At 35.7% G+C, this 288,358-nt stretch overlaps 3 protein-coding genes and 1 non-coding gene across 4 annotated transcripts; 3 read left to right on the top strand and 1 right to left on the bottom strand.

Moving 5' to 3' along the window:
- The first annotated feature begins 62,458 nt into the window (after positions 1–62,458).
- TRNAT-CGU (transfer RNA threonine (anticodon CGU)) lies at positions 62,459–62,531 on the top strand. Its single transcript has one exon. It is a non-coding gene; the product is annotated as a tRNA-Thr (tRNA).
- A 23,635-nt stretch (positions 62,532–86,166) lies between these two features.
- LOC145679132 (uncharacterized) lies at positions 86,167–86,634 on the top strand. Its single transcript, XM_081749725.1, has one exon. The coding sequence runs from the start codon at positions 86,167–86,169 to the stop codon at positions 86,632–86,634; it is 468 nt and encodes a 155-aa protein (XP_081605851.1).
- A 46,041-nt stretch (positions 86,635–132,675) lies between these two features.
- LOC145679131 (uncharacterized) lies at positions 132,676–135,970 on the top strand. The gene is made up of 2 exons (XM_081749724.1): positions 132,676–134,078; positions 135,964–135,970. The coding sequence occupies exons 1-2, from the start codon at positions 132,676–132,678 to the stop codon at positions 135,968–135,970; spliced, it is 1,410 nt and encodes a 469-aa protein (XP_081605850.1).
- A 27,591-nt stretch (positions 135,971–163,561) lies between these two features.
- On the bottom strand, positions 163,562–270,595 carry fz (frizzled class receptor). Its single transcript, XM_081744856.1, has 2 exons — positions 269,047–270,595; positions 163,562–167,083 (listed from the first exon to the last, which is right to left on the bottom strand). The coding sequence occupies exons 1-2, from the start codon at positions 270,275–270,277 to the stop codon at positions 166,554–166,556; spliced, it is 1,761 nt and encodes a 586-aa protein (XP_081600982.1). The 5' UTR covers positions 270,278–270,595; the 3' UTR covers positions 163,562–166,553.
- Between the last annotated feature and the right edge of the window lie 17,763 nt (positions 270,596–288,358).

Here is a 288,358-nt window from a genome sequence, read left to right as displayed (position 1 = left end):
TGTTCACGACGAAGATCGAAGTGGGAGACCCAGCAAAGTGACTGCCGAACTTGTCGAAAAAGTCGATGTTAAAGTCCGTGAAAATCGAAAGTTCACAATTACGGAACTTTCTTTGAGTTTTCCACAAATTTCGCGAAGTTTGTTGCACGAAATCATCAGCGAAAAGCTTGGTTACCACAAGTTTTGTGCAAGATGGATTCCAAAAATCTTGACAGAGGACCACAAAAATCAGCGAATGGCTGCAGCGTTGCACTTTTTGGACGCCTACAATAAGGATGGTGACTCTTTACTCGATCGCATCGTTACTGGTGACGAAACATGGGTGAAACACGTGAACTGTGAAACGAAATTGCAATCAATGCAGTGGGGGCACACAGGTTCTTCCCAAAAACCCAAGAAATGCATGCAAACAATGTCGGCAAGGAAGATGATGGCGACTGTTTTTTGGGACAGAAAAGGTGTGATTTTGGTGGACTTCCTGGAAAGAGGCACTACAATAAACGCTCAAAGGTATTGCCAAACTCTGCAAAACCTCAGAAGAGCAATTCAAAACAAGCGCAGAGGAATGTTGAGCTCTAAGATCTTGTTGATTCACGACAACGCCCGGCCCCACACGGCAAATGTCACGCGTGAAGTTCTTGAATCTTTTCAGTGGGAGTTGTTTCCTCATCCGCCGTACAGTCCCGACCTGGCACCGAGCGACTTCCACCTATTCCCAGCAATGAAGAAGTGGCTGGCTATGCAGCGTTTTGATGACGACGAACAGCTGCAAGAAGAGGTAACGAAGTGGTTGAAGTCGCAGGCGGCCGAATTTTTCGACGAAGGAATTTCCAAGCTCGTACATCGCTACGATAAATGCCTTAATTTGAATGGTGACTATGTCGAAAAGTAGTATTTGTGTGTGGCTTTCATCTGTATATAATAAAATTTGTTTCCTATACTTTGTTGATTTTTTATTCCAAAACGTAATCTACTTTCTGGATAGCCCTCGTATATATTGTACATTCTTAGCCAGAATTCAACTTGGAACTTTCCATTTACAAAGAGAATACAGAAACTTTTCACAATTATGTCAATATGTCAATAACGTCTGAGCGCAGTTTTGCCTCAACAGATCTCTCAACATCAAGTATTTTTCTCTGACTCTTTCTCTTCATTCTTTAACCTTCATTGATACTATTTAGAACTTGCTAAACACTATTCTTTTATGAACATTATCTTCTTTTACTTGAAAAATATCTAATTTATGGTACTTTCTCGTCCTTCCATCCTTTTCCTTCCTGACCAAGCCATATGAATCTCTTTGCTAAGTTAATCTTCAAATGTACTCGTTCTCGCATATATTATTTATTTCTTTAATTTGTTTTAATCGTCCATTAATATTTTCTTTTAACAGGACCATAGATCTTCCTTACTATCTGTCTGACCAATCTTTTTAAGTTTTCTTTATCTTTCCTCGTTAGTCATGTTTCAGCTTTTTATGTCAGAATTTTTTTGATGAGAGCACCTACTATATATCTATCTTAATTTTAGTTATTTTAATAATTAACTTTCTAATGATCAAAGAATTAGCTCTGTTACATGCCTCGAAACTCTCTTTGACTATATCGCTCACGTAGATTAGATTTTATCAGTATATCTAAGATACTTACAAGTTTTAACAACTTGAAATTTTTCCTTCCCATTACGATACAAACTCACCACTGGGGAGGCCACAGTGGCCTAGTTGTAAACTATGTAAGTATTTGGTTAATTTATGCAATATTATTATTCTTTTTTCGATTTTTTAATAATAGCCAAACACATGTAATCCTACGTTACCTGGCATAAAATAGACTGGTGAGCAGATGATCTCCTTGTCTAACTATTTTATTGAATACTGTGTAGATAAAATCATCACTTTATTGCCTGCTTCATTGCTTTTTTTATTTGATTATCATTATTGTCAAATTACTCGAGTAGCGAATAATGAAAGGTTAATTGGAATTGCACAACATTCTCTTATTTTTCATAATGAAGTTAAATCAATTTTTACTTTGACTTGTGGACCCCTGACTATACGCTCTCAAAGGTCCGCGGACCACAATCTAAGAATCGCTGGTATATACAGCATAGTATTCGTGGGGTTTCCTGGAATTTTTACATTTCTTGTCAATACCTTCATTTTATTAATTCTTCACTATCGCTTTCTTTCATTTATGTTTATCGGCCACACGAGAACCACAACCAAGGAACATTGACACTAAAAATTTTCATTTCATTGCCACTGTAATTAACTTCAAATTAAACTAAATACGTACCATTATTTCTTTTACATAAAAGAAAACATACTATCAGAATAGTATTACATATACTGTATGTGTTGCAGCTTCAAATAACACACAAAAAATGAAACAGACTCTGATAAGAAAACAGCAACAAAAAATGAACAAAGCTACATCTGAACCTTATAAATAATGAGATAGATTGTTCTGTGAGAGAAAGCAAGTTGCTTTGAAGTAATGAAATGCATAGAATCTTGTGGTTTGCTCTAGAAACCGAGCTAATAAAATTCTCTCCATAGGGTTGCTAACCACACGGAAAAAGAAAAGACTACTTCCAGCTAAAGCATACAAGATCATTGTATATTTATTCATGGTCTCCTTTGTCAAAGATAATAGAAGATGTTGCAAAGGAAATAAAATACACACACACACACAAGAACAACTTATAAATATTTTATGCAGCGAAGAAAGGAAGAAACTAAAAGCAAGAAAAATAATTCGCTCTGAAATTATGCAAGAAGTTTCGCCATAATAGGAAATGTTTTAGTCGCATATATACCTTTTTTTAAAATTTTCTTTCCCTTCAAAATACACAGAGAGACAAGACCTATCACGAACAACAAGGTAGGTAAAACGAGCCGAAAGGAGTTTCTCAACTGTTTCATTGAAACGAGATGTTAATTGAGTTCTTTCTTTCTTTTCTTTTTTCTTTTTCTTTCTTTTTTTTTAATAAATGCTCCAACCGTTTCTGATTTCCTATGCAAATGGGAAATAAATTGCATTCTTTTGTGAAAACTTTTTTTTTTTTCTTTTGGTCGAGTTTCTAACATCTTGTTTATTTTTTTAAAAATACATAATGAGATCTTTATTATTCTTGGATGCCCTTGTTAGTCATTCCAGAAAAGAGAAAGAAAGTCATTAAATATTAATATTCCATTATGTATACTATAATATATTATAATTGAGATGGTACTCCTCTGGAGCAGCTCTTATCTCGAGACTAAATATAGGAAAATGTGCTCCATTAGTTCCTCAGGAATAGTGTTTATCGTTAATACAGTACAGGATTGTAAAAACCCAGGGATTTTTGTAAAAACAGAAAACAGCTTAGCGGGTTTTATTGGGTCAAATTGGGTTTGATTGGGCAAAATAGGGTTTTATTAAGTTTTGCACTTAGATTTAAAGTCATAGGCCTATTCCTACTTTAAGTACCATTTAAGTATTCATTTCCATTGTACACATGAAACTATAGAATTCCCTTGTCAGGTCGCGCTGGCGCGTGTTCCTGGTTCAATCGCAGCTCCCGCCAAGGGCCTATGTGGTGGTCAAATAGGGTGTGCATGGATTTCATCGGGGTTCTCCCGTTTTCTACTACTTTCATTATTCCACCATTATCATTCATCTCATCATCGCCGTCTCCGTTAGCCTTGGTGCATAATCATATGTGGTACAAGAGAATCCGTGAAGCGCTATCGACGTTTCCTAAGACACACTTTGCACCATTGACTCGCTTATAGGGCCTATGTCGTAGGTACCATTTGAGAACTTAGATATCATTATAGTTGAATTATAATACCCGACAATATTCCGTTACTATTAGGACTACATTACCTCCCACCTAAAGAATTTATAGATTATTGTGACTGAATAAATAAGTTATTAATTGAAAAGAACCTGAAATTCTTACTTCTTGATTATTTCACTCTCCAGACATAGATTGAATTAATGGAACTGTAAAAAGTTATCTCATCTGAAATTCAAAGCTAATAAAATTTTAAAGTTAGCTTCAAGATTACATCTCATGCAAATATATTTTTTTTAAATTCAACCTAAAACAATCTCAACTTTTTCTTCTAAATTTGAGATTTCTGTCCTTTCATGTTACATTATATTGCTCAGTTAGTTGTTCAAAATAAATTCTATCCTGTTTAAATCTACCCTCAGACACGCATTTTATATCAGAATCAGTTAGTGCAATAATAATAATAATAATAATAATAATAATAATAATAATAATAATAATAATAATAATAATAATAATAATAATTTATTTTGAGTATTGCGAACAGCTCGTAAGCAAAAATACAACACTTGTAAAAATATTACATAATAACACTTGGCAAATAGCCTACGAGTAAAATATTAATTATAATGAATTATAGTCAATTGTAAACTTAACAGGCTAGAGCCTCGTCACAAAGTAAGAAATACAAAAATTCTTTAATTGAAAATGTTTTTTAATCAAGATATAATACAAAATAATCGATGTACTAAAAAAAATATTTTCCAAACAATGTGGTAAAAGTTTCATTTAAAATAAGTTGGTATTACTTTCTAAATTTTCATGGCCGCAAGCTAAAATATATCTTTTGTTGTCATATTCGCTAATGGATACTGAAATAAATATAACATTTCTTAAAAGTTTAGCAGATAGTTCTTTCTAATAAATGTTTGTCTTTTTGTCAAATTTAATATACTCATTAATATATGTAACAGATACCCTGTAAAGTTGTTAAAATATATGACTTTGGCCAGTTTATATTATAATATGTTGTAACTTTCTTTTTAGTATTTCAGAGTTCGAATTTAACGGAACCATCGTCGATTGATTCCTTATTCTATAATTAAGCACTCATAGCCTATAATTTTCTAGACAATATTTGCTAGAGTACTTATTCTCTGATATTATTTGAATAAATGATTATTGATAATTTTTTCTATAAAAACAGACTTTGGAGTCCCCAATAATTTAGCCAATAATAATAATAATAATAATAATAATAATAATAATAATAATAATAATAATAATAATAATAATAATAATAATAATAATAATAATAATAATAATAATAATAAAACAGCTAAAGGTAGGTACTGACAATTATTCCAAAATTGATTTCAAACTGTTCAATTGTTTCTCCGTGATGCGATCACAAACACCAGGCAACATAGCATTCAATGTGAACAAAGGAATTGTAGAAAATTCCTCTTCCTCTTAAAACGGAAAGTGTCAAAAAAAGGGAGAGACATATTCCCTAATTTTTAATGATTTTTAATGAGAAGCTTATATACCGAATTTAATCCTTTTAATTTGGCGATCTCGTAAGATGCTGTATTTTTTATTTTTATTTTTATTTTTATTGATTTTATTTTATTTTTTTACATAGATTTAAAACCCTCTCTACTCTTCTAGAATGAGCCCTTGAATCAAAATGATACCTTAAAATCCTAACTTACACTGAGAAAATTCCGTTCTCCGGACAGCGATATATTGTATAAATATACGGAATCCTCTTGCTTAAACAGAAATCAATATGGAACATACGTTATCCATATGTTACATACGCACTGCCCCTAGATGTTACATAATGCCGTTGCAGGATGTTTGACATGTAACAGTTTTCCGTATATCACATGCACATACTTATGTTACATTCCTCAGCTAAATGTTATATAGCGTCTACGTCCATTTGTATGTGAGATCCTGACCGCCTATATTGTTTCACACAGAAAGTACGTATAGATGGAACGTTTATACGGAAAGTATTATAAAACATACGTTTTCACTTATACGTCTGCTGTTCGTTAAGTCCAAAAAATACAGGAATTACTCATGTAACCTACATTTTTAAGTACGTCACCTACAATTTTTTTTTTCTCAGTGTAAGATAAGTGCTAACAATGTTCAAAAATTCATTTCAAGCTGTTCAACTGTATCTCCGTGATACGATCACAAACAACAATGCAACTTCACTTTCAATATGAAGAAAAAAAAATAAAGAGAAAAGCACCCCTTGCCCGCCTTAAAATGGGAATTCTCAGAAATACTGGGACATGGCTCCACTTATTTTTAATGAGGAGCTTCTATATCGAGTTTGATATTCATAATTTGACAGGATCGTGAGAAACTCAATTTTTCGCATAGATTTTGACTTTTCACTCCTCTTCTCTACGCATTTTAATCAAAGTAACATGATAAAAAAAAGAAAACAGTTCGAGATACGTAATAAATAAGTACATCCAAAAATTCACTTAAAGCAGTTTATCAGTTTCCCCGTGATGCTATCACAAATAAGATTCTTTTCATTTTTATATAATAGAATTATCATAGCGAATCTGATCGAGCTCAAACAAAATTCGTTATACATGATTCTCATTTTTAAAAAATGTTACTTTGAACATATTTAAGTCAATTTTGAAATTATGTGTGTACTAAGAAACAATTGAGCAAAATAATAAACACATTCATTTTATTATATCAATCCAAATATTGAAGTATATTTTTGGAAGAGGGTTCTTTTGGGTTTTATTGTGGGTTTTACCCCCTCCCACGAAAAAACACTAGGGACTTACTTTGAGCTGGGAAAAATTCCAACAACTCTGATACAGTGTTTAACAAAGTCATGTTGTTTTGTTGTTGATGATGATTTTGAGGTTAACGTTCCTTTCAACAGAGAGACTATAGTAGACGGAACCTACTGATTAATGTGGAATCCGGACTACGAGCTCCCGCCGGAAATCGAACCCGGGTCTCCCATGCCAAAGTCGCGTCCGCTTACCCACGAAGGAGCTCTTAACAAAGTCATATTATTATTGCAAGCAAAATGCAAAATGCATAGTACTGATTCAAAGAATATGAGAATCATAAGAGCCAATATATAGAAGTTGTAATACTGCAGAAAACTATTTCTCAACTTCTTCAAGTGTGGGACCCAAATCAGAGGAAACGAAATTTCACGGAAAGAGTAGTGACAAAATTCCTGTCTTACTTCAGAAAGTAACATTGAAAATTAAAATCAGTTTTAATCTAATAGATCAAGTGGAATTGTTACGTTCCAAGTTCTCTATCTCAGGAGCCTAGAATTGTGTGTCTAAATTCTTAACCGCTTAACTTAAAACCACGAATTATTACGTTATTTTTGTTTTGCCCTAAAATTATAAACACGAATATATTCGTGCAAAGAAAAAAGATCTAAATATTAATTTAAACGACGAATCCTTACGTTCGCCATACGCAGCTGAGTGTATGGGTGTTCGCTAGATGTCGGTAAGATTTATTTAACTATTTTTGGCTAATATTTTGCATTGAAGGCCAATGCTTATTGACGAAATGACTAAATTGAAATAGCATATTTACATTGTACCGAAAAAATTATAAAATTTGGAACGACTTTTGCGAAAAAAATTATAAGTTAAGCGGTTAAAGCAAATTAAGCCTATTTCTGTTCTCGATTTTTGCTTGAATTCAAGAGCTATCGTTCTCCATCCAAATATATAGCAAAGAGTGGCATGGGTTTGTTAACCATGTCGGTCCCGGCGTCCCCCGCAGGGGACATAAAATATAAGGATATTATTCTTTCTTTACAACTTTAAATCAGGCTGGCAACATTGAAAACTGTTTACAGGGGATGATCATGCCCTGTAAGCAGTTTTCAATGTTGCCAGTCTGATTTTAAAGTTGTAAAGAAAGAATAATATCGTTATATTTTATGTCCCCTGCGGGGGACGCCGGGACCGACTTGGTTAATCGGATATTTCAATATATATATATATATATATATATATATATATATATATATATATATATATATATATATATATATATATATATATATATATATATATATCTGGCAATGGCACAAAAATTATTAAATTGATGATAAAGCTTCGTGACCTCCATAAAACTTCTTGAGAACCCACAAGTGTCGTGAACCATGGATTTGGTCTCTCTGCTCACTATCAGGGCCGTAGGGCCGTACGTAAATTTTCAAAGTCTGGAACAAAAATAACTTGTGGGGCCAATAACATAGGTAACAATTCCATATTCAGAATGAATAAATCATTTTGCGAAAATTTTTACCCTTTTTTTCATAGCAATGATCCCACTATAAGCACACATTGTGACATTAATGGTATGCAGTCGTAAATATGTCTTTCAAGATAATAGTCCATCATCTCGATATTTTAAATCTCAACAATGAGTTAGAGATAGTAAACTTTTCCTGAAGCATCTCTTTCCTCCTGTTTCACGGAGTTCTCCGAGCGTGGGGTCTGAGGTGGCTGCCCCACAACCCCACAACGGGAGAAAAGTTCCTGTTCACTATTTCTGTGGATTTTTCTTTCCAGTGTTATACGTAGGAGTTGTAGCTAAAGTAAAACTAGAAACAGAAGGAAGTTCCCCGTAGTTTGTCAAAGCAAAGCAAAAGCGAAAAATCTTTGGTTCGTTCCCTTTGTAAACATGGTTCTGGCTGTCAGCCTGGTTCCCCTTCTCTACAGCAGCGGATGTTTCAGAGAGCACACAGTATATATGCTTCCACACCTCCTTCTTTTACACATTCTCATCTCCACCCACTGTCTCTCTCTCACACACACACCTTTCACACCCTTGGACTATGACCTGAGGCTCAGGGTGAAGAGGAAAGGCATAATAATGGAAACGAGACAAAAAGAGAATATAAAAGGTCCATGTTTTATTCATGGGTTGTCTTCAACTGTAGGATAATCCACGAGACTCTTTACAAGACGAAGGCGAAGAGCCTGTCAAATGTTATGATGAAGCTTCAAGTTAACAGAAGAAAGAAAGATTCTCATTTATTCCACGAGAATCACGTTAAAGAAAGAACAACATTTATCTGGACTCTACTCATCTGCATTATCGTTATTTTCGCCTACAGCTACTTAGAATTTCATATGGTATAATTGTTTGCTAATATATACATAAACTCTGTCTATAGGCTATCTATATTTTCTGAAAGAGTATTATAGATAAATTAAGATTAAAATAATATTACAGAAAAATCAAAATTTTCTGAATATAATAAATTTATGTTCGCAGAGACCAGGAGAGAATTAATGAAAATGATAAACATTGCATATTCTGATTTTGTAAAGCAAATCGAAAAAAAAAAATAGATGTGATATTCCGCTCTTTTTGGAATATAGTTCAAAACAAAAAGGGAAAAATTTGACATATAATAAAATATTAAAACAACATATTGAAAGCTGGTGAAAATATAGCTAATAGATATATGTCCAATTCTTTCAATCTGTATATAAAACCTCTCCAAATATAGCTAATGGATATGTCTAATTCTTTCAATCTTAATCTTAACTAGACCTATATATAAAACTACATGAGCTGGCATAAATTATTGAGCACTTCCTGTAGGGCTACAATGATTAAATTTGGCATGATTGTAGCTTTCCGGAACTAACCCACAGGAAAATTATCAAAAGTGAATATTTTTAATTTTTAGAAGGTCTAAACAGGGGATGAAAAATTTCCCCATGTTATATAAATGGGCCATTTTCTGGACCTATAATCTCATGTTTTAGGTACTTAGAATTGGAATAAAAACTTGAAATTCTGTATGCTTGTACCTTTTCGTTAGCGTTACCTAAGTGAATCATCAGAAATAAAAATTTCCAACCATAGAGTGGTTTTATGGGGAACTGAAAAATCTTCCCCATGTTATTTATATGGGACGTCTTCTACACCCCAAAATGTTTAGGCACTTCCGGCAGGGTTAGAATCGTGAAATTTGGCATGATTCTAGCCTTCCAGGACTAACCAACAGGAAAATTGCAAAAAGTGAATATTTTTAAAATTTTAGGGATCTAAAGGAGGATCAAGAAATTCCCATGCTATTCGAATGGACGTTTTCCTGGGACACAAAATCCCAAGATAGTTGAAATAGGAAAAGAAACGATAGAATTATGGGTTCAAGAGGTGCGAGGCCGTAGGCCGAGTAAAGACAGTGTGTGGGGACGAAGCTCCCGGATGGGCAAATTCAGGAAAGATGAAGAGTAAGTTCACGAAATTCACTGTTGATGCCAAGGCCGATAGATAAAAAATGCGAGGCCGTAGGTCGAGCAAACTCGGGGGTCTTGAGGCGGAGCCTCCAGGTAGCCAAAGGCTAGTCTGTATATAAAACCTCTTCTTCTCATAGTTTACAATGAAAAATTTCATAAATTTCTTTCAGTATATATATATATAGTTTTCCATTGGCATTCACCTCTCCATTCAATCTATTTTGACTTTTCCGAAGTATTTGACAAGATTGATCATACTATATTAATAGATAAATTAGTAAATTTGGATTATGTTTACAATATATAAAATTCTTTCAGTCATACCTTAAGGATCGAAAGGAATATGTAATATACAAACAATTTAAGTCCTTTGATTATAAATGCAACACCAGAGTACCCAAGGACTCAACCTAGAACCTCTAATTTTTATATTATATGTTAATGGTATTTATAATACGGTTAAATATGCAAACCGTCTAATGTACGCTGTTGACATTAAATTATTTATGGAAGTAAAAAAAAAAAAAAACGAAAAGATAGCCTATATCTTAAATAAGATATTGATCAATTGTATAACTTGTCGGTAAGAAATAGACTTCAAGTTAATGTCAAGAAGTGTAATTATATTGTATTTAGTAACATCAAGTATAGTCCGGAAGTTGAATATACAATTAATAAATTGCTACTTCAGAAGGTAACTTATATTAAGGACTTTGATTCAAAATTATAATTTAACAATCACGTAGATTACGTAATAAAATATGTATACAGATAGTTGTTTTATTGTCAGAAATGCATCAAACTTTAAATCAATTGATTCCAGTAGAGCTTTATTTAGTAGTTAGTAAGAAGCAAGTTGGAATACGGATCAATATGATAATAGTTAGTCTTTGAGTCTAATTAAATTTAATGCAAAAATGGTAAATACCCGACAAAGATACTTATTATTAAATGATACACTTAGAACGGAGCATTACAGAAATTAACATTGGCTCGAATATGGAAAGCATATAATATTATATCACATAAATAGTTCTACTTATTGTAGATTTTAGTATGTCATTTCAAATCTACTGTCAATTATTGCGTCAAAATGTTTTATAATTTTCTTTTACAAGTGTGTTAATTTTATGTATTTTTGCTACTGTAGCTATTCCAATTTTAAAATTAATTGTATAATCTTTATCCATATTCCTATTATTATTTACCTTATATCTGTTATAATAACAAATGTAAATTATTTTGTCCAGGTCTTCTGTAATTGGAGAATATATTCTCTGTTGAAGACAATAAATAAATTTTAATTATTATTATTATTATTTTTTGAAATATCTTGAAAATTTCAAAACAAAAACGTTTTTGTGTGTTTACAAATTTCTATAATCTAAAACAGCAAACTTGAATCGATAAGCCGCGATAGTTCTGTTGATACTTAAAATACCTCTATAGGCCTATGGAAGGGAATAGTAGTATGAAATTTCAAACCATTTCATGTTCCATTTCTTTGAAAAATATAATTTCCGAATATTTATATTTAAACGATTTCTCCTACAATTGTTCAAATATTTGTTCAAACAATTTACTCCAATGTATGAATAGTTATCGAACCATGAGTAAACCTGAGCCTCACGTATAAACACTAAAGGGGATTGAGGGCCAAAATCGAACCTCGTAAAAGATTAACAACTCGTATATAACAAGCACCATAATTTAAGAGCTAGATTTGAGTTTGAAAGATTTTTACAATTAAGGGTTTGAAAATTTCAAATATCGGATTACAAATTATTTAATAAACAAAATTTTAAAGGTTTCGCAAGTCTTTATATTCTTAATACCTTAAAACTACTCTAACCTTATTCTACTTCTATATGGACACTGAACCCTCTCCCCAGGTGACAAAGATATTCTCAGATGGGTAACCACTCAATAATTGTTGAATAATTGATATTGAACGGGTGTGAGAAGGCAAAAAACGTATAGAAGGGAAAAAAAGCACTAAATTGCGTCCCCAATGAGCCTTTAATGTGCATTATATGCTTCGAACTCATCAATGCAGATCTATCAATGGAGTGGAGATAGTTAAGATAGTGCAGTTTGTGTAGTTACTCAGTAGGGTTGAAAAGGAACGGTTGATGAGCTCTAAAACGTTCTGTCATACATTAAAAACTAATTATTTTTTTTCTTCTACGTATAGGGATAGGTGTGAGTAATATTATGTACATATTTGGTGATGTTGCATTGTATTTTGTTTCATGAGATGTTAAATTCATTCTCTGCAGGACTGTAGCTAGGAGAAGCCAGGGAAAGGAGCTCAGCTTCTTGAGTTTTTTGGTTAGATAAATATATATTCAAAAAATAAGCGGTCAAGAAATTCTTATTGCTTATTTCGTTGCAAGTAAAGAAAATCCCAATTTTCGGAATAGAGAATCAAATTTAAAATTTTCATATGTCCGCCGCATTATTTCTTCAAGCAAAGACGGCATTTAAAAAAATGGCCGCTCTGTTATCGTGAAGGTTACTGCCCTTAATGACTTGACAATGATTTCTTACATTGCTGAAGGAGGGATGGATTTAGTGATTTCTTGTTTTGAGAAATTCAGGTGTTTTGACGAAAGCAGCACTTCACTTATTTTGCTAATTTGACTGTTTCGATATTCCGTTATTTTATTTATTTGTTTATTATTTTCATGAAACTTTCTGGTCATTTAGTGTTCTGCAAGGAGGCATTTATATTCACTTGATAAAGTTACGCATTCATGTTGTAATCAATTTTCAACCTTCAGAAGTTGTTAAAATCACATGAAACTGTGCTAATTGTTACGCATTTCAAATGCTTTAGTTTCTACGTGTTCATTAAGAAAAATCTCTTTCATATGCACTAAGAAACTATAAATGTAAGTTGAACACAAATTAGATCCCCCCTCCCCCGCCGAACAATATATTGCCCTTCCTCTTGTCTTAGTTGTCTAGCTACGGGACTTCTCTGAAGTTAAAGGGACGAGTAAGAAGAGGATATTAAATAAAAGTAACGAAAAGACAGTTGATTGACTTGTAAGCAGCGAAGCGCTCCTCCACACATAAAAATTCCCAACCCCAATCTCCCCCAATCACCATCAAATGTGCATAGTCGAATGAACTTCATTTCCACTTCTTCGCACACCACATCCCACGCTCAAATTACGTTCTCCCCTTTTGCCCTCAATGAAAATTCTCACACATCCCATCTCTTCCCCCGAGCTTAGTTCTTTTTTTTTTTCCTCATCGTCACCCTATCTAACGTTTTTTCTCTTTTTTCTCACCCCCTTCGAACAATCACAACAGCATAGACAGAAAAAGACGAATCCTTGTATCGTGTCGTGTGTGCATAGTGCATCCAAGAGAACGTGAGGAAAGATGCTACTCTTTGCTTGTAGCGTGCAATTCCAGCCGTAAGTATTGATTACCAAACGGGAATCTACACAAGATACTGACTATACTTGCCAGATACTGTTACGTTTTCATCAAGGACGAATCTTGGAAGATTTTTTTTTTTTTTAAATTAATGACTCTATTGATTCCGAAAGATAAAAAGTAATAATAAAAAGAACATTAACTGAAGCAGAAATTTGACATGTGACACATACATAGGAATATATTATATTACCAAATCCATAGTCAAAGAAGCTAGGTGGACCGTGCTCCCCTTCAACTTTCCATGCAACTAAAAATATCGACTGATTCAAAAGCTTGTAAAACATGAAATTCTGAATCAAACCTATTGTCTGCTCTTCACTCTTCCCTCCGTCTTAAAAAATGATGCTGGCTTCGAGTCTGAACATTACTTTCTTCTTCGTAAATATGAACAAAAATTGCATTCTACCCTTTAAATTAACTTATCATGCTCAATAGGCAGCGAATTAATCATTTGCTTCAATTCTACCTCATAGAAATACCATTTTTTTTGTTTGTTTGTTTTTTTTTAATCAGAATTGTAACGCACAGACAAATGGTTAATTTTCTCGCCTAGCAATTGAGAGATCCCGACTTCGAATCTTGCGATCGAACATCCTGATAGACAATTTTAAGCCTTCCGTCAGTTCAACAGCGAAATGCCCTATCAAACTTTATTCGAAAAAAATCCAAATCAACTTCCACTAATAATGTTTTCATTACAAAATGACGTTTCATCTGCTGAAATTCTACTAATACACTGTACAAAAAATACATATAGGCATATCCTAGCGTGCTTTCCGTCTTCGGAACAAAGTTCTTTATTTATTATACTAAATCTTCATTATAAACAGAGGCTATTGGGTTATTATAAACATTCTGTTCAACAAGTTCAGGGACTACCTCGAAAAGGTACACTTAAAAATACAAGAAAAAATTATTACCACGTTAATTTTTTACATACATACATTTCCTCGTCACACACTCGCGGGGCCAGTCGTAGAGGCTCTGGAACGCTCTAGGAAAGTTGTTCAACACTACTGCCACATTTGAGGATGTTGCATTGATTCCAGCTTGTCTTGGTTCGTTCCTAGCTCGCGCCGTGTGAACTTTGTGGTGAACAAACACCGTGTTCGTGGGTTTTCTCGGGGTTCTCCCGTTTCCTCCCACTTTCTTCATTCCACCATTTCATTCATTTCTTATCATCACCGTCTCTTTTACCCTAACCGACATAATCGTGGGACGTAAAACGTAAAGATTTCATTTCATTTTCCAGCTTATATCGTCGGTAAATCCACTTACAGGCGTATTTGCATGTTTTTAATTTTACAGAAAAGCGATTTGAAATTCTTCGTAATACTATATTCAGAAACACTAAGGTCAAAGCTTTCTTGGTACAAGCATTCGTAACAATGTGTTCAAAATGAAATGAGTAGTAAGGTATAACGTTACGCAAAAAATTTCAAATCGTTTTCCTGTAAAAATTAAAAACATGCGGATACGCCTGCAAATGGGTTTACCGACGACATAAGCTGGAATCGATGCAACATCCTCAAAACGCTCCTCCTTGAAGATAGATCTGAGCTTAGGGGAGTGCATGAAGTCCAATGGGGCACAGGCGATTCTGACAGGGGACTTTCATCTTTTTGCGTGATGTCCATGCTTTTTCCCCTCCAAAGTGCAAGATCCCCATGGAATACACAGTGAATTTAATGAACCTTTTTCGTAGCATTTATATTTACAGAACCACATTTTTTTATATATTTCTTCTCCCTAAATGGTTCTTCCACTTGTTTCACTATTAGTTTTAGTTTGTGTTCGATCTTCATGTCTGCAGTAATAATATTATTACCTAGGCACAAGAAACAAACCACCTATTCCATTTTCCCCCAGCTCGACTACTATATGTTCTATCGAGTGCTTTGTTCGAATCACCACCATTGGTTTTTTCTTTCTAAAATTTAGTTAATTCCACATTCTTCTCAACTTTTCCTCTAGTTTTTGTTCCAGATGACTCAATAAGATTCACATCAACCGCAAATGAGTGATAAATTGACAACAATATTTAATCCAAAGAGGAGCAGTGGCAGACACAAAATAGAAGATGAATCAAAGTTTGTAGAAGTTAAAAAGGAAAAAATATAGGAAAGATTATGGTAATAACGAAAGAAGTTAAAGATTTTTAAATATCTTATTTCAGAAACAAAATAAAACGAGTACAGTTATTCTGTGGGTTTCGCTTCGTTTGGAATTTTTTCACGTTAATTTGTTGGTTATCATTCCCAATAGTAATAAAAGCTATCATCCACTTACAAATTATTAACAAGGTTCCTGAAAGCTAAATTGTAAAGTTTAAACTTATTAATGTACTTGATGTTACAGTCAATAACAATATATGATGTGAAGACAATGGAAAAGCATTAAAATAAACATTAAAAAGTAACTGATAGTATTACAAATAAAAGGTAATTGTAAGTTATAAATGATGAACATTAAAAGAAATTTAGTTTTAAATTGCAACAAAGACATTAAAATGTGATGATATTAACAGTTGAAAATCATAGAAAAAGAGCAAAACTAGTCATTAAACATCGTAAATCAGTAAACTTTAGAAGGTTGACTAATTAAATGCCATAAATAATGAAGTTTTTTATAATGTAAATGTAGAAGTTGTAAAAAAGAATACAAACTATAAAATTAACAACTTCCCAATAAATATCCGCGTTTGGACATATTTGTTAAAAGTTAACTGTTATACTGTTATCTACTGCAAGGTAGAGAATACTACTCAATATTCCGCCCCTTTGTTTCAGTAGATACTTTGTGTAAAATAATATCTTCACTGAATGGACTCTAAAGTGACGTTCTGCGAGGTGCCCACTTCCGCCTTGTTAAGAGACAATAACCAAATGATTTTAATGTTTCTTCCCAAAATAAAGTTGTTATTGTTGTTTTCTTTCTCTCATTGTGCCTGTACCGAATTCCTAGACGAAAAGGATATCACCTCATCTGGGATTGGGGATAGAAGTACGATTCTTCGTTTCTATCTCGTTACACTGTTTTATAAATTTTAGGAGGTTTTACACTGAGAAAAGTCCGTTATCCGGACAGTGGTATATTGTACAAATATACGGAATCCATATGTTTATTACGGGAATCTGTACGGGGCGTACTTTATACATATGCTACATACGTACTTCCTATTTCCCGCTTACATGTTAGAAGTAAGCTTGTTTGGATAGCGTAGAGAAGAGGAAAATGAAAATGGCCCTTATAAGAACCAAAAATGGTGGAACGTGATTAGTTGAAAGTGAACATGATGACTTCTGGAATTGGCTGAAAGCCTCAGTAAATAGAATAAAATTTTTTATGATAATGATTATATATATATATATATATATATATATATATATATATATATATATATATATATATATATATATATATATATATATAGGCCTATATGTCTGTTAAAAAAACAAACTTTTTCATAACAATAATTATATATATGTCTGTTAAAGAATTTAAACTTTATCATAACAATGACTATATATTTTCATTTATGTTCGATAGTGAATGAAGAAGGATATGTTAGATATCCGAAACCGTTACATATTATAATTTAAAATACAGTGGGTTTTAAGCTTTGGTCAGTGTTTCTTTTGTTAAAATAATCAATCCAAAGCCATAGATAGTCTCATTATTTCTAACAATGAACTAATCTCTTTTTTCCATTGTCATTTTCTATTGTTCAGCCGGAAATGGCTGCTTATGTCTCCGTTACAAAGCCCGTTTTGAACAATGTTATTAGGATCACACAGTGAGACTTATAAGATTGTATAATTAGTACATCCATCCGTTATTCCGCACGTTAACTCTTGAACGAAAGCGAATTTTTAATTCTTTTTTTAAAATTGATAGCTACATCAATTATCGAGTTCTTTATTGGAGTCAATCCATTAAAATATCTTAACGGATAACGGCGACTTTACCGATGGCTATCCATATCCAACAGATGGATACTCGCGTAATCATTTCTACTGTCTTTAACAGAGTTTAATATCTTTTAAAATATATTAAATGTAACATCATTACCTTTGTTCTCTTTATCCAATGAATTAGCTACCCTCTTTACCCAAATTATTAGCTACCTAGAAACACCCGGTATCCATTCTCCAAATTGGAACGAAATTCGCGCCAAAGAATATGTATATCTGCAAAGAAAGTATGTTTATTTTTGAAAGTCCCAGTACATCAGCTCTTGAGGAGGGCGAGCTGATCATAGTATTTGTAAAAATCATGTTGTTAGTAATTTGATGGTTGTCGAACAACACAACAAATATGATGTGTGTATCATAATTTGTGTCTGGAGTGCCGGGACAGCGCCATCGAAAGCTTATGTGCAACTAAAAGTGACCATGCGAAAAGTAGAGTGGTCATTCCAAAAAATTGTCATTTGTGAATTCCGTGACATGATCTGTCGGTGATATTGTACACGGTGGGAGGCACAGAGTCCCACACAGGACGTTCCCTCCAGTATCCCTGTAGGGCTAACTTATCAGAAGGATAGTTTCAATCGGTCTAACTGACAAGATGAAGATCGAAAGTACAATCAAATCCACCGTAGTTCCACGAAGTGCACAAACAATAAACAATTCATAGTTGGACGTAATGTTCCCGCATTGCCTTCACATAATTATTCCATGACACATGTTTATTGCAGAGATCGTCTTCAATCTTTATGGTGCCCGAAAAGACTGAAGGTGCTAAAGAGAATTCACTGACGAAAGTAGTTTCTATTTCGGACACAATTTTGGCCATGTTCATATTCGTACACATGCACATGAGCGGAAAAATCCAACGTGTGTTCGTACATTGCATACAGAACCTGCACCTGGCATTCTGGGATGTGGCAGAATAAGCTAGCCATTCTGCTTGGCCTGGTCTTTATTCAGGAGAGTGTGACTGGTACGTCGTACATTCATAACGATGTCAATCATGATGTTCGACATTATCTGAACATTTTGCAGAACCTATCTCGCAGCATGGTAAGACGCATCTCCAGACCATTAAGGCAACCTAGCATGATCTAAGTATACGAAGCATGGTATACGCTTTCTACAATTACCTACTAGTCTCCGAACCTAAGGCACTGCGAGCACGTGTGACGTAACGAGATGGCGTCTGACTCCAAACTGGGCTTAATAATGACCATCATTAAACTACACCAAATCTACAGCGAGTATTGGATACTATGCTCCAGATAATCAACATCTGTAGGATCGTATACCTACCACAGCAGCTACTTGCGTGACTGCTGGGAGTAACACCCTCTGCTACGTACTTATTTGCAGGGGTGCCCACAAGGGGGGCTATGACGCAAACTGCGTCATTGAAATATTTGGGGGGGTTAAAATCTATATAAATATGTTTGATGAGGGGGGGTAAAATTAATCGAAAAGAAGATTTTTTTCATGGAAGAACACCTACGGATAGACAATTGGGGGGGGGTGCGTCATAGACATAAGGGGGTGGGCACCACTGCTTATTTGGACACTGTTAATAACATGTTCGGGATTTCACACGGATCAGAGTGACTACACTACGATCTACCAACAGTTTGTTGTTGTGTACCCCCACATGTGATCTAATTTTAGATGAGATTCATTAATCCCTACTAGATATTCTTAAGCACGTGTTTTCTAATGCAGCACATACTGTAAATGTGTGTGTATATGTATATGGAGAGAGGGAGAGAAACAGATTAAAGAAGTCAATATTGACCTTCTATTCCTATGAGTACCAATCTTCTAAAATACTGTATTATAATATTCTCCCTTTCATTATGCATACATTGATGTGCAAAACTTGCAAGTGAATGTGGACGCAAGTCGATGAAAGTGAATATTGCATGCTCTATCACTCCCAAGTGGCATGGATTGGTGGAACTTTAATCATACATAGAAAGTATGACACAGGAAACAGAAAGAAACACATGACTAAAAGAACCAAAATGGCAGTTTTCTACAGAGGCAATAACTTACACTGAAAGCACCGCGACTTATGATGCTCCCTGAGAGTACAGAAGAGGTGAAATGTTCCGTAACAGGATGTGTGATCAACACAGACAGCGATGCATGTACTCTAACTTACTCCTATGCTGCACACAAAGTTGGTAATGAGTTGTGGTATGGAGTTGCATTACTCCACCAGTGCTGCTGAAAACTGTTGAATGATAATTTGTGCATCTGGAAGTGCTCCAAGACGTCTTCCTATAGCATACCAAATTTTTTCGATGGGATTCAAGTCGGGAAAGCAAGCAGTACAATATCAATAAAAACAAAGGTCAATTATATAGTCTATCCTCCCCGAGTGCTATTAGCACTAAAATAAAGCAATCATGGATCATGCAAGGGATAGAAAAATCAAACTTTTCAGACAGCTCCTACCACTTTAATCATCCATTTTGTGATTCGGTTATTTTGCATGAAAATTAATTCCATTCAAGTTAGAATAGAGCAATGCATATTTGAACTGCGGAGTTTGAAGATTTTATTCGTTAAAGGACTGGATTCTTTAGAGGATCGACGGCTTTACTGATATCATAGAACTTGGGACGAACAAACCTATCTGGGGAGGTGAAGGATGCTGTGGATCATAACTCACTCCCAACATTGTAACATAGGGCTTATATGCTTATGTTAGGTGGATTTTTAATACCTTTAAGGAGGTTGGTCCGATCTAAAGCCACGTGAATTTGTGGTAGTAGGAAAAATCGTGATTTTCTCGGAGTTCTTCCGTTCCCCCACCAGTTTCTTGTTTTAACGAATTGTTTCATAAATAATTATTCACGTTTATTAATCATGCATCTGCTAGAAATGTTTAACTGTGGAACGTCAATTTAAATATTTTATTTAATTTCTCTTTAGGGAAGATCCTTGATATTTTTTATTATCTCTCTCTCTTTCTTGACAATATTCATTCTTGTTATTTTTCTAGATATTGTAAACTTACTTTGTAAGAGTGTATTATCTGAATTTTCAAATAATAATCTTAAGTTAAATCTAATCATATTATTACCTTATTATTTTATAGTTGTTATATTATTTCACCCTGCTCTGAAATGTACCCGAAGTTAGTTGTTGAGGGTGTGAGATTACCAAAGATCATTATTGCTTTACTTTCTCCCGCTAACCACAGTCTCCTTCCTATCTATACAAATCCAGGGGTGCCCACAAGGGGGCTATGACGCAAACTGCGTCATTAAAATATTTGGGGGGGTTAAAAATCTATATAATGTCGCGGCCACGAACGGTCTCAAGGGGAACACTAGACCTTCGTGGTGGACTGGTAGGATTCTCAGTGTTAGAAAGTTGTAAAACACCGATTCTATCATTTGCATTTAAAGAACAACGAATAGTTTGTTCACGCTCCCAAGTAAGCTCTGGTAGAAGTCAAAATATAGGTTTTATATACACGAGCGCTTAACTAATTTATGGGCGTACTGACAGGGTGTGAAGACACCGATATAGAGAACGATAGCCAAGAACAACAAGTATTTATATACCGCCAGAGGATAATTATATCACAACAAGATTAATTCACATCGGGGCCACCATTTATGTGGACCAGGGTTCGAATCTCAATGTAGCCACCATTTTATGGTTACAGATCCTTACCGCTTGCCACCATTTTATGTCAGCGGTGACATATCCTTCCGATTCAGTTATCAAATTATGTGCGTGACGCGGGGTATCGCATGTCACAGGCCGACAACAATTATGTCGCGCGTGCATATTCCACCATTTAATGTCGCCAAAGTATGCCTTGGTGGAGGAGGTTGTTATTAGCACAATAATAATGAATAATAGCAAGAGGTAGCCTTGAAAAAGGCTGTTTATATAGGGACTTTAAATTAGTCCGTGTCAAAGAGGAGCAATGCAGCTCAGATGATAGATGGTTAAATAACATACAGTTTCAATAACAACCAAGTCAGGGCGCAAAGGCGCAGATGTCCATCTCAAGCAAATAGGCTATCGAATGACCACTCGTCAAGGGGGACAGCTTTAGGGTCCCGTAAAATACAAATAACAAAAGCAAGGCGGTTTTCGTCACAATGAGGGCGAGTGTGGTCAGTACGCAAGAGAACAAATGATTACAAGTATTAAGATATTAGCGAGAAGGCGTCGGCGAGTTGGAATACCACTGCTATCAGCCAGTTCAGAATACTTAGCAAATTAGCATATCAAAACATATTATATCGTTATAATTAAACACGAGATTACTGCTCGAATTAAAAGAGATCTAGGAAATCAAAAGTAATTAGCCATTCACACGAACGATATTTAAGCAACAAAAGGTTTCAAAGTAATTTTGAAACTACTTGGGAGGTGATCCCCTTTACAGTAAGCGACTTGATGAAAGATAATGCAAATGACAGTTACATGAAAATATTAAATAAACAGTGATAACCCACCTGAGGTCCGTGGTCCTACCTCCAGGCACTCCAAGTCGAGATGGGAAGACTCCGGGGTTATCTTCGACGTTGCTGTAGCCGTTTCGTACGCACCAGGTAGCACAATCACTTAACAGCACTAAAAACACTATTACGATAAAACTTACTTGTACTTCGAGCGGCTGAAATACAAGAGCAGGATAGACGGACGACGATCAGGACTTCATGTAAGACGATGTCGTCACTGAGCTTCGTACGGGATTAGAAGTCTTCGGAAATTTGGGACTTCGCACAGGCTGGTCTTCTCCTGGATGGATGATGGAATAGAGGTGAGACGAATGGTGAATGCAGTTCCCAGATTCGAACTACGTCCAACAGGATTTCATTCCAAAGGTCATCTGCTATCTCCAGTAGACTACAACATTGGGCACGTCGATACGAGGCGTTAATATAGATATTGAGAAAGATTATGAAACGTTCACCAAAAGGAAGTATTGAGATTGTTTTGGAATGACGTAAACAACGCAAGTTCGAGTTAGGAAGAATTTTATTAGCTGGCTCGAATAAGTCCGTGGACTTGATACATTACAGGGTGACTTTCCTACATGAGGTCTTCGATAGATACGTAACTCAGCGTTAGCACAGACTAACGAGTATTGTTTTAGGAAGCATTTAGGTACACAAAAGTTGAGTTAACGAGAGATCTTGAATAGATCCGTGTAGAGCCAGTGCTCAGATTAGGGAAGCAGAATCTGAGTAGTAGTAACTAAGTTTGTAGGTTGATTGTATACTCACAGTGAGAACAGAGGTACTGTCCAGTGGAGCACTTAAGGTTGAATTAGTGATAACACACACTGCTCGTCTCCAATGATGAATCTTTACGAAATGTCCGTGGTGGAAGGAATACCGTCCTTACGCCGTATGATGGAAGTTAACAGTCACTGCCGACACAATAGCACAAGTCGGTGAGGGATGTAACAAAGTTTCTCCCGACCGAAGAACGGGCTATAACAAGAGTGTCAACGTTCCGGCGTAGTTCCAAGTTAGACTGTGGACGATAAGTCCATGTCGTGGAGTTGGATGGAACTTTAACTGAAGGGGGGCATCAAGCGGGAGCTTGTGCCTCTTCGAAAGGTTATCGGAATTCCCCCGAAGGGGGCAACGGGCGGAGGCCCGCGCCTCTTCGAAAAGCTATCGAATAATCCCCCAATTAACTGCCTCTAGAGAGAGATGTCCTCACTTTTTGTTTGTCCTTATCATTCTCACACGGCACTAGGTTAGGGACGTGTGAAGGCAGGGGTAAGTCAGGGTTTTACCTGATTGGATTTCTAATTATTTATGAAACGAATTTAAGTTTCTGCGACTGCGTAAGCAGGCGGAGGGCGTATCCTAAAAGCTTCCTTTACATGAGAAAATTTCTTGATACAAAAAACCCTGATAACCTGAGAAGGTTAACTTTTGACCTCATGTGTACAAAGAGTCACTTTTAGTTACAGATAGTACAATTTACTAAGACAACTTTAATTACACCATGACTCTCCAAACACATTATATTTCTAATAAAATTTCGAGAGTTCAAAAGTTCAAACTTTGCAAGTGTGCTTAAAAATAATAACTTAGGTCTGTGACAATTTATATTACTAAAACGTCCAAAAACAGAGTGAATAATCAAATTTATAATCGAACACTTGTGGTTGTATTACGGGAAGATGAGACTCTGTGTCAGAGTTATTGAATATATTACTGGCTAGCAAAATAACCTTTTTAACCTTTAAGTTAACTAAATGAAAATCGGATTAATGCTGTCGTATCTATTTATTTAAGAGTTGTGATAACCAAAAGTAGGAATCTATTACTTTCCTGTAGGCGGAAATATTATCTTCTCCAGACGAGAAAGGTTATAGTTTAACTGATTCTTGAGCAGGCAGTCAGCTGGCTGGGAGGGATGAAGCAGACAGAATATTTCATCCAAGAAAAAAAAATAAAGACAGCTGGAAAGAGCCGAATAAGCGCGAAGTGAATGACTAACATTTCCCTGTTCTCTCGCTTTTCCTTGTTTTAAGATTTAAGAAAAAATAAACTTGTCTACGCAATTAGAAAAATAATTGTCGATAATTGTTTGAGTAATTGTGGAGTGTGGCAAAAAATTTTGGCGCCAATTGAGATGGCGCGTGTGGCACACTACAGTCGACGCCCCTTAAGGAAAAAAAATTTTAGTTTGCTCCGACAAATCTAAACATTTTTTTTTAACTTAGGGCTAATGGCAAATTAAATTTCAGAGTTGGCAACACTTTCATGTTAAATGAGTTTTACGTTGGGTTGGCAACATTGACTTAACCTATAGTAGGTTGCAACACTGTTGTATGTTCGAGCAATACTACATACTAAAGTTAATTAAAATTGAAATAGAACATACCCTAACTCAATATAAGAGAACTCATATAAGTATATAGTGACAATTTTATAATAAGTACATAAAACTAAGAAATGACACGATTAGTGAGCCTTAAACTACAGGATTGAATCATAAAATCAAGGATACTAATCAATACGCTATACCTAATAGACAATTACAAAGTATGTATATGAGCTTATACTAAAGGCATTAATTCTTTAAACCTTTATAGTATTTCTACATATGTACCTTAATATTTTACATGTAAATTTAAATGATTTTCTTTTTAATAATAATTTCCAAAATTATTAAGATTTTCTGACAAATGTGCTTATAGAATAAAAATAATATGAGACCAAATATTTCGTATGCGATAGCAATACCGAATTGTATGTGCAAGGATACAAAAAACAAAAGGAAACAGAATTTACCAAATTCTTGTTTATCTACGGAAACATAATAAGGAAGTAGACACATAGTTGACCTTACTGAACCCAAACAAACCATTAAGGGATAAGAGATGAACTTGACCTACTTTTAGACTTAACGGTACGTTTTCTTTTTTTTTTTAACTTTTTCTTTTTCTTTTAAAAAGAAACTACCCTAAACCATTAACACATTCAGCTTGGCCTCGAGCTGAAATATGATATTTTCTACAGAGGGGTAAACCACAGAAGATGAAAGAATTCAAGAATCTGTATATATACGTATATATATATTCTTCAGCTACACAACTAACCTTTGAGATTTTTTTTTTTAAACTGTTTCTTGTCCCTACGTTGACGGAACCATTCTACGGAAACAGATGTTTCGAGATTGTACCTTTTACAAATATGGCTAATATATTGTAATCGTAAATTACAGCTACCTTTTAGATGTACGTTTAACAAATTAATGATGCAAATTATAATTTCCTTGAATTAGACAGAATACTATTGTCACACTTTTATTCTTATACAATTAATATAACGTACGAGGTATTATAGACCTCCTAATTTGAAACGTTATCGTTTTCAACACGATTATTATTAGCATGGATGTTGTTGATAACATCAATATTAATACTATTATTACTAGCAACAATGTTATGACGGCTATTATTTCATATGCATATTGTTACTTTTAATTATTTCGAATTTATAGCTACAAGCATTAATATTATCAGTTTGTATCAATTGTTATAAAAATATAATGAACCCTTCATAATTGATTTACAAAATGGCAAAGCTTACGAAATAACATGAAAATTAATTCTCTCACTCAAAGAGTTTTAGAGTACAGGTGAAAGACTTTTTGTACATTTATATGGGAAATATAAAACCACAATGCCACAATGATATGAAGATATAGAGCAAGAAATTACAGATATGAAAAATATAAGCTATTTATGCGTTACGATCTTATGAATCCGTTAAATAATGCATAAATAAGTTAAGTAAGTTAATTGTTACTTTAATGATATTAACTTACGAGTAATTAAAGGTGATTTCTGAACAACAAACAATAGATAGTTCTAAAATTAATTAACATACTGACTTCTAGTATGGCTGAGATAAATTATATTCTTTGCGCGTGGGACGCAAGTTGCACAATTTTTGTTTCAATAGAGTATTTTTAGAAAGGGATGATTATACCTTTCGTACTAATGACTCAACAGAAATAAATCCACGAAAGTTTCATGATTAGGCAATTCATAGACACTTCTCGCTTGAAATAGTAATATTTGAGTTATAATTGAACATTTACAATTAGCGATAAAATACTAATGTTTTTAATTCACGAATAGCTAATTAATGAGAGCTCGTCCACGCTACTGGACTAGATGAGCGGTTAGAAGACCTTTAAACTATCATAATATTTCTATATGTATTGCCTATAATTAAGTATACATATTACCACAAAAGATTTCTCAACACATTATAACTACATTGTTAACAAGCATAGGCGATTATTTGAATCAATATTTGGTTTTCAATTAATCGGCATCAGATAAGGGTACTTGAACATACTGAATTCATACATTTTTCATCCTTATTTAAGGGCACGAATAATACACAATTAGATCACTACACTTGAATTTCTTACTAAATTCACTTTACAATTAACCTCTAGATTAAATGATTTTCAGTTACATATGGCGAGAGCTCGAGAATCCTTAAGTCACTGCTGTAGATCAAACAATTGATCTTCAAATAACAAATTAACGATAATTAAATTTCGGATGAGAGAGTTTTACATTAAGATTTTCCTTTTTGAGAGGGGCGGCTTGGCTTTTTGAATGAGATTGGATGACTTGTTACGTTTTAGTAATAATTGCATGAATTTCATTAGCAATTTTGAGGCGTCTGATTTCAACGCAGAAAAAGATAATAATGGCTTAATTTAGTAGAACATTTAGACAAATACACAATTAACTCGGCCGTGGGCAACTTTACTAGGCTTTCTGGTGCGGACAACCTTTTACTCAAGGAAGAATGAACGGAAACGGTTATTGGTGCTCCTAAGATGACTAATACGTAATGATATAACACATAAAACTAACTTCAATATGTCTGAAAGATTTTCTCGCTTGACAATAACCTTGGAGCGGATGGCGCTCGGAATCACTTTCATACAACAGAAAACTTACTCAGTATAGCAGGCCTGTTCAGAAGGGCCGCTAATTCGCACTTTTACCACATTTACATATTTCTGCAAAGGAAACAAGACACTTGGCCTCCTTTTCCTTGCGTTTTATTCGCCTTTTTATCGCATTTTGTCTTCTGGGAGAAGACAGAGGGGCTGCAAGAAAATGCGCCCAGGTCGGTAAATTTACGGACCTATTGAATCAACATACGCATGGCTGGACCTAGACTGACGCAAAGAGGTGTGGTCACTCCGAAAAGATGACGACAGCTGTTTGACGCGAGTAGGCAGCAATTCGCAATCGCTATTTCGAGGACAGTTCGAAGGCACTGTCGATAGCAATCTAGCACAAAAGGGAGATATGTATTCTACATATCAAACGCAATTTACATGAATTTCTTCAAGATGCGAGAGGATTACTACTTAACCCAAAACACTACAATTGAAAATTAGCGAGATTAGAAATTGAGCGGAAACACCTGAGTTTGATGATTACGTCACATGGGCTGACGACATTTTTACGTCCGACACAGTTGCAATTAGATTTTCAGATTGATACTTTCCACATTACTTTAATACTATACGGCCATTGCAATAAAAAGATATTTAACTAGAGCAGTATACAACATTTTCATTAAATAATAAGTTTCAATATTCCTGAACAAACATACATGAATGCACGCAATTTCTCAATTCATGTCTAATAATACTCATAAATGGATACATTTTCATTGAAAAGTTCTACATTTGCCGTGAGATTTAAATAACTTCTGTTACTAGAAACGATTAGAAACGCTAAATCGTTGTACAACTTCAAAGATTTCAAAGGGTCATCCGTTTTGACACATTTAACTAAACGCAAATCAATAAGAGTGGATTCTAGGTGTTTGACAACAAGATTTTTGGCGACTAGCGGTAATAAAGCAACAATTTGTATTCTCGGATTCGGACCAGAGAATGCGAAAAGAACTGAAGGTCGTAACTCTTCATGATACTCAATTAAATTGGAGAGATAATGCAAAGACATGGTTTTGATGCCGTGAAATATAATTTCTGAACTATTCGCTAGGCTAGTCTGGAAATGCAATTCATACCATTTTCGGAATCGTAAGCCGCGTAGATTTTGAACAATTTCCTCTTGTTCTTGTAATCCGTAAGTGGGATTAAACAATTCAAATTTAGGCAAAACTGAACGTTGCGCAAGTAGGTACTTAAATGAAGAATCTTGCATGAGAACTTCGTCTTCTTTATAGACAGGATAATACAATTTATGATGTCCAAACATTTTGACAACTAATTTTTCCTTTCTCTCTCTCTCTACTAAACTACTGAAATACGAACGAGTGACGAATAAATGAACGAACGAGTGGATATCGTCACATACATAAAACAAATTGACTTTCTCTCAGTGATCAATGACTTAAGTAATTAAGTTTTACATGAATCAAATAACTACACTGACTTGATGAGTTAAGAATTCTCACGCCTCCGTTTTTCTTTAACCTCTATTATACCTTCTTATTAATGTTACTAGGAAGAAGAAAGAAACTTCACCATTTGAAAGAAAACAGATCGTTCTTCGAAAGGTTGCGGAGGGAAACAAGTATTTCGTTCCGCTGTATTTTTTTTTTTTTTTTTTTACAGCCGTGGGTTGACGGCGAACGCAAAAGGAGAGGCTTTCTGTCCAAAAGATTGAAAACTTCCTGTCGCGGTCAATGTTTTCCTTCCTATTTTCTTTCTAGGTGTGAACCTTCTTTGATCTTGTTTTTCTTGTATTTACAACTACCACGGGGGGGGGGGGGTTGGAGAATAAACGAACAAGATGTTTCTGTGAGTGTTATCTTAACTTGAAAAGATTGGAACAATAAGTTCTGTAATGAAATTATACCTAACTCTTTCTAAATTTGTAAAAAGAATGTAAGATTACATTTACGTCAACAAAGCAAAATGAGAGATTTGTTGTGTCTCTACCATACAACTATCTTGTGATTTAAAAATGAACAAAATCTTTTGAATGAGGTGTGCAAACTATTCAAAAACACACAACTTAACTTGATTTACTTTGAAACACACTTTCCTTAAATTTTAACTAAAATTACAAGATTAAATCAACACAGTATAACAATTTACAAGATAGATTAAATTTTTCGCTGTCACAAGCTGTTACTAAAAATTACCAAAATTACACTTGTGATGCGGGTTCGCATGTCACGCGCTGCCACCATTTAATGTCGCGGCCACGAACGGTCTCAAGGGGAACACTAGACCTTCGTGGTGGACTGGTAGGATTCTCAGTGTTAGAAAGTTGTAAAACACCGATTCTATCATTTGCATTTAAAGAACAACGAATAGTTTGTTCACGCTCCCAAGTAAGCTCTGGTAGAAGTCAAAATATAGGTTTTATATACACGAGCGCTTAACTAATTTATGGGCGTACTGACAGGGTGTGAAGACACCGATATAGAGAACGATAGCCAAGAACAACAAGTATTTATATACCGCCAGAGGATAATTATATCACAACAAGATTAATTCACATCGGGGCCACCATTTATGTGGACCAGGGTTCGAATCTCAATGTAGCCACCATTTTATGGTTACAGATCCTTACCGCTTGCCACCATTTTATGTCAGCGGTGACATATCCTTCCGATTCAGTTATCAAATTATGTGCGTGACGCGGGGTATCGCATGTCACAGGCCGACAACAATTATGTCGCGCGTGCACATTCCACCATTTAATGTCGCCAAAGTATGCCTTGGTGGAGGAGGTTGTTATTAGCACAATAATAATGAATAATAGCAAGAGGTAGCCTTGAAAAAGGCTGTTTATATAGGGACTTTAAATTAGTCCGTGTCAAAGAGGAGCAATGCAGCTCAGATGATAGATGGTTAAATAACATACAGTTTCAATAACAACCAAGTCAGGGCGCAAAGGCGCAGATGTCCATCTCAAGCAAATAGGCTATCGAATGACCACTCGTCAAGGGGGACAGCTTTAGGGTCCCGTAAAATACAAATAACAAAAGCAAGGCGGTTTTCGTCACAATGAGGGCGAGTGTGGTCAGTACGCAAGAGAACAAATGATTACAAGTATTAAGATATTAGCGAGAAGGCGTCGGCGAGTTGGAATACCACTGCTATCAGCCAGTTCAGAATACTTAGCAAATTAGCATATCAAAACATATTATATCGTTATAATTAAACACGAGATTACTGCTCGAATTAAAAGAGATCTAGGAAATCAAAAGTAATTAGCCATTCACACGAACGATATTTAAGCAACAAAAGGTTTCAAAGTAATTTTGAAACTACTTGGGAGGTGATCCCCTTTACAGTAAGCGACTTGATGAAAGATAATGCAAATGACAGTTACATGAAAATATTAAATAAACAGTGATAACCCACCTGAGGTCCGTGGTCCTACCTCCAGGCACTCCAAGTCGAGATGGGAAGACTCCGGGGTTATCTTCGACGTTGCTGTAGCCGTTTCGTACGCACCAGGTAGCACAATCACTTAACAGCACTAAAAACACTATTACGATAAAACTTACTTGTACTTCGAGCGGCTGAAATACAAGAGCAGGATAGACGGACGACGATCAGGACTTCATGTAAGACGATGTCGTCACTGAGCTTCGTACGGGATTAGAAGTCTTCGGAAATTTGGGACTTCGCACAGGCTGGTCTTCTCCTGGATGGATGATGGAATAGAGGTGAGACGAATGGTGAATGCAGTTCCCAGATTCGAACTACGTCCAACAGGATTTCATTCCAAAGGTCATCTGCTATCTCCAGTAGACTACAACATTGGACACGTCGATACGAGGCGTTAATATAGATATTGAGAAAGATTATGAAACGTTCACCAAAAGGAAGTATTGAGATTGTTTTGGAATGACGTAAACAACGCAAGTTCGAGTTAGGAAGAATTTTATTAGCTGGCTCGAATAAGTCCGTGGACTTGATACATTACAGGGTGACTTTCCTACATGAGGTCTTCGATAGATACGTAACTCAGCGTTAGCACAGACTAACGAGTATTGTTTTAGGAAGCATTTAGGTACACAAAAGTTGAGTTAACGAGAGATCTTGAATAGATCCGTGTAGAGCCAGTGCTCAGATTAGGGAAGCAGAATCTGAGTAGTAGTAACTAAGTTTGTAGGTTGATTGTATACTCACAGTGAGAACAGAGGTACTGTCCAGTGGAGCACTTAAGGTTGAATTAGTGATAACACACACTGCTCGTCTCCAATGATGAATCTTTACGAAATGTCCGTGGTGGAAGGAATACCGTCCTTACGCCGTATGATGGAAGTTAACAGTCACTGCCGACACAATAGCACAAGTCGGTGAGGGATGTAACAAAGTTTCTCCCGACCGAAGAACGGGCTATAACAAGAGTGTCAACGTTCCGGCGTAGTTCCAAGTTAGACTGTGGACGATAAGTCCATGTCGTGGAGTTGGATGGAACTTTAACTGAAGGGGGGCATCAAGCGGGAGCTTGTGCCTCTTCGAAAGGTTATCGGAATTCCCCCGAAGGGGGCAACGGGCGGAGGCCCGCGCCTCTTCGAAAAGCTATCGAATAATCCCCCAATTAACTGCCTCTAGAGAGAGATGTCCTCACTTTTTGTTTGTCCTTATCATTCTCACACGGCACTAGGTTAGGGACGTGTGAAGGCAGGGGTAAGTCAGGGTTTTACCTGATTGGATTTCTAATTATTTATGAAACGAATTTAAGTTTCTGCGACTGCGTAAGCAGGCGGAGGGCGTATCCTAAAAGCTTCCTTTACATGAGAAAATTTCTTGATACAAAAAACCCTGATAACCTGAGAAGGTTAACTTTTGACCTCATGTGTACAAAGAGTCACTTTTAGTTACAGATAGTACAATTTACTAAGACAACTTTAATTACACCATGACTCTCCAAACACATTATATTTCTAATAAAATTTCGAGAGTTCAAAAGTTCAAACTTTGCAAGTGTGCTTAAAAATAATAACTTAGGTCTGTGACAATTTATATTACTAAAACGTCCAAAAACAGAGTGAATAATCAAATTTATAATCGAACACTTGTGGTTGTATTACGGGAAGATGAGACTCTGTGTCAGAGTTATTGAATATATTACTGGCTAGCAAAATAACCTTTTTAACCTTTAAGTTAACTAAATGAAAATCGGATTAATGCTGTCGTATCTATTTATTTAAGAGTTGTGATAACCAAAAGTAGGAATCTATTACTTTCCTGTAGGCGGAAATATTATCTTCTCCAGACGAGAAAGGTTATAGTTTAACTGATTCTTGAGCAGGCAGTCAGCTGGCTGGGAGGGATGAAGCAGACAGAATATTTCATCCAAGAAAAAAAAATAAAGACAGCTGGAAAGAGCCGAATAAGCGCGAAGTGAATGACTAACATTTCCCTGTTCTCTCGCTTTTCCTTGTTTTAAGATTTAAGAAAAAATAAACTTGTCTACGCAATTAGAAAAATAATTGTCGATAATTGTTTGAGTAATTGTGGAGTGTGGCAAAAAATTTTGGCGCCAATTGAGATGGCGCGTGTGGCACACTACAATAAATATGTTTGAGGGGGTGTAAAAATTAATCGGAAAGATTTTTTTTCTCATGGAAGAACACCTACGGATAGACAATTGAGGGGGGTGCGTCATGGACATAAGGGGGGTGGGCACCACTGACAAATCAATTGGTTTTATCTTCAGATATAGAGTGGAACGAGTTGCCGTATGGAATGGAAGTTTTAACCTAATAACATACAGTGATAAAGAGCTGAAGAGAGGAAATCTTGGGAGTATTGTGTTAATAGTTGCATATATTTACCATGTATCAGTTAACAGCAGGAAGAGAGGCAGAGAATATCACAGCAATTATATTTAAAACACTGATGTTATCGATGAGAAATATTCCTTTCCATCTGCGATTGGGCTTTTACAAAATGATAAAGCTACGACTAGGTTTCTCGTAAGCAAAACGTTTTTCGTACGGGTTCTTACTGTCTTTTCGGAGGGATCGCCTCTGCTGCGAGAGGTATCTCGTTCGATCCCAGACCATGTGAGCTTATAATGAACAATATTATGTCCGTAGCTTTCTCGGAGTCTCTTGTTTCGTCCCACATTCTCATTCCACAAATTATTTCATAATCATACATTTCCAGTAATTATCCGTCTCCTTTAGTTTACAGTGCATAACCGTGGAACGTAAAACTACATATTAAATTCCCATTCTTGTTTTCATTTCAAACAGATCCCGCTGAATACAACTTCGCAAAATGGGTATTCTATACAGCCTTGAACAGTCTATACATTAAGTGATGCTGTATTGCTTATATGGTAGTTAAAACTTATACTGATTCTCTTCCGTCTATCTTAACTTGTTATAAAATGATTCCAAGTTCTCTCACCTCACTCACACTAAAAAAGTTACAATGACATGTAGGACTATTTCGTTTGCTGGCATGAAACTTGTTCGTGTATAATTAATCTTTTGTTTCCGTGAGTATGGGTGACTGCCCACACATTCACACGTCCTCTTTTTTTCTCTTTTTATATAAAAAAACGTAATTTTTCGGAAGCGCGGCTCTTCTTTTTAGCAGTTAATGGTAGTTAACCTTGGCTGGTCAAGACACCACCTCCATTAATACTAGGCCGTAAATTACATCATTATACAATCAACGACGACTGGGCCTTGTTCTTTGGAGAAAGGATAAAAAGTCCTTTCTTGTTCTGGTTTTCTCTTCCTCTCATTGAGTCAACAACTATCATCTTCGTTGCTTACGTTAAGACTCCTACAACTGTTGCAGCCGCTTCTTTTGTGTCTTCTCTGTAATGAGTGTCTTCAATCTGTTTTTATATTTTTTATATAATGTCTCTCTGTAAGGAAAAAAGGGATGTATATCAACACATGCCAAAATTTTGAGATAGTTGTAAAAAAAAAAAAAAAAAAAAAAGGCAAGTAAAATGGAATATTTTTATGAGTATATAAATGAATAAAAAATATATATTTTGAGTTAGTTCTAATTATGAAAGAGAAATGTCTAAGTCTGGGCGTCACTTTTATTAAAGTGCTAAACCTCGTGTTAATAGGTGTCGCTACTGCACTGCCTACCTGACCCTAATAGGTGTAGCTAGCGTGCAGGTAATTTCCCGATTTGAAACTATTTGTGATCAGTGTGATCAGAAAATCCCCCAACAAACTTCTGGAACCTTCCTCAAATTTGGAGGTATAGCATATGACAGGCGGCGCGTATCCAGAAATTTTTGTTGGAAGGGGTCCAAGCTTTTCTTTTGAGGGGGTCCAATACTAGAAGCCACTACGTCTACGTAGTATTAAACAGGTATTATTCGACACCCGAAAAGACAATAAGTAATTGTAAAATACGTCCACCTATTTCAGAAAAAAAAAATATAACTAGATTGTTTTTGTAAAAATACAGATTAAGTGTAAACTCAAATTTTCATGTTACATCAATCATTCTCCTATTAAACAAGTAGTGTTTTATTGAAAAAGTGTACAAATGTAGGACCTATGTTGGATTAGGAAGTTTTGGGAAGGGTCCTGACCAAGGGGATCCACCACATTGGTGCACCCCTGGAAAATGTAGATGTTGAATATAGTCTCTGTCTAAAGCTTGAGATCCTCCCGAAATCGAGGGGGCTGGATAAAGCACTTTTGTGATGATTTAATTGAAACCATAAATTGTATGGTTTGAATTTAATTATTTCAAAATGCATACTGATGATACTATGAATATCAATGAGTTTCGCTGTTTATTAATAGGATAAGGACCATAACCGAACCGTATTAAGATTTGAACATTAATATATTTGTGTAACTGCATGTTGGTTAGAAACTAAAAAATAGAAGTAAAATGCAAAGCACAATTTATACAGCGGGCCGAAGAGTCGGGCGCAACAACTAATATACAGCGGATCCACGGTTTAAAAATACCTCGGTTTGCGAACAACTCGATTTAAGAACGCAAGTTTTATGAACAATTTCTCCCTCGGCTTACGAAAAAATATTTTGGAACACGAACACACACGAATACACTGACAAATTCTCGTGCCTAGTAGTATTTTCGCGCGTTTTTCCGTAAACACTATGAGTTCCGTGTTCATTTTTTTTTTTAACCTTGTTTGCACCTTTTGCGTGTTTAGCATTCATATTGTTATGTTTAATTTAGTGTTATTTATTTGCCTCTACGAAGGATACTGTCATGTTCATTATATACCGTGTTCTTCATCATAGAAAAACACAAAAATGTATTTAAAAAAAGAAAAACATAAGTCACCTGTTTCTGTGACTAGAACGAATCTTCATTATATGAGAAAAAAAAATTGGCTTCACTATATGTAAATAGCTAGTTTAGTTTGACTTCTTTTGTTTATCAATAACAATATTTTTTATGTAAACAAATAACTTATTTGATACATTGAATTGATCCATTAAATCAGTATTATAGATTTTAATAACAGTAAGTGGTCTATTTAAGTAGAGTGGTATAACAAAAGTGTATAAGTAGTGTATAACAAAATAGAATGAACAAGTATGTAGTGTTAAATTTAGCACAAAGGCAGTAGTCAAGCTCATTCACATGTTGAATAAACTTTCAATTAATTTTATATGTATGATTAATGATTTATTTTTTCTCTTTTTGTTCGTGTGCAACTCTTCTCTTCCCACTCAAAAAAAAAAAAAAATCTCAATTATTTGATCATTTACTTTTTACGGTATTCCAGTCATAACTTGTAGACCATTTTGCACTATAAATATTGAAAATAAAACACGAAAAAGAATATTTAAAAAGAGTCGGTTTGCCTAGTGAAACTAGAATATTTTTTAAAAATCTTAGTCAACACGACCAGCCAGTAAATTCAATCCCCGAATCTTCCGATAGCAAGGCGAGATTGATATCCGTTTATTTAACTTGATTTTATCCATAAATAACTACCTTGAATACAGCAAATACTATTGATACAAACATTTTTTTTTTCGCAGCAAGATCATTCTGGTGAAGGACTTAATGGCTACTGCTGAAGATTTTGAACAGCAGTTTCAAATGGCTTTGGAGTTGTATGAAGATAGTCATAATTACTAAAATTTTAGTTTCTTCGGATGGTTATGTTAGAGAATAGAATTAGTGTTTGGTAGGTTCCTAGGATGAAAGTGTTTTAATAATAGCGACAATACTAGTCGGAAGAAGATAAAGGCTAGATAGAGTGTATTGTCAAAGTTGTTCGGGGGGGGGGGGCAAGATGGCGACGGACGTCTTTACATCTGGAGCGTCATGCTCTTTCAATTGTGCAATTATGATTTCGAACATAATTTTATTTTTTCACATAGTTTAGTTTTTTTTTTTTTACAATCTTTATGTATTATTACACTTTTTTTTATGTCCTGCGCCTCTAACCCCCAAGTATTTTTACAAATAGTGTTTTAAAAAATCTACTTACGACAAGTGAATTCGTCCATGTTTGAACGCGCCATTTTATACAAATCTACTTTTTCACAAAACGTTTAAAAGCAAATTTAGTGAAGCACTCCACAGGGCTATAAGGCCGGGACTTTCTTTATAAATCTCCCGAAAGGGAGGTACCTAGAACCTAGAAGTCGTTCGTCGAGGATGGAATCAAAATGGCGATTGGACAAGTAATTTTACACTCTTTTTTATTTTTATTTTTTTTACAATTTTTCTATTGTAAATAATTTCAATATTTCAAGTTTAGATGTATTTTATACCATTCATAGAACCACAGAAACTATACGGCGCCACAACAATTTAGTAGTGTACAAATATCAACTCATAACAGCCAACTCGGCAATGTTTATGTCATTTTGGTTACAGTAATTACTGCAACTGATGTACCGGTAATTATTAATATTTAAAATAATTTGATTTGAGTGTTGAGTGTTACTTGTGGCGGTGTTGCACCAACACGAAGAAAGTAACACAGTGTGTAGCATGTTAATTATTTTGTGTTAATATTAAACCATATCAAGTATCAATATAACACAGTCCCTGTGTTACTCAATATCATTTCTTATTATTTCAACACACAATCTGTGTCATAATTCAAAGTCAAAGCCGTAAAGTAACACCGTTTTGGTGTTAAATCAACACTCCCTGTGTTAAAATTCAAGGTCAGACCACTAGATTAACACCATTTTTGGTGTGAGTTCGACTCTACTTCTGTGTTACTACGACACCTATTTCGGTGTTGAAATAACTCCGTGTGTAGTGTTGGCGGAACCATTTTTCTGTGTTGGAAAACCTTGTGATGTGCATGCTTACGCTTATCGAAGATTCTAATTTTAAAATAAGAATAGTAAACTACAGAACACTTCATTTAGAAAATCTTTATAAAACTTTTTATCGTCCTCCCCAATATTTATTGTGCGAAACACAACCTTCACCAACATCTTGTTTAAGAATGATAGGAAACTCTTACCTATATCCTTATAATATGTTTGCCTCTTACTTGTGATTCTACTTGTTTTCCGCCATTTTTGAAGCACAGTCCCTGGTGTTGACTAGTTAGCTCTAGTACAGTATAGAAGTGACACAGTAATACGGTGTTATTTTTCGCTGTTGACATATTTCTTCACAAATGTTATGTAAAACAATTGAAAATACAACACGCGGTTTGCATGTTGAAAGTTTGCGTATACCTGGATTTGGTTAAGTATTTTTTTCTACTGTGCTTGTCTATAGCTTCAATTCATAAGCCTTTATAATTAGATACCCAACATATTTGGCAATCACGCAGAAAACAACACAGAAAATTCAACACTTGTGTCAATTTAACACACATGCTGTGTCATTTCAACTACTGGTATTTAACACACAACTCCAAATGGAAGTGAGTTCTTCTAACCATCTGTTTGTGTTATATTTTAACACAATCGTGTTAAAATATAGGCATATTGTTGAAATAACACAACGATTTTTTTTTACAGTGTACTGTTACACAGAATGTATGCGTACTGCAGAGTAATTTTTTTCTAGTTCTTATGTGAAAATATGATTCATTAATAGCTCCAAAAATAGCTTTTATGTCTATTTCAAGTTTACTAGGTGTGTACCAAAAGTAGGTGCTGTTTCGATGTAGGTCCACAACCTTGAGAGCATTTCAAAAAATTGTTGAGTATTGAACTGTAGTCTTTAATATGACTGTGCCAGCCAAATTGCAAATTTCTAATTTCAGCATTTTCTTCTTAGTCCGTCGTTTAAGCAAAGCCCTTTCGGTTACTGTTGTAACATCATGGACTTTACTGTGAAGGAGCAGCGAGTTGTCATAAAATATTTTGTCTGCACAACGTCAAAAGGCTGTGGATATTCATTGGTAGCTGAAGGATGTGTATAGGAACAATGCACTTGCAGATAATATTGTTCAGAAGTGAGTGCGTGAATTCACGAAGACAGAAGGATCAATGGATGAATTGTCAAGGATTGGACGCCCAAGTTGTGTGACAACCCCTGAAAACGTTGCCCGTGTTGAGAACCTGGTAATGAAGGCCACAGGGCGAACTGTGGAGGACATCTGCAATCTAACAAGATTCTAGCACGATGCTGTAGAATGCATACTGACTGACCACCTGCTGAGTAAATTTAGTTCATGTTAGGTCCCTAGGCAGTTGAACGAGGTAAGAAGACATCCTCGAGACAATTGCCAGTGGCCTGTTGACAAGAAACAGTGCTGTAATCATTGTTTGACTCCGTGATCACTATGGATGAAATGTCTATTCCTTTGTTCAATCACCAAACAAAACAGCAGTCAAAAGAATGGAAACATTCTTCACCGATCTGACCAAAAAAAAAATCGCACGGTTCCCTCAAACAAGGAAGTTATCTATGCCATATTGTAAGATAAAGAAATAGTAATTCCAGATGACCTTACCAAAAAGACATATAATCTCAGGGCAGTTCTTCGTACAACTTATAGAAAGGATATCGCTTCCTACATTGCAAGAAAGTCGATCACAGCTCGTAAAAGTTCAGAGTTTCTTCTGCATTGAGACAATGTCTGGGATTGTCCTCGATTTTCTGCACACGAAAACATCGAATCTCTCCATACCCACAATATTCTCCAGATCTTGCTCTCAGTGATTTCTGGCTGTTTGCAAAACTCAAGGGCAGATATTTTTATCCAGTGCCCTCGGAAGCACCGTATAACAGTGTCTCACACGCATCCAAAAATAGCTTCTAAGGTGCTTTTGAAAGGTAGATACACAGTTTGTGGTGGTGTGTAGAAGTAGACGGAGATTACGTTGAAAAGTGCACGGAAAGATTTCACCGAAATTTTGAACATGACCGAAGTTATATGTAAACGGCATGTACTTTTGGTATATACCTCGTAAAACGCCCATTTCTGTCTACGCTTCTGAGGAGGTGTCATCACAAGTTTTCTATGTTGATATTCATAGATTTTTAAGGTAAACGAGAAATATCTGTTTATTTAAAGTTTGTATCTTTATCTTTGCAACAGCGTAGACTTTTCTGCAGATGTGTTTGCAGACTAATCCATAAATGTGAGAAATATAAGTCAGGTGAATATGTAGAAAATGTTGCGTCTGTGGATCCCTACTTCATCTCCATCATGTGAGAATAAGAGCTCTCTAGCTCCTACTCGATATTCTTGGTGTCCTTGTTTATGACAAATACCGATCCTTGCCGTGTTATGATAGCAGAAAGCATCCTACGGTTTTTAGTCCGTTTTTACTAACAGTATAATGTAGATCATTCTTATCCTACTCGTGAAGAAAATAAAGAAACTATTAAATCTTGTCATCTTCATTAAATGCGTCCATACACTAGCATTAAATCTGAAGCGCCTATTAGAAAAGGTTTAATGTTGTTCCACACTTGAACAAAATATTGCATCTACCAATTTGGCTTGCATGTCAGTCTTAGTGATATGTGACTGGAAGGATTTTCTTTTGAAGAAAACAAATGGAGTTTTCATTGTTGTTCCACATATTTCAAGAAAAAAAATATATATTTCTAATTAAACGTTCACGGTGTAGCAATGTCTGTATCTGTATGTCACTTGAGAGCGATTAAATTAAATTGCAGAAGTATTACTCTAGTGTGTTTGCAGTCAATGGAAACTGCGTTCTGGCTTGAACCTTTGTCTGTAACTTGTGTGACTGATTCTAGCTACGATTTTGGTCCCATTGACTGTTTTGCTTCAAAGGAGGTGGTCTACCAATAGTGCAGGTTGTATTCATGGTTCTTCAAAATGATCATACTTGTTTGAAAATACTATAAAGGTTTCTTAGTTTCTTTTAGTTTAACGTCCCACGTTAATACCGATGTTAAAGAAGACGGTGATGATAAGATTGACGATAATGGTGGAATGACGGAATGTGAGGAAACTGACGAACCACGAGGAAACCTCGACACACGATGTTTGACCACCACAAAACCCACTTGGCGGGATCTGGAATCGTACTAGGGACTCCACGAGCCAGAGGTACGCGCTCTACCACTGAACTACAGTGGTCCTAGGTTAAGGTTTCATAGTACATTATAAACTGATTATTGATTGGTTAATTGAGCAAAATTTAGCGACTTTTCTCAGCATCAAAGCTATATAAGACGCGACTTAGTATTATTAGTGGAGTCCAAACGTCATTTGTATTGAAGGCAAGGACCCTACCGATAATTATAATTCAACCCAGAAGGAATGCGCGTTAGGCACTCTGCCACGAAGGGAAACTATAAACAGATTACTAGTCATAATTTAGTTGATTGCAGAGGATGTTGCTACCAACTGAATAAATTAGGTTTTATAACTTAGAATGGTGCAAAAATAGTCGATACCAATTATTGATAAGTTTCGCCTCCGTACAAAGTGCAACATCGTGACTATTACTTATTTGAATTTAATATTTCTTGTTTGGAAATAATTAAATGGCTCTCAAGTAATATTAACCAGTCATGGCTCAAGAGTTAAGGTGCTAGGCAAGTTCCTATTTGCAATTTACGCAATTCACAATTTATGATACGGAGATTTCATAGTCGAGAGCCTAGCTAAAGCCAAATTTACTACGTCTGTATACATTACTGGTAATAGAAAGAAAGCTTATCTAAACTGTGTCTCCTTCAAATGCCTCTTCATTTTAACACCCATAACAATAATTTATTCTTCATACACCCACAGGCTTGATGACGAGTCTTATGTAAATAGCTACAACCACAAACTTCATCTCCACTTAATCATAATCGTATTTGTAATCTTAACTTCATTCAAGTAATTATAACCCTCTATAATTACGATCTTTTATCGATTTACAGTCAAGTGATACATAAAGTAGTTCCTATATATACATGCTGCATCTTCCTTTTTTGCAAACAGGATATTGTTAACCTCAACGTAAATGAAAAATGGCTTCACCACAACCTTGCCAACGTATAATTAAATGTAAGATATCAATGTGTCCGCAAAGCAGCTCGTTTTATTGGACGCACCTACAACTAAACACACACACTCACACTCGCTATACGCAAAGGTCATGATGAGTATCTCTGTGTAACCATGTATGTTTTACGTACATTCACCCTTTACATAAAGGTCTTTCTCCCTTCTAACTGACCTATCACAGATGATGAGTTATCAAGTGGTCATTTTCTTTTCCCGTTACTATATATTTCCTCCATAGATCATTCGTTACTATGGAACTTAATTCACTCTTTCAGTTTTCTCGAGGTCTAACTGCATCTTAAGAGTTGTCTGTCCCACCCTATTGCCCTTTGAAACGTTGGAAAGACCTCTTAAAAATTCTGCAGCTGCATTAAACGCTAAGTAAGAAAGAATGGTCTCCATTTTTCTCCAGACGCAATGGGTCAAATTGGTTACGAGCAAGTCTTTTAAAATAAATGGCTGTAGGATGAGAGTATTGTGCATGGCCATTAGGCTCATACTGTGAATTATTTTTTTCTTTTGTTTTCTTCTTTTTCTTTTTTCCCTTGTAATACGGACAGAATCTAAAGTGACCTTTCGGTCACTTTTCTGCAGCTATATATTTTTATCATGTTAAAACAATAAATGGTTTCTCTGAACGTTAACAGGTGTCTTCTTTCTTTAAATAGCTTGCAATTAAGGAATGTGAGAACTTATATAGAACTAATCAACTCCCGAGCTTCCGGGGAAATCATATGGTCTTATGATTATTAGAAATTTTTAGCTTTTCATTTCAGCTGTGAACAAACATGTATAAATGAATATTATTATTGTTTACAGTAAATGCAATCTCTGCCAAGGACGTGGCTTTTTGGTGTTATATTAAATTAATATGATTTTATATTTGACGGTAATTTGTAGTGTTGCGCAAGAGACGAGAAGCATTTTTATTGAATTCGAGACAAGAGCATAAACATGCCAATTCTTGTGTCAAAAACGAGACGAGAAATCTATTGAGTCCCATGGGTAACACTAGTTCACTCAAATCTTAGATCTCAAACACTGTTTTAGTGTTACGTGATTCATAGTAAAAATGTTAAAATTGATAAAATGATTACACGAATACAATCAACTGACCAATTCGAGAAAAGTTCAGCTCTATGAAGAAGAGGCCTTGAGCAGCACCAGTTCAATACCATCTATGAAGAAATATTGCACCCTCTTGTTCATTCTTATAGAATCATACAAACGGAAATGCAGTCTAGGTAAAGTAGCTTGTCCCTAACTGGATCGTCTTGTGGGACGTAAAACATAAATATTTCATTTCATTTCATTTTCCCCCTTTTTCGAGGGATTAATTTACTTGCTTCCGTTCCATTCTCCCTATAGTCTCATACAAGTGAGTTTCGTTTCACACCATGAATCTATGATAAGCTTCCAAACTATGGGAGATTCAGGAGTGGTTGAGAGTTAAGGGCGGAAATAGAACCTATTCTTGGGACTCTGAGTCCATATCAAAAAGATATTTCGCGCTCTTGTCTTTCTTGTTCTGTTATCTGCAGTCCGACAAACAAAAATGTTCTATAAGACTTCCTATACTAAACCACAGTGCAGTTTCGAAATTTAACGGATGGTTTCGAACCAGCCTCCCCGTAACCTCGCCTAAAATTGAATGAATGACCACATATAGGGGAGTAATTACTTGGGTATGTGGAGGTATAACAGTAAAGAATAGTATCAAAAATCCGCCACAAAACAGTTTATTAGGGTCACATTAATGTGTTCAATAAGATTGTAACGTTAGTACATACGCTAATCTACACAATAATTCTTGAACGAAATCGAACTTCTGAAGTCTGCTTTTAGTTTGTAAAAGACAGTTAGAGTCGTTATCTCGGCCGAGTTCGTTAATGGAGTCTACACCACTAATAGTGTCTTTAACGGTGGCTATCCATGTACCAGTAGTATGGGCGACAGTGAGACTCCCTTTTGTGTCCTTGGATCCCTGGCCCAGGGAATATGGTCCAAGGATGCATAGGGCCACCCCGGGAGGGGTGTATAGGACCGGAATATGTACGTCCAGATGTACACAAACCATGTAACGAAATATTATTATTTAGCAACAATATCGGGTTCTATACTTATCTGTTACGTTGCCAAATGACCTTGGTCTTATCAAAGAGGACAAAAACATTCCAAAATTAATTTTTGACCATATTTTACCCATAAAGGTAACGAGATGAACCGACTAAATTTTATCATGGTCCTACACTATCTTTCAATGGCAATTTCCAAATTTTAATGGGATAAGCCTACACAGTCCTCCCGAAAGTTTCTAAGAGTGTATTAATGTAGCCGTGTTCTATAAAAGACAATGGGTGGTCCTGTACTCACCCACAACGTAATAAACCATCATTAAACAGGATACATGAGGTTAAAATCCTTAATTTATATTTTTGGCATTTTCTTTTTTACCTATGAAACGGAACAAGATGAATCACCTAAACTTATAGCGGTATGGTCCTACCATACCAAATTTAAAAATTTAGAAACTTCCAAAATTTAAGGATGGACCGATATACAAACTCCCGAAATTTTACAGGAGTGTGTTAATGTGCCTCTTCCTATATGGACTACTATCCTCATCCATAACGTAATAAACCATCATTAAAGAGGATATTTGAGGTCAGAAACCTTCCAAATTTATTTTTTTGCCAATTATATACCCATGAAAAAAAAAACGAGATGGATCACCCATTGGCTTGGGGTGGTCCTATGCAACCCTGGACTATGGACCCTGAATCAGGGACACAGGGGCACACAAAAGTGAAATAAACCGTCGTCCATACTACTATCCCGTATAAAATTTATAACATTTCCTAGTCTATATGCAACCTGCACAATAGCAAAGGAAAGTTGGTAGCCTGTAACAAAAAATGTAGCTTTTCTTATTGCAAAATGCCCGTCCGAATACATGGAATTGCACGATTCTCTTTACTGTCTTTAACATAGTTTATTTTTATATTGATGACAACAAGGCGATTATTGTACTCATTGTTTCTTTGTTTCTATTCATTTCTTGCATACCATTAGGACAAGCAGACTTTGCACACAATAAAAATTCCCTGTCTATGTTAACAATAAAAAAATGATAATTTAAAAGCTTTTGCATGTAAACACTTAGACTATAAAAGAAGAACTATTATTATGGTATTTACCGGATAAGCTGCAAAGAGACTTTCTCTTAAACATTAAATGAACCATCAAAGATAAAAACAGAAAGTTTGAAAATGAAACTTGGAAAAATTAAACAGAGTAAAAGTAATTATAATCAAGGAGAAATTGAAACTTAAAGTCATTAAGATTAAGACCGAATTTAATTGCACCCAAAAAAGGATGAAATTATTCTCCTTTGTTTCCTATAACAAAGTACAAAAATGAAAGCTCATCATCCAAATAGCCTATGCATGAATTTAAGTTTGTGCGTTTTAGTGTCTTTTGCAGCACCAAAGTTATGAAGGATGGGGCCTAAAATTAATGTGGATTTCAACTATTACTATTGCTTGAATCTTGTGCAATTAAAGGGTGTACAGATCATCATTCAAGATCAATCGTATGCCGCCGTTCCCAGCCATGTGTTGCAGGACGATGCCACCAGTGAATTCCAGTCTCAGCCTTTATGAACTATTTACACTAAACTCCCTGACATTAACACAGCCCATAAAAGGCTATAGGTAACCAGTTGTCACTCAGACAATTTTTAGTTGAGTAGTAGTATGTGGTCAGCATATCAAATATAATTGTCATTATTTCAGGTTTTCTAAACCGAAGTCTGTTTGCTCTTAATTGAAGTGGCATCTCCGAACGTGTACTAACATTGAAACTACCATGACCAGGACCAGCAAGATAACGTGGTAACAATTTGGGTCTATTAAGTATATATGATTGATAGACTCTATAGTTATACTTAGAAAGATTGGATCCACAGACAATACACTATTTAAAAAAATAATTCCTAATAATGGTAATCACTGTATTTCTGATTATTTCATCCTTGGGAGAACCATAATTCAAGTTTAAAATAAAGAAAAACTTAAGAGGAATTATAAGCATTATCAGTAGCAGAATTTTTATAGTACAGGTACGTATTTTCTCCTGTTTTACTTAATTCTTCCAGCTTAGTGGGTATTAGCAACACAGAAGCAATTTAACGCAAATCGAAAAAGAAAATAATAATAATAATCCACAACACCCATAAGAAAGTGTTGGGGGATGGGTCGCCATAAATACACAAGATTATATCTATAAGAAAGTAGTTGTGATATATGAATTCCTGAATACGTCAGTTTAATTACTCTAATAAGTGTACGTAGGATATCTTCATATCGTAAGTTCTTTACGATACAGTCGTCTAGCTGTAAATTAAAAAAAAAAAATTGACTCCTTATTAAAAATTTGTTTGTATATAACTCGATATGCCTTAACAGAATTTATTATATATTTCATTATAGTGTGAATTAACCTTGAAAGTTTTTGCTAAATAATTGCTATTGCATTAATGTGAACGAAGTGTATACACTAACAAGGAGACTTACGGAAGTGTCACTCACCGATTTGAATGGAACTTTGCATACTTGTAGAACATCGAAAAATAATCGACACGTTTTTTTTTTTTTTTTTTTTTTTTTTTTTGCTTCGGCAACGGTGAAAATTTAAGGATAGAAACCACTCTTTGAACGTTAGGGGTGGTCTCCAAGCATAGGCAGAAAACAGCCATTGTTTTAGGACAGCTGATTCAGAAATCTGACGTCAAAATTACAAAATTGAAATTGGCGGATCCATTATAGTGATTACAATTACAAAACGTCCTCTGGTTTGAAATTCTCTGCGGTTAGCCAAGAACAATTATAGTTGGGCAGGGATTTACTACGAGAAGGTTGCAGACCGATTTGAAATCCCTTTCTATTGATTTGAAACCCCTTGATTTTAACGGAATGCTTGAATAAAGTGAGTCTCTGCACCTCTCCCTATTCGAGGTGCTTATGTATAGTGAGTCCCCTCGCCTCTCAATATGCCAGAGCTTCACGTATCCTCAATTGTTATAATTATGAAATCTGACGTCAAAATTACAAAATTGAAATTGGCGGATCCATTATAGTGATTACAATTACAAAACGTCCTCTGGTTTGAAATTCTCTGCGGTTAGCCAAGAACAATTATAGTTGGGCAGGGATTTACTACGAGAAGGTTGCAGACCGATTTGAAATCCCTTTCTATTGATTTGAAACCCCTTGATTTTAACGGAATGCTTGAATAAAGTGAGTCTCTGCACCTCTCCCTATTCGAGGTGCTTATGTATAGTGAGTCCCCTCGCCTCTCAATATGCCAGAGCTTCACGTATCCTCAATTGTTATAATTATGAATTTATTGAGAAAACGCTTCATAGTAATGATACTTCGTTTAAAAAAAAGTTGGCACAAACATTGGAAAACTCTTCACAGTAATGATATTTCTTTTTTAAAAAAATGTTGGCACAACGATGCACAAACATTGTTTACACCAAGCTCACCTTATTACAGCAATAAATGTGACAAATCGCAAAATGCTACACAATCTTCTTCCAAATAACTGCTTTTGTATCACGCATATCTAACAAGATTTGCGAATATGGGAGAAGAAAACTGATTATAAATCAGTGATTTGGATCTAAATTATATAATTACGGAAATGTAAATTTATGTTATAGTTGTAGAGGACAATATCAATCAAATGTCTCAAGAAGTTTTTCCACGACCTAAAGACAAACAAAATGGTTTCTATTTTGAGGTAATCTTTTGTTCGTAAAATAGGTTGAAAAGTTGATTAATTGTGACCTCCCCACGAATCTAATAACAAAATGGACTTTGCATTAGACGCTGGGAGAAAAATCTCTTGAAATCATGATCTCACAAGACTTGATGTTAATTTTCCCGAATTTGATGCTTTCACAAGCAGTGGCGAAGGGTCGTAATAGGCCCTGAGGCCCGGCCTACCCATTTACTTTCATAAATCATAACTTATAATTAATCCATTTACTTTGCACAGAATGTATGATAGTTTTCTAAGTTGAATAAAATATTGTTTGATAAAGAAATCGTGGTTAGCACCACTGCTAGGAGGCTCACCGAGCAGTGTCTCAGGCGGCAGTAGAACTACCGCCAAGCTACTTAGAAAATCACGCGAGAGAACGTGTTGTTAATAACCTGCGAAAGAGACCGGCCTCAGCGCTTATCGACTTTCGTTTCTACATAAAGCGTTTCTCTCGAGTCCTTCGATTTCGATTCGATATGTCAAACAAATAAAGAGCAAGAGAATGTAGGGCTCCATTCCGTACCAACTTTGCTTAATTTTGCGGACTCTAAAGCTGGAGTAAGCTATTCTAAAAGTGCTATGCCTATTATTGCAAACAAATACCGCTTTATTCCGTTACGTTGGCGCAAACCTGTACGAAATCAGGCTCGTTGAGTTCATTAGAATTGAGTAGAGAGTGTGCGTTTTCGAGATATTGTGAGTGACATTTTTGTCTTACATTCGCAAAAGTGAATGAGAGAAAATGTCTGTAAGTGGAGAATATGAACATAATATAATTCCTATTAAAGAATCCTCTATATCAGTGGTCTTTTTAAAATTCATGTGTTATTAAGGAACGAAGACTAATGCCTGTGTTGAAAATAGAACAAACAGAGAGCAAGAGAGTTCTGCATGCATTGGGTCAAAAAATATTTGTAATTTTTGACATATAAAGAGCAATGTATGAAAAATATTTAAGTATGATTCTGCTTTTCAAGGGGAATTAAGTGACACACAAAATGACTTGATTAAATGCTTGTCATGTGTTTTGAAGAATATAATTAAAGACGAAATTTTACAAGCAGGGATTGTTTCAATCATAGACTGAACAACATGGGCTTTATGCAGAGTAGTTTTGAGGTATGATTTGCGTCATACTAAAGGACTGACTACTGCAGGAAACATGTTAGCGGAGCTCTTTAGTGTGGCACTAATCGCGTCAGAACGATTCTGAATAAGGCCTCATATGTTTCTTGTAAACAGGGGCGGATCCAGGACCGACTTCTGGGGGGCGGTGGGTTGTCATAATGCTACTTTTAAGGGCTCCAAACTCTGGGATGGATTTTAATTATATATATAAAACAATAAAGTTTCCTCTTCTGGGGGGGCAATCGCCCCGATCGCCCCCCTGGATCCGCCCCTGCTTGTAAAGCGCAAATAATGTGATAAATCACCTTCCCCACCCGATCACACCCAATTAAAACAAACTGCATTACGGTGAATTAAGATAAGCTATGAGTCCCATACGTGAATTTCATTATTAAAATTGAGATCCGGATCGAATAAGTGCTGTCAATGGACTACAATTACGTTAAATTTATGTGAATTTGTTTTCTTGTGTTTCTGTAGTAAAATATTAGTCTAACCTGTTTCATTTTATTATTATTATTATTATTATTATTAGTAGTAGTAGTAGTAGTAGTAGTAGTAGCAGTAGTCAGGGATTTATTTGTAGCCAGGGAAGCCTGGGAATTTCCCCCCCTTCTAAGTATTGACTTCCCTGTCTTTGGGTTTAATTCAGTCTTCCCAGCCTGGGAAGATATATTCCCCCTTTCTTAAGCTATAATCTGTTTTGAAGTACAATGATTCAACTTAATGTTTTAGTAGTGATTCTTTACTTTTTCAATATGTTTTGTCGCGAGTTATGTTGGTCTTGTTTATAGCATTGCTTCCCGAAGAACTGTTCATAGAATTGCTTCCAGTTCCTTCTGCAGAGTGTAAGAGAGGCTTTTCCAGCTTGGACTTACAGCATACTGACGCTACAAACTGTTTATCTGTAAAAACCTTCGAATCCCTTCTTTCCATAAAAGTTAATGGACTAGACATTACTTCTTTCAATCCAGAAAAGTATGCTTTCAGCTGGATAAAAAGTGGACATCATGCTGCTACCGACAAACCAACTGAAAAAAGACGGTGTCCAATGTAAACCAACCTCCTATTGCTTCACTATTCAAACTAAGGTACGGTGTGAAAGTATTGTTAATTTCTAAAGACAGTGTTAGATAACACGCCATAAGTCATGCCTCAGCTTAATTCAGGGTGAAATCGGCAGTCAATCCTTTCTTGTAATTTTGTTGCAAAAACTGTAAATATTGTAGGCTCCAATGACTGTTTAAATTTCGAGAGTAAAAGGGAAAGAAAAGGTAAAGTATTTTTTTCCTAGATAGCATCATATTGGTAACTATTAAATATGTGCTCATGATTCTTCGGAGACCAGATTACAGTCTGTTCAATTCTGGATTCATTTTAATACCAGTATGTTTTATAAGTGTATGTGCACCTATCACTGTTCTGCTCAAGACTAAAGAACTATTTGTTATTACAGAACTGTTTTACGTAGGAGTATGACACTTGTTACAAGTTGTGCACATTGAAATGTAACTATATGGCTCTTACTGGATGCTGCACACTTGTCCTCAGTAGTAGGTAAGGTAAGGCAAATAACGCATGTAATCTAACCTACCTAACCAAATCTAATCTAACGTACCTACCTGTATTTATTATAAAATTGTTTTTAAAAAGGTGGGAAAAAATTATGAACTTGGGGATCGCCTATCAAACTACTAGCATATTTTAAAATAGGTAGGTTTAAAAATAACGTTGTCCCAACCCGACTTTAAAGTTGTTCTGCTATACGGAACACAATCTTGCATAGACATTCCCCCCTTCTACAAAATTCACAAATAAATCACTGGTAGTAGTAGTAGTAGTAGTAGTAGTAATAGCAGCAGCAGTAGTAGTAGTAGTAATAGCAGTAGTAGCAGTAGTAGTAGAAGTAGTAGAACATTGGGACTACCCTCTTGAAACTATCACCCTTCGCCACTGTTCACAAGGACATTTTCAGATTGAAAGAGGTTGTTTTGGACTATAGGACCAAATGTTCAATTCTTTTCCTGCAAAATAATTAACAACAGTGATAACAGAACACCATTTTCAGAAATTAAAGGTTGTATGACGTAGCTGTAAGTCATAGATTTATTGACTTTGCCGCACTTTCTACTGTTTGTGTCTCTGTAAACGCTACAGTGAGAGATGTCGAGACCCACTTTAATCAAGCATCCCATTAAAATGAGTACAGAAAGGGGCTTCAAATTGGTCTGCAACCTCCTTGCAGTAATCTCTGTCAACTGGCTAACTGCAGAGAATATCAAACCAGAAGACATTTTGTAATTGTAATCACTATATTGAATCTGCTATTTTGAAGTTTGTAATTTTGACGTCAGATCCTGAATCAGCTGTCCAAAAACCCCCGTGGCAGTATACTTTCTTCTAAAATAAATGATTGTTTTCGGTGTATGCTTAAGGACCAACCCTAACGTTCAAAGGGTGGTTTCCACCAGTGATGAAAATTTTCCGGAAAATTTTGAAACGGAAAATTTTCCGATTCATAAAAACATACTCCATTTATTCCTACTTCGTTATATAGCCGTGATGTGAGGTACAAAATTTTCTTCTATATTTTTCCGGAAAATTTTCCGTTCTTAAATATCAGTGATCAAGTAGCAATTCCTCAATATTCATAAATTGATTAAATTCATCTATAGAAATGTTAAAAATTGAAAGATTGTTTAAAGAATCTGAAAATTTTCATGGCTTAGATAATTTTCAGTACTATGTAGGAACAAGTGAAACAATTTTTCATGAATCGAAGAATTGTCTGTCCTGTACAGTGATGAAAATTTTCCGGAAAATTTTGAAACAGAAAATTTTCCGATTCATAAAACATACTCCACATTCCTACATCGTTGTTTGCCGTGATGTGAGGTGGAAAATTTTCTTCTATATTTTTCCGGAAAATTTACCGTACTTAACAAATTTCAGTGATCAAGTAACAATTCCTCAGTATTCATAAAATTGATTGAATTTATGTATAGAAATGTTAAAAATTGAAAGATCGTTTAAAGAATCACGGCTCAGACAATTTTCAGTACTATGTAAGAACAAGTGAAACAATTTTTCACGAATCGAAGAATTGTCTTTCCTCTACAGCGATGAAAATTTTCCGGAAAATTTTGAAACAGAAAATTTTCCGATTCATAAAAACATACTTTACGTATTCCTGTATCGTTGTTTAGCCGTGATGTGAGATGGAAAATTTTCTTCTATATTTTTCCGGAAAATTTTCCGTTCTTAACAAATATCAGTGATAAAGTAACAGTTCTTCAGCATTCATAAAATTGATTTAAAATGTTAAAAAGCAAAAGATCGTTTAAAGAATCTGAAAATTTTCATGGCTCAGACAATTTTTAGTACTATGTAGGAACAAATGAAACAATGTTCATAAATCTAAATATTTTGTGTCTTGTATGGAAAACTTGAAGAACTTTTTATGAGTCTGAAAATTTTCATTTTGAAGCAAAAAGTAAAACAACTTTTTGTGAATCGGAAAGTTTTATTGCTCTGTAGAAACAAATGTAAGGAATTTTCATTAATCGGAAAATTTTCATCACGATGTAGAAACAAGTGAAAACACTTTTCATAATCCGGACAGTTTTGGATATTATGTATAGTAATGTTAGGTGGAAAATTTTCCAATATATTTAACTGCACATTGAGATATACAATTCCTGTAGAGGAAAATTATACAGCAACAAATTATAATTTTCCTATTAGATTTCGGCAACCAGAAAATTTTCTAATATTTCAAGTTGGAAAGTAAAAATTTACATAGTATTTCTCTCTCTCTCTCTCTCTCTTATATCTACTTATTTATAAATGTTACAGAATGTAAATCTATAAAAGCAGTAAAGCTATGAGATAACCATCTTATGCGTATTAAACTGACGCAATCTAATATTGTAAGATCAAAGGTGGATTCTGCGGGAAGAACGCATTGAAGTTTTTGAAACATTCTTGAAATGAAGAATCGTTAGATTTTCACTTCATGAATCTTTTTAAGACAATATTTATTACCAATAAATTTGACGGCTAAACAACGATGTAGGAATAAGTGGAGTATGTTTTTATGAATCGGAAAACATTCACGACTTTTAATAAATTGAAATTTTAAATAATAGAATTGGATATTTGTACTCTACGAACTTATGTTCTCTGCACTTTGCATACGCACTCACACACACACACAGAGAGAGGAGAGTTGAATTGAGTTGATTTTGAGTTTAACGTCCCTTTCAGCAGCGAGACTATATAAGACGGGACTAACTGATTAACGTGAAATCCGAACTACATGAGCTCCCGCTGGGAATCGAAGCCAGGTCTTCCATGCCCAAGGCGCGTATGCTAACCGTTTAGCAACGAAGGAGCTCGCCGATGAAGAGAGAGAGAGAAACACTGTGTAAAAATTTACTTCCCAACTTGAAATATTAGAAAATTTTCCTGTTCCCGAAAGCTAATTGGAAAATTATAATTTGTTGCTGACTAACTTTCCTCTACAGAAATTCAATTTTGCAGCTGAATGTGCAGTTAAATATAGTGGAAAATTTTCCACCTAACATCACTATACATAAGATACAAAATTGCCCGGCTTATGAAAAGTTTCTTCCACCTGTTTCTACATCGTGATGAAATTTTTCCGATCTATGAAAATTCCTTTCACTTGTTTCTACAGAGCAATAAAACTTTCCGATTCACAAAAAGTTGTTTTACTTTTTGTTTCAAAATAATGAAAATTTTCCAACTCATAAAAAGTTCTTCAATTTTTCCATATAAGACAGAAAATATTTCGATTCATGAGAAATTGTTTAACTTGTTCCTACATACTACTGAAAATTGTCTGAGCCATGAAAATTTTCAGATTCTTTAAACGATCTTTCACTTTTTTACATTTCTGTACATGAATTCAACCAATTTTATGATCGCTGAGTAATTGTTACTTGATTACTGATATTTTTTAGAACGGAAAATTTTCCGGAAAAATATAGCGGAAAATTTTCCGAAATGGACCATTGCCGAAACAAACAAACAAAAAAAAATACGTGTCGATTATTTTTCGATGTTCTACAACTATGCAAAGTTTCATTCAAGTCAGTGAGTGACACTTCCGTAAGTCTCCTTGTAAGATCTAAAATATGTTTTTGACAATGATTAAGTTTCACGAACCAATAGGAAATTTAAAAAGTTAACGTACTTATTTATATGGAGGGAAACAGAAATAAAGCAAACATTTACTAAAGTGCCAAATTTAAGAAGCTTATTATACAGATCCATTAATACGAGTACATGGGAATAATCGTACTAATGAAATCCCTTTCTTTATTACTCAGCCTCGTCATAAAATAGAATCCCTTTTCTATATTATGATAATGGAACTAAATCTTATCTCTAGTTGACGCGTTTTTTTTTTTTTTTTTTTTTTTTTTTTTTTGAGATTGCAGAGATTTAAATGAGAATTAAGCTACATCATGCAACCTTTTGCATTTTTCCCAAAATCAGAAAAAAAAATAACAATTTTAGGATTCTTTCTTGCTCCCTGTTCTAACCGAAAACTCAACGTTTATGGACTGGAACACAAAACAGTTATTTTGGCATTAAGAGATACTAGATTGTTTTGCACTTTTCTTTAAAAAAGAAAAGAAAAAAAGTAACGCACTTTAACACTTTATATGTCTAAGTGTGATCCGTTGAAAATTGTTGTCTTTTAGAGATGGAATCGAGATGAGATTGAATAGAGTATCGGGTTCATCTTGATCAGCAAGTAACTGTCTTTTGCTCGGTGTCATCTCTAGTTAAAAATCGTTGTTTCAGTCTTAAGCTCGTCTCGATCTCGGTCTAGGACTCGAGGATCAAGTCTCGATACCACCAGCCCACCACAATACGTACTTTACAGCAAGAAAAGTGCATTATAGCTTCCCAATTCGTTTAGAAGTCACTCCACTTTCAAATAGTAGGGCCTATATATTTTTTTAACTTTCGCAATAACAGTAAAATTTACAGGCATTAGATTACTGATGAATATCTGCTATTTGTCTGAATGTCAATAGCAGATATTATATTCGCCAATATATATATAGGATGTTGACTTCAATTTTAATTTCTGCATAATGCTTATGAAGTATCACTTTGCCATTACTTTTTATCCTTGTATGAAAATATCCTATATTACGTTGGTTGATCTCCGTACCATGTGATCCAAGTTATAGAGTTGAATCCTAGTCTTTCGAGCAGAAAACTCATTTGCAAACCATACAGTCACAATGGAACTCTCTTTAATGTTACGATAATGAGGAATCGATAATAAGGATTCGATATATATATATCGAATGCTCAAAATACTTAACCATCAAAAATCTGCACACGATAAAAGAAATGATGAAACATGCAAATTCAAGCACCTGTGCCCAATTATTAATTTTCAGAAAGGTTTTACATGTGACGTCAGTTCTGTTTTCTTTTCATAAGAGCAAATGTGCTTTTTGACACATGTAGTGTTCACATCAAATTCTGTCGTGCGTAACCTTCCACAACACGCTATCATCACGCACACGTTTCCGGCTAACACACAATATTCACACCTTCTCTACCTTGATCACACGTAACCTTGGCTTCTTGAAACAGTGCTCTCAGATCATTTACATTTGTTACACATTAACCCTCCTCTGAAAGGAGTAATGTTCTAGCTAAACTTTCATCATCAATCCTCAAACAATAGGTTCCATGACATATGCATCACACTTTCACCCACATATCATTCATTTTACTTGACAGAAATTATAAATTTGCAAACACAATACCTGAAGATTTTCCACCATTAAGAGGAGAAGGAAATCATTTCTTAATTAAGAGACTTTATTCATATACGCCCACGTGATGTTGACAGGAACACTTTATCATACGAGAGCTGCATCAGTTATAATAGTTTAATCTATGCGGTGTCTGGGGCGACATTTGTGTGTGCAAGTCTCTTACTGTAACTTCTTATATTAGACTTTTGCATGGAAAACAATCAGATGTTGAGAATATTGCGCCAATATTTATGCACCAAGCAGCAGATTAGCCAGAAAGAGCTACTTATGATTTTAAATAATTACACCAAAACACTTCTTTTATCTTTTACACACGATATATCATTCGACTCTAGTGTTACTTAAAAACTTTTGCTGACCACTCTCCTCCAGTAGACCAGTGGACGCCAGGATGAATTTTCTATTTGGCTCAAAAAGTTAGATTCTTAAAATAACAAGATACCCATCCGCAAAATAACAATATATTTAGTTATTCCCGAGTTTCCGGGTAGGGGCACAAACTTTATGGACTGAAAACTAAAACGTTAGGTTAGGATTAGGCCAAATTGATTAGAATTCAAAAATACGAAACGAAAAACAAAGTAAATCAATGACCTTAGGCTACCTATTTGAGTATTGTTGCGGCCTACACAAGTATTAAAGTAACATCCAGAGCTATAGGCATACAAAACATTTAAGCCTACACTAATGGCCTAAATACACAACTTATTTGGCTTTTTTTGTGTCTTTGCAACCACGATCTACACAAAATGTATCAAAAATTGAGCAATCATCGTGCAACCATTATTTGCATATAATACACATAATCAACCACATGTTTCCTTGATTCCCTTGTAGAATTGAACACATTCTTTGTAGCTATCCATTTTTTTTTTTTTTTTTTTTTTTTTTTTTTATCATGGCTACTCTTCCTCATTTTACAGAATTTAGGTTTTGCACTTGAGCTATGTCTTTCACAGTTGTTATGAAAAGTAAATTCGTTGTCACCTTCAAATAGGTCTATAAAATCAAAATTCATCCTTTTAGGTTTAATTTGAACAACCTGTCCACTCTGTTGTTCTCTTGTGACCCATGGCCCTAATTGTTTTGGATGTTTTGTAGGCATATTGCATTCAACTTTTGTTTTAGCTGGTTCATATTTTCAGCACAGACTAATACTACTACCCCATGTTTCAACCTTTTTCTTGATTTTACTGCGGTGAGTTTTGGGACAAGTGAATTTTGTTAGAAGTTCTAAGGAGGATACCCTCTTAGTTTTGGTTACTGATGACGGCCGACTTGAATCGCAGCTGACAACGGTCGATAAAGTATGATAGGCGAAATGATAGAAAGTAACGTCAAAAAAAAAAAAAAGGTAGGAAGGACGAAAGAAAGAACAAAAGAACGCAGTTCTTACATGAAATGAAATTTGACAAATACAGTATTATTCTGAACAAAGAGCATAAGAAAATGGAAAGTCAATGACATTCTTAGAAATGGTAAGAAGGATTATTGTGTACGTGGAATGCGAAAAACTAACGGGGGGAGCTTGAGCCCGATAGCCTCCTATATACGCCACTGAAGACAATTCTGCTTCCCTGATCCTTCACAACATTGTTTTACAACTTCATAAATATTTTGAACATCGTTTATATATACATGTCTTACCAGTCCCCCCCCCCCCATGTTGAAGACAGATTTGCGCCAATGCAAATGACGTAACACATTCCAATCGGAGACAATAATGGAAAATTGAATTTGATGATACAAGCCTAAAAGTGACTACTTGACATCAGCACATGTAGGAGCAGGTAATGTGGTCAGGATAGCGCTCTTGTTGCTTTTACCCCTCAGGTTTCCCTAGTAACCATTTGACAGCATGGATGAACTCCTCAATCGTATTTGGAACGGATAGAGCAAGAGAATGTCTCTCGTCCGGTTGTTATGTACACGGCTTATTCCATCGTACCATGAAGTACAAAGGGAAATACTTCACGTAACAATAGTCTGCATCACGATTAATAGAAAATAGAAAACAGGAGGTAGTCACGAGGTTAAGTTTACTGCCAAAACTTTGGTGTATTTCACATCAAATAATATGTTTTCGCTCAGCTTTAATCTCTCTATTGGAGCCTGAAATATTAGGACTGTACTGTCATTACGGTTTCATTATTGATTACGAGCAGAAACGACAATAGATAACAAGAAATTTTTCAATAAATGAATTTAATGTAACAAGAATAAGCTCAATCTGTCTCTAGTCCTTCTTTTGTAATCGGAAATCTATCATTTTTGGTTTCAATATTTATCATAGTAGAGCAATAGGGCAAGAACAGTAATACGTAGCGGGAAATGTATTATATATATATATATATATATATATATATATATATATATATATATATATATATATATATATATATATATATATATATATATATATATATATATATATATATATACGGAATTATCATCCCGACCTTATCTCTCTCTTCAAACCGAGAATGATAGATCTAAGTCTTCTAGTTTCAATAATGAATCTTCATGGCTGTAGTTTAGAAACAAAACAAAACCTGCTTGTTTTTGTTATTATTATTGTTTCTTGAATCATCGTTCTTTAATAAGCTGGTATCTCATGTTATTTTGTTGAAGCTTAAGAGAAACTGTTGACAATACATAGTACAGTAGCAGTGTATCTAGCAAATTTCTAACCTGAAGAATAGTACAAGTCTTCACTCTTCAGGGCATTTACAACCAAAGATTCTAATATGTTTCGCACGTAGGTCTTTTTTCTTGCTTGCAATGTTTTACCGGAGCTGTTCTCTGCCTACCATGTACTGGGATTGGCCCCTGATGATGAAATAAAATGATTTTATCCTGGCAAGTGCTGCAAAATCAAGATGGCGTCCACATTCGATGATGGCCGGTGCGTGTACGCCACGCTAATAATTGTGAGTGTATATTTCTTTACCCAATGGCCCTATGAACATTTTTTCATTTATTTATGTTTTTAGCAATGTATATGCCAGTATTTTGTTAAGTAAGTAACGACAACAAAGATAGAAACAGTAATATTAAACTGGTTAATGCAACAGTATACACTTTTAGCGATTGCACACAGTTGAGCTGCATAACGTTAGTGTAATTTCCTATGTTACCATGTAAATCTCTGAAGCGAAACTGCAGCAATGCTGGTTGTGACGTTTACATGCACACTTTGAAGTGTTTCATCTTGTGCATTTACAAGGCTGAACCAGACAGAGCTGTTGGAATTGCAGTTTGGGTCACGTATTGGGAAACAAGCGACATTTGAGTTTTCACGAAGTCATAGGAGGATGGATTCAGATGATGCATCATTCGATTCAGAGTTTGTCGTCGTCAAGTATACGTCTGTAGTATACATCTTATCACTTTAAGCACCATGTCTATATATTTTATCCACACTTGGTCTATTGAATTGCATTGCATTATTAGAGTTTAGCGTCAATTTCAACATCAATGTTATATGAGATGTGGACCTACATCTTACCGTGGAATTCGAACCACATGAGCTCCTAGCAGGGATCGAACCAGGGTCTTCCGCACTTGGGTTATAATTGGGGCCATGAAGATATATATATGCTATGCACACTTCACATATTAATCAATAGGCCAGTGAACACTGCGGCCCCAGAATTAAAACATCTGATTACGGGGTTTGGCGTCTAATGGGTTAAAATACGAAATAAAAATCAATGAGTGGCTGACAGTTGAAATGTCGTGACCTTCTCACAAATCTCAAGAGTCTTGATCTGTTTTCATCACAAGAGTCACCTTTCTGTTGGAGGATTTTTCAAGTTGTTTCGTAGATTGGCTGGACGGAATGTTAGGACCATAGAGGAACTTAAGAGGCCTCATCCCGGCGAAATTAAAATACCGCTAATTTTACAGTGATTATGTGATATCTTCAAACAGATAAAATATAATCGAAATGTGGAACAAGATGACCCTAGACAATATTATTTTTCGTGAAGTACCGTTATCACAAGTCACTTAGTGGCTTTCCGTTATCAACCGTTTAGAAACACAAAAAAAAAATGCTGATTTTCAAAAATGCTCGAAATCGAAAGCAGATAAGTGAGTCGTGATAACGGTATCTCATGAAAAATTATATTGTCTAGGGCGCTCTTGTTCCACATTTCGATTATCATTTATCTATTTGAAGATATCACATAATTATTGTAAAATTAGCGGTATTTTAATTTCGCAGGGATGAGGCCTCTTAAAGCTTCTTGTGCAAGTAGATCCTGTAATGATTTCAAAAGCACTTTCTTTGGTTCCAGTCTTCTTGGTTGTATCATATCCAGTCAAACCATATAAGCCTCGAAGAGCTTCACATTTATTACATTCCACCTTATCAGCTGCAATATTGATGTAGTTCTCGTCTTCTTCTTCTTTTTTTTCGTCACCAACATGTTTTTAGAAAGAACGGATAATCCACTAAACAAAAATTTCTGGCAGAGCCACTTGTTTATCAACGTTATTGTTTTAAGAGTTGATACATGGAGACTTAGAGAGTGGGAGATCATAAACACGATTATCAGTTGTTGTGTCGTGTGGTTAAATATAAATATGTTGTACAATACATACAGGGTGTTTCAAAACAACACCGACAACGTTTAGGAGGTGATTCCTGACACCAAAATAAGCCGAAAAGCATAGACCAACCTGGGTGCACAAATGCTTCCTTTCGGAGTTATAGGCTGCCGAAAACATGAAAAAATTAACTTTAAAGGTCCATACCTCCAAAACTATGGGGCCTACCGTACTCGGGTCAAGGCTTTACTAAGGAACTAATATGTGCCCTATCTAAAAATGCATGGTTTAGAATCCTGCAGTACTTCCGCAAACATTTTTATAGAGGTAGTTAGTGAGTACTTCAGATTATATGCCCGTAACAAAACTGCCTGTACAAAAATTGTTGATTGAGTACCCTAGGATAGAGCCCTTTTGAAACACCCTGTATAGTGTAAGTGGTTGTGTATTTAAAGAACTTAGTGTGTCTTATAACCAGAGGGTTCGGCTTGTTATTATGACATTTAGAATATGTGAAAGTTGGTGGTTAAATAAAAGAAAGTATAGATATAGGCGAATATAATCTTATGTAATGCAGCTTTAAATTAACGTTTAACTTGATTTACTGGGTAGTATTCTACACATTGGGAATATATTAAATATTCAAACACTGATGTAATAGTTATGAGCAAAACTTACACATGATCGATAGTATTGGCCACGTGAAGAGAAATAAGGTTTTCTCTTATCATATCGTAAATTTCGTACAAGTCTCGTCTCGTCTCGATTCTAGAATGATTCCTTATGATCTCATCTCCATTCTCGAAAAGCTTCTCTGGTATCGTTTCGAAATTTTTCTCGTTGTGTGTGGGGGGACGGTGATTCAGTGATTCAGCGCTTACCTATAGAGGTTCCTGGTGTGTGGGGTCCCTGGTTTGATGCCCGGTCAAGTAAGTTTGTAGTGGATAATATCGTGTCCGTGGGTTTTCTCAGGGTACTTCCATTTCCTCCCACTCTCTCATTCCACCAATTCTTCAATCATAATTCACATGCCTTAATCATCGTCTCCCTTAACCTAAACGCAATAATCGTGGAAGTTAAACTGAAAGAAAAATTTCATCTCGTTTTGTATATATATATATATATACCGAAAATTTATGGCCTGTTTTTTTCTTCTTAATTATGTATAGAACTGCCGTGTCGTGACAAAACGCTGTAACTTTGGCGAAGAAGTTTTGCGAAAATGAGCCTTAAAGTTTTCATCCGAAAATGTGATCTGTATCGTGTAGAACCAGTGTAACTAGGCAATAATAGTCAACCAATCAATTTTCACCAAATTTAATCACACAACATGCATTTACGTAACATTACATGTAACCACGTGTTTCCAAAGTCAAGATACACTATTTCTACACGATACAGATCACATTTTCGGATGAAAACTTTAAGGCTCATTTTCGCAAAACTTCTTCGCCAAAGTTACAGCGTTTTGTCACGACACGGCAGAGAAGTTACCAGAATCCTTCCACGTCACGAGAAGTTTACGAAAAGTGTAATATAACAACATTTAAACTATGGTAAATTGTGTAATGACTTGTATATTTTTCAACGTTCATAAATGCTCTGCATTGTGTTTGTATAATCACTTTTATCAATTTTGCATATGAAGCATTAACACTGAAATAAGTTTGAAATCTAAGACTTGGGTGTGTTACCCACGTGACTCTGAAATTTCTCGTTCAGTCAAAATCGAGACAACAGTTGTCATATTTGTCATCTTGTCCCCAATTAAAAAAAAAAAATAGTTCTCATGCCGTTCTCGAGACGAGACCAGAAAATTCTCGACTCGTGGGAAACACTAATAGTCGACGAATATGCTCCTCTTAAATCTTCATGAAAATAAAGTGGCACTTAAGATTATAAATAACGCGATGTCCTTGAATAAAGAAACCATTTTATGTTCCCAAATTAAAAAAAAAAAAATAAAGTCAATTTAATAAGTTAATTCATTCTTAATGACATGTTTCGAAGTTAATGAAATATCCAGTCTGCCCATCAATTCGTAGTATTATTACAGAATGAGGATCATTCCCGGAATATAATTTCTCTGAAATGCTTTATCACATTAGAAACACACACATAGGCTAGAGAGAGAGGAAGAGAGAGAGAGAGAGAGAGTGAAAGTAAATCAAAGGATTGAAGTGCATTTGTTTCATGAAGCGTTCGTTCGTTGTAAATTCATGTAACTGCTTTAACGGAAGTAATTTATCTGGTTTGTTAAGTATTAATCAGGGCTTGTTTATCTGTCTATCGCATCGTTTTACATATAATTACATCTCCAATAATTGCTTTGATCACTGCGCTATGTATGTAAAACAAGTACTCAAAATCACCACAGCGCAACTGCTCTACACAAGCACGAATAAATAAATAAATAAATACAAAAAAAGAAAGAAAGAAAGAAAGAAAAATCAAAAACCAACGCTATTTAATTGGGTTCTCCTGTCATCAGCATTTTATATCGAAAATCGATTACAAAAGTTAAATAAATACAACAACAACAACAAGAAAAAGCAAGTGAATTGGTTCTTCCACCTGTTAGCTTTCCGTGACGTCACTGGAGGGGATAAAATGTCACGTCGTTCAATACGTAGTGCACAAGGGAAACGTTCAGCCACACAAATTAACAAAGGCTCATAAAAAGCACGGTAGTGCGCCTCCTTGGCTCAGTGGTTAGAGCACTGGTCTCGTAAACCAGGGGTCGTGAGTTCGAATCTCACAGGAGGCAGTATATTTTTCTTTCTTTCTTTCTTTTTTTTCTTTTTTTTTTTTTTTTTTTTTTTTTTGTTTCTTTAGTTTCATACCGATTCAATCATATTGTAGACGGTAGTAATCCTACACTTTAGTGTGATAAATTAAAATCTAGTGATTTCACGGCTACCACATATTAATACACATTAATAATGAAACTCGTGAACCCAGCCCAAGTTCTAAACATCTTTTCAAATAGAAAAAAAAAAAAAAACTTGTTGCCAGCGCTCAAAATTAAAAATTCAATCACTCGTCATCGCGCAAGAATATATGACTACACATTATTGATGTTGCCATGATTTATCTAGAACGTGGCTATGGCTAGCTGCGGCTTTTCCGTAAAGGTTGTCCAAAAGCCAGTAACGTCGCAAGACGGAAGCAAGGGAAAGGCCCGCCACCTATAGCATCATCCATACCTCGACTGGGCCACCAGATTATTCTTCAGTTGACAAAATTCTTTTCTTAATAACTCAGTAATAAATTAACCTATTACAGTATCAATTTTGGCAAGTTATCAAATTATAACTATCTTATGAATAACAAAAAAAAAAATCAAATTAATTCATTTGTTCCCGAGTTATTAGCAAAAGAAAATTTGTCAACTGTCAAATACTTTCTTTTCCGTGTGTACTGTACGTCAAGTATTGTAAAACTATTATTTATTATTTTCGGTGTACAAAAAACTAACTGCTCCCTCCACCCCCCTCAAAAAAATTAAAGCTAGTGTACGGTGATCAGATTCTGACAAGCGAAAAGTAGGACACAAGTATAATAGTATATGGTAGTTTACTGCTTCAGTAAAACTCTTATTAAAAAAAAAAATCAATTAATGTTAACCTTAGGTTAATCATTAACTTTTGTTGAAAATAAAAGTACTCAACAAAAGTAAAGAAGGAATTCAACACAACTCCAAATGCTTTGATAAATGACAAAGTGGTTTATTTTTATGAACGTACAGTGAAACTTCGTGTTAGGCTAAAGATTTTTTAAAAATCGATTTTCGGAGCGTATTGTTTTAAGAAATGTGAGAAAATTTAGACCGGCACGAGAGAACTTCTATTTAACTTGGTTAACATCACTGTCATAATTTGAAAAAGAAACTTTTCCTACTTTACCGATATCTCAACAAGTCCTTCTCAGTAAAAACAATGCATTGTAAAACAATGGTTTACTTATTATTCTCCATCCCTAATCTTTTGAGGAGTGTTAACAAACACAGCGGTTCATCGTTCAGGAAAAGAGTGCCTATGATTCAAAATGTTGTGAATAAAGAATGAAATATTAAGATATTGCAAGTAAGTTAACTCATTACATTTTGCAGGACATTTTTAAAAAAGGACATTTCTGGATTTTCTAGGCATTTGCGCAACACACAGGACAGTTATTAATACTTGTAAAACAGTACCGTACTGTGAAAATCATTACGTCTGGTTACCGTAAGTTAGCGTCGTTACTGCCAAAAACGCTAGCAGAATGCAGTGAGATTTTTTTTATCAACAAAAATAACATTATAATAAAATATAATTCAACAGAAGGAAATAAAACAAAGCACTATTTGTATATAATAAAATAAAAGTATGTACAGCGTATTAAAGAGTGCGTGGCACAAATAACAAATTTAATTTCGAAACATGTTTCGGCACAATAACAGGTCAAATTGGGAATAGAACGAATGGAAATTTTTCGTGACTGATCCCGAGAGACAATTTTAACTCTCTCAAGATTCCAGAAAATAATGACTCACCTGATTTCCTTTATCCAGTAGACATAACGATTTTAATTGATAAACCCCGCAGTTTGAAGCAAAGTAGTCAATATTCGAAATAGGACGATTTTTTTTTTTTTTTTTTTTTTTTTTTTTTAAGTTTGTGTGTGTGTGGCTGATTATCACGGACATTCTTGCATTCTTCTAGGTTCTAAAAAACTATAATTCATAATTTATTTCACTTATTTAGTAGTCATAACATGATCTCAAATTACACCCTCCTGCTACCTGATGTTTGAATTTAAGGTAATCTCTAATTGTGCAAATGCGAACTGTAATCAATGATTTCAATTTGTCGTAGTTTTTAATAAATTCCCGTTTGAGGAAAAGAACAATCCTTCTCGCATAGATAAATAAAAGGATAGCTGGCAATGAGGATTTGTAAACATGACAGGAAAAGGAACGATAGGACAATTGAGTTTCATATGAATATCATTTTATTTCATAAGAATTACATAACGTGATGTATTATTAATTGATTTGGATAAGTATTTACAATTAAGAACTGATTGATGTTATGAGTTAAGTGAGAGAGCTAATTATATTACGCTAACTGATGTTTTCATTTATGATAATACTCCATTGTGGCAAAATATGAATTATGGTTTCAGTTCCTTGTGTTTTTAACTAAATTCCCGTTTGAAAAAGGAATTACTTTTGAATCACAGATAGGAGAATGGCTGATAAATAATTATTTGTGAACATAATTGGAAAAGGAGCAATAAAGATCGAAATGTGGGTAAAATTAGAATATGATTTTTCATAATAGACAATATATTTGTTGTTATTATTATTATTTAGTTTAATTTCTGACAGTTACGTTCTTTAAGTTAAACAAAACAGATTATTAATGAAAATGAATTATTAATGAAGTTTTGTTTTGTGTGTTCTTCCACCGGAAATTGAACACGGGACCACGTACACCAAAGACGCATGCACTAACTACTAGGCCAGGAGGAAGGACATATTGGTTATTAAGTTAAAATAGATAGTATTCAGTACAGAAAATTACTAGGAAATTATAATTTTTAATTTAGACTCGTTTTCCTGGTTATTTATAGTAGCAAGAAAATGATTCGTCATCCATTCGAACATGATGACCACATATTGAATATTTAGTTTTGAGTATTGACAACATTTTTTTTTCTTTATGACAAAATATTGAAATTATAAAGTAAGTCCGCGACTTTCATTATTAGTATGGTGGAATACGTTGTAGTCCTGAAATCATCAGATTTTAATTCATGACTCTAAAAGTGCAGGATTATCATAGTAGACTTTAATATTAGCCTACTAATAAATCGAATATTAGTAATTAAGTGATCCAAAATTTAATTATTCATGAAATATTGTTTCTTTCCGCCTACTTACATATTTCTTTATTCTTACGATCAACTTCTACAATATTATTAGTGTTTAACGACAAAAAAATGTCCAAAGATGATTCATATACAATCATAGATGCTTCATATATATTAAATGAGATCTATGTGAGAACCATTCAACTTACTGAAGTGAAACTGATACTGAAATATACCACTAGGGTTGCCAACTCTGGAAAATTAAAAAAAAAAAAACGGCACCCGCTCAAAATTCTCTATAATATAGGTCTAAGTGTGAAGTATTTCTATTTAGACCCATTCATGGAAACGCACTATTGTGAACAAAAGTGCATTAGCACTTGTATTCTGTAGCTATATCCTTAGTACATTCACTAGAAACCTTTATAGATACATTGTGCTATAAATGAGAAATTGAAATCGGCATTGATCATTTTATTGTGTTTGCTAATAACTGCCACTTCTTTTGAAATTATCGAAACAGATTTTTTTAAAAAAAATTATTAATCCTTACGTTACAATTTTGGATTTGGAAAATGAAATTTATTCTTTAAAATTATACTTCAACTACAGGAAATTGCTTTAATAAGTCCTTTTCCTCTCTCAATAAATGTGTAAAATTTCTTACAAGTAAATTTCAAATTTTTCCTGGTACAGTCCCTGTCATCTCTTTAAAATTATCTAAACAGATTAACAATATATGTATATATTTATCGAAGGTGAAAAGTGACCGTTTTTGATTTAAAGAATGGAAATTACTTTTTAAATCTATACTTCGAACTAGATGAAATTGCTACGAATTAGATACAAATTTGAAAAACCTGGTCATAAAGGAACTAGTAAGAAGTTTGTACCGGCCACCGGCTTTAATCAAAATAACAGCAATATTTCGGATTAGCCCGGTGAAAAACCGGCCAGTTGGTTAATACGATTAACCTCATTAAAGCTTCATTATGATCAGGGGGGCGAGCGGGGCAACGGCCCCGGGCGCCGAAGTAAGGGGGGAAAATTTTGGGATAAAAAAGGAAAAAAGATAGGAAAAATTGCTTGGAATATATATGTATGGGGCGCCGTCGTATATTCTCGCCCCGGGCGCTGATTTTCCACGGCACGGCCCTGATTATGATACTAAGATGAGAGTACATGGAGTGGCTAATAAGATATGCCCTAAACATACGTATCATTAACTCTTAAATTTTAGTGTCTGATATCAAGTTGAATAAAATGAAAATCTAGAGAGGAGTTTCCTATATATAGTTTTCGAAGAAATCGTTAAAAAAAAAAAGCACTAAAAGTTGTGAATAACAATTAACATTTTTTTTCTCTAGAAGAAATTGTTGTTTGTTACCAATACTGTACTATCGTTTCGTTTACTTATTAGTGGTCCCATGTAGCGTAGTCGCTAATTCTCTCACCTTTGGTCGCAGCATCGTCATTTCAGATTTTGTTATAGAGGGACAAAATTTTCCACCGACAAAAGAGTTTCTCATTTTTTATTAGAATAGTACATACGTACATCTACATAATACGTATTTCTCAAACTTAGAGGGGGAACAAATGCCCCTCTCTGACCCCCCTGCTTTGTGCAAGCAGTCTGGGGTTCGAATCCTGTTGGGGATACTAGTTGAGAAAGTGTAAAAGTCTTTTCAACCCAGTCATCCTGAGTTAGATTTATACTGGATTTTCCTCATTCCCTCATCAGGCAAATGTCGAAATGGTAGATACCGGTATCTAATATGCAGGTCCCAGGTCGCTTCTTTCATTCCCCCTTCTCCAGATAGTGTGCTCGCCGAGGAATGTCATCTGTTATAAGTGACTTTCTTAAGGCCATAGATTCTAGTAATGTTCAGAAATAAGTATAAATAAATAGATAAAAATAAATAAACCTACAAACTAAAATTTCACAAACATCCACACATACCCATATATTATTATGACTTACTATATACGATGCCACGTAGGATTAAAGCTCCATGTGCTGCCAAAGGTGGCTCCACCCAGTGACGACGCCAGAGGGAGCAAGGAACGAGCGCCCACGGTGAACAAATTTGCCAGCGATTCCCTCCTATGCTTTAATATATATAAAGTAATATAAAACTATCAAAAAAAAAAAAAAAAAAACTACTCGCCGTCCTCAAATTATCTGCACCTTCTCTTGTACTAACAAGAAATTAAAGCTGGCGTTGTTAATGGCTCCACCAAGTACTAGCTCCCAATCTCAAGAATGGTTCCATCTCTACACTCGTAACAATAGTCAAAGGTTCATTTCTAGAACGTTAATTTATTTATGTGAATATCGAAATCTACACATTTTCTAATGCGGACTCGCAAAGGAAAGACGGTGATATCTACTTAGATCAATTCGAAAAAGTTCACGAGACTGTGAGTTATGTAATAAATAAATATAAAACTAACGAAGAAAGTTCTGTCACTTTTTGTGGAGATCTGTGTTCCATTGGCCTTCATATCTTGCGTTGAATTCGAATGGAGATAAGGCGAAGGTCAGTTGTTGGTGTGGATATATCCAACATACTACCTGGTTGTAGCAGTTCAGTTATACCTTGAACTTGCATAAGGACAGAGTAAACATGGGACCTCAACAGAGCGTCATAAGGGCGTCTATGCTGCGCAAGTTCAAACTGGGGTCACACGCCACTGCAGCGGGTCGGAAGCCTGTCAAGCCTTTGGTGAGAGTACGCGGACAGCCGTGGTTTAACAAGTTTAAGGACGGGGACGAAACACTAAAAGACGTACCACATGCCGGAGGACTAACACATGTACAAAATGAAGATCTTCAGACAGCAATTGAGGCGAACAGTGGCCAGACATGTGAGGAATTGAGACTATATATAATTTTTTTTTCTACAATTCAGTGTGAGTGGAAAAACCATTCGTCAGCACCTCCAACAATTTGGGAAGCACTACAAGTTGGGTCGATTGGTCCCACATGATTTGACTCCGGGCCAGAAGGCAACGCGAGCAGACACCTGTATTTCTTCCTGTATTTCTTTGTCGTCTCGTTTGAGGAAGGAGCCATTTCTGGACAGGGTGTTGACATGTGATGAGAAGAGGATCCTGTACGAAGCTCCACGGCGCTGTCATCATTGGTTAGCATCCCATGAACCGTCTCCAAAACAGCCGAAACCACAACTGCACTAGAAGAAGGTCCTCCTGTGGGTTTGGCGGACTGCTCGCGGCATCGTGCATCGGGAACTGATACCAGCTGGTCAGAGCACCAATGCAATTATATACTGTCAGCAGTTGAGCCGTGTTCAAGAAAAACTCAAAACTCTGGAGCCAGCACTTCTGAATCGCAAAGGAGTCCTTCTGTTACAGGACAATGCTAAGCCCCACGTGGCTAGGATGACCCGGGACACCATTCTACGCCTTGGATGGGAAATACTATTGCATCCGCCATACTCTCCGGATATTGCACCGTCCAATTATCACCTGTTCCATTCCTTGAACAATCACCTTAGAAAACGCGACTTTAAATCCCTAGTAGAGGTACAAAATTGCACTTGATACCTTCTTTGCTTCACGGCCCATCAAGTTCTACCGCGATGGAATACATGGCCTTCCAGAACGTTGGCAGAAGGTCGTCGATGCTGATGGGGACAATTTTTGATCTTCCAGGTACGTCTTAGGTGACATATCGATGTTCGAAGTTGTAGGTAAAAAGGCGACAGAACTTTCTTGGTTACCTTTATAAATAAAAATCTATAAGCGTTTATGAATGTAAACATTGCAATATTTTAAGGGTTGGACACGATTCAGGAGCGCCATGAGACACAAAAATAAATAAATAAAAACATCAGACCATTTTTTTTTTTTTTTTTTTTTTGACAAATTTGATTTATTAATTATCTATTACGCGCAGTGGTGTATTTACGATTTTGTTTCGGGAGGGAGCTCTGCTAACTTTATTCCTGGAAATGTGAAAATTATGCAAAATATTTCATTTACTTTAATGTAGTAAATAAAATTTCGGGGAGGCTTAAGCCCGGAAGCCCCCCTTAAATACGCCACTGATTACGCGTAAAGCGCAGATCAACCATAGCAGTGGTATTTCATGTCAAATCGCAATTGATATACATAATTCGAAAATATGGAATAAAACCTTTTGAGCTTTTTATTTTTTAAGAAATAAAAATTCAAGGCAACCGGAAATGTCTTCCGTTACATTAAGAACAATTGTACGTATATAAAGTACACAAACACACAATATTGCGTCAACATTGTATTCAACATTTATTTTGATATATCAGATCTCATCATCATCATCGTTGTAGGTATTTTGTTATTATTGGCAGGTCACTTGCCGCAACTGAGAAGCTTCGATGTTCCAAGGTCTTCCATTAACCTCTTAGTTTTCACGTACAATTTTTCTGTTTTGATATCATTCATCAATTGTACCCTCCTTCGCCTCTTTCCTATCACCATACACTATAACACGTCCCTCTTGGTACAGTTCCTTCTTAGCCAATATCCCAAGTAGTTTCTCTTAATCTTCTCAATAATATCTAAAACAGTTCTTTTCTTCCCCACCATTTCTAACATCTCTCTCTCATTCGTTTTCCACTCGACCCAACTAATTATTTATCTCCGTCTGGAAGAAAATATTATACCTACAGAGGCCTTAGAACGTCCAAATACATTCAGTAGGTTAGAAATACTGAAGTAAGTTTTTGAAATGTGTATCTCTTCCAGTGGCGTAGCAGCTGCCCCCGCAACCCCCGCAGTGCGGGGGGGCCCGAGGTATAAGGGGCCCCGAAGTCTTGCGATGAATAAAGATTTAAAGAAGTAGAACTTCAACCTTACTTCTGTTGGCTTTACAACTAGGGCCCCTTCTCTATACTTTGCGGGGGGGGCCGCAAAAGTGTACTACGCCACTGATCTCTTCTATATATTAACTAAATAAATGTCTCTTCTGTACATTAGATCTTTATCAATCTAGAGGGTGGGGAAGCATTAATACTCGTATTCAAACATATTTACCTGTTGTTCCAAACTACGGTACATTATTAAAAGTGTGAGATAGAAAGTCGTGACTTAAAAAAAAAAGAAAAACTGTACTATGTCATATCATTCTATAATTTAGAAAAAAATACCAGATGGAATTAATAGAATTCTCCATAGACCACAATTTTATATTAGACATTCTGCTCTCATGTAGTATATAGATAAAAAGAAAATGTTTCAGATATAAGTGCAGTTGGCTTTACGCTATCCAAACAAGAGTTTTGATTCACATTGTGAAGCAATAGTAAACTTCAAAACTATGTGAACTCAATACTGAAATTGGTCATAATACCTGTATAATTTTCAATTGTGACAGAAGAATAAATGAAACTTATTCTTGGAATGTTTAACCCACATCAAAAAGCCATTCTCTTACCGTTTCCGTAATATGTAGAATAATATTCAAACCGTAACTGAGTAGATTTCTATAAAGTCTGGTTACATTTGAGGAATACAGTCAGAGACAAAGCATATTCTTCGGCCGCTAAATCGATTGTAGAAAGCTACTTCTCACTATCTCGTGGTGCTTTTTCTCTATCGAAATCCATATTGAAATACGAAGAAGTAGTAAAATTATGTCACTTCAAGTTTTAGTGGAGGGATGAGGATGAAGATGGAATCCTTTTTGAGACACTGAATCGACCCCCTCCCCCTCCTAAAAAAAACACTTGTCGCTATATACTATCGTTTTTACTTTATGGAGATCAATATTGAAACAGCAAGTAGCTTTTACCATTTTTTGCGTGAATTGGTTTTAACTAAGGATTTGTTGAATCTAATGAACATTTTTTTTAAAAAAGTAAAATTATATTTATATTGCATATAGCTTACTATATCCATATTGAAGTGTGGGATGTTCTGTGAGGAACGCACCCACGGGGGATACACCGGGTCCTGACTGCCCCTCCAAAAAAAAAAAAAAACTCCCTAACTCAACATGCATTTTTACACTTACTCAATAAAGGTATATATGTGTAACAAGAAAATGGCTGATGCAGCATGAAAATTTGATCTTATACTTCATCTGTACTCTTTCTCTTCTTAAAACAATCTAGTTCTATCATTTTTTAAAATGAAAATATAAATGGAGGCATTTTGAAATTACTTATCGTCTTTTTCAGTGCAGAATAATACCTGTTCAATGCTACATAGACGTAGTGGCTTGTATAGCATTGGACTCATCCAAAACTTAGGGTGGTATGAATAAAATGGAGCCTAGACTCTGCTCACTTGAGGTGAGCATGCTCTATTCGTGAGCAAACTCTAAAACTTTCGTATGAATAAAAACTATCAATAGTTTTGAGAGCTTACTCTTGCAGAAGCCGAGCATGCTCATAGAGGTTGCTCCACTCCGCGCTGGGACGACGAAGCAAGCAGTCTGCAACTGCACTTATTTCTGCTATATTATTTTTAAAAGAATAGCATGTATTGTCATTTATTTTAAGAAGTGTCAACAGACATAAATGAAACAAAAAAAAAAAAAAGAGAGAGAGAGAGATAGAGAGAGATTTATTTCAAGAAATTTTTGTTGAACTTTTCTATAAAACCTCATAGATGCTATAAGATTTATAAGGATTACTAGGTCTGTAGTATAACATGAATAGTTTATATGAAGTATTTGACAAACTACTACTGTAAATAAACTGTACTTTTCATGAAAGTTCTTACATTTTAATGACCAACTATCATCCTGGCAATTTCATTTCTCCTTTGTTGCCCACGTTGTCTCACGCGCGGGATGCCCTCGTTATCCTCTTCCATGTCGTCATAGTCTTCAAACGCTCTCTCAACAATGTAAAACTCGCCGTCTTTCAGATATTTAGCCACATTATGAAGGACAAAACAGGCTGAATCACCGAAGGCACTTTTGTTGGTCGCCAATCGTATTTTATTTTCTAGTATAGGGAATCGCTGCTTGACTTGACGAAGCATCTTTCTATTATAACTCGTTCTCCTTTGAAGCAGTTGTTGAATTCTCTTTCTCCTTCTGTAGCTGGATTTTGGAAAGGAGTCATAAGCCAAGGAGCAATGGCGTATCCAGAATCGCCCAGAAGCAAGGCTCCTGACCTGTTTTCTGTCATGACCACACGAACAGCTGAATTCATCCATATTCGGGAGTCGTGCACCGAACCTGGCCAGGAAGCATCAACGCTCGTGAATTCCTCGTTACAATTACAAGTGGCTTGAACATTCAAGGTGAAACGTCCTTTACGATTTATGTACTCCTCCGCGTGTACATGAGGTCGTTTAATTTCCATATGTGTGCAATCGATGACCCCGATGGCAAAGGGAAAGTTGTATTTTTGGCGCCACTTATTCATTTCTGCCTGCTGTTCAGCAACAGTTGTTGGGAACTTTATCCACAGGGGAGCCTTTTCGATTATTTTGTCTAGAACATTTGCAAATGTCACGGACACCGTACTCTGATCCACACCTATATCCTCCCCTACCCCACTTTGAAACCCTGGATCACTCAAATATCTCAAAAAAATTCGCATTCTCTGTTCGTTAGTAAGTGCCCCGCCTCTAGTTTCATTTGTTGCACCTAGGAAAACCACTTGACATTTTCTTGATCAAAGCGATACGGAGTTTTATAATCCACTTCCCACATGTTTCTGCGCTCCTTGTATATTTTACGTCGTAGTAAATTCATGAATGCAGCCATTTTCACCATACACCTTCACTGCACGGCTTGAGTCAGCTAATGAGGTGACTCCAGAATTTTGGAGACAGTACTCCGAAGTGCGAGCACGAACTCGTTTTTTATTCATATGAAATGTGAGCATGCTCGATAGTTTTCAGACCATGCTCCAGCACTGAGTAACCTCTCCCTGAGCATGCTCTCTTTGCTCCTCTTTATTCATACCAAAAGGAGTAAACTCCACAAATACTGGAGCATGCTCACCTTGCTCCACTTTATTCATAAGACCCTTAGACTCCTTCCAACAAAAATTTCTGGGTGCACGCCTGTGTTCAGTGCATGCATATGTTATGTTGATGGTGCTCTTATCAATTTTTCGATGGTCTTCAGGAACATTTTGAACAAATTTGTCAAGCTACAGAATGATAAATGTTTATCAAAGGTTTACACGTCTATTTTGTTTCCTGGTTTTCAATTTAGCCTTCTTCTTCATCGTATCAGTACCAAAGCGATATGAGCTATTCATCTATAATTTAACCTGAATTTTGAACCCCATAGGCTCCCACTGAGAATCGAATCTGAATCTCTTGCACCTATTTGAAATAGCTATACCTTCGATGCTGTTACAAGACTTGACTACATATGTGTATATATTATATTTTTATTTAGATTAATCGACACCACTACCTTCCAATACATTTTTTTTTTTTTTAATTTCAGATGGAAGTATGTGAAGTTTGAAACTAAAGTTAAATTCTCGATTAACGCCTCCCGTAGGCTTGTCTACAGGACGCGATAAGACAGTGTTTACGTGACGAAAAACAAGACGAGACAGAGCTCTTCCAATAGAAATAGACATAGTGTCCGTGGCGAGATAGACTTAATTCTTGTCTCCTAGGCAATTATAACTCGACCAGATAATTGGCTTAATAATAATAATAATAATAATAATAATAATAATAATAATAATAATAATAATAATAATAATAATAATAATAATAATACTCTACACCAAATTATTATTTATTATTTCTTTCGAAGCTAAAACTCTGGCGTTACAATCGCTCAGATGATTTTTAGCTTAGCAATGTATGATCAGCATATAGATTCCCTCAGCTTTATTTCGACTTACTGAACTGTTGAGCTGGTGAACACTAAAAATTCTATGTTCTCTCAGGAGTCGAAGTCCGGACTAAGTGCGTTAACCATCCAGCTACACGAGACAACACATATAATTACCATTAACTAATATTTAAATTGGTATTTTCATTGCACAGTTAAAAAAAATGAATATTTGCTTTTCCATGTTTAAAAAGAATCAACAAAAGTAGATATTACAGATCGTTCACATCACATTCAAGGAATTTATGCACGCTGTACACGTATCTATGTTTCCAAGAGCACATGCATGCAATATCTTATGAATGTATACAGTGCTGTGTGTGTCTAGTGGTGGTGCATTAAAACTACATTTTATATGCATATTTTCACATTAAAAAAGCAAGAAAATAAGATGAAAAACTAAAAGAAGAATTACAGTAAAAGAAAGAAAGAAAAAAAGCGAATTTGAACCAGTTAGTTTGCCAGAAAGTCGCCTTCCCTTGTAGCTGCGGAACTTGCTGTTTCACGCAATATCAAACTTAATGAAAAGCATTAATTACTATAATCATATGCAATCTTTATTGTTTTTTTCCTTCAAACGAAAGAAATCGAATGTTCTTAACTTTAGAAAACAAGTTTTCTTTTCTTTCCTTATTTTAAGGAAGTAAAATGTCACGAATAAACATATATACTTACAAGAAATAAATTCTTGTTGAATAAATGTTGAATAAATTGGAGTATGATGACTAGTGTTTAATTCAAATTAAAGTTTCCATTTTAGAGCACAAGAGATATAAGTCTAATTAATAAAGTTTTTAGAAAAAGAGACATCAAGTTTGTGTGCTCCGTTTAAGTACATGGGAAAATAAACATTGTTTCTTAACACTGTATCTGGGCACGAGTCTTTTAAGCACTGAAATAACCTTCACGTAGAAATCTTAAATATGAAATATCTCTAAAGTGGCCAAAAGTAGACTTGAATCTTTTGTATACTGAGCATTGGCGTAACTAGAATATTTTGCTCGCGGTGGGGACATGACCCCTTACTTCTGAAACCTTGAAAAAACGTTGTAGAAGACCTTATTATAATAATGTTTGTATTGATATACCAGAACTATATTCACGAAGAAATTAACTGTCGACTAAAAGCAGGGAATTCGTGTTATTATTCACTTCAAAATCTTGTCGTCGTGAATTCTGTCGAGGAATTTGAAGCTCAAAATCCGTACGATAATCATGCCTGTTGTTCTATAATATATGGTTGCGAAAGATGGCCGCTTACTCTGAGGAAAGAACATAGACTGAAAGTATTTGAGAAGAAGATCCTGAGACGAATATTCGGACTCGAGAGGAACGAAAATGGGAAATCGCTGAAATTTCATAACGAAGAACTACATAATTTATACCGTTTACTAAACATCATTAGGGTCATCAAATCTAGGAAGTTCAGGTGGGCAGATCATGTATCCAGAATGGAAGAAAGTAGGAACGCTTTCAAAGTATTAACTGGAAGTCCAATTGAAAAACGACCATTAGGAAGACCTAGGTGCAGATGAGAGGACAATATTAAGATGGACCTCGCAGAAATCGGAATACAAAGTAGAAACTGGATAAAGTTTGCTAAGGATAGAAGTCAGTGGAGAGCTTTTATAAACGTGGCATTGAACCTCCGGATTCCATAGGCTATAGAGTAAGTTACTTTAGATATTAACTTCTGAACCTCATTTCCCCATCCTCATTGTCATTTCTTCAAATTCTTTATTCCTCTCTCTCTCTCTCTCTCTCTCTCTCTCTCTCTCTCTCTCTCTTTCCATTAACTCTCGTTCATTGATCCTTAATTTCCATTTTTCTCACTTTATTTTCAAAAGTACAAGTTACAGCATTACACACCATTTGCTCGTACAATTCTGAGCGGAAGTGAGCACATTCGTAAATGCAACTGTAAGTTGTAAAATCTTTTAATTTTAGATTTTATACCTAGGTAAAAAATTACTGTTGTTTACTAGTGTTCAGTTTAGTTACATAAGCCTTTGGTATAAAGAAACACAGGCATATATATATATATATATATATATATATATATATATATATATATATATATATATATATATATATATATATATATATATATATATTTTACACAAAAGACATTTTTAACTTAAAAACAGTAAATTGGCCAAGTCGGAGATATGACTGTCCTTCCGTAAGGCTCAAAAAAAAAAAAAAATGCGAATATGGGCGAAAAACTTTAGCTATTTCGGATAGGGATAATATAAGTAGCACAGCCATACAAAAGAAAAAAAGAAAGAAAGATAACATTCGGTGCAGCGGACACCAACCTATGGATTCGATGTATTTTGTTACACAGAATTCAAATTTCGAAACCCCAGGACTTTGTCAATTTTGTTTTAATAGGCGAAAAACTTAGCGTTTTGGGTATAGAGGACACTTAGCGTTTTCGCCCATAAAACAAAATTGACACAGTCAATCGTCCTGGGGTTTCGAAATTTGGATTCTGTGTAACAAAATACATCGAATGCATATCCTGGAACTTTTATTTGTGTGTGTGTGGCTGTGTAATTGTCATATCTCTTGTCTCGTCTCGAATTTAAAAAGTTTGTTATCTCGACTTTCGTCTTGTATTTTGAGACGAGACAAAAAATGTATCATCTCGTTAACAACACTAATAATGCCTCAAAAAGTACCCACAAATTCCAAGGCTTCAGGAAAATACTTACAACTATACATTTGTATATTAGCATACCTATAAGTAGTGTTGTAAAAAAACGTTTTTTTTTCTGTGAAGTTTTTTTCAATAAAAAACATCGTTCTTTTTCATGTTTTTTTTTTCAAATGTCTGTCTGTTTTTTTTTTCTGGCAACTATTATTTATTGATTTATGTTGCAGATTATTGAGATAATCAACAGAACTTGAGTCGAAGCCCTCGTAACTTACAAATCGTTTGTTTCTTTGTACCTATACGAGCAAAATTATGTGATTATTCCTTTCGGACCCAGGTCATTTTTGGCGTTTTCCTACATTTTCAGTTAGTGACTTATTGCTCAAAAACCATTCATTCGATTGATATGGCTAAGGCTTTGTTTTTTAGAAAATCGATGTGGCTATGTTTTGGTGTAAGTTGCATTGCAGTGTTCCCAACGGGTGGGAAATTATTGAGGGAAATGTAAGGGTGAAAATTTACAAAAAATTCCCTAACCGAATTTCAAATTTTTTTTGTATCTAGCACCACTGCTGCTATATGGGTTCAAGTCACCTAAAAATTTCTTTGGTATGTTGACAAGGTACAGAGAAATCCTGAACTCGCTGGCTTCCATTCAAAGAGGGAAAGAAAAAATTCTCTGTCATCATACACACGAAATTTTGACACTTCTTACGCCTCAGAAGCAAAAATCAACAGATATGTCGGAACTACAGCTTCTCTAATTATCCCATTGAAACTTTTTATAGTGCGTTCTGTAGGGCAAAGAGGAAGCTTTCAGGTAGTGGTACGTTTGTTTCAATGTAGCTAGCAAGAGGGTAACAATAGAGCGGAAAAGAGAAATTTTCCGAATTTTTCACCTAAAATCGGAATTAATTGTTTTGGCTGGAAGCGCTGCCATCAGACAGACGAAAACTATCTGAAAATAAGCCTTAGTACTCCAAGAATATATCCTACAAGTATCATGGCAATATCTAACAAAGTAAGCATAATTTCTTTAAAAAAATATATCATTCTACCTCAGAAATTTACCATTTTCTTACCATTTCCAGAACATAGTTTATTATAAACCTCAATTGTACTTCCCCTAATTATTCTAGTGAAACTTTTTATGGTGCGCTGTGTAGGCTAAGGACGAGGCTTTTTATACACTGGTACGTTTGTTCGAATGTAGCCAACAAGAGGGAAATAATAGAAAAAAAGGGATTTTTTTCAAATTTGACCCTAAAATCTGGAATTAAAATTTTCTGTAGCTTGCACCACTGCTATCAGACACACACAAACTATCTTAAAATAAACTTTGGTATCCCTCTAATATATCCAACAAGTATTGTGACGATATCTAATAAAGTAAGCATGCCAATAAAAATATCTCATTCTACCTTAAAAAAATCACAAGTTATCTTTCCAATTAGAGAACAAAGTCTACTGTAAACCTCAACTGTACTTCCCCTAATTATCCTATTGAAACTTTCTATAGTGCGTTGTGTAGGGCAAAGATGATACTTTCAGATACTGGTACGTTTGTTCCGATATAGCCAACAAGAGGGAAATAATAGAGACAAAGCACACAATTTTCCCAAAATTTCCTCCTAAACTCTGGAATTAAAAAAATTCTGTAGCTGGTAACATGCTACCAGACAGACGCAAACTATCTTAAATTAAACATTGGCACACCACTAATATATCCTACAAGTATTATGGCGATATTTAAGGAACAAAGCTTCTAATTACCAAAAATATATTACGGTAAACAGAAAAGTAGGGAAAAACTAGAGAAATCAAGGGTTAGAACCTAAATGCGAATTTTTCGTGCGCCCCCTAATTACCCTATTGTAATGATCTGTACTTGCGTTTGGTAAGTAAGGACACATGCTCGATTGGCGTAAATTGACTTGCACTCGGACGTATAGGTACGAATTTATAAACAAAAATTTCGATTTTTTTTGCCCAAATTTAGGGAAATTTTAATTTTCCTAACTGGCAACACTGCGCGCAGGCCAGTCCAATTGATGTCGGCAGTTAGGTATGCATTCGAGGTATCTACCGGGCAAGTCTTAAGGAGGTCTTTCTACAACGAAGAAAGCTACAGGAAAAAAAGAAGTAAAGGAAAATCGAAATTAGAAAATTCTCGAATTTTTGACTGGGGTGAAATTTGAGAAGGAAATTCGACACCAGGAGAAAAATAAATTACTATGATAAACTATGGTCCAACCATATTTGGCAAGAATAATATCCCGATATCTTAATTAGTGTCCACACAGAAGCGGATTAAACAAGTGACACACCCGTGAGTGCCACTTTGGCCAACTAGACCACCGAGTGTACATTTGATTACATTTTTTGACTACTAATCCGTGTTGTTGTTGTTGTAGTTATAGTCTCGACTAATAATAATATCGTTGTTGTAAACAATAACTTTATAAGGAAAATTTTCTCTCCTTTTTACATCTTAGTTCCAACACTGTTGGTGAGAAATGCAGGGTGTTTCAAAATGAATATCAGGGTTTTAAGTCTTCGTAGTACTTATTACATTTTACGTATAATTATAAGCAATACATCAAGTAAAAGAGCACCTCAAACAGTCTTTGCTACAAGTGTTCGAGGTGAGATTCATTCGTCACACGACGCACATCTAGTCGATAGGCGAGAAAGGCCCATAAACTTTCCGCCATATGGCACAAAACACATTCAATTTAGGGGAATCTCGTTTCAACTGTACCATCTCCTGAGGATTTGCTGACCGCCAGGTACAAACATTATGAGTGTTCACATTAGCTCTTAGGTGAATTTATCACTGAAGACGACACGATCCAGAAAATCTTCATTGTTATGCAGCAATATTTTACTTGCAAAATTGGCACGTAAACCGTAATCTGTAGGCTTTAGACCTGTAACAACTGCAAACGATAAGGACATAGTTGCAAGCGTATCCTTAATATTCTTCACAGAGACCGTTGCACAGTACAGATTCAGTCTTTATTAAAACACAAAAAGCTTTCTGCTCTCTAGTCTCCATCTTTGCTACTTGCTCTTTCTAACGGCAGACAGAAGAAACAATGCATGTGCATGCGTGCGTACAAAACTGTTTGAGTTGCTCTTCCATTTGATATAATATTTATAATTGTAAGTTCATTGTAATAGATACTACAAAGTTTCAAAAACCTAATATTCATTTTGAAACACCCTGCATTACTTCAAATTGTGTCATCCTATAGTCATGTCATGTATATACATATCATCAGAGCCGGCCCTAGGCAATTTGTCGCCCGTGTAATGACATAATTTGCCGCCTCCCCCTTTCTCCAGAAAGAACAAATCTTAAGAGTTATGATTTTAAGTATGGTACTCCAGCATGAACAACGAAGGGGAGGGTAAGTGCAGTTGCACTCAGAAAGGCTTAAATACTTACTAGAAACGCAATCCTGTTGTGTCTGTTTTTTCTTTAAATATTAATCTATTATATTAGTGAAAGATAAAGCAAACACACCTGCAGAGGAAAGATGAAAATCCTTTTTATAGAATTCAATATCGAGCTTCAATCTCAATGTATCAGTTTGCAATTCCAGTGCAAGTAGCTCTTTCATCTTTATTTCTTGATTTTTCTTCTACATCTGTTAACATTTAAAAAAAAAAAACTTGTTTATATCTTCAATGATAAGGAACCTGTTTCTGATAAAAACATGACTAGTTGTCATATCAAAACTGTGATAACTTACTAAATGAAACAGATATTCGCCACTATTCGAGAATTGAATTCTTGCATTTGACAACAATCAAGCAATTTATGCTTGGATTTATTCGACCATTTGCTTTAGCATTGTCCATGTGATCTTAAACCAATGCAACCTAAACATAATTTATGAATGTAGTATTCAAATAGAAGGTCAGCTTAGTAAATGTAACTACCATCATCGTGAAGTCTGTTTCCAACAAGAAATATCTAAGTTAAATAATATACTTATGACAGATTTTGCCGTACCCTCCAAAGTTGCCGCTCCACGCAAATGCACGTGTTGCATATATGGTAGAGCCGGCTCTGCATATCATATATATCTAGTCGACAAATTATTTATATATGAGAGTTAGAAAAATACTATTAGGCAAATTAGTATTAGTTTTTACCTTTAGACAAGTTATTTGAATTTTATACTGTTCGTGACATTATTTTCATATTTATTAAAGGTCTGCTTCCACGAAAAAACAAAATTTCATTTCTATTTTTATTTCTTAGTTGATATTGATGAAAACTGCTGAAACCCGAATTGTTAGTAGGTATGTTATTCATGTAAATTGTAAAATATTTGTAGCGTATCAGTATCTAGCGTTTAATTTATGTTGCATTTTACGGTGATTACACCTACATAAAAATATTTCATACTTAATTAGACGTAAGATGCATAATACATGACTATGTGAAAAAAAACGAAATTTAGAAAAAAACGAGAGGCAATGTATTTTTTCTAAAAAAACGTACATTTCTGAAAAAATACGAACGGTTTTTTTTTTTTCTATTTACAACACTACCTATAAGTACTATTAGGATCACCAATAGATTTGATAATAGATCCTCCTAAAGTGCTCATTTTTTTTTTTTTTTTTTTTTTAAGTTTTCGATATTCTTCATTATCTTTGCAGTATTCAAGATAACTGACAAGGGGGAAAAATATGAGAGGAGTGCCGGGTCTCAAGAACATGTATTAACTCTAGTCACGCACGCTGAAGAAATTTTGTACAATTACAGTAAAAACTCTCATAGGAAATTGTTTTTCTTTCTTTACATAATATATAAAAAAAATTAACATAATCATTGTTCCATAAAAGGTTATTACGCTTGACCATCCCATGATTCTCACAAAATCTCCTGGTTCATCTTTAAAAAAGTTAAAAGACAATATGATTCCTGCGAAAATTCCTTGAAAAGGATAGACGTGTTAATATTTGTTCTCTTTCAACCACATATGCTCGGAGCTGCACAAATATTGAAATAAATAATTTCACTCATGAATACAAACCAGTGCATCTCCTGTATAAAAGATTTGTTCAGCAAAATGTTTTGAACCGTGAGTTCAGTAATTCAGGCAACCACCAGGAGTAAAAGTGGATCTGAAAAGGTAGGGGGCGGTAGACAGCGGCATGACGTCACGCCATCCCCCACTTATCTTTGCCCATTGTAATGTTAGGAAGTGAGGGGATGCTGTACATATTTTTTGGAGGTAGGAGGACGACATCCCCGCGTTCTCCTTACTTTTATCCCTAGCAACCACAGGTGCGAAATAGGCAATCTGTGATATAATAGGACTACTATTATTAGTTTTGTATCTTGTAGGATTCTCATGAAAAAGCTACTTAGAAAAAAATGATTAAAGAGCAAGAAAACATGTCGAAAACGTATTTTGTTAAAAGATAAATGGTTTGACGGTAAAACAGGCAGCAATTGCTTTTCATTTGTTTCCGACTTGCAACATAACAGGAATGTTTGAAAAAAAATATATGAAAGAAGCAAAAGGATGATTGCAGTGTATATATACGAAAGCCAGTTTTTAATTTTCTTGTGCCAAATGATTTATCCGTTGATCTGTCACCATAGCAACCTCTCCTCCGCCCTCCCGTTAATTGTGTGGGAACACGGAACTCCTTCTGGAAGCTGTAGTTATCTTAGTCGCTGATTTATAGCGACACACATCGAGTGACGGCTTGATTAGAGGGTGTCAGGTGAGTGCGACTTCATGTTTTGTCGATAGAGTAGTTCAACGTTTATGTATGGTCTACAACAGGAATTAACTTACATGTATAAAATTAACTCGATCTCACTTGACAGCATGCTTCACCTAACAACTTACAAAATTCTTGAGTTGTTTTAAGGGAAGAAGGCGTTCATTTCGAAGGAAAAAAAAAAGAAAGAAACTAATAATTACATCTGCATAATTAATAACTGTTGGGCTTTGTTTAACTGAAGTGGAGACTGTCCTTTTGACATTTGGTGATATGATTGTGTTCCATCTATTTGTCTCCGTACATTATAAAGTCCATTTGTGGGGGGAAATCTTCGACTTCTACCGTTTTGGAAATAAAATGAAATTGTAGTTGAAATGAAATGAAATTTTTGAGTTCTACGTCCCACGGTTATACTGGGTGGGCTAAAGGAATCGGTGATGATGAGAAATGAATGAAATGTTAAAACGAAGAAAGTTGGAGGAAACGGGAGGATCCGAAAAAAACCACGCATATTTGTTTGCCCACCACAAAATTCACTTGGCACGAGCATAAAATTGTAGCTTTACGTCCTACGTTATGCCCCGTAGGCTAAAGAAAACGAATGATTGATGAGAGTGAATGAGTATGAAAGAAACAGAGGAATGAGAATATGGGAGCAAATGGGAGAACCCGAGAAAACACGCGGACACAACGTTGCCCACCACAAAATCGTGTGGCCGGGAATTGACCCAAGGACCCGCACACCAGAGGTGAGGTAAGCACTTTGCTATTGAGTCCCTGTGTTCCCACCGAAAACGGTAGAGTATACTACATCCAGAACATGCCACCATATCACACTGAGCTGTAAGATTCGAGTTTTTTGTGGACGACAAGCCACGCAGTGAATTCCGAAGACTGTTACGAACAAGGAAACATCAGCTATCTGTTGGCAGCATTTGTCGACCCGCAGTATCTGTCGTGTAACACGTGTCAGCACTCAGTACTGCCTCGAGTCAAAGTTCAATTGTACGGGTGTGTAGTGTAATCAGTTGCACTCTCATAAGCTGCAATTACTGCTACGAGCACTGAAACAATGCCAACGTTAATCCACATTTTACACATGAAGAGTGCCCACTCAGTGACTAGAAACTTTTCATCCTGAATGGCGAGGTAAATCAACAAAACCATCGATGCACGAAAACCCACACTGGAGTGATGCGTGTAAATGTGTGGACAGACACCAACTTATGGTGTAATGTGGAGTATAGGTACATGTAGTTTGAATCCCGTGTTCGTAATTGAAATCTGTCATGCTAGAAGGTGATTCCCTCACTTCTGAATCCAGAAACTGCGTTCCTAACGCACTTTCAGCATTATTGTGCGCCTTCGCAATTTAAGATGCAGCTCTTACGGTGTTCGGATCAACAATTCCTTGACCACTCAATCGGCAGACGCTGGCCAGTAGAATGACCATCACAATCGCCAGATCTCGCGTTTATAGACTTTCACGTATGGGGATACAAAATGACAGTGCGTACTAGATCAAAATAAACCGTCTGTAAACTACAGCAGCGCACAATGTATCCATCTGCTAGCGTGACTCGTGATATAGTCGGAAAGGTACACGAGGAACGGAATAAATGCCTTAAGATATGGACCAAGCGAGCTGTAGCTACTGGTCACCCACATTGACAGTGAAATAACACTTGCAGAAATAAACTTAGGTAAGAACTTGTATCGGATTCGTGTTTTTGGTTATTTTCTAGCCTGAAACAATACATCACATGACCCCTTCCCATTTGAAAACTTCTAGTTGAGTTCAGGATTGGGGACTTCGAGATGGCCGCCATGATGGTGAATTAAACTCTTAGACAGATCCCACCCTCAAAAGCAATAGCACAATTTCATTCCAATATCCTGCAGTCATTTCTAATTTGCATGTGTTTCCAGACTCTTAAGGGAGAATCCATAAATTATAAGGTTTAGAATTCATCCATGTGGCTTGTTAGTAAATTGAACAATTCTTCATGTAAGAGATAGAAGGCTGGATAGTCAATAGTGCATCTTAAATTGAAACGCTGTAAGTCTATGCCTTACCAGTTGCTCAGATGTAGTTCTCTTTTTGGAAGAGAATAAAATATTTTGTTTTACATTTTTCTTTATAAATTTGACACTTTTCCTGAAAAGCTTATACATTTCGAAAATTATATATTAGTTTTGTGAAATTCAATTGATTGTCATTCTTGTTGGAAAAAATTACTATGCCAGTGTATTAATCATTTGATTTCATAATACATAACGAGTCCATTTGTTTCAATCATGGGTGGTTGAAATTAAGTGTAATTTTAAAGTTGTAGGGGAGATCGTTGTACCAAGAGCATAGTGTACCTTGAGCCATTTCCAATATCTCGGAAGGTGCTGCTTTCTAGTGATCCAACACCGAAGTACAGTCTTCTTCGATGTTTAATTGTCCACCAGTGCGAGTCTGGATGTGTTTCAGAAAGTGTCGTTTATGTGTGGAGAGAAAAATAATTTTCTACGGTCAAAGTAAAATTTTTAGTGTTAAGTTGAATGAGTGTCTACTGTGAATAAATAGACTACGATTAATTTGAATATTATTATCGGATGCCTCATCCATTGGTAAGTAAAATATTGGTGAAGTTCTGAGTCTTAGCTGTATTGTAGCGTTTAGGTAGCCATCTTTGTTGAAATGTAGATGCTCATGTACCTTGGGCCAAAGCTACGTCGTGTACCATGGACCAAATTGATCGTGGTTCATGGTACAAGAGGTTACAAGATACTTTCTTTTTTAATTTCAGAAAGACTTGTTGCCACAAAGATGCTCCGTAGCAAATCTGGAAAGAAGAGAGATCCTGTGGATCCAAGTGCCTTACGAAATGCGCTTGAAGCTACTCATTCCAATGATCCAAATAAGAAGATATCGTATAGAGAAGCATTGAAAGTGTTTAATGTAAGCCCCTCTACTCTTACCCAACATTTACATAAATTTAAAAACAGTAAAGAGAGAGAATTCAAATATAAAGTGAATTATGCAGTGAAGAAAGTTTTTACAGAAGCCGAAGAAGAAAGTCTTGTAAATTATATTCAAACTATTGCAAAAATGCAAAGCGGGCTAAGAAACGTGTTAGAGTACTTGCATATAAATTTGCTAAAGCGAATGAGAAGAAGTATCCAGCAACATGGGAAGAAAATCAAATAGCGGAGAAGAATGGATGCGTGCGTTTCTTAAAAGACGTTACACAAAACTATCGATAAGAAAACCCGAAGCAACTAGCCTAAGTCGGGCTACCAACTTTAATCGCCATAATGTTTAATGCTTTTTTTACCAACATCAAAGACGTTCACAATAGATTTGGTCCCATTCCTCCCAAGAAGATCTGGAACTTGGATGAAACTGGGCTCAGCACTGTCCAGGGGCAGTCCAAAATAGTTGCCCTTAAAGGTGTCAAGCAGGTCGGTTGTTCAACATCAGAAGAAAGAGGTAATCTGGTCACTATGATCACGGCCGTCAACGCAGTTGGAAATTCAATTCCACCAATGTTAATTTTCCCCCGGGTACACTTCAAGGACAGAATGTTATTTGGCAGTCCACTAGGAAGTATTGGAGCCGCCAGTACATCAGGATGGTCCAATGAAGAAACCTTTCTAAAGTTTTTTGGTGATTTTCTTACCTTCGTCAACTGTTCAAAGGAAAACAGGATTTTGTTAATTTTAGACAATCATGAAACTCATCTTTCTCCAGAATGTTTAGATAAGGTTCAGCTACTGGTGTAGTGATCATAACATTCCCACCACACACTTCTCATAAGCTACAACCTTTAGATATTTCTGTTTATGGGCCACTGAAGACATTTTATAATCAGGCTGTTGAGGAGTGGATGTATAACAATAAAGGGAAAACATTTGATATATATACAGTTGCAGAGGCGCTGGGAATAGCATTTCCTAGGGTATTTACACCAATCAACATATTATCCGGTTTTCGTAAGTCAGGGATATATCCACTAGACACGGGTGTTTTCAGTGACGACGATTTTCTGAGTTCATACGTCACAGATCAAGTTACAGAAACGCAGCCTTCAGAAGACGTTACAGTTTATCTGGAGAATGAGAATGGGAAAATTGTGCACAAAGCTTTCAGTTCGAAACATTTGGATGAATCAACTGCTGGACTGCTGGAACATCAAATGCACAAGACTACAATATTGAATCGGGCACACCTGAGGCCAACAAGAGAAAAGAACTTAGGAAAACTGTCACTCCAGAAGAAATCCAGCCGTTTCCAAAGGCTCCAGAAAGAAAAGCCAATGTTATAAGGAAGAGAAGAAAAACTATTATAGCGACCGACACGCCCGAGAAACAGGTTACAATGGAGCAAAAACAGAAGAAACGTGTGAAGAAAAGAGCAAAATATGAAAAAAATGAAAACTCTATCAAAGTGCCCAGAAATTTAGGGGATATTTTCAAAACGAAGTCTGACAAACTTAGCAAGAAGGGCTCTAGTCATAAGACACACCATAGCGCAGAAGGAATGATGAAGAGAAGAAAAGCAATGGAGACATAATTATCAACATCATCCGAGAGTGAAGATGAATCTACATATCTCTTGTGCCTACAGATGATGCAGAGGAAGAATGCCTATATTGTTGCAGTTCGAAAGAGGCTGATTGTAGTGGAGAAAAGTGGTATAGGTGCATTAAGTGTGGACGGTGGACTCACTATTTATGTGCTGGGGTAGCAGGTCATGAGTGGAAAACTTATGTTTGTGACTTTTGCTAATCAAACTAAGGTAAATTTTGTTTTGTTTAATGTTCAAAGAAAAACTTCGTTTCAAAAATATAATAAGTAAATTAATGTGTTACCTATAAGTTCTTTAAATACATGTCGTGAGTGGTGAAACTTATGTCTGTGACTTTTGTACATCAAACTAAGGTAAATTATGTTCAAAGAAAACTTTGTTTGAAAAATATAAATGATTTATTGTGTTAAATGCATTATTTTTTTCTTCATTTAACCTTCTTTTTAGTGTGGCCCAAGGTACAGGACGGCTGTCCCAAGGTACATGATCATATTGTACCATGATCCATTATGCAGAGTAATTTATATTTTGCTATGAAAATTTTGTAATGTGTGATTTGCGATTACTTCCAAGGTAAATAGATTCAAGAAAGATTGGAGATTTAATTGACCTCGAAAAACTTGGATAAATGATGTTAGGAACGACGTCATTTCAATTATTTTGAAAAGTGGCTCAAGGTACAACGATCTCCCCTACTTGCAGTAGACAAACGCGTAGGAGTTGGCACGTAACACTATTGTGGTGGTGGGCGATACACAGTATTCAAGCGCATATGCGCCTCAATAAATCCTATTACCATACCAAAATTTATTAAAATTTATATTTAAAAAATGCTGAACCAACAAAACCGATGAAAAGAATATTTACTCATCTCCATATTTGTCTAGTCATAGGACTCACGAGTGTTGACTTAGAACGGGTGAATCAAAATTTGTAGAAGGCAAGTGTTCCTAACACTTCTGTTAAAGGTGCTATATAAATAAAAATCTCGAACCAGCGCTGAATCACTCCACCTTCAAGTAATGTTTAATTAACTGACGTTGTCTACCCATATACAGAATCTAATTATATTTATAATTAATAACTTAATCTTATGGTTAATTAATTTGAATTAAAGCAATAAGCTAGAGCGAAAATTATGTTTAAAAAATTGTCATAGAGTGTACGTACCTCTACAAAATTTAATAGCTGTATTTAGTATGAAAGTGAAAGAAATTTAAGTTATAAGATTTGACTCTAGCAGACAGACAGACAAACAAACAGAAAACTAAGCTAAAAAGAGTAGATGGAGGCAAGGGCGTAGACATACGCAGGGGTTAGGACCTCCAGACCCCCAAAATCCCGATTTTTCTGTAAATTTAGTCTAATCTTAAGGGTGAATTTATAAATTTTAATATAATTTATCCTCATATTGAATTTGGTCCTTCCTAAATCTTTGGACCCCTCCCGAAATAAATTCCTGCATACATTTCTGGAGAAAAGTATGACTTTTACTGAAGATAATACTAAAGAATAACATGACAGGAAGGCAGAGTGCTATGTGTGGAAATCGTTATTCTAACTAGACTTTTCAACAACCGTTTCTTCTATAGCTATATAATACTGTTTTTCCATTAGACCTATAGGAACTGTGAATTCATAATAGAAATATCTACTTGGTGCAAAATACACATGTAATTTGACGTAGTAACCTTAATCATGTATCACATCCGGTTATAACTTGTCTGGACATGGAGTTTCCTGTTGTGTTTTTATGGTATGTAACAACACTCTTCTCAGTACTGCATATAAATTCACTGTGATACACCTTTCATGTTGATTTAGGAAAGTCTGATATGTTCCGTTTTAAATAATGATGACACATTGGTAGGAAGGTTACTGGGCTTATAAACTTATTTATTTATTTTTAGAACATAACATTAGCAAACAAGTTTGTTCCAGACTTGACATTCAAGTGATTTACATTGCACAGCCGAAGAATAAATTGTAGACGCCTACTTAAGGTCAAAATGAGATGTTTCCTTTGTTTCAGGTTTTGGAAGAATATACCTTAAAACATCCATCTGATTTGAAACTTACAGATCATCTTGTTTTATCTTAATAAGATATTGTTCTTGAAAAAGAAAGCACACACACACACACACACTGTAAAAAATCGTCGTGTTATTTCAACGACTTGCCTATGTGTTAACACGATTGTGTTAAAATATAACACAAACAGGTGGTTAAAACAACTCATTCTCTATTCGGAATTGTGTGTCAAATGCCGGTAGTTGAAATGACACACAGCCTGTGTGTTAAATTAACACAAGTGAAGAATCTTCGGTGTTGTTTTCTGCGTGATTGCCAAATATGTTGGGCATCTAATTATAAAGGCTTATGAATTGAAGGTACAGACAATCACAGTAAGAAAGATAGACTATACTTAAACAAATCCAGGTATACGCAAAATTTCAACATGCAAACCGCGCGATGTGTTTCCAATTGTTTTACATAATGTTTCTGAAGAAATATGTCAACAACGAGAAACAACATTGTATTACTATGCCACTTCTACACTGTACTAGAGCTCACCAGTTAACACCGGGGACTGTACTTTAAAAATGGCGGAAAACAAGAATCACGATTAAGAGGCAAACATATTGTACGGATATAGGTAAGAGTTTCCTATCATTCTTGAACAAGATGTTGGTGAAGGTTGTGTTTTGCACCATCAAGAAATGCTTCACAATAAATGTTGGGGAGGACGACATTTTTTTATATAAAGATATTTTATATGAAGTGTTCTGTAGTTTACTATTCTTATTTTAAAATTAGAATCTTCGGTAAGCGTAAGCATACACACCACATTGTTTTCCAACACAGAAAAATTGTTACATCAACACCACACACGGAGTTATTTGAACACCGAAATAGGTGTCGTAGTAACAGAAGTGCAGTCGAACTAACACCAAAAACGCTGTTAATCTGGTGGTCTGACCTTGAATTTTAACACAGGGAGTGTTAACACCAAAACAGTGTTACTTATACGGCTTTGAGCTTGAATTATGACACAGATTGTGTGTTGAAATAATAAGAAAATGATGTTGAAGTAACACAGGGACTATGTTATATTGATACTTGACATGGTGTAATATTAACACAAAATAATTAACACACTACACACCGTGTTACTTTCCTCATGTTGGTGCAACACCGCCATAAGTAACACTCAACACTTTTCTCCAAACTACCAACCCTGGCATGGTGTCAAATCAACACCGAAAATACTAACACAGATCCGAATTACAACGCTCAACACTGGTTGACGTAACACACCCCCTGTGTTAAAAGCCAACACCACGGGGTCTGTGTACTGTGTTGAACTAACACCGCATAGGGTAGTCACGCCGGAACCACAGCCCTGTGTTAAAATTTAGTTGAATTAACATAACAATTTTTTACTGTGCACACACACAATGAGTAGCTTACTTTTGAGGGGCGAGTTTTTTTTTTTCGGAAGTTTTTCGAAGACACTTTTCTAATTTTGTTCATGTCTCAAAATGCAGTGCTAGTAATATGTATAGCTTGACGTTATTTACAGGGTTTAAGCAATGGGAGCGAGAAAGCTTTTAGCTATAACTCATATCTTCTATTTTCTACTAGAATAAGAATATTCACATACCCTATACTGTACGTGCGATTATCCCTCAACATGTAAAATATGGATCATGGCAGTGGGAGAGAAATGCTTATATTCCTCTATTTATTAACAAAAGAACATGATTGGGTAAGGGGGTACTTTCTTATGGTTGGAACTGTACAGTCAGCGAGATTATTTTGAGTGCAGTTTTTATTATTAAAAGAAATAAATCGTATATGTTTACCGCATGCCTTATTTATTGGTTCATTTCTTTTTAATTTATTGAGAAACGAACATGCAGGAACAAATACAAACCTTCTTGCCCCTCCTACCCTTGCTAGTGGGTATATGATTGAGAGAGAACACATTCTTTTTTCACACAGAACACAAATTTAGAATTAGAATAGGATGTCCTTATTTTTCAACTTTTTATTTTTTTATTTTTATTTTTTTACTCTCATTCCCTAAAATGGTTCAATGTCAGACCAAAGTAGCCCATGAGAAAAATTAGCTCAGTTGAATAATACTAAAAGGTGTCTCAAGTGACATCAAGTTTTTTAATGTATACAACACAGGCAAAGGTACTTTGTAACTTTGGAAAAACAGTTGTAAGTTAATAAACATATATTATGTATAAAGGTAATAACTAATAAATGATTAGAGATAAGATGGAAATATCACCAGATGTATGTTTGTGGTGAACAGGTACCCCAAAACGTGTCACATATTCAAAATATGTCACATTACTCCTTTATATCAAAAGTTTTGAACCAGTGTCTAAGATGGCGGATTTCAAGATGACCGCCATGATACCATAGTGGATGTAGTTATTACGACCATCTATTACCCATATCCAAGGTATAGGGTCACTTCCTCTATTCATTCCAAACTTACATGATACCTTTTCCCCACACATTGTATACTGCAAATACATTCAAAACTTGAGGTCCCTTGGAACACCATCTAACATTATTCAGGTCTTGCATGGCATCATTTTAGGGCGGTGGGACTCAAAATGAACTCGGAAATCGAAAAATAAGGATCATCCTTATATATGACTATGAGTATGCATAGGACACCTTGTTGCTTATCATTACATTCATAAAAGCTGTGGTAAGTACTGTAATGTTATATGAATAGTTATAACAATTCTTGTATATTCTCTTCTCTATGCGAATATTGACCAAACACGTAACTTTCCGACGAATGCTGCAGTTCGGTGACTTCAGAAAGGCTTTGTAACTGAAATAAGGAATTCATTTTTTTTATTTTTTTCATCTTCTGTCGGCAAGCACTGAATATAACAAAAGAAGTCCATTTGAATTCCTTCTTTCGTGAAGAAAAGGAGAAATAGATGCTGATTAGATCGAAAGCTTTGATTTCGTTAAGAAAAGAGTTTTTGGAAAGATAGAGATAGACTTCATCAGCGTCCACTTCGGCCAAAAACCCTTTTTCAATTCTTTTGGATTCTCCTTTTAGTCAAACTCCGTTTCCTTTCCATAACCCTCATAGTCACGTTCATTCCCTGCTTTTCACTATATTTTTTTCTTACATAATCTTCACGATCAACTCACGACTTTTTTCCAGTCTTTCTAAAATTGCCGTCCACGCTAACAATGGAGCGGTCCGTGTAAGCCCGAAGAGAAAATACCCCCTTTGTTCCACTCCAGCTGGTCGAGTCTGCTAGCAACGCCATTATAACCAATAGATAGAAATTGTATGTATATACTTATCCCTTCTCCTTTGCTTGTCTTCTCTTCGTTTATTTTCTATGCCTTTTTCCAATGATAAACTTTTCTGCTTCTCTTGGGTTGCGCTCTTTTCTTCTTTTCGTCTTTGCTTTGCTTCGCTTGTCGACAACTCAACTGGGGTCCAGAAAAAAAAAAATTTGAATAAACAAAGGAAACTATCGAATATTACCATTAATAATACTACGTATGTAGATTTCGGGTTTTTCGTTTAGGTAAGATTTAGTTTCATACGTACAACTACATTGCCCAATACAAAATACGAGGCCTATTGAAACGTAATGCTGTTTTGTTTTCCAAAACAAACGTTTGATTTTCAGTGCCATTGTATTCAGGGACGTACGCAGAGGGTAGATCCTCACAGAAATCCCGACTTTTCTGTAAATTTAGTCCAATTTTAAGAATCATTTTACAAATTTTTATAAAACTTATTCTCATATTGAATTTGGATCCAACCCAAAAAGCTTTAGATCGCTCCCTAAATAAATTCCAGGAGTTTATTTCGTACGTGCTTCATTGTATTGTTTTAATTGCACTTTTTTCTTGGTTTGTTGCAGGTTACAAATTGGTCATCACCGAGGTCCAAGATTGATAGCAAGAACCATTACGTAATAACATTAAGACGGTGCTGCTGAAGCAGCGTGCGGTGATCAAATTTTTCACAGCAGAATGTGTGTTTTCCATACTTTCGGGAGTGAATTTTCCTTGGGCGAAATTCTGTGAAACACCTTGTAATTTTGTTCGAATTTCGTGTTTAAAAATGTTTCATTAATAACTGCAGCACAAATGATTTACAGTAGTTTAAGAAATTGGAGCGAGAAAGTTTAGTGCCGTGGTCCGCATCTTTTCTTTATTGTGTACTCTCTAAAACAAGAGATAGTGTGGTAAGAGCATGTTCTATGTAATGTGATCTTGTATGCTGAGTATGAACCCGCCAACTGCATCGGATGCATCCAGTGTTGAACTCAGACTTTTATACAAGGGGGCACAATAAAAATTTAAGGGGGGACTGTTATAGATTGCAATAGAGCAGTAGGAATCTGTCGCAACAAAACTCGCGATTTAATGTCTAGTCGGTTGCAATAACCAACATATTACCATTTTTCACTAACTAACGTTGTAAAGCGTCTGTGTGTGTCTGTATCTACTTTCCAAACTTTTATTTAACTTCGACTTTATACGAGAACACGCTTTGTTACTTTGAACAATTCGGTTGGGCAAAAGAAAAAAAAAATCTTTAACAAACAAAAAATCTTTGGTTTTAAGCCTCTTTTATTTCCGAAAAAAAATTAAACAGAAAAAAGTAAATATTTTAATGCATGTGTATAGATATTCTTGAGGGGTGCATATATGTTCTAGGGGGGCTCAGCCCCCTTCCCCCTTGAACATGCCTGAATTCAACACTGGATGCATCCTCACATGATTCGGAGTCCATGTAGAATAGTTCAATTAATCGATCAAAGCCTGAGAGATGGAGTGATGAGTAATGAATCTCGTATCAATTTCACGTATCAATTAGTTTTGTTCTGGCGAGACACGAACTTTGTCTTTAAATCTGCATCTCTTGTTACACTAATCTTTCAGACTTTGTGGTTTTGTTTAGTTGGTTAACATTCCTTTCAGCACCAACCTTACATCAGACGGAATCCGAACCACATGAGCTCTCACCGAAAATCGAACGTGGGTCTCCCGCACCAAAGGCTCGAATGCTAACTGTATATCCACGAGGGAGTTAATTGTGGGTTTAAATTTGAAGGGGTCAAGAAACAACGTGTGTCCGAGAGTTTGGCAATGTTGAAGTTAATCGCGATTTGTTGAAAAAATACCAGTCCTGGCAAAGTGCGCTCATACCTTTGGATCAGATGGCGCAAAGCCTCTTTCACTGGATCATTTCAAGTAAAACTATGTTAAATTTCTTTTAAAATTGCGTTGCTCAGCAGGATGACAGTAGATTAGGAAAATAATTTCCAATTCCCTTTTCTTTCATGCGCATGGTTATATCTTCTGGGCTGGAGAAATATGGAACTCAAATCCTTCTTGCAGACTGTCGAATTCTTGAGTTGAAAGTAAGTATTGACTCTTGTTATGGCAAGTATTGACTTTTTCGTTCACTCGTGTTCCAGATTATCAAAATCATCCACTATAACTACATTTGAGCTTTTCTCTCTCTTTCTCTCCACAGTATTTCTTCTTTTTATATTTCGCTTTTCAACTTTTTATACTTCACTTTTCTTTCATACATAATTTTACCAATTTTTGCGTAATTTTCTCTACGAAGATTGCCATCATCTTTCATTCCAGCCCATTGGTATATTTATCTTCATGGGAACGAGAAACCAAATGTTGGCTAAATCGAAAAAAAGAGAAAAAATGAAATAAAAGAAAGAAAAAAATATCCGAAGAGCTAAGTAAGTTCAGGGCTCTGAGGGTGATGATTCTTCTTCTCTGTCTGTAGCACCAATGCCTCTTTCTCTCTCTCTTCCTTAGATGATGCCGTCTTTCTTCGCTTTTCAAGGCCGAGTCGTTGACCTGCTTGCAGTAAAATTTTAGGTAGGCAGCGCCATATTGGACCTTTCACTTCATCATCTATCGATATGTATATCTAAATAAAATAAACCATACAGTGATGGGATATTTAGTATATGGGAGGAGAGAGGGCGAATTAAAAAATGTAATTTTGGGTATTGACATTTGAAGCTGGAAAAGCCAAGATTAATACAATTTAAATATTATCATCTGTACGACCTAAGCAAAAGAAAAGCAGAATCTCCAGTTTCAGACATTCTGTTCTAGTTTTTCATAGACATGTTAGAGGTTACAACATTAGTATTTACAAATGATTTTCACTATTATTTTGATGTTTCGGCTTCATAATATTTTTATAACTTGTGAAAAACTAACCCCCTTGCGAAACTTCTAAATTCTGTGAAACGGCCACTCAGATTTCAAAAAACTAGACCTATGTCGTTTAAATTTGAAAGTAGATTCATCAACCCCTACCGACTTGCTAGGCAAGACGTAAAGGAACTTCGCCCTTTTGGCCTTTCTCAACCTGGAAGTTGTCATTGTGCCACCATCAGGAAGCAGGAGTGGCTTGTTATTGCTATTGTAGTTGTATGTGGAGAGACTCTACTCTCACACCCGGCAGAACACTGGAAACAAGAATTTACGATTATTGTTATATTCTAAGGGAAGGCAAATAAATTTGCATCCTTTACTTTTCTGCTGATCCCGAGATGTACTCTTTTGTATTAGGTAAAGTGTGATCCTTAGTCGGGACAGGACACGGACGAAGTGGAAGTAAGGCATCATTCTTTCTAGATTTTAGCACGTACTGGAGATGACGTAGCCCCTCCAGATACAGCCTATGTTCCTATATGTACTTAACAAATGCTAGTGAACCCCTGTATCTTTTTGAAATAAGGGTTTAACGCAGTGGCGTAACTACTATGGCGCGAAACCCCGCAATGCGGGAGGAGGGGCGATACATCTAAGGGGACCCTTCACCCTAGCCTCCTAGGTCAAATCAACATGCTTTTCAGTTTTGTATTAGTCGGCAATGTACCTCCACCCTCTCCTTTTTTCGGCTATCTTTGGGAGGCTTGACGTGTAGGTGAAGAACCACAAACAAAAAGGAAGGAAATTCGGTTCGGTCGGCTTTTATAGACTCTTATATTTTTCTTCTGCGGGAAATATTGAATCAAACTTTAGAATTAACATCTATATTAAACTATTTGATATACTAAATTCACAATTTCATTGTCGTCTTACATCTTTGCGTGATACAGTATCCAAATTTTCCTTTTTGTTTTCTGCCAATAGAATTCATCTCACTGATGAATAAATTCTAAGAAGGGCACGGATACTTCAAACAACTTACAGTTGTGATATTGGTTTTTGGTTTCCGATGGAAGTAATTTGCTTTCTAAAACAGCTGAAATCTGAAATAAGTGTTTTGAATTTTAATTGTGAAATATAAGTCACTGGCATCTAGCTTTTCAGAACTTATTGCCGCGTATTTGTTGCTTTTGACGCTTCCTGTCTCTGTTAGTTCTGCGGAGAGGTCGTTCTCAAAATTGAAATTAATATAAAATTATATGAGAAGCAGAATGTGTCAAACTAGCTTAAGTAATCTAGCAGTACTCTCAATAAATGCGGACGAAGCTGAAAAATGGATGTACGGGAGTTAGTAAAGGATTATGCTGACAGGAAAGCAAGAAGGAAACCATTCAATTAATTCCTGCTACTCTTCATGACGACTGACGTCACTGACTGCAAAGAGGAAACTTCATCTTTCATTGTGAAGCTTATTGAATAAATTATATATATATATATATATATATATATATATATATATATATATATATATATATATATATATATATATATATATAGCAAAATGGTTTCCATTTATGAATATTTAAGCCTAGTAGTTGCATGTATTTAACTCATTATTCACAGATACAGGGAAGTATGGTTATTTATCATTCCCCAAAAAATATTATTAAGGCGGGGGCGCTGGGTACTCTCTCGCGGGAGGGAGGGGGGTGCAAAAAACTTAGTTACGTAACTGGTTTAACGAGGATCTCATCCTTACCAGGGACAGAACTCGTAATGTCCGACTAGTAGATAGATGCTTTACCATGGCTCTACTCTTCTCCATTAACTTTTCTAGACGGTTTTAAGTTTACGTAAAATAAATGGTGTATTTACGTTATTATTATTCATATATTGGTAAATATTTTTGATGTTAAAATACGCAGTGATAGCGGTAGTTCCATAGCCAGAACACTAAGGTAAGAGGGCCAACATCATTCTTGTGAGTTTAACTTGAGTTCAACTCACATTCATATATGCGTTTCAACAAACAATTAATTGAAAGTTTTAGCAGGCTGAAGGTAATCGTGTCACCCCCAGCTACAAGCCTAGTTCCAACTTTTTTCTAACCAGAATAATACTATCAGTGATTTAGACCCCTACATCCGATTTTGCAATCTCTCAGACGATGGTAGAACACATATCCAATACTTGTTCTTCTGGTGAGCCCTCTGAAAGATATATACTAGAAGAAAATAAAATGGATCCTCCTCAGTCTAGTCTAGGATAATCCTTGTTGCTTCCATTTATTTGTGAGAAGTCATACACATACACACACTATAATAAATATAATTCTACTTACTAAAAACTCATATATACGAGTGGTATAGACATAACTTAGCACCGCAATGACATAGTCGTATTGCAAAGCTGGGGAAACAATCACAGTATGTATATCAGGTAGCAAATTGCAGATTAAGTAGTAAATTCTATCATACTATGAAGAAAAGAACTTACGTACACAATTGTAGCCTGAATATAAAATCCGCGCTAAGTTCCAAAACGAAAATATTGAATAAACAGCCGAGATGTTACTTCAGAACTGATGGGACATATAAACACACGAGTTTTTCTTTCTGGAGGATTATTTGAACTACTTCCACAGTGAATACTAGATAGCCAGTTTTTCACTGAGTAGTGTTAGGCACATTGGCCACATTTGTTCATTTTTGGCACGGATTTTATATTGAATCTACAATTGTTTCAGTTTCTTGGATGTTCAATGAGCTGGATAAAATACATAAAATCATTTTCTTGTTACATTGAATCTACCGAGCAATTTTTGAGTACAAAAAATAAATTTTTCGAGAATAGAGACGAGGCGAGAAATTTTAATACTTTGCGTCTCGTCTCGAAAATGAAATGAGAATTGTATTGTCTCGAATTTGAAAATCTTGTTTCCAATCTCGTCTCGTTTTCGAGATGAGACGAGAAATTTATCGTTTCATGAACAATACTAGATTCAGATATGTTTTATTTTTCGTACCCGGCAATAAAGTCCAAACTTACCTATATTTTATGTATAAATAGAAATCGTTAAGTAAATAACTAATTATTTTACTCGTATACTCATGCATTTTTCCTTTACTTCTTTCAAAGTAAAAAGTGCCAGGGGAATGGAATTGCCTCTTGGCTCTTGCTTCCCCCATATCCCATGGATCCGGCACAACTGTGAAGGAACAAAACGAAAGAATGATCAAAGGAAGATCACAGAAAGAAAAGAAAAAAAGTCATATGATCAGAAAAAGAAAATTGCTGAATTCATTTCGGTTTTCGTTCGTTGCTCCTTGGAGGCGTTAACTACCGATCATAAATTTAGGGTGTGATTAAAATCTGACAGATTACCAACCAAAACTTTTCGTATACTCGTGATAAAGTGTTAAATAATAAGCGTTCAAGATTTAATATCAACGATTTTTCACAATATCAAAATAGACAGAGCAAGAATTAAAAAGATAATGAAAGGTTAAAGGAGGAATGTGTTATTAAAGTTCAAAAACTTATAAAGTAAATATTGATAAGGCTATACAAGTAATTTTGTATCTGACAAAGCAAAGCGCGTCCAGTATTTTGTTTCGTCTGGAATCGTGTAAAGAAACGACAAAGAGAAAGAAAGAAACAGTCTTTAGATATACGGGGTGCTTCAAAACAACACCGACAACGTTTGGGAGGTGATTCCTGATATCAAGATAACACAAAAAGTATAGACCAACATGAGTTATAGGAGTTATAGGCTGCAAAAAACACGAGAAAATGAACTTTAAAAGTCCATAGCCCCAAAACTATAGGACCTAGCGTAGTCAGGCCGACTTCACTTACGAACTAATATGTGCCCTATCCAACCATGTTTCAGAATCCTGAGGTAATTCTACAACACTTTTTATAGAGGTAATTGGTGAGTACTTCAAATTATATGCCCATAGCCAAATTCTCTCTATAAAAGTCGTTGCGTGCGTACCTTAGGATTCTGAAACATGTATTTTTTGGATAACACACATATTAGTTTCTTGGCACGACTATGGTAGGTATTATAGTTTTGGGGCTATGGACCTTTAAAGTTAACTTTTCATTTTTTCGGCAGCCTATAATTCCGAAAGGAAGCATTTGTGCACTCAGGTTGGTCTATACTTTTTGGCTCATCTTGGTGTCAGGAATCACCTCCCAAACGTTGTCGGTGTTGTTTTGAAACACCCTGTATATCTTGTAAATATTTATATTCAGTATACTATATTTACATGTTGCAAACTTACTTAGAATTCTACCTTCCAATTTCAATGCTGTTAGAAGATTTAGTTTAGGCCTATATGTGCAAACCAAAATTAACAATATTTAAGGTATTACATAACCTCTTCGGTTTCATTCCTCATGGCTTAAAAAAGCTCCATACTGTTTATTTGTAATGACAGTTCATGCTTTAATCCAAATGATAGCTGTCCAGATGGGCACAACGTGCAACAGAGTTAACCAAATCTAAGATTACACTCCTACTACATGTCCATCACTATATATCCATATGGAAACGTCCATTAAAGGGTTAAAATTTTATGGTTTACTTAGAATGACAACTAAGTTAGTATGCTTTAATGAACATAGAAGGCACTTGGATGTAAGGATTTGTAATCTATTGTGCAACAACATTCATATTCTACCTATTTATATTCATAAATTTTCAAGAGCCCGCTCTGCTCCAAAACCCAGCGATTTAACTTCTTTGTAACACCTACTAGTGGTATATACATACAAAAAGGCCCTTAATCTCCCTTTGAACAAGATATTAAAATAAACATGTACTACCATACTAAAGCCTGTGACAAACATCTTGGCATTTCAGCTAAACGAATAAACCGCAAGCTCTGACACGACGTTGCCGAGTGCTAAGAGGTATGGCTATGATTAGGCAGACAAACTACAGCGCGATCAGGTGGCAGAGGATAGACGTGGATGTGTACAAAATAAACGTGGCAATACCGCTGCCCTCTCATTTGCTAGCAGCCTTTAAAGGGAACTTGGAGCGCCGTCTTCAAATGCCAAGATGTTTGTCACGCCTTTAACGTGAGATACACAAAATTCCTGAAATAATATGAACTTTCTAAAATAATATGAACTTGGGAGTTTGAATCCCCCCCTTGAAGAAATTCTGTGTGCTCTGACACCAAGTATAAACTTGTATAAACAACAGAATAATGTAGTGGTTCCGCACCTTTTTGACTGATGACACACTTTACTAAACTACCACATTTATTTGATTTTTTTAAATATTAATAATATAAATTATCGTAATAGTGAGAGAATATTTATAAGTTTCTATAAAGTAATGACTCTATATAATACTAAGTATTATTGCATCGCTGGAAGCGTTGACTGGTACAGACTGTCCCAAAATTGATTTTAACTAAGTATTTAATGATTCGCGACTTTTAAATTCTAAAATTTTGCGACACACCGGTTGGGAATCACTAGAATCAGTACCGTACCGTGGAGAGAGCGAGCGGGGCGAAGTAAGGGAGGCGCAAAATTCGGGAGAAAAAAGGAAAAAATATAGAAAAAATTACTTGCAATATATATATATATATGGAGATGCTGTTGTATACTCTCGTCCCGGGCACTGATTTTCCGCGACACGGCACTGATTAGAATAACGTATTACAAACACCTCTATGCCCGTCCGATAATTCTCTCAACGATTTATTTAACCTTCCCAACACATACTAAAGGGGACGTTCTGGTAGCTAAATAGAATATAACATATCGTCATCTTGCACTAGTGACTAGGTCGTGTCTCTTTGATGCACGAGGTTTCGGAGTTGATTCCCTGTAGAAGAGCAGCCTCACTACTGACAATGGACGTAAATACAAATCAATGACAAACATGGGCTACGGATAAAATAAATTCAGTAGTGAACCGAATTCAGAAGCTCCCGGCGTGCAAAGTCGTGGTTGAGCCGAGCTTGTCTCTGGCCGAGTTAGGCCACCAAATATTGTGAACTTTATTTTGTAGATGATGGGCTACTTGCCCACGAAATTTCGTTCAGATCCGACCAGTAGTTACCGATAGAAAAAAAAAACAATAAAAGGTAAGTAGAGTCAACCCGACAATGTCCCTGGTCGACCTCAGCTTCTAAATGTATTGACCTTTATTCCTTAGACAATGGGCTACTAACCGACTAAATTTGGTTCAGATCTGGACAATAGTTACGGAGATATAGACAACCACATATATACACACATATGTTTACTCATGTCCAAAATTATTGGAGCATGTCTATAAATATGTTGTTGTAGGAATATAATTTGATAACGAATTCGAATGTTAGTATGTGTATAATCTGCATAGACATGTACCCGTGGCACATTTCAGTAAATAAGAACAATAAAACGAAAATAAAACTTTCTTCTCCATTTTACAACATTTTGTTTTACTCATTCTAATTTTCGTATTTATAATCCTTTTCCTATGAAATTTACCACAAATATACATTTCCCGATTATACACATAGTATCAGTATTAAAAGTACTCTGCAAAATTATTATCAAATTATATTCTTACAAGGAGACAGCATATCTATAACTGGACAAGAGTGTACATATACCTGGAGTGAAAATATATGATTACGCCGGGAACTGATAAGACGCAAATTATAACATTCTATCGATAACTTGTATTAAACGTCTATGTTGGTACGTTGAACATTACAAGTAGTTTATAGGTATTTCTTCATCTTAATAGTTTGTTTTGTTATCATAAAGCGTATTTTTTAAGGTCTACAAAAAAGCTTGTTTTTTGAGTTTCTTAAAAACTACACATAAGAATTTACACTCACTCATATAATTTTGTACAGCTCAATGATCTCTCTCTCTCTCTCTCTCTCTCTCTCTCTCTGATATTTTTAAATGCACTAATTGTATTGTAGAATTCACTGTATATCTTTCTGCGTTATTCGATTATTGTTTTTAATAACATTTTTCTTATGATGAGTACCTGTCCATTGTTTTAATTAATAAAATAACGTTTCTAATTTAATGGAATTTTAATTCTTTGCTATCCATTGTCTGATATTGTATATATGATAAGGTAGAAGCATATCAGTTAAGTCAAAATACTAGAACAAAAGTAGATAAGAATCTTCTCATCTTGTGTGAATGTACTATCATAGCGATAATTTTCTTTCTTGAGTAGCGTAATCTGATCGAGTGATAGCGACAGATAAACTATTAATATATAATCAAGTTTCTGAAATGAATAATTTTCGTAACTGATACGTTAAAGTGAAGAAGAGAGAATCCTTTAATTCATACATTGTCTGTCTCATTATCATCATCGAATAGAAATATGTTGTTATTGTGCGTAAACGCATTATATCCACATTTTATCAGGCATTATGCTTTTCAAACCTTCATAATCACAGTACATAGTCATTGCATGATAAGAAGGTGCCCGATTTAAAGGGACAAAATAATAATAATAATTAAACAGTGGTAATAAAAGAAACACTCATGTTATTCACAGTTTTTCTAAGTTCAACGAACAAATAGCCATTGTGAGAGAAAACAAGGCGGAATTGTTCTACCTAGGAAAGCACGTGTGGTTCTTTTCCTGTTAGCAAGGTAATAATAATACTCGAAACAACGTCGCATCGTGACGCGCTGAGGATAAAAATAATAAATGGCAGCTGCAACTACAGATCAAGCATTAAATTCCTCGTTAAGACTCTTCGTGATTCCTTCCTTTGCTAGATGCCAAAAAAGCCGCCATTATTACTCTTTCATTTATTTATTTATTTTTTTTTAATTTCTAGTTGTACAATGTTATGTTTTGAATTGAACCCTTTTCTTCACCCTCCATTTTAATTGAAATGACTTCTTTAAAGACATCCTGTGTGTGCTTCTTGTAGCTTAAAACTTTTCCTTCTTCTTACATACAATCACGTACAGAGAGCATTCAGACCCCAAGTAACTGAAGAAAAGAAGAAAAACATGAAGGTGATTAAAGCGAGACATTGTAAAGCCAAACACACCTCATAAACAATGAAGATGCTTTGGAAATGACAGAATTATTAAGAACCGAACGTAATACAGGTTGGTGTTTATCGAAGAAACCCCAAAGGGGCTTTGTATTACATTCCAACTTACAATTTAAACTTTCTGGATCATTTAATATCTAACCACATCCGTGTAAAACGAAAAAAAAAAAAAAAAAATTAAAAATACACAGTCCCTAAAACATAGTATCATCATACACATCACCTTGCACAGAGCCTAGTTTCATTATTTTAATTCTGTTCATTAAATTTTACAGCGCATCACTTTTCTATATTGTTTCAATATGTTGTGTAAAATGAAAGTACGTATATTTAAATTCTGTAAAGTAACATTTGACTATATAGTTTTCATTTAGTTTTAATGTTGAGAGTTTGCGCGGATCACAGAACTGAGTGATAGAGGCAGTAGCCTATTTAGGGGGAGGGCAATCGGGCTCAAACGTCTCCCAAAATAAGTTTGTTATATGCACAACTTCATTAAAATTTGTCGGTACCCAAAAGGAAAAATAAAAGTGCTTATTCAGGTGTTGTGCATAGCCCCTCCCGAAACCAAATTCTAAATACGCCACTGGATAGAGGAACAGAAGGTAAGTTAAAACAAATCAGCAATAGTCTTCCAGTATTCACAGGAACCTTGATATACGGTAATTCTCCGTGTCTCTCTTTTTACTGACCAAGTTAACTGACAACTTAAATGCAATTCTGAAACAACCTAAAAATAAGAGTAGAGTAGAGTAAAGTATTATTGGATGCGTCAACAGCGCTGTCTTTTTGCACCCATGCAAAGATAGGACTTAATCATAAAAACATATCGAAGACAAAATCAACAATAATAAAACTAGGAATAAGTTAATTAAAATACAAGGAAAACATCCACGCACAAGCTAAAATTAGATTGCGGGCAAAATCTGAAGCTCTTCTAAAAAAAGCAGCAGTCCAGCGAGGAAACGAGTGTCGTCACCAAGAAGCAAGTGAAGATCTTCTGGAAACTTGTATCGTTGTCGATGCCGAGCTAAAGAGGGGCAATCGACAAGAAGATGAGGAATTGATAAAAGGTCCCCACAAAAAACACATTCTGCAACTGCATCTCCACATAAAAGATATGCATTATGCATGCGTGATGCGTCCAAATGACTGTGTCTAATACGCAGTCGAGTTAAAACTATTTCTTCGCGACGAGACTGTCGGCAACTAGAGATCCAGACTCCTAAGCATGGTTTAATGGCATGTAATTTGTTGGCACGTGCGTGATCCCATTCCGACTACCATTGTTGGAGAAGACGAGATGTGAACACCGGGTAGTCAGTGCAATGGAGGGGCGTCACTAGTACAACACCATGAAGAGCTGCATCTTTTGACACAGAATCTGCTTGCTCATTACCAAGAATGCCTACATGGCTAGGAATCCAACAAAAGTGAACAACTGAGCCGGCACCAAGTAAGAATGGCATTTTAACAAAATACATTCAACTAGATTATGCCTAGTGTAAACATTACTAAGGCTGGTAAGAACACTCTTGGAGTCAGACACAATCAGAATACGGGGAAATTTATAGGACATAGTCTAAGACTTCAAGAATGGCTCAATACTGCAGATGGATGTAAACGAAGGGAGTCGGTAACCAAAGCGGGTATGGCCATAGACAAATCCACAGCCAACAGAGTTTTCTTGTTTCGAGCCATCTGAATAAAATCGTGAGAAGTCAGCATAGTGTTATAACAGAGAGCGAAACTCCTGCTGTGGACCTTGTGGTGGACAAACATCGTGCTCGTGGGTTTTCTCGGGGTTCTCCCGTTTCCTCCCACTTTCTTCATTCCACCATTTCATTCTCTCATCATCTCCGTCTCCTTTAGCCTAACCGGCATAACCGTGGAGTAGTAATTGACGTACTTCTACACAGCAGAGGACTTGCCGCCGCTGTGTATATTTTATTACGTGTCTCTGTGATCTTTTGCGCTGGCGCCATTACTGTCTGACCGTAGTGCGAGTTCCCTTTATACTTTTACCGCCTGCTTTATATATTTTATTACGTATGTGATTTTTTTGCTGTAGCCATTATTGTTGGAATTAATTGCGACTTCCTTTTATACTTTTACAGCTTGTTTTGTATAGCTTATTACGTATGTGTGATTTTTCCGCTGGCGCCATTACTGTCTGACCGTAGTGCGAGTTTCCTTTATACTTTTACCGCTCGCTTTGTATATTTTATTACGTATGTGTGATTTTTCCGCTGGCGCCCTTACTGTTTGGTTTTGCTTTGACTTCCCTTTATACTTTTACCGCTTGCTTTTTATATTTTATTACGTATGTGTAACCTTTGCGCTGGCGCCATTACTGTTGCGAGTTTTGCACACCCGATTTGTATATTTGCTGCTTGGTAGCCGTGGACGCTAATGGTGTTTTCATTTATAGATACCGGCACACTTTGTATATATATTTATTATTGTGACTTAAGTAAGAAGAGAAAGTTTACGCACCTTTGATGACACGGCCGCTATTTTGTTGGCTATTTCCTGGTTGTTTGTTGTTGCAGTTGTATATAATTTATGTCCATATCGCAGTGTTGTCTGTAATGAGAATAATTACACTGATTTTTCCATAAATAGGTAAATTTTTCTTTTAGGGATGTTTTGTAGTGTTGCAGCGAAAACTAATTAGATTGTTGTTGACTTTAGTTTAGCGTTTCTTTTAGCAGTGAGGTTATATGAGACGTGGACATACTGATTAACGTGGAATCCGAACCACATGAGCTTCCGCCGGGAATAGAACCCGGGTTGACCACGCCAAAGTTGCGTACGTTAACCGATTAGCCAGGGAGGAGCTCTACAGTGATTAGACTACGTATAGTTACCTATAATATAATTTTTACGTAATGAGACCAAGCCCTAATTATGAATTATACTTTAATTTTTACTAGATTAATTATGAATTTACCTTGAACATTCTTTTATTTATATAATTGGAAATGATCAATATTAATTAACCTATAATACTTATTATATGTATATACTTACGTATGAAGAATTGAGCGTTGCCGATTGTGGTTTTGATGGACGGATTTGTTTTTCCAATATGGCGGCGTTGCGTGATTGTTGAACAGAGGTTCCTCCATAGTAGGGCTCTGAAATGCGAATGCGCGCGTTTTGCTTGCATTGTCGTATAGATTGATGGTAATTAAAATTGTGAAGAATTTGGCTGGGCGAAGTTGCATAGTTTAACATATTATTGCATTATGTGATTAATTTATATTATTTTTTGTTTTAGCATGTACTTAATTATTATAAAATTGAAATAATAATAATAGATAACGAGACATTTTGATAAAGAAAGCGGAACCCCACAGTACTACGATATGTGCAACTGTGCTACCATCTATTGGCAATAATTACAACTTTATTTAACAGCCACGTTATATGGGAGACTGATACAGAATGAAGGGGGAGACTTAAGGTGAATTACATGAGATTTAGATGTACAAGAAAGAGAAGAGAATAAAATAAATAGAGAAAGCTATTATTGTTTATTGAATTGAAGCACCATTTAAGCGTAATATATTAGTTTGTAATGAGGTTATTAAATTGGGTTTAACTGGATACGTATGCACTTTGTAGGGTTGTTTATTATTTATTTAGGATTTTTATTTAATAATATGGTTTGTAGAAGTATATTGAATTGCTATAAAATAGAACAAACTTATATTTTATTTGTATAGATGTATTTAAGATTATATTCGTGTGCAGTTTTAGTATTGGTTTGCGTTAACGTAGTGAATGTGCGGAACGGCACACGATGGATTTGGAATGGGTAGAGTATTACAATTTACACGTTGCTTGGGAATTGTTTAGTATTGGTTTGCATTGATGAATGTTGCACATATTGAGGAAATGCTGAAGATTGTATTTATGCTAATTGGCACTACGATTTCCATTTGAAAGAATTAAATAAATAATAGCTTGAAAATATTTTAAATTGGATTACGGTATGGAGCATAATATTTAAGTATATTGTATTTACTGCGAACTAGAGTATTTATGTAGCTGCTATTATAGAATTAACAAGTACCAGAGATAATTATATTGTTTTTATTTACCATGTATTGAATTATAAGAATATATATTCCTTATAATATTTGATAACAGTTGGGAAGCTTTATATGGTGATTGATTTTTTACGTGTGGAACTGATTTAATTTGAAGCAACAGCAAATACATTTGACAGATAATTGACGTATTTGCAACTATTGAAATGGGTATAAAATGCTTTATGTATGTAAAAATATTTAATATTTTTTGTTTGTAAAGTATGATGCAATTTTAACTGCTAATGTATAACATTACAGATAGGGTTTTAAGCTATTTTAGAATGAGCTTAGGAGATAACAAAATTATTATGGAATGAGACTAGCATGATGCATAGGGAAGATGACATGTGGAATGTTTGGGAAAGTTTTATTATTTTAGGAAATAATATATTAATGAATACAACGGGTAATATTTTTAAGAGAAACCCATATTTTAGTATTGGTGTACTATTGAAAGCATGAATCAACAATTTTGAAGGCATAAGACATAGGCAAAGACTTGTATTTACTGGTGTTATTGTTTTACGTTTACCGGAGAGGATGTTGCTCCCATTATGTTAAAACAGTTTTGAATAGATTTGAATTATTGGAATATAGTATTTTTTATACTTAGGACTTATTTATAAATACAACTTACGAAATTAGAATATTATCGATTGAATTATTTACAATGTATATAATTATTTATATTTTAATGTTATTGACTAGTTATTTAAAATTTAGACGAATTGTACTTTTAGTGCTGGAATGGTATATTTATATTGGTATAGATCATGTACTAATACGGAACACATTGATTAGCATACAACTCTGCAGATTATATATTTGCGTAGACGAAATTATGAAAACTGTTGATTTTTAGTATTCAACGCACTTACACGAAAATAATTGTACAATTAGAAATTGTTGAAAGTTTTGAATGGGCAATTATGTATATGCGTGGTGTAGTACAAGTATTTGGAATATACGTATTGTATTGTGTTATCAACTATTGATACAAATAGGCTGAAGGATTTACGTAGTATTTGCGTTTGCGACAATATAAAATGTTATGAGAATGACATGATACCACGTGATTGTCAGACTTGCATTATATAGTAATTAGATTTATGTTTTATTAAGATATAGAGGTACATATTACGCATTAATATAGACACAGATTGATTTATTTTATTTTAGGCATGAAAGAGAAACTCCATATATTGGCGTTGACTGTGGAAAAACAGAGACGTGTGTACATTACAATTTTCCATTAGTATCTGAAAAGTTACACAGAATATAAACCTTCATCCAGCCTATGAGGTGGGTGCTCTTTGACTTGGCTATGGAGGCGATGCAATTTATGTTTTTTTTTTTTTTTTTTTTTTTTTTTTGTAAAGGTTACAGGGTTAGGGATTGGTAGTGTAAACTTTATTCATCTATTTTCTTTTCAACATTGTATGTTTGTAATGTGTCTCCTAAACCCTAGCCATTAGAGGGTTACGCCCTCTCTTTGGCACAGAATTGATGACACTGGTGGGTTTATAGCATATAAGATGGTCTAAGTGCAATTTTATAAACGAATAGTGCTGAAAGTAACAATAAACAAAACATCAAGTGAGTGAATAAATATAAATGTACATATAAGTAAACAAAATACATATATAAATGGTGCAAGTATAAACAAAATGGAACTTTGGCATGGAAGCAGTGCGTTGTATTTGTATGAAATAAACATGATAGTATAAAATGAAATGCAGTGCGTACACGTCACAGTCACAAACATAATGTTAGATACACGAATGCATGTTAGTTCTTCTGTCTCGGGGCGACTCGAGACTGATGGAGACACGTGGAAAGCCCAAAGTTAGTATTGAATTGAGACATAGTGCTATAATGGAAACAGATGATGAAGATGATCTGGTATAAGATATATATGAAAGATGTCGTGTTCTTCAGCTGTAGGATGTGCTGATTTTAGGTATAGCGTGAGGAGAACGTTTAACGGTGTATGCAGGTATTTATGCGGGGTGTCAGTTTCAGCATCGGCTTGTAAAGTGTCTAGGAGTAATGGATGGGAGACTGGTAGACGAGAGAGTATGTATTTCAAACGGAGGTCTGCAAGATGTTCAATAAGTTGAGGAAAGTTGATGTGTTCGTATGTCATGAGGTTCGGGTATGGTAATTTTATGCGATATGCAAGTCTAATGGCATGGCGTTCTAGTATCGATAATCGGTCGTAAAACTTTGTTGGAGCATTGCACCAAGCAATGTGGCCAAATGTTAAAATGGGCCTGAGGAACATTTTGTATGTGTTGATTAAGAGAGGTGCGTGTAAACCCCAAGTAGTTCCTGTTAGACGCCGTAGAAGATTGAGGCGCAAAGTGGCCTTTTGTGTTATTTTCTCTAAATGAGCTTTCCAACTTAATTTAGAGTCGAAAACAACCCCAAGATATGTAGCTGTAGGTGTTGGTCGAAGTAGATGGCCTTCTAGAGATATATTAAGGTTGCGAGGGTTACGTTGAACCTTGGAGCGGCGTTTAGGAGGTAGAAATACCAATGCTTGTGTTTTGGAGGCATTTAAAGTTAGTCGCCAAGTAGTGCACCATTGCATAAAATTATTTAGAGTTGATTGTAAGGTTGTGTTGATCTGATGCATGGTCTTGCCCAGAGCTAGAAACGCCGTATCATCCGCGTATTGAAATAAGTACACATTCTGTGTAGGTTGTGGGATATCGGAGGCGTACAGTATATAGAGAAGTGGGCTGAGTGCAGAACCCTGTGGAACTCCGGAGTATGGAAAAATAGGACGGGAGATGGCAGATCCTATGTAAACATATCCGATTCTATTAGTTAAAAAGGTATATATAAAACGTAAATAACTGATCGGAAGGTTAAGTTTCTGCAGCTTTCGTATGAGCCCATAATGCCAAACTTTGTCGAATGCTTTCTCCAGATCCATTAAGACGAGACATGATGGGAGACCTTTGTTATATTGATTGGTGATAATCGTCGAAAGACGAAGTAACTGGTCATTAATCGAAAATGTGGGTCGAAAGCCCGCTTGATGTGTAGGTAATAAATTATGTTCATGGATATATGGATGAAGCCTTTGTACCAGGACTTTTTCGAATAGTTTACTAAAAACTGATGTGAGCTGGATAGGGCGATAAGACGTTACATCATGTGCCGGTTTATGAGGTTTGAGAAACATGCAGATTTTGGATACTTTCCAATCCAGAGGATAAAAGCCGGTACGCAGAATAAAGTTGTATACTGCAACAAGTAACGTAAGCAAAGAAAGCGGAGCCTCCTTTAGTAGCCGGTAGGAAATACGATCAATGCCTGGTGCAGTATTGCGTTTCTTATGCAGTGCACGTTGAAGTTCCTGAGGAGTGATTGGTGATGTAAGAGGGGCTTCCTCATCCAGTATGTGTAACAGTGACGGCTGTAGAGCAGGAATAGTAGCCAAGTCGGTACGGTTACGTAAATGTGGAGATACTGCAGGTGTGAAAACTGTCTGCAATTGCGTCGCAAAAGCGTTGGCCTTATCTAGGTCAGTAAATAGAGGAGTACCATTGTCCAAAAGTGGATACGAAAGTTTAGTAGTTCTGCCTGTGAGTCTGTGGAAAGATTTCCAATACCGGCTTGGAGATGCTTCGTCGTTTAATTTATTACAGGCGCTGATCCAGCTTCGACGTTTGTATGCTAGGAGATAATTAGTTACTGTGCGATGCCATTGCCGATGATGATGAAGACATTCCTCATTTCCGGTTTGTTTGTATTCACGGAAATGTTGGCGTGATTTTTGTACTAAAGACAGATATTGAGGAGGCAATTTAGGTTTAGAAGGATAAAGTTTCTCCTCAGGGATGGTTTGTTGAGCACCGGTACGTATGATATCTGTGATCTGGTTGACTGTGTAATACATTTCGTTTTCAGAAGTTGGTGGATGAAGGGTGGAGACCTGGTTATGTATGAACTGCCGAAATTGAGGCCAGTCGGCTTTATCATAACGAGGAATAATATGAGGTTTTAACTGCTTTACAGAGGAACGACCCTTGTTAATGGACAGTTTGATCGGACAATGATCACTCCCGATCGTGTCGAGAACCTGCAATTCACAGTCATTTACAAGCGATAAAGAAGTGATTACTACATCTGGAGTTGTTTGACTGGCTGGTCGAGTGGGACCAGGAAGGTTGTGAATATAAAGTTGTAGGGTGGTTGAAATAAATTCCGTAAAACGTTCTCTTTCCCTCGCACTTCTGCTATGAATGTTTACGTCGGCCATAATAATTATATTTTTAAAATTACGGGCTATATAATCGAAAAAAGAAAATGGTATTGGATGCCCAGGGCGGATATATATAGTGGCTACATTTACTGTGAGAGAAGGATAGTATATAGAGAAGAAGAGATGTTCAGGTAGCTGTGCAAATGCAGGAGGATTGTATTGCCGATAAGGAAGTTTTGGAGAAAAGCCAATCAGTACTCCTCCTTGAGCGCGCGCATGTGCATCATGGTAATCGTATCGTTGAATTTGATACCCTGAAAGCCGCGCAGAAATTGTTGGTTTTAAAGCTGTTTCATTGAGAGCCACAATATCAACTCTCTCTTCTAGCAGGAGTGGCTCTAGAAGTACTTTGTGTTGATGAAATGATCGAATGTTTACAAAGAGTAAAGTCAAAGCCATTATGTAGACTGCCATGTTGGTTTCAGACTGCTGTTTCTAGAGGTGCGATGTGGAAGTGGACAAAATTGCCTGCATATGTAGCTGTAAAGTTTAAGTTGAACAAAGATTTAGCTGTTGAAATGGCAACCCGAAGAATGTGTTCGCGTTGGAATGGAAAAACATTTTGGAGTACTATGGTGATGTAACGAAGGAGATCTTCGACAGTGAGAGGCTGAGCAAGAGACTGAGTAGGTGGCGTGGATTTGTCGAAGCTTTGTACTGGTACTGTGAGTTCTGGACGTTCAGGTTGTGCTTGTGGTTTACCCTTACAGCGATAGCTGTAGGTTGGATGATGTTCGTTACATGCAGAGCAAGTTGGTGGTTGCTGCTGATTTTTACAAGCTTTTGTTTCATGAGGTCCACTACAGTACCCGCATTTAGATGTGTTTGGACATTGGTATGTCAAGTGAGAATTATAGGTTTGACACTTCTCACATCGGATTGGTAGAGGCCCTGTTGTCTTGGAAGGTTCAACGCGATGGAGTTTCTTATATATAGGAGCTCCATGACTTAGGAGATAGTCTAAGGAAGTTTGATTTTGCGATAGAACGCGAACCATGTAGGTGGGGCCATTGCTATTTTTAATACGAATGCACCTGTTAACATCGATTCCCTCTTGTTTGAGCTCTTCGAGAATCTCTTCGTCGCTTATTTCAGGTATCACTCCTCTGATAACTACAGAAAACATGGGTGGTTTTCGAGGAGGTGGTGGTTGTTTGATTTTCCTATCAGCTTGTTTTACTAGTTTTGCAGTTTTGCCAAAGATCTCATAAGATGCTTTGTTTCGGAGTGTAGTACCGAAATTCGGGTCCTTAGAACGGATAATAAAGCCATTCCGGGTTTTAACAATGTTTTCCATGCTAGCTCGTGGTAGGTACTTGATGATTTGTAGAAACACCATCTTAGGATGAGTGTATTTTGTATCGAAATCTGTCAGTAGAAACGTGTAGATTGGTTCTTTGCTGTTGTAGATATTTGAAGATGAAGCGTTAGCAGTGTCCATTGCAGAGTCTTTGTTGGTCGTTAGAACAGGAGACCGAGATCTATCACGATGCCGTTTACTGGAGTGAGCAGAGTCACCAGAATCAGTACGATCTCTGGGTCTAGTTACTCGCGAACTGGTTTGACTACCCCATGAAAGGTGCCTGGTACGACCGGAGCGAGATATATTCTCACGGTCTCCTACAGAAGAACCAGGAGCCGGTGGCCCCACGTATGGGGGTAGGTTCTTGTGCATTGGTCCCAAGACCAGCACAACCTATCCGTGTGATTTTACTAGTATGAGAAATGAAGTGAAAGAAAATAATGAGGAAGATGATGATGATATTTCAAAAATATAAGCGACCCTCCGAAAGTGTTAACTTTCGTCAATCCTCTAAACAACGTAGGTCTGCGATGCTCACAAGTGCGTCTGCTACACCTGATCCTCGCTAACAGATTAACGGTTGTAAGAGAGGCTGGGTTCAGCTCAAAGGTAAAGATGCAATTTGTTTTTTTTTTTTTTTTTTTTGTGGTACGGGAATAGGGTAACATTGAAAGTTTTATTCATCTTATTGCTTTATCTTTATAAAATAAGTTCCTACTCCCAGCCAGTAGAGGGTTACGCCCTCTCTTTGGCATTACAATTTATGCTTAGAGCAGTTAAAATATGGGATTATATATGGGAACTTATATGCGAAAATTTGGTAGACAGAACATTTTTTGTCATTTATTTAAAAAACTATTGTATAGTTACAAGAGAATTTTGAATCGATTTTAATTTATTTAGGAACTACCATATACAATATTATAATTATTTACGGTGAATGCGGTAGCAACACATGATTGCATGAAAATATGTGGAGCCATCTATTGTATAAATTGGAAAACACAATTATGACTGTACTCGATAGAGGCACACGATGATAAATTACACACTTGTAACATTTCTGATAACTACATAAAATGTTATGAGAACGAGATGATACCACACGAATGTCAGACCTGCATTATATACTAACTAGATTTGTTTTATTAAGATATAGGTGTACATATTATGCGTTAATACAGACACACAATGAATTATTTTATTTGTGCATGAAAGAGAGATACCACATATATGCGTTGACTGTGGAAATGCAGAAGCATGTGAACATTGCAACCTAGCATTGTTATGTGAACTAATACACAAAATATAAACTTTAATGTAGTTTATTGTAATATTTATCAAGAGTTTCATTCCCATCCAATGGATGGTAGGACCGTAGAAGGCAATACCTTTTTTTTTTTTGTGGCCAGAATTCTAGTTTACGGTCACGGTCACGGTCACGGTCACGGTAATGGTGAAGTTTTGTGTAGAGTATCGGGCCGAAGCCCCTGACTCCATGAATAAGATGACATAAAGAATATATATAGATGTGCAGGTGGCTAGTTGGGTATTACTATTGTTTTATTATGTCTGGTGGTCTACATCTGCAACTGTCGCAGAGTAGCTGATAATGCTATTACAAGCTATGGAAAGATATTAAATGCGTGGCGTGCGATGAACATTCCGTAGAGCGTATTCGGTGCCGATGGTGGCTATAGCGGGATTAACATGTCTTGGTAAAGTATGCCAGAACTTATGATGGAGATGCCGTAGAACTTCTCTAACAGGAGGCAGCTCTAGATCTTCCAGAATTTGTCTGTTGCGCGTATATCTGTCGTGACCAGTGATGATCCGACCGGCTCTCGTTTGTACACTTTCGAGTGTTTGAAGATGGCTATTAGAAGCATGTTGCCAGGCAGGACATGCATAAGAAAGTGTGGACAGGACTATCATCTTGAATATGTGCACGCGGACCTCATGAGAGAGCGAACTGCATCGAAAAATGGGGTACAATGCCGAGATTTTCCGTAATGCTCGTTGCTTTATATCTTTGATATGTGGGGCGAACGTGAGCCCATGATCTAATATCACACCCAAATATTTCGCATGCGTGGCGTGAGGAATGTGTGCGTTCTCATATGTTAAATTTCGAGGGGCGCGGATGCGTCTTCTACTGTGGATGACAGCGCAACTTTTGTCGGCATTTACTTTAATTCTCCAGCGCCTGGCCCATTCCTGAAAACTGTCTAGTTGTCGTTGCATATAGATGTAGCACTGTGGAAGTGAACTACTTGTTGTGAAAAAGGCGGTATCATCGGCATACGTTGCGAAAAAGCAGTTTGGTAAAGTCGGTAGATCTGCTGTATAGAGATTATATAGAAGCGGTGAAAGTACAGCGCCTTGTGGGACACCTGCTTTAATTGGCCTAGTCGAGGATTTGACACCATCAACCGACACATGAAAGGTTCTGCCAATAAGATAAGAACGTAATAAATGCAGAAAACGATCCGGAAAACCTTGAGTGTATAGCTTATATAATAATCCAGCTAACCAGACTTTGTCAAATGCTTTTGACACATCCAGGTATACTCCAAGTGTGTGGTATTTTCTATTAAAAGCCACTGTTAAGTGATCAACTACTCGTACGAGTTGGGTAGTAGTGCTATGTTGAGCACGAAACCCAAACTGATGGAAGGGTAGAAGATCACTATTGGCGACATGTTGTTTCAACCTCCAGAGGAACACACGTTCAAATAATTTACTTAAGTGTGACAGAAGACTTATCGGCCTATAGTTTTCCGGAAGCAGCGGATTCTTTCCGGGTTTAGGGATGGTGATGATACGAGCTTCCTTCCAGGTCTTTGGGAAGTAGCATATTTGAAAGATGGCATTAAATAAATAAGCCAAAAAGACCAGTAATTTTCGAGTTGGATGTTTCAGTATCTCAGGTCGAATACCATCAGGCCCAGGTGCTGTCTTTGTTGGTAGACGTTTGATGTGTCTTTCAATTTCCCGAGGTGTAACTGGGTTGATGCCATGTGTAGGGTTTTGAGTTCGTATACTATATAAGGTAGTTCTAATGTGCTGGTGGAAATAAGGATCGAGTTGACCTCTATTGGGCTGGAACTGTGCTTGCAGAGAGTCAGCGAAAGTAGCTGCTTGCAACTGAGGGTCTTGAGTCAGTCCTTGTGGTCCTTGGAGGACTCTAGCTCTGGAAGCATTAGTAGCCCGTTGGAAGGATTTAGAGTATGTCCAGATTTTACGATCATTTACTGTGAGGTTACGAAAAGTGTCTTCCCAGTACTGTTGGTTTTGTCGCTGACTCAGCATCTTGATCTTTGCACGCAGTTTATTCCACAGTGTCTTGTAGGCTGGATGAAGTGTGAGCTGCCAGCGACGTCTAGCCCAACGTTTTAAATGAACATAGAGTTGCAGATGTAGACTGTCGCATTGACCTGTTTGCGTTGGAGAGATTGTAGTAGTGGAGCTTCCTGCCTCTGCTGTGCGAAGTGCTACTGTGATATGAGAAACTGCCTGATCGATATCCTGAATGGTGGCGGGCCGATCTCTTAGGTCGATTAGTGTGTTTAATTCTTGTTTAAACAAATCCCAATCAGTTTCTATGTGTTTAAGAATAGGAGCAGTGTGGGCGATGCTACGGTGGGAGACATGAAAAATGACTGGATCATGATCTGAGTCTAGGTCCGAGAGGACATATGGATGAATACTAAAGGATACGTTTTTGCAAAGAGCAACATCAAGCACGTCGGGTTGTCCGCCGAATTTTGGATGATGAGTTGGATCTGGTGGGGCACTGATGATAAAGTTGGACGTGAGGAGATAGTCATGTAAAGCGTCTCCAGCAGTGTTTGGAGTAATGGAGTTCCATTCTCCATGCTTTGCGTTAAGGTCACCAGCTAAGATAACTTTGGGCCCTAAATTTGCGATGATGTCGAAGTCAGTCGGTTCTAAGTGTGTGGCCGGAGACCTATAACCAGTGACCAGTACTAAGGGAACTCCTGGAGTAATTAGCTCAACAGCAAGTGCCTCTAAAGTAAGTAGTGGTGGTATTGTAAGCGACCTTACTGGTAATGACTTTTTGATGATGAGCAGCAATCCTCCTTTCTGTCTACCCACTCTGTCCTGTCTGTATACAATGTAATTAGATAGGCGCCAAGAAGTGATGCGAGCAGTAAAATGTGTTTCTTGGATGAACATGACATCAACTCTATGCTTTATTAGAAAGCGAAGAAGCGTTTGTTTCTGCCCCTCAAGACCATCTGCATTCCACGTAGCGAGTATAAGTGTGTGATGTAGGACGCCGGATTTAGAAACAGCCATCGTCAACCATTTCCGCTATTGTTTCGATTACTGCTGCAGCCTTGGAAGCTGAGTCTGCAGCTTGTCGAAAACGTGTGATACCACGTTTAATGTGTGTAAGTATTTTACGGAAATGTAAGCCCTTGAGAAATGAAAGAACTGATTTTAAGTCAACATCTTCGTTAGAGTTCTCTTGTTGGACGGCAGTAACTGGTTGGGTGTGAGAAGAAGTGGGAGCGTCAACATCATTGGTATCCCTAGTCACGGATTGTATATTATCAGCAGTGGGAATGGAAGTTATCTCTGAGGATGGTGTGTGGTCATTTTTCTTAGGTATACCTGGGTGTTTGTTCGGTTGTTGCACCGGCAGTTTGAGAGCTTCTGAGTAGGATTTAAATACCGGACAGCCACGGTAATTTGCTGGGTGATCTCCCTGACAGTTTGCGCAGGTGGCGGGTGTGGATGTGTCTGGTTTGTTACATGACTGGGTGAAATGTGATTGCCCACATTTGAGACACCTCGGATGGGCTTGGCAGGTGTCTTGCGAATGCCCCAAGCGTTGACATCTGTAACATTGTAAGACTGAAGGAGGCTTGTAAGGTTCAATTTGTACCCGGTAGTGAAGCAAGTTGTTTATAGCATATATTTCCTTAACTGCTGCAGTTCGTTCCAAAGCAACCAAAAATAGTGGCATCATAATTTTCTTGTCATCCGTCTTGCTTTTGCGAGACATTTGGTGGACGTTTATTGGTTTGTAACCGAGACGCAATAGTTCTTCCTTCAGATCGTTTATGTCAGTGTCTATAGGCAGTTTTCGGACAACTACCTTAATTGGCCTTTCATTTTTCGCCACGCCTGTAGCATACTCAGTTTTTGTTTGCTCGCAATAAGCCTTGATTAAATTATAATCATCTCTGTTAGCTGCTTGAATACGGATGCGCTCTTTATTGGGCTGAGCTAGAGGGGGCTCCTTCAGTGCTCGTGATAAGGTCTTAATAAAAGTATAGGTGTTAGTAATTCCGTATATGAAAATTGGAGGAGGCTTGGAACTAGAGGGCTTGTCATTCGGCGCAGTGTTGTTACTGGCACTAGTATTGTCTGTTTGTTCAGATGACAAAACAGCGAACTTATTGCTAGTGGGAAGAGGTGGATATTCTTGAGTGCTATTAAATAGTTTTTCAGCGTTGTTGAGATTTTCCAAAGAAGACCTACGCCGCTTAAGTGTTCCCACTACTGTGAAATCCATGTCTTCTGTGTTATTCGATGTTGATGGCTGCGAAGTACTTGTCTGTTTAACTGCAGGTGTTTTCAATTTTGTCTTCGCTGGAGCGCTCGTTTGCTTCTGTTTACCTAAAGGCACAAGGAAGTCTTCTGGTTTATATGTTGATCGTATTATTTTGCCCCTGGTATTAGGAATTTTGGATGATTGGGCCTTTTTCTCAGATTTGACGGGTGTCTTCTGAGAGACCATCTTTATACTTAAAGTAGGAGAGGGCGCCAGTTTACTAGAAAGGAGGGTAGCGATGTACCTCTTAAATGGGTTGTTCTTAGAGTAGTGCTCTAAGTTTGAAGGTTAGTAATCTGCTTCCTCCGAAGAGAAAGCACAAAAAGTAATCGGTAACCAGTAGAGTTGCCTAAGTCGTCAACTAATTTCGCTTGTCTCTTCCTCCGAAGAGGAGAGTACCAAAATAAATCGTTAAGCCAAGAGGAATAGCAAGGTCGTCTAAAGATATGATCAATTGAGTGTGTCCGCCTCCGTAGAGGCACAAAACAATTCGACGGTTGTTTCCTTTACCTCAATGAGGTAAGTAATCCAACCGTATGCAAGATGTTCGCGAATAAAATTCAACCAAGGGGGATGGAAACCTAAATGACTTGTTTATTTTTCTCCGCCAGCTACGGATACCCTATTTTTTTACCTGGTTAGAGATTCCAGGTGGCCAGTTCCTAGTTTATATTTTTTTTTTTTTTTTTTGTCCCAATGCTGGCAATTAGCCAGCAACCGTTAGAAGGTTGCGCCTTCTGTGCGGTAATAGATTTAAACGTATGATTGGAGGTCTATATTTTCGATGGGCTAAGGGGTGTTCGTAGAGCTGGAGTAGAAGTTTCTATTTTGATTGCATTAATAGGGATTTCGGCTGTATAGTATTGGTTTACTATTGCAGTTGTATCCTTTATCTGTAACTGGAGAGAAGAGAATGAAGAATGAAAATGGGAAACATGAAGTGCAGTGTAACAACACAACATATAGGTAATGATTAGTGTGACAAGTGAGATCTATCGTCTGTCCAGAGGCGACTCTGGACGTAATGAAATCAAAATGGGTTTCCTGTTAAGACATGAGGTTCTTACTGTGCAGTAAATGATGGTGCTATGTATGGAGGAACTAGGAATGTTGAAAATGCTGCAACTGCGTCCAAATCCGGATGATCAGGAGGGAGTGTATATCGGTAAAGTGCAAACAGAAGTGATAAAGGCGTTTCCAATAGCTTGCGAGGTGGATTGTATGGAATGTCTGCTTGCATGGTAGCGAGGAGTAATGGATGCCGGGACTCAAATCTGCTAGTAATATACTTCGATCGTAAAGCTTCAACATGAAATAGAAGGTGTGGAAAAGGCAGGACTTCATAAAGCTCTTGAGTAGGACTCGGGAGCTTTATTCTATAGGCTAGTCGTATGGCATGGCGTTCAAGTATTTTCAGTTTCTCACCTAGTTTATATTTATGACACTTAAAATATGAGAGTATATATATGAGAACGTATATGCGAAAAAATTTGTAGACAGAACTTTTTTACTTATTTAAGAATGCTGTGTAGTTACAATAGAGAATTTTGAACCCGATTTTTAATTTATTTAGGAACTACCATATACAATATTATAATTATTTACGGTGAATGCGGTAGCAATAACAGATTGCGTGAAAATATGTGGAGCCATCTATTGCATAATATGGAAAACACGATTATGGGTGTATTTGATAGAACTACCCGGTGATGAATTACACACTTGTAATATGTGTGATAACTACATAAAATGTTATGAGAACGAGATGATACCACACGAATGTCAGATTTGCATTATATACTAACTAGATTTGTTTATTAAGATATAGGTGTACATATTATGCGTTAATACAGACACACAACGAATTATTTATTTTGGCATGAAAGAGAGATACCACATATATGCGGTGGTTGTGGAAATGCAGAAGGATGTGAACATTGCAACCTAGCATTGTTATGTGAACAAATACACAAAATATAAACTTTTATTGGAACTTATACGTTTGTTGTTCGTTTGTTTGTTTATAGCTAGTTATATTGACTTGTACCATTTTAGAGGGTTATGCAGTTTTTAGGGAAGAGTGATGTATAATTGGAGGATTTAAGGATTGTGTGATGTTTCATAGAAGTTTTTATTACATTATAATAATTGCTAAGGTTTTAAGGATCTTTCCAATCCTTAACATTTGCTAGGAAATTAACGAGGAAATTGCAGTTAGTGTAGTATTGTATAGAACTGGAAGAGTAGAAATATGGAAAGAATAATGAATATGTACTGATAAAGTATATTATACCTGTATATTGTGAATGATGAGCATGAGGGATGAGGCGAGGTGTGCTAGTATATCACAGCACAGAAGTGTTAGGCAGATGAAGTTTTTTTTTTTTTTGCCTAGGGGCTGCTTAAGCTTTAATGTAGATAATGGGAACCCTGGTAGTGGTAGATGGATTTAGTGTACAAATAATGGAAATATGAGTGGCAGATGATCATGAACTTGATAATTTGGGAGACCCTACTGGTCAAAGGGCTCAGGAGGTAGATTGTAGCAATAGAGAGTATAGACCAATGATAGCGTTGGAGGATAATATTAACATGGAGAAGGATGGAGAGCTAAAAGGCACATAGTATTTTAAAGTAAGGGGTCGTGGGTTATAACGAGAGCATATGTATGCGAGACGCAAAGTTTTAAGATGAAAATGGAGTGTAGGAAACTGAATTTGGTTGCACAACTTTGCTGTAGGACTAATTAGTTTGACTCGATATGCAATGTGGAAAGCACATTGTTCCATCATTAATAAGTTTTTGTAAACTGTGTGGATGGTTTTAACTCATGCAGCATTTTCGTAAGTTAGCACAGGCCGTAAAAGACGCCTTGTATGTATTTAGAATTGTGTTTGCTTTCAGTATTCAGGACGTTTGCCGACACTTTTTTTTTTTTTTAATAAGTTAACTTTATTGTATGCTTTTTTTTGCGATTGTTTGAAGATGTTTTTAACTGAGATGTTTAGTGAATGTGACCATTAACTAAGTTACACTTGAATGTGCTTGGATGAGAGCTTGATTTAGTTTTAGGGAAAGGTAGTTAGGATTTTTTTTTTATGGATTTTTGATGTTTTACGGAGGAATGATGATGATAATTTGTGTTTTTTGTGGTGTTGATTGCTAGTTTTTTATTTGCTGCACCACTGAAGAAAACTGTTAATTATTATCTGTAGAGCAATGTTGATGGATTGGATACTAGATTTTAACGCAAGAAAAGATAGTGTTGGTGGCATATTGAAAGACCTGAAGTTATCAGGAAGTGGATACATATTGGGAACATAGAGATCTGGTGACAGAGCAGATTTTTTGAGGTACTCAACAGTGAAGGAAAATAGGATGGGAGAAGCAGTTATATATTGAAATATATGACAGGCTGTTGATTTAAAAACTTGTATATCAGTTTTATATACAAGATAGGAAATTGAAGATGAATTATTGTGTATGCAATTGTGTGGTGTTTACTTTGTTAAATATTTTTGAGTTAAATAATACAAGACATGTTGGTTTGATCTAATTATAATGTTGTGTAACCATGGTAGTTAAGACCGGTAGTTGATTGTTGATCGAATATCCTGGGTGAAATTTTGTTTGATGTATGGGATGTATTTTGTGTTGTTATGTATGCATACAGACGTCTTACTATAATACGTTATAGGGTTTTACTAAAAGCAAACGTTAATTGAATTGTACGGTAGGATGATAAGATGGTATGAGTTTTTTCTTGGTCTGGAAACATTAACGTCTTAGAGGGTTTCCAGGTGACAGGAAAATATCCAGTGTGCAGAATGATAGTAAAAATTGTGGGTAACAAAGTAAGTAATATAAGAGGGCATAGTTTAATATGACGATAGTTTATTGAATTAAAGACAGGGGCACTATTCCTTTGTTACGAATAACTGTACGGATATTTGAACTATGAATGGTTTTGTTTGAGATTTATTTTTGCGGAAGAGTATGAAGGATATGAGGTTGTAATGAAACAGAAGATGAAATGAATGTGTTGGATGGATGTCTATATGAATATGTGGGACGGAGTGGTGTGAAGAAGTCTTGAAGGAAATTAGCAAAAGCAGCAGCTTTAAAAGAGTCTGTCTATATAGATAACGCATTATTTAATAATGGATATGGTGTTTTACTGCTTTTGCAAAGAGCATTGAAATGTTTTCAATACTTGTTAGGATGAGTGACCTCAGAGAGAGTATTACAGATTTTATACCAATACCATAGCTTGTAAGCACAGATATAATTTGATTAACCTTTGAACTTTTGGTGATGATGAAGTGTTTTTTTTTTTTTTATTTTTTATACGCTGATATTTATGATAAAACTGTTGAGAGCGAGTGATAAATGTGAGATATTTTGCTGACAATGCTGGTCGATAAGTGGATAATGTAGTTACCGGTATGTAAAGTGAACTAGTTTTTGATTGAAGTTGTGATGATATGATTGTTATGATACAGTTTTTTTTTTTATGTAGGAGCTTGCAAAGGGTTTATTGCTCCCGATAGATATGTTTTGTATTGTTTTCAGGTGAATTTATTAAAATGGTCTTTAGTTCTTTGAAATTTGTAGACTGAGACATATCTTGAGTACTATAATGTAATTTGATTGGAACATGAGCACATCAATTTTTAATGGATTGAGAACATTAATATAGATTTGTGAAATGTGATTAGCAGAAGTAATGACAATATTTGGTATGTTTTGTGATATAAACCTATTGGGTTTTTGGAAGATTATGAATGATATCAGTTATGTGACTTGTGACAAAGGTTTGAAAACTAGACCCCCACCCCTATTAGTTTTAAATACTATTCTTTTATTCAAATTAGCTTGAATATTTCATCTTTACATCAGTTTACAACCGACAAAGTCACCCAGACCGTTTACTGCGCGTGCTTGAATTTCTATATATTCACATTGAAAGCAATAATTAGAAATCACTATACCTGAACCCCAATAGCTCCTTTTGTATTTACTTGTCTTTTAATTAGCCTGTTGGATTTCAACGTATCAATAAATAATGCTTTTAAATCCATTTTTTAAAAAGTATACTTTTGGTTATTGTACATTTAAGACATGGTGGATTACTTCCTTTTGTGACAACTTTTAGTAATGAGTGGTGCTATCTTATCTACAGAATACTCCACACTTGAAAAATTTATTACAGTTGTTATCATAAGACAATAGTTATTGAACTTTCGCTAAATATGTTTACAGATAAAGTATTGCGTACAATAAGGAGGAACAAATGCTATCGAAAACTCGTCAAATGTTAAGGATTCTTGTAGACAATCCATGTAGTAAGTTGTGAATATATGTTAAAACTGAAGCCTACATTATGTATTTGATCAGTGCTAAAAAAATACCTGTGAATTTTCATTAGGTAGGCTATATGTTAAAAGCATAGGAAAGAAAAAACTAACACCAACTTTGCAATGGGAAAGGAGAATAAACTGTTTCACAAACTTCTTCTTCTTATGTCTGAAGTTTCATGAAAGTAAAATTTATTTATTTGTACAAGTAATCACCGATTTATTTCCTATTTATCTGTATTCTTTTTTCATGTCTATATGACATATATTCAAAGATCATTTACTTATTTAAACAGGTTTTTATGTCGATGCGCTAGGTTATATATTTCTATTGTATTGAATTAGATTCAATCTCCCAACATGACCCTCCTCCTCTTTGCTAACCGGATAGCGTCCCTGCTTTCGGGGTTGGCGGACTACAGTCATAATTCGTTATGGTTCCTTATCGATTTTGACCGTGCAATTTGACCTTGTATGTCCATATCAGATAACTCGCGGCCGAATGTGATTGTCGACATAGGTTGTGAGAGGTGCTGTTTCAGTTTTTTCCGTCACTTGCACCACAGATGCACGTTGGTTCTGATTGATAATCCTCTTTAATGCTAGGCGGAACCTGTCACTGAGGATTTCCTTCAGACCAGTTGTTCTTCTTCATCCATGTGGTTTTGTTGTGAATTTTGTAGACTGTCATCAACTACATATCCAATAACACACCACTTCGTCACGCTCACACCACATAAATAAGCATCAACTTAACCATTTTGGGAAATCAGAAAAAATCGTACGCACATTTTACAGTATCAGTTTGCTCAGTTCGCTGCACACTGGCGTTCTACTGATCCTAACATATTACGGAAAAAAGTGTGATTTACCATATACGAAGTAGCGTGCACCTTTGGCGTACAGGGTTCCGGGTTTGATTTTTGGTGGGAAAGCCATAAAATATTTTTAAACCCATTATTGTGATTCGGATTCCATGTGTAGATGCATATAATTTCTAAGTTTCGGAAGTCCTGTTTGATAGAGTGTACGAATGAGAGAAAAAATAAAGTAAGAAGAATGGACGGTCGTGTGTAACTGTCATACATGTATACATTTAAAATGACTGATCGTTACAAGCGATTGTACCCATATGGCAGAAATCTGGTAGTATACATTTCCTGGTAGAGAAACGAATAATGACACGTCCGTGGTATTGAGATCATTTGTTATTGATCACTTCGCTCTACAGAAAGTTTGTCATATGGGTTAGATGATGGGTTTACGTTTGTGCTTTGGAGGAAAGTAATATGATGTTTTGTATTTGTTAACGTATTAGATAATTAGAAGAATGTTTAGGTGCTTGGCGTGTGACAACAGTGAGTGATAGTATTGGCAAAATGGCTTTGGATCATTTCATATTTGTTTCTATCTTGCCTCGACGAAGACTAAGGGGGAAGGATGGAAAAAGCATACCAATTATAAGTGAGATGTTTGTACCTGTAGATGTGTTCTAGCCATACCTTTGATACTGTGCGTGAACTTCCATTCTTGTAATGCTGTATATGTGTACATGGCGATATTCATTTGTGAAGGATAGTTTATTAATTAACTGTCCAATTTGGTTGACATAAATCTCATCATTGGGGAGGGAAAAAGTAAAAAATGCAAAATGGGACATTGCCTTATCGTTATTTCTTTCAAAGATTGGATTTTCGAATCTGGGAAGATGGCATTTTCCTGAACTGAATATTTCTCAGCCATTGGATTGGTAAAGTATGTCAATCCAATGGCTGAGAAATATTCAGTTCAGGAAAATGCCATCTTCCCAGATTCGAAAATCCAATCTTTGAAAGAAATAACGATAAGGCAATGTCCCATTTTGCATTTTTTACTTTTTCCCTCCCCAATGATGAGATTTATGTCAACCAAATTGGACAGTTAATTAATAAACTATCCTTCACAAATGAATATCGCCATGTACACATATACAGCATTACAAGAATGGAAGTTCACGCACAGTATCAAAGGTATGGCTAGAACACATCTACAGGTACAAACATCTCACTTATAATTGGTATGCTTTTTCCATCCTTCCCCCTTAGTCTTCGTCGAGGCAAGATAGAAACAAATATGAAATGATCCAAAGCCATTTTGCCAATACTATCACTCACTGTTGTCACACGCCAAGCACCTAAACATTCTTCTAATTATCTAATACGTTAACAAATACAAAACATCATATTACTTTCCTCCAAAGCACAAACGTAAACCCATCATCTAACCCATATGACAAACTTTCTGTAGAGCGAAGTGATCAATAACAAATGATCTCAATACCACGGACGTGTCATTATTCGTTTCTCTACCAGGAAATGTATACTACCAGATTTCTGCCATATGGGTACAATCGCTTGTAACGATCAGTCATTTTAAATGTATACATGTATGACAGTTACACACGACCGTCCATTCTTCTTACTTTATTTTTTCTCTCATTCGTACACTCTATCAAACAGGACTTCCGAAACTTAGAAATTATATGCATCTACACATGGAATCCGAATCACAATAATGGGTTTAAAAATATTTTATGGCTTTCCCACCAAAAATCAAACCCGGAACCCTGTACGCCAAAGGTGCACGCTACTTCGTATATGGTAAATCACACTTTTTTCCGTAATATGTTAGGATCAGTAGAACGCCAGTGTGCAGCGAACTGAGCAAACTGATACTGTAAAATGTGCGTACGATTTTTTCTGATTTCCCAAAATGGTTAAGTTGATGCTTATTTATGTGGTGTGAGCGTGACGAAGTGGTGTGTTATTGGATATGTAGTTGATGACAGTCTACAAAATTCACAACAAAACCACATGGATGAAGAAGAACAACTGGTCTGAAGGAAATCCTCAGTGACAGGTTCCGCCTAGCATTAAAGAGGATTATCAATCAGAACCAACGTGCATCTGTGGTGCAAGTGACGGAAAAAACTGAAACAGCACCTCTCACAACCTATGTCGACAATCACATTCGGCCGCGAGTTATCTGATATGGACATACAAGGTCAAATTGCACGGTCAAAATCGATAAGGAACCATAACGAATTATGACTGTAGTCCGCCAACCCCGAAAGCAGGGACGCTATCCGGTTAGCAAAGAGGAGGAGGGTCATGTTGGGAGATTGAATCTAATTCAATACAATAGAAATATATAACCTAGCGCATCGACATAAAAACCTGTTTAAATAAGTAAATGATCTTTGAATATATGTCATATAGACATGAAAAAAGAATACAGATAAATAGGAAATAAATCGGTGATTACTTGTACAAATAAATAAATTTTACTTTCATGAAACTTCAGACATAAGAAGAAGAAGTTTGTGAAACAGTTTATTCTCCTTTCCCATTGCAAAGTTGGTGTTAGTTTTTTCTTTCCTATGCTTTTAACATATAGCCTACCTAATGAAAATTCACAGGTATTTTTTTAGCACTGATCAAATACATAATGTAGGCTTCAGTTTTAACATATATTCACAACTTACTACATGGATTGTCTACAAGAATCCTTAACATTTGACGAGTTTTCGATAGCATTTGTTCCTCCTTATTGTACGCAATACTTTATCTGTAAACATATTTAGCGAAAGTTCAATAACTATTGTCTTATGATAACAACTGTAATAAATTTTTCAAGTGTGGAGTATTCTGTAGATAAGATAGCACCACTCATTACTAAAAGTTGTCACAAAAGGAAGTAATCCACCATGTCTTAAATGTACAATAACCAAAAGTATACTTTTTAAAAAATGGATTTAAAAGCATTATTTATTGATACGTTGAAATCCAACAGGCTAATTAAAAGACAAGTAAATACAAAAGGAGCTATTGGGGTTCAGGTATAGTGATTTCTAATTATTGCTTTCAATGTGAATATATAGAAATTCAAGCACGCGCAGTAAACGGTCTGGGTGACTTTGTCGGTTGTAAACTGATGTAAAGATGAAATATTCAAGCTAATTTGAATAAAAGAATAGTATTTAAAACTAATAGGGGTGGGGGTCTAGTTTTCAAACCTTTGTCACAAGTCACATAACTGATATCATTCATAATCTTCCAAAAACCCAATAGGTTTATATCACAAAACATACCAAATATTGTCATTACTTCTGCTAATCACATTTCACAAATCTATATTAATGTTCTCAATCCATTAAAAATTGATGTGCTCATGTTCCAATCAAATTACATTATAGTACTCAAGATATGTCTCAGTCTACAAATTTCAAAGAACTAAAGACCATTTTAATAAATTCACCTGAAAACAATACAAAACATATCTATCGGGAGCAATAAACCCTTTGCAAGCTCCTACATCAAAAAAAAAAAAAACTGTATCATAACAATCATATCATCACAACTTCAATCAAAAACTAGTTCACTTTACATACCGGTAACTACATTATCCACTTATCGACCAGCATTGTCAGCAAAATATCTCACATTTATCACTCGCTCTCAACAGTTTTATCATAAATATCAGCGTATAAAAAATAAAAAAAAAAAAAAAACACTTCATCATCACCAAAAGTTCAAAGGTTAATCAAATTATATCTGTGCTTACAAGCTATGGTATTGGTATAAAATCTGTAATACTCTCTCTGAGGTCACTCATCCTAACAAGTATTGAAAACATTTCAATGCTCTTTGCAAAAGCAGTAAAACACCATATCCATTATTAAATAATGCGTTATCTATATAGACAGACTCTTTTAAAGCTGCTGCTTTTGCTAATTTCCTTCAAGACTTCTTCACACCACTCCGTCCCACATATTCATATAGACATCCATCCAACACATTCATTTCATCTTCTGTTTCATTACAACCTCATATCCTTCATACTCTTCCGCAAAAATAAATCTCAAACAAAACCATTCATAGTTCAAATATCCGTACAGTTATTCGTAACAAAGGAATAGTGCCCCTGTCTTTAATTCAATAAACTATCGTCATATTAAACTATGCCCTCTTATATTACTTACTTTGTTACCCACAATTTTTACTATCATTCTGCACACTGGATATTTTCCTGTCACCTGGAAACCCTCTAAGACGTTAATGTTTCCAGACCAAGAAAAAACTCATACCATCTTATCATCCTACCGTACAATTCAATTAACGTTTGCTTTTAGTAAAACCCTATAACGTATTATAGTAAGACGTCTGTATGCATACATAACAACACAAAATACATCCCATACATCAAACAAAATTTCACCCAGGATATTCGATCAACAATCAACTACCGGTCTTAACTACCATGGTTACACAACATTATAATTAGATCAAACCAACATGTCTTGTATTATTTAACTCAAAAATATTTAACAAAGTAAACACCACACAATTGCATACACAATAATTCATCTTCAATTTCCTATCTTGTATATAAAACTGATATACAAGTTTTTAAATCAACCGCCTGTCATATATTTCAATATATAACTGCTTCTCCCATCCTATTTTCCTTCACTGTTGAGTACCTCAAAAAATCTGCTCTGTCACCAGATCTCTATGTTCCCAATATGTATCCACTTCCTGATAACTTCAGGTCTTTCAATATGCCACCAACACTATCTTTTCTTGCGTTAAAATCTAGTATCCAATCCATCAACATTGCTCTACAGATAATAATTAACAGTTTTCTTCAGTGGTGCAGCAAATAAAAAACTAGCAATCAACACCACAAAAAACACAAATTATCATCATCATTCCTCCGTAAAACATCAAAAATCCATAAAAAAAAAAAAATCCTAACTACCTTTCCCTAAAACTAAATCAAGCTCTCATCCAAGCACATTCAAGTGTAACTTAGTTAATGGTCACATTCACTAAACATCTCAGTTAAAAACATCTTCAAACAATCGCAAAAAAAAGCATACAATAAAGTTAACTTATTAAAAAAAAAAAAGTGTCGGCAAACGTCCTGAATACTGAAAGCAAACACAATTCTAAATACATACAAGGCGTCTTTTACGGCCTGTGCTAACTTACGAAAATGCTGCATGAGTTAAAACCATCCACACAGTTTACAAAAACTTATTAATGATGGAACAATGTGCTTTCCACATTGCATATCGAGTCAAACTAATTAGTCCTACAGCAAAGTTGTGCAACCAAATTCAGTTTCCTACACTCCATTTTCATCTTAAAACTTTGCGTCTCGCATACATATGCTCTCGTTATAACCCACGACCCCTTACTTTAAAATACTATGTGCCTTTTAGCTCTCCATCCTTCTCCATGTTAATATTATCCTCCAACGCTATCATTGGTCTATACTCTCTATTGCTACAATCTACCTCCTGAGCCCTTTGACCAGTAGGGTCTCCCAAATTATCAAGTTCATGATCATCTGCCACTCATATTTCCATTATTTGTACACTAAATCCATCTACCACTACCAGGGTTCCCATTATCTACATTAAAGCTTAAGCAGCCCCTAGGCAAAAAAAAAAAAAACTTCATCTGCCTAACACTTCTGTGCTGTGATATACTAGCACACCTCGCCTCATCCCTCATGCTCATCATTCACAATATACAGGTATAATATACTTTATCAGTACATATTCATTATTCTTTCCATATTTCTACTCTTCCAGTTCTATACAATACTACACTAACTGCAATTTCCTCGTTAATTTCCTAGCAAATGTTAAGGATTGGAAAGATCCTTAAAACCTTAGCAATTATTATAATGTAATAAAAACTTCTATGAAACATCACACAATCCTTAAATCCTCCAATTATACATCACTCTTCCCTAAAAACTGCATAACCCTCTAAAATGGTACAAGTCAATATAACTAGCTATAAACAAACAAACGAACAACAAACGTATAAGTTCCAATAAAAGTTTATATTTTGTGTATTTGTTCACATAACAATGCTAGGTTGCAATGTTCACATCCTTCTGCATTTCCACAACCACCGCATATATGTGGTATCTCTCTTTCATGCCAAAATAAATAATTCGTTGTGTGTCTGTATTAACGCATAATATGTACACCTATATCTTAATAAACAAATCTAGTTAGTATATAATGCAAATCTGACATTCGTGTGGTATCATCTCGTTCTCATAACATTTTATGTAGTTATCACACATATTACAAGTGTGTAATTCATCACCGGGTAGTTCTATCAAATACACCCATAATCGTGTTTTCCATATTATGCAATAGATGGCTCCACATATTTTCACGCAATCTGTTATTGCTACCGCATTCACCGTAAATAATTATAATATTGTATATGGTAGTTCCTAAATAAATTAAAAATCGGGTTCAAAATTCTCTATTGTAACTACACAGCATTCTTAAATAAGTAAAAAAGTTCTGTCTACAAATTTTTTCGCATATACGTTCTCATATATATACTCTCATATTTTAAGTGTCATAAATATAAACTAGAATTCTGGCCACAAAAAAAAAAGGTATTGCCTTCTACGGTCCTACCATCCATTGGATGGGAATGAAACTCTTGATAAATATTACAATAAACTACATTAAAGTTTATATTTTGTGTATTAGTTCACATAACAATGCTAGGTTGCAATGTTCACATGCTTCTGCATTTCCACAGTCAACGCATATATGTGGTATCTCTCTTTCATGCACAAATAAAATAATTCATTGTGTGTCTGTATTAACGCATAATATGTACACCTATATCTTAATAAAACAAATCTAGTTAGTATATAATGCAGGTCTGACATTCGTGTGGTATCATCTCGTTCTCATAACATTTTATGTAGTTATCAGAAATGTTACAAGTGTGTAATTCATCATCGTGTGCCTCTATCGAGTACAGTCATAATTGTGTTCTCCAATTTATACAATAGATGGCTCCACATATTTTCATGCAATCATGTGTTGCTACCGCATTCACCGTAAATAATTATAATATTGTATATGGTAGTTCCTAAATAAATTAAAATCGATTCAAAATTCTCTTGTAACTATACAATAGTTTTTTAAATAAATGACAAAAAATGTTCTGTCTACCAAATTTTCGCATATAAGTTCCCATATATAATCCCATATTTTAACTGCTCTAAGCATAAATTGTGCTTTACAGCTTTACAGCAACCTGTAACTGTCCATCAGCTTCTCACATTTCTTACCTTCTCGCTACAAAATATCCATCCATTCCTTCGAGATCACATCGCCCAACAAATTCAAATCGCGGCTAAGGCAATTTTCCACGCCAATATCTATCCAACATATTCCGGCAATGTCGTCTATTATCACTCAAATGTACTCGAAACGGAGGTTTAACAGCTATCCTGTCATCATTCTCTGCATTATGGCGCTCTCCTTTTTGTTCTTAAACATCCGTTCTTTACCACAGCATAAGCCGCTCTTCGAAGCACTTTTACTCGAAGAAAAAATCCATGCCTTTATCCTTAATGAGACACATCTCACACCCAGATTGTCATGCCGCATACCTCGCTTCCAACTGTTACGCCAAGATAGCACTTTCCCTGCTAGGCGAGCCAACGGGGGAGTAGCGATTGGGTTTTCACCTTCTATTCCATTTCGTAGTCACTCTCCGACTCTGCCTAATCTTCCTGAATACCTTATCACATCATTATATTATCAGGAATTGTATGTGACTGTAGCAACTATATACATCCGTCCTGGGCATGATATTCCGTTCAGCTTCTTTCAGTATATCTCCAATACCTTCCGTACCTACATCATTATGGCAGATGTGAATTTACATAGCCGGACACATACTCAACGGGATCGTTTCCTCAACTACATCACCAGTCATACTACTGGAGTGACTCTGCCACTTCCAAAACCGACTCGTCCCGCGAGTCAGACTACTCCAGATATAGTTATTGTTTCGAACAACATGTCACATCGTAGCTGTGTTAACGTTCTTGATCTCATTGGTAGCGATCATGCTCCAATCAAGCTAGACATTCAGACTCGTGTAACTACCACTTCTCAGTCTTCTTCTCCCCGTACTGTCTATCGTTACGATAAAGCAAATTGGACAGCTTACAGATCGTATCTTCAGGATCATCTTCATCATTTACAGCCACCAGCTACAGAATCAGGACTTTCTGAAACTTTGGATTCTCTAGTTAATGCTATCCATAACGCCACAGACAAACATATCCCTAAGTCAACAGTTTCGACTTTTCGACCCGCTTTACCTCCTCAATACTTACCATTGATCAAACGGTCCCGACAGTTTTATAGAGATTTTGCTGCCACTGGCAACCTTGACTCTCTTCATCATTACAGGCAGTTGCAACGAACGGTGCACAACTATCTTAAGGCTTACAAATTGCGATGCTGGGTCAAAGCTTGCTACAATCTCGGCTCACTTTCACATCCCACTCAGTATTGGAAAAGATTCCGACAGCTTACAGGTCGAAATACTCGTACAACATATCCTCTTATCGACAATAATACTCCGCTGCACACTGATACAGACAAGGCCAATGCATTTGCAAGATATCTCCAGGACATCTTTACGCCTCTTGCACCTGAAATTCCACACCGTTCTCATCCAGTCGACAAACTCAATCTGGATTCTCCTCATCTACAGCCTAATGTTAATCACACTCTGCCTGAAAACAATCCTCTTACTACACCGATCTCTATATCTGACATCAATTCAGTTGTAGCTCACAGACGTAACACAGCCCCTGGCATGGATTCTATTACATATAGACACATTAAAGAAAGTCCGTACGTAGTATTATATCTGCTTTGTCACATCTTTACTTTTATCCTTCGCACTGGCTTTGTACCTGCTGACTGGAAAACTTCGAAAACTCTTATGTTTCTCAAACCACATAAACCTGTTGCTTCTGTTAGCTCATACCGTCCTATTCAACTAACATCGACCTTCAGTAAAATACTGGAACGCATCATTGTCAAACGTCTTCATTCATACCTGGCGCATCACCACGTCATTCCACTCGAGCAAGCTGGTTTCAGACCTTCTTTCAGCATTAATGACCAATTGCTCCGCCTCTCAAATTCCATCTATACTCACTTTAACACAGGCAACCCGTCCTGCTTGGTCCTGTTTGATCTCGAGAAGGCTTTCGACAAGGTCTGGCATCCCGCTCTCATCTATAAACTCAAACAGCTCCGCCTGCCTATTGCTTACCTTAGATTCATCTTTAATTTTCTTAGCTGTCGATTGGCTTATGTCTGTATCAACACTAGTTTTTCATTTCCTATTTTTCTTCATTCTGGAGTTCCCCAAGGATCGGCTTTGTCGCCCTTACTATATATTCTATTCGTTTCCGACTTCCCAGCAGTCCCAGATAATGTTAAGCTCTTTCAGTATGCCGATGACACTGCACTTTTTGCGACTGGCAAAACAATTCATCAGCTTAATCTGGCTCTCCAGGATGCTATCAATGTCTTTGTTGATTGGTGCTCCCACTGGAGACTGATAATAAACCCAGCAAAAACTCAATGTATTGTATTTCTTGCCCCGAAGCATCGTTCACGTGTACACCGCAACCCAACACTCTTACACCTCTCTGTACAAGATGTACCTTTAAAACCTACTCGCAGTGTCAAATATCTAGGAGTAACCTTCGATCATCAACTAACCTGGACACCACATCTGAAAGATATCTCCAAGAAGGCGTACTCTCGCCTCAATCTTCTGAAAGGTCTTGCTGGAACTACCTGGGGACTCCATACTCATACACTTCTTAACACGTACAAAGTTTTCCTCCGCCCGATTTTGACGTACGGATTTACAGCTTGGATATCTGCTCCGACCTCATACTATGAGAAATTATGCATCTTGGAACGTCATGCCTTGCGAATTGCTTATCGTATCAAATTACCAAGTCCCACTCAAGATCTCTATCATAGACTTACATTTCCGCATATCTTATATCATTTAGAAACATTACGCACTAAATATATTACCCAGCGCCTACACAACAATCATCCACTTCTTCAGCAAACTTTTGACGATCATGCCCGAAGTACCTCTCCCGTTGCCGCTTTGTTCCCTCCGCTCTCATTACTATTCACTTTGTACCATTACACTCTACCTCCAGACCACCCAGACGCCGTCTACTACGAGCCATACACTACAGCCGCTCATCTACCTCACATATGGCCATCACATGCACAGTGACACCTTGTGTACTAACAGGGCTCCTCTGTCCTCATTGATGCCTAGCGCAGCCCCTAAAGATAACCAGCATTAGTTCAACTAACAAAACCTATGTGTTGTAGTGAGTTTCGCACTTCATTTCATCATTCCACATCATATCACTTACAGTTATGGTTTTCCCTCACTGCAGTTTATGTATTTACCTTTCCTCATGATTATGGTTAAAGGCCATAATGACTGTGAAAGTTTGAATAATAAAGTTTTCTGTACCTACCCATAGCCCAACCATTGCTTTCTGAATAGCAGAATATACTAAACATCTCTTCCCCTACAGAGGGCGTAACCCTCTTCGGGTAGTAGCTAGCGTAGGCTAGCTGGTAAAAAAAAAAAAAAAAAAAAAAAATTGCATCGCCTCCATAGCCAAGTCAAAGAGCACCCACCTCATAGGCTGGATGAAGGTTTATATTCTGTGTAACTTTTCAGATACTAATGGAAAATTGTAATGTACACACGTCTCTGTTTTTCCACAGTCAACGCCAATATATGGAGTTTCTCTTTCATGCCTAAAATAAAATAAATCAATCTGTGTCTATATTAATGCGTAATATGTACCTCTATATCTTAATAAAACATAAATCTAATTACTATATAATGCAAGTCTGACAATCACGTGGTATCATGTCATTCTCATAACATTTTATATTGTCGCAAACGCAAATACTACGTAAATCCTTCAGCCTATTTGTATCAATAGTTGATAACACAATACAATACGTATATTCCAAATACTTGTACTACACCACGCATATACATAATTGCCCATTCAAAACTTTCAACAATTTCTAATTGTACAATTATTTTCGTGTAAGTGCGTTGAATACTAAAAATCAACAGTTTTCATAATTTCGTCTACGCAAATATATAATCTGCAGAGTTGTATGCTAATCAATGTGTTCCGTATTAGTACATGATCTATACCAATATAAATATACCATTCCAGCACTAAAAGTACAATTCGTCTAAATTTTAAATAACTAGTCAATAACATTAAAATATAAATAATTATATACATTGTAAATAATTCAATCGATAATATTCTAATTTCGTAAGTTGTATTTATAAATAAGTCCTAAGTATAAAAAATACTATATTCCAATAATTCAAATCTATTCAAAACTGTTTTAACATAATGGGAGCAACATCCTCTCCGGTAAACGTAAAACAATAACACCAGTAAATACAAGTCTTTGCCTATGTCTTATGCCTTCAAAATTGTTGATTCATGCTTTCAATAGTACACCAATACTAAAATATGGGTTTCTCTTAAAAATATTACCCGTTGTATTCATTAATATATTATTTCCTAAAATAATAAAACTTTCCCAAACATTCCACATGTCATCTTCCCTATGCATCATGCTAGTCTCATTCCATAATAATTTTGTTATCTCCTAAGCTCATTCTAAAATAGCTTAAAACCCTATCTGTAATGTTATACATTAGCAGTTAAAATTGCATCATACTTTACAAACAAAAAATATTAAATATTTTTACATACATAAAGCATTTTATACCCATTTCAATAGTTGCAAATACGTCAATTATCTGTCAAATGTATTTGCTGTTGCTTCAAATTAAATCAGTTCCACACGTAAAAAATCAATCACCATATAAAGCTTCCCAACTGTTATCAAATATTATAAGGAATATATATTCTTATAATTCAATACATGGTAAATAAAAACAATATAATTATCTCTGGTACTTGTTAATTCTATAATAGCAGCTACATAAATACTCTAGTTCGCAGTAAATACAATATACTTAAATATTATGCTCCATACCGTAATCCAATTTAAAATATTTTCAAGCTATTATTTATTTAATTCTTTCAAATGGAAATCGTAGTGCCAATTAGCATAAATACAATCTTCAGCATTTCCTCAATATGTGCAACATTCATCAATGCAAACCAATACTAAACAATTCCCAAGCAACGTGTAAATTGTAATACTCTACCCATTCCAAATCCATCGTGTGCCGTTCCGCACATTCACTACGTTAACGCAAACCAATACTAAAACTGCACACGAATATAATCTTAAATACATCTATACAAATAAAATATAAGTTTGTTCTATTTTATAGCAATTCAATATACTTCTACAAACCATATTATTAAATAAAAATCCTAAATAAATAATAAACAACCCTACAAAGTGCATACGTATCCAGTTAAACCCAATTTAATAACCTCATTACAAACTAATATATTACGCTTAAATGGTGCTTCAATTCAATAAACAATAATAGCTTTCTCTATTTATTTTATTCTCTTCTCTTTCTTGTACATCTAAATCTCATGTAATTCACCTTAAGTCTCCCCCTTCATTCTGTATCAGTCTCCCATATAACGTGGCTGTTAAATAAAGTTGTAATTATTGCCAATAGATGGTAGCACAGTTGCACATATCGTAGTACTGTGGGGTTCCGCTTTCTTTATCAAAATGTCTCGTTATCTATTATTATTATTTCAATTTTATAATAATTAAGTACATGCTAAAACAAAAAATAATATAAATTAATCACATAATGCAATAATATGTTAAACTATGCAACTTCGCCCAGCCAAATTCTTCACAATTTTAATTACCATCAATCTATACGACAATGCAAGCAAAACGCGCGCATTCGCATTTCAGAGCCCTACTATGGAGGAACCTCTGTTCAACAATCACGCAACGCCGCCATATTGGAAAAACAAATCCGTCCATCAAAACCACAATCGGCAACGCTCAATTCTTCATACGTAAGTATATACATATAATAAGTATTATAGGTTAATTAATATTGATCATTTCCAATTATGTAAATAAAAGAATGTTCAAGGTAAATTCATAATTAATCTAGTAAAAATTAAAGTATAATTCATAATTAGGGCTTGGTCTCATTACGTAAAAATTATATTATAGGTAACTATACGTAGTCTAATCACTGTAGAGCTCCTCCCTGGCTAATCGGTTAACGTACGCAACTTTGGCGTGGTCAACCCGGGTTCTATTCCCGGCGGAAGCTCATGTGGTTCGGATTCCACGTTAATCAGTATGTCCACGTCTCATATAACCTCACTGCTAAAAGAAACGCTAAACTAAAGTCAACAACAATCTAATTAGTTTTCGCTGCAACACTACAAAACATCCCTAAAAGAAAAATTTACCTATTTATGGAAAAATCAGTGTAATTATTCTCATTACAGACAACACTGCGATATGGACATAAATTATATACAACTGCAACAACAAACAACCAGGAAATAGCCAACAAAATAGCGGCCGTGTCATCAAAGGTGCGTAAACTTTCTCTTCTTACTTAAGTCACAATAATAAATATATATACAAAGTGTGCCGGTATCTATAAATGAAAACACCATTAGCGTCCACGGCTACCAAGCAGCAAATATACAAATCGGGTGTGCAAAACTCGCAACAGTAATGGCGCCAGCGCAAAGGTTACACATACGTAATAAAATATAAAAAGCAAGCGGTAAAAGTATAAAGGGAAGTCAAAGCAAAACCAAACAGTAAGGGCGCCAGCGGAAAAATCACACATACGTAATAAAATATACAAAGCGAGCGGTAAAAGTATAAAGGAAACTCGCACTACGGTCAGACAGTAATGGCGCCAGCGGAAAAATCACACATACGTAATAAGCTATACAAAACAAGCTGTAAAAGTATAAAAGGAAGTCGCAATTAATTCCAACAATAATGGCTACAGCAAAAAAATCACATACGTAATAAAATATATAAAGCAGGCGGTAAAAGTATAAAGGGAACTCGCACTACGGTCAGACAGTAATGGCGCCAGCGCAAAAGATCACAGAGACACGTAATAAAATATACACAGCGGCGGCAAGTCCTCTGCTGTGTAGAAGTACGTCAATTACTACTCCGTGGGACGTAAAACTTAAAAAGAAGAAGAAGAAGAAACTCCTGCTGATATTAGTAAAGCAGTATTGATATTGGAAACAATGTGTCGTATGTTCTGTGTTTACTATTACTAAAGAAAATAAAAGATATATTATGGTAAGGACTGTTGATATCTAAAACTACAATCCCAATTATTATTATTATTATTATTATTATTATTATTATTATTATTATTATTATTATTATTATTATTATTGATTCAGTGATGTAATGCTAGAATTTTTGGTGAGTATATGCTAGACCGTTTTCAAAAAATACAGCGTGTCGTCCTTTCGTAAATTTACAGTGAGTATATGCTAAACTATAAAAATATTAGGTAGATACATGCCGTATACTTCCGTATAAACCCAATTACCCTGGTTTCATTTGAGTTTACCATTCCTTTCAGCAGTGATACTATGTGGAACTACAGTTAACGTGAGATCCGAACCAAACCCGGTTGAACGACTGTCTTATTCCTGTTCTCAGTAAAAGAGGAAAACCGTTTAAAATTTATTACACAATTTGTCAGTTGTCGATCTAAGTAAAGAGAGGGTGAAAAAATAAACATTTGGTTGAATTTTGAAAAACACTAAGCCTAAAATTTAGTCATCAAACTTGTGCAGGTATGCAGCTCTTTATCTAGATTTTCGGTCTTTAAATTAAACATTACGCGGAAAATCTTTGATTTACTCTTATTTCTTGCCTACGTAGAAAATCTCCTACGGTAAACTACGGGCATATGAATCGTTGTAGAATTTTACTCTACTCGAAAAACTAAATAGCTTAAGACAGTACTCACAGTTGTGGTGGTCGATGCCTTCACTTTACTGGGATACTGTCTATTGAAACCGGTCACTTTAACTATCCAAATGACGCACTTCCCTAGTAAACAAATGTCTGTCAAAGGAAGTCCCATAGATGTTTCCTGTTGAATATTAGTAATGTATGGTCGGCGCACTTTCATCTAACTGTCCCTCAGCACGTAGCAATAATTCATCTTTCTATGTCTAATGTATGCAGTATTCGGTAAAGATATAGAGAACTTACTAACTCGATTCATGCTTGTTATTTCAACAACACTAATCAAAGAAAAATTCCTTTCTTCTTTGGAAAACTTATATTTGACCCCTTTCCTCGCTTGGGTTCTCACCACTGGGTGACCGAGGATTGTCTTCTTGATCTTGGAGTTTCTTGCTAACGATTCTTCCTATCTGTTACCAATATTCTGCTTGGGATTCGTTCTCTCAGCACGTATATGATAACATGTGAGTTGAATTACTGGTATTTTTCTTGAAAACATCCGGAGTTATGATTTGCTTCCCATTTGGAAAATAATATGTTGAGAAGCGACATGGAATTTCCATTCGATCAAACACAGCTTGTTTTTAGACCTGGTCTTGGTGCCTTATTCTTATTATCGGTACGAGAAATCAAATGAAAGATTGATACATAACAGATAACAACAGAATTATTCACAGATTAAAACAGAATTAGTCTTCTGCTCAGGCTGTCTGTTTTTGCTTTCTTAATAAAACCTATTTTCTTCACGTAGGGTATATGTTCAACCATCTTAATAAACTTTATACTTTCAAACAATAGAACATCGCTTTCTCCCTCCCATTTCTCAAATTAAAATATGTCGAGTTTAAGCTACTATGTTATTCAGGGGTAAAAGTGAGGGGGAAGGCGGGGGACGTTGTCTACCCACTTCAATAAAATATCTATTGCGTTCCCCCACTTCCTAAAAAAAATACAATGGGCAAAGATAGGCAAGGGGGACGGTCTGATTATACGCGTCTCCCTACCTTTTCAGACCCACTTTTACCCCTGATGATATATGAACAAAATTATACCTTTTTTTTTTATTTCGCCTGAAGAAAACTCTCTCCCAAGGTTAGACTATCCCTTATGGATATTTTCAAGAAAAATCGCTTTCTTCATATTATACTAGTGTGTTGATAATGAAATATTTATTTATGGAATATCAACCATATCGCCAGAATTATTTATTTGAAATAAAATAAAGAATAGAAATAGAGTGCAAAAAAAAAAAAAAAAAAAGTAAACCATCTGTTGTAGATTTTTCCAAGTTACATCTATAGTATGCCTTAATGAAATAGATATTTATGATGTGTCAATAAAATCGCTTGAGACATTTTTGAAAAAAAAAAAAAAAAAACAATTCACCATTTAGACCTAGTAGAGCACCCTTATTTTCGGGGTAGAAAGAAAATTCTCCATGGACAATCTTATACCAACCTTAAATTCAAATTTGGTCCTGATACAAACAGTATGGCCTCTAGATATGTATATGTATAGGGCTATCGGGGATATAGATGAATGAACATCAAAGAATACTTTAAAATCTCCTATGTTATTTTCTATTGTTTTTCTTACTAGGTTGCTGTTGATTTCTCTTACATTTCCTGTAATGCATATCCGTATTGTCTTACGAAGTCCTGTGTATTCTATGTATTGTAGATGTTGCATTGTCACTATTAATCTTCCTTTATCTCGTTTCCTTCATCAAACAACGTGTTTCTTCGGAGATGTTTTCCTCTTTCTTCGTACGTGTTTCTTTGCAATACTTCCTACCTTCGTATTCATTAGGATTTCTGTGATTTTTTTGTTAGCATCATAAAAGTTCATTTCCTCCACGAGTGCATTCTTTAATTACAGAAGTACGTTACGCTGCTCTTGAGATCTATTTTCCTTTCTCCACTTTTCCGTCGTCCTAAAAGTTTTATTTTTTCCGGTTTGATCTTCAGATCCATTTTACACCTTATCATTCGAGATTCACTACTTGTGATGAACCTGTTCACTGCATTGAAGTCATCAATCACACATTCTCTGTTTCACTTGATGCGTGTAGTCGATTTGCACGTACGTCACTTGGGTAATTTTTCCAGCTGTTAGTGTGGTTCTTGGTACGTATCTAAAAATAGGGACCTTATTTTTGCCAAGTCCTTTTTTTCTGAGTTTATTTCTTGAAGGAGGAATTCATAAAGTGCATCTTCTCCGCTTTGGTAATTTCTAACAAAGAGGACCCCACATTCGTCAAAATTTTCTATTGATTTTTCATTTGATTCTTGTCCGATTCTGGCTTTGAATACTCTTGTAATAACATTCTCTGTTATTAATCTCCCCAACTTCTCCGTAGTATTCTTCTATTCCTTCTTTTGAATGGCTTATTGAAGGAGCCAGTGCTTGAATTGTTTATAGTTTGTACCGTCGGGAGCGTTTAATAGCAAACCTTGCTAATCGACTACACTGTCTAACAGCCAAAATGTCTCTTCAGTTCAGCGTTGATTAGAAATTCAAGACTATAGGTCTTCCCACACTATAATCCTCTGTAAAAAGAGTAGATGTCCACTTCTCAATTCGATTATTTTTTTTCAACTTACTTCCTTCAATCCGATTATGTTCCAATTGATTTTTTATACCTCTTCTTCCAACCCCATTATACGTAACATGGTTGGTTTTAAATGACAACTTAGGAGCGGTAACTTACATTATTCTTAGCATAGTCTGCATTTCACATTGTCTTGTGGCCAGCGCGCGCATCTTTGGTGCACGGGGTTTCGATTTCGATAGAAGAGCTTGGAGATTTAAACGCATTATGGTGGTTCGGATTCTCCCTTAAACTGTAGATCTACGTCTCATATAGCCTCGGTGTTGAAAGGAATGCTAAATACAGAATCCAACCAACATCTTAGCATCTTCTCCTTGAATGTGATTCTGAATTTGCTTTGACTTGTCATATTTCCGCCTCCGGAGTATGAGGACCATGTTTTTTTTTGTTTGTTTGTTTGTTTGTTTGTTTGTTTCCTACCATGATTGGTGGATAAAGTCAAACTATTTGGCAATAAATTCACTGTCCCAGCCAAGCATGTTGGTGATGGTGATAATCCTTCCTGTCCGCCATCCTGTCATTAGTCGCTGTAGAGAGAAAATTTATAGTTTTTAATTACTTTACTTTCCAAACTCCAGGACCAATTCTACACAGTCTTATACAAAAAATCTAGTCATCCACATCCACATGCTCTTTTAAAGCCCATATTCTCATAAGCATAAATTAAGAAATTTTAATACTTTGGCTTGATAAAAAAAAAAAAAAAAAAAAAAAAAAAAAAAAAAAAAAAAAAAAAAAAAAAAGGTAATAGCTCACCAATTAAGGCTGAGGTTCACATTTATTTGATTCAATTTCGTGTGTCAAAAGAACACGGGTCCTTTTAAACAATGTATTTGTTGTTTTTATTTCATCCTTTTTATCTTTCTTTAACTTTACTTTTGATACAGAACTAAGCAATCTGAACCCACAAAATATTAAAGTTCAAAATATTTTACGCAAAATGGAGATGTGAAAAAAAGTGATCATGAGACTGCATCATTTAGGTTAAAAATATTAAATTGATCATAAGATCTAAACCACTGACGGCCAAATGGCGGCCCGTGAGTTATGTTTCTTTCGATCCGTGAGTATTATTCCTTTGTTTAACACTGCTTATAGCCTTAACTGTTTTCAGTAAAAGCAATATCCGTTCTTCTGTTATGCGTCTTTCTCTTCAATATTTGACTAGTTATTTTAATTAGTAGTTGTGTGATTATTTTATTTTCATGTATCTACTTATTTTTAATTTAGCTGGGCCCAAGTATGGTTCTTGACTCTCAATGTATTATAAATTGACAATCGCTAATCTACCCCTCCCCCCCAAAATAAATCCATCTTGTAGTTACTAAGTAAGCCCAATTGCAAAAATTCTCTGTAATTGAACGCGTTATTTAAAGAAGGAAAACATTTCTCTTTTCCCAAAATGAGATTTGATAGCCAAAATCTACGTGTTCAAAACATGTAAATTTACATTGGGAAATAAACTTTACAATCATTTCGCGTTGACGAATATTCAATGACATAATAACAAATTTAAATAAATAAATTGTTTTGGCGAGCAGGAGCTTTTCTTTTCTTAAAATCAGATAAAAGGAATGTTCCCTTCTTCAGATGACACGCTCTGTTATTTCAACATTTTAAAGCTAGTAAAATATTATCCCAAGATTTAAGATATAAAAGTAAATGCATTTATAATAAAATCAATACTTGCTGAAACATATCTTTTTCTGAATTTATCTTCTAGGTCAAGTATGTGGTCACTTGAGGGATGTCGTTTCTAAATAAAAGTCATGGCCGGGAAAACGAAATTAAGCTGGGACTTTGAAGTTTAAGGAACAAGGAATCCCACTCTGTAGAAGAGGAAGAAGAAAATTACCACAAGGGACACAACTTGAAGATCAACTAGCGACGGAAGCAGACGACAAATTGAAACAAGTGGTGACTGCTTTGAATCCGACAGATCGAGTCAAGTCAAGACTGTTGCCCTCACTCATGAGTCTTCCGTCCTTGTTTCTCCCCCATGAGGCTGAAGAATCAACGTCCAATCTACGCTCGTCTTGAAATCATTTTTTTCCCTTCTCTCTTTCTCAGCCACAGTCACGTAATTGTGTTACGTTTCTTCGTCGTCCCTATACTTTATCTTGTTTTTGTCTCTCATTCACTCGATTTTTCTGTTGCTATGGCAACGAATGGACACAAAACATTTTAAGTTGCCACATTGTATAACTTTCCATTTGGGACTTGGCGTATGGTGACTTCTTTCCTCTCTTCCTGACCATATGAACCTTCTCACCACTTACTTGAACAGTGGCCCGGGATTTTTTTTTTTTAAATGTGGGATTAAGCATTAGACAGTTAGCTATAATAGACAGGATGAAGTTATTGGGTTACTTTTCTATATTATAATTATAATATAGAATTATTATAATTATACAGATATAACATAAACATACATTTAGGAGGACACAGTGGCTCAGTAGTAGAGCACTTTACCTCTTGTGCATGGGGTCCCTGGTTCGATTCCCGGGCAAGTTTGTGGTGGAAACATCGTGTCCGTGGATTTTCTCGGGGTACTCCCGTTTCCTCCCACTTTCTCATTTGACCAATTCTTCCATCATCATTTATTTACTTTAATCATCGCCTCCTTTAACTTAAAGTGCATAATCATGGGACGTTAAACTGAAAGATTTTACTCTCATTTCATTTCAGGAAAGATTTTTTTTCTACTTCACGAAAAATAATACAGTAATTAATTTGTGTATAAGTTCAAGAACTTTAAACTAAGATCTGAGGCAATTCCCTTCTATCACGTCTGATTGTGTTGTAATTTCATACCCCAGCATTTGATATGCAATCAAGTATGAAATACGCATTATTTAACCACTATCATGTTACTATACATGTCACTAAGTCATGTGACAATTGGAGAACAATTGGAGAACCAATCACCAGTATAATAAAGTGTGTGAATTTTCAAAACGTCCTACTGTAATCCACTATGAGTCTAGTGAAAATTTGACGAACTGAATTAAATTACTATCCACCCTTATATTCCATCGCTAGACTGAAGGGGTATTTCTTTTGCAATAGCACCACGGGTATAGCAAGCGTTCTTTTATGATAATCTTCTCATATAAAATTTGTAGAAAATATATTAAATTGTAGTGAATGTAAGTAGTGCTCTCAAACGGGTCGGGTCGGGTCAGTCGGGTCAGGTTGTCGGGTCAGGCTACTCGGGTCGGGTTGTCGGGTCGTGTCAATCGAGTCAGCTCGGGTCGGGTCAGCTCGGGTCAGGTCAATCAGGTCGGATCACGGCTCGGATCAGTCGGGTCGGGTCGGGTCAGTCAATTCGGGTGACGGGTTGGGTCGGGTTGGTCTTCAACCCGACCCTTTGCGACCCGTTGAGAGCACTAAATGTAAGTGACTGGGTGAAATCTTGTTTCCAGTACCGAGGCTATACTAGACAAAATATTCTGCCTAAAATGTGATTCGGATCACTAACCGGGGTTCTATCCGAGACAAGTACCCCTCCAGAACCCGAACACAAGGTCACATAAGTTAGCCATTTAGCTGCAGAAAGGACATATGAATTTAAGTGAATGACAACATCATTCATCCTTTCAGACTTCGCTACACAATGCTAAATGGAATCAAGTGTATAAAGAAACTCAGTCTACCTCTACGTGGTAAGCCGTCCTGGAAAAGATGCAGAAAATACCAAGCCATAAAGATACCATATACTATTTTGCCATGATACTACTGTAGCTATAAGAAGTACCTCAATAAACCACCAGCAATAATCTGTCATCATACTCTTGTTTCAACGCCTCTGATGTAATACCTCTTTCCCATGATTTTGATGTCTTGTTGAATTCCCTTCCCTTGCTCATTACTCATCAACCAGATTCTCAGAAAAGAGGTCGAGCGTGACTATATACGAAATACAATTTCACAAATATTATTCGCCTTAAGGTTTCGAAATTTTCGACCAATTTCTCAGCAACCTCCCTCTAACATTTTCTCGTGGTTGTTTTCCAGGTATTTTTAATATATACACTCTTAAATAATAAGTATTCTGCCATGTTACTGTACTTGTAGAAATTAGCAAAGGACTGAGAACTGTGTTCTTATCCATGATGGGGCACTTTTGTTGGGTATGACATTAAGGCTATTTTGCGTACGAGGTAAAAGTTTTGTTCGAAGCCAATTTTCTTAGTAAAGTTTAAACAGATCAACAATTTAACTACAGTGAAACCTCCTCTAAACGACTACCTCTTTAAGCTGACCATTCTTCACCCTGCAATTCTTCAACAAAGATTTTTACTAGAACAGATTTTCATTTCCGTGAGAGCAACGTACTAGAATCTCCTTTAAACTGACTGCCACTCCTCCTGACCGAGATACTCCGACTTTTGTTAGGAAACATTATTTTACCCTTTCTTCAAGATGACCACTTTATTTCGAACATGTGTTTGATTAGTTAAGATATTTATAGTATTAACAAGTAGTATTAATGGCTTGACCCAATAGAGTTGGTGGATTCCGTAGACGAATCTTAGGAATGCCAGGACACCATTTGGTGTCCCTCGCACTTTGGGAAAGAGGTATACGTTCACGTAAGCATGAAGATTTCAATGTGTTACTCCTATGTCAATCATATGTGATAATGCCAAACGTTATTTCAATAGAATTACTAATTTCCCTTGTGATGACAGAAAATGTTTCAAGCGAATAAAGAAAGAGAAAAACAATTCTGGGAATTCTCAGAAACTGATTGACAGTTTCTATAAACAGAACAAACTGCGGCAACAGTCTTTTCCTCAAGGATACCGTAATATGAGATCCTGAAGAAAGAAAGAAAAAGATACAAAGTTCGACTAACCTTATTTTCCAGATGCAGCTCCCCTTTTTGAATTTAAGTCAGAGATTTGAAATAACGTATCATTGAACTCCTTTTAAGAAAATCATACTTTAAACGAGAAAATTTAGATTTAAAAATTTGAGTGATCACATTAAAAACAAGTTTCATGCTATTTTTAAATCTTCTCAGTCTACGGGTGGGAATCCATATATAGATTCTCAGGCCGTATTTGGTGGGTCGTGCAGTTTTAGCATTCGGCTAGGCTTTTTACAGTTAGTTTAAGATATTTTAGGATGCCACTAAGAGATGAATGTTACGAAATTTCAAATGAGGCGCTAAGTAGCTTATGTAGAAATCTTTACGGAACGTTAGGATGAAACAAGTACAGTATATAACTAATTACAGAAGAAGACTCAACACATTTTCAAATTTACGAGATAACCACCATTGAGCATAAAGATAAGTGATTTGCGTAAGAAAAGAAGAAAGAAAAAGAAAATGGAAGACCATCAATTACCTCTGTTCGTGAGTATAAACATACTCGATTTTAGATTTCCTACTATTGTTAATGAAATGAATCAAGCTTCGAAAATAATAGAGCAAAGGCGTTGGGTCCTGAAGTTTGCAGTAATGAAGCTATATAAGACTTGAATTTACAGCTTAACACACGGAATACTAAGGACTTGAATCTACAACTTAACATAAGATACCAAATCACATGAGCTCCTCCTACATGAATCGAACTTCTTCTGCCTCGACGGCTCATACACTGATAATTCAGCTGTGGAGGAGCTGTTTGAAAAAAGTTGAGAATCACAGTCCTAACATATTGTCATAAATTGCATTTCAAAATCCTGGTACATATTATCATATTTTTTTATTGTTTAAAAGAGAGGAAGTAATATACATGCCACACTCTTTGTTAATATTTCCAAAATAAAAGTAGTTTCCTAAAAGCAGTTTGGACATAATCTACACGGTGTCAGTAATGATTCAAATTTCAATGTTGTTATTAGAGGCCGCGGTGGCTCAGTGGTAGAGCGTTCACCTCTGGTGTAGGGATTTTTTGGTTCGATCCCAGCTCGCGCCAAGTGAGCTTTGTGCTGGGCAAACATCGTTCGTTGTGCGTGGATTTTCTCGGGGTTCTCCCGTTTCCTCCCACTTTCTTTATTTCATTCGTTTCTCATCATCGCTGTCTCCTTTAGCCTAGCCGGCATAACCGTGGAACGTAAAACCAAGTTTTCATTTTTTCAATGCTATTATTTGCGATTTTTTAAAAATAATAAACAAAATATTTTTTGCGAAATATTTTGAATCTCCTATTCAGATGCAAAAAGGAGCAAACTAAGTACAAACTGTTCAGAAAGTATACATTTAACTTATTGTTCGGAATTCTGAATTTTTTACTGTAAATCAGAATAAATATAAATATAACTTGTAATATTATAATTGAAAATAAAAACCCTCCATTATAAGTTTAGATTAATTAGTTTAATAAATACGACCTTGTTCTGTTTGGTAGGGGTCGAGGATTCAAATTTTTCACCACTGTCTGAAAGGATACACCATGGTGGAAAGACTACATCACCATGGGCTACACCATTGATTATGCTATAGCACTGACTAGTGAGTATACATTTAGAAATAAAAGCTTATGTTGTCAACTTGATAAGAATTTTGAGACCAGTTTTGTCTTACATATTAATAAAATACGTTTCGTCTGAAAGTGTATTCACATGAGCAAGTTATAACTTATTTCTGTACGAGGAGATGAAGACATGATTTCCAAAAGATAGATCCGTTTTTGGACGATATTATACCGAAGCTTTTGTGAATTAGATAAAAAGAACCTGAATTCACATTTGTCACTTTCAACCAATACGTATTCTAATCTTACAACACTAGATTCTAAATTTGTATTACATAAATACCTCCCTCAACAATCCTACCACTCATGATTCACACCACGGCAGATCTCATGCTTTCATCACAATGCTCTCCGTTGCACAGTAGGATTGAATTAACTGATACGTTGTGTACCCATAAAGAATTCTTGATTGGCTTCCAGCTCGGAAGATTCCTAACGACCTATCAACACTCACTCGGTGGGCTAGTGTTTATTCGTTTACGATTGAACGACTTAGGTTCAGTTTTGGAGCCGTAACACGCATGCTTTGCAATTCTGTCATATCCACATCCCCACGACCTAAAACAACTTCCCGGGATGATTTCGAGGTGATTTCTGCCGTCAACAATGTAGCTCCTACTATGAACAAAGATTTATTTATCTTCGTGTTAAACATGAACCGTATATTAGCTTGTATCCATGTTTAATTTATTTAGTCACTGGCAATAACAGGAGTCAAATACTTTTCACTGTGCTTACTCAGGTCGGACTCACATCTTTCAATGACAATCGCACTTAGTACTACATCACCATGGACTCACTACATCACCATGCTTGCGCTCACTATGCAATATAGGTATAGCCTTATTAAACAATATAGGTATAGCTATTTATTTAATTTTATTTTTCAGAGCGGCTTCTACATTTTCTGTAGTGTAATCAAGTTTTCTGGTCAATTGGAAATGAGTACAGAAACCCTTAAGATTCAAACATTTATATCTAGTTATCTTTGTCTCGGTAACTCAGTGAAGCCGAAAAAGAAACCAGCATCACTAAACCTGATTGTCTTTTCACTTTCCCGCCATTAATGTTCGCTCAAAACATTAGGTTTCCCGTATGTGAAAATGTAGCGTTTACTGTGTTTTTATTTTTATTTATTTTTGTTTAAATCTTTGTTTTAACATTCGAAATGGTTGTATATACAGCTTACGGACAAGTATCCACTACCTTCAGTGGGATTCGTACTTACTCAGGCTCGGGGTCACATCCTTCAATGACAACCGTACTCAGTATCCTCTTTGGAGCTCGCGCCCACTAATTTCGTTAGGGATGTCCTTACTTGGGTTCGGCCTAATGACACTCAGTGGGATTCGGGCTCGCTACCATCAATGGAACTCATGCTCAATGACGTCAGTGGGGGTTGCACTTATTTGTGCTCGGGTTCAGTGAAGCAAGAGCTCACTATTCTCGTTGAGATTCGCACTTACTCGAGCTCAGCCTCACATTTTTCAATGAGGCTACAACTTGCTAACCGCCTTAGAACTCGCGTCTCTTTTTGGCACATGGTTACTTGGACTCGTACTTACTAAACTTAGTGAGGATCGAGCTCACTCACATCCGTGGGGCTTGTACCTATTTGTGCTCGCATTTATTATCTTCAGTGGGACTCGCGTTTACTACTCTCTTTAAAGCTCGAATTTACTGTTCTCTTGAGGCTCGCGCTCCTCGGTTTCGGGCTAAGATTTCTTCAGTGAAACTCGCTCCCACTACCTCAATTGAACTCGTGCTCACTCGCGCGAGCTTCTTTCTTTCCACTGGGCTCGAGCTCTCTGGCATTGTTTCTTGTACTCATGTGGGCTTGAGTTCATTACCTGGTTCTCGCACTCGCTATTTTCCTTGAGTTTAGCGTTTACTCAGGCACGAGCTCACATCTTTCAAAGAGGCTTGCACTTACTAGGACTCGTACTCAAGGCTCACACTACTTGGATTCGAGCTCACTAATTTCAGTTGTATTCGTGCTCACTCGCTCTAGGCCTAATTTCATTCAAATGGACTCGGGTTACAGCCATCAATGGGCCTTGAGCTCACTGATGTCAGCAGGGCTTGCATTCATTTGGGCTCGGGTTCATTACCTTCCGTGGGGCACGCGCTCACTATTTTCATTAAGGCTTGCGTTTACTCGGGTTTGAGCTCGCATCTTTCAATGAGACTTGTACTCACTAATCTCCTAGAGCTCGCGCTCATTAATTTCATTCGGGTACGTTCTCATTTAGACTCGTGCTTACCATCCGCCGGTAAAGTTCGGTGAGGCTCGGGATCACGTTCACTAGTTCCGTTTGTCCTTAGGCTGACTAACCTCAAGTGAGTTCACGCATTGGCTCACTATCCTAAACGGGGCCTGGATTCACTACCTTCAGTTGTACTTGCTGTACTTGAACTCGCGCGCAATTATTTCGTTCGTGCTTGGAGTCATTATCTTCAATGGAGCTCAAACTCTTTACTTTCAGTGGGACTCGCGCTCGGACTTAATAACCTCAATTGGCTTTGCGATCAGGCTCACTTCCGATTCTTAGCTTAATAATGAAGAAATGGCACGTAAGATATTGCAATTTTTAACTTTAACTTAAGGGACATTGATTACAAGTTGAGCCAATAAAGATGGTTTAGTAGGCGTGGCGAAACTGTGACGTAATGCTTAATGATTTTGCAGTACACGCACATCCTCTGTTTTATAACAACCTTGGTTCCTAGTTTGTCGTACACAAGGATTTCTTGCTGGTCTCCTTTCTGTCTCTACAGAATAGCTAGAAAGAGAAAGTTTACTAACGGATTCTCCCACTCGTCGATGCTCATGGAACATTATTATTATTATTATTTCATGATAGAGCTAACTTTTGACCCAGTGCGTGATTCAGATAGAAGTTCACAGTTTCGACTTTTCCTCTACCTGTACTGAAGACCAGAATTAGTCGAAGCGTTATGAGTAACGAAAAACGGGACAAGCTCATCCTCAGTGATGACACCTGAGTTATATAGATAAAAATGTTTTTAACAAAAACAGAAGCTGCCTTCTAGACATTTGTATATGCAAACCGATAAAATCCTACCATTTGATCAACTTCCACTTTGTTACAATATGCAGACAAGAATGGTAATTCCGATTATCCTCTCACGGTGAGTGCAGCAGAATGCAGGAATGAGAATTGAATTTCCCCCTTTCTGCTGAAATAAAGTACAACTTTTTTTCTTTTTTTTAACTATTACGAGTTATGTGGCCTCGCTGGATTTTTTAAAATAAACTAACTTCATAATATATAACGAAAGAACGTTCTTCACTTGTTTATAGATGCTGTCAATGCACAATCTCACCCGTTCTTACGTTACGAACAGCGACAATAGGAATAATAGGAATACGACATGACTTCATATCAGTTGAAAGAATACTTATTCCAGACATGCAAACTGATCTACCTTGTGGATAAATGGCTAGCGTTCAACAAGAGGGATCACAGTTCAATTCCTGGTGGGAATTAATCCAGTTCGGGTTCTCTATTAAGCTGTAGGTTGTCTGTATTATTTCCGCCAAACTGGATACACATACTGAATATTTCTTGATTGCTTGGATTGGAATTCAGGGTCTCTTTCGGCACCAAGGCTATATGAAACATGGTCCTACAGGTAAGGTGGAATCCAAAGCACAATCTAATGCGTTCAAATTCCAAGGCTCTCCCACCGGAAATCGAACCTGGGACCATGTGCACTAAAGGCTCGCGAGCTAGTTACTAGTTCAGCGTAGAAGGCAGAATATTTTAAAAATTTATTTACACTTTAGCGACTAGATAACAAACAAACAAGGATGGCTGTTTCATAAAATGTTTTCAGTATGCAGCACTTCATACGTATTGTCCATCACAAGGATATCATGGTGCATACCAAGGACACCTACCGGACTTATTTCGTACATTTGAATACAATGACTGCTCCCTTTCAAATTGACTGCGTGCCGAACAAACATTTATACGTATAATGAATTTTAATAGCTATGAAAGTGATAGTTCGGCATAACTTTCATATGAAGGAAATTATCAGTGCCTACAGATTATAAACGAGCTAATATGCGTACCGCAACTAAACTCTATGGTCTACGAAACACGAAGGTTCAATGTCGCATTCACAAAAGCTCTCCATTAACTGCTGTCCTTAGCCAACTGGTTCGTTCCTATTTCTTCAAGATCAATCTTAATATTGTTCTACTAAATGTGCCCAGGTCTTCCTAATTGTCTCTTTCCAATTGGGTTTCCAGTTAAAATTTTGAAAGCACTCTTACTTTCTTCCATTCTGGCTACATGAACTGCGCGTCTGAGCCTCCTAGACTTAATGATCCTAACAATGATATAAATTAATCTCGTTATGAAGTTTCCAACATTCCCAGTTCCAGTCTCTCTTGAGTCCAAATATTCGCTTCAGGATATTATTTCAAGTACTTTGTGTTCTTCCCTCAGAGTAGGCTACCATATTTTGAGATCATAGAGCACAAAAAGCATAATTATAGCTTTGGTATTTAACGCTTCAAATTTTACGAGGAAATTCACGAATAAAAAAAAAGTTTGAACTGAATAATAACACGAATTCCCTGGTTTTAATCATTTTGTGCAGTTCTATCGTTCAAATTGAGGCCTGTTTTCTCTTCTCTGCTAGTGGATTCCTGGTCTAGTCATGTATTGTTCATTTCCACATCCCCCAGGTTTTCCTTTGCTGAAATTTTAATGCTATCCCTAATTTTTATTCCAAGCATCTTCAACACTAGTGAATTTCGAACAATCTAAAAGCAAGAATTTATTCGACATTTCAATCTAGTATCCTACTCTCGCCTGACCTTCAATTAATATCTTTAAATTAAATCTCTCCATCATTAGATGCTATTTCCTTTTCTCAACAATAGCCACTGCTGCCAGGTCAATATCAGTCAGCTTCTCTAAACGGTCGAATATCAATTATCCTAGACTTTCTTCTTCGAGGAATATCATTTATCATAGACTTGCTTCTTCTATCTACTGAAAGCCAATCAATTGAATCGTGTTTTTTCATCTGTTTAATACAAATCATTCGTAAATTTTACGAAGCAACATATCCAAAATTGTTGAATTCGCTGAACCGCGAATGCGCGGCCGGCCTCCTTCCCAATACCTTCCTAGCTCTTACAGCAGAGGCTAGTTTTGGTTTTACAGCTATGTCAGTATGTTTTATCATGCATATTTTGAAGGTCTAGTCGTAATTTTTACGAAAGGTTTGTAACCACGTTAGTTTCTTTTTCACAAATTTTGACAAATCTACTTTCTTGTTTTTAACATTAAATGAGTGTTTTGGACTATAAACAGTGCAAAGAGTTGTCATATTATTGTAACTGTCGATGATGCTGAAACTATGGGTGACAGTGAGGAAGAACGTGAAAATAATCAAATAAGAACGTTCTTGAATATCTTCTGATGAAGGCTCTAGTGATACTGCTAATGAAGCGCATCCACATCACTAACCCTATGGCAAACCCGCCACAAGAAATAAGAAAAAAAACTTACTTTTACTGACCATCACGGAAAAGGAGAATGACAACACATTTGTGTAAGTACTGGAGGAAGGCGATTTGTGATGAAACTAGAGCTGTGTGTTGAATGGTGAGTGACGAGGAAAAATGAAAAAGTTTGCAATGACAACTTTCAAGTTTGCACCTAATTACCTTTTTCGAAGTTGATATGCAAAGTGCTACGATTTTGAGTTGCCTTGGTCCTTTTACTTCAGTTATATATTATTGTAATATCTATAAGACAATTTTCCCACATAAATGTAACTATATCTTCATGACGTCATATTTGCAATTCAAGTATACAGCTAGCAAGTTTTATACATAACATTTTACACGTACTTGTTCAATAAAGTACTCCAAAGGCATCCAATATTATTGTTCATATAATTCTATAAACAAGCCCATTTTTAGATTTAAAAATAATAATATATACAGAAATAATAAAAAGACTAAAATTGAGTCGTAAATTTTACGAATGGTTTGTAACCACGTAGGCATAAAATAAGGTTTGTAATCCAAGGTTAAGTCCAAGTGTATTTATGGACGTCGGGATGTGGGAATTTTGTTCTCTTCACGATAAGATTATTAAATGTCGCCAAGTTCGCAAGTCTAACCCCAGTGTTATTCCTTTTCTTACGCAGACATTCGTTCCTTAAGATCGGTTTGAAAAGATCCTCCTGCCTTCACATTGAAATCTCCCATAGAATTTTCATGTTATATCTTTGAACTTCGTCAAATACAAATTCTTCTTCGTAAATTCCCTGCTTTCAGTCGACATTTTCTACAGTTCTGTCGTTCGAATTGAGGCCTTTTCTGCTAGTGTATGAGAAGGTTGAAGGGTGTGTCATTTATATCGTCATCGTCACTTTTATCTTCTGTTGAGGCATGAACATTTTGAACATCATGCCACCAACTCGTTAAGAGTGATAAAAGAAAGTCCATCATTATCAGATTCAATGCGTTCAACTGCTGATTTACTCGTTTGTGAACAAAAAACCCTGTTCTTAGTTAAAAAATTCCTTTTCTTTAATAATAATAATAATAATAATAATAATACAGAAGTAATAATAATAATAATAACGTAAAATTACCGGTGTGCACAGCTCCCTTTCTTTCCCATCTATCTTCCTGAACTCCTATCAGGTTCATCCTATATTTCTCTTTATGAATGTTAATGGACTTCTTATGTTCCATGTTCCAATCTCATATCCATTTTACTTTGTTGTGATTGTAAGTAAACGTTTCTAAACAAGTGCCCTATTTACAAGATGAGGTTAGCCACACGGCAAATTCCGAACTGAAGGACCATCCCTTGTTGTCTGTCCGCGACTCCTCAGCTTATTCAATATATTCGCAGCTAACTTCCGCATCTACCGGGTTTCTCCTCGATGCGCAACCTGAGAACGCGCGATGCGTGGTGATAGGAAGTCGACGTTACATGGAATATATGTACTGCAACATTTAAAAATACTTGTAATTTCTTCGGGATGTTATTTCAACCTTTTTCCATTATGTTATATTATAACGTTAGTTTTGCCTAACTTGTTCAGATCACGGAAATACGTATGTTCACATTTTCATGGGCATAGAAAGGCAACTTTAGTATTACTTACTTTCTTACATCGAAATTCAACAGGCCTTTTGAGAAAAAACACTATTTAAATACAAGCCAGTGTAACTTATTATTTTATCAATTGTAACTCCCACCTTTTTTTCTTCAGTTTTAAGGGAAACATCAGAAAACACTGAAACATGCCTTTAATTATTTTAAATGAAAAGCGTAAATACCGATTTTCATTTCTCAAATCTTACGGGATTTCGAGATAGGGTCGTCTTACGTATTTTAACAACTGCAATCCCAACTCTTCTTCTTCTCTTGAAAGGGAATTATCAAAAAACGCTGAAACGCGTCTTTAATTATTTTAAATGAAAAACCTAAATACCACATTTCATGTCTTTATCCCTGACAAATTTTGAGATATTGCCATCCAGTTATAACAATTGTAATCCTACCCTTTTTTCTTCCCTTTTAGAGTAAATATCAAGAAACAGTAACACATGGGTCAAATTATTTTAAATGAGTGCCCTAAATACCGAATTTTATGTCTCTAACCTTAAGAGATTCAGAGATATGGACATTTTAAGATAATAATTGCCAGCCCTCTTCCCTCACCTTCGCCGCAAAATTTACAAAAAATCATTCCTTAGTGGAACCTTACATCAGAAATCCTAGGCCCTGCCAAAATTTTAAGTTTCTAGCTTAAGCGGTTTGGTCTGGGCATTGATCAATCAGTCATTCATGACTTCTGGAGAATATACCTAGGTATTATTGGTACAGGAGGTATTGGAATATACAAACATATTTATACTTCGTTTTATAGGCTGCATACAACTCATCAAAACCGTCACTCCTCAGGAAGCATTTTTGTAACCATGATTACCACACATAACAACACTAAATATATAGCGCACTGTGATAGCGTTTCTTCACGAAAGTACATGCCTCACATCACTGTTGAATAAAAGCATAGACCAATCATTTGAGAGGTCTAACGAGAGAGGGAGTTAGGCCACAAATCTTGAAAATTTTAATTTTTGCCATTTCTAGTCTTCTACTACCATATGTCATGTGACATAGCTTCCGCGTTTTCTGCAGCAGACATTCTGAGTTCATTTTTACGTTCTCAGCAGCATTTTGAGTGAGAGAAGGAGCTACAGTATGTCACTTATCGATGGTGTCTGGTATGGCAGTAAAGGAGGTACCAATAGTTGAACAGGAAAATAACAAAGAGTGGTTTTCATATCACGAAAATAACTGCTGTAAAATTTGATACAACATTAGCAGACATACTCTTTCAAATTCAGCTATTTTGAGATGGAACTCTTCAAGAAGATGTCATTTCGCTACAAAACCTGAAGAGATCTCGTGGTTCATTTTGTGACTATACACTTCTTGAAGAAATACCACTTCTCTACTCTCATGAACGACCCATATCAGCCCTGAAGTTAACAGATCTGATGAATGGCAACAATGCCTTATACTTGTCCAGTTTTTCATGATGTTTAACAAAAACTAACATCCATAGAAACAATGGACAGTGAAGACTATTTCAGAAAATATGCTGTCTTTCTGTAGTGCATATATAATTAGCCTGTGAACATGATTTACTCTCAGGCAAAAGTATTTAAGTCGTTAAAACTCTTTGATTTAGTATATTGATTTTTCCACATGGGTATACTACAAACATTATGCCATACATTTCATAATAAATGGTATTTACATTGAAATTCCGTATTTTTCCTTCTGCATAATTTATCTAACAATTAAGTAAAAAGCTGATCCTTTATTATATAAATTATGACGCAACACAAAGCTTTAGGGAATTCAATTTATTTCGATTTCTTGTCAAAGAGTGACATAGCTTCCTCCCTCATTCCATTCATTGAATAAAGCATTCTTAATTGCGGGTAAGAAATATAGCAACAGCATTTTTACCTTTAAGATTCAACAACTATTAGACTTGCCTACGAGATGAGTGAAGCTTTGCGACTCGAAAAGATAGCGTACGTGATACCTTTTGCCAGAAAATGTATGTTTCTATTGGAAAAACTTTATTTTGTTTCGTTTCGTGGGAAACCGTAAAAACCATACATGAGAATAAATAAGGTATTTTTATTCTGAACTGAGTGTAATAATAGAGAACTAAGCAGACAATATTCCCAGTCTGCATCATACATACTCTTCGAACAATCACCACCATCAGTGTTCATATACAGGGAATCCATAAAGTCCTACAGGAAAGTAAAACTCTATAACTTGGAAACTACGTAATGTATTAACAAATACTTTTTGGTGTACTTACAGAAAGATTAAAAGCTTTATTTCAGCTAGTTAAGGTTTATTGCCAAACCTCCAATTGTGCACCATTCACGTCCAAACACTCTTGCAAGTCTTTTGGGGAAACCGTGAATTATGTGTTGGCGGTGTTTGTATGGAATGTTCAAAATCACATCAGTTATTTTGTTCTTGAGATCGTGCAGATTAGCTGGCTTCTGGGAATACACCTTGGTCTTCACGTGTCCTCACAGCCAGTAATCACAAGGCGACAAATCTGGTTCTTGCAGACCAAGGTGTGAGTCCTCTTCGGCCAATCCATCTCCCCTTAAATTCTTCGTTAAGAAATTGTCGAACTTGAAGGGCATAGTGAGGCGATGCCCCATCCTGTTGCATATGGACCTCATTAAGGCTGCCTAACCTAGTAACTTCTGACAAAAGGAATGTTCATATAATTGTTACCATTCCTCGAAGAAAAAAAGGGCCGATAATGTGGTCCATTGAAACAGCACACCACACATTAACTTGGAGACTACCCCGCTAGTGCTCCTCGAATTCACGTGGATTTTTCCAAAATCGGCAGTTGTCCCTGTTCACTTTTCCCGACAGATGAAATGTGGCTTCATCTGAAAACAGAAATCGAGACAGGTCACCATCTTCTTGTAAGTGGGTAAGCATTGACTCACAGAGTTCCATTCTCATGTCACAGTCTTCCTCTATCAGCTCGTGCACAAATTTTAACTTATAGGGCCGGACCTTCAAATTCTTGCGTACTATCTTGGGTAACGTTGACTTCGGTATTCCCAGTTCCAATGACCTACGTTTAAGCGACTTCATTGGACTCCTGGCTACACTGTCATGCAACGTGTGAATCACATCGTCACTCGTTCCTGGCTTTCCACTGCGTGGTAAATCTGACACACTTCCCGTTTGTTTGAACTTCTCGTACCACCTCTTGATACTTGTTTCTGGTGGGGGTGTTTTCTCAAACGTTGTTTCAAACTTCTCCGCACTGAAACGCAAGATTTTTATTCCGCAAACCACAAAACACATTATGCCTTTTCTTTAATAGACCCCATCTTAAATAACGTGATTACCAGCGCAAACGTCGTCGAGCATTGTGGCCAGAACAAAACTTTAAACTTTCCTTCTTCCAACCCCCAAAATTTATACTTAAACGTAACGGTTTCCAAGTTATAGAGTTTTACTTTCCTGCAGGACTTTATGGACTCCCTGTACATAATCTTTGCAAATTCAGAATGGTGTCAATATATGATATACTATCTTAAAATTATTACATTGGTTGGCGTTCAGTTCCTTTTCAGTATAGAGACTATACAAAGTGTAGGATCCAAATCACACATGATCTTGCCGGGAATTGGATTTATTGTTTAAATTAATTTATTAGATCTTTGGAAGGTATATAGAAAAAACTTTTATAAATATAATAAGTAGTTTAAACAACCAATGTATGATCTGTGCAGGGCAATACTTTTTACTTGTATTAAAACTGAAAAACTAACTTATCTTTTATCTTCAAGAAGCGCAGTTAAGTTTCGATCTTTAAAACAGGTTGCAATTCTAATATATGCCATAAATAACATGAAACGTACATGTAAATGCACATAAACGTGAAGTACAAACTTAGCTAGTATCTACTGCTGAAAGCATTAAAAGGAAATAAAGAAAACCGGAGCTTCGGCTGAAAGGCGATGCACTTTTTTTCCCGAGCAATTTCGAACGCTCCTTTCAACAGAGTAATCTTTTTACGACAGACAGGGAGGTTCCACGTGATGTATCTTGACATGGCCTACGGGAAAAAATGAGAAAGAGCAGCGAAAACATCTCGAATACTCCCATCATTTAAACCGTCGCGTTGCTCTACAGGGAAATCTCTCTCCACTATAACGTGCTATCGTTTTTCTTCTGAAAAATTTTGCGAAGTCAAAACATTCCCATGGTGAATGCCAACAATAAAACGATAACATATAGCAGGTTATATAATGATTTTTGTGACATATCATGGATTTTTTTTAACACAGTGGAAGTATATTTTTTCTTTGTCTTGAGAAAAATTGTCCATGACGCAATACATCATATAGTACAGAGGTTGTTCAGTCTACATTTGACCAATTTCGACTTACCTAAAAATTTAGAAGAATCCATGGCGCCAGGTCCGTAAGTGCTCGATGTGTTTCCCTTGATTCCTAACAATAGCCCGACAGCGTAATTTCCACTGTAATAGGCTTCTCTGAAGAACTGGGAGGGGAATCTTGCCCCATACCCTTCGCATAGTTTTCCAAAGTCCTTCCGCAGTTGTCACACGTCGTTTTCCCAAAGCCAGCTTCAGCAATCCAAATCCACAATAGTCCACAGGATTTGCATCTGGAGATTTAAAGGCACCTCATTGAAAGGTATCACCTGTATACCACTTGCCTCCTTCATCTCCCTGTAGAATGCGAAGGACGATCGTGAGGTATGTGGTGAGGCCTTGTCCATGTGAATGCGCACCAGATTGGCGTCATTTCCGTACATTGTTGGTATCTCTGCTCGTAGATCGGCCGCATGATCTGCTCCTGAAAATACTGCGAATTTATTTTGCAGTTCTTCGCCACCCTACGAATCTTGTTTATCTCGGTAACAGTAGCCAGTAACGACCATGAACCCTTTTGGGAAGGATTCTTTAGAGACACGGACCCACATTCTGAAGTTCTTGGCGCCTTTCTCTCGGTACATGATGACTCTCGGTTTGCCGCAGTTGGAAAGGTAAATCCATGCTTCATCAAGCGTTACGACGTACATCCACCCTTGTTTTGCCAGATGCCGTTCGTACAGCTTCCGGGCGTTACACTTTCGTTCCTTTTGGTGGGCATCCGTGAGAAGATGGCCGCGAGCTTTCATGACTTTTCAGCTTGAGTTGATGGTGTAACGTCCGGCTCACAGTCCCCAAAGACACGTCACGACGCTTAGCCATACACCTTTGTGTTGGCGGATTTTCTTGCATTGCCATTTTGCGAAGTTTCCTCTGCATGGTGGAGGTGGCCTTGGTGATTTCCCGCTTCCTAGGCAACTTCGTTGGTGATCCGAATGGTGGAGCTTCGTTGCACTTTTTAATAACATTTTTATTCCACTTAAGCTGATGATGCAACCATTCTTCTTACACTGTTTTCTAATGACAGAAACACTAAAGTGGGCGTCATAAAGAGCCGCAATATAGCCTTCCCAAAACCGGCTTAGTCTGGGCGGCATTTTGGTCACAGAGCGGAAACCCACACACTTGGAAACAAATTTAACACAACATTCACAACAATGGTCCTGTTTTGTGCGTTATTGTCGTCCGCGCGGAAAAACAATTCCATTCCCAGGAAGCCACTGCACAACACTGCAGGACGCAACGAGCCAGGTCGGATGAGTCCATTCTGCACGAGAGGGGGAAAGAACGAAATCGACCAAATGTAGGCTGAGCAACCTCCGTATTCTGCTACTACTGAAAGAGTAGAGGCTTCCAAGCACCAAAGTCCTCTCAGCAAATCTTATTTTCGGGGAACCGCGGTTGCTGTGGTAGAACGTTTACCTCTGATGCATGGAGTCTTAGTTCGATCCGAGCTCGTACCAAGTGAGCTTTGTGGCGGACAAACATCGTGAGGGGTTTCTTGAAGTTCTCCCGTTTCCTTCCACTTCATTAATTCCACTATTTCATTCATTTTGTAACATCCCCGTCTCTAGCCTAGCCGGCATAACTGTGGGACGTAAAACTTAAAGATCTCATTTCATTTCAAATCTTGTTTTGATGTAAGAAATGCCTTTGTATTACCGCCCATTAATTCAGTTTCGTTTCTTCCCCTCTTTCCTTTCCCTTTTATCAGTAGCGTACGCAAAGGCGGATTACTAAGTTTTAACTCCTGCCTCCCACTTCTACGAACTAGTATGGAAAATAAAAATAAGAATAAGAAAATACCATGAGTATGAAATTGCCCTTGTTTTGAACCAACACGAACACGAGTGCTTGAAAATCATTCTAATGAAATTTTGTACACACCACTCATGTTTTTTACCATACTTTATTCGATACAGTTAAAAAGGGGACGAGAGACTGGTTAGGACATTGAGAAGGAACTGTTTTCTGAAGAATGTGATAGATGGTATGCTGGGAGGACATAAAGGATACAGTTGACGGAGGATATTAAAATAGAATAATCTCATGTCAAAACGAAAAGGTTAACTGAGAGTCGTAATGTATGACGAAACCATCTCAATTTCCGACAAATGATTTCTCAGTGACTGCAAAATACTTTTTCGATGATTTTGATATTGTTTGTAAATGCCATCCTTATTTAGTTGTCATTCAATTTTCACCACATTTCAAATTCTTTCAAAGCTCTTAAATGCAGCCTTATTTTCTTAATTACAGTAGATGTAAAGCTATGCTTGGTACAAAACGATTTATACAGTTCGTTTCTTTTCTGGAATTATGACTTTTTTTTATGTTTTGTGCTTTGAAGTAAAACAGTTTACAGAAGACCTTAAAACGAAACGAAATACAAGGCCTACAAAAGTTATTTCAGATGAAAATAATCTAATATCTTTTTTAATTCGTACAAGTAATTGGATTGATTATAGTTGATGGGTAGGGTGCATTTCTTGAGATTTCAAATATTTTTTTTAAAAAACACTTGTTTCTATAAAAATTACAACTATTTTATTTGATACGTTTCTCAAATTAAAAGAAAATGAATATAAATTACTTACAGTGCCTTGATGATTTTTTAAAATCTTCTCCCCTCCCCCCATAGTCATCATAACCTAACAAGTCTGTTATTTTAAACTTCTTTATTACAATGAACAGCGAGAACCTATAAAACACATTACACAAACTAAGCTGTATAAGAAACAATAATAATACACAGACGAGAGCAAAAATATTTTTTTCATATTTAGCAGTTTTACAAACAATACACAAAGTTACATAAATCTTATATATCTTTTCATGTTATTCATCTAAACTTTAAAATTTATAATATTTAGTTGTACTGATCTTTCAACAATGGATTATTCACTTCTTCTTCTTTTTTTTACAGACTGAATACGAATTGATGTATAGTTTTAAAAAAAAAGAAAGAAAGAGGTCTTGACAATTGCTTTGCGACCTAACGAAATTTACATTCTAGGAGAGCGACTAGAAAACAAATATTATACATGTCAATACATATAAATAACACTTTCGTACGAAACTTTTTTTTTGGACATCTTTAGTGATAGTGTTTCACATCTTCCTGTGATTTTTTGAAGAAATACTAACATAGAAAACGAAGCACGAAGACAACACAAAAAACATGAAGATATATCGACAGTAGACACATTAAAATATTGTTCACAGTAACTAGGTTATGTGTTATATCTTGAATTAGTTTTCTTCTTTGAAAGTTATAAGAGCAGCCTTATCAACAGAAACTGAATAAATGGAAATTTTGGTAAGTATATTAACAAATGCACACATACATGAATGTTCATATACCATGGTTTATGGTTGCAACTTACGTGTAAAAACTGAATCTTTGCAGAAGAAGAAAAAACGAAACACAGAATACAGTTAAGGTAAACGACTTAACGTATTTACAGTGGAAGCATTCGATCAATAGAAGAGTTCTTTCTCTATTCTTATGTATAAATATTATACACATTATCTTGCACTTTCTATCTCTATTTACGACGCAAAATACCTTGCTTTTACATTTCTTTGTACACGTACACAGTAAAAACTGAACTGAAAGAATATTTTCTGAAGAGTCCACTGCTGTATAACACACGCACAAACAACGCATTCATATTTTGTATCTTTCACACCAATCTCATACAATCAGTTTCACTCACACTCATATACAAACATTAAAAAAAAAAAAAAAAAAAAAAAAAGTAATGGCACAGTTTACGAGCACGTCTTAAATGTTCATTATTATTATTATTAAATTTCCCCAACAGTAACGTCACATTCTGAATACGAAGACCTGAATTTCCTGGAACATCTAAAACTTGTTGGTGATGGACGGAGCAGCAAATGGACCCATCACACTCAAACCTTCAGCTCATTATGTTGTTACACATTCTGCATTTATATAATTTTTTTTTCAATGATATTGTTAGGTTCATATCGCACTGTTTCCACACATGTAAACTCGAGAAAAAAAATACTCCCATTTAGTTCAGATTTTTGAGGTATTCCTGTCAAGCAAATTTACAGGATTCTTCTGAAAATATATATTTACAACTATGTACAAGATCAAAAATACATAAGACTATACAGTGATGCTGCGAAATGAGGCAGCAACAGTTGTAAACTTCCTTTTAAAAAAGGTTTTCACGCGAAATATTAATTTTCATCCCTTTGTATCTGCGCGACTATTTTATTCACCGTCAATAAAGAGCTCTTTTGTTATTTACATATTACATACATATGATTTAGTGCCTTGAAGTAAAGTAAGGAACCTATGGCAGTGCTAATAATACACATATTATTGTTGTTCCTTGAAATTTTTCAACTGTATTTCTTCTTCTCTCCTGATACTAAAGTATAGTTATATTATTAAAGTGAAACATTTTCTTCCAAGGCACACCATAAAACAATTTTGTCAGATAACCTTGACAAACGTTGAAGTGCAGATAAATTCTTTCATTATTTTCTGCATAAAGATATTTTATCATTATGTATATAAACACATAACATATAATATTACTTGTAGAACACAGTGTTTTACTTCTGTAACGCACATACAGGGATACATAATAAAATTACGTTCTATCGTGTTGCCTACACTGTACGTAAGCAAAATCCAAATTCATATGAAGACTCTTTCTGTGTCTTACTTATATATATTAAATGAACGTTTCTTTAATATTAGCTGTAATTAATGATTAAAAAAATCTCTTATATTAGCATACAAGTACGTTATTTCTCATGTTTCAACTGTTACATTTGTTTTACCACAGAGCAGAAGCCGTAATTCTCTGAAAAAGTTATAAACTGTATACTTAATTATGTTATTAGCTATAACATTTTGCTCATCCTGCATCAAGTGTCTATCTTCTAGAATTCCATTAGTTAATTTCATATGGCATCACCGAAATGAATTTTAATATAACATTGGATTTAATTTACTGAAAACTGTCGGAAATAATAAGGATACGAGATTAATTATAGTGTCGAGCATAAATCATGGAAACACTGTTTGAATCTTTCTAGTGTTAGTAGATCATCAATTTCCAGTCAGATACCAGCAAGTATAAAATCAATTATATTTTGAGTATATCACCCAAACAAAACTATGCTTAAATTTTATAATTCCATGATTATAATGGAATAATGGTCCACCATAATTCCTCTTTAAATGTCTATTTAGGAAATATTGCCAACAAGCCAGTTATTACACTATTTCAGTATTATTTTATGCATATGCTAAAGAGAATGAAAAAGATGTTACATTAGATTGAACACGTTTTAAATTCAAACAGCATTGTTTGTTTGCACCTTTCTTGCACTTAGCTCTAATTTATAACCATGGCTAATACAACAGTCAGAAACGTTTTTATCAACCGATACACAAAGTAATCAATATTATTGATGGAACTAGTAGATGTATAGAGTTCATGTTATTACATTTTAAAATAAAAATACAAATGAATACTAGTCCATAACTACGCATTATGAAAACATATAACTTGGACTTATAAATCTGGATTTTGCCTAAGAACTTCACATAAAAACATTTTTTTTTTTAAGTAAGTCTTATTATTCCAATTTACCATTCTATTGTTACACATATGCTTCCATTCGTCTGCCTTGCAGTTTGTTGAAAAAATTTCCCCAACTACTGAAAGTCTTCCCGGACCAGATCCAAAAACTAGACGTTATTCCAACAATAAGCGCCATCAAATACTTGATCATAAACACTTCAAAATCCGGTTTTCGACTCCCCTTGATGCGACTTTCGGTGGGGCATGGTATAGAGTACGGGTTCTGTTCTGGATTACAGATTTCCATATGCCAGTTGACCATCCAACTGTCAAAGTAACTTTGCTCATAAAAAAGGCAAGCAAGAACGATGACCGCAGGAACAGTGTAGAGCACCGAGAAGACGCCTATTTTGATCATAAGCTTCTCCAATTTATCAGTCTTGGTGCCGTCATGTTTCATTACAGTTCTGATACGGAACAACGACACAAATCCAGTCATCAGGAATATTGTGCCAAGAACAAGGAACACGAACAGCGGAGCCAACACAAAACCTCGCAGGGCCTCCACATTCCACACGCCGACGTAACACACGCCACTCAATACATCTCCTGTAAAGAAACAAAAGAAGAAGTGTTTTAGATATAGTATAGATACAGATCGTACATACATCATCAATACATACATACACATAATACATCGATATTACACACACATAATGGTATATAGTAACTTCATGGACTACATATTAGCGCTAGCGAGCAGTAATAATTTTACTGGCACCACTCTAAAAATCCACGAAAACAATTTGTCAGAAATTCATATATAACTGTATATACAACATATTAAAAAAAGAAAATTTGAGTTGCAGTTCTTTAAATGTAAGATTTGCTCGATCAGCCTGTATTTTGTACACTGATTAGTAACTTATATACTTGATTAAAATTCAATGGAAAGAACATGATCCTGAGACCCAGAGAAGAGTTAATGTTCGAATTCTTGCATTAAAGACAACTAAATAAATAAAGGTACACTTCTGCATAGCAAGTCATTACTACCAATATTACAAATTCTGTAAAAATTGAAGTTCTGTTAATTTGTCGTGTTTTTAGTATTCAGAACATCGAAAAATGTGGAAACTGGACTTGAGACTATATAATAAGATGGTCCGTTATCTGAAACAATGTTGATGGCTGTATAATTACAGGCGAGTGTTAACACAAAATTCGACCAACTCACATTGAATAATAATGCGTAAAAAGTCTCACTATTTTGTTTCACAATATACTTTCTAAGCGCCAAAGGTGTTATGAGGCCTAAATCTGCGGAGGGATCTCTCTTGCTTTCTTATTTGGAAACTACGGAAAGAAAGAAATCAGCAAATCGAGGAACTTACTGTTCAAGACTCATTTGTTTACACTAAGAGTTATCTACATGGAAATACAATTACAATGGATCCACATATAATTAACACAAGCATTTAAGTTTATTTTTTATATGTGTGTTTTCTTCAGAATCGTATTGCTTTTCTTATCCACGTATATTTGTAGGTGCAACGGTTCGTGGATATTTTAAAAACAAATTAAATGGATAAACATTCAATTACTCGTAACTGAATCTTTGAAAATGAAAACTTTTATCTAACACCCTACATGGTTACAACATTTAATCTGAAAGAGACAGAGATGATTAAGAAAATGAATGATAAAGAAACAAATTGGTGGAATGATAATGTGAGGAGAAAAAGGAAAACGCACATGGCCTGAGATCAAACCATAGACTCCTTGTTTTATATACATACTCTACCACTGAGCCATCATGTTCCGTACATTACCGAATCATCGACATTGAATCATGCACGAGAACCGAGCTAACATTACTAATTTTAGACATTTTTGTGCATTTGACACGCTATTTGAATGTATTTCGTTACAATATTATCGTTCATAAAATAACCAGGGTAGCTTGGGACTTCGCTCCTGGATCCCCGCACTTTTCATGACCCTAACACAGTGGCGGATCTAGAAGGTAAAAACTAGGGGGAGGCAGCCAGTACCCAGATTATGATAGGTATATATAAACTTGCAAAAATATATAGATAATAGCTTAAATTATTTTGTTACTGAAAAAACTGCCCCCGGCCTAGATCCGCCACTGCCCTAACATATCTATATACAGAATTGACATAAGTAATCAAAATCAAGTTTTGAAAAAAAGAAAAGAACAAGAAAATCACATCTCTCATTTTAAAGAACTAAAAGAGAATAACAGCGGTCCTATGTTGGCGATTGACCATAATCTCTAACATTATGTCAGCAATGGCTGACATTCACAATTACATTTCGAATAGTGTAACATACCTGACACACTAGAATACAATAAATTCAACATTTTACATTTTAAATCAGGATTTTTAGATTGAATCAACTACTCCAGATTTTGTCCGTTGCTTCTAGTTTTGTTAAATCGAGGGGGAAGATCACTTATTTATTTATTCATTTTCTTTTTAGTTTAACGTTACACGATGAAGCTCCGAGGCTGAGAGACGGTGATGATGATGACAATGAACGAAATAGTGGAGTAAAGAAAATAGGAGAACCCCGAGAAAACACATGCACACTGTGTTTATTCACTACAAAGGCCCACTTGACGAGGGCTGGGATTGAAACAGGGACCTAACACATCAAAGCTGAGCGCTCCACCACTGAGCCACTGCGGTCCATTGTAATCGTCGCGCGAGGAAAAATATTACATTTAAGGGTAACATGGAAGTATGCCTGATGACGTCACTTCATTCCACTCATCTTTTTAGAGGATGATTACTGGATTTCCTCTCCATAATATGGTTAATAAACGTAAATAGCTTCCTTCATCTAAAAAGATGACGTTGTAAGACCCCAATTTCAAGCGAGTTTAAGTGTGAAACACGAGTCACGTGTTCTTTTGCTGTTGCTAGGGAAGAGAGGTTGTTGCCTCCAGAGATAACTCTACAAGTTCTTAATGGTTTGCAGTTCCCGAGATTTGCTAACAAAAGTCATTCTCATTGTTTCACAAATAAATTAAATTTGTATACAAGAAAATGAAATCGCACACGTGGTATACTCTTTAATAAGGCCATACTTCTGTTTTATTTTATGACGTTGGTTAATTACATACATTACATAGTCAATACCTTTTTATTTTCAAAATATAGAGCAGTAAAATCAAAACAATAAGTAAGAAAGTGAATGATTAGAGATTAAGCTCCCTTTTCATACCGAAGCTATATGAGACGGGAGTTATTATCGAAGCAGGATACGAACTATTATTCACAGGGCCATCCCGTAGGTGGGGCAAGTAGTGCAGTCGCCCCAGGCCCGACGCTACAGGATGAAATATTTAGGGTTATATAATAAAAAAGAAAAAAAAACAGGGTTAAAAGAGATTTTTGTAAACTGTTTTCCTGACCAAGTTTCACCTATTTCCCTGAGAAAAGTTTAATTTCCCCACTATATACGTATATGTATTTAATCGGTCTACGAGATACGGAATTATACGTGAACATACACACGTTATTAAGACTATCAGCTGTTCAAGAGTTTCATCGTCTACCTCAAAGACTGTCATTAGATCCTCATAAAATTTATATGGAATCTGACAAAAAAATACTCTTTGAAAAAGAAAAATCAAAATCGGCACATCTACGTTGAAATTATGTATGAATATGCACACAATGAAGTCGGTTAATTACATTATTAACCAGTGTTCGAAGTGGAAAAAAAGCACAGGCGGTATGTTTTATTACGATTTTGACTCAACATACCGACTATTTAAATATTGTCTTGATCACTGAAAAACCAGAGACGGTATGTTCTTATTACTGAAAAGCCAGAGGCGGTATGGCATACCACCGCATACCGTCTCACTTCGACCACTGATATTAACATTATCAATTGCTGAGGAATTTCATAGTATAGCTCCGATTACTATTATCAGATCCTGATGTAATTTATATGAAATCACAGCGAGAACACACCTTTTCAAATAAAAAGGAAAATCTACAAAATCAGTGCATCTATATCGAAATTATGCTGGAACCTACGCACAATTAGTATGAACACTGTTAGCCAATGAGAAGTTTCTGGTCTAGCTCCGAAGACTATACTTAGATGCTTATGAAATGTATGTGGAACCACCGGAAAATAATACTTTTTCAAAATAATAATAATAATAATAATAATAATAATAATAATAATAATAATAATAATAATAATAATAATAATAAATAAAATCGGTGCACCTGGGTCGATGAGTTATGTAAGAACGTAAGCACAATATATATATATATATATATATATATATATATGGGTCGTTCAAGGAAAGTTTCCCTATGTTACCAAAAATGCATTTCTTAAAGCACAGAGAAAAATCAATTTGTACCAAGTAGCATGGCCCATTCTCACTTTTAACATAATCTACAAGACATCACAAGAATTCGTCCTCCCATCGTTACACAAATTTTTGAAACTCATCTGCAAAAAATTCCGAGTCCAAAGAATGAACAACACTTTTCATAGCTGTCTGAAACTCCAAATCATTATGAAAACGTTGACCTTGCAGCTAGTATTTCAGCTGAGGAAATAAAGTCAATTGAGACGAAGTCAGAGCTATAGGATGTGTGTAGTAAGTTTTCCCATTTTATTTCCCGAAGTTCAGCCTGTGATACTGCTGCCAAATGAGGACGAGCATTGTCATCCACAATAATTACACCAGAAGAAAGAATCCAGGATGTTTGCGGCGAATTGTGTTTCTCACTTGCTCCAGTGTCTGACAACAACGTGCAGCATTGATCGGTTCTCCTTTCTTCAAAAACTCTGTAAACACTATTCCCTTCTAAACCACAGGCAATGCTGTGTGAAGAGGAAAAGGTCAACTACTGTCAACTACATTGTGCAACAGGCAAGAAGGGAAGGGACTGACACCAGACATTGGATGGAATTGCAAACACTTAGCCGGACTGCAAGGCTCCAATCTCACACTCCACAGTGGCAGTCGACTTCATGGAGGAAGTCTCCCCGCTCAATGGCAATTATGCTGTGTTTCGTTGACATCTGGTGGCCACCGAGGATGGAACACGCACTGAATCACACGATCGTTTTAGTGGTCAAGTTTTTTTTTTTTTTTTTTTTTTTTTTTTTTTTTTTTTTTTTTTTTTTTTAGTGTGAAGGCGTACTGTTGGATTGGTATACCGAGCTCTCAATTTTTCAACGCGGTACATTCACCGGTTAACGTTACTGTGACACTGTACTCCTTCCCCACGTGCGTCTTTTTAGTGGTGCAGTCGGCCACGACTTTAACTTCATGGATGATAGAGTGCGGTATTAGATAAATGGACTGGTCTGCCTGTTCCCTCGACTTGAAGCCCATCGATGACGTGTGGGATGCTATGGAGCAACTTCATGCAGCAAGCACGTTCAGACGCACAAAGGACCATTCAGCAACGGTCAACAGCGTTGGTGGAGGAATGGAACTCCATACCACAACCACTCATTGTGAGCAGCATGGAAGCACGTTGCAGAGCATGCATCACTGTTCGTAGCGATCACACTCCTTTTAAGGACCATTTCACTCCTTCTGTAACATAAGGTAGGGCATCATAGCTGCAGTGACTTCAGCGTAAATTATTGTCTCAGTCACATGTATGTAGTGGCGCTACTATCTACGTATGGCTCAAGTTTTAATGATCTATGCCACTTGGGAGTGATACAGCATGCTGAACTTACTTTAGTTCTCAAGTTTCGCACACCTATGTATAATGATTATGATTGACCTATCAACATTGTAATGAAAGAGAATTGCAATTTTTATCTCAATTTCTGGAACAATACGTTTTAAAAGCAGATCAAAGGTAAGAAAACATGTTGCATTAAAATAAATGTAACTCTTACACCGTTCTATTGTTGCTTTACCTAACAGCTATAGTATTTCAAGCCGAAAATACAAGTTTTGAAATTATGTACTTTTACTATCGCCATAAATTAGGCAATTACATAACTCATACATTGCCTCATGACAACTGAGTTTCATTTTTGTTTTACCGGGAGTCGAACGCAGAACCACGCACTTGTGTCAAGAAATAAATTGCAGGAAGGAACTAATCCCACATCCTTTTCCTTTAAAAAAAAAAAATTAAAAACTATGGAGCTGAGGTTTTTGCATAGAGAGGCAAAAAGGACCACCTAACAAAATTCAGAAGACCACCAATCACAAAGGCAGACGTTAGTTGCAGGCTCAACAAAGAATGGAAATCAGATTCGCACCGCTAAACAAAACCTTGTAAGATATACGAAAGGGTAATAACCACGTTGATGAATGTTTAAAAAAAAAAAAGTTATAATGATGTAGCGATAAAAGTAAAATGAAATTGTGTACCGAAGACTCAGTAACTGGAACGAATTTGCGATTTCATGGTCAAAAAGTAGAGCGAGTTTTGTGACTTGACATCATTGCCACTGGAATCCCACAGCTAGACTTAACACATCTGACAGTTAGACATAATAACAATAATAGAAGCTGTTTCTTCATTTCAATTTGAAATATATATATATATATATATATATATATATATATATATATATATATATATATATATATATATATATATATATATATATATATATATATATATAATCTTCCTTGTCTCTATAGAGAAAAAGGTCATCAACGCAAATACTTGTTGAAGCTATTATGATTAAACTTTATTTACACACTGCTAATGAGGAACTTCCTGTTCTAATACATTTTTGTGTGTGTGTGTGTGTGTATGTGTGGTGGCGAATGGGATGCGTCTATTATGCTTTATAACTCGATGACGCAACGAACTATTTTTTTTAAAATCCAACATGGAACTATCATATTAATCTAAAAAATTAACCATAACACATGAAAAAGAGCAAATATGTACACACATTTCCCTTCCTCGTACGTACTGAATATACATAATATAGTACTTGTATCTGTACACATATAAAAGATGGAATAATGCAATGTTTTACGATACTAAAACAACAAAAATAGGCTAATTTATTCCGGTATTTCTTAGTTCGATGTATTATCAAACAATGGAATACTGCTAGACAAATGTTTGCAGTTTCTTTCTTCTGTTTACTTATTATTATACAAACTTCGTACGTCACATAGCAAGAAAGATAAGACTGACGAAACACTCATCTCACACCTACACATATTCTAAAACACACAAAAACAGTCGAAGGCATTGACTAATGCACAACTACGAAACGAGTCTGGGAAAAAGTTTCTTGCAAACGCCATTCTATTCATAACATGTTAAAACACTGACCGTTAGTTTCGGTAACATTCCTTAAATAATTTAACAATTGGTTAGCTAGTATTCTATAGAACACGAAGAGTTATTAAGTTATACAACTGATCCCTTTATGATCAATAAAACAATAGGTTATATTAAGTAATAATTTCATGATGAGTTTTAACGATCATGTTCGTAATTTAAAAGAGAATATGTTGCCCTTCCCGCTGGTCTGGTCTAGTTCCTGGTGCAAGAATCTTAGAATTTGAACATAATATAGTGGCTTGGATTCCATCTTAAACTGTAGGCTCACGTCAGATACAGCATAGGTACTGAAAGGAATGCTAAAGTCTAATTCAACCAAGAACTTTGTAGAGTAGAATTTTGTAAACACTAGACTGCCAGACTATTGCAAATTTTCAACGCTCAATAATACAAAATCCTGGCTTTGCACTGTACCTGACAAAGAAAAAATAAGTTGTTTTCGATTTGTGTATATATACGCTACTAAAGTATCGATGGGAATATAGCAGCAGAACGTTTTGTCGGAAAGAAAAGCACGTATCTGTGAACTATGACCTTCCATCTCACGCTTTGGCAATCTTTCTTCAAAACATTTTATTCATGTAATAAGCACTTCACCGCAATGTTACATGACGGTACGATAATGTCAAGAGATATTCCAAACATCTGAGAATTCATAGTATGACTTAAGTACCTCGTACAAGGAAGTGTGAAGTGACAATACGACAGCATCCTGTGATGTACTTTAGCTTCTCAGAATATTTCCTGACAATACAGTATATACATTCCCATTACTAGCAAATATTTACTGTAGGTACAGTCTTATACAGCACTGACAAATAACCTAAATACATATTGGTCACTCAAACACAACTATCTTTATATTAAAAAAAAAAAAAAAAAAAAAAACAGTAACTGCATGGCAAATAACTGAATTTTTGCTTGGTAACCTGCATTTGATTTTACAAAATAAACTTGGGTATCTTCCTGAGTATCATAAGCTTAAATCCATATTGACTACACATTTCAGAAAAATTATCGTTACCAAACTCCAAGAAGTGATTCTTTACATTAAATGAAAGAAAACAAATAAACACGGACCGGAAAACGCTTTGAAGCTATATGCTGCAAAAAGTGTGAAAAATCAGTCTCTATAGAGCGCCCTTGCTTAAAAACTACTTGAGTTACTCAACAGATTTGAGTTATTACATAATCGATTAACTATTGCTAGCTCTTTATAAAAATATCCATTCTTGCGAACCGTGCCGTACCGTACCTAAACAAAACATTTTAGAAAAGGTCCGGGATCAGAATTAATTTCCAAAAATTACTCATCTTCACTCTTCGGAAATTCACTGTGTAGATATAGTATGGTTTGTAAACAGTATTTACATAAAACTTGGATTAATTACTCTGTAATTTCTCAAACCTTTTGAACTAGATCGCAAAATTTTCAAAGCAAGGGATTTCAACAACTGTTTTTTTCGGGATATCAAAGTTGATACCCAGAACCCATAGAATTAAACACTGTCATTACCCCTTGTATAATATGAATTTTATACAACCCTTCCTAAAGTGAAACTATATATGATGGAACTTACTATATAATTCAACCTCGTACTCGAAATGTATGTGGGTCATGATTAATAATAATATGAAATGCATTTTTTTCAGTTTAACGTCCCACATTAGGCCCATTAGGCTAAGGGAGACGGATGATTAATGGAAGACTCGGTGGAATGAGAGTGTGGGAAGAAACAGGAGTACTCCGAGAAAATTCATAAGCACGATGCTGTCTACCACAAACTTATTTGGTCGGGGATCGAGCAACGGACCCCACGCACCGGAGATAAACGCTCTACCACTCTGACACCATTATAATTAAATGAAGAAAACAGAGAGTAGTAGAGAAATTTAGCAAGTGCGCTTCATAGTTACGAGACTAACTTAAAAATCTCGGGACTCTAGTTCAAGAAAGACTACGATCAGATCGATGGCGCAGGTTCAACTGAGTTGAATTAAGAAGTAAAGAACGCTGATCTAAAAGGACAGAAAAACAACGAATAAGCTCAATTAATACAGTCCGGCTTGAAGCATTTGTGTGTGTGTGTGTGTGTGTGTGTGTATGTGAGGGCCGTACATTCGTTAGTTTGAAGGAAGAAAAGTTTCTTTCTTATCATATAACTACAGATGAAATCTCAAATCCGATATCTTAAAAATTCATAGGAACTTATCGAAAACTCGTGGCGGCTATCGCTATTAGGCCTATGATTTCTGACAGGCATTTATTTCGGGAGGGGTCTAAATCTAAAATGAGAATAAATTATATTAAAATTTGTAATTCAGTCCTAATTAGACTAAACTTACAGAAAAGCCGGGATTTTGGACGGGGCGAACTCCCAGGGCCCATACCGTGCGTACGTTCCTGATTGGTGAGGTAAAATGTGAACGGGACTAAGGCAAAGCATTGTGTGCTTTTTTCTAAAGCAAAAACTTAAGTTTTCGTAACTATCAATAAATAGTTCGCTATAATTTATTATTATGAGTGCGTCCCATGCCTGATTCGATCATGAGTGAAGCAGTTTTTGTGAATATTAAGTCGCCCCCATCGTTTTAGTTTTAGTCTCATTTCTTCATTTACCTCCTCCCACCCATAAAGCTTTTTTTTAAAAGTACGTTTTACAAAAAAGCATGCGTTTTTTAAAAGTTACTATTTACGACTATTATTTACTTTTTGGATAGTCTTTAATATTCAATATCCTGCAATCAATTTTTTACTCCGTAACCTGAAAATAGCACATGATTTCTTGTGGAAGGCAGTAGTTTAGTTCCGTTAGAGGCGCCACATAAAGGTTTCGAAACTACTACTGAATCCACCTGCTATCTATTGAGATGATGCTTAATTAACTGACGTTGCCTATGCATACACACAATCGAAATATATTTGTACCCTAGTAGCAGAGACAACTCGCAAACCGCTTGCGGTAAGCTTGAATTGGAAGTCGGCCAAGCTTGTACCTAGCTTGATTGGTAAACGTGCAAGCATGCTGCAAGCTCAATTAAAGTAACGAAGTTACATAGGAGTAACTTTGCGTTTAGTGTTCCCTTCAAGCTTGACACCAGCGCTTTACAAGTCAAGTCAGTAGCCAATGAACGGCCAATGATGCTATGACGCTTTGCGAAGAGTCTAAAGCATTGCTTGCAAGTACAACCAAAGGCAGATTGTATGAAAGCATGCTTTTCAAGTGCAAGCGTAGAAAGTCAAAAGCCAAACACGTGTCAACTTGCCGAAAGCTTTCTTGCTACTACGGTAATAATTTTACCAGTAAAACGGTAAGTTTGAGTGAAACTTGAGTAACGTATTGTATTGTTACTCAGTATGCATAAGCCTATCTGTACACAATTTCACAACTCTGGTTAGTATGGAGATGTGTAAAATTTCAATTGTAAGATTTGACTCACACAGAAAATTAATCTAATGAAAACATTTTAAAAAAACACACACTAACAAGTCTTCTTTGCTTTCAAAATAGAGAACAATTGGTCAACACTGAAATATTCATTATGAAATAATAACAATAAAAAAATCTTACTGTGTAATCAGGAGGACCCAGCATGTGAATAATAACAGAGCAAGGTACTTTTTCCCCTGACCGTGCGAACAATTCAAGGACTTCATGGCACGCAGGTGTAACATTGAACTCTCATACACTAAAACAATGGGCAATAACGTCACGAATTGTCGCTCAGAAAGAGTACATGTTTTCACACCTGGTAACACATACAAGGATTACTCCTCGCTCCTCGTGGTCTTTCTTTGATACCGGACAAGCAAACGACTGAACTAGTCCATTCATCTTCACAGTCTTTTACAAGTTATAACCCTTGTGGTTTCTTGTAACCATAGCCTGGAAATGTAGTATTAAACTTACCCACACCATTATCCAAGTTTATTACTATTATTGTTATTACATTTTGTTCTTTCCACAAAACACTCAGCTACATATAATATATTAATTAAATAATACGACGTTTCATTAATGGAAGCATTATTAGAAGTTAAATATTTCACGAACATTAACAAGTTCAGGTATACGGATGACAATTATAGCTAGAACCGAAGGACAACACGAGATGATGGATAAAACAGCTGATACTAGGAAGTAATAGGAATGGAAATCAATATCTAAAAGTTGGAAGTCACGAGAATATCCCGTGGAAACACGCCTTTACGGATCAGAGTAGAACAAAGAGCCTGAAGAGGCCAACCAGTTCAAATATCTGGTAGAAATAATCCCAGAATAAATTTAATGGGGACTTTTTATTCTAACCGGATGTCAAAGAGTATTCTGGGATTATTTCTTGGAAAAACGGAACTTAAAATAAGACATATGTTTCTGTTTGATATTGTAAGATGCAACAGAGTGAAAACGTTATTATAACGTTTACGCGACAAAAGGTATACATTTATTTGTTTCTGCTGTTAAAAGTAATAAATACACTCTCTCCAGCATGCAGGAAAGAAAGATTCGACCGTTTCTTTTGCCAACGGAAATATTCCACAGAAGACCGGAAGATACTGTCACCGGGTTCTGTGTTGTATAACGTACAAACATAATAATGTGAAGAATCCCTACCTGAAAGTATTCCAGAGGCCTACGACAGGGTTTCCAGCTCTTTTCGTTTCAAAATATGAACGATAGTGAATATAGCAGACCAGAGCTTTGCAACTAGCGTGTCGCTAGATGGTTTGTTATAAAATTAATTATAAATTTCTTTTTTTCTTTTTTTTTTTTTTTTTCGTTCTGAAAACTAACTATGTATTAGAGATGATAACTTCTACAATTTTGTGCGACCAGCATTCAATAACAGCACAAAATCTCTGTTTAAGAATCTCTAAAAATGGTTTCACGTGGTGTAGCGATGAAGGATATTCTATACCGAAGTGTTGATGTATGAAAATAATAATAATAATAATAATAATAATAATAATAATAATAATAATAATAATAATAATAATAATAATAATAATAATGAGAGAGAGAGAGATTAAAAACAGTGAATGAGTGTCGTGTAAAAGTGTATGTACTATCAAGATGACGCCATAAAGGAAAGGATGAAAAGCACTGCACTAGACGCTTGTACAAAATGAAAAATGAAATCTTTAGTTTTACCACGATACTAATGATTAATGAAACTGAATGATTATGAAAGAATCGATGGAATAAAAATGTAGAAGGATCAATCAGTAGCATCATTTCAGTTTTGCCTTCGGAGGCGGAGGGGGCAAGATTGTCCACTGATATGATAGTTTCGCGTTTTTCGTTAGTATAACAGCATGCAATTAAGTCAACAGTATGTTTCTCAAACTCAGAAGGGGCGATTGTCCTCCTCAAATGACGCCGCCCCTACAAAGAATATGGGAGAATTCCCACGGATACAATGCTGTCTAGCAGAAACTCATGCAGGATGGTATCAGAAAAAAACCCCGAGAAAATCCACATATACGATGCTATCCGCTACAAACTTACACGAAATGATATCGAACAGGGGACCTTCGCACCGGAAGTGAGTGCTCTACCAGTGAACCACCATCCCCCCAACCATACTTATTATTATCATTAATACTATATGTGCTACAGCTCTATCGAATACTCGAAGCATGTAGATTACTAGGTAATCTATGATAACTAGGTTATTTCTGGGTTAAAGCATACAAATAGTTCATTGAAATATGTCACAATTTCCTAGCGTTACGACCCACGGTGACAACTACATGTTTTTTATTCAGTGATGTATAGTCAGCCCCTCTGTTATCACCACCGTTATCTAAAACGGATTTCACTAGACCTTCTAATTCATTTTTCCTCATTGGGAATCGAACTCTAGAAAACGAGAACTGATCATTCGACTCTTGAGAGATAATGAAGCATTTTAACTGAAAAAAAAAAGACCGTATCAACAAAAATACAACAAAGAGACACATTGGACACAAATTTACGAAAATTAACAATTCTTTGGAGCTATATATTCCGTACATAGAGATGTTACGTTTTATGAATTATCATATTACCTAACAAGAAAAGTACACATTTTTACTAGAAGAAATTGTGAAACAAAACTTTCCTGCCTCATCAGTTGCTTGCCAACATACGAGCATACTGGTAGCTTATTAATTCAGCTTCAGAAATGCATAAAAGCAGTATTTGTCTTTTGCTAATGCACTTCCGAGTTTCAAACCAAGTTTAGTCTTTTACTTATAAGTTTGTTCACTGGATTCATGTTGATTTTGGACATCCAAACACCTATGGTACAGATTTCTTCCTGTTCTTCACGAGCTATTAAAATATTTTAATCCTAAACTCAAATTATTCGAACGTTAATCTAAAATAATAATAATAATAATAATAATAATAATAATAATAATAATAATAATAATAATTCGAGTGTTTGAAAATAGGTTTTTCTTTATTTTCTAAAATATATTGTCTCTCGTACGCACATTTTTTATTCATTGTAAATGAATATTATGCCAATTTCATGTGCGTTAAAATTGACATCAGACGACCGAAATATTGCTGAAAATTATTACTGTTTTGAGTGTGATCTCTGACTATATTACTCATAATAAGATACGAGCGCGTACATGTTATGAATATTAAGTAAATGTAGACCACTATAAAATGACAGAGATAGATCCGGTACAAAGAGACACTGTTTGAATGAATATTTCTGTATTAAAAAAAAAAAAAAAAAAAAAAGCTGATTTAGTTCACAGATGGTACGTTTAGATGAACTCGGCACCGCACACTAAGTTCTTTCCCTATAAATTTTTTACGGACAGTTCATTTATTTATTTAAACAGGTTATTTTGTATATTTAGAGGTACCAATCCTTGTATTCGCCTAGTAGGAACATTAAAAAATGTCAGGATGGCAGGCCGCAGACCTCGAATTTGAACTTATCGAGCATCACGAAATGAATACGTAGACCTTTCACCTATGCTCGCTTGAGAATTTCTATTTATAAGAAGTAATTTTAAAACAAAGAGAATAATCATTAAAAGTGTTTGTTTGTTGAAACTATTATTTGACTTTATCACTCTAATTTAGTAGCAGATCATTGGTGGAGAACGTCTTTCCAATTTCCTGCAACAAGTAGTACCATTCCACTGTGTTTGCTGTGTCCTACGTTACAATTTCTTGGCAAATGCGTTTAAAAATAATTTTAAATGATCATTTCAAGTCAGGGCGCAGTGGTTCAGTGGTAAACATTGTGGGACGTAGATCCCTGGTTCGATCCCAAATTCCAGCAAGTTGACTTTGTAGTGAACAAAAACCATGTGCGTGGTTTTGCTCGAGGTTCTCTCCCTTTTCTTCCACTTTCGTCATTTCACTATTATCATCCATTTCGTAATTACAATTTCCCTTAGCCTCGGCACAATTAAATAAGAATAATAATAAAAATTATTTGAGTTCACAGTATTACACCAGTTCTCGAAAATTATTATTTTCCTGCCATCATATTTGCGAGAATTTATTTGTTAGAGCTATGACATATATAAAAAGACCACTCTTCGATTCTCTTCATGAAGTTTGACACACAGGAAACGATATTTCATTGCTGTACTATCGTTACAAGACATATGTTAGAGCTATACATACTGAAAATACATTTTCTTTCAAACATCTGCCTCTATGTTCAATTTACAGAGACAACATTAAAGGATATTGTAAGTAATATTGATGACAGTGTTTCGTAGGACACTTATATAAATCAACTCATAATTTCCTCTTACACACGTTTGTTGCTAAATAGAAGTAAGGAATGGAAAGTCGTTTTGTGGTGGAGGCATAGATAAACCAACTGGAACTGGCAGTCTGTTCTCAGCAGGACGCTTCCCTCAACTTCAAAACCTGATACGGCTTTTGTCCATAAAGGCCAACATACACTAGCGTATTTTCAGCGCGCATTTTCGGTCCGTAAAATGATGTCGTAAATTTCGGTCCGTAAGTTGGCCCATACACCTAGCGTAAAAATAGGCGCGTAAAAGAAGAAGAAAAAGAAGCGGTCAGTTTTCGCTCTTCCTTTTGCCTGTTGTTTCAGCACGCGGTCGTTTTCCAGTTTGCTCAAGTTGTTTGAACAGGACAGATCTATGTTTTAAATGCAGGTCCTATAAACATTATGCTATTAAGGAAACGAATAAAAAGAAAGAACAAAACAATAGAAATATTTGGACTAGCAAGTGATATTCAATGTAGGAGTACTTTTTATTTCTTTTCATAGTATCGGAATGTGAAAATTCCCATAGAATGTTTTAACAAAGTTAAGTCAGACAGATTTTAAAAAAAAAGAAAGAAAGAAAGAAAGAAAGAAAGAAAGAAAAACAAAAGCTAAATCCATTATTTTGCGAAAGCAGTAATTCAATTTAATAAATTTTCTCACTAAATTTGTTAGATTTCTCGAATAAATAAATAAATAAATCTACCCTCTGTGGCGTAACATATCTCATGGAACCAGGGCCTACCATCCAGCTTGTGCCACTCATGCCTTTAGGGCAGGGTCCGAATCCTGGAGCCGAATTTCCTTCTATTTTGTTTTAATCCCTTCCAAAAGCAACAAATTGAAACATTGGTCCCTCACAAAGCAATCAACTATCTCCTGTTAGGAACTATTTTATCCCCCTTCAAATATACACAACGTAATTCGCGCACTGCTATTGGGTAATATATGCTCAGCACATCTGCTGCTCTTGTAGAATCTAGTCCTTAATGAAAGGGTCAACAAAAAGAAGGAAAGTCAACCGTCTCCAAGTACAAACAAACCAAGTTTTAATTTCGAAGTGTGACTTGACAAGCTATTTAAAAGTTACAAAGAATATCTAGAATAATTAAAATTTTATATTTAGAAAACGAATTAACACTTAATCTGGGATATAACCAAATGAAAACAATATCAATTGTATTGTTGTACTTTACTAATATGAAATGCGGCAAGTAATTCACTCTCCTGTTTTCTTTCACAATCTTTGAAGCATAGCATTTGTTCTAACAGTGACGATATTAATACACCATGGTACATTACATTGGATAGTATATACATTTGCTCATAATAAGAAGTTTTTGGAAGTTAAAATATCTTTTAATACAACTAATTTTTAAATATATAAGTGCTTGTGTTATCCCTTATCCATTTAGCAACTGTAGAATAGATTGCTTTATATTTAGAATAGTTCTCATCAGAGTCGTAGCTAAGTTGGGGGGCCAGCGGGGCGGTTGCCCCGGGCGCTGATAGCAAGAGGGTGCCGAAGAAGCAAGAAGAAAGGAAAGTATTGGAAATGAAAATAGATTTGTTAAAAATTTTCTTGCTCGCTACGCCCGCAATCCAAATGTTTCAATAACAGTTAGAACAAGTTTTTAGTTATTACTTTAAAAAAAAAGCTATTATATATGATTTCTTAATGACGATGTGACATACATGCTGCCAAGTAATGACTTAACAGTGTAAACAAGAGCGTTTTCAAAATAAGAAACGGTCACAGTCTTACATACGTACGTATTCGGCATTTTGATGATGATGAGTTAGGTTAGTTAATCACGTTTTTCTAACCAATCGTTTTAATCATGACGGTGAGAATAAAGGTATGAAAAATGAAAGGAGTGAAAAGACACACAAGTTGTTGTTTGCGCGGGAATATTAAAAATGAAGGTAAACAAGGAGAATAATAACGTTCTTGAATGTGAAACAGTTGTAGAATAGGGTCTTAATGGGTCAGAACTTTACTCCACGAATTTCGTCTTTTTCAAAGACTGATCGCTACCAGTGTTTTTTTTTTTTTTTTTATTTCATTGACATGAAATGCTTCCAATTTAAAGAAATTTATTGGGATCATTTCTCCATTAACTACTTATATCGCCAGGATTCTTTTTTGTGCTTACGTATCTAGTTGTGTGATATTTTTTATTTATCTACATACATACAAAATACACACACACATATATATATAATGTGTGTGTGTGTAATTTAATATTTTTATTAATAAAAGTAACCTTAAATTCAGAATTTTCAGTCATTAAGAAATTAAGTAAGTACTATAATTTTAAACATACACTATGTGATCAAAAGTATCCGGACACCCGGCTGAAAATGACTTAGAAGTTCGTGGCGTCCTCCATCGGTACTGCTGGAATTCAATATGGTGTTGGCCCACCCTTAGCCTTGATAACAGCTTCCACCCTTGCAGGCATACTTTCAATCAGTGCTGGAAGGTTTCTTGGGGAATGGCAGCCCATTCTTCACGGAGTACTGAACTGAGGAGAGGTATCGATGTAGGTTGGTGAGGCCTGGCACAGTCGGCGTTCCAAAACTCCCAAAGGTGTTCTATAGGATACAAGTCAGGACTCTGTGCAGGCCAGTCCATCACAGGGATGTTGTGGTTGTGTAACCACTCCGCCAAAGGCCATGCAGTATGAACAGGTGTTCGATCGTGTTGAAAGATGCAATCGCCATCCCCGAATTGCTCTTCAACAGTGGGAAGCAAGAAGGTGCTTAAAACATCAATGTAGGTCTGCGCTGTGAGAGTGTCACGCAAAACAACAAGGGGTGCAAGCCCCTTCCAAGAAAAACACGACCACACAATAACATCATCACCTCCGAATTTTACTGTTGGCACTACACGTGCTGACAGATGACGTTTACCGGGCATTCGCCATACCCACACCCTGCCATCGGATCGCCACGTTGTGTATCGTGATTCGTCACCCCACACAACGTTTTTCCACTGTTCAATCGTCCAATGTTTACGCTCCTTACACCAAGCGAGGTATTTACCTGCGTGATGTGTGGCTTTTGAGCAGCCGCTCGACCATGAAATCCAAGTTTTCTCATCTCACGCCTAACTGTCATAGTACTTGGAGTGGATCCTGATGCAGTTTGGAATTCCTGTGTATAGTCTGTATAGATGTCTGTCTATTACACTTTACGACTCTCTTCAACAGTCGACGGTCTCTGTCAGTCAACAGATGAGGTCGGCCTGTGCGTTTTTGTGCTGTACGTGTCCCTTCACGTTTCTACTTCACTATCACCTCTGACACAGTGGACCTAGGGATGTTTAGGAGTGTGGAAATTTCGCGTAAAAACTTCTGAAACAAGTGACACCCAATCACCTGACCACGTTAGAAGTCCGTGAGTTCCGCGGAGCGCTCCATTCCCCTTTCTCACGATGTCTAATGACTACTGAGGTCGCTGATAATGAGTACCTGGCAGTAGGTGGCAGCACAATGTACCTAATATGAAAAACGTATGTTTTTTGGGTGTCCGGATACTTTTGATCACATAGTGTATGTAGTAGCCAAACTACATTTTGGATTTCAAGTACGAACATTAAACATATTCTTTACCTCCATCGATCAATATTAAGAAATTCGCAAATACTGTCTCTTCAAAGTTTCCGTTACATTTCACAAAATATTTTTTACCGTAAAACGATCAAAATTAAAATCATCTTTATGTGGTCACATACAGAATAAAATTACAAAAGTTTACAATTATTACTGGAAATTGATGCTGTTACCCATTTCGAACATTTTTAAATCACATAGTTTCTAACGTATTAAAATTTCATTTCTTATATATAGTATGAAACGTAAAAAGTTGTAAATTTTTATAACTTTTCTCAAAGTGGATTTGTGTACAGCAAAGGCAATTTGGTAAGTTTAACAAAAAGTCCAAAATAAGCCTCTTGAAAACAGCTTTTATTTGTAAAAGAATAGAGAATGATCACTTTCAGTTGTTGCAATAGTCTGTGCAAGCAGCGTGATAAAAATTCAACGTAGCATAAAGGGAACAGCTGTTTCTCTTATTTGTAAATAAATAAATAAAGGAAGGAAGTTTGATAAGGTGAGTGTAGGGGGGCCGAATTCTACTTCGCCCCTGGCGCCGAAATCTCTAGCTACGGCTCTGTTTTTCATCCACCTTCTAAATATTTGTATTGTTTACTAACACTTATCGATTCGACTGTGATATTCCTCATTATTGTAATATATATACCGGACGCAAATTCATATTAATTAATACACTGAGAAAAGTCCGTTATCCGGACAGCGGTATATTGTACAATTATACGGAATCATTATGTTTACTACAGAAACCTCCACGGAGTATACGTTATCCATATGCTACAGACTTTCCCCGCTTAGATGTTACATCATGCCGTTGCAGGATGTATGACATCTAACAGTCTTCCATATGTCACATACGTATACGTATGTTACATACGCCAGTTGTATGTTACATGCGTATATCGGTATGTGAGATCCTGACCACCTATATACAGTTCTTTCGTTCGTACAGAAAGTACGTTTATTCGAAACATGTATGCGGAAAGTATGTATAAAATGTACTTTTTTCAGTTATACATTTGCTGTACGTTAAGTCCTAAAACTACATGATTTACACATGTAACCTACGTTTTTAAGTACGCCACATATATTTTTTCTGAGTATATAATTTCACAATACGCCCTATGTCCGCCTCTCATGTTAGTGTATAAGATATAAGAAATTTAGAGCATTCAATGTAAGGTCTACTGAAAAGCTTTTGACACAGTAAGCAGACACTTTTGATCGGTGTAAACCAACTTTTAAATTAAAAAAATGATTGATTCAAATGACTGGACCAAACCACATGTTCAAATTAAATATAACAAATTTGGTGTTTTTTAAAAATAATTTAGTTAATTGTAAACAAATTAATTTAAGTTTTTGGCCAATGTAATGACTATTAGTGAATATTCTACGTTTGAACGCATCGTTGGATGATTAACAGTTAATGAAAATATACTGAAACTAATTGTAAATCTGAAGTGAAGTGATTCAAATAAAAGCGTATAGATCTAATTAAATACAATTAAAATTATTCCTCAACAGTCTTAAAATTCACTTAAATTAGGAATATTATTAACAAATGTGCTGTCCATCGGCGATTAGGGGCGTGAAGGTAATTGCTGCCCCCACTTTTTTGCCTTTACACTATAACCTAATTACATGCCCCTTACTATTAGTAGTGTTTTGTCCCCCTTTTTAGTGTTCATACCCAATTGCCGTCACTGGTACTTTCCATTGCAAGCGAATAGATCTGTGTTTTTGCGCAACTATAATTGATTACGGAAAGTAAGATAAATTTAACGCTTGATTAAAATTATTATAGTTATTTAGTATACTAAATATTAAATTTGTCTTTAAAAAAAGGTTTGCACGTGTATGTTATATGGGAACATAAGAAACTGCAAATAATAAAATGTGGAGTTGTTACAACTGATTATAGCTGTTTCATGAATTTGGCGTAGCTATGATATTTGGCATATCACGAAGCTTTACCACAATATAGACCTTAATTTATTTAATTTCGAACTTAGTCAAATTCGGTCCAAACATTAGCTATTCACAACACTCTATTCTCCAATTCAACTCAGATTAGTTTTTTTTCAAACAAAGTTAAACTACTCTGAACGACTGGTTTGTTTAAATTTCACTACATGTTGGTACAAACACCCAACTGCTTATTAAAATTAACTGAGCTACCCAATCTTAGTTCAGATTTCTTTTTCAAATGAAGTTTAAACTGTTAACTTATTAAAGACACTTTGAACCAAATCCATTCGTTCGTTTAAATTTATTATTATCATTATTATTATTATTATTATTATTATTATTATTATTATTATTATTATTATTATTATTATTATTATTATTATTATTACATTTGTTTCACAACTTATGAACCAATGATTTGAAGCAATCTATGTCGGAAGAGTTTCCATTTACTGGTTCAGAAAATAAACAGATTTGTTTTATTTTAAATTTTCAGTTTTCTCAGTGTAAAGATCCGTCGAATTGTATGTTTTTAATACCGGTACTCATAGTTCTTGTATTCATTGAATAAGACATATTTCACTGTAAGAAAGCGTAGTTATAAGGAATTAAGCAGAAAGTAAAAAGAAAAATGTAAACAAACTTGTATGTTATACGAAACTGAAAACAATTAAATATCAATTAATTTCGAAGCTCTATTAGTAAAAATGACACTAAAATAACACTATTAAGTAAGAAGTTGTGTTAATTATTATATAAATTCTCCTGACACTGATGGACATGCTACTTATAAACATAATAAAACGATTAAGTTGAGTTGATTTTGAATTTAACGTCCCTTTCAGCAGCGAAGCTATATGAGACGATACTTACTGATTAACATGGAATCCGCACCACATGAGCTCCCACCGGGAAGCGAACCTGGATCTCCCACGCCAAAGACACGCACGCTAACCGTTTAGCCACAGAGGAGCTCAGTAAAATGATTGAGTTGTTCGTGAAAGAAATGATTTAAGTGTCAGATATTCATTGTTATTTAATATTTTGTGGTAATAGACCTTAAGTTAGCGTTTATCTGGGTAGAATTGATAGTAGCCACACCACAAAGTTGAGAAATGCTTTAATGGCATACTACAAGTTAACATGAACTATTATGAGTGTAATCCTGTTTCCTGCAAATGGGTGTAATTTCAATTTTGGTGTTAGGTATGTTCTGTTTTGAGTCTACTTAAGCTTTTCAAATAAGTGTTGGTATAGTCCCCATCATGACGAGATATAATAAAATGTTGAAAAATATTCAACATAGCTGGTACCCTGGATTGAACTAGAACTTTTAGGCTGAAAAGCATGCACACTAAAGCGAGCAGTACAATGATTGTGCTATTTAGACTTAGTATGTGAGCATTAATGGTGAAATAGGATTATTAGGTCTATTAAATTTAAATATATGTACAATCTGAGGTTTGAAATAATTCACAAAGAAAGAGAACATTAGGCCATGTGTTGCGGTTTCACACATTTTCTTTTTCACGAGCAATGTTAAGATCACGGGAAAAAACAGTGACTTTATGAACCTACAGTATTTTGTTACAAGTTCTTGTAAAATTGAGAAGGTACTTAAAATAACAAGCAGCAGGTGGTCGAAATAGCAAAAAAATTTCACCAAATTTCGATAGTCAAACGCAATTTTTTGCTGTTTTATCAGGCAGATATCGAGATAATACAGTATCTTGTTGAATGTCACGATTATTACTTTTTATTCTTAAATATACCTAGTAAGTACCTGTAGCCTCTATGCTGGTAGTGATTTCTTTCAAAAATATTGTACGGGTAGCGTGGGACAAAACAAAATATCAGAAAGCTGAATTTGAACATTGTTTGGTGAAGGAGTGTTCTTCATAAGAATGAAATGTAATTTATCTTTGCTACTGGGGACATTTTTATTCATATTCGACCGGAGAGATCCAAGTGAACGAGAAAGTATGTCTGGAAGTAACATTTTATGTTGGTTGCCAGGAACGTACGCAGGGGGTGGGTCCTGGGGGTCCGGACCCCCCCAAAATTTCGACTTTTGTGTAAATTTAGCCTAATTTTAGGAATTTTAATATAAAATACCGTCAAATTGAGTTTGGACCGCTCCCGAAATAAATTCCTGCGTATTCTACTGTTGGTTGCCCTAACCTTCTTTCCCTTCTCTTGCTTTCTCTCTCTTTTCTAAATAGCATGACATTTTTAGTTTGGCGGAAATTGGTCACATGCTATTAAAAGTCATGTTATACTTCTTTTTTTTAATATCAGAATATGAGCAACTCTAAAGGTGTGACTTCATTTTTATAACCATCTTGACCTCTGTGTGTGTGTGTGTGTGGGGGGGGGACTAATTGTCAAATATTAAATTTAATGTTGAATTCGTAGTCGAAAGACATTATGTTCGATTGGATTGGGTTTGAATTTAGCGACCTCTCAGACAGCGAGGCTATATGAGAAGTGAGATCCAAACTGCGTGAGCTTCTGTCGAGAATCGAACAGGATGTCCTGCGCCGGAGAAGCTTACGCTGACCATATAGCCAGGGAGGAGCTCTCATCATTTGCGAATTCTAATTAGAAAGTATTGGATTTAAATACCTTTTCCTCTATGTACTGAAAATTAATTATGAATTTTAATTAGGAAATAATGTCCCGTTTTGTGCAATATAAAATATTAATTTAGCCGAAATCATGTATTGTATAGAAAGACTGAAACTCGATTGGAATGAAGATTTCTGGTGAGTCTACCAGCAAACCTCAGCAACGATTCGCGAGGACAACTCAAGAACGGGTTTTCTCTTCTGAAAACAATAAGACCAGACCAGGGAGAAGGCCGTGGAAAGGGCGAGAGACCACCTGCTGCTCGAAAACCCTTTCATCTGAGCCGTTTTTACGCGCCGTATTTACGCTCAAAGTTAAAAGCAGCCAGACTTTTCAAGCGTATCAAAATTCGGTACGTAAACGTACGCCAGGTCCCATACACTAACGTATTGACAACTGCTAACAAGACTAGCGCATGAAATTTTATGGCTACGACTGAAAAATACGTCAGTGTATGGCTGGTGTAACGCCAGGAGGTAAAGCACAGTGGCTCTCCAGTGACCTTGAGGAAAGACATGTAGGGTGGAATCCTGGAGAGTGGACACGTCGCCATTAATCTCATGGTATTAACTGCAATGTATTTAAAAAGTTTTTACAAGCTGCAAAGCCGTTCCTCCGATACCATCTCAGAACCCTGGCATTGGACTGAACATTCTTCTCTCCTCTGGGCGGCTCTATACCACTTCTTCATTATTCCTACCACTTGAAGCAGCATGTGATATGGGAGTTTCTTGTGTTATCTATGTGGACGGTATTGTAATAGCAAAGAGCATATATTACTTGAAGTACACGTCAGCTTCCTAATCACTAATTTTTATTGGTCTGAACCAGGAACTCAAAATACTAACTTTTACATTTTTTCCCTTTCTAAATCTGCGAAATATAAGAGGGAACTGAACTTTAAAATATTGCCTATCTCTTGTTAGTTTCTTTTTATTTTATTTTTTTAAAAGTATGCATGTTGAAGTTGTTAATGAACGGACTACCCTCTGGGCAATAAGGTTCCACATATTTGTAACCGCTAGCTATGAAACTTGTTTCTTTGAAGCCAATCAATGAAATCAGTCATCCATGAAGATTTCTACTAAATTATTGATAATGTATCACGTGAAAAGAACATGCAGAAATTATTTACTTTGTCATTTCTCTGTGTACTGTTTATTTATAAAGCACTGCGCCAGCCAACGATGAGTGTAATAACTGCAAAGCACTTCAAGATTGAGAGAAAGTATCTGGCTCACGATCGTACGGGGGTAGGCAAAGGAAATGTTGAGAAGCAACACCAATATCTCATTCTTACCGTTAGAAAGATTGTAGTTGTATTATCGATACTTTATCAAATAGCAACAATAAAATTGGATATAAGTCCGAAGGCACTTAAAGGCAAAAAGAAGTAAGTCACTGTTTTCTGTCTCTCCTGAAAATTTAATAAAAATGACTTACTCCCCTCTGCCTTTAAGGTCCGGATATACAACCTGATTGAGGAATAGTTGCTTATGAATATAACGCGTTATATTTCCTCATATTCAGTTACGGATTATACGGTTCCGAATAAAATATTGTACATTAGATATCAAATATTCGAGAAAGAAAACAAATTGAGCAAGGTTAACATCAAGTTTAAAAACTAAAATATACATTTATATTTCTAAGGGGATTAGGATCACAGGTGTTCCAGGATGTCAACTTTCTATATTTATTCTGTAATTCATGACCTATCTTATGCTTTAAAATGTCCACAATAATAAACGAATACAGGGTAGCCCAAAAGTAGGTATACAGTAGTCTTGTATTGATCAACTCATTGCTTTTTATAACATTTCCTATTGTTATCCATCAGGTAGACTTAGTTTCGTTATTATTTGTTCTTAATGTCTTTCTACTTATACCTTAAACTCGGAACAGCTAAAGCAAATAAACTTATAAGTTAGAATGTTATACTTTATAAATGCAGGGGTGTGTACCTACTTTTGGGCCACCCTGTACAATACAAAACAGTAACATAACATACCCCGTATGATAGGTACTGGACTATACTTGTGGTCTTCCTGGAAGTTTATACCATAATATTATATATATATATATATATATATATATATATATATATATATATATATATATATATATATATATATATATATATATTCAAAATCTGTTATATGATTAATATCAACGGTAGTGAACAAGATAGTGTCCGTGGGTTTTCTCGTATCCTCCCCGTTTCTCATTCCACCAATCCTTTCATCATCACTCATTGCTTTAATCATCGTCACCCTTGGTCTAAAGGGCATAATCGTCAGGACGTTAAACTTACTCTAAAGATATCATTTCATGATTAATATCGTGACACGTATAGACCAAAGTGTATTTATATATAAAAACTTTCATAGCATTTTGATCTGACTGTACCGTGTACACTACAGTAACTCAGGGCAGAACTATTTGGGAGTTTAATGTGCCTCTTCAGCATCGAGATATCATGCGACAGGATTCGAACCACTTTGAATCTATTGGTTATTGAAACCCTGTGAGAATCGTGATCTTTCAAACTTACTAATCAATTTAATGTGGAATGACATGTGATGGTTAGTAACGCAAAAGTGACTTCTGGAGCCAGACGCCCTTAGATTTAATCTACAGGTCCTACGAAATGAGGAGTAGAATATCTCCACAAGTAAGTCCTCAGGCATGTGCACGGGGATCCAAGTTAGATTCCCGAATGAAGGGCCTTGAAGTTTATACGCATTACAGTGGTTCTGAATCCGCCTCAAACTATAGGGTCATGTCTCACATAGCCTTGGAGCTGAAAATAGACGCTAAACACTAACCAACCAAGTCTTCACAAATATTTATTTTTCAGATGCGTTAAGGTTCAGTTTTATGGGAATATGATCTCACAGTACGCATTCTTCCACAACAGTCTTCAGCTTAGCACACCTATAGCTATAGGACAACAGCATAGACGACATTGGCCACTGTCACTTGAGAATTCTATTCGAATAAAATCCTGTACATTCACTGAATAAGTGAAAGGTTAATAATAGAGTCATTCTCTCCTCAACGCCTCCCCAAAGGACCAATGGCAACCCTCATTGAAGTAAATCCCTTGGAAAAAATACTCACAGCAGCCAGTCAACTTGGAATGTTGTGAGAAAGAACGAAAACTCTATGTGCTTCTTCCTTCTTTCATTATCTGGGAATGCGTCGACTCATAAATGAGAAAGCACCCCCCAAGGTCACAAGGCGTGGCTTTACCTTTCAAGACGAGGAGACAAAAGATCCTCATCACAAATGCTGATGGATATCTGCTTGAAGGAAGCTAACAACTACACAATCCGCTTGAGGTCTACGTATTTAGAAACATTTCAAGAAAAGCACTGCTGGAGGTGTTTATTATGTTCTCTCATCTTTAACAGAGAATTTAAAAGAAAAATAGATTTCATTATCGGGTTTCTGTATTCTTTACAATTATTTCTGAGACACATAAGAAAGACATTTGTGTAGAACTGCAGAAGGAAGCTGTACCATCTGAATCTTGCTTGGGGATTAGCACAATATAAAATGACATTTCTGTTTAATAAGAATAGTTCTTTTTTCCTATTAGAAATATAATTCAACTTCAATTTTCGGGTGACTTCTTGGGCAAAATAACTATATACTGTATTTTTTTAAAAAAAGAAAGAAAATATCTGATAGTGATGTTTATATGGTAACAACTTGTTATTTAACATAGTTTACTTCAGTGTTTTACTGTCAAAATTGGCAAAAAGAATCTGATCCTGATATTTAAAATTTTAAACCCTCCAGTAATACATTAATGTAGCATTTTTCAAAACTTTTCAAGTGGGTACTTTCTACAATCCACCCTGCTCTGTCACCGTTCGAAAGTAAATTGATCATTCTTTAATCGTTTGTTTTGAGTATACTTATTTTTTTTTTTTTTTTTTTTTTATTCATTAAAGTCCCTTTCTTAATTTTGTGTTGATACTAATAGTAGAAAGCATTTTAAAATAAACTGAAGGCTAAATATTTTATAATAATACACCTATTTAAGCTACCAAATCGTCTACACAGTATTGAATCTTTGGAGGTCAAAACTGACAGGTTCGGGTTACACGGTCGATGCATTTGCAACTTCTGACAGGACGTTACAGATGTATGCAGCCTATCGATGTCAGTGTGATATACGACACCCTTCCTATTGACCAGATCTGCCCGTTTCTTTTGAATTGCTAGATGTCTTGGACCAACAATCGACAATACAGATCCGAGTCTTATCGTTCTGTCTGGCGCCTGTGATGCACGCACGTTCTTCTAATCACGCCAAACGCACAGCACAACATTCGTGGGCATCAGTCTCGGCTTTGCTGCAGATTGTTAAGCTCCTCTTCGCTTCGACCACGATCTTTCTCGCACATTCATATGTTAGTGTGATATATACACTTGTTACCAACCGTAATCAACCACTTCAGGAATGGCGTGCGTTTGTTACATTTCAGTAGATTTAGACAGAATCGAGTAAATATTTTCGAATCAGATCATGTGGCACCCAAACATTAAGCTTTACTTTGTAACCATCTTCATCCAAATGGCTTAACACTGCTTCGTGACAGATGTTTAGGTTTTTGGAGATGTCATACCTGCTTACATGTTGCCATAATATCATCTGCTTTTGCCATAATATAGTCTTTTGCTGAAGTTCGTCGCCCACTGCGAGGAGGAGGACTTTGAACATCGAAACTTCCAGAGTGAAAGCGACTGAACTATCTTTTGACTGTTAGTTTCGATAACGTATCTTGTCCTCAAACAGCACAAATCTCTTCACGGGCTTGGGCAGCATTTGCGCCTTTGTCGAAATAAAATTGTAAAATGTAGCGCAGTTTTGCGGAAAGTTTATTCATCTTTACGACACAATACTTTAAGTTTTTTCTTTCTTTTCGCCTTTTTCCACTATGTGGGGGGTCTCCCTTTCTGATTATAAGAATTTCACCATATTTGCACATCTACTAGCTTTAACTGTCGGCTGTCAAATGGCGTTAGGTCAGACACGCTGCGACTTATATACCCTGAGATTTGTGACACTAACGTCATCTGGTACGCAAAAGGCTCAATACTTTTTAGACTACCTGATATTAAAATCTGACTAATCTTTACCTTACTAAATTATATCACCTATAAGCCTAACTGTTTGAGATTCTGAACTACACTGTGTGATGCACAAGAGTAATGTTCAATCTGAGAAGACAAAATGGCCGACTTGAGGACCACTTATGGCCTACAAACCAGAGATTAAGAAATGTAATTTTAATGTGAACAAAATGAATTGTCAATTGCAAGTCTTTTAAATGACGGGTTTTTCTGTATTTTCCTCAGTTATATCACCTTAGAAACACACACACAAAAACACAAGTATCGAACCAATATTTGTTGTCTGACCTTGTCTACAATGTTAACTTACAAGGCACGATATACGTAATTCACAAATACAACATACTTCATTCCAGGCTTAAATAACAAGCTCATTCGGAGATGTTCCCAACAAATATATGACCTCAAAGAAACATTACATGCAAGTAAGCAGCAGTGCATGAACAGTTGCTCCTCTAGGCGAAAGGATAATGAATTGTATCATGCATAATGTAACAACTACACACATCAGTAAACGCCGCGTTGCAAAGGTTGGAAAGTGAATTGAACTTCCATGTCGCTGGACATATACAGTACAAGTTCACTTCACAACCTTTTGGTTTCACTCAATCAAACAAATGACACTCTAACGACCGCTCTAGGGATGCGGAAATTACTTTCTTTTTCTTTGCTATCAAATACTTCTGACTCTTACTATCAAATACTTCTTTCTTTTTTTCCTAGGTACATAAATATTTCATACTTCCATCCGCCTTCTCCATCGCTTAGAAGCGATGTTGCCAGTTCCTTGTAGAGGGTGAGGGAACTGATGACCTCTAAATGACAGCAAAAATGGAGAAATTCATAGTATTAGCTGAAAACTGAAAAAAAAATCATGGTACTACTGTAAAAGCAGTATTCATACAAAATTAAATTTTGTCATCAATTGGAAATTAAGTGAAATCTTTCAATATTACGTTTCAAAATTGTGTTCTGCAGACTAGTTAAGAAGACAAATGATTAATGAAAATGTGTGGTTATGAAATCTTTAGTGGAATGAGAATGAGAGAGGAAATAGACGAACCCCAGAAAACATACACAAATACTATGCTGTCCATCACAACACACACATGGCCCAACATCGAACCACAGATCCTCTTGCACCAAAGGTAAGCACTCTATCACTACAATTCTCATTGTTAGTCAAATAGGAGACAAATGAACCCTTTGATTTCAATTGTTAAGTCGGAAGTGCCAATATCTTATAAATACAGCACCTGATTTTCATAAGTACTAGCTTAAAAAAAAAAAAAAAAAAAACTAACAATGAACTTGAGTGAGGACTCAGGACCTGCGAGTTTTCTGCCTTCGCTATTTTACTGCAAACAAGCATCAGAGAGTTCTTTCAAGACTGACCCAAGACGCACACTTGACTATAGATCCGAAGAACTAATACAAGAACAATACCTAACATTTGATCTGCTTGTACTGTATATTTTAATTTGACATTAGTTAAACTACCAGATACTGTGCTTGGGGACGGTGCGGGTAAGCGGACTCTCCATTCTGTACGCCAAAAAAAAAAATAAGCTCTGAAATGTCGAAGTTGAGTCAAATAGGTTTTATGTTAGAGTTTTCTTTTGTCTTTCTATCCATACCTTATCGTATCAATACGGAAAAAGTACTCAATAACAAATACAACGCTTAGAGTCTATCTTACGTGAGACAATAACTGAGGCATCATTTTCTCCGTTGCTGCCTGGGGACTGATCCAACAACATAAAACAACTGAGAATACTTGAACTACGAAGTAACGAACTCTGGAAGGAATACCAGAAATAATTACACTGGAAACTTATATGCGCTGACTATACGCACCACTCAATTGATTGTGCTTTGGTCCTTTATGGTCTGGACCGTCATTAGTTTCTTTAGTCATTCTGTACTGAGAAAAGAGTGTACAGACGCCAATGTAAGATCTGCCTCTGAATTATATGTAATTTATATTTCATAATATGTACAACCGAATGGAAATGTGACTTTAGTTTCAAATGGCCTTTATTATTATTATTATTTCGTGTAATCTCTTTACGCTTGAAAATTAGCAGAAACCATATGTGAAATAACTATAATATCACACTAAGATTTTTATCATGCAAATAATACATTAAAAATGATTTCAGAAAATATTCTTGTTAAAAATGAAGTTATTATTTACAACCTCTATTCGTTATCTATTATAATCCTTTTTTTCTCGTTCCCATGAACAGTTTTGCTTCACATGAACAATACATGCATTTCATGCTACACACATATTACATTCTGTACGACTTAGAAAGAAAACTATACATTAGCTTATCATGGAAACAGCGTTCATACATACGACAGAAGCCTTTGAAAAATATATACGTATATGGATAAAGGACATCGCGCGTACACAAAATTTATGTGTGATGAATTGTATATGAGCATTATCACAATGGCGCAAGTTTGGAGAATAAATCAGAATTAGCAAACCTTACGTTCAAAAAAAAAAAAAAAAAAAAAAAAAAACCCGCAGCACACATCTGAAAAGAAAGTGTCGTCGAATCACGAAAGACCAACATTTCCTGTACAGAAAACTTCGGAATATAAACACACAATGACGAGATTACTTAACATGGCTCAAATTTTATCTCCCGCTTCTTACAATAACTTTTTTCCTCTTTCTTACTTATCTGAATTTCAAGCAGGTGCATGCTAATAACCATCATATGAAATTACCATATAAATACAAGACACCTCAGACCGCGTATGGAAACCGCCTCTCTCTCGCGCGCGCTCTCTCTATCCATAGCTAGTATGGTCATATAACATGCATCAAAGAACAATTACGAATCGCGACGCGGCAAAGTAAAAAAGAAAATAAAAAGGCGAGGAATAACGAGTCGTTCAACTGCTTTTCTTACTTGTCCTTGCGGCAAATTACCCAAAGGCTAACGGGTATTCATTCATCTTCCTCAAAAGGAAGGTACTTATCTTCCAATGCTTACGTCGTCAACACAATGAAAGGTTACGAAAAGAGCGCCCTGTTCTTTACTTTGCTTTTTTTTTATTTTTATCTTCAATTCTCTTATGTAGATAAGTACTTGAACGCCGGTTTGCACAGTGTTGTTTTGCCTCATTTACCACTCATCTCTCATTACAAGCCTTGGCTCATTGTGACCAAATACAAGCAAGGCATGGGAGAAAGCATCAGAAGTACTATAACAACGTTTCTACATACACATCCAATGATACGTTAATCCGCATGAAGTAAATAGTTTATGCACTAAAATGTTTCAGTAGTCACAATAAATGCATTAACTATTAGTGATAATGGGAAACATCTAATTTTTTTTTCTGAATTATTCATAATATGAACTGTTTCATTCAGAAGGTAATCGTTTAATGTAAACCTATGTGTGTGTTACACGTAACATATTTTCACAGCTGTTTTTCTTGTCTTTATGCTCACTAAACGCCTCATTGGAAGCAAACTTGAAGAATAAGACCTCGTAAAATACAGAGTATCGGTGTTATGGAAGCAAATTAACTTGTTTCCATTTTATGCATTTGTATTCTAGATGTAGTATTATACCTAGTAGTACGATTGACATTGATAGAACATAACATTTCCTCTAAACCTGAAGAGCTGACGTTACTGCTTCTTCTGTCATAAAGTTTTCTGCTTTCAGCTTTAGCCAATAAATAGATACCGGCATGTTAATAATAAGAGCAGATACCTTCGAAACTTCCTGCTATTTCAACTTCTGATTTCAATTTGTGTTTGGTATTTCTTTGTGCTTTTGGCTTCGTAGACATTCGCGAATTTGTCTCCCCCCAATATTTAAATCAACAGAAACTGTGTTCCTTCTCGTCCTTAGAAGCATGTTTATATATAACGTGAAAAACGTCTAGTACAGTGGTTCTTAACCTTTTTTGACTGACGTCACACTTCACTGAACGTCCAGGACGACACCTTGTTTGATATTTTTATTATAAATAATAATAATAAAAATATCTATTAAAACAGTGAAACCAATTAGTTTTTATAATGTCTCTATATAGTACTGAGCATTATTGCTGTTGCTAGAGATGTTGACTGGTACAGTCTGTCTCGATTTTAACTAATTATTATTCAATTCTTTATGATTATTAAATTCTAAAATTTTGCGACACACCTTAGGGGACTGCGTAACACACCAGTGTGTCGCGACACATCGGTTGAGAACAACTGCTCGAGTGTACATTAATTGGTGGAAAGAAACAAGCGTTAAAGCAAATGCGGTATAATTATGTTTCTTCTTCTTCAATAATAATAATAATAATATACGAGTAATGTAGGCTATGCAAGAAAAATTAAGACTAATGTAGAAGAAAAACAGCAAGTAATGTTTATCTTATTCGAAATGCTGTAATACAGAGGTCCTCCATCTTTACACTAGCGTACCACCAAAGTATATTAATTATACATCCATAAGCGGTATGTATGACTAACAAGTGCTTGCGTGCCACAGATTACGAAACCCTACTGTAACATACAGAACACTGCAAGCATACTAGTAAAATCTGCTAAGAACAAGATCAGAATAACGTTTGCATCTGCACCCATTTCTTTGATATGGGCCGCAGACTACACATTGTCCATTTAACTTTCAATCTGTAACCATAATTTGTGAAAATAAAGTAATCACAGCAGATCAATTAAACGATACAATGAATGGTTAAACAAACAAACAAAAAAGTATGGATTCTTCGATAACAACTGACTGCGCTGTGAGGCAACAGAATTATCATCAAGACAAAGACGCGACAAAGGTTGTCCTCTTGTACAGGTACTGCAAAACACTAGCAATAACAATTGCTTGTTGACAGTTTTCGTTGCTTGTTACACACTTCAATATTTAAAATTTACACTTTTGTTGCAGAATTTTTCTAGCGATAAGCGTGACCAAAAGTTGCAGGGCCATGCCGTGATTCACACTCTGTCACAATAAATTCTAAAATAGTACTCATTACATATTATTATTAGTACAACAAATTTGCTGGTGGGGTGATTCTCAGTACTTCCGGACAACTGTCTCATACTACTTACACAACTTGAAATGCGCATTTCCTTTACGATAATAACTAACAAGCTATAGATTAGATTGCATACAGAATGTTTTTCTTGTTAGACAGCGATTTCGTTCATTAGTGTATCCCACGAGCAGTGGCGTCCATTTCTGAATAACTTGGAGAGTATTAAGATTTGCCAAATATAATCTAACAAGACATCAGTTAGAATTTTGAATGCAAGAAAATTTAAGGGTGCCCTATCCCCCTCGGCCTCCTCAATCGGTGCCCATGCCCATGAGGCGAGCAATTTCAGGATTCTCATGGGCAACACAACGTCACCCATGATTAAAAACTACAGTGTAAGCTGAAAAGTGATTGTACGAACACAATGAACCCGTTTAAAAATACGAAGATCATTTACACAATATACGCCAATAACAAATATATATGGTTTAAATGTTAATAATAAATATGGTTTAATAATAAATAATAAATATGGTTTAAATGTTGTTATATCACAACCTCATGGGTCTTTCGTGACGCAGAAGGATTCTGGTAACTTCTAAATGAAATTAATGCAAGAATTTTATATGGGACGTAAATTTTATACATACATTTAGATGACACGAAAAAAGCTTTTTCGATAACCGAAATGTGAAGAGAAAATGTTATTTCTCGTCTCGTCTCGTGGGCATTATGCTTTATTCACACTCAACGAATGTCTTACAGAATCAGCACCACATGTGATACACAGGTTACATATTCTACATTCACATTAAGTGTTTCACTATATATTTATAAACTGATATAATTTGTTTATATAACCAATATTGAACTGATTTATCTGGACGCATTCCGACCTTATATTTCGGTACAGTAAAGCCCGGATGATCCGCGGTACGGATTAGAAGTGAGTGCCGCGGAAAAAAAAACTGCTGCAATCGCGCTCAATTATTTTTCATAAGTAGTCGCTGCGGACTGACACTCCGCATGCAAATAAGTATTGTATGTTCTAAAACATTACATTGCATTGTAAAAATCAATATTTCCAACAATAGTGCATGTTTCGAAGTCCAACTCTACTCTGATAAGCACAAGCCGATTGTTGTTAAGGTATGAAAAACGGGAATTGAAAAGAGTTATTTGTGTGGTAGTAAATTATATTCATTGTTCACTGCGGGGTGACAGTCCGCGGGCGACCACTGCAAGGTAAATTACGAACTTAAATAATAATAATAATAATCCAAGCCAACAAGCGGAAAAATACAACAGGTCCGACAGTGCGAAGGTTAAAAATCACTGACAGGTTTACTGTGCATCGTAATCCTATAGGCCTTCTCGGAATTTGTGGATGAGTAGAAGGCTCTTGCTCTTTTCTTTTGGTCATGAGTTTCACATTCTCTGATTACTGACCTTAACGACCCGAGCAATACAAACAATAGAACAGTTTTTATGTTCAAATATTGAATTTTTTTTCGTGTTTACACCTCATTTTTAGTCTTTTTTCGGGTTATTCGCCGGTGCCCTTGCCAACCAATTCCGCGGCTAATCGTGGCTTCACTGTATTTGTATCATACAAATCCATCGTTGGAGTCTAAATAACCTACTTATACATTCGTTCTGGAATTCATGGCAACCATAAATAAATAAGTGTATGCAAAAGACATTTTGGGGGTCTAAATCAGAAGTTCTCAAATGAAGAAATACTCCTCTGGAGATGTATGAAAGCCGCAATGTAGGCGCATGTTACTACAGATCCGCCCTGCATCGGCTCAAGAAAATGTGTGAAATAATTATTCTATATACCTCTCTCTGAAATCAAATGTGCTTTCCAGGGTGGAAAAAAAATCATTTTTGATAATTTTTTTGATTAGATCGATTTTTTTGATTTAAATCAAATCTTTCTCCTCATATAATACAAGTCGCGAACTGAAGGAAAAACATTAGGAATTAGTATTAAATGTTAATTATGCCATTTAAGTGAAAGTATTGGGGTTGAATTTTGAATTAATCCCCAATCGTTAACCTATATCAATCCCAAACAATGTTTTTTAACAATTTTAAATTATGGCTTTTTTTTTTTTTTTTTTTTTTGTAAATTATAGACTTTCAGTCAAGCATCATTCCTATTTATCCTAGGAACATGGTTCATATCTCCTTCTCTTCAGAATAGAACGATAACATTCACATTTTCCCTATCATGACCCTGGAGCGGAAAATTTTGAGAGAAGTCGGGATTTTTTTTCTCAAATTTTGATTCCCTCTGGACTCCCCTATGTTAACGCACAGATCTCAAAATCAACTGGGAAATACTAAGGGTGTACTAAATGTGTGTACAAAATTTCAAGCTTCTATCTTGAATAGTAAGGGCGGGGAAAATATTTAACAATGAACTAAGAACATCCCCACATACACCAGGTGACCCGGATGTAATATAAAAATTTCCTCAGACATCCTTATTTACCCTAGAATCATGATTTGTACATTATTCTCTTCAGAATAAAACAAAGTTTCAAACGGTACCATTCAAATATCTCCATCGTGTAGGCTATCTGGGGCTGGAAAATCACGAGAAAAGAGATTTTCTGTCAAGAAATATCCCATTTTTAACTTTATACCCCTCTGTTTTTACGCAGAGATCTGAAATCGTCTAAAAAATACTAAGGGTGAACTGAACGAGTGTGCAGAATTTTGTCTTTTGATTGCAAAATGCAGGCCCGCCAAAAAATAATAAAAATGGGCACAACAGAAAATATCTATTTTAAATTTATGACATCATCACATCCTATGTCTTGACGCAGAGAGGCGTGAAAGTATATGTAACATGCTCTACAATGCCTTAGAGAAAACGAAGTAAAAAGCTTTATTGGTACTTTTTTAATCGTTTAAAGGAGATTTTATCCTATCACCTAAAAATAGGTGATATAATTTAAAAGGTTACGCGTTAAGGAAAAAGTACAGCAACGCTTATCAAAGTGACACTGTTTTTCCCCACAAAAGTTACTGATATTGGCAGGGGCAAATTGGGAATTGGAAGTTACTGATTTATTTTTAAGGAAATTGTAACTAGCTTGCGGTACGAAATACATAAATTTTGCCCAAAGTTATAAAATCAAAAAAAATTTCGAGAGGGGATAGGACACTTCTAAATACGCCCTATTATCTGGGAACAAATATATAGACGCGCACACAAAAGAATCTTCGTCTTAAATGTCGATGGTGATTTCCCCGTTGGAATAGTTAACGATTTACAATATAAACTCTATGTTACGAAGAGAGGATTGCCTGTTACCCGTTCAAAACGGGATTTTCCCTAATCATCCTCTGCATGACACTTGCTTTCATACAATGCTGTACCTTCTGTACATTTGAGTCTCATTGTATTATGATTATCATCTTCCATAATCGAAATAACAGACGGGACTTTACTTATTTTCACTTTAAATTATTTCGGAATTTGATTTAAATCAACGATTTTTATTTAAAAAACCAAGTGATTTAAATCGTGATTTAAATTAGACTGATTTAAACCAATCCACCCTGGTGCTTTCGGTATCCGGATTCGATTTCCGGTGTGAGTTTATATGGTGCAGATCCCAAATTAAGATATACCTTTGGCTCGCTGTAGTCTACACGTTAAAAAATGTACTTAATTAAAAGCTTTTATTAAATTTGACATTTATTTTAAATCACAATAGTTTTAAATAAGCAATTTGCCTACACAGTTTCACACCCGACAGCACTGGTGGCGACATCTAGTAGCTGGCTGTTAATTAGGAACTATCGTGACGAACAGACTAAGACGTTTTCCGTTTATAATTATAGTAGTAAGTCGTTAAAAACAAAAAAAGATTGACAATTTAGGGTCTGAAAGGCACCATAATATTACAAACACCATAAATAATGGGAAAAGAAGGAAAAATTAATCCTGGATTTGTAATCGAAAATTTCCAATAATGAATAACTTATATATGTAAGTCTATCTTCGATGATGATGTCTTTACCAATTAGAAAAACTACGTAATTATTATTTCATGTCTTTCTAACAAGCTACATGAAGCGTTAATCGAACAACTCGTTTCTCTCCCCCCCCCTTTTCTTTTAAGAATAAACCTCAGTACCGTAACTACACTTAGTCATCTAAGTCTTATACGGTAGTTGGAAGTTGTGTAATTGTAGAGATAAAACTAATGTTTCTTTTAACATGATAATGACAGTGTTGTAAATGACGGAACATCATGAAGTGCTTTAGGGTGTCAAACATTTCGTATACATTTTTAAAAAATGCCGCTATAATCAATTTCGTTGACAGCTATGAACAAGGTTATCATTACTTGCTGGGTTCTAAATAACTTTTTTTTATGGTTATTGTTAAACATGTTTAAAAAAAACGTTGTAGACAGAAAGAAAGATTCGAACGAACAAATCATGATCCAAGTGAAGATTATGTGACTTATTAATTACAAGCTCAAACAGGCATTTTTAAAATGTCACATTCTCCTTGAACTTTAGCGTTTTCAATGCCCTCTGCCGGATGGCATCCTAAAGATCTCCGTGTCACTTGTATTTCCTTTTTAAAAATGTCATCTAGGTCTTTGTGGAAAGGCCTGTTCTAAAGGTTAACGTTGAGAGGCTAATAGAGAATCTAGAGATTTATGCCTTTCCTGCCACATAACTGTAACATAAATTTAATATCAAAGAATTAAACTACCTTTGTAAAGTCATGAAAATCGGAAAATATCACTTTATTTATATCGAACTATCCTTTTATTTATATCGAACTATCCTGAAATATTACATGGTAAGTAAATTCTATTTAGAGGGCATAGCACAATTCCATTTCGGAGAAAAGTAAAAATAAATAAATAAATAAAATAATATGACTCGTACATATACTGTATTCTTCCGGAGGGAGGGATAGGAAACCTACTATGTATCATGTCTACCCACCTACCAATCATGCACTATGAATAGTATACTTTTTGGTATCTATATGTGTACGTAGTATAACCGCCTCACTAGTATGAACTTTTCAAGTGTTTCAAATTTGCACACTTTTTTAAAAAAAAGTTTAATTCTCCAACATCTTTATACTACATAAAAATTTTATGATGACCTTATATTAAATACAAATAGACTTCTTTTATCCACTATACAAGTAATTCTTTTATCCACTCCATGAGTATTTGCATGGGTAATTAGCTAGGAATGTACTAAACTGGCCAAGACAACATCTTTTTAATTCAAGGCCGAAAATTAGCGCCCTATAATGCTTAGGATGCATAGAAAAAGTGGCGCTACAGTGCGTGAAGGTCTTTTGTGGACGACTTATAAGATGGGTGATATGTGTTCCTGCATGTGTTCACATTGGTTCCTGCATTTTGTAATTTTTAAGTACTTCCAAATTGTGCACCAGCGTGAACTGAATCCGAACCAAAGGTACAAAACTCAGACATGCTAATCATTTCGCTACCCCTGATGTACCAATGATTAAGAAGAAACACAAAGTAAACAGAATAATTCCGTGTATGGTTTGTCTTTGATGCAAGCATTTTTTTTTAAAAGCACGTTTTCTGTTAATACTGTAAGCTGATGATCATTGGGCGTGGCTAAGAAATATCGAACACCAGCTGAAAATAATATCAATTAGAACCGATTTTGTGAGCACAATTAAATAATCACAAAATTAACACATACAATAAATATAATCATGTCTACCCACCTACCAATCATGCACTATGAATAGTATACTTTTTGGCATCTATATGTGTACGTAGTATAACCGCCTCACTAGTATGAACTTTTCAAGTGTTTCAAATTTGCACACTTTTTTTTTTTTTTTTTTTTTTTTTAAAGTTTAATTCTCCAACATCTTTATACTACATAAAAATTTTATGATGACCTTATATTAAATACAAGTAGACTTCTTTTATCCATTATACAAGTAATTCTTTTATCCACTCCATGAGTATTTGCATGGGTAAATCAATAAAATGTTAGAAAAAATGAGAAAGGGCTTTGAAGAATATGGGATGAAAATAAATGTTAGAACGAAGGTGATTGGAACGAAGGGGTCTGTGTCAAATATAAAAGTAGGAGGGGAGAAAATAGAACAAGTGAATAGTTTTCGATATCTGAATAGTATTCTTAGTAATAACATAAAGTGCGAACGTGAAATAAAAGCAAGGATAGGAATGGCGAAAGAAGCCTTTAGGAGGAAGAAAAGTCTGTTTTGTGGGACCTTGAAGAAAGAGTTGAGAAAAAGACTCATAAAATGCTTCGTGTGGAGTGTTGTACTGTATGGGGCGGAAACGTGGACATTACGTAAAGGTGATGAAAATCGACTGGAAGCCTTCGAAATGTGGGTGTGGAGAAGAATGGAAAGAATTAGTTGGGTCGAGCGCAAAACGAATGAGAGTGTGTTAGAAATGGTGGGTGAGAAAAGAACACTTTTAGATATTATTAGGAAGAGGAAGAGAAACTGGTTGGGACATTGCCTAAGAAGAGATTGTATCATGAGGTACGTCCTAGAGGGTATGGTGTCGGGAAAGAGAGGGAGGGGGCGAAAGAGACTACAATTGATGGATGATATAAAAACAGAAAGATCATACGCGAAGACGAAGAAGTTTGCGGAGGACCGTGGAGCATGGAAGCTTCTCAGCTGCGGCAAGTGACCTGCCAATAAAGGCAGAATACCTATGATGATGATGATAAGTATAATAATATGAGGAAAAAGAGTTGATACAATATAATTCTAACGGATATTTTAAAAAATCCACATTGCGGTAGTGAAGCAACAAACGTATGTAGATTCCAGCCTTTTATGGACTATATGACCACGGAGAAGTAAAACTATAAACCATTAAACATACGTGATTTACACGATATACAGGAAGAATAATTTCCGAATGAGTCAGATTAAATAAATGACTTTACAGGCATCTTAACTTGATGGCAGCAAAAGAGATCCGGAGGATACCAGTTATATAATAAATCATACCATGTTTAAAACCTTCTACTGTCTTTCTGCATCAAATAAAAACTGGACGCTGTTTGTTTAATCTACGAAAGGTCTTTACAGAGAACCGTTTCAAATTCCATCAAAAAAGACAAAAGCAGTAAAGAAAATACGGGAGCTCTTGTATCTGGTACTGGTATTGTTAAAATAAAATTAAAAAAAAAAAGAAATGGAGGGAAATAAAAGTTAACTGTGAGATACTGCTTTGAAAGACATCGCTGTTCCTCCTGCGTATAAATCTTGTTTTATGTCAGTATCTTCGCAACGAATCAACCAGACAGGAAACGCAGAAACAAAACGAAATTGAGCGATTGAGGTATGTGCTTCCCTACGGCGATTAAAATGCTTTGGCGTAAACAGAAAATCTGTGGCGGTTCGTCAGAACGTGAGAAAGAATTAGCATCGCTTTCAGATGCTTCAACTACTGCCTAGCATTGCCTGTTACACAGTTAAACAAATTACTTCGGTTTGATGAACAATTGATACTACGTTGTGGTATGTAAGTCCATTACGCTATGTTTTGATTTAAAATAAATACAGTAAGCCTGCCCACAGGCAGTTTGGTTTACAGATAACAGAATAATTTACAAAGCAATTATCTATATACCGCTTTCATTAAATCATGAAAGTACTATGTTGTTACGTACCAACCGATTTTTGTTTTAGGAAGGCGAGTTTAATTAAGCTCTCTAATCATCCATGTGAATTGATAATTTGTTGGAGAAGTTTTAGTTTTAGCAGTGATGTGCATAGCATTTCATCACGGAAAATTCAAAGGAACTAACTGAAGTTCATACCCCTGACATTTTAAATAATAACCAGATGAACCTGCGCTTTCTTCCTCGCTGTATCTGTAGATGTCCTTTCACAGACAAAAGTAAATGACTCACGAAGGAATTGACTGCTATAGACAAACATATAAACAAATTTTAATGTACAGATGTTGTGAGTTTGTGGCAAACTTGTGGAAGTGATAAATGATGTCAAAAGCAAATGTATATACTGTATATATATTTATAAATCCACAGAGTGGTCCAAGAGTGTGGAAACACCCAAATAAAAGACACACGATTTAAAAAAAAAATGCAAAAGAAACATTAGGCTAGTAATACAGATGAGGAAAAACTTCTAGGACATGTGATGTTGATGGCCGCCTTCTTGAAATTCGCATTTTGAATACACTTCCATTTTCTTAAATGAAAATCATATGTTGTGATATCTTGTTCTAATCTGAAATTTCCTCAGGAATTCAATGCTCTATTTGTTTTTGCTTTATCACTTACTATAACGGAGTTATGACTGCTTTTTGGTTTCGTTTCAGGTGACTAGTAAGATCAACATGGCTGTGACATAGGAAGAAAGCATTGAGATCATTTTGGTGTCAGGAGAACGAAGCACAAGGGTCGCGTCTGATGATTTTAACAATCGCCACCCAGATAGGACATCCGTTAGCCATGCAACAGTAAGCAAATACTGTAGCCGTTAAGAAAATCAGTGAAACAAGGTCCGTGGCCAACAAATCAAAATCAAGCAGGCCATGCACGACGATTGACGAAACAACATCAATAGCAGTGTTGGCAGTATTTAGCAAGAGTTCGAATAGAAACACTCATCGTTTGTTCCAAGAAAGAGATGTTAGTCGCACAGCCATCATGCGTGTTTTGTCCTGCATAAGTGGCACCCTACAAGCTACAAGTACATCAGCTTCTGTTAGTGGACAACCCTGATCGGTATTTGGAATTCGCGGAATGAGCAACGGAGCAAATGCATCAAAATTCCCGTGTCGCCTACTACGTCTTATTCACAGATAAGGCGTACTTTTTACGTTTCTGGTAAGGTGAACAAACAACGTTCCTTACTGGTCGGATAACAATCCCTATTGGTCATCTACTGGCATTCCTGGAAAAGTGTTGATGGTGTGCGGGAGACTCATGTTCTTGGTCCTTTGTTTATCAATGATACCTTAACAGCAATCGAGTATAGTCGAATGTTGGAAGCAGATAGCTTGACATCTCTCTATCTGAAGATGGGACATTTCCTGCCTTCTATTAACATGATGGTGCCCCTCTGCATTACGGCAATTGTGTTTGTGAAGATTTGGATGTGCAGTTTCCCAACTCTGGATCAGTAGACGTAGTGCTGGAGTGGCCAGCAAGTTCCCTTGATCTCACTCCCCTAGATTTTTATATTTGGATACATCTAAAGTCCATTGTGTGTTCAGTGAAAATTCGGGATATTGACCACCTAAAGGAACGCATAACAAACGCATGTGCTAGCATACTTGAAAGCACTCTTGGCAAAGTTTTGGATGAATCGGGGAAAAAGAATGACTGACAATTCAACGGAATGGACAATACATCAAACATATCTTTCAGAAGGAAGAAATATGTAGTGTGTGACTAAAGTTGTGAAAACCAGAATAACAATTATAACTTAGTTATGGCAAGTGATGAGAACAAGTTATCACAACATATGGTTTTCATTAAAAAAAAAAAAGAAAAAAGAAAGTGAATTCAAAATGGTGATTTCCAAATTGGCAGCCACAGACATCACATGTTCTAAAAATTTTCCTTCCATCTGTAGTACTAACCTACAATGTTACTTTTGCAATTCTTTTAAAATCCTGTCTTTTATTTGGGTGTTTCCACACTTTTGGACCACCTTGTATATTCGAGCACGCCTCAATGCGGCTCTATAGGCTTCTGAAGTTGTCAGTAAGAATAGGTTTAGCTATTTAGATTAAAGCAAAGCGCCTGCAATGTCGTCAACCCGCTATACGTAGCTCTTCTAGTGGTTGACTAACACAAGGATATCAACCTTACCAACACCCTAGCCCTAGAGACATTGTTCATCAAATGGGTTCAAAACGACACCTAAAACGTTTACAGAAAGGCATGTTATTTTGAAAGTGTGGATGAAAACTGGCACGCCTACACAAAATTTGAACTCGACCAGCAGAAACAGCAAGTTTCTAGAACTTGTGGATTTCGATACCTCACTGTCCACAGGAATTGGCCATGAACATATAATTGTAGCATCTAGTACACATTGATAGATGAACATCAATCATCTTCTCATTTTCTCACTATCTCCGTATTGAAGTTGCCGGCATGAAATATGTGTCATTTAGGTTAAAGCAAAGCATACATAGTTCTTCTACTGGTTGCATCAACCTTAGCAACGCCTTTGGGACAATGTTAATCTTGTGGACTAAAAACGACTCCTAAAACGTTAACTTCTTTTTTAAATTTGAGTGAGAACTGGCAGATGTACACAAAATTTGGATGGCAGATGTACACAAAATTTGGAATCACCCCTTGAAAACGGCACGTTTCTAGAACATGTGGTTTCCGAGATCCCATTTTTTAAAGAAATCTGCACGATTGCGCTAAGAAATAACAGTGCTGACAATTTTTGATAATCAATAACAGGGGTACGGCTGTGTGAAAATTGGATGCATCGATCGATCGGTATTTTGTGATATCCGATATTCTGATATCCGAATTCGCATACCGCACAGCTCCACGCAACGGTGGAAGCAACAGATGTGACGTAAGAATTCAATATATAACGAAGCACAGTTGTAAGAAAAAAATAAAAATAAAAATCTCCAAACAGAATATGTCCACAATAAGTAGCCTTGTGACTTGGATCGTTATTCCCCTTATTCTCCATCCCTCTCCTCTATTTCCACATCTCCCGTTTCACGTATACCTTTTGTCACAGTGTTATAGCGCTAACATTTTTTTTTAATGTATAATCAGGAAACAATATTAATATTACGTTCACAATGTACTATAAGAACAGTTTTATGTTTAAATATACAATGTCCAAACTCGCTAGCCCGGTTCTGAATCCGTGTGTACGAATCCTGTAAACAGCTAGTAAGCCAAAGTCTGGGTTCGAGCGAGCCGAGACCGAGCTCGAGGAAGTGTTCGTAGGTTTCCTTAAGAAAATTTCCCTCGACTGACTCAAAATTTTCCCTAGTTTGTTAGATGTCCAAATCTTTTGACAAAAGGTATGTGATAAGATTTAATTTAAATATCTTAAAGGAAGTGCCAACCACATTTTTTATTCATTTGCTTTTTGCTTCAATTTTTTGTTTCCTTCACTTTTTTAAATGCATACAAACACACCTAGCCAACAATGGGTGCAAATTATGCTACTTTGAACACACACACACACACACACACTATATCATACACACATACATAAACTATTGCTATTGTATTCGTTTATTTCTGAAGAATAAAGAAAAATTTAAGCATTTATATTGATTAATCAGTCAGCGTGAGAATTTCCCTCAATTTTTCACGTTTTATCGAAAAATTTCCTTTTTTCCTTTGTGTTAGATTAGGGAAATTTCCCTCAAACTACGAACACTGTCTCGAGCCAGTGCGTGTCTAAACTAGTGTAAGCCTCATCGAGATTACTGAGCATGAACATCATTGATAATAGTGAGCCTAGGTCCGTGCGAGTATTGACTGTAAATGGCTACCTCTGCAATACGCACGTATATTATACAATATACTAGCCAAGAATTTTAAATGCATTTAATACATAACCTGCCTTGCAGTGAAAATCATTATGCTTAAATTTCGAAAAATTCAACATTGTAATAGAATATAAAAAGTTTGGATTTGGATAGGACCACGAAACTTTAAATCAATGGGAATTTTATTGTTAGGTTTTGATTATTTTGTTTGGCATTCCGTTTTCGCAAGAACACTGTAACATCTCTTGTTACGTTGTAACTACAATGTATTGTAAAGTGCTAAATATCTACTTCACTAAGGTTTAGATTTTAGCGCTCGCGTAGCGCACAAATATACGGCTGATTTAGGAATTTCTTTTCTTTTACGAAGAACAAACAACAACAACAAAAACTTTCTGAGTTCAATGTCCAATGCGCCAGTGTTTGCTCTTCCTTTCTCTTCAGGCATAGCGGCAAATAATTAACTAGCAGGGTAAAATTTTTCTTCGAACGGTATGCGACTTGGCACATGCAAGTGTACTGAAAACTAATCGAAAAATAAACATCGCACACAATAAGCCTTTTTCATGCACGATCACGAGGTTGCAAGCCTATTTAGTCTTTTTACCTGTTAAGTAATACATTCTAATTCGTTTATTCGTTTGTACTGATACAATAGGCTATGTGACCACTTAGTTACAAAAATGATCTGCTTTATATAGTGCCGCGGGGATGTTCGCATTATGCATTATTCAGCATAAACAAGGATTGATTTGAATTTTAAATGTAAAAATCATCGTACTGATCTTTTCTCTTCCTTCAGTAAAAGAATTAAAAAAAGAAACACACACACACACAAGCACTGCTTTATAAATATTGAAAATATTTTTATTCGCCCTGAATATATATAATATGGACAGGATGAGTAAAAATATTAATTACAGTATAATCTACAATAAAAATGTGTATTATTACAGGCCTGCTAGTTATCAGGATTGTGGTTACAGGGGAAGGTAGTTTGCGAACGAAAGAAACCTATTTTTTTATGTTCTCCTATCTTATTGGTAAATCCAAATGTCTTTTTCTCTAAAGTTTCTCAACTATGCTAAGGGACGGCGTTTATAGCGTGCTACAGGATGCCACGTATTTATACACATCCATGACAGTTTAGGCATAAAAGAGGAGAGTTACCACACACTTTTACCACATAACTACGTCGCGTCACGTCCTTCGTTTCATTTGCCTAGCCTAGATGTCATGCATTATGTCCCATACTTTAGAACCCTATACCACCTGAGCTACTGCCTGTTGCAGTCACCTGTCCATCCTATCTTACTAACATCTATTGTGCAAGTTCACATACTTTTTCCACTCACGAATCACTTTAATCTATTTAATATATTTGGATATTTTGCGCTAAATATTTTAATCCTTCATTGATTTTTCCCTGAAAAATCAACGACACTATACGGGTATATCGTACGATTCAAATGAATTCATCCGATCTGGATCAAACTTGGCATTGTAATAGACCTCGACCTGCTATACAAGCTTATGAAATATTATGGTTCCCGAGCTATGGGACATCAAATTTGGGATTTGGACTTAGTTGAATTTTTAGTAAATATCTGCTTTCTTTATTTAAAAAAAAAAAACTATGAAGGACGAAGTTTTTCCGCAATAGAGAAATCTAACCTATCCTCAAAGCTTTTTCTTCCTGTTCGGAAATTCTCAGATAACTTTTCTCTGTGAGTTTAGTGCCAACAATAAATAAATAAAATAAAATAAACAATACACTAGTTGAACTTATCCATAAAACTAATTATTTCAAGTTACAGCTCTGATTTTTTCTTCATTATGGAATTATATCCATGACTGAGCATATGCTTTAATAATTTCCTAATTTATGTGTGTATTGCATTTTAAAACTTTCTTCAGTTTCTAGGTAAACTAAACTCTCAATATAATCATCATTTCTGGGTATCTAAATGCATTTATTTAGCAAAATTTCTATCAATTTTTCTACTGTTAAAGATCAGCTGAAAATGTTCCGGCGAGTGGATCGAAATATTCTGCTGTAGAAGCACAAAACGATGTGTTAATTCCATTTCCAGTTTATCAAAAAGATGGAAATTATAACCACAAAATTTTACGTTTCACAAAGGATTAATTTAACCAAATTTATTTTCCTGACTTCAAATCATATAACTGTAATCCTGAGATTAAGCAAATAGCAATTAACGTTAATAAAATGAAAATTTTCCCTTAAAATGGCGATAATGCACTATATTTACACATATTTACAACATTTTAAACAACTTAAGAGTCTACAAGAAATATGTTAGTTTTCATTCTTAACCGGAAGGGAAAGAATGAAGAGTTTTACAGTTAAAAACATTACGAAGACTTTGTATAACAGTGCTGCAATTTGGCAATTTGAACAGTACAACACCACCATAAAAGTGGACAATGAACTAAGCTATAATACACTGGTTTCAATGTACACGAAAAGTAATCAGCAGAAGGATATCTGAACTATGTAAACAGAAGTACCTGGTTAGAAACGCTAAAATCAGCAGTAATAAGCAGTTCTAGACCTTTCCATATGAGCGGAACTAGTCTACTTTATTGCGGTTATTAACGCAAGAACTATAAACTTATATTATTTACGGTTTGTTTATTCAATTCCAATGTGTAATTACTTTAAAAAAAATGTTCACGCTACAGGTCTAGCGAACAGAAGCTCATATGATTGAAAGGCTTAACTGTTAAGGGATATTACATGTTTTATGGAAGTGCTTACTTTTTAACATTGCCGTTACTCGGAGACAAATACTGTTATAAAAGTATCAATTTTACTCAAAATATTTAGAGATCAATTTGACCAGATGTTCAGTTATTTTCATCATAACAAATTTGTATCTGGCTTTTTAGTTTTAGTTTATTGCGAGAGACACAAAGGAGTTCTATTGCACATTCCACGACTGAAAAACAAAACGCTGTAAACGCGTCTGTCTTCTCCAACTCCTTCCTCTTACTGTCTGTTGAGAGAGATTAAACCCATAACCTGATCCGCAAGCAGATACTAATTACAGCTGGGAACTGCTCCTGCAAATACCATTTTCGCTTGCCAAATAGCAGTGTGTTGTTTGCAATCCACTTTAAAAATCTCGGAATGAATTAAGTGCAGAGGGCATAATATAGGAACTGGATGCCGGGAGGAAAGGCAGGCCACAATACACGAAACTAGATTAGCTGAATGCAAAAGAGTGATGGTAAGTGCTACTGTGTATTCTCCTTGCGTCTTCTCCCACCGACGAAGAAATCTCAAGATGTATTTGATTTACAATAATATTAGTTGGGCGTGTCAGTATAATGCATATTAGATGTCTTCGTTGGTTCTGATCAGAATTATTAAAACACATTTTCAAGGTTGTCAAATCGTGGTTTTTCTTTGTACTAATGTAGCTGCAACTTATTTTTGTTCGCAGCGATTTTAATTCTTGTTTAAGAAAAAAAAGTACAATATAATGAATATTGGCGGCTTCTTTTGTTAATATCTGAAATCTAAGCAACTGACTCTTCAGAATTAGTTGTGTACATCAGTGGATTGAAAACAAAGGAAAAAGCGACGACCAATTAGCTTTGGTTCGTTTGCCTTTTGTTAACCCAACTTCTAAATAACGCACTCATAATTTAAGCAAAGGTGCTTTAGTCACGTACTCGGCAGCTTCAGAATAAAACGTAAGATCAAAATAAGAAATTAGTTTTATTCGAATGATGAACAAAAAATTTGCAAATTTTGTTTTTTCTCCTAATTTTTTTCTCGCAAATTGTGGTCTTTGTTTAATGTTTAATATCATTTAATAAGAATACTGTTTTATTTTTTTACTTCATACTAGTATTGCCACGAGACGAAAAATAAAAGTTTCATCCATTCGTCTCGTAAATTTTATAAACTTCTCGTTTTGTCTCGAATAACTTGTCTCCTATCGATTTGTAAATTTGTGTATAAGACCTATGTCCATTTTTTTTAATTAATTGTATCTAAAAGTTATAGCTCGTAATCTGTAATAACTCGTATATCTTGAAACGTTAATAAATGTTCTTCACTGTGATTGTATATTCACTTTAACAATTTATACCTTTTATACCACGAACTATGTAACACTTAAACAGTGTTTGAGATTTAACACCTGGGTGAACTAGTGTTACCCACAAAATTCGTGAAATACGTCGTTTTGTTATAAAATGAAATGAGCATTGTATTATTTTTCGTTTCGTCTCGTTACGAACTTCAAAAGACACTTCACATCTTGTTTGCAAGACGAGGCGAGTAATTTCTCGTGTTGTGGTCAACACTAGATACAAGTATTAATCCTTAAGTAAAAGCCAATATACAAAAAGAAGTTCGGATTTTAATTTAAACTGCAGATCTTGTCTCATATATTCTGTGGAGAAAAAGGGCTTAAATGTTAATCAGTCAAAGTTTTAATTATATTATTTGTTCTTGCACGACAATGGGAATTGATATGTTTCATTTCTCAATAAAACAAGAAGAAAAATATTTGGGAAAACCCTATAATTAGAAGGCAAAAAGAAAAAAAAAGTATACGTCTTCCGGATAGCCGAGTAGTCAGTGCATATCTAATCTTATTATGGCTCTCGAAACTTCCTTTTAGAAAACATTTAATTGTAACACTCCTTGACATATCGATAGAAATAACGTTATGACTGTCATACACTGGCGACTTAGTAACACAACAATTGAGAAATTTAATTTTCTTTCTCTTGTTTTTAAATTCTAATGCCCAACCACAAAAAGGAAATAGGGTAGACGACACAGCAATCAAGTGGTCTAACAAACATGTATATACACCAATCTTTGTTATTAAAAACATTTTGAATTTGGTGCCTAAATTGACGAGGAAAAATCAAAATTAGGTAGAACTGTAACCACAATATGAACTGTTTCACAGGAAATCGGAATGTTGTAGAGTGCAAGTTCTCATTACACTGATGACTTGATCATGCTTTTTCTTCTTCTTTCTTCAAAAGCACATCACAAAAAACCTGTTTAAATTTGTTTTTCCCAATGTGTTGCTGGAAATGTTTGTCGGATAAGAGTATGAAAGAGTTCTGATTACTTTTCTGCTACAAAATTGATGCTTTTTAAGTGGTACCTTCACCTGCAAGACAACATTTGTTCTTTTATGGGGGAAGAGAAAAAAAGGGAATATTTTTTTTCTTGGTCTTTCGCGAACATTTTGTTTCCAACTTTATTATTATTAAGGCATTTACTTATCTCGATTATGTAGTTTCTTTTTTCTCACATAAAATGATCTTGTTGTAGATGGCACCTAAACACGCCACAGAGTGGTATTTTCATTTTTAGTATTAAGGTCTATACGTAGGTATATAAGTCTGATTAGACCTAAGTGTTGCTTGTTATATTACAAAGAAACACGTAACCTTCATGACAAACCACATTAAATCCTTGCCTCATGCAAACTCAATATTTTTCCCTTGGACAATGAGAATTGTTTCAAACGTTCCATGACACCATACCTTCGTGAAGCTTAAATGTGTTTGTTCATTTTGTTTTTCAACTGGGGGAACTACGAGAAAATAAATTTATAATAACAATTCTTGTGTGAAAGTTCTGGCTCCCTTTCAGTGCTTTATTGGAGCTGGAAGAATATTAATTGATGTGTACAAGTAACTACCTGAGTAATGAAGACACAGTATAACAATATTTACTCGAGTATACGTGATTCACTCCCTTTTCCAAAATTTTTGGACTAAAATTCAAGGACAGCGCTTATAATCAGATAGTTGCTATTTATTTTTTTCCCCCTTAAGGTTGCTTTATTGTCATTTTTAGTTTTATTTTTACGATAAATGCACATAGCTTACAATAATAACTTCACAACATGAGAACCAATATAGCGGTTAGACAAGCACCACACTTGACACTTTTGATTTAATTATTCACGGGCATGCTCCACTACTGTACAAATTAATTAATGTACTACTACCGAAAAATTACAGGTAATATTACCATCTTCTCATTCATTTGTATTGTAAAACTGATAAGTGAGACAGAGACACTAACTTTCTTTGGAATTGTACAGGGATGCATATATCCGCATACTGAACGGATTCTCAAAATAGACATTAAATGTTTAGGGGTGCTTATATTTGAGTAAATATGGTAGTTGTTTTATGTAGCATCCCTAATTCTAATTCTCAACGTATTCATATACAATTAGTTCTTTAATCCCCACATTAGCACATACCTTTTTGAATCACAGGGAAAATAAACTGGTCACTCCACCCCCTGCTTTAATGGCCTTACATATTGAAGTTAGGGTGTAAGTGGGCTAAAACTTGCCTTCGAACAAAACAGAAGACATAATGTATATATTCACTATATTACTCAACTATTTTCTACTTAACTATTACGATCATATATCTGTTACGTTTTCTGCAAAAAGAAATAAAAAATATGTTTTACAATAATTTTATCTCCTATGTTCGAGTTATCTTCGCATCTTCTAAATATTTAAAAGTTATTAATTGAAGCTATGTCAATACAGAGAACGAAATCAAACTGAGAAATGGAAACAAAAATATTAGTTTTGCTCACGAATCATGTATTATTCTTAACATGAGGTTTTGCTGTGGTTATTCGAAACTTACGATTTTAAAAATCATTCTCAGTACATTTTCTTTTTTCGATACACAGTAAACTCCCAATTCTCCGCGGAATTGGATGGCGCAGAACCGCGATTAATTCGCAAAATCGCCGCAAAGGACAAAATTCAATACAAAAATGCGTTTGAACAATTCTTACTTACAATGGGGAACCTAGACATACAATTAAGGCTTAATAAGCGTAGTTTTCTGTAATTTCGCTGGTTTACTTAAAAAAAAGTCAAATGTTCTTAATTTGTGACTGAAGTTTTTTTAAACATTTTGTCACAGAGTTTTTGTACAATTTCTTTTAATACTGTGACTTATCGCCGAAAACATAGAAAAAAAAGAAAGAAACCGCGGAAAACCGAGAGTTTACTTTACTTATAAACAAAGGTGAAGTCAAAATTAGAGCACATTGGACTTTAAAAAAAATAGAAAGTAGTGTGAAATGCAGTGATTAAGATGTTATGCTTACAGCTTTTATAGTTGAGAAATATATTATCAGTATGTTATGATGTCACGACTAATAGCATTATTTATCATGTTCAAAACTATTACTAACCAAAACTGCTATCTTTTGGTTTTTACGTCTTTTTGTTTAATTACTTTTCTTTCAAAAATAAAAAGGAGATTGTTGTTGAAATTTACTCAGCACCGAGACCATATGAGATGTGGACCATATCAGTACTTTAAGGTGGAATCCGAACCATGTATCCCAAAGACGCCACTATAGCCACTAGGCTAGCTGGGAAACCAACAGAAAGAAGAAATAAATTACTGTTCTGCCCTTTAAGATGAAGGAGAGGATGAGAAATGAATTATGAAAGAAACACAATACACATCATTCATACTCTAAGCGGGATTTGAACTCCCAACATACAGAACTTGCGACCTCCAATCCCATGTTTTAAACAGTTTTTGCTGGAATTGCAATGCCAATGACCTTTATTACATTTTTGGACTTGGTGAAATGATAATTTGGAAGTTTCTAAGCAACGACGAAATAAAAATAAATAAATAAGCTATTCATGAACAGCTCTCAGATTTGCTTTCTTTTCAGGGTATTGAAGCTTCAGTGAGTGATGCACGAAGCACAATTATTCACTCTATATTATAAGAGTCTTTCTTGTCATTTTATTTGAACACACATTCCAATTTTTACTGCCAGCAAGTCTACAACACTTAACAACTAAAAGTAACAAAACTGATCTCTATAAAGTAGTGCCTAATTTTTAAACAGTGCTCAATGGAAGTTTTGTTCAGTGCGCATGGGCAACTATAAATCGAAATGAGTAACTAAAACGACAAGTTTACCGTCACACAATCGATCTTTCAGCAACCACTCGAACGAAAGACATTCGCCTCAGCGTAGCAAACACTTGAACCGATTTTTTTAAAAAAACATTTTTATTGTCAACTTTTAACACAAAAACTCAAGGAAGAAAGTAATAAAACAGACAGGTGAGGAAGTTCACATTTCTCCCAATTGCCGGAAACTGAACATGGACTGTCACTTCTTATAGAGTGGTCAATGACTCAAGAGTCTTGCCTGAAAATTAAGTCACCCGTAGCAATTATCACTCTAGGTGAATTTAAATGGACGGTAAAAGTAATAAAAAGTAATGTGGAAATATAACTGGTTTATTACTGATGTACGTGCGAAAAGCTGCTTCATTTTATTGCTTGTTACGTAGCACTGAGAGAAACTAAGTGCATCACACCATATTGTCATCATATCCACCTATTCATTCTCAGTTATATGTGTAGAAAGAATGTATTTCTCAACATGAGCTCATAGTTTCAATTTTGTTATGCTGAAGACCGTTTTATGTTCTTATGTAGCAGAAGATTATAAAAGGCGAATCAAAATATTCACTATTCGGGGTTTTTATCTGAGACATTGTATGCCTATGAATCTGATTTCAAAGTACGTTGTATGATAAATATTTAGGATTTAGATCTCGGGGCTTTCGGCATCTATGATAATGTTAGCCCGTCACGTTTTGAGAGATGATGTCGACGTCCGGGAAAAGGGAAGGAAGAAAGGATTGGAGAAAGAAGGAATATGTTCTATCCCGGCATTTGCCTGGTGTGAATGAGGAAAACTCAGAAAAACTTCCTTCAGGATGGCTGGGCTGATTTTTTTTTACACTTTTTCGACCGAGTACCCCCACCAGGAATATGTTAAATATTTATACACTCTATTATAGTTGCTAGCGAAAGAATATGGTTCCTATGCTTCTCTGTTAATCTATAATTTTGGTGTTGCCGTACAACTGTTTTAACCCTGATAGTAATGTTCCAACAATTTGCCCAATTCGATTTTTTATTTAAATATATTTTTGGATTAACAGATTATCAAGAAAAGAATGAAATAAAGATCAAATCATTACCATTTTGTTATCATATGCAAATGTTACAGCATACGTAAAAAGAATAAATTGCTAGAAACACAAACAGTAGTTATCTACTATTCAGATGAGATAACTTTGCTCTGTTAACAGCAGAGGTGAATATCGTGGTCCATGACGACGACATATTATCATACACATGGAGAATATTAATGAGGCTGTTTATGTATTTCTAACAAATAAGATTATCTCTTTCACCTCACTTCTCACTAAATCTACAATTTTCTTCCTCTCTAGTCATGTGCGTTTTTTGTGTGTGTGTGTGTGTCTCAAAGCATTGCACTGAAAGTTAACTACTAAATCCATCAGAAATGAAATGGTGGAATGAAGAAAGTGGGAGGAAACGGAAGAACCCCGAGAAAACCCACGCACACGGTGTTTGTCCCCACAAAGTTCGCATGGCGGGGGCTGAGATCGAATCCGGGACCCCAAGCACCAGAGGTAAACACTCTACCACTGAGCCACCGCGGCCCGCTAAATCCATCAGAGTATAAATGGGTAAGAATAACAGAAAAGTACTTTTTTTTTAAAATAAGAAATCATCAAAATGTAATCGAACGAACCTGTAAAATTTGTAGTGTAGATATATGAAAGGTATCACTGACTCCAGTGTTTTTCTTTCTTTTTCTTTTTTTATACAAAAAAAAAGCTTTTGTATAGTTAGTCTGTATTCAAAACCACTACATTATTTTTTGTATGGAAAGACTAATAAACATGAAATTATATTTGGAATAATCAAAACAAAGTTCCTTGATTTTAAGAAATGTCTCACAGGAATTCAACCACGTGAACGGTTGCTTCTCAGTCATCGGGTCTGTCCGGGTGTGAGACGTGAAACTCTGAACCGACTGATCCGGAAAAAAGTCGTGACCCGTTCCACCACTGGTTAACAAAACTAAATAGATTGCTACATTGTGTCATATAGCTTTCGTGTTGAAAAGGGATGATACTCTGTGATTAATCAATCGATTCACACATTTCCTATGTTCCATTTAAAATACCATTCAGAAACAAAATATTCTGTTTGTACTCATTGAAGTAAGTTTGATAGTGTAACGATTTACGTATGCAACATGAAAGCCTACGGATGGCTACATTAATGGCACATCAAAATTAATCCTATGATAAATCAATATGAGTACATACTCTCCCTTACAATATGTGAGTATGTGTTCGAAAACAAAAGTCATCGTTACCTAGTCGAGATGTGTGTGTGTGTGTAGGGTTCATCGTGAAATAACGTTATTATTTCCTCACTCTAGCACAACGCTTATTACAAGTGGCATGTGCATCATTGTTGGAACCATATTACTATTAGAAGACAAACAACAGATACAAATTGCTATATAACAGTCTTTTTTTCTTTATATGTACTGTATAGGCTTAAATAAATAAGAAATCTATTCTGGCAGATTTTTCGATTTTCTCAAAAACAACGCATTAAAATTTATCCTCAAGTATCTCATTTTGATCTGGCGACGTCATCTATTAATTAATATTTGACACATCTTTGTACTCTTTTTCGTTAAATGCTAATAAATAATATTGCAGTACTAAATAAACAGTCTTGGATTAATATCCTATACGTAGTAATAAGTAGGCCTATTGTGTAGTATTAATGTTTCTCGTGTAAATATTGCGTTTAAATCATCGTCCTGGAGATAAATCAACAACTTATTTCCCTTTGTGGTTTAATCACTGTGATAAATTTTCCTCAGGTCAAGTAACCAAGCGCCTTTAGGGAATTTCTGTCGCGTGTACTTGTAGTTCATGTCGCTCATTGAAAAGCTAAATCTATTTTATAACCAATTAAGAATAAAGTTGATATCTACCGTATTTGAAATTAACGACTGTCAACTAGGGAATCCTAACGGGGTTTAAAGTCGAGAAAAATGTGACATAAATAAACAAAATACTACTTTAGAATATATAAACAGGACTTTCTCACACGTGTTGTAGACCACAATTTTTTTTTTCTTTCTAATATCTAAGCTCATTCGCTAGCTACTGTGTTCTATGCACAAAACAAAGATTCCCATTATGTTAGGATTAGCAACATTTAATTATTTTCCGACAGAGAAACATGATATGTACTTCCTTTACCTCTCACATGTCAAGCCTTCTTCGGTGGTTTCTGCACCAAATCTCATTATTTTCTTTCTGGCTAATACTACCTCGCTGAATCATACACTTCCGCAACTATAGTGTTTCAGGTCTTCTTTCAATAGTTCGTAAAAATTCTTGGTTGTAAGCAACACCACAAACAACTGTTTTTAATTTTATTATATTTTTCGCTAACGCTAGTACAGAACAAATTTTACGCCCATTTTTCAGCACCAGCAAATGTAAGATGTAGACTTACAATGTAACGTATGCCACATAAGCTTCAATGGGAATTGAACCCGGGTTGTACGCATAGAAAATACAATACGTATTTACAATAAACTGCCAGGATGGAGTCTTATCACAACATTGTGTTTACAGCTACTTCGTACAACATGTATTATATAAAACGAAGTGTTGTCGCCAAACATAGAGTTGGAAGGAGACGGTATTGTATAATAATAATAAAAAAAACAAGAAAACCTGTTGTTGATGATAGAATATCCATAATGTTGATAAACAAGTTCTACTATTTGTAAATTACGTTTAATATGATGTTTAAAAAGCGCCAAAATAATTGCTGTATTAATTATTTCCTGTATATTTGACAATGATGAGTCAAATAAGAATTGAACGGATCATACGACTGCTCGCTGTTTTTTTTTTTTTTTTTTTTTTAACTTTTAATGAATAGCTTAGAAAGTGAACCAAATGGTAGCTACAAAACGTTTTCAGACCTTTTGTATACAGTGGCGGATTTAGAAAGTAAAAACTGGGAGGGGCAGCCAGACCCCAGGCTATAATATGTATATCATGAGTTCACTATAAACTTTTAAAATATAAAAATAATAGCTTCAATTATTTTTGACACTTAAAAAACTGGGGGAGCTTAGGTCCCCTCAACCGTGGGCTAGATCCACCACTGTTTGTATAGTATATACATTTGGATACCCAACAACAATGACATCATAAACTGTGCAACGAAATTTCTGGTCTAAGAAAAAATTTGTAAACAATTATTAGTTTATTTAGTGGCATCGTATAGATACTGCCTCTTTCTACATTTTTCACATTCTTTACGTTGCTCGACAAAATCAAAGAAGTAAAGGTGAGGTTAGTGAAAAGCCTTACTATTCTTAGCCAGTCTCCTAAAAGCAGACTTTTTTTTTCTTTTTTAAAAGTTGAAAAGATAAGAGGAAACAGAAATATCCCAGAAAATTGCATGGAACATAAAGCTCAAAAGGACTGAGCTTGCATCCTTGATAGTACCGTTGAACGAACCTACCCTATTTTGATGAAGTAAACTCAGACACAAATATTATAAGCACAGAGACCTCATTAATCACGCTAATTACTTTATTGATTGATACCGACATAGCTTATTCAGTTGAAGTAGTATTGAACAATGACTCTGAATGATGGATCCAAAAACCAGCCACTCTCTAGCTACCGTGTACACTGAACCATATAATTAACTTTGCATAGTGAATTAGGAAGGTACGGGAAGTCAGCAAGTGCCAGCTGGCGTTTGGGACACGCAAGATCGTTTGTCCCGAGTTGAGTTATTCTCTAATGTTCATTCGTAAATTATCGTGCTGGGTACGAGGGAAACAGGGGGGAGTGAGATACCATCACACACCGGGGCGATACGCATGACCCACTCACTTTTGACTCTCTCCCCGTTCGCCCCTTCTTGCCACGTGACATAAACAATGTAATGCGCTGTACTTGAGCAGCGCACCGCACCGTATGACCGACCTCACGTGGGAACCCGCCTGTCAGACGACAATCGCATCGAATATTTCATAGTCTTAAGCCGCTGACCTGTTAACGTCCTTACTTCTTTTATTTTCTTTCTTTCGTTTGCTACTGTTTCCATGGGTACCTTCTTCAGCGGTTTGCATTTTTAAAAATCGTTCGTACATATACAGTAGATTCTTATGCTGAGTTCAGGTACAGAAGACTTTAGAAGTTCATCAAAATTAAATGCCACTCCTGTTGGTCAATGTGTGGGTGGTTTAGATATATATATATATATATTTTTTTTTTTTTTAAATTTTGGCAGTATTCTGAATAAAGTATTGAATAACCTTTATAGTAATGATAAGAAATCGTTCAATGAAAAAAAAAAAAAAAAGTAGTCTGCTTGAATTTTTACTTGATCCAACCACACCTATCAATCTGCAAAAACCACGCTGCACCATGTTGAAAAATAGAAGTAAATCACAAATAATATAGTCATAAGAAAGGATTCAAGTTATTTTATTTTATTTTATTTTTATTTTTTTTTTTTTTTTTTGAGACGAAGAATGTAAGTGCCCAATGTTGAAAGCCAATACTGATTATTTTTCTATTAATGTTCTGTCGGTATTCTCGCAATAAGTGACCTACCGGGCTGTAATCTGTCGCAACAAGTGACCTACCCTATATTCGCCTTTGGTTATGAGTGGGAGTCACTTGATTCGTACATTGGTGTACTTTGTGATTATGTGATTTACACCTTAGCAGGCAACAAAATAAAACCATGGAAATATGAAAATACTAATAAAGAACAATACACTGAAATAAGCTACAAATGCCCGTTCATTCGACGCTAATAAAGAGGTCTAAATTAAAAATGAAATGAAATCTTTGAGTTTTACGTCCCACGGTTATGCCGGTTAGGCTAAAGGAGACGGTGATAATGAGTAATGAATGAAATGGTGGAATGAAGAAAGTGGGAGGAAACGGGAGAACCCCGAGAAAACCCACGCACACGGTGTTTGTCCACCACAAAGTTCACTTGGCGGGAGCAGGGTTTGAACCCGAGACCCCTAGCACCAGAGGTGAACGCTCTACCACTGAGCCACCGCGGCCCCCAAGGTCTAAATTAATTTTCAGACCTCTTAATAATAAATTAATTCATTATTACATATTGGCAGGACAAACAAGAACTAGGGAACAAAGTTAATAATAACTTTGGATATTCCTTTTTGATTACAATATTAACTTCTAGTATGCTATGGAAATTATTCATGTGAAAACAATATAAACAAAACTGTGTTATACAGGAAAGGTGTTTTTTTCCTTTCCTTAATTATTATTGTTAGGTTCTTTTTCGCTTTACATAGTCTTGGGGTGTATAAATGGGAGAAGCCATGACAATCACCGCCTACGCTTAGGTGAACTAGAAGTGTCAATCTTATCAATATGATAACTAGAGACCGAATGTTAGGTAAAATGCCTATTCTTTAATATTAAAGATATAATCAAAAATAACGTTTTAAAGTTTATATGGGGGTTTATAATTTCAATTTAAGCTAATCTTATTTTGCCTATTTTGACCTTTACTGCCTAAATAATTGCTTTAGTGTCTATGTTGCCTATTCTATACATTTTCTTCAAAATAAGCCTTCAATGGGAAGATATATAATGTATGTAACATAAATAACACACACATTTATACGTATATTAGGTGTCTGTAAACACAAGCACGTGGTACGTTACAATATATATACAGGATGAACTTCAAAGATGTGCACATACTTCGGGAGGTGATTCGTGATATCATAAGATAAAAAGTCCTCTTGAATGTCACGAATCACCTCCGGAAGTGTGTACATAACTCTATGTCCCGTTCCAATTGTCAGAATTCGATTTTCGATTCCAAGTTGGCACCCTTGTCACTCGAACACGACGCAGAATTCGACAACATGAGCATACGAATCAGCTCATGAAGTATGTGCACATCTTTCAGGTTCACCCAGTATATATGGAATGCATAACAAGCTTCGTTTTTATATATACAGTAAAAGATATTCTTTAACAAACAAATATGTTTCTTTATTTTTTGAACATTATCTATGACTTGGATCTATTTTTTAATGATATTGAGTATTTATCTTCATTATTTCGCGTTATATTTTAGTGCCTATTTTTTTAAATTTTAAGTGCCTATTTGCCTGCCTACTTTCGAGGTTTTTAGTGCCTAAACATCCGATGTCTACTGATAACAATAATTCCTGATACCAGAATTGCACTAATTCTTGTAAATTTGTATTGAAGAGTTTCATGCAAAAACAAATTTTTCCCAAACCGTCACTTCTGATGACAAAGTGCAAAGTTCCAAAGTGGTATTTTCGGTTCCAAACATTGGCTACTAGGTAATGAACGCATATGTCAGTACATAATTCATATTTATTTTCGTGCAATACTTTTCTAACAAACGAGGATGTTTTAGATCTCGCAGGAGAGAAGAGAGCGATTTTGGTCAGCATTCTTCGAAGAAAACCGAACAGAATCTTGCGAACAAATTGTCATCTTCATAACGCCACAGAGGGAAAGGTGGAAGGAAAGCGAGGACTAGGAAGAAGAAGAAGAGTACGAAGAGAGTAGATCGATTTGAAAAACAGAAGAAAATATTGGGAGTTAAAAGAGGAAATTGAAGATCGAAAAACGTGGAAGAAACATTTGCAGATCAGAACCTAAGAAAAATGATCTATCAATACTTTAACATTGACTGTTTCTGAAATGTAGACAAGACACAACTGTCATTCAACATAATGTTTATAGATCAATGCAAAATACTGATGTTTTGTATGTAGCACATTTCTTTGTAAGTCACCGGAGGTGTATCACATGATCTATCCATTGACATTTTTTCTCCAAGTTCACATTTCTTAGCTCACTCAACAGTCCCATAATGAGAGTACCACAACATATAGACTATCAACAACAAGGGTGTCAATACAGCTAAAGGTCTGGCAAATCAGCGAGCATATACAGTCGAGTTATATTCCAGGCATTATACTGGACTTTCAATCAGCTCCGTAATAAAATTTAATGAATCAGAACCGCCTGTTTGGTAACTGGAATAAGGTTAAAGCCGAAATTCCTCACTGCAAGGAACACGAAAGGCAAAGTGCTCCCTGAGGTCTTATGTCCATACCAAGCCATCTTAGGAAGGTCATCAAAATCAGACCAACCAACCATTTACGCACACACACATACATATACGCACTGTTTGCTCACCTCGTCCCCCCTCTATAACAGTCATAAATCAATACATGAATGTTGCTATGGTGACACTCTCACGGGATGAATTGGCAGTTTGGAGTTGAGAACAACTAGCGAATGGCACCGACATTAACACTAGTTGACGAGAAAAAAAAAAAAAGTTGTTTATATCGTGTCTGGCGTACAAATCTAGTACACTTGTTCTACCCAGCAACAGCGCAAGAGAGTTTTTAAAAGGAAAACAGATGGAGGTGGGGGTGGGTGGAGAGCCAAAAAAGCGTTACTTAACTTCATGAATATGTAATACATTCAAGCATTATGGATGGACGGAAACTTTCAAGTATCCAGGAAAGCTGCTTAGGTGTTTGGAAGAATGAAGTAATTATAACAGTCACCCAATTTAAATCATTATCTAACAGAACCTCGAGGACCAGTTTTCGCAATGAACTTTTGTATTTCCGAACTCCTATACGGATGCTGCCGGTTCTTGTGGAAAACTCTTAACTGGTCTTTTCCTGCTGACAGAATAAGGAAAAAAAAAAGTGCACTCCATTTACTATTCCATCACATCTTACCAAGCATTTCACTGTTGTTTACTAGCATCAACATGAGTTGTTCTTGTCTTTGTTCTGAGCATACGTACTGTACACTCAAAATTCTTTTTGAGTAGATTATGAAATCTGACCCATTTTATTAGTTTATATGCCCATACGTCATTTATCTATTAATCGAATTACCGGAAACAAATGGTAAAACAATTTTAAACAACGAACATTAACAACAGAAAAATGGAACAGAACTTGTTGTTCAACGAAGGTGGGTGCCAAGGTCTATCTTTTCAAGGTATCAACTCTACATTTGCCTATAGTGACACTGCGGAAAATAGAATGGATAGGAAGGAGTAAATTTGAGCCTAGGATCTCCAAATAACGCTCCGTTATATACTAATAACACGGTATTTAAACAATATTACGGCTCACTGAAGCACGGTTTCTTCTTTCTAATATTATACATACTGTTGAATATAGAATTCACGATAATCTAAAAAAAAAAAAAAAAAATCGTTATGGTGTTTGTCGTTCGTCATTTGTCCTTCAATCTAATCTCCTACTTATATATACAATTATGTTTAATTCTTACATCAACATACCAATGCAAGTGTATTAAATTTATATCTTATTATCACACATCTACAGAACCTTAAATACTGATCGTTCTTTGAAACTGACCGCAGGATACCAATTACATGTATTTACACAACAGATCGACTCCAGTCTCTCATAACAAAAGTGACAGCGCTACACAATCAAGTATGGAATTATTCTCCGTCATTTTTTATATTTTATGTGATCATAATCGCGTACGTAAACTGAATTAATGGAATAATAAATAATAAATACATTGACGAAGGGAGAAGAGCTACAGTTAGCCTCGCACTGCTTAGTTGAAGATAATGTTCAAAGTTCATACGATCTCACGATTTTAGAACACGAAGTGCATATACCTCCCTGTTTTTTCTGTCTCGCTGCTTTTCTAACATCAAACTATTTGTATTTCTAAAACAAACGCTTTTATCACGCAAAATGTACATGACAAAGCGAAACGGCCATTGCAATTGTCTACTCTGGGAAGGAGAACTGTGTAAGAATAAGAACCATCATAATCTTTCAACAATTGCTTCGTTTCAAACAGCTGCCTTTTTGGCTTGTTTAACTAGCATGGAGCTACGTTCATGCTTCCAGGCATATTCAGTGTTGCCAGCACTTCGGTTTTACTTATACTACTCGTTTCAAGAAATTTCACTTGAACAACAATATCTTAACACAACTGTGGGAAAGTTGACAGAATTTTATTTTCTAACATTACATGTATGTAAGTTTCTTTAAGATCTAAATGACTGGACAGAATTCCATGAATGAGGTAGCAATAAGTTTGTCATAACCTGGAAAGTGCTGCTGGTTACATAATGTCATGTAAAATTTAATATGGAGACGTTAAGCACTATATTGTTAAAACGAAAAGTATCAGTGAAACATTTTTGCATGGAGTACGAGTATTATATGAAAGAGTTGGAAGCTTCTGATCTTTGCGTCCTTATGCAACATCAAGGTTACAAAAGTTAGGATCTACTATTAACGTGAACTCAAAATCATGACCGGAGTTTGAACCCAGTCCGGTTGGCGAGATACATAAACCATTGGTCAATTCTCACAGTATTAACCGATCTCCATCACACAACCTCGCTTGCAAGAGAGATGGATTTTTACGTGAAAGAGTTGGGTGAGATGATTTTGTTACGTTAATACATACAGGGTGTCTCAAAAGTCTCTTCATATAACAGGGTAACTTTGTTATTGTCAGAGTTACAACAAAATATAAGATGGGAAACCGTCTCCAAATATGATGTTTTCAATCTAAAGTGAAGGATTTTTTTAAATCGGACGAGCCGCTTGGGCTGTACTTTCTTCATGCGCCCAATGTTAAATGAAAATGCAATGTTGCCATTTACCTGGATCCAGATCTTAAGCGCATGAGTTACTGTCTTTTACGCTAACATATCGATGGCCATCTCCCATTTCAAACATGTCACCATTCACTTTATATTATGAGTCCAGGTAAATGGCAACATTGCATTTTCATTTAACATTGGGCGCATGAAGAGTGTACAGCCCAAACGGCTCGCTCGATTAAAAAAAAAAAAAAAAATCATTCTCTTTAGATTGAAAACATAATATTTGGTGACGGTTTTCCCTGTTACATTTAGCTGTGACTATGGTAATAACAGAGTTACCCTGTCAGAGAACTTTTGAGACACCCTGTATTAATTAAATTAAATTTAAAACATCAATTACAAATATCATCAGAAAATATTTCCTAAAGAATCTTAAATGACTTTTTACATCTTTTTTCTTCCAAAAAAAAAAATACAGTTATTGATACTGTTACCGTAATTTTCACAATTCTGTTCATAACGAGTTGTTGAAAAGAAGATAATTGAAGACGTCGGTGCAAGAAGGGGACAGCTCCAATTTTGCATTTGTTTCAAGATTGAAACAAAATATTATTAAAAATCTATTTACTCTACTTCAGCCTCCAAACTTTTTGCAAAGAAATGTTTTATCCCTATAATATCACATTTGTTTACACAATGGAGGCTAAATGAACAAATTGCATTTTAACAGTTTTTTTTTTTTTTAATTTTGAATAAAACCTGCAATTGAAACTATACCCTTGTCAACTTCAATTGTATTGTGTATATCTCAGGTCTTTAAATATTATCCTTCAACAGCAGGCAACCAAACAAGTAAAGACGCTGAGAAGATTGCATACCCCTCAGAGACGGTAAAAGCCACGTACTTTATGACTGAAATATGCAGATCAGTGGCCGCACAACCTTTGACTTACGCAGATTTGGTCACCACAGAACGACTGAAATCCGATGCCACGTAATCAGCACATAATCATAATGCTAATCTAAGTTTTTTCACAGAAACCCGAATATTAAAAGTTTTTTTTTTTTTTTAATAATGATCGACAATGTATCATATGTATTAACAAAAAATATTTCTGTGCAGCCAAAAATAAATGAACAAATCTTCATGGTAATGTGTTTTTTCTCCAAAAAGTACTTGTCATTTTATTTTAGTTGTGAAAGTGTTTAGTTAGTTTTGACAATAATAACCAAGAATCCAATCCAAAGCCACGCACACCAAACAACAGAAGTGTTATTTTCTGAGTTTCAATCAATGCCTTGCTTTTGATATGCAGTGATTTCATTCCTTGTAGGAAGCATGTTTTGTTACAAGCAACAGGAAACTGTTCTAATATAAATCAAAACGTTTCTTGACTATATCGAAGGCTCCCACAAAGAATAACAAACATGTAATTATCACTTATAGAAGTTCTACAAAAATCACCTGGCCAGCAACACTGCAGATGCCGTGTATACCAAACGAGCACCTGGAAGAGTGCCACAACATACGATGCTTGAGGTGAGATACGAAGTTGCTACGGCTAAAGCGAGAAGCATATGTTGCTTAAGCATATAGACAAATATCATGTGTGTGAAACCTCAGCTTCTTTCATTTGTCTACTATCTCATATGTGTGCTGACTAATTTTCCATCTTCTGTTAGTTACAAAATAAAATAAAACACCAAAAAACAGAGAAACCAAAATTGAATATTGAAGTCATAATTACTGAGTTTTTGTATAGTCTTTGTGGTAACCCTAATCCCAACTTCCAATCTCTCTTTTCGTTTCAGCTCCTTAATTTCCAAGAAACCCTGAGTCTTTTTGAACAAGGGAAAGAAATTAGCCAACTCGACCATGCTGTACTGGCTTAGCGATCTTACTAGGCCCAGCTGGGTAAGTAGGCTAGAACAGAGGAGTCAAACATACGGGTCGAGAGAGTATTTCAATACCTATGGCGAAACACATTTCAATGCCTATAACAAAACATGAAGTTTTCAATATGTGGCCTTAACATATAAAATTTTATTGTAACGTCCTACTGATCAATTTCATTTTAATGTATCATACGATGCAGTAACGCCGTATCAGAGTTTGCTTGGGGTGGGGGGGGGGGCAAAACCTTACAAGTCACTAGATTTTTAGGCTTTTTATTGGTCTATTATTATCTTATGGAATGAAATTTATATAAATGTCACACTCACGGGCGGCAATTGCTCCCTCTTGGGAGCTCCAAATAACGTTCTTGATACAATGGGGTTCCGGATAATTAAATAAATCAATAAATAAATAAAACTTTCCGCAAATGACGTTTTTTCGGAACAAAAGTATACATTTTCACAGCGAAAAGAAAACACGTTTTTGATATCCCGATCGAATGATTTACAGTGTTTTAGAGATGAGAAATGTGCCTCCTATCCCTTTTAGGATTTATGGTTAATCTCGTCGCAAGAACAAGAAAGCTCTCCGTGGGTGGTTTCGGCAATGTCCGAACACTCGTATCCCCTTACTAGTGACATTGTAAGTAAATGTGTATCCACCAACGTTGCCATAGTTTTGGGTCTCTGTTATACTCTGATTTATGACTTACACATGTGGGTTTAAGAGGTCACTTTCCTCTCTTTCTTTTTCCCCCTTGCCGTGGATTTGGGATTCCATTTTGCTCTTTTCTCCCCCTCGCAAACGAAAGGTACATGCTCTATTTTGTGTTAATGCTAGTTTAAAAAAAAAAAAATAAAAGATTTTTAAGTACACGGCCACATCGCATATAATGCAAGAAAATTAATTAGGACGACCTATGCTTTGGTGTAGAATTCTATAAAAATAATCGATGTAATACGCGTATAATGTAATTATGTAATAAAGTAATTGAATATAATGTAATAAATGCAAAATATAATTAAAATACATTATTCATAAATTTCTGATCTCATGTTGCCCAGTGGCGTAGGGAAGGGGGGGGGCAGCCCCCCCCCAAAGAGGTCCGACAATGTACTTTGGTACTTTGATGTTTGTAATTTTTTTATATATTTTATGTTTATATATTTTTGTTTGTAATTCCTCTATATGTACCTATAACAGCACTTGTCCCCCCCAAACACACATCCTGTCTACGCTACTGATGTTTTAAGTTTTACGTCCCACGCATAAGCCGGTAAGGCTAAAGGAGACGGTGAAGATGAGAAATGCATGAAATGGTGGAATGAAGAAAGTGGGAGGAAACGGGAGAACCCCGAGAAAACCCACGAGCACGGTGTTTGTCCACCACAAAGTCCACACGGCGCGAGCTGGGATCGAACCAGGGATCCTGAGCACCGGAGGTGAACGCTCTACCAAATGATTTATGAAACACGAAAAGAAATTCGTTAGAGTAGTTTTTGAGTTTGAGTAGTTTGAGAAATTTTGATTTTCATCTTTCAGTAAACTACTCGTAGTTTTAGAGGTGTTAAGAAAATTGGAAAATGACGCTAGAGAATCTTGTAAAAAACCTTAAGTTTAAAATTATGTCTCGATACGCTGAACCGTAGACATGCCCTCTAGGCAACCGAACATATTTTCACTGGGACGAACAGAACTCCGTTTTGAGACGTAGGGATCATCTAACGTACAAATCCGTTTAAATCTAATTTTTTTTCATGATTGCTATACTTTCTTATTTCCTATCGTCACTCGAAAGTAAAAAGAAAATTTTGTAAAGAAGACAATCGAGACTATCTTCTCATCATCACGAGAAAACTGCTGAGCCGTTTGGAAAGAATTTTGGAACATTAGCACTTGGCTCAAACTGGGCTTTCCAGGTCTCTTTCATTATAATGAGTTTCCTAAGAGGTATGTGTCCTCCACACTTAAAATGATGTTATTTGTCATCATCATGAGAAAAACGGATAGATTGTTTCAAATGGATTTTGCAAAGTAGGTAACAGTTGACTGGAGTCGGATTTCTTTCATGTCACTTTCATTAAAGGCGTATCCTAGGGGGAAAGGGTTCAAATATAGAATATGTCAAAAGCTGTTAAACAGTTTAAAATCAATTTTTGAAAATAGCACTTGGGTGGCCTAACCTTTTATAATTTAATTTCCATTTAAATACCTAAATGCGAAAAAAGGGTTCAAATAAATTTAACATTTCAAATATTCTCCATAAATCTACTCTTCCCGTGAACGCCGGTTCTTCAGCCAGTTAATAAATAATTTTATGATTAGCGGTAATAAAAATAATAATTTAATGTTACAACGAAGGCAAGTTGTGTCATGTGTGGTTATCACATTGCTTTCTTTATTGTTGCTCTAGGCCAAGGTTCCCTCTTTCTTAATTCAATTATCTAAAGATGTAGATTAAAAACTGAAAATTCTGTGTTTGATCGGGAATCAATCCGAAACAAAGCATATTACATTAACTATAATAGTAAAACAATAAATATTTCCTGGTGCTAAATTTCACATTACAATTGGAAAGTTTACAGAATTATGCAACGAGAAATCTTGACAGAATTGTCCACGATTTTCGTTTTCCTCTCAAACGAATTGTGAGATACTACCTTTTACTTATTATTTGTCAGCATCCTTTCCAAAATATTTCCCCATTTCTCATTATAATGTTAAAATTCATTCAAACTATACCTAGATCACTATTACATACGTAAATACCTCTCAGCAATAATAATAATATAATAGATGAGAATAGTTGTTCCGCTAATAACTAACCATGGTCATCCTGGGTAACTCGATCTAAACCCCGTGGCCTATACATAACACTGTCAAATACCGAAGAGAAAGAAGAAAATTTAATATTATGCCTATGTTCTTCCGGTGTCATGAGGAAAACTCAGTAAAAGAAAATTAATTTAGACGGCCTATGCTCTAGTGAAGAATTCTATAAAAATAATCGATGTAAAATATAGTGTAATTATGTAATAAAATAATTAAAAATAATGTAAATTAATAAAATGTAAAATATAATTGAAATACACTGTTTGTAAATTTTTGATATCTTGTTGCCTTATCTATTATGTAAATGAGAAAGTTACTTCTTCATCATGCATTTCAGATATTATTATTCGACTAGAATTGAAGATACTTTTATATAGATTAAAATCTTCCTCGTGTTTTTTTTTTTTTTCAATAGATGCATTCATGTTTATCTTTTAAAAAAATGCACAGTCCAAAATGTGTTTCTTGCCTTCTTTGTTTATTTCATTCTTTCTATATAGAGAACAGGGAGATGAACAAACATTGACCAACTGGCAGGAAATATGGTTCGCTAGTGTCAAATAACAAAACAACACGAAGGACTCGCAGCACGCAGGACTTTTTTCTTCGCCAAAACATTTAAAACATTCCATTCCTTACTCAAGTAACGGAGATCAGCTTTTACTCACCCCCTCCTATTTTAGCTGAGAGCTGTCATGGAGTTCGAATTTGTTGGCAACATCGGATTTCGGAAAAAATATCTGTTTCACTACCATGTAATGGGCGGAGAAGGGTAATAGGTCAAGTTTCTGGACCTCACCCTAAGGCCGTCATGAAATTTCCAATAGTATACTTCAGTTACCACGGAATAGGTTTGTCTTTGACTGCTTATTTAGATACTATAACAGGTATTTAAGCTTTTTTTTATTGGCCAAGTAAAGCATGGACCAAAGAACACTCCAGATGCGTTTTGGAACCGGATGGTCAACTTGGCGACGACTTTTTTTTTTTTTTCCTTAAGGCAAATTTCAAAAATTTTTCATGCTCTTAGTTTTCAAGATATCGGATTGAAATTTTGCATACGGATTTCGTGCACCTTTTCCTTTGAGTAATCCCCCCCTTTTTTTTTAGATCTCTACGTTAATCCGCGTCCGGGCACGTGGACGCAACTATTCCGAGTGATTTTTTCAGAAAAAAATCCGGTTTCTACCGAATTTTCCGATTCAGGTGTACGATACGGACATGTGAGTGATGTCGTTGGAAAGGACTCGTTATACTGAAGAAAATGACGTTTGAACCATGACTCTAGGCCAAAATTTTTAACACACCCACACACACATATATATCAGCGGATCCAGGATATGATCAAGGGAGGAGCTAAATCATAGTTTGCCGCTTAATCCAGTAAAAAATTAGGATGGAAGCCCATTTTATTCAGTATATTCCTGTGCGTCAAGGGGGGCTATAGCCCTTATAGCCCCCCTCGATCCGCGCATATATATGTATCCCCCCCTAAATTTCAGATACCTATGTAAATCCAGGTTAGGGCCAAAGGGGCGCAAACATTGTGAAGTTTTTTTTTTTCGAAAAACTACCGGTTTCCCCTGACTTTCCCGTTTCTGGTGTATAATACGCACAAGCGAGTGGTACCATTGGAAAGGATACTCTATTCTTTTTATATATAAAAAAGTGTAAAGCATGATTCTACGATAAATAGTAAGGAAGCCGTAGCTGTTTGACTGAGTCTAAAATTTACCTCAAAAAGTGGAAATCCTAAAAGGGTTAAACAGCATACATATAATATTTTCTCAGGTTTCATTGTATATGTTTTGAAATATAAGACTATATGCAGTTCATACAGCGATATTTTGAACATTTTACATTGATGAAATCGCTATGGCGAGAGATAGCATAAATAGCTTTTGTTATTAATATAACGTTGTAAAATTTTCAATAAAATTTAAAAGCACACAAATGATATATAAACCATACTATGAAATCTACCATTGTCATTAATAGAACCGATAAGATATCAAGGCATTCTACACTACTCATATATAACAAAAATAAGACCACTTTCAAGGATTTTATGAATTTTTATCACATAAAACTGCGAAATACTTATAAATCACTAACGTCTAATGCAAGGCAACTACAAAATTCAGAGGAAATCCTTACAGTATTATCTCTACTTCAAAAGACAGCTAACACAATTTACAACCTCTCTTAATCCCATGTTACGCAGCATTATCACCACAGCTTACATACAAGGAAGCGTTATTGCCACAGCTTCTGTATTAATCGCACAGGAAGTACATACACGGGATACACAAACATCTTAAGTAGATATATGACCTTTTGCTATGTGTAATCTAGACTGTATGAGCCTGAGAACGGATTTATACGTACATTACCGTTTTTCGAGTCGATATAAGCGCATCATTATATACAAATAAATGAAGATTATGCTCAATGCCTGTAAGTACATGGTCCACGAACCTCACATGCAAATATCTGAAACAATCTTCTGAATATTTCTTACACAGGAAAATGCATGTCAAAACATATTCTTTGTTGCGTCTTTATAACTGTTTAGCATTACTAAATAGTACTTTTTTGCAGGAGTGCTTCATTTAAAGCGTCAATGTATTTAACTTCAACTATTACACATTTTCATGAGACAGTTCTTGTTTTTAACCGAATTAATTGCATCATAATATTCATAACTAAAATTTTTGTTAAAACACACACACACACACACAAACAGTACTCACTGATACTTGCAACAAATATTGGTTTGATTCTCTTCGTATTCTGTATTTCGAATGCAAATACCAAGCAAAATAAGCACACATTAAATATTGGTTTCACGGCTCGATATTAAAGTCACTGTTTGCATATGTTCAGGTCATGTAGCCAGGATGGAAGAAACGAACGCTTTCAAAGTCTTAACTGGAAGACCAATCGGAAAACGACCATTACGAAGACCTCTAGGTGTAGATGGGAGGACAATATTAAGATGGATCCCGCAGAAATAGGAATACGAAGTAGAAACTGGATCCAGTTGGCTAAGAACAGAAGTCAATGGAGAGCTTTTGTGAACGCGGTATTAAACCTTCGGGTTCCATAGACGATAGAGTTAGTTAGTTTGCGTATGTTGAAGAAAATGGCCCAAATACTCGACCCCATTATTCCTAGGATGAAGTGAGAGAATTACTATGATGGGTCCGCCCCCACAGCTCATGTTGTATATTTCTGACCATGGATATATTTCTGAACCATTAGTATATAAGGACTCTCTTGGAGGGAAGGTAATGTGGTGGGGGACAGCCTATACTATTGAGAGTTTCTCTTGTATGATGGTCTGTGCACCTGCCAACTGCACCAGATTCATATCCTAGTCGTGGTTCGAAACATAGGTTAATCCGTCTTTCATAACCTCGGCGTTGCATAGGGACGCAAAATACATACGAACTCAAAACAAGAACAGAAAGTGACAAAAATAGGTTGATCTTCCAGATACTGTAAATAATACAGTGGCCCAAAAATAGATATACAAACCTGCATCAATCAAATACGGCATTTTAATTTATTAAGATAATGCATTTATTTGCTTTGGTTTGTTCTGAGCTTAAGGTATAAATGAAAATAAATTAAGAACAGATAAGGAAGAAACTAAGCCAATACCTGTATGAATAACAATAAGTAAATGATATAAAATGTTATGACCGATCTGTATGGTACTGTATAGCTATTTTGGGCCTTGTACTATTTGCACTTGGAAGTCTACAACAAAATGGATAGTTGGAGAGAAAGCAGTTATCTTTATAGAGAAATAGAATCTATTCTTCTTCTTTGAATGTAAACTGTGAATCCATTATCATGAACATAAACTCTTCCCTCTCCAGCAAAAGGAAAAAAAAAATCAATACACTAGCTGAGAAGAGACCAGTTAATTCTATTGCTTTAATCGCAACAAAAATGTTCCTCCTATACTTTTTCAATGGAAAGAAGATTTACAACCGTGAATACAAGAAGTAAACTTGGGGAGAGTTACTGAAGTACGTGTATGTATTGAATCCCATGCATATTTTATGTTTCAACTTTGAATAAGGTAGAAATGAAATGAAATCTTTCAGTTTTACGTCCCACGCTTATGCCGGCTAGGTTAAAGGAGATTCTGATGATGAGAAATGAATGAAATGGCGGAATGAAGAAAGTGGGAAGCAACGGGAGAAACACACGCACACGGTTTTTGTCCACCACAAGGTTCACATGGTGAGAGCGCGGATCGAACTTGGGACCCCACGCACCAAAGGTAAGCGCTCTACCACTGAGCCACCGCGGCCCCCTGGATAAGGTGGAGTTCTGTAAGTTGCACACCCAGTTCTTTACCAGGCCATTCTTATATTCCTTTTCTTTTCTTTTTGTTTTTTATCTTCCTTTTATTGTCAAATAATCAATCACTATAGCTTTAGCTATATCGTACTAGTTTAACCGAACTCATCTGACCTGGATCAAACTTGGTACGATAGTATACCTGGGCGGATTTAGTATGCATAATGAAATATGATGTGCAGGCCTTTTGTTCCCGAGCACTGGACCATTAACACTGAGGTTTGGACTTGGTTAAATTCTTAAAAATAAATATTTTTGTAAACAAATAAAAAAGAATCGCTCTTCAGACAAAAATATATGGAACAAATGTGTTATTAAATGTTAATCTGAGGTATAAGAAGATCCGACGAGCTCTCCTTCTCAAAAATCAACCGAAAACCCTTACTTTACCTTCCTTTCTGAATAACGAAAAGTAATACAAGCATATTGCAATTATGACACTGCAACCCGTAAGCGAAGTCAGTACGCTTTGCATACTACGAAATACAGCTTAAGTGCCTTTCAGTACAAGTACTCTTTCGTCAGTTTTTTTTTTTTTTTTTTTGTATTCTGTACAAATTAAAGAAAATATTAAATGAAAAGATCATTTAATTTCTCAACGGACACACAAAAGTGGATATCTTTAGTAAACTAGAATATAAATGAGTAATGGTGTAAAGTAGAATGATAGAAATAGTCAAAAATTCGTAAGAAACAGTTACACCGTGGATTTCAAGTATTCTTCATACAATGGACTTCCAGTTGTATCAATAGTATTTACAAATACATCATGCTTAGTTGAATTAAACGTGTTATTTATTAGTACTTTCCGCGAATACCATTATTGTGTTAGAACATTTTTATAGGAAATGAATTAGTTCTATTTTTAAAACTTACAACAATTTCTGAGGTTACTAATACTTGGCACTTTATTACTATATTTTTTATTTGTATTTGTGATGTGAAAAAACAATACAAGGTAGTGGAAGCCACACTATTCGTTGGGACAAGGCGACGCCTCACGAAGAGCTAACAGCTGATGGCGTGCACGCGCTGGTTGTGCACGATACAACCTTCTTGGAATCACTGGAAGATTGTGTTGAGTGAGTGATGCGATGGAAATAAATGATCGCCGCCACCTTCCAACAAACTATCATAGATTTCTTTTGTTTTCGGTAGCAGAAAGCATAGAAGAAAAAAAAATCCTTCGACGCTTGACAGCCACAATGTCTATCACATGTGAACGATTACGAAATTTTCTTGGACAATGTGCTACGGAAGTTTTTTCTTTAAACACGAAAAAAAAAAAAAAAAATCCGCAACTATTATAAAAGGAAAATAAATGTCTACGTAATAAATTTTCACTGTTTTCACTGCTCTCTCTTAAAATTGCCTACACAGACAAAAGAAAATCTAATTCGATCATCTTCGTTGAGTTGCATATCTGAAGCTATGATAGATAAAGGAACCTATCTCTACTCTGCACAAGTTGATTATTTGTACAAATTACATTATCAAATAACAAAGTTGCAAAGTACATTTTACGGTTATTCAGTACATACTACAAGTAAATCCCCTGTACTTCTGACTCCAAAATTTATCTGTCCCAACGGCTGAAATGAAATTGCGCACACTTTTCCGGTTTTATCAGTTGAAGATATCATGACTTCCTGTATCTACTGATCAAATTATATTTAGTTAATCCTCAATATAATGTGAATTTTATTTCTAATTTCTGTTTCTATGTTAGTCTGAAGGAAAACCTTTGCGCACAATTTTGAATCTGCCATTGCGGCAACGTTGGACAAAAATCTGTGTTCAGAAAGGCCAACAGAGATTTGTGCGCAATTCGGGATCTGTAGTGTGCGCAATCCAGTTGCTCCCATCCCAACATTGCCTTCCCAAGGAAGATGTTCTTTCAGTTATAAATAATGTAATCACAGAAGCGTCGATTCAGGTTTTGCTTACGGAAGGGGAAAGGGAGAGGAAGATTCTCCATTCATATAATATGAGTTTTTGATTAGCATATTACTATATTATTAATTTAACACATTTATATCAAATCCAGTACGACAATAGACCTCTAAATGATGACTCCTCTGTACTCATCAGTAATCTATTAATTTTATCTGATTTCCTAAACGTGATACCAATAAAGAGTGGGAAAGACCAAAATAATGTACAAACGAAAATATTCTTTACTCCCGAAAAGCATTTTACTATTATATCACATAAAATACCTATAATATATATAACTACTATTCTGATCTTCCACATAGGATAGATTCCGATCTTCCGTTATGTAATTACATGTTACATAACGTAAACAGTTATTATGTTTTACGCTTCCTACAAAAACAATATTGCATTCTGATGCACTATTTGTACCGCCAAACGGAAAGTCTAATGTTCAAGATAAAATTTAAAACTAAGATCAATATCTCACGAACAACTATAGTTATGCCAGCCAAACGGCTTTTATTTGGGTATTGTTATGGTTTCCACAACGGTTCTTATCGTCGTTATTTTTAGATTTCCAGATCAAAGTTTAGAGCGTCATAATTTTGCGTCCCTCTCTATTGCCTCACGTCGGTGGGCCAACACTAACATTCTGAGAATCGAGCCTAGAACCACGCACACAACAGGCAACTGCACTAACAAGTGGAGCAACGAAAAGGTTAAGCTATCAATAAAATACCAAAAATTTATATATGATATTGTGTTTTTCTTTACAGGATATGGCTCGAAATGAAATTTGGTTAGTGTTGCCACGAGACGAGACGAGACGAGACTTCAGGGTGTCTCGTCTCGTCTCGTGCAAAGCATGTCTCGTCTCGTGTCTCGTCTCGAAAAAATGTGCTCGTCCCGTCTCGTGTCTCGTCTCGAGAGGTTCTGTCCCGTCTCGTCTCGTCTCGTCTCGTTTTGTCTCGTCTTGTCTCGTAAAAATATAGCAGCATACCATGGGAACGAAAGTAAAATGTAGCAGGCTGCACAATGCTAATCAAGATACAACCAAGTTACAAGAGTTACCCAGAACACACAAGACAAGAAATGTCACGGTAGCTACACCGTGAAGCCTTCACCTCTGGTGTATGTGGTACTCGGTTCGATCTCGGTTAGTGTCATGTGAGTTTTGTGGTGGACGAACATTAAATGTGTCTGGGGACCGCGGTGACTCAGTGGTAGAGCGTTCACCTCTGGTGCTTGGGGTCTCGGGTTCGATCTCAGCCCCGCCAAGTGAACTTTGTGGTGGACAAACACCGTGTGCGTGGGTTTTCCTGTTTCCTCCCACTTTCTTCATTCCACCATTTCATTCATTACTCATCATCACTGTCTCCTTTAGCCTAACCGGCATAACCCAAAGATTTCATTTCATTTCATTTCATTTTTCGAATGTGTGTGTTTTCTCGAAGTTGTCTAGTATCCTACTACTTTCTTCATTCCACTAATTTCCCCATCATCATCCATTCGGCCAAAGTTGCCTAAAGGTCTTAAAAATAAATTCAAATAAGCTCACAAGGCAAGGACAAATAGTTTACAAGATAATATATCTCTGCTGTTAGTTGTCTGAGGCTTCTCGACCTTGTTTTTTTTTTTTTTTTTTTTTTTTTTTTTTTTTTTTTTTTTACATTCTGAAACTGAAATTTGTTTCACCAGTTTTAATACACGAACATACAGTAAAATGCTCATAGGTACGTCGAAGATGAAGACACTAATGTCAAATAATGTTTACACGACAAGCACAGTTCGATGTAAAGGTGTCACCATCCCCGACACTACCGTATACTATCAACCCACTTGCTTTATAGTGTCTGTATATATATATATATATATATATATATATATATATATATATATATATATATATATATATATATATATATATATATATATATATATAATATATCAGAGAGAGAGAGAGAGAGATGGAAAGATACCGTATTTATCCGTGTATGTCGTGCACCTTTTCTGCACAAAAACGAAGTCAAAAAACAGGGTGCGCGGCATACACGAGGAAATGTAGAATTGACTGAGCCACCAAGCATTTAAAATCACGGGGAGTTTTTATTAGCCTAATACTGGAATATTGTGAGTAATTTTACAAGAGCAGAAAAGTTTTAATATAAAATGACAAGTTGCAGCTCATCTTTCCTCTTTGCATTAACCGGCCTTTCAAGAACTACTTGCGGCGACTGTACACTGAATGGATGGCAACTGCAGTACACGAAACTACGCCAACTGGCCGAATTAAGAAACCTGCACTCCGCCTTTTGTGCGAATGGATTATTAAAGCATGGAATTCAATTCCAGAGGATCTTGTCGTCCGCAGCTTTAAAAAATGCTGCATTTCCAGTCTCTGTGTATAACAATTTTAATGATTAAAAGTAGGATGAAAAATACATTGTACCTTTTTTTTTTTTCAGAAAATTGATGTGCGCTGCTTACATGAGTTTTTATTTATTTATTTATTTATGTATTTTCAATTTTAACGTTCCAGAAATTGGGGGTGCGTGGCTTACACGGGGACGCGTTATACACGCGTAAATACGGTATATAGATAAATAGAGAGATAGATATGTGTGTGTACACTTTGATTTCATATATTCCAGCCTTTAGGTTTCACAGTGTTAACCCATACCAATCAAAAAACTACTTTCCATTTTAGCATGTTTAAATTTGTTGCAATTATTTTTTTTTTTTAAAAAAGCTCGGAACCAAATAATTTTATTGATCAATGGAAAGTATTTGATTGAAATTTTATATGTTACTGCACAGTAAGCTCTACTTAAAGTGCCATAGTAATGGGAGCTGAACGACACATCGGATGAAAGAATGCTTCGAGCCAGTCCTCACCTCCATAGTTCAAATCTGTTCCCATAACCGCGGGATGTGTGATACTATATGGTGGTTGCCCCGTTTGTGTAACAAACTCATGACAATACACCCAGATTAGCTAGTGGTCTAAAAAAAAAGTTGATTTTTGGTGGCCATTTTGGATTAAAGTTTCTTATATTGTCGTGATCTATTCGCAATCATACAACGTACATCTTCATACCAAGCCGAGCGGTCTGCGGCGATAGACCATCGGCTTGAAGTCCCCGAGTTGAGTCCCGGAAGGGTCATGTGTATGGATTTTAACAGCATGTTTTTTCGTATTGTGTCAGGGGGTGGGGGTAAGTCGTACGGACTAAAAGGATTTCAGTCTGAAAAAATTGGAGAGAATATCCTCCCCCAAGATACTTTCATGGGAGTAAAGAATTAGTAAAACGATAGGATATACATTTTATAGCAGGTTTAAAAATATGGTTTGGGTATCCTATTTCTTTTCTGTTAATTATGTTCTTCAATGTTCGAATTTTGATCATTCTCATGATATTTTCTACTTTCAACGGAGTTCCATGAATATTATACCAAATGTTCTTTACATTTATCAAGTTCGACAGGTGTTATGCGCCTGTAAGAAACCATTTTTTAAGATAATTCAGGTCCTAATGAATATTATTCACTAGGAAAGGGAAGTATTCCAGTCCTCTCAACATGGAACCAGAGGGCAATTTCGCACTCTGGTCAGATCAAACATTTCCGCGCTACAAAAGGAAGGCCCCCCTGTAAAACCTCTTCACCTCCAGTGGTATTGTTAGTATCATAAATTTGCTGAAAGCAAACAATTTGAAGGGTTCGTCGACAGTATCTTTGCTTTCCTTTGTCCTTCGACCGGCTTCCAAACAAAGAGGTGAATTTTACAACATGACTGCTGTATAATAAGCGAGCGATTGGTAAAATGGTATGTGTGTGTTTTTATGTGTATGTGTGTGTGTGTGTGTGTGTGTGTGTGAGAGAGAGAGAGAGAGAGAGAGAGAGAGAGAGAGAGAGAGAGAGACAGAGAGAGAGAGACAGAGAGAGAGAGAAGACAAAATTTTAGTTCCAAGATGACATACTTCAATTGCCGTTTTCGGTTCATATAGCAAAAAGAATACCGCAACTACAGCCTGTGATGAATGTAGACCTTACCCAGTTTTCCAATTGAATAGCTGGTGGTGGTAGTTCGGTTTCTTGACCTTGTAAGAATCTTCCCTGTCTTTGATTTTGTTTGTCACCATTCCAGCCAGAAATGAAAAAAATGAGAATTCCTCAGTTTACAGCAAGGGGAATTGGGGACAAGACATTAAGGATGATATTCCTGGAAGCTCATGTATCACGATTGTTTCATTCAATAGACAGAGGACACTTTTCTATGAAGGCTTTTCAACATGTTTTCTCACAAAGGGGATTTTCCTTTTGCAATCTATATGACCACTGGCAATTTCAATCTTGGCCATTCCCGCCAGAGTTTTCATTTTCGAGACACGAGACGAGACGAGACATTTCACGAGACGTCCCGTCTCGTCTCGTGTCTCGTCTCGTTTTCGAGACGGGACAAGTAGCCTGTCTCGTCTCGTGTCTCGTCTAAAAGGGTTCTGTCCCGTCTCGTGTCTCGTCTCGTTTACGAGACGAGACGAGACGGGACACGAGAAATGTCTCGTCTCGTGGCAACACTAAATTTGGTTCATTTGTACGAAATACTCTTTCATTTTCAATCACTAACAAGCCGGATGTTACTACATACGTCATGATTTCACTTTAAACAATACAAAATGACATGGACTACACAATTTGTGTGCAATAGTTTGAAACGTATTAGGGCTACTACTTAAATAAAACAGAACTTGCTAATCCATCTCCTTTTATATAAAGAAGGACAAATTCTGCTTTTGTTGACAACTGTGAAAAGCTTTCATGGACAAACTGGGTAGAGTCTTGAATAGTTTTCTTTTATTATTGTTGCTGTTAATTTAAAGATTTTTATTGCTGGCTGACTTCATCGCTGTGTCACGCCTCAATTGAAAATGTAAACTCGTTCACGTTGTCGCGTCTTTTTGATTAAAGTATGTCAATAAGCACAAAATATTATGCATGAATCAAGTTCCCTAAACAAGGTCGAAAATATGGAGGCCAGCGACAAAATGCTGCACATTAGTATCACGACTACTTTCATTCTTGATTGTAACACAATCAACTATGATAGTAACAAGAAAAAAAAAATATGCGGCTCATAAACTATACAAGAATTTTATTACAATTATTAAAAAAAAAAAAAAGATAATTAGTATTTTGCTTACCCAGTTCGGAATGTGTCTCATATAAGGGTGTTTCTAAACAACACCGACATTTTGGGAGGTGATTCCTGACACCAAGATAAGACAAAATGTATAGGCCAACCTGGGGGCACAAATCTTCCTTTCGGAGTTATAGGATGCCGGGAACACGAAAAAAATGAAATTTACAGGTCCATAGCTCCAAAACTATGGGACCTACCGCAGTCGGGTCAAGACTTCACTTTGGAACTACTATGTACCCTATCTAAATATCCATGTTTCAGAATCCTGTGGTACTTCCGCAACAATTTTTACAGGGTAGTTGGAGAGTACTTCAAATTATATGCCCGTAGCCAAACTTCCTCTATAAAAATTGTTGCATGAGTACCTTAGGATTCTGAAACATGTATTTTTGGATAGCGCACATATTAGTTCCTAACTGAAGTGTTGATCTGGCTATGGTAGGTCCCATAGTTTTGGAGCTATGGACCTTTAAAGTTCATTTAGTAATGTTTTCCACAGCCTAGAACTCCGAAAGGAAGCAGTTGTGCACCCAGGTTGGTCTATACGTTTTGTCTTATCATGGCGTTAGAAATCACCTCCCAAACGTTGGCGGTGTTCTTTTGAAACACCCTGTATAGCTCTACTATATCGAACATTGATTTTACTGTTTTTTTCTTTTACTTCCAGCAGTTTATAGCTTACTTCTAAAAGGCAATGATTTTCGATCTACGTTTACTACTCGTCATATTGAATTTAACGTTCCTTTTTAGCACGGAGATAGAACCTTACTGATTACAATGCGATCCACACTACTACAATGATTTATATTTGAGACAAATTACTCCATTCGGAAATCAAGCTCGGGAGAATGCATTCAGAAAGCTTTTGTTTTAGCCACCTGACAATGACGAAGCAGATAGGCTTCATTTCTGGTTTTACTTTACATCTGATCTCATAAACTTCTGAATATTTGTATATTTTCTCTTCTAGAGTAACCGTTAAAATAAATGAAAACAGAACATGTCTATGTAACATCCACAAAAACATGGAACTCCATTAAATAATTATCGACACTAACCTCGTTTATTCGATTAAAACACAAAACTTTCGCCACGGAGACAATGAAAGACTACTGAAAGCGCAAATGATGATAACAGTAAGTTCTAACTGGGACAAACTAATCATTTTTTTCCTTTTCTTTCTTTTCTCGCAATGTTTTCTTCCACCAAAGTGCTTTCTATAATTATGGTCATCTGTTTTTTTTCATTAATTAAAAAAAAAAGAAAAACATGGCAACCAAATAAAAGGATCTTTTTCTATTAACAAATGACGAGAACACAAGAGAAAAAAGGAAAACGAGTACCAAAACCCGTCTGTTTAAATACGATTTTTACGATCTTCCGAATCCTTTTGTCTCTCTTTCTCTTGTTCCAATTCAAGATAAAAAAGAAAAAGAGGCTCTGTTTTGAACAAGGCAATGCGAGGTCGATCTCGCTTTGAAGCAATGCATTTATATTGCTTCATTTAAAGAGTTGGCGCTGTTTGTGCAGTGGCTAACAGATATGATGAGCAAGCGACGAGATCCAAAAGATTGCTTCTGGTCCTTTTATTTTTAATCAGGAAAAAATCAGAGGATTTTTTTCTCTATTGAGAAATAAAATAATAAAAGGAAACATGGTGTAAACAGAAAATATCAAATGAGACGTTTTTTTTTAAACCTCACTTAACCTTATCTTCAAGCCGAAAGGTGCCCACTTTGACTACACCCCCACTAGCTTCATGCTTACATTATTTTTATATATCACAATTATTCAATCTCACGCTCACATCCTTTTGACTGTGCGTGGATTTTTTCGGTGTTCAGTTTCGTCCCACTTTGTTCATTCTATAATTTCCTTTATTATACTTATTACAGCCTCCCTCACCCTCGGTACAATATCGTGGGACGTTAGATTAAAAAGAAAATACCCATTCGACATCACGCTAACTTAACCTCACATTCACTGTGTGTGGTTGAAGTCAGATAAAGTGTGAGTTTTGAACTCGTGAGCGCGCCGACCTCATGCATTGGGACGCCTTTATTCCAGCCACCCACTTGTTCCTCAATCTCATTTCTCTTCACCAGTCATTATTATGACAGAGGTGATCACTTTCCTAAAGCTAAACTGAAAGTCATCTACAGCCTTTCAACCTCACTTCAGACCATCTCACATCCATCAATCACAAGAGCTGACTTTGAAGAACCTGGAAATCAAACCTCATGAGACTTTAACATAAACATAATAACTGCTATTGAAGACAGAAAATTAAAAAAAATAGTATTCGAGTTTGTAAGCAAAATAATGTGTATATGTGGAAGTTCTGCTAAAAAGCATGTTCTAATATTTTTTGCCTAACACAGAGCCAGTTGGTCAATCGAGTGGGAAGTAAGGCGGGAGGCCCCTGTTACTTTCCTGTATAGCTTAAGGGCTCAGAATAAACTACACTTAATGTACAGTATTACTCGTATGTACGAGAGGGTCGTATTGCTTGGAAGCATTCAATTTGCAAGAGATGATTTTCAGTGATGACAGAATCCTTTATGATAACTGATAATTGTCTTTGTTCCAGGCATGCAAAATGATGGATCAGGAACTGAAAACTGACACACATTCCGTATCCACTGACACACCCACGGAGTAAAGCCACAAGACAACTAATGTTCTTTTACCTGACTTTCATCCAACATTTTGTTCTTCAGTTATGGCACTTTTTGCATCTTCTGACCAACTTTTGTAGGATTATAACTCTGAAATTGCGCATCTGTGCACCCACCTTGGTCCAGGGTTTGAAAAACCCCGAGTTTCCTTGAAAAGTCCAACACACCTGGACCCATGTGGGTTTTATATATATATATCAATGTCTTTGGGGTAAAGTGTTAAAATATGATTTAAATTTCAAGATTATCATTGTCACAACTTGCAACAATTTTCTATTCACTGCTGTTTTGAAAAAAATATGGCTACCATTTTGAAATCTACCATTGGATCGCCGAGAAAGTCTACACAGCAATTTAGAATGCCTCGTGCTTCTACCCTCAAAATTTCAACTTAAAAGACGGAAAATTGCTCTTTGTAGCGTCGATTCCCGCTATTTAAAAAAAATGCCACCATTTTGAAATTTTACGTTGGTATGCCGCCAAAATGTATACAGGACATTTACAGTGTCTCGTGCCTGTACTCTGAAAATGTAAACTACCCACCGATATTTTTCGGGCTGGGCCCACTTGGGCAAACCCTGCCTTGGTCTATAACTTTTCCATGTTTTAATGTGGGTATTAATTTCCAAAGCTTTTTGCTATTGTTTTTGAACATCCTGTATACACTTCTCTTATACAGATTCAAGTTGCTATCTCTCTCTCTCTCTCTGTAGGAGATTACAAAGATAGTTTTTGTCGCGCTTCCTTCCAAGCAGTGGCACGAACTCCATCGTGTGTGGCTTCTGCAAACAAGATTTATCCAAGTCAAATGACCAAACGAATAAAGCCTTCTTAGTTCTTGTTAAGATCAGTTTATCACTAGAAATCCTTCTGCGTGACAGACCTGAATCATACTGACAAAATCTAGTTTAGAATCAAACTACGAGTGTACTGTACAACGAACGACATGAAAAGAGACCTAATTACCCAATGCTTCAAGAAATATTTGTCAACGGGAAAGAAAATACTTTTACGAACATACCAACAAGAGATTTAGATACCTGCAGCAAGTATGTTTTAAATACAGAAAAGCAGTAGTTAAAATACTGCAGTCTTGAAATACTTTCTGTTTGAGCTGCTGAGTTATTTTCAGCTACTAAGAGTTCTTGCTCACTCGTAGATTCCTGCTGTTAAACCTCTTTCTTTACTTACATACATACATTTACTCCCTCTCCTCTGGTTACTCACAATTCTGTGAACTTCGCGTTATATTACGGTAAGAAGAACTCAAAAGATTCAAGATGGCATTCACAGTAGTGAACACAGACAAGATTTCGTTTAAGAAAAAGGAAAAAGAAAAGAAAAATGGATTTTTTTTTAAAATCTAGGTTTATGTCCCACGAGATTATGCCTTTTACGCTAAAGGAGACGGATGATTATCGAAAATGAATGATAATGACGTAATTGGTGGAATGAAAATATAGGAGGAAACAGGAGAACCACATTGACCACAGGTCAACTTAAAAGATGTTTCAGTAAACACGCCCAGAAACCATACATATTGTTAAAATTGAAACAGTGTGGTACAAAAATCGGTGTAAAATTTTGACCGGTTACAAGAACTCAACTCATTTTAACTTTGAAGGATACTGGTTTCCATTAAGCACACATTATTGACGACAAAAAGACATTGAGAAGCAGTTCTTTAGTTGGAAAAAATATTTGCCAGAACTCACCATACAAATTTAGCAGTCTCCATATGGACTCATACTACTGGTAGGAAAATAATAGCTTTATAGTTGGGTTGCCTACCAGACAAGAGCTCACACTGCCTCGTCTCTAAAGGATGTCGGGAAATTGACATCTTGAATCGGATAGATGTGAAATGTGACGCGCAAGAGACTCATACAAAAGCGACCACAGCCCAAGTCCCCACAAGATAAAATGTTTGTGCACGAAGTTGCGTATTGCCTTTGTACAGTGTTCATAGACCGTTCAAAGACATGAGTTCTATTTAAGGTTACCTGGGCAATTTTAGTTGATATTACCATTAAAACAATGTTTTTTTTTTTTAAATTGAAATATGTATTTCTATTCCCCTTCCATCTTCTAAACAGTGGTTCCCAACCATTTTAGACTGACGTCACACTTTACTGAACGTCCACATCACAACACACTTGTTTGACTTATTAATAAGGCAAACTATAAAAGTATAAATGTTACTAGCGTAACGAAGGAGATTCTGGGTTGAGCCACATTGAGTAAGGTAAATATTTACTATATGAAGATATATGTACAAAAACCAAGCATTTCCTGAAGCAATATGACATTGAATGCTTCTCCCCCTCTTGCAACGCCACTGGTGTAAGTCTATAAATTTCTATAAAGTACTGATTCTATGTAGTATTGAACATTGTTGTTGCTGCTGAAGGCAATGACTAGTACAATAACTCAAAATTGATTTTAACTAATTATTAAATCCTTCTTGATTTTCAAATTCTCAAATTTCGCCACACACACCGTGGAATTGCGCGTGTATCGCGGCACACCGGTTGGAAACCATTTTTTTAATGTATAGGGCTATTTTCGTAGAAAATTTAGTATAGTTTAAATTTGTACTTGATTTATTTATTATGCTCATAGTTTTTTTTTTTTAGATAGTCAAGAAAATTAAAAAAAAACTACCTTTAAACACCAACTTCAGCGCCCGCTGACACTACATCGTCGGAATCTTTTAGTATGTCGTTTAGGGCACTTCCTTCCGACAACTGTGTCAAATTCCAAAATTACACGATTTATTTTTCCTAATCAGTGTTTTTTCCTCATTCGTTGACTGGTGTAATCGACTTTCATAACTTATATGTACTCCTATATAATTAGAACATATTTCTACGATATCAGAAACTTTCTACAGAAGGTTTTATTTATTTATTTATTTTAGTGTAAAGAAAAAACGCCAGGTGCAAACAGAAAGAAAGAACTTACGATGGGTCCTTCATCATTAATTCCAAAAGAAACAACCACGAACAGATAACGCGGGTTGTTTCTTTCTTGGTTCGAAAACATCCATTCAACATCTGTATTCTGCTCATTTCAATTTCAAATGAAAACAATCTTTCTTTTCAACAATTGGATTTTACGGGCCACTAGCAACATATTTCTTTTTTAACTTGGTCGCACCTTTCGTTTCCATGCTGAGCAGCATAACTACAGGTTAGAGTCAAGGCCAACAATAACAGCGTTGCAAACCAGCTTCCACTATATATTTTTTTTTCTTTAATGATAAAAGAGCTTTACATGACGGTCTTTGAAAAAGACAATACAATCCTATGTAGGAGTACTCATGGACACATTCTCAATATTTTTAAATGTAAAATAAGTAATACAGATTTCAGTGACGAAGACAATTTTCGATATTAGCATTATTAAGGTACTAGAATCTTACAGTATACATTTATTATTATTATTATTATTATTATTATTATTATTATTATTATTATTATTATTATTATTATTATTATTATTATTATTATTGGACTGAGTTCATTTTGATTTTGTTTTTCAACGTATAGGCTATATAAGACAGATATACTGTTTGTGGTAGGAATCAAGCAGTTACTAGAGACTGCATCCAAGACAAGTATCCCCACCGGGAATTAAACCTGAACCACATACATGATTATTAGTATTGTTTTCCCACAAGTTTAAAACAGTGTGATTAAATGGGAGCAGAACAAATGACTGAAGATTTGAAATAACCTCCTCCTATCTGTCTGATAAACAAAAAACACGACAAACAAAAGTAATCTATACTCAATATACTAGTTATGGATCTAGCCCGGGGCCGGGAGCAGTGACAAAAATAATTTAAGCTGTTATTTATATATTTTGGAAAGTTATAGTAAATTCTTGATATTCTTATCATAGTCTGGGTACTGGCTGCCCCTTCCCCCAGTTCTTACCCTCTAGATCCGCCACTGTATATCCCATCCCTCTTTTTTAAAACTGAATAAGAAATCTAAACCGATGCATGGTGGGTGGTTAAATCTACACTTACGACTCCTGCGCAAAACAATTATAATAGGGGGCTCATTTCCTACACGGTAGTATGAGTACTTGAGAACATGAGCATTTTGAAATCCAGTGGCAGTATAATTGATTAACGCTGTGCAACAAACACACTTTGAAAAACATTATCTTTGAATTAACTCCGAAGTTCCGAAATTTCAGTGTCTACACCTGTAATTCGTAATTTCAAATAAAATCGTTAGAAATCATCTCCCAGTGTTCTGCGCTTATGCCGAAAGCCTTTCCACGAAAAATACATCACAAATACAAACGTTCACTTAAAAAGAGAGAAAAAATACAGCCCAATTGATTATAAATCAAACGTTCTACCGTTACTGCAACCTTTGGTTCTTTCATTTTTCTGCGCTTGCATATCAAATTCCTTTCCATCAATGTAAATTTATACACGGAGCACCATATTATATCCAATAAATTAAGCAATATAACGAGCTAATATCAGTTTATTATCATGGACAGATAATACAAAGTTCAACAACACAGTTATACAATATGTAAACTAGTAATACTGCATGATGTAAAAACGGTTTCTAGTTTGATAGCCAACGTACGATGAACAACAATTAATGAAGTATTATTATCTCTGTTGTTGAATCTTTTAACGGAGAACTCATCTACCGTTAGCAAGTGACAAGCAAATCATGTTCACCCAATAAACACCTGTGACGACCTGCACTAATGCAATGAGCGGGCCATGCGTTTATCAAGGTCTTACTGTTATAATTAATCATTTCTTTCTCTCTCTTTATTTTTGGAACACCATATGAGCTAAAGACGATTTCACCTCGAAACTAGAACAATCTCATGAAATTTCCACACAATAATAGGCTTTTCTATATGATAGAAAAAAGATGTTGTAATTGCTGCAGATAACACCTATGGCAGGAGAAAAGGTTACCTGAGGACAGTCGTGCCCACAAACTTCTTAATTTACAGCAAGTGTCTTGCCAGTAATTTAGTTATCCGCCCACGGGACGAGAAATACAGTATTTCTCGTTTCATCTCGTAAATCTCGCGTGATTTGTCGAACAATTCTTTCTTGCCTCGCCTCGATTCCTAGAATAAAAAAAAAAAAGCTTTTCTCGCCTCGTCTCGGAAAACCTCTCATCAAATCTTGTAAATTTTCATTCGAACTTTTATACCCCAATTTTTTTCTTCATTTCATATTTTCTTCATATCATCTTCAACTTATCATAATCCATCCGCGTGACGAGAGGCCCACGAAGACAGTGATGTAGCATTTAAACCATATTTATTATTTAGGTATATTGTGTAATGCTTTTCGTATCTTTAAACATTGATAAATGCTCTTCATCGTTGGTACAATCACTTTGTTCATCACCTGCCATTACTGGTAGTATTACCCATATGATAAACTCATCTCAGAAACGAGACGAGAAATGTTTTTAAATTCGGTATAAGATGAGAAACGTGACAGTTTTCTATTGTTTCCGAGACGAGACGATAAATTTCACGACTCTAATGAGCAATATTAGGTCACCCAAGTGTTAGATCTTAACACTTTAGTGTTACACAATTTATAACATAACATTCACAGTAAACAAGAAAAATCTGATCGTCTGAAACGCCAATTCTCCCTCTACTACCCAAAAGACACTCCAGTTACGCTATTTGCCCTATACAACTTAATATTTTAACTTCTCGCGTAGCTTGTACCACCGTGTATTTTGCACTCACCTTTAAATGATTATTTTGAAATAGAATGAATTTTCCTTCCTTAAATACGTCTCTATTGTTCATTTATCGTGATAAAAGAGAGGATAGGCCCTATGATAGCCTTTTTGTTTGAGATTATACAAAACGCTTACATGTACATAACAAGCCTGTGCATACAACTATGCCGGTACTAGCTCATTTCCAATCCTTCCATTGTCTACAGAATTAATTGTTGTTTTTAAAAATCGGTATTTTATACGCACTCTCATTTTTCAGTGGTCAAAATAGATTTTAAAAGAACGAATTTTGTGAACAAATACATTATACAGTACTACACGGCATGATGAAAAAGTTAAGAGAGAATCCCCAATTAACAAGGGTTAAAATAAAGGCAGATTTTTCTTTAAAAAAAAAACAAAAAACATAAAGGAATGTTTTGCTTTGAGTTAGGGACGATTGAAAAACTAAGAACGAACAATTTTAAACCATCTACACAGCATTTCTCTGATGAAACTATAGCACGTATCTATGTCCAACAAACAAGGAATCGGCTGGAAAAGAAATCGCAACTAGGTAATTTCAAAACTACGCCGTAAAGAATGTTACATTTTGTATTTGAATGTTCAACGTAACGTTCTAGAACAACTTTCAGCAAGACAACTTAAAGAGAATCCTCATATCTTGAGCCGCGTAACTGTGATCTAGTTTCAGGGATCTGGTTTTAAAAGCACAAGACCAATTTCTAAACGTCCCTAGCACGGAAACAAATCGCATGTGGACCTACGCATTTAAAAAAAAAAAAAAAAAAACAGATAAAAAAGAAATTATATAATTTATTTTTTCTTACTAATCGGGAACACTGTATATCTGAAGCTTTGGATACGTTGGTTCCGTTTAACTTAATGTTGCGTAGTTAGTGCATCTAACAGTTTCCTGCTTTCGTGACTATTATTATTATGTCTGCATTGCTGCCAACACTAACGAACCTTGAGAGCATACCTTCGTGAACTGCACATGCCTGTACATCCTATATATGAGGGTCACTGTGGCTCGATGGTAGTGCGTTTAACCTGTAGCCCGAGGCGTCCCTGGCTCGATTCCCGGCCATACGAGTTTGTGGTAGACAATACCGTCCTTTCCCTCATAAGCTCTAGGGACCGGAAAAACTTAAGGGAGCCTTCTACCCTTACGGCCTTTTGAATTTTAAAAATAATCCACATTTTCTTTCACGAATGTAGATTGTATGTTCAAGCCAAATCGAGTCTTTTCAGTTTATAAAATGAAGAATAATATGTGCCGAACAATTTGTAAAATAAATGCCAGATTAGTTTCTTCTACCTAACTTATTCCCTGAAAAATATATATTTTTGACTTCCAAGTTTTCCTACTATACAACCCCTTCATAAGAGATCTTCGTCCACTCAAACCTGTATTTATCGTCCTCTTATTTAAACTGAACGGATGAACCTGAGACAAAGTTTAATTCTTTTCAATATACGAGAAGTTATAGAGCTATATTTTATCACAATGAATTGGCAACTCTGCCGAGAAAGCATTGCCATGAGATTTCATCGCAGTTCGCGTGAAGGCTTCTTTCCGAGCGCACCACCAGAGGGAATTAAGGTCGACAAGCTCTGATACAAAAAAGAAAGAAAGTGAGGGGGAGAGAATCTTTTAAGAACAGCGTTGCCACATGTTTCAGCAGAAAAAAAAAAGTCCCTTATATTCCAGTTCTGAAAACCATTCGTAACGTTGTCAGATTTAATAAGAAAAAAAGCCTGCTACCTGCCCACTTTGTGACTTAACGATAGAGAACGAAAACTTGCGAAGAATTTTTTTTTGATAAGAGAAAAAGTAGGTTTGTTAGTAAAAACTATTTTTAAAAGACTTGAATGAAAAGAAGTAAAATATAAAAAAATGAAAAAAGATCCATTAATAACAAAGACAAAAATAACTTGTAGACAGACAATCGTATTTCTACTGCTTCACAATTAACTTAATAATGCAGGGAACAATGTAAGTGGATAAATGAGAATCAAAGTACACATCCGTTCATCCGTTCTTCTTCTTTTTTTGACTTTATTACAAGCGCGACTATATGGTTTTGTTAAAAAAAAAAAAAATAGCCTACGCACTTTCACTTACACATTTTTAACACCTTTAAATGAAAGTGCAAATAAATATTAACAATTCAACGAAAAAATTCTTGATTACGGTTGTTTTGATCAGAATTACTCAAAACATCCATTAGGTATAGGCCTACTTAAAAAAAAAAAAGTCATTTACAATTAAGCAGTTCTGACTTCTAATGTCATAATTGAGCTAGATATGTATCTCTTGATAATGAAAATACCTTTACAACACAATTATAGAATACGAGTAGTTTTAAAAAGGTAACTGCCTGATATAAATATTGTAGTTATTTCTTCAGTTTTGTAATAGACTGTAGTCGTTACGTGGGGGGGGGGCTCAGTGATAGAGCGTTCACCTCCGGTACTTGGGGTCCCTGGTTCGATCCCAGCTCGCGCCGTGTGGACATTCTGGTGGACGAACACCGTGCTCGGGGTTCTCCCACTTTCTTCACTCCACCATTTCATTCATTTCTCATCATCACCGTTTCCTTTAACCTAACCGGCATAAGCATACGTAAAACTGAAAGATTTCATTTCATCTTTTGTAGTCGTTACGTGTGTTACATTACATCTATACTGCTAGTATATACGAGTTTTTAGTAGGAGTAGAATGACATATCGTCGCGTGTTAACAAAATGTTCTTCTGTTTGTGTTGGAATATCAAGGTTAAAGCCAGAGTTCGAATACTCCTGACAAATACGAGTCTGGTACTTTGTTAATTTACGGCCACAACATGGCCAATGTATCAAATTAGGCTAGCTAGCATTATTATGACGCTTGGTTTTCAGAACTGGCGCCTAGGCCAGAAGAAAACTTTTCGAACATTGGTTATAACCCCTTGGGTTAAATGTTCCGTAGACGGACGAGAGAAATAACTCGAATATCATTGTAAAATTGACATAAATATGCTTGTTCACATCAGAGAAGCCCAATATTGAAACCAGAAGTGATGGCAGGTTTCTATCGTTTCCGGTTTCAATACAGGTATTTGAGCCGAAGTTGAACCAATTTTTGCGAAATTAAAAAAAAAAAAAAGAAGTTCAATTCTATCTACTACCGTTCTCTCTATATAGCAAACAATACAGAAACCGGAAATGGTATATTTTCTACTTCCGCTTCCAATTGAGGGTACAAAACCGAGATTGAACCTATTGTTGGGACACTAAATTGAATTTTAAAAAAATGACAAACTTAAGTTTGTAGTATTTTTCTAAAAAAGAAAGTTTTTTCCTATTTAACTTCATTAATTTTGCTTTAAAAGATGAATATTGAAACCGAAAGTTGTACTGGATTTCATTAACTTACGTGGTCTATTCTTCAGATGGCAAACGGAAATTAGAAAAAAAACTGTTCCTCGTTATCTGTTATCACTTTTGCTCTCTTCAGATTTGACATTAAACAGAAATATTAAAAAGGGGAATCCATATCAGAAAGCTGTTTGTCGTTAACTTTTTACCGTTTTTGTTCTGATACCTGTCAACAGACGGGCGGTTGGGCAAAGCTTTTATATATGTAAGATTTCCATGCATGGCATACTTTGGAAGTTCATTTTCGATTTCGATTGTCTACAAGGTGTTGGTTGGTAGTATTGATGTTTAACGTCCCTTTCATCAGCGAGGCTACATGAGACGTGGACCTACACCTTAACGTGAGATCCGAACCACATGAGCTCCCACTGGGAATCGAACCCGGGTCAAAGACACTTATGTTAATCGTACAGCCACGAGAGAGTTATGTCTCGAACGTGTTTCAAGGCTTCGCAGAACATAACAATCGATATTTCCCTTACAATAAATCCTTGTCTGTTTCTGAAAAACCATAGAAGATTGTTTTTTTAAAGAGCCGCATGCTCATATACGTAGTTCCATACTGAAAGATATGTGTAATAAACAATTGGCGACATCCACCACATACGGAAATCATAAGGAAAGTGGGGCTAGCACTATATATGTTGTAATACGATTTTCTCAGAAATGAAAATACCGTTCTACATACTGAACACGAATGGGGGAGTGAACGAGGCACACACGATATCACACCATACGGAGACTCCTTGACGACGCCTAAATGTCAATATTTCAGGAACTATTATTACTTATAGTGTAGGCTTGAACTACTTGCATTTATCATTTTTTGATCATCCAAATTAATCATGCAGCTTTTGCAGTGAATTATTTGAACTAGCATTGTTAAAATTATTCTAATATTTTTTGAAGTGCAATTACTGCTCGAACAAGTATCCATTTTACTCGAATATTCGAAAAATCTATTATTTGAATAATGAATTATTCAATTTTTTTAACAGCCCTACTTTGAACTAACTATAGAGCACACGAAGTACTATGGCAGCACGGATGACCTTGAGTTGACATTTGATCAGCATAATCTACCGACTGCGACTAATCACTTGACTGACAAATCTACTATTTTACAGATTTCGAGGTTTAATCGGGTAATGAAGATTTCAGAGGGTGGTCAGGGAAGCAATCATTTCTATGATCGTGCTCGATGTGTTACCAGTATTTCCGAAGTTACTACTTTTCACACTTCTGAAATTACCACTGCACTCAAGTGCCCATAGCCGTATACGGAATTACTCGTATTCGATCTTAGGAATATAAGACTCAGCTTCATGAAATTGAACAATTTTATCTATGTCTACCCACAAGCATATCAAATAACAAATTTAAGTTTTAGCATTTTGAATACCTACATCACCTTTATGTTTTTTCAATCCGGTGATTTATATACTTGTAGATTACTTTCCCGTTTTCTTCTTCGAGCTTAATTAAATGTCCGTTTTTAAAAATTAAATTATATATAAATTCAATATCCTGGTACTTAAATTAGATTATTAAATTTTAAACTTAAATCGCATATATTGTCGGCGTTCAGGCAAAAGTCACTAACTCCAAAAATGTACGAATGGAGTTACAGTAGGTACTCTTTCACTACAATGACGATACAAAAGGTGAAATACACGATGTTCTAACATTGTCAGGCTAGCTGTAGCAGGTGAAATTGTGATGCTAAGCGTGATTATGCTTAACATAACAATGCCATCTGCTACATTTAGCCTCATAATATGTATCAGAACGTCGCATATTTCACCTTGTATATCGTCCTCGTACTGGAAGAAGTACGTAACTTTATTCGTATGTTTTTGGAGTTAGTGACTTCTGCCTCAACGCCGACGATATCAATTTAATTTCCTCAGAAGTGGCATTCAAATAGATTTGAATAAGAAATCAGTAAAAATCAAACCCAATAAAATTCGAGTTCATTTCAAAGAAAACAAGAAAATACATCAAATGATACACACATTGTTATGTAAAAGACGACTTATACTTTATACTTTTAATTGCAACTTTCTGATGCAGTGTGTATCTGGATAGTGGTAACAATGCTATTGATAAGTGAAACATTATGATACAATACACAAATACTGTAACACACATTTAAATACATCAAGTAAGCACATGTGTATCTGTGAATTTAAAAAGAAAAATAAATGCAAAATCCGGAAATCGTTAGTAATAATAATACTAACGAAACACTGTATTCATTTATTCATTCCTGATATAACTTGGGAGGCCAATTAGCGCTTTCAGTGCACAAAAGGATCATCTTTTTAGGGGGAGGAGGAGGGGTCATTTCGAACATATTTCATCATTTAAGATCTCTTTCAGAGCTAATGAAACATTCATGTTTGTATATTGTAAATAACTCTAATAATGCAGAAAACAGGGTTAATTGCACCGTACAAACTTTCTCTCCCCCCCCCCCCCCCCCATACACACACAACTATGGTAATTACATTCAATTCCCTTGTCTTCTGAACGTTCCAATTTACACTCAATCCCTACCATCAACAACAATAATGGGGAAGACAAAAGTCCCATTCCAACCTTCCATTATGAAAATGAAAAACCATGAAAAAGCTCAAGTCAAGATAGCCGGAAATCGATTTCGAAACGAAGCCTCCTAACTGAGAAGCAAGAGCGGTAACCATTAGCCTAGGATGCCCTGTTTTGCAAAAGACAAATAAAAAGTAAACAAAAAACGACAAAAACTAAAGACAATAGCAATTATTATTCTCTATCCAACCCAAATACTTTCACAACCAAATAAAAAAATGTGAAAATTATCCTAAGCAGGAGTAGAAGAAAAATGTTATTTATAAATTTCTTTTGTAGTTATTTGCTACTATTACTATATCAATTTCTTGCCAAATAGCTACTGCATCTGTGTTATAAAACAAACAATAATACTTTTTATTTTATTTTATTTTACGCGCACGCCAGCCAATGCTTACTCGCAGCATATTTTTCGCACATAAAAGCCAAAGCCGCCGATAACGATGAGATAAACCATTCACAGTAAAGAGCTTTCTCTAGTGGTTAAGATAAGCATATTCCTTGAGCGTAACAATTTTCTCTCACATCTCACCGCTGAAAAGCATCCCAGTTACTTAGATTACATTTTCCATTTTTTTCTTTCTTTTTTTAAAAATAAACCAACATCATTAAAATTAACTTATATCAGAAAAATAATACTATTTTTTTTCTTTCTTTAGATAGGAAAGGTGATTTAGATATAATTCACACTTGAAATTTAAGGACTATAAACATATAATTAAAGGTTAATATTTTATATATAACCCATTGCTGACAGATTTTATAATCTTATACAACACGAATATTAAAAAAATGTTTTGAATAACACGTTTCTTATATATTTTTATTCTATATTCCATATAAATCTTGCAAATTATTTTCATAAGTTCATCCATTGCTATTAACGTACTATTTTGTTGCTTTTTAAAATAAGGTACCGCAACTATACTCTATAGACCAATAAACATTCGATTCTTAATGAGAATCGAATCCGACAACAGAGGTACGAAATATTATGAGTAGAGCCCGGATACTATAGTAAATACTATATATATATTATACAGAGAGAGAGAGAGAGAGAAAGAGAGAGGAGCATTTTCGAGATAAGCGCTAACATACGATACCATACAGCAGTAACTTCCTTGGTAAATATGGTGTTACTTTGACTTCTTTAACTATTAGTTATATGACTTGGGCCTAAAGGTGCCAATGTCACTTTTTGGCAAAAATGAGATACTCATCAATTTTAACGTCTATAAATGGATGCTTTCTTGTGCAAGAAAAGCAAATGTCAACAACAAATATATACCGAGATATACCGAATTTCAGTGCGAGTACATGGGACTTTCCCCCCAGCCCACACATTTGCTCGGTCTACGGCCTCGCACATCATATGCCTGCAAACATAACGCATTTTTAAGGGGGCGCAGTGGCTCAGTGGTAGAGCGTTCACCTCCGGTATTTGGGGTCCCTGGTTCGATCCCAGCTCGCGCCGTGTGGACTTTGTGGCGGACAAACACCGTACTCGTGGATTTTCTCGGGGTTTTCCCGTTTCCTCCCACTTTCTTCACTTCATTTATTTCTCATAATCACCGTCTCCTTTAGCCTAACCGGCATAATCGTGGGACGTAAAACTCAAGGATTTCATTTCATAACTAATTTTTGTTCAAATAACAAGTTTCATTTCTCTAACATTCTAGGATTCCGAGATATAAAGTCTTTTCTCCCCGCCCCTTTTCTTCCCCTCTAAGACATACATCAAAAAACGCTTAAGTTCAAATGTAAAGTCCAAATACCAAATTCTATGCTCCTAACCTTCAGAGGTTCCCAGATATCGACATGTTATTATAATAATTACAATCCCCACCCTCTTTCCTTTCCATCTCTTTTCTTTTCCTTTTTACTAAAACGTCAAAAAACACTGAAACACATGTCAAATTATTTTCAATGAGAAATGCAAATACCAAATTTCAAGTCTCTAACCTTAAAGGATTGAACATATTAATACAATAATTGTAATCTCCACTTAATTTTCTTCTCGCCCTTTTTCTTCTCTTCTTGGCCACATATATATATATATATATATATATATATATATATATATATATATATATATATATATATATATATATATATATAAAAAAAAGAAGTTGAAATACGTATCTAATTATTTTAAGTGAGAAGTCCAAATACCAAATTCCATGTTTCTAACCCTTTAAGTTTCCGAGATATAGGCATATTATTATACTAATTGCAATAATTGCAATTACCACCGTTCTTTTACTTTCTACATCTTCCCTGCCCCTTCTAATTTAAATATCAAAAAGCACTTTAACAAGTATCAAATTATTTTCAATGAGAAACCCAAATACCAAATTTGAAGTATCTAACGTCAAGAATCATCATTATTTTCCACCCCATTTCCCCCCTTCCTCGTCGAATTTCCCATAGTTCTTCCTTAGTGGTATCCTACGTCACAAAGCCTATAAACTGTCCAAATTTCAAGTTTGTAGCTTAAGCGATTTGGCCTGTACGGTGATCTGTCACTCACTCACTCAGGACTTTGCCCTTTTTATATAGAGAGATTTAAGATTTTATGGGAAAGCCATGGATTTTGTCCTAAGGCCGCCAGTGTCTTAGAAATGTAATAGCTTTGCTATAAACTTTAAGCAATCAACTGACTGAACTGCGTCTATATGTATTATGTAAAATGCCGCTTATGATATTTATTTTGCTCGTAATAAAAAATAGAAATAATGACGAAAATTCAAAGACATCCATGATTTTAGCGTAATGCTGCAGGAGTTCAGATCATTGAATTAATCATAAGAGCCGACTGTATAAGATAGACTACATTAAATTCCAATGTGGCACAAAGAAAATATGCAGCATTCTATGGAGTTTTTCAACGTTATAACTCATTCTGAAGATATTATCATAGGTCTCACAAACAATCGAGTTTTAATCCTAACTCGATTAATATATAACAAAAGGCAGATCTATACAACTACTGACTTGAGATGAAAGTGGCATACTTGTAGTACGTTTAAAGATATACTAAAGACTAAATGATGGGGTGTGCGCAACAGTGGTCTAACCCCGTAAAATGTAAAAATGGGATTTTCATGTAATCTTTTGTCATTTAAATTGAATTGTGTTCCCACTGAGTTAGATAAAATTCACCTAGTAAATTTTATACATATGGATATTTTAGTTCTGGGTCTCATTCTAAGGCCTAAAATATTCAAATCAGGAGTCCGAATCTGAACTTCGAAATTTCGGGTGTGGATCCAGAAACCGAATATCCGGATCCAATATTCGAAACTTCGGATCCGGATCCAAGATCCGAAATTCCGGGTCCGGATTCAAGATCCAAAACTTCGGATCCGGATCCAAGATCCGGATCTTATAGGATCCGGATCCGGATATTATAGGATCCGGATATCCGAGATCTGGATCCGTCTGGCCATCCCTAGACCCTACCGTCTGTCATCTATCTCGATCAGGCGCGCACCCAGAAATTTTTGTTAGGTGGGGTTCATGTTTTCTTTTTTTTTTTTAGGGGGGAAAAGAATCTAACAAAACGCTACGCCTATTGAACGGTGTTATTCTAAACTCGAATATACTGTAAGTAATTATTAAATACTGCCATTTATTCTGATAAAAATGATAGAACTAGATTCTTTATACCTAGGTATAAGAAAAGAAAATGTAGAGATGAAATAGACGATCAAATCTTTATCTACGCCAATTATTTCTCTAATAAACAAGTTTAGTTTTATTAAGAAAGTGTACATATGTATGTCGAGTTACAAAGTTTCGAAGGTCCGCCCTTCCCCCGTGCCGTCCTGTGGGTGAACCCCCTGATCTCGATGCAGTTACTTCCTTTGTTTGCCGCTTTATCGCTTCAGATTGACCCATCGTTTTTCATTTTGTGCCACTCTATAAAAATATCATTTTCTTCTGTCTATTTTTCTAAACTTTTGTTTATAAGACAATAATACTGAATTACCCTCCCCCTTTTTTAAAAAAAAAGTTTTTAAATGCATTTTATAAAAGGATTATTAACGATTTTTTCTTTTACTGTTATTATTCCCACTAGTCATTTGCGATTAAAGCAACAATCGCTGAAGGCTAATAGTATCACATGTTCGAGATTTCACAGAAAGGAAAAAAAGACATCCGCACAGGGATGAAAAGCCTAAAAATGACGACATGACAACATTCCCTCTACGTGATACATCGCCATGACATTCAACGACAAAATATAGGCTTTGTGTAGTACACGAAAAGAGCATTCAGAACAGAAGCAATTAACCGTTTTCAAATACAGGCCATGCTAATTAGAAGTCCATCACGTGAGGACGGCAAATAGCGCTCAGCTGCTTCTCTTTCCTCCGCCGTGATGCAGCTGAAACAGCGCCGCTTGAGAAAAGGAATGAGGAGCGCAGACGACTGACTGGCAGTGGAAAAGTTTGTTGATTGGGGGAGGGGTGAAGGAAGGGACCCAAATATAGACCAGAACCACGAGGGCCACACTTTCATTATGCAGGAACTGACGCCTTCCGGTCGTCTGTCAAAAAGTTTTCTTCGTCGCTTTCAAAAGAACAGATCACTAGATTTTTTATCATTTCGTCCCATTTCTTCAGTACATCAAAGGTTTCCGTATTAGCGTTAGAGAAAGGAGATCACAAACAAAAATTAGAACGTTACAAAATATACAAAAGACACACAAGACAGTTCAAGATCTTCTTTTTAACGAATGAAATCGTTATACCAAAAAAGCAGTCTACTCGAAATATTTGCCATTGCTCGAAAATACCGTTGCAGCTCCCAAACTTATAAAAATCTTAAATGCTCCAAGAATCCGTTTAAATTAGGCAGACAAAATTATACTGCTGACCCTGGAAGCATATAGTTGTCTGTGTAACGATTATAATAGTCATCAGCGATTGAAATTTGAGTTCAGCAGTATAACTATCAGGTTTGTTGATTATTGGTGAGTTGAAGTCTCACTGTACTTAAGCTCCTAACAATGTTCACGCCAGTTATTACACTATTTGTTCGAATTTGGTTATAAGTACTTATTTCCTTTGATTCTCCCCGACTAATCTTATATATAAAAACCAATGTTTCTTTGTCCGGTATACAAATTCACATTGCTGGCTTGGCATACTTCATAGTAATTTTATCGAAGAGATTGTAGGCTATACAGAGCTTCTTGTTCGAACCCTACGGGAAGAAAAGGTGGCTTCAAAGGAAAAGATGTGTTTAAAATTAATGGAAAAATAGAGTACGTTATGATCTCCTCATGTTAGAAAGATGAAACTCGATATGTAAACCCTTTTTTTTGAAAAAAAAAAAAAAAAAAAAAACACTGTGACAGGGGAGAAAGGACCCTAAGGAGTGGACATGTAATAATTATCGAAAACGAGCAATATTGGTGTCGAATCCATAGTTTTTGGGGTTGCTAAGCTGATTCGTGTCATTCCCAATGCCGTTCCAAAATATGTTTTATGAGGAAGGTTAATCTTGTTCCCATATATATTAAATTTCCCACTACACAGAGTTGCCACGGATTAATAATATTTGATATTGCTACACGAGCAAACATAGTTGAAATGAATCCCAAACATGGTTGACTTAAGTTAATTATACCTTAATTGGAAAGAAAATAATCCAGTGCCTTACCTCCTGCCCCCCTCCGCACACACAATATACTAGGTGCATCAAATAAATGTTGTAGTACACATCGAAATCATATTTCAAAGCATAATTTCAATACAAATATTACTAATTTCTTCTCATTTTATCTGCCGTTACAAAATTTGTTTCAACTGTGTGTGATATTTCGTTTGTTTCCTGTTTATACTATGTTGCCTATACTTTGGGGCTTTATATTCTTTAACGAAGTATAATGGCTTCAGCGAAAAAAAAAAAAATGAAAAATATATGAAGACACGAATCAATCTCCCCATACAGAAAAAAAAAATGCGTTCTGTCATTACAACTCCTCTGGCGAGAATCGATATCAAGGTTGCCAGCACTGACTGAAATATTTTGTTCCTTACGGTAAAAGCTCCGCACTTTATTTCTATGTGAATTTTGTCCACAATAGCCTTGATTTTTCTTATTTCACAATTTTGCGTCAACTGAATAACTAAGTGGGTGCCAAGTGAATTGGTAGCATTCCCACTTTGCAGCTGTTAACTCTCTGAATTCACCGATTACCCCTCGGTTGGCTATCCTGAGTTTTTCCCAACGTGCTTCCATAGCCACACTACAGGATTTCAGAAACGTAAGACTCCCCGTCTTCTTTCTTGAAAAGAATAGAGATACTTTAGCCAAATTTCCTGTTACTTCTTAAAACCAAATTAGTACTGAAAAAATACCACACACTGATATTCAAGATACACCTATTGAGTAGATACACGTGTTGTGAAATCATAAAAAGAGGTACGAAAGAAATATCACGAGCAGTATTAAGTTATGGACTTCACTAGGGTTCCCAACTTTCAGGAATTTAACATCTACTATGAAATGAAAGAAACAATGTAGTCCCAACTTCTTTCTTATGGCGAAATATTAAATAATAATAATAATAATAATAATAATAATAATAATAATAATAATAATAATAATAATAATAATAATAATAATAATAATAATAATAATAAATTATCATATTGAAAATTGAGCTTTAAAAGTCCTGAATTTACAACAAGTTTTGAAAAGATAATTTACTTTCCAAATTATATCAGCAAATTTTCCTTCCTTTATTTCTGCATCAACCTCAAAAGTGATATGAATACAAGCGGGGATCGGAACATTTTCACACACTCGACATTAAATAAATAAAAATTGACGTACACCTTGCGATTATGAAAATCAACTTTCAAAATAGGCTTATCTGAAATGTTTTGGGATAACGAATAATTTATAAAACCTTATTCTACTAATTTTATTTTATATAAAAATCCTTCCAAATCCCGAGGGCAATTTTAATGTTTCCATCATTTATATATACAATATTGACAGGTAAAAATTAGGCATTGTGTAATTGACTCCGCCTCCTCTTACAGGAATATCATATATACTACTTTTATGAATTTTGGTACGAGTCGTAAAGGCTATGGACTTAGTAAACTCCTGTATACAGCTCTTTCACAATACGCTCTATTTCGAGCAATAAATTTAGATTATATGATATTGGCGTACCATTTTACAATTCATTTATATACATTTATTTGTATATATAAATGAATTTGAAAACGGTAGGGCATCATGAATTTATTCCCCGAAATTTAGCAGACAGTACAGACAGAATGAACTACGGATAAAATTTGACTTCTCCGAATTCCTTGTCCTCGATAACGAAAGGCAAGCGTTGATAAATAAAGTTTGTTCTTTGGCTTTTCCATACTTAACAAAATATTTTTAAGATTCTATAAGAAACTATGAAGTTCACTAATGATTTTTCGTATCTCCTCGTTACCAATTAACTCTTACAATTTAATGTAAAGTAATAAAGTTGTTCCATCTCATATAATCCGAAATATTTAGAAGAGAACTGCAACAAGTGTATTTTAGAGATTCTCATTAAGCTCGTTGAATGAAATTCCATTTTCGTTACCAAATCATGCTGTTTACAAGTGGCGTCCAGTGTAATTTCCTCTGAGTGATTTATTATGCAAATGTATTATTTCACCTAATCAAATGTACTGCAGCTAAATTAGTAAGGGAGATCATTTAATAGTACAACTGCTTCCACGTTGTAATCAATTTGCCAAACAATCTTTCTGTTAATTTAAGATTTAAGAATAAGTATTTCAATGTGGGAGAACTGAGTTAAGATTAATGAAATGTGGTTTCAGAATACGCGAAGTACATTGTTTTTGTAAATGCCACCTCTGACACGACAGAAAATTCAAGAAGTTCTGTCTTATCAATCGACTTACTAGTAATTGTTTGATTATATACAGTCAGCATAGCCATTCTTTCTGCTTTCTTGACCAATTTGCTGTCTCTTAATTCAAACAGCTCCGCAATTATCCTCATGATGCTGCTTCATTTTTTTAAAAATCATATTTTGGTTACGTTCAAAATACCTGCAGTACAGACCTTTTCAATATTCAGCTGAGCTTTTAAATAATCTCCCTATGGTTTAAAAAAAAGAAAAAGAAAACTTTAATTACCTTCGACTTTGCCCAAAGCAAGAATGGTGATGGTCTGAATAGCTGGTACAGCCCAGGCAGCGAGATGGAAGTACTGCGAATTAGCTTCTATTGCTTCGTGACCCCACTTGAGACCAGCTGCCAGGAACCATGTTAGGGTGAGAACAACCCACCAAATGGATGATGCCATGCTGAAGAAATAAAGCATCATAAACAAGATGGTGCAGCCTTCGCTCTTCGTTCCCTGAGTAATGGTGCTGACCATCTTCAAGCGTGGGTCATTGGGTGGCGGATCAAACGGTTTATGACAAGCAATGGAATCTCCAACACTGAACCCAATTACGTACGTAAGAGACACCATAAAATAACAAATTGAAAGGAAGATTATCGGTCGCTCGGGGTATCGAAACCGGTTCATGTCAATGAGAAAAGTCAGCACTGTAAACAACGTTGACGCCATGCACAGGATAGACCAAACACCAATCCATACACGAGCGAATTTTCTTTCATCTTCAGTGAAAAACATCCGGTCGCACGGAGCCCCACAGTCCTTCACAACTTGCCCACCAACCCTCAGTTCATACCCTAAGCTCTTGGGAACTTGAAAATGCAACGGACACACAAAGCCATAATCCTTCACTTCTCCTCCAACGCTGGGAAAGGGATTATAGCCACCAAATGTCGGATATGGGCGACCATACGGGTTAATCCCTCCTCCATATACTTTTCCACCCTCATTTTTATTACCATTATAGTTTCTAGGATCACTGCTAGTCTTGTTCTCACCTACGCACAAATCGTCCCCTCCGTCTTCTGGAAATTTCGCGCAATCCAAACCCTCGGGCCATTGAAAACCAAACTTGTTCATGAGGCCCTCGCACCCATGACGAGCTGAGAGACATAAAGTTCGGCAAGGTGGAAGCGGTCTATCTAAAATAGTGCACACTGGCGCATACACACTACACAGAAAAAACTGTAAATACGGACTACACTTTACTTTAACAAGTGGGAAGAACTGATGTACTTCCAAACCGGCATCTTCTTGTTTTTGATGGTGAAGTAAATTAGGCATGATAGTTTGATTGTACTCGATGTCCATGCAAAAGGGAATAGTAATAGGTTCGCACCGATTGTGATGCGGTAATGAGTCTCCATCTGAGATCCGCGATGTAATACCTGATTGAGATAATGCTGGGGCAATAAGAAATGTCCACCAGCATAAAAACAATGTAAGTCCGGCAAACAGCGCCATTGTTGGCACAGATGCTGGCCGGACGTCAAACAAGCACGACTACATGGACAACTTCGAAAACAAGTAACACAAAACGTTAATCTTCAAAACATTAGAAAGAACTTTTGTCACTTTTCAAGAGCACTGTATCACTCACAAAGAATATTCACGACACAACATCCATTATAAATACGTTCACACACGAAAACACAGCACAAATGCTTTGTTTATATTCTCACAACAGAGCGCAAACCTTCTGCACGCACACCAAACAACCGACAAGATGGCGCTCTCAACTCGTTGTGAATTGTGATGCCGACAAACCCGACGGCAGACTCCCCCACAGAATCCAAGAGCGGCGAGACATTTTGGGTGCTTTGCAAGCGCGAAGCTTATTGGTTGCATTTAAACCAATGACAACACAGCATGCATAGCGCCTTGTGATTACCATGGTTGCCAATGCCATAGATTTTAACAATGCTACAAATGTAAATGAAGAAGTATCACGCGGGAAACAAAAGATAAAGAAAGCACTGTCCTCAAGGAAGCGCGAGTCAAATGGCTTCTATAGATTTTGTTACAGGGAAATAAGCATAGAGCATTAATCAATTAAAGGTAACGTAATCAATTATCGTTCTTAGTTCGTAATCAGAACGTCTTGGATTGAAATCCGGTGATGGATAGATTCGATAGATTCGTCGAGGGTTTATTCGGGAATAAATAATTTGTCAATAAAAGAAATGCCGCCAGTGCATATTACTTATCAATTTATTTACTTTGCTTGGCTTGGATACAGGCCCGTATCCAGGGGGATCTAGGGAGCCGGGCCCCCCTAAATCCCCCCCTAAAATTTTCACGGTAGACTTCCAAATAATGTATAATAGGGTGATGAACTATAATATGGTTGGATCGGCCCCCCCCTAACTTCAGCCGGACCCCCCTAAATTTTTGGGCTGGCTACCGGCCTACTGGGATATACTTCTTTGATATTCAGAGAACGGACTATTTACTATTTCTATAGTTCGAAGGAATATTGAAAGCGAAGACTGAAGTAGAAATTCAATTCTGTTATTATTACTACTTTTCTGGCAACCGAAAACTTTTTACTAGTGTTTAAAATACGATTATTCGAGTATTTCTTTATTTTTATTTTTATTTTTTGTATGTGAACCTTTTACAATTGAAATAGGTTTGAAGACTGGAACAAAATAATGGATTTAAAAGGAATACTGTATAGTAATATAGGTATAAGGTAATATAGGTAATATAGGATGATGGCTGCAATTTCTTCCATTCGTAAGTACTATGTGCTAAAGAGTTGTCACCGCTAGAAAATAATGAACAACAATCTGGTACTTAACAATGTATTTTGCTCCATATATAATACATTTAATAAATAACAATTTCTTCTAGCAAAATAAATCTATGAACTACTGTAGGCTATATGAGCGGCACGGTCGAACATAATGATCTTTCAATTAAACTGGAAAAGAAGATTGACAATTCTCATGGAATTCAATGCAAATGATACATACCAAACAAGATTCCCTCGCCATCTGTAGATACATTTCCGAAACAAAACTACCTACATACTCTTCTGTGGTTCGATCACCACCTAATAACTCAATTTCACCGGAAGTGGCACTTACTATTATGTTCGTCCGAGCCGCTCATATAATTGACAACGAACGACACTTTTTTCTTAGCGCCACGAAAGCTTTTTTTAAATTTTTCTCGAAAAATACACATGAGAATTTACTCTTAAGCCAGTAGCGGCTTTAGCGGGTAGGCCGGGTAGGCACGGGTCTACCCACAAATTTTGAAAAATATAAACACTAAATGATACAATAAAGAGTTGCGTTGGTTTTGAGTTTAACGTCCTTTCAGCAGCGAGACTATATGAGACGGGACCTACTGATTAACGTGGAATCCGAACCACATGAGCTCCCGCCGGGAATCGAATCTGGGTCTCCGACGCTAAAGGCTCGTGCGCTAACCGCTTAGCCACAGAGGAGCTCAAAATACAGTAAAGAGTAAATATATTTTCCACTATTTATATTAATGTTAGATAATTATTTAACAAATAGCATCAACCACTACTGTAAAAGTAGTTTCCTACTGTAATTTCCATAAGCGAGGGAGCGGGCCTACCCAAAATTAAAATTCTAAAACCGCCTCTGCCTCAAGCATGTTATCTTGTTCACCTGAATGAATGTGCTCTATCGAGTGATATATTATGTTTTATATTTGAACGATATTTTAGTTAAACTGAAATTAAAATTTAAAAGTTAATGGTCATTTTAGACTATTAACCAGGGTCGTAACTTGTGGGGAAGTAGAGGGGGCAACTGCCCCTCCAGTGAAGCTCCCCTCCGTTTGAGGGGGAGCCCACTTTAAGACAAAATTTTCTTGCTCAATGTACGATATGAAGATGAGATTATTAATAAAGCATCGAACAGCTTCACTACATTACTTAAACAAAATAGCACACAATAGGTAAATAAAACAAAAATGAATTGTGAGCCCATTTCAGTAAAACAGTTCGGTTAGCATTTTGACAGCCCATGTATTATACTTAGGTGTCTTGTCAATTCCTAAACCCTTTTTGATATACATAATAAGCATATTTATGTTCAGTAAAAACAATAAATCTTTAACATTACAGGATTATACTCCAAGGCTATAGGAGACATTGATGGGAGCAACAGGATTGCGCACACTATAGATCCCGAATTGCGCACAAATCTCTGTTGGTCTTTCTGAACACAGATTTTTGCCCAACGTTGCCACAATGGTAGATTTAAAATCTGTGCGCAAAGAAGGTTTTCCTTCAGACTAGGATAGAAACAGAAATTAGAAATAAAATTCATATTATATTGAGGATTAACTAAATATAATTTGGTCAGTAGATACAAGAAGTCATGATACCTCCAAATTTACAATCCAAATGTTAAAATTTTCTTGTCTTATAATCTGAATCCCTTTGGAGTTCTAGTATCTATTTTTAGGTACCGGTACTAAAGTAGCGTCTTCATTATTCGATTAAAAAATAACCAATAAAGCTTTTTACTTTTTTTCAAGTCTAGAGGCACTGTAGAACACGTTACGTATGGTTTCATGCCTTCCTGCGTCGAGACATAGGAGGTGATGACATCATAACTTTAAAAAAAAAATGTTAGGCCTATTTTTATTATTTTTTGGCGGGCTTACTTTCGCACCTAGAAGATTGAAATTGTGTACAAATATTCAGTCCACCGAGCACTATTTATTAGATTTTTTCGGATCTCTGTGTTAGCACAAGGTGGATCCAGAGGAGCAAAAAGGTAAATAAAAGGGATTTTGTGGTTTAAAAAATCCCTTTTTTCGCGATTTTCCCGCCTGAGGTACATGATGGAGACATGTGAAGGGTCCGTTTGAAAGGCAGTTTTATTCTGAAGATAATAAAGGGCGAACTATGATTCTAGGATAAATAGGGATGTCTCAGTGAATGTTCTGCCTGAGATCAAGGTATTTTACAGTAATCTGGGGCATTGTGGGAATTATTGATATTTTTCCCGCCCTGACTGTTCAAGATAAAAGCTTGAAATTTTGTACAGGCATTTAGTACACCACTTAGTGTTTTCCAGTTGAGTTTTAGGTCTCTGCATTAACACAGTGGGGGGCCAGAGGGGCTCAATTAAAAAAAAAGAAATATTTTCAAAGAAAAATCCCGATTTCTCTCAAAATTTCCCGCCTCAGGGACATCATAAGGAGATGTGAATGGTACCATTTGAAAGGTTGCTCTATTGTAAAAAGAAAACGAGGTATGAATCATGATCCTATGATAAATAGGGATGATGCTGTAGCCGCTTGACTGAAAGTCTCTAATTTACCTTAAAAAGCCGGAATCTATAAGGGTTAAGCATTTCATACTGCTTCAATATAATGTTATGTTTCTTTAAATCTTCCTTTTTTGTGTATTGGTATATCCTTTCGCAATTGATCTTAATTTCAATTTTGTTTCTGATTGTATCTTCAACAAAGAAGAGATCACCTGTTAAATATCTGGACCAAGTGAATAGAATTATTAATTGTAATGTTTGTGAAATATTTCCGCCCTATTTTCGTTCGAGGAGCTACTGAGTAGGGATGCATTCGAGTCGAGTCGAGTCGAGATTTAAGCCTGTCTCGACTCGTCTCGAGAAAATGTTGTCTCGACTCGTGTCTCGACTCGAAAATATGTTTCTGTCTCGACTCGTGTCTCGACTCGACAGTCTCTGTCTCGACTCGACTCGAATTCGAGTCGAGACGTCTCGAAATTCGAGTCGAGACAAAATGTACGAGTTAAAATATACGCACACATCAGCCAGACCATCATGACTACCTACCTAATTGTCAGTATGTCGACTTTTGGCATGGATAAAAACGGCGACACGTCTTGGCATACACGCAATGATCCTTGATAGGTCGCTGGAGAGAGCTGGCACCACATGTGCTCACTCAGGTCACCTAATTCCCGTAAATTCCGGGAAGGGGGGCGATGTGCTCTAACGTCACGTTCAATCACATCCCACAAGGGACATCACTCAAATGTCCGGCTCCAATTTCAATGAAACTTTTTTTGCTGATAGAAGGCATGTATGCATCATTACTTGTGATGACAAATTTTTGCCATGGTGCATGTTTTCTATTTTTTTTTAAATAACTTTTAAGAGTTGTGATGTGGTTATTAGAGATTACTACAGAAGTCCCTTACTACCCTTTGTAAACGGAGCGTTAATGAAGAAAAGTGAAGAAAAACCATGTGGATACATATAAGTCCTGGGGGGAAGTCGTATGGTAGATATGACCTTGATGGCAGCCATCTTGAAATCCACCATTTTGAATTAAGGTCAAGTTTTCAAATGGGAATAGGGTAATATGATACATAATTTCGGGCTAGAATTTAATTAGAAAAATAATGGTGAGGTTAGCTTTAAGATACACCCATTTGGGGGAAAGTTACAGGCATATTAATTGTTTTTACTTACTGTGTGCGTAAGTCCCTTCTTACTTTCGTCTCAAGACCTGTAAATCGATCGCAACGGCAGAGCCCGGTTTCGCACTAGTGTTTAGAAATCTTTAAACTCACTTGAGGCAATATTTGTGGATTATTGTATTGTATTTTGCCTTTAATTAAATTTGAACCCACTTCATGATCTTGTGTAAAGTATCACTAAAAGAGAATTTCTGCTTTTATGGAGAACGTAAGCATGGCAATTATAAAAGGTGAGTAAGGTGCGTATGTATTTATAAGAAAGTCTTTTGTGGTTCCGCCAACCTATTCTTTAGTTGTTTTTTTTTTAAATACTCATATCTCATAAATAAAAGAGCTATTATAAAATATCTTACCACTATTCTTTAATACTTATAAAATTTTATTTATTGTAAAAGCACTGGCGAGATATTTCTTAACAGCAACTAAAATTATGGTGGAGCTCCTTCGTAGCTAACGGTTAGCATACTTGCCTTTGGCGTGGGAAACCTGGGCTTGATTCCCGGTGGGAGTTCATGTGGTTCGGATTCCACGTTAATCAGTAGGTCCACGTCTCACATAGCCTCGCTGCTGAACGGGACGTTAAACTCAGAATCAATTCAACTCAAAATTATGGTTTTGACTTTATTATGATGTCATTTGGTTCGATTCTCAACACGGACTGCAACTACCCGTTAAACTGTGCATCCGAAAGGCACTCTGTTAAACCTCGCTTATCACCGCTCATCTTAATAATATATATAACTTCACCGCGAAGCAAATGTTGCATTTCTCTCTTTCATCCTAACACAAAACAAAACTAACCACAGCTGTGACACGAAGGAGCTATTTCGAAAAGAAACAAGCTGTGCTTCATAGAGATGTGTACCAAATGATAGAAGTATAAAGTATTGTTTTCTTTCCTGTTTATTGATATCAGTTGGTGTTCTTAATGAGTTTACTCATTAGTTTAGAAAGAGTATATATGGAATTTGGACATATGTTGTACGTATTCTCCTGAGAAATTGATGAGACCAGAAAAGTTATAAGGACAGATGGGATAGGTTTAAGCGCATCTACGTGACTTTATCAAATATTTAACCCCTGCTGTGTAACGACCTTAGGTAAACAACGGCTATCTTTGGTCCGCTACCTCCTTTTGAAAGCCGACATGAGATGGGTTACTTTTTTTTTTCTGGAAGAAAGTGAAGAAATAATTATCCAGTACATTTACATTCTGTCAGGCACATAGGCGCAGTCTGTACTTGTTTCCTAACGAATTTTAGCAACATAACATAAATGAAACATATGTACCAGAAAATAGAGGCAGTACAAACGGAAATTTTCATCTGTGACACATTTGATGAGAAATATAGTTAGATGTCACGTGCAAGCAATCTAAACATGTCCTATCCTGTAATTCTATTCGTATGTTTATGTAGGTGAGACTGAGAAATCAAGAAACAATAATAACTGGTTTTCTTCCAGGGGAAAAATCTAAATGTGAAGGGGTGTTACACTGGGACTTTAATTGCGTCCTTTGTACAAGATTAACAAGTAATAGCAATTTTTTAATTTATTTTAGTTCTTGGAGAGAGGAAGATGGAAGCGAACCCTCGTAAGGACCTCTGCAAGGAAACATGAATACTATCCGCCACTGTTTGTTACATTACACAAAATAGTTATATATATATATATTATATATATATATATATATATATATATATATATATATATATACTAGCAGCGTTCACCCCGCTTCGCTGCGGTCACCCCGGAACGCAATAAACTTTGTTACTTAGATAATTTTTACTTTTTCGCTTTCAAGTGATATGATAAAAACCATAGAAGATTGCAGTAAATGTTAACATTATATCGCCTGTCATTTATGTTAACCCGCCCCGCTTCGCTGCGGTCACCCCGGAACGCAATAAACGTTGTTACTTAGATAATTTTTACTTTTTCGCTTTCAAGTGATAGGTTAAAAACCATAGTAGATTGCAGTAAATGTTAACATTATATCGCCTGTCATTTATGTTAACCCGCCGAGTGACACGGTCATGCGGGTTGCATATAAATACGTTTATTTTTACCTATGATGAACTAACAAAGGATTTGTACGTTATGGACACTTGAATGGTCAATTATCTCAAGACACTGGTAATTAAAAATTAAAGTGATATGATAAAAACCATCTAGGGTCCAAATCCTAATAACCCCCCAAAAATGAAAGAAATTGGTTCAGCCGTATTAGCGTGATGAGGGAACAAAGGATTTGTGCGTTCTCTTTTATATATAATATATATTGAGTTTTAGTCAGGGTTTTCATTCTGCAGGAGAGGGGGGGATAGTAATACCTGACGAACATTTTCTATTCTCAGAGTGTTGCAATGATAGCATTTCCTCCATTATAACTTGGCCAAGCTAGTTGCATTATATGTAAGGATTAAGTTAGCCTAAAAAGCTTAAATTTCTATGGCTGTTTTACTCTGTACCCATGTTTCTCATTTTCGGTCTACGGGACTCTGTGTCCGGAAATTTTCGATGGCTTCCAAGTCGGAAAATAAGTGTATCAAAGGCATATATATTATATCTATGGTTATATGAGGCATGGATCTACAGTTTAAAGTGAGATACCGGTAACAGCTTCATGAGCTTCCACCGTAAATCGAACCAGTCTCTCCCGCGATCAAGGCGTATGTGTTAACCATACAGCCACGAGGAAATTCACATAAGCACACACACATATATATTGTTGAGTTGATTTTGACTTTACCGTCTCTTTCAGCAGCGAGGATATATGAAATGTAGACCTACTGATTAACATGGAATCCGAACTACATGAGCTCGCGCCGGGAATTGAACCCGAGTCTTCCACGGCAAAGACGCGTACACTAGCCGCGAAGTTCACACACACACACAGAATCAGAGTCGTCACACACCAAGGGTGAGAGCTGTGCCACTGAGTCACAGCGGCCACGGGGCTAGGTCGAGTCCACTTTACGTTCATAGTTTCTTAGTACATAAATGTTACGATTATGAAATAGATTTTCCTTAATGAGCTGCATAAAAACAAAAGCTTTCGAAATGCATTAAACAATTAGCTCGATTTGAGTGTGAACTTAAAGTTATATCAGAGTGTAAATACGGATACGCACCAAAGCTCGAAAACTTAATACACTATTTCTCCTATATAGTCAGCATGTATCAAGCAATCGTTCAGCTTTCATTTGAGAGGATGGAAATCGAAGGCCCCTGAACAACTATGTTACTAATGTGCGGAATGTATTTATCTTACAGTGAACTGCTTTGATGCCAAGTGGCCTAACTCCAAAATTGAAATTTTCCAGGAGTGAAAGTTGAAGTTCAATATCTCATGAACAATCCATATTTCTTTTATGTTGGGAACCAAAACCATAACTACTGTATGTAGTTCATTGTTTTATAACTTAGTGTTTACAAAAATCCTTTTAAAAAATACCTATTCATAGAAGTGAATGGTACTTATCTGTACTAGTTCTTGGCATCCAAGCAGTCCATTTATTGTAATACTAGCTTAATATACCCATTCTTCGCATGGGGGCTGTATTTGGAAGTCAACACCTGTGGAAGTATCACCATTCATTTCAGTGACCGCGAAAACTATGGATTTGACACTAGTATCAATCAATATGGGCTATTTATACATGTCTCGGTATTCCTCACCCGCTGACACCCGGCCCGCATACAGTAGTAGCTGAATTTGCAAGTCATCGCTGATGGAAGTGTCACCATTGATCTCAGCGACCGAGAAAACTATGGATTTGACACTAATGTCGATCAATTTGGATTACTTTTACTACATGTCTCGCTAAACTCCCCCCTGAGACCCCCTGCTTCCAATTTTGACGAAAACGCTTCGCCTTAGACTGGGACCTGGACCAAGGTATCCGTGACCAAAATTTGGTTACTCTCGGTCAACTTGTCTGGTCCCCAGGTCGGTCCCAGTAAACGTCCCCCCCGAGACCCCCTGCTTCAAAATTAAAAAAAAAACGCTTCGTCTTGATCTGGGGCCTGGACTAAGGTACCCGAGACCAAATTTTGGGAACTCTCGGTCCACTCGTCTGGTCCCCGGGTCGCACACAGACAGACAGACAAACACACAAACAAACTCTTTATTTTATTTATATTAGATAAGATATACTATGTAAAATAGTCTCGTATCATAATATGTGATTTACAACAAATGTTACATTATATATTATCCGTAGCTCGTGATATGCTGCAACATATTAAAGCCTCAGAATAATTGGGCAAGCGAATAATCCAGAAGTTACGTAACCCTATTGCGTTCATGGGAACGAAAACACAATAATTATAACTATGCTAAATTACTATAGACTACCAACTGCTCATTCAGAGAATTTATGAAGTTCACTTTATCGCAATAGTTTTATACAAACTAGATTTAGACTACGGATAATAGTTTTATACAAACTAGATAATCAATTATTATTATTATTATCATTATATTTGCAGTACAACCAAATACAACGACATTAACTATTAGTTCTAATTAACTGAATTGAGCTGAAAATTAAATCTTGATCTTTAAAGATTAACTATTAATTTTATGCGTTCTGTACCTTTCTGAAGGAATAAAAGCTGGAATTGGTTTCAAGGCTGTTTCTGAGTGAATACTTTCTTCAAAATAATATTAAAAATTATAGAAAGATTTTCGAGACATTCGAGTCGAGTCGAGATTTTTAAGAGCCGTCTCGACTCGACTCGTGTCTCGACTCGAAAATTCGATTCGAGAAATACGTTTGTCTCGACTCGTCTCGAATTTTACAAAGTGTGTCTCGACTCGAATCTCGACTCGAATTCGAGTCGAGTCGAGTCGAGATTCGAGACATGTCTCGACTCGAGCGCATCCCTACTACTGAGGGTTCTGAAGGCCATATTCTAGGTGGGAACCTAAATAAAACAAAGCAAACATTTATGATGACACTCTTAATGTTAATAATAATAATAATAATAATAATAATAATAATAATAATAATAATAATAATAATAATAATAATAATATACTATACATACTTCCCACTACTAGCCAAGTTTTATGGAAAAATTGAAAATTGAAAAAGAATAATTTTCTCCATTGTCGTAAAGTTTTGCTCTGGTAAATTTATTGAGGTCTGTCGTTAACGTCTGGTCATATAATAGGATACTTGTTACAATAATATGTGCGAAACAATAAACTTAAATTACAATATTATTAGTATAATACAACGATGTGAGTAAACTACTTCCTCATATTAATTACACTGCATTCCAATATAATCCTTGCAAAATTACACGATTTACTTATTAATAATATGGAATCTGTCAATATATATCTTAAATAACCTTCCTAAATCTAGTTAGAATATATAATTAGAAACAGTATGATGTAGCTACCTGCTAGTTTTATTACATACACTACGACTATGTACAGTAAATGCTGTCATTGTTAGTACCTAATGTTACTTGCACAAGTTAGGACGATAATCTTAGCTTCTTCATTTATGAATAGTAACTTTTCTCCATCATAACTGAACTCAACTTCTCTTTCAATTACTTACTGAAGCAGCCTCTGTAATATTTCTCGGACGAACGTGTTTTTTTTTTTTTTTTTTTTGAATAAAGTATATATCTTCTTTATCCGTATGTGTTAATTCCTCTGTATTTTCTAAATTAGCTCAGTCCTAGTAATTTTATTCTACCCTTGGTTCGGGTGTTCCGCTGCTCTTTCCTTACAGATTTACATAACAGAAGAGAAAATATTTTCCATCTGACAACATTGCTTAATTTTTCTGTGCGCAATCTTGTACATAATGACAGCTTGTCAATGACTTATCAGATAAAACTGATAAAACTGGAAAAGTTTGCGCAATCTCATTGCAGCCGACGTTGATAAGTAACATGGAAGAATTTGATGGAACGAAGGAACTGGGAGGAAACGGGAGAACCCAGAGAAACGCACGCATATGGTGGCTGTAAACCAGAAAGCCCACTTGGCTTGAGCCGGGATCGAACCAAGGAACCAGCGCACGTGAAACGTGCGCTCTAGCACTGAACTGCCGCGACCCGTTCGGACTTTAAGTCATGCACGCTAAGTAATAAGTTCATTTTTTCTATTGGGTTGGTGCAGTTCAAATATCCGATTTAACCTTTAGTGAGTACTATTTATTGCCCAGGGGATAAGACGAGCTCTGTCTCTTCCTATAGAAATACAGTATCTATACTTTTCGAGACGAGATAGTGGATTCATGGTATCATTTAGAGACAAGATAGCCCCAAATGCGCCATAGTTTTCCAGAAAATGAAAAAAATGCCTTTTTTTGTGAACCTAAATATTTATGGTGTATGAAAACCATGCCATTTATTGAGGTGAAAGTGATATTGAAATATGCCCTATGCAGGACCCCATGCAAGTGAACGCTCTACCACTGAGCCGCCGCAGCCACTATGCCCTCATGAAGTGCTTCGTTATGACCAGTGGTGTAACTGAGATCATTTAACAACCGGTTCTTTGATCAAGACAGTAAGTTGACTTAGCACTAATATTACAACTATATGATTATATTATTATTATTTATTCCAATTACACTAGTAATAGTTTCTAAGATTAAGTTATAATTATAGTATCTATATATTCATATTATGAATAGTGATAATCAAAACTAGTATACTAGAGAATTAACTTTATTTCTTAATTACTGAATGTAGAGTGTGTAAACAGTTTTAACAACCGGTTCCCAGAATCTAATAAACGATTCAGGCCAACCAACTGAAGGATACTAGCAAAACAATAGTACGTATACGTACTTAATGAGAAATAGCCTTAAAAGTACTAGCTCTTACATTTTAATTTCTGTTTAACTAAAATATTATCTAAATTTAAGACTAATATCTTTTAAATTTTTAGTTTCGCTGGAATAAATTGTTATTTATTTGTATGCTGTTCTATTGAGCAAAATATTAATATACTGTTAACTTGCAGATTGTATGGGTTGCTTGTTCTTAGGGGTGATATACATACTTCTTTACGCATATACTGTGAAGCGCAGAGTTTCACTCTGGTTTATTTGCCTATCAAAATGTAAATCATTTCATTTACATACGAATATCTAACCTTTTTGATTAGTTTTATATCATTATGGGAACACAGTGTTCATATACTATTCATATTTTTATTCATATTTATGTATAGGCTGTCTTACATACGGCTGCAGCTAGTGATTATTAAATGTTTGTATCAATCAATCTCTCTCTCTCTCTCTCTCTCTCTCTCTCTATATATATATATATATATATATATATATATATAATGAAATCTGGTTGATATAATATCTGTCATAACTTGCAGTTTACTACTTTATTAGTACACGATTAAAAGATCACAGGATCTCTCTCATTTCACTATAAAAGTGACAGCAGCGCAGAGTGAAAATATCTAAATTAAAAAAAATATATATATTTTTCATACTTCATGGAAGTTGAGATTCAGTAACATTAAAACAAGTTAATGAAATATGTACTTAATTCTACGTACCTATCCGATTTTGATAATGGTATATTATTTTTTTTTAATTGATTAACATCTACACTACCGTTTGAAACTAATATAATGTAAAAACTATCATCAATACTTTCAGAAATCATTTTTATTTAAGGTAAAGTGTTAAGTTTGAAGTTCAAAAACGAAATGGAAATTTTAAACAGTATTTATTTCTGTCGCATCAAAACTCTTCTCAACTTTCACTTAATGTGGTGTATGAAACAAAAACATTTTACACGCTCATGTTCTATATTACACACGCTATTGGTCCGATATCTTGTCGTTTCACAGTATCAACGCAAACATTAATTGTATTTGGAGTATTATAATCTAAATTACATGGAAATTGCCCACGAGTTAATACTAACTATTTAACATTTTTAAGTTTTGAGTATACTACATCTTTAATTTATCGTGTATTTTCATTAATAAATCCTAAAATGTATTGTAATCCTAGTGTAATACCAATCATACATTGATCACGTTATTTTAAAGAATATTTAATAACAATTTTATTTTTATTTTTGTAAATATTGTAACATTTTTTAGGAATCATATGTAGAATGGATTCAATAGATGAATAATGTCTCGGTGTTATTTTCACGTGATGATGTTCAAGTTTATCATCAATAACAGTATTTATTATAATTTCTTCATTTTCACCCACATTATAAAAACTCCATAGAATATTAATTTGTGTTAGTGCAACACCCCACTCCCCTTCACTTAAATAAATCGAATGTGCTAATTTAACTCTAAATGATGCAGTAGTATTATTAAAAACTACTATTTGCATTTAAAGGAACATAAAAGCCATGTATAAAGTTTGAATTCATTTTGCAGACTGCATAGAATCTGATCTAATAAACGAATTCATAGTTGACGGATACTCTAGCCATTTCACAAACATCCAACTATTTTTACGTTTAAGTACTGTTTCAATTACATAAGTCTTTGAATTTATAATTACTTTTGGTAATACTTGTGCATAGAATATTCCTTTAATTTCTTCTCCATTCTAATCTTTTCATTTGTAAATTATAGGATTTGATTTAATACATTTATCAACAATAAATATTTGTGTCGAACAGTTCTGTCTGTGAGAAAGGTGATGCTGTTGCTATTTTTGACAGAGGAGGGTGGTCTATAGGGTCTACCGAATCCATGCCGAAGGGTGCCACGATTAATGCATCGCCTTTTTGTGAAACCTTAAAACGATTGCAAGAAGCGCTTAAATATCGACGACCATTCAAAATATGAGACCATATTCGGCAAAACTAACGTACTATCTTCTGCGCAAGTTTCGGTGGAAAGTGTGGGATCATTCTTCTTATAGCCCAGATTGTGCACCTTGTGATTTTCGTGTTTTAGGTCTCATGAGAGGAGAACTTTCAATGCGACGATATCACTCGGATGACAAGATGAAAGCTGTAAACCCAACAATAGCTGTTAGAAGGTGGACGACGATTCTTCGCAGAAGGCATAGAAAAACCTGTGCCATGCCTCGACAAATGTTTAAATGAAGAAGATTATTAAGGTCGAAAAGTGGATTTTTATAGAACTTTTGTATACAAATAAAAGTATTGCAAAAGTTCGCTCTTGTCCTACTTTCTCCAGCAGCGCAACTTTTTTGACAGACCCTCGTATTTGAGTAAATTGATGACTTCAGTCTATAGCCAGCAATAACATCGATTAAAACAGATTTTCCATGTTAACGTTACACACGTATAACTATATTTCTTCGTTTAACTTCCTTCTTCAGAGGCCGTGACTCAGCTTCGAAATTTCCAAGAATGTTATAAAATAGAGGACGTGCTCGTACTGCAAAATCATAAAGTCAAACATCACAGCTTCGTCGCACCTACTCCGCCATCTTCGTTCGCTCAATCAATGTGCCAAAACTTAATATTAAAAATTACAATAATATACTAGCATCAATTACCCGCTTCGCTGGGTTAAATTTAAAACAAATAGTAATATGTTCCGTTAGTCAATTACTTTTTACTATTACTAAAGCGCTCTTTGATATTGGTCATTTTCGATGATTTTTATATATCCTCCTCTCCCCATGTTGCGGGGCACGGCATCCGAACTGTCATTGTTCATCTCAGCGACCCGGAAAACTATGAATTCGACACTGATAGTGGTCATTTCGGTCATTTTTATGTAACTGCCCCTCCCCCAAGTTGTGGGGCTGCATTTGGATTTAAACACCATCAGAAGCGTCACTGTTCATTTTAGCGACCCCGAAAACTATGGATTCGATACTAATATCGGTCATTTTCATTCATTTTTAAATACCTCTTCCCTACCTCACCTTCAAGTTACACTGTTAAAGTGATATGACAAAAACCATCTCAGGTTTAAATTTCATCTAGGTTGTAAATTTGATCGAGATCAGTCCGATGGTTCAAGAGTTATTAAGTTTTAGTTATTTTTATATATATCTCCCCTAAATTCTATCGTCAAATTGAAATGATAAAAAATATCTCAGGCCGAAACTCGTCTATGTTAAAAATGTGATCGAGATTGATCGTTTGGTTTAAGAGTTATTAAGTTTTATTTATTTTTTAATTCCTTCCTCCCCTCTAGTCCAGTAAAGATAGCCCATTCTTCTGCCAAGAAAGGAACAAACTAGTAACAAGCTGAAAATTGGTATGGAAGTAGGGGGATGTGTCAGGAATAACATACTAAAAGTCCCCTAAAATCCCACTGTAGCTTTTCCCGCAATTTTGAAAAATGTCCGCCATCTTTAGATGATGACAAGGAATTTATGGAAATCGTCAACCTTTATGTTTATTCTTCTAGCCACCGTTCTAATTATCACAAAGCCATGAATCATATATGGTTGGAAAGCTTGAAAGACAGAGAAGCTAAGTAAATAACATATATGCCCATCGTGCTAAATTTCTAGAAGAAGAGGAAGAAGAAAACAGCTTTTTTATTTAAAAAAGATATATTTTCAGAAATCATGAGAAGTTTGCAACACTGACAGTTATTGCACACCAACGAAACACTATCAACAGATACTCTTGATATTTATCTCAATCATAGCCAACAATGACACAAATCGGTGCAATACAAGCCGAGAAAAAAAATATAACTTATGCTACTTTTTGACCTCTTTGTACAAATGTGCATAAGGTGACATACACTTTCACGGTTCTAGTCAGCTTCTTTTATCACACAGGACCAAGAGTTATGTACGACGAAATCTTGGATCATTAGAAATCTTAAGAAACGTAAATTCGAACGAGGTAACACTTATACTAATCAAGCCCAATTTGTGGCAGAAGCGCAAAACCCAAAATTTTGGGACAAAACGTGATTTTCGCATAAATTCTTTAAAACTTGCAACACTGACAATTATCGTATGTTAACAAAACTCAGCCACCGTTTTCACTATCGTCATTATTAATTTACTTTTAAAATGGCCAACGTTTTTTCCAAATGGAGTAAGCTTTTATGATATATAGTTTTACATCACTTAAATATAGCACAAAAATCATTTATTGACAGCATTAGCAATTAGCAGAAATTGGTAGTCTCCTATTCATAGGAAAATCGTAATTCACACACTTAAAATCACTCTCAACTACAATAGTCATTTGAACGTAATTTTTAAAAAATGTCTTGTTTAAACTAGAATGCATTCTTCAAATCAACTTAGTATTTACATTAGACGTTAGTATACACTTTAAGAACATTTTTGTAACTAGTCCATTCGGACTTATTTTTATTAGAAATCAATGAGGTTATCATTATCTCGTTATCTCTATGGTCTTCATCATTTGGTTCTGCATTCATACATCCAATTCCTCGACAATGACATAAATTAGAGCACACAATTCCTGCTTTCCGACAACTGTACATACTTTCACAGCTCTTTGTACAGTTACAGGATACTACACGGAGCGGGTTCCTTGGTCATTCTTGCTGGTACGAGAATACCTCCTAATGTTGTCCATCCATATTCAGTTGCTCGCAAATCATTTCCACGGTACTATTGAACCTGATGATGTGGTGCTTCGCAGCATCAATGGTGGGTGGCTGTTTTGCCAATTGTATTTCGTTCTGAATTGGGAGCGACTTACTGCAAGGATGTATGAATCATACTGGAATTCATCCAGTAAGGTTACTATTGCTGGAGAATCGTAATGTGTTAGTAGAAATGATGTACCAGCTTCATAGATTGTACACTAGCATTATCATGGTTCAAAACTTCAAGTGATCGGCATAAATCTTCTCGTTTTTGAAGTAATCGCAATGGCTTTTTCTTTCCCTGTCGATACAAACCACATGATGTTAAAGCATGTTAACTGAGCAAAACAGTTAGTATATTTGTCTGTGTATCTTACAACTTCTTAGTACTAAATTATTTACTCACGTCTTGTACACGTCGAATGTCGTACTGATTATTTCGAAATGTGATGTCGTACTGATTATTACCTTGTTCAAGCAAAATGATTAAAATGTCAACATCCTCGCCATTACTACGACGTGCCTACAAGGATTTGAAGACTTGGCTACAGCAGTTTTAGCTATAAGTGTGTCAGCATCACTCCTTGCTTGCTGGGTTTGAATTCCAGCTTGTGTCAAATGAACCATCAACTCACTGGCGAAACAATCCTTATTTTTGAAATTACCTAAGAATTTATCTTTTTTTGTTAATAATATGGTTTCATTTGTGAGTAACACCAAAGCTGATTGAACCTTTGACTCACGTTGCTCTCGCTCAGCGGCTTTTGTACAGTTTTCAGTGCAATACCCGTAAAAAAAATAATTGTTGCTTTCGTTCCTGAGTTTGTGAGTACATAGGACACATACGAGTTGTGCACGTCAAGGTATGTTCCATGTTGTGGCCAAACAACATGAGGTAGAAGCAAGCCTCCATCTATAACGTACACAGTATTTTTAATTTGAGTTTTAAAATTTGTCCGATATTCAAACATGTCGTACAAAGCGGACTTTTTCGTTTTTCTCATAGACATTTCTGTGAAGAGAGAAAGTGAATAGGGTGCAAGCTCGTAAGCAAAACACTGCTGGAGTTCTTTTTCGGACTTCTACTCATATGATTCAGTTGAAGTATGGTGTTTACAGCCAGTAGCTCATCACGGATACGCACTACATTGTGCATTACGGATAATGGGATAACTTTATCTTTTTGTTTAAGTTTCACATTTCCCAAAGTCTGTCCAAACATTCCTTCCATAGCAGCCAATCCGATTTCCTTAGATTTATCAGTTGACCATTTCATTACCTACCATGCCAGTGCTTAGGGACGCGAGCTCCGGATATGAAAGGAATGGAGAATGCTGGCAAAACCAACGCAAGAACTTCTTTAGATGTAATACAAGACGTGAGTAAATATCACGCGATTGACTGCTTTGGTACAGGTCCACATGCCGACCAGTGTGAAGTTCATGCCTATCTTTGTTTAATAATTTTTCAAGACATTCTCGTAAGTGGCACGCTGCTGGCACACTTGACACACACCTAGATATTATCTTTTCAGTCATGCCTCTCC

The sequence above is a fragment of the Thermobia domestica genome, chromosome 2 (assembly GCF_964235325.1).
Source record: "Thermobia domestica chromosome 2, izTheDome1.hap1.1, whole genome shotgun sequence".
Taxonomy (NCBI): domain Eukaryota; kingdom Metazoa; phylum Arthropoda; class Insecta; order Zygentoma; family Lepismatidae; genus Thermobia; species Thermobia domestica.
Note: the sequence above shows the minus strand (reverse complement) of the source record. Positions and strands in the feature narration are given on the sequence as shown.

Bases quoted from the DNA above. Each gene is read 5' to 3' on its own strand.
- LOC145679132 (XM_081749725.1), top strand. From the start codon at position 86,167: ATGTTTAATGCTTTTTTTACCAACATCAAAGACGTTCACAATAGATTT.
- LOC145679131 (XM_081749724.1), top strand. From the start codon at position 132,676: ATGGCGCTCTCCTTTTTGTTCTTAAACATCCGTTCTTTACCACAGCAT.
- fz (XM_081744856.1), bottom strand. From the start codon at position 270,277: ATGGCGCTGTTTGCCGGACTTACATTGTTTTTATGCTGGTGGACATTT. The intron at 167,084-269,046 runs GTAATTAAAGTT...GTTTCTTTACAG, and splicing joins TGCTTTGGGCAAAGTCGAAG to GAGATGTATTGAGTGGCGTG.